The sequence below is a fragment of the Pristis pectinata genome, chromosome 25 (genome assembly GCF_009764475.1).
Source record: "Pristis pectinata isolate sPriPec2 chromosome 25, sPriPec2.1.pri, whole genome shotgun sequence".
Classification (NCBI taxonomy): Eukaryota; Metazoa; Chordata; class Chondrichthyes; order Rhinopristiformes; family Pristidae; genus Pristis; species Pristis pectinata.
This window is the reverse complement of record NC_067429.1, coordinates 16,537,235-16,825,592: the sequence shown is the minus strand read 5'-3', so window position 1 is coordinate 16,825,592 and position 288,358 is coordinate 16,537,235. Positions and strand designations below refer to the sequence as shown.

The window sequence follows — 288,358 nt, the reverse complement described above, 5'->3', positions numbered from 1 at the left end:
GGTGTTAGATAGACCCTGGTTATTCTCATTGTGCATGCATAAAGGTTCCTTTAAGAACTTTTTCTGGCTGAAGATCTTTACTGCTAGCCTAAAGTTACACAGATCAGCAGCACTGCAAGTGAATGACAGCCCTGTGTTAATGTCCGAGGTCAAATCAAGATGGAGGATCCCAGCTGAGCACAGTTGGCAGGAATCCTTACCACTAACAGCATTCTGCAATCAATAGACCAGTTTGAAAAAAGTACATTCAGTGCAGCTGGAGTCAATTATAATAAGCATGGATGCCTCACAAAATTGATGCTTTCTGTTACTGGAAGTACAGAAAGTTTTGGAGAAATGTGACTGGGATGCTTCAGACAAACAGATTTCCCATCGACCAATGGATGCTCCAGCAGCCTTGGGTAGACAAATGATGGTTAATTTTATTTAGATTTTCTTTAGAAGAGAAAAACAATTACACTCTGGGAAAGGATGTAACTGGCAGCAATGTGTGAAATAACTGTAATAGGATTTGCAAGGATATACTTGGCTTGGAGTCCACTATATTGATTCCTGGGATGAGGGTTTATCCTTTGAGGACAGATTGACCTACACTCAGTGAAGTTTGGAAACGTGGGTGGTAATCTCATTGATTCACAAGAAGATTCTAATAGGGGTTGAAGTCGATGCTGTTTCCTCAGGCTAGAGAGTTCCCTTCACAACTTCCTCCTGATGCAGGGTTTCGATGCGAAATGTCGACAATTCCTTCCCCCCACCCACAGATGCTGCTCGACCCACTGAGTTCCTCCAGCAGATTGTTTGTTGCTCCAGATTCCAGTGTCTCTTGTGACTCCAGTAGAATGAGTTGATAGTGAACCAACTAAGCCAAATTGATTATGAAGATTCTAGGTTGTGTAAAATTGGCTTGACTAACAGACTGCAGCAGAAAATAATATAAGTGACAGTGTTGTTGACAAATGATCTTCAAACTGAAATATTAACTCTGTTCCTTTTTCCATGGATGCAGCGTTTACAGTTTTTTAAAATTTTCATTATGACAGTCTCCTATTTAATGGGCAAAAAATACAGTGTTCCAGCACCTGATGGCTGTCCAGAAGCCTATGTATGTGGATGTGACCAAGAATGTGATTGGGTTCAATTGTGTTGAGCTGTGTTAATAAAAATAGCCTGCTGCCATTCACTTTAAGGATTTGTAAGTGAGTGATGGGCATTTAGATCATATTTGCTCATTGAAAGAACGTCGTTAAGTAACCAACACCTTTGCAGGATAAGGAGAGTTTCTGGTTCTCAGCTGTGGTGTTGATGGGTTGCCCACAATAGACGAAAGGGCCCCTGGATTAGCAAATGAAAACTCAACTGGGATACCCGTCTAAATTATTATCTAACAAACCTTAATAAACTGTGTTTGTGGATGTGGACCAGAATTTTATTTGTTACGTGGAAATCACAAAAGTTTGTTTTTTAAAAAAAGGGTATTAGGTATTTACATAGACACTTTGTTAAAAAAACATGTAATCATCTCATCACCCACCATAATGTGAATGAGTACTCCTGAGCTACGTGCCAATTAAATTATTCCATTGTTTTCATTTGAAATGTGTACTGCTAATGGGTTCATTGAATCAGAAATTGGAACCAACTGTTCTACACAGACATCAATAGTGCAGTTCAAATTACTCCAGATTTGATAGCTTCCCCATCAAATCTGGAGTAAGGCAGGGTTGCTCACTCTCCCTGTTGCATTTGAACCCTTTGCCAAATTCATCAGTGGGTTAGTGTTGCCAGTAAGTGGGGTATCCCAGATCAAAGTCTCCCTGTAAATGGACTGTTGCAGTTTCTGCTCGGACCCACGGTCGGTCCGCAGATTGATCACCATCTGTGACTGGTTTGATCTGGCCTTGACGACCAAAGTCAACTGCAAGAAGAATGAGGCCATGCTCTTTGGCATCTGGCCTGACCGTTCCTCCATCCCCTTCACCATCTGGCTACCAGGGATCTGGTTCAGAAGGGTCATGACAGGAAACCAAAATTGTCTGGAGCAGACAGTCAAGATTAAACAAAAACTGGGAGAGGCGCTCCCTCTCAGTAACTGGTAAGACCCTGCTTATCAGATGCAAGATGTTCTTGGTGCTGCTCTACTTGGTGCAGGTGTGGCCCTTTCCCTGCTTATCCCCCTCCAAACAGTCCAAATCAGCTGGCAGAATGCCTCATTGCCAGAACTCACCAACAAGCACCATGGCCTTGCTTGGCTGGCAGTGAGAGGACCCCTCCCTGTCAGATCCCTCCTGTATAACTGGAATCTAACTGCCAACGCACGCTGCCTCGGGATGACAGTGATAAGGAGGAGAAGGTCACCTGCCTCTTTGTGGACTGTGTATTTGCAAAGGTCTGGAGAAGGATACAAGGTGCCTTGTCACAGTTCATGCCGAGCAGCTGTGTAATAGAGGACTCTGATCTACGGGGCTCGGGGACACACAGAGACGGATGTCAAGTGTTGCTGGAAGATCATCAGTTCAGTGAAAGACAATCTTTGGTCTGCCAGAAACTTGTTAGTCTTCCAGTGCAGTGAGATGACTGTAAGGTGATGCTGCTGACTGGCACATTCCAGGCTGCAGGATTATGCGCTGAGGGACTGACTGGAGCTTGGTGCAACCAAAGTAAATGTATTATGGGGAAGGACTGTAGTTTTAGTGTCCTTCTGCCGCCGGACAGGGAGGGGCAAAGTCCAGGGTGGAAGCTCCTCAAACACAGTTTGTATCAGCCCAGGGAGTCACACAAGTGGCAATGGTGCTGTGTACAAAAAAAAGTGTGACCACTACTAACATAAAGACCCAGTGACATTGTGAATGTACAGGCAGGATAACACAACAAATGTACCATGCACTTGTATTTATTTTTATTGTGAATAAAGTTTATTTTTGAAATTAAAAAATACTTGCATTCAAACTCATAACATAACAATTCTGAAAATTCTGAAGGTTCTTCCGATAAAATTTATAGGAAGTTGAGTTATGCTGAATAAGTATTTCTTCTGAATATGTTTCTTTTGTACAGTCACTGTGAAACAGCAGGTACTTTTAATTTCCCAGTTAAATCATAGGATCGTAGGAATTTACAGCAGACAAGGAGAGCATTTGGTTTATTTGCATGCCAGCCAAAAAAAACACTTGCCACTTACCAGTTCCCAGTCCACATCTCTTTAAAGAAGCACAGAAAAATTTATTACATGGAAGGCGCCAATTTGAACTGTTGTGTCTGTGCCAGATGAAGCTATCCAGCCTAATCCCACCTTCCAGCATCAGGTCTGTGCCCTGCACATCCCAGAATTTCAAGTACACATCAAGCGCTGTGGAAATGTGATGATAGTTTCTGCCTCACGCACCCTTTCAGCCAGTTAGGTCCAGGTCCCTGCCACCTCTGGGTGAAAGAATGATTCTTTAACTCCCCTCTAATCCTTCTGCCAATTATTTTAAATTTATGATTAAGCTCCATGCTTTTTGACCTTTCTGCTCAGGGAACAAGGTCTTCATATTTACTCTATTTCGGCCCCTCATAAATGTATACACCTCAACTATATCTCCCCAGAGCCTCCACTGTTCCAAAGGAAACAGCCCTAGCTCATCCAATTCTTCCTCATAGATGCAGCTTTCCTGTCCTTGTATCGCTGTAAATCCCCTCTGCATCCTCTCCAGTGCAATTACATTTTCCCTCCACCACTCATTGCCTCAATCTGACTTCTACTAATTATTTTATTTTACATCCTTCAATTATTGCCCTTTCTGCAAAGTGAAATAAGTTGTTTCCATTCACCCAGTCTGGCCCTTTCATAATGTTATAGCTTTGTTTAAATCTCCCTAGCCTTCATTATTTCAAAGAAACAATCCCAGCCTCACCAATCGCTCCTATTAAAAAATTCTCTGGCTCCGGAAAAAATCCTGTTAAATTTCCTATGCACACTCTCGATTGTTGTCACATCTGTCCTACAAGGTGACCATCAGAACTGTACACGATGCTCAAGCCCTGGCATCATATGCTGAAAGCAAGTGGGTAAAAAACACTGGCTGTCTCAATCAATAAAGCAAGTACCTGGATGCCTTCTTAACCATCTTGTCTATCTGTACTGCCACCTTCAGGGGTCTTGAATTATGTAATCCAAGATCCTTCTTGTCCTCTATCGTGTATTGCATGATCCCATGTTCTATTTTGCCTTCCTCAAGTACACTGGCTCACACTACTCCACACGGAATTCCATTTGCCACTGTTTTGCCAATCTGACCAGTTCATCAATGTTTCCTCCAGCTGAGAACTTTCTTTCACACTCGCAACCACACTGGCATTCATGGTCTACACTTAAGCCCAAATCACAGATATGTATCACAAACAGGTATAGACCCAACACTAATCCAACTGCACGCAGTCACCAAACCCTTTTTTGTTCTCTGCCAATGAGTTGATTTCGTAGCTAATGTGCCTCGATGTCTTGGATCCCATGGGCTCTTATTTTTCTCCACATCATTACATGTGAATCAATGTCATGATGCTAACATTTTTCATCTTGTTTGCAAATCCCTCTGAGACCTTGCCCTCCGTCTCCCTGCAATCTCCGCTGGCCCTAAAACCTTCCAAAATGTTCCTCCACTTTGGGTCTCTTGAACGTACTCAGATTTTATCAGTCCACCAATAGCAACTGTGCCGCCAGCTGCCAAGACCCTAACCATTACAACTCCTTCCCTAATTCTCTCCACAACTGTTTCCTCCTTTAAAAAGGTCCTTAAAGTCTATCACAGTGACTAAAACTTTGGTCATCTTCCTTAATATCTCATGTAATCTGGCATCGATTTTTTTTGATTGATAATGTTCCTGGGAAGTGTCTTGGGATGTTTCTCCTAATGAGAGATGCCATATAGAAGGAAGTTCATGCCGTTAGTGTCTAATAATGAGCCCAATTCATCAATCCGTTTCAAAGTATTGCATTATTAATTTAAACTTCTTACAGGCGCAATTAACACTCCCAGGATATCTTAATGGAATAAGTCACAAAACTAAATTGTTGTGAAGTAGTTACTTTTGGGATGCTATTTTTACATTATTAACAGGTTGTCAATATTAGAAAAGTGTTAGTAAAATTTAGGATCAGTAGACATTTATAATTTCTGAATTTATAGAAATTTAACTATTTATTGAATTGACTTTTCAAGAGAAAGAACTTTAACCAACACTGACTCCAAACATTTGACGGGGCTAACATATTTGGCTCTCTAAATATTGCTTTTAGTCACGACACAACATGAAGAAACTGGAACACAAATTCAAATAATGGAGGCAGGTATGTTGTCTTTCACCATGGGCTTTGCAGATTGAATAAGAGGACGGTGCTTCAGGCAGCTTTAAGGTGCCATTAGTGATGAAGACACACTGATTCTGAAGATGGCAATATGAAGCAAGACTATTGCAGAACATTTAATAAGGATGGAAAAGTAAGAGCTTTAGGGGAGTTTCATTTTACAATCTGGAAATTGAAACTCTGTAAGGCAAGATTACAGCAATTTTCTGTTGAAATTGTTTTTCTGGAATCCTATTTTGAGAATTGACCTTACTAAGTTTGTGGTTGGGTTCAAAAGACTGCTTATTGGTAGAACTGATTTTGTGTCTAGCTGTGAAATTCTGATGCCAGGAGATTTTTTTTATTTCAAAAACAGGTTTTTACATTTTCTCTTTTCCAACAGAATACGAGATCCTCATGGTGTAAGGAACTTTAGGAAAAATTTTTACTCTTGTAAAGATTACACCACTTAATTAAAAAAGGTGATGACTATCTATAAGAGGTCAACACCTGAACTTGAAGCCATCAGGGCTAAAATGAGGAAATGACCCCTGTTCTGCACAGACATCTGTAGTGATGTCCTGAACCATGGGTGGACTGATCAACTCTGGAGTAAGGCAAGGCTGCCCTCTCTCCTGTCTTGTTTGTGTGCTGCATAGAACCTTTCATCGAGTCCCTCAGGAATCGGCTGACAATTAGCAAGGTGACAATCTCAGACAGTGGAGGAACTCAGGTCAAGGCCTCCCTGTACATGGGTGACATCACCGTCTTCTGCCTTGACCCTTGTCAGTCTGCAGATTGATGAGTATCTTTGACCCTTTGTGAGCTTGAGTGAATCACAATAAAAGGTCCTGGCCTCTGACAACTGGCCTAACCCACTGTTTGGCCCCTTTGAGTATCAGGTCTGATTACCTGAAGGTGCTGAGAATAAGTTTTGGAGGAGTTGGATCTGACACCAAGAATTGGATGAAGCATATAGGTAAGGTAAAGGAAAAACTGGCAATAGTGTTCCTCTCCATCATGAGTGTGGCTGCATTAAAATGTGCGCAGACAGCACGCTGCAGTTCCATTCATCCCATTTGTCAATGATGGGTCTGGTTCTGTTACCTGATGTTGCTCTACCAGTCCCTTGTTAAACACTTTAGCCCAAGAAGCACATTTGACAACAAGTTAGCTGGGCATTGGACTGCACGAGATGTCATCAGAACCCTGCAGTTCACTGAGCAGACTACCAAAGTGTCTCAGCAACAAAACCTTTGAGCAAGCACCAAGACCCCTGGTTTGCTGGTGCTGAGAAAGGCCCCGGAAGATCTTTCATGTACGTTTGGAGCACTGGCCACACCCAAACTGCCCTCGTGATGGTGATATCAGAAAAAAGACCATAGCCCAATTCCTTCTGGAACTGTGCTTTTGCCAGGAAGATCAGGGATGAGATGCCGGGGTATTTGTGGAGATTTGTCTAAACAGATGCATAACAAAGGACTCTGTGCTGAGAGGACCATTCCCAGAGACAGATATCAACTGCTGCGGAGAACTATCAACCTGGTGAAAGATGCTCTCTGGTCTGCCTGAAAATAACGGGTGTTCCAGAGCACGGTGTTGTCCATGACCGGATGTTGCAAACTGCTGCCCTCTAAGGTCCAGAGCTACATGCAGAAGGACACACTAATGCTGAGTGCAGCCACTGCAGAAGCTCAATCGGGAACGGCCACAGTGCAAGGGCTTCCTGCCATTGCACATTAAGTGCCTCATAGCTGTGTTGAAACCCCATGAAATATTTGCTCCAGGATTCGTATATAAATGATAACTGATGTTGTGCTAATGCTAAGTAATTGAAATAACATGACGTGATGAAAATAGCAACTTGGATGTTTTCTATTACCTACATTTGAAATTTTAATGAATAAAACATAATTTTGAAAAAAGAAGAATTATGCTAGAAACTTTCAAAAAACAGGCAGACACAAAATCTGTTTCTGTTTAGTTCTCATTTCAATCATTCAGCCACTGAGACTAACTTGATACATCGATATAAAAAGATCCTGTTGGTATTAATTCAAATTATTTTTAAAAATAAAATTCTGTGATCTTTTATTTCACTGTATAAATATCAAGTCATCCCAAATGACTTGATCTTAATACATTTCTGGCTTGCTGTAGATGAATTTCAATCAATTTGAGTATCAGACATAGTTCAGCATCTTGATTGCAGATAAATATCTGAGGTACTTTTCAGTAATCATTGAAATAAAAATAATTGCCAAACCAAACCAGAAAAACATAAAAGGAGTATCACAGGCTGGTCAAAGACGTTGGTTTTTAAGGATTGATCCTAAAGGGAATGTAACAAATGTAGCTTTGGGTCTCTGACCTGAAACATTAACTCTGTTTCTCTTCCCACAGATGCTGCCTGACCTGCTGAGTATTTCCAGCATTTTCCATTTGTGTTGCAGCTGATGTAATATTGGGTGTGCACTCCCTTAAGAATTTAAGCATGTGACCAGCTGCTCTCCCTTGCTAAAGATGTTTCAGTGTAGGACAAGATAGAATTGGTCTCTGTGTGTGGGAGAGAGTAAAGAGAGGAAACACCTCTTGACTCTGTAATTTTTTTGTTTAGTAAGGCACTTTGTTCGTGTAATTACCAGCTATCGTCCAATACCCTTAGTGGGTGAGTGTGAGAGTGGAGACTGGGACAGAGGAGAGGGAGAAGTGGAGCTTTGCTCTGGTATTCTGATTCTCCAATGATTCCATGTACCAATATTCCCCAATGATTCAGTCCAGATGAAGGATCTCGACCGGAAATGTCAATTGTCCATCTCCCTCCATGGATGCTGCCTGACCCACTGAGTTCCTCCAGCATCTTGTGTGTTGCTCCAGATTCCAGCAGCTGCAGTCTCTTGTGTCTTGATTCTATGTGTCTGCCCTGTCCTGGGATTTTCTTATACCTCTCTGGGTGTCTTCCTGTAAGCATGCTGGCATGTATACAGGCTTCACTTTCCAATCTTATCCCTATCTCAGGCACCTCTTGTTTTTTCTACTGTCTGCTGATTCATCATGGTATGGTTGTTACATCATTGTCTGAGCTGCAGACTGATGGCTTGCCCCAGTTTAGCACAAGTTGCAACTGGCTTAATTTCATAATTTGAGGCTACCCTTGCCTTAGGTAAGCTAGCCCATGTTCATACCAAGTCCTGTAGTTTGTATAAATGTGTTGAGTAATTATTTTAATTTAGCAATAGAAAATACAGACATGGTTTATTCAAATTATCATTTAGCCCATTTCTTACAGAAAGAATTACCAAGCTAGGGACTTGGGAAATGATGAAGTAAAAGGGAGGGGATATATCCATTAGATGAGAGTCAGAGAGTTTGAGAAGGTTATGGAGGGACTATTGTAAGAATGAAGAAAGTTGGAACAAAAAGTTGGGTGAAGCCATAAGTAGATAAATGCTGGAAGTTGGGGGTCAGGAATCCAATGTATAGCAGGGTTGATGAGTGAGTAGAATTGTTTGTGGACCAGAGATAAGAAGTAAGGGTTTGGGTAAGTTAAAGTTTGTGGTGAGTGAAGGTTGACAAGCTGGACAGGAGGGGTGGGAATAATCAAGTCTTGAGAAGAGGGAGCCATGCATGAGAGTTTGGGCAGCAGATGGCCACAGGTAGACCGTGTCAGAGGAGGACAGGTGGGTGAAGGGAGTAAATGGGCTCATGCACACAGCCAGGGGCATTTGTGACATGGGTTTGGGTCAATTAACATAGCTGCAAAACTGATTGAAAAGTTTCAAAAAGTAAGTTGTGACAGCAAAATAACAGAACTTACTATTTTATAATACAGCATGACATGATAGTTTCCATTTTTAAAAAAAGTTAGTTTCCTGCAGTTCTATTATTTCAGTTACAGTTATTGTAGATTTTGATTATCTTTCAAAGGTGTTCAAGAAATCTCCCAAAAACATATTTCTGATTCAACTTTGTGCTAAACTTCATCCTCTATCCCTTACTTATTGCCATAAATAATGAATCATGGTGTTGCAGTTGCTGGGAAAACATGCTGCCTGACTCAAAACATCATTAATTCTGATAGTAATTGCTACATTATGTTGAAAACATTGGGTTCTGTTTTATCAATTTTTTTTGGGCAGGTGATTATCTTGCCTACAACAGAAATATATTAATACTATAAAACTGAAGAAAATTAGAAGCTATAGATAGTTAATTGTACTTTACAAATGAACAGAGATTGTTTTCACTAATAAATCTTAATTTGCAATACAAAAGTACATAAAGTTACAGTAAAGGTAAGAAAGAGGTGTTCAAAGCAAACGTTATGGTTGCTCAGAGTTCGTAACTTGAAGCAGTGAAATAATTGTTTCCTTACAATTAACTCCAGTCATTCTGGTTTAAAATTGGAATTTCTCAGTGGATGTAAGACAAGAGAATGATTGCAATGATCTTAAGCTTTGTCGTTTCAGACAAAGTCATGCTTTGAAGAATGAAAGATTCAGTATATATCATGACTTCGGGGCATTTGAATTTACTTTAATATCAGTAAGGTATTTTTAAGGTGCAATCATTGTTGTAATTTAGGAAAAACTAGCAACTAACTTGTACATGCAAATAAGGGGTATTAAAAGAAAAGGGGAAGGTGATGTGATATCATTTGTTTTTGGTGATATTGGTTTAGAGACATGTCAACCCTGGGAACAGGAATTTGCAGAAGGCCAATAAAGCTTAACTAATTATGTCCTGCACCATATCCCAGTTCCCCGTCCACATCAATCTCAATCAAGCAGAACCAGATCAAATATTGCAACCACTCATACGAGGGAGGGGAGATGAAGAGTGTGGTTATTGCACTGTAAGCATGACCCAGCTACACTTTGGAATTTTACAGTCCCGTCGCAATTGGATCTATACCGCAATGTTTTCAAAATTGGATTCCACCCTTTTGTCTCAGAAGTATTGGGGATCATATTTCATTTTGTTTTTCCATATTTTCATACAATATAGATGGAAACCATTCGGCCCATTGAGTCCATTCCAGCTCTCAAACCAATCCCATCACTGACATTCCCCCATTCAGTTAAACCTATTCTCCCATCAACTACTTCCTGAGGCATGAAATACAGGCAGGTTTCTGTTCCTGAGAACTATCTGTAAACAAATTTTCTATAATTCAGAAACAAACAAGGGTCAGTTAACATGAACATTTATTTATTGTCTTCCCCTGTGTAGTTACAATGGTAAAGAATCAGATCGAGTGCTATGGCACAGAAACAGCTCCTTCAGCCCTTTGGCTCAGTCCCAACCATCGGGCACCCACTTACACCTATCCTATTTCCCATCAATTTCCCCAGGTCCTACCACACACCTACACGCTAGGGGCAGTTTCCAGTTTCCAGTTAACCGATCTGCACACCTTTATGGTGTGAGAGGAAACCAAAGCACTGGAAGAACCCACTCAGTTACCGGAAGAATGTACAAAGACAGCACCTGAGGTCAGGACTTCCCTTGTGACTGGAGCCATCAGCAATAACTCTGCTAACTGTGCTGTCCTAACACTGTTTCATAATACTGATAACTTCCCTACAATTTGGTAAATTTGTAAATTGGTTTCTTATTGTCACATGTACTGGATCAGAATCTGAATCAGATTTATTATCACTGACATGTGACGTGAAATTTGTTGTTTTGCAGCAGCAGTACAGTGCAAAGACATGAAATCTATAAATCACAAAAATAAATAGATAGATAGATAGATAGATAGATAGATAGATAGATAGATAGATAGATAGATAGATAGATAGATAGATAGATAGATAGATAGATAGATAGATAGATAGATAGATAGATAGATAGATAGATAGATAAATAGTGCGAATGAAAAAGAGGAATAATGAGGTAGTGTTCATGGGTTCATGGATCGTTCAGAAATCTGATGGCAGAGGGGAAGAAGCTGTTCCCAAATCATTGAGTGTGGGTCTTCAGGCTCCTGTACCTCCTCCCTAATGGTAGTAACGAGAAAAGGGTGTGTACCAGATGGTGAGGATCCTTAATGGTGGATGCTGCCTTCTTGAGGCACCGCCTCTTGAAGATGTCCTCGATGGTGGGGAGGGTTGTGTCTGTGATGGAGCTGGCTGAGTCTACAACCCTCTGCAACCTCTTGTGATCCTGTGCTGTGCCAGGCTGTGATGCAACCAGTCAGAATGCTCTCCACCATATATCTATAAAAATTTGTAAGACCCTTTGGTGACATACCGAATCTCCCAAATTTCTAACAAAGCAGAGACACTGGCATGCATGCTTTGTGATTGCATCAATGTGTTGGGCCCATGATAGAATCTCTGAGATGTTGACGCCCAGGAACTTGAAGCTGCTCACCCTTTCCACTGCTAACCCCTCAATGAGGACCGGTGTGTGTTCTCCCAAGTTCCCCTTCCTGAAATCTACTATCAATTCCTTGACCATACCTTCATGGTCCTCACCACTAGTGCTGAGGTCCTCAGTCTCTGTCTATATGTCAGGAGTAGAAGTACAGCCAGGTGATCAGATTTGCCAAAGTGAGGGCGTGGGATGTCACGGAACGCATTCTTGATGCTGGTGTAACTGTGATCGAGTGTGTTGGCTCCTCTGGTTCTGCAGGTGATATGTTGGTGGTAGTTGGTCAGAGACCTTTTCAAGCTGGCCTGGTTGACGTCCCCCCACGATGATTGGGAAGGCATCAGGGTGTGCTGTCTCATGACTGCTGATCGCAGTGCTGGTTTATGTGGTGTTTAAATCAATCATCTATGTCAGCATTGCAGTGGCTAGGATTGTCTTCTCCCACAAATATCAGCCTCAGCATCTCAAATAGTAGGGATTACCAAACTAGGTGTCACCAAATGAACATTGAGAATCAAGCAGCACCTGAAGATGAATGTATTTACCACAAGTGCAAAATATTGTTAATGGATGAATATGCAAATTCTGCACTGCCATATTATTAATTTACTTATAGTTTGATAGATGGTGTCACAATTCTTGTTGGTTGGTTAATGTGTTTAAGGAATTGGCTTGTGGAAACAAGAGCTATAGTTTAAAAATGTAGTTGCATGGGTCAAATATAACTAAGTCCCTTCAACTGCCAGATGTGTAATTGAGAAAGCCTTTGGCCCTGAAAACAACTGAAGTATTGCCAGAAAAAAACTCCACATTTTTCTAGCCTGTTATGTTCTGCACAACTTTTCTTTCACTTGTTGAATATAACCAGAATTTTAGTTCAAAGATCATTTGTGTTGTACTGATGTGGAAGCAACAGATTTCCAATAATCTAGAACAGGAATGCCAAACAGTTTAAAAGCATTGACTGCTGATAAATGCTAAGGAAGACCCTGAAGACAGTTTTAGTGTGAACCGTGATAAAATGCTGTTGTGATCGAAAAACAAGTCAAAATGCAGACATAGATGCTCAAAGAATAATTGTCAATTATATATATTTACAAAAACCAATATTTCTCCCAAACTGGGTCCAATTAAAAATTGAGACACAAGAGTCTGCAGATGTTGGGATCTGGAGCAAAATAACAAACTGCTGGAAGAACTTGGTAAGTCAGGCAGCATCTGTGAAGGCAGAGATGATGCAGGGTCACAGCCTGAAATGCTGACTATCCCCCTGCTACCACAGATAGTGCCTGATCCGCTGAGTTCCTCCAGCAGTTTGTTTTTTGTTCCAATTAAAGATTGTAGCTTTATACAATTTTGCTTTTTACATAACACAAAGAAAATCAAAATAGCTACCCACAAATATTCTAACAATTTTTTTCCACAGAATTCATTTTTTGTTGACATTCCATGTATTTATAAAATGCTGCGAGGCATTATTATATCAGCCTTGGTCATCATAGAGTAAGGACATTAAATTACAAGAGAAAACTGCAATCCCAGTTTGGACTGAACACTGGCCCCTTACTAGAAGGACATGGAGAGTCACATTCAGTCCACTCACACTTCCCTGGGTGACCTTCAATGGTACTGGTGCTCAGTCATGTTCCGTCTATGCTATTGTTACAGGTGACCCACCTACATTCTCTCCTGTGGAAAATGTCACCACCCTCCCACCCTAAACAAAATCTCTGTTTGGATTACCTGACAGCATATTGTTGTACTGGATAAATTGTATTGGTTTATTATTGTCACATGCACCAAGATACAGTGAAAAACTTTTGTTCATCAATTAACTGTCCCACCACCTCCTCATTGCTTGCTACACATCAGGCTGAATGTAATCACTGATACTATAGTTTGCTTTCAAAGTGCAACGTTAGGTTCCACATATGGCAGGCAAGAATTCCATGTCCTCGAGACAAAAAATTAACTAAGTAATACACTTTTGTAACCTTAGACATCAACAAAGTTGTAACATGCAGGCTATTGTAGATTAATAGGTTTTGAACACAGTGAGTGCAGCTTTGAAAATATAAGGAAAACATGAAATACTGTAAAGAGATGGCAAAGCAAGGGAGTTGTGCTGTCAATAGACAGATGAAACATTATATCAAAGGTTTACTTCATTCCAAGGTTATCATTGGAGTTACTTCTAGGCTTTAGTATTATCCTGAACCACAAATTATGTCTGAGTTATATTAAATATCATTGTGACCAGCTATATTAGTGATTATTCCTTCTCATGAATTTCAGAAGATATACTCAATGGGTATGAAGGGTTTGTTTTTATGTAAAAGAAAAGTTCTTTCTTATTGCCTAAAATAGTTTTAAGTTTTAATCTGTACTCTCACAATTCTACTTCTCAAATTGTGATGCTACGGGTTGAGATACTGAAAATCCAAAAAAAATAGCAGATGCTGGAAATCTCAAATAAAAACAGAAAATGCTGTAAATACTCAGCAGGTCGGGCAACATCTGTGGAAGAGAAATAGGGCTAACTATTCAGGTCCGAGACCTTTTCATTAAACTAATGAAGGGTCCTCAAATGTAAATATTTACTCTGTTTCTCTTTCTACTGATGCTGCCTGACCTGCTGAGTATTTACAGGCATTTTTCTGGTTCTTACTGTGTTTGCAATACTCGTTTCCCTTGCTTATTCGGGGAGAGTGCATCCATCTCGAACAAAAAATCCTGCTAAGTTGTACCTTGACCATCAGAATAATTTGGTTTCATCTTAAAAACACCTTCTCCAAAGGACAAAACCATCACCTACTTACTATGCTAAGAAGAACATTTTATTTGCTATGTTGCTTTAAAAGCACAGTCCCAGTGGTGGTTTTAGATGCTGGAATGTATTAATGTAAAGATTTCAATTGTTTACTTCAGGAGGTCTTGGCAATCCTTCTCCCATGATGCAAGCACATTGTAAATGTTCACCCCACCCCCCATGCCCAGATTTCTTTCCTTTGGTCTTCACTCAAGTTATTGCAATGTGGTTTCATGTTTTTTCTGTAGATCTGCATTAAGCTCACATAATTAGCCATTTTTCACATAATTACTTAGGCAATGGGTGTCTGGAGATTACTCATCTTCAATGGCACCAGATCTGAATCCAATTCCGCACACAAAACTTTACTTTCCAGCAGAAGTCTTTGGCAAGCTGTAAGGAGAGGAAACCTAGATGTTTTTATTTTATCTCTGTGTGCCCCATCTTAGTTTGGAAGCAATTTGTGCCACGCTTCGTAGTGTCCTGGCGGAGATCAGTTAACCCAGCACAGACTGAGAACTAAACCTGAAACTAAAGCCAAAGAACAAACTGCTGGAGGAACTCAGAGGGTCAGGCAGTGTCTGTGGAGGGAAATAGACAGTTGATGTTTTTGACCTGAAACGTCAACTGTTCATTTCCTTCCACAGATGCTCCCTGACTTGCTGAGTTTGTTTTTTGCTCCAGATTCCAACAACTGCAGTCTCTTGTATCTTCATAAACCTGAAACTAACCTGGTCTGTGCAACTTCTTAACATACTTGAGCTTTATTTACCCACTGAGCGATGATGTTGACTTTGAAATTTTGGGAAATAATTATGATCTTTCAACCTCTAATTCTAGTATCTTTTGCACCTCGGTTAAGTAATACTAAAGTGCTAGGTAACCTCTTGCTTCAGAGCAGCTAGCTGACTAGAAACATTAGACTCAGCCAGCTCCTCACGGGCACAACCCTCCCCACCATCAAGGGCATCTTCAAGAGGCGGTGCCTCAAGAAGGAGGCATCCTTCACTAAGGACCCTCGCCATCCGGGACATGCCCCTCTTCTCGTTACTACCATCAGGGAGGAGGTACAGGAGCCTGAAGACCCACGCTCAATGATTGGGAACAGCTTCTTCCCCTCTGCTATCAGATTTCTGAACGGTCCATGATTCATGAACACTCCTTGTTATTCCTTTTTTTTGCACTATTTATTATTTTGTAATTTATAGTAATTTTATGTCTTTACACTGTACTGCTGCCACAAACCAACAAATTTTACATCATATAAGTCAGTGATAATAAACTTGATTCTGATCTGCAGCCATGCTAGCCGCCCACATAGTGATTTGAGTAGTGCGTTACTGTGGTATGGGAAGAAAGCAGGAATTTTGAGTGCAGTTTAAAATGTTGATCTACAAGTGAGATTTTACAATTTAGAAATGACCTTTACGTGATATTTTGCATTTCACAGAATGGAAATGTTTGTGTAATGCAGAGTTTGATTTGAGTGAATGAGCTTCATTGCAGCCTCTTTTAAAGTTTTGTGATCCATGATTTCATCAAATACATATTTGAAATGTGGCCAGATCCTCAAGAGCCAAACTATTTTACCAGTGGAGGGAAGAAAGAAATAGATCTCATAGGGTTACAATCTTATCAGAATGAATCAAGATTACAAGTATTGTTAAATACTGAAGGAACGTGGCCGACCCAAACTAGAGACTGGAAAGTTCAAAGCATGGTATGTACCAGTGACTAGAAGATGCAACAAAACACTTCTTTCAAAGTTGATAGTTTACAATTTTCCTAATCGTACTCTGCACAAAGGGTGATCTTAACAGGGTCGGATTCGCAGTGAAATAATAGATTTGGTCATAAAAACACCCCATAAACAATCCATGCTGTTCTGTACTTGGTTGAAAGAGAGGTTTCTGATGGCTTTGATCTCGGCTAAGTAGCTTAAGGACAAAGAGCACATATGTAGCCAATCAACCAGCCTGCAAGCATGTGGCAGGAAAGCAGAAGCACTGCTGTGTTAGGCTTGGGTAGGTTTTTGTGAATTGTCAACCCGTAGTTTTCTGTTTTGACAAGCTCAATGTTTTGTTAAAAAAAAGATTTAATTCAAATTAATCCGTGTAAAGGACATGTTAATAGAGCAAATAAGCCCCCGGAGAGTCAATAATTTCACAAACAAGTTCTAACAGGTAACTTTATCACTAAATCTCCGCAAAATACCAAATATTGCACATCTCTGAGCTAATGTTAGCTCTCGTATTTTACTGCATTTGTGCTGAGAATTCTGATCTTGACTTTCCTCCGCGTCCGGTGACTGAGCCGGGGATGAAACCAAAGGAAGGTCTCCGTGTATTGTTAATTATTGTGGAAACATCTATTTGTTAAGATGAGTGCACGGTTGAACTGGAATTGTTGAAAGTACCGCTTTTCAGCGGACCTGAACTCTATTCGTTTTACTTTTGGTAGAATCCAAAATGCAATTTCGTGTTGGCATTTGCCAGATCAAATTATTTTAAGTGCTTGTTTTCAACTGTAAATTCTCCAAATGTGAGTTCCACTTCTGTTTACAACTGAGATGACGAATTTCCGACAAGCAGCGTGTTTTAGCCGCTTAATGGACACTTTGAAACTGCAGTTAATCTATGAAATGGTTCATACTTTGGAGGGAGAATAGCAGATGATGGTAAAGGACTGGCTCTCTCTTGGCAACGTGAGTGTTTTAAAGTGGCTGACCTAACGAGTGAAAATCTGATAACTTCTGTGACCCGCTTCAGCTCGCCAGCCTAATAAAAATAATTCCGAGCTACTTTTCCGGACCAAATTATCACTTCCGTGCAGGATGAGTCGAGGAATTGGCCCGTGATAATTTAGCCCGTTAAAATGATAATTGCTCAAATGTTGATGTGAACAGCATTTTAAAAGTTAAAAGTGGGATAAATGAAACGCCTCGTAATCCTTTTCGCTTCCAGTCTTCGTGGGTGTTGTTGAACTTGGGTTGTAAATCAATTTAAACCATTCCTAAGAATAATTGATTTCCAGCGCACCCGCTTGTGTTCATTAATAGAAGGGCTTGGGTGCAATGATCAATTACGCCACTAGGTGCAGCTCATACACATTTTACACGCTATTTCACCGCGGGCACCAGCTCACTGACTGTTAACTGGAAGTGTGGGTTTTTTTTAGATAAATCACTCCATCATTTATACAAAATTGTCACTTTTTTCTTAAAGACTGGTATAGGTAAAGTGTTGTTTGATATAACGGTTTTATGGGGAATCAAACTGACAAAAAGAGAGGAAGAAGTTTATCTTAACTCAAAATCAATAAACATTTATTCCGGATATAATCTGTCGTATAAAATAAATCAAATTACACACTGTATGAAGTGCCTTTTGCGCACAAAATGTTGATATTACGAATAACCTAAGCTGGGCAGAACTGATTTAGCTAAACTTCCATCCATCCAGGATGGTCCAGTGGACAAGTCATTAATTGGGAATGTCAGCAGTTGGGTCCCATCGAACTGCTCCCCGGGGAACAGTGTGAATGAAATTAATGTCGTGTTACAGACAACAGTAAACACGGGAACGGGCCCTTCGGCCCACAATGTTGCGACGAACTCATTAAGCTAATGACACCTAATCCCTTCTGTCTGCACGTGGTCCATATCCCTCCATTCTCTGCACATTCAAATATCTTCATAGTATCACATCCCAAAATCTGGGCCACCCTTCCCGCTTCACCCCACCAGCAACCTCCACCTCCTGTTTGTTTTGATCCTGTATTTAAAGGTTACTCTCTATCTCGCCCAGTCCTCCTCCCCTCGTTAACCACGAGGCTAATAACCCCATACCACGGCCACGATCTCTCCGCCCAGAGGCGACCTCTACTAAACCATCCTCCGATTCACCCTGACCTTTCTCTGATCGGAGTCGCCTCCGGGGGTCATCGACCTCGTCCCTCTTCTCCGCAGACGGTTCAACCCCCTTTGCTGCCAGAAGCGGGGTACAGAGGAACTCCCAATGAGAAAGGATATTAAAGGTGCAGTGCATTTGGTGCGTCTACATTTCTGGAGTGGGACATTGCAAAATGAAAATACTGGGATTTCAGAAGTCATCCTGGGGTCCACTTCAGAGATACGCTCTGTCTTGTCTCGTCACCTTCAGAAGCTTCACTTTCTGCATCCTTCCAAGAAAAAAGTTGTCAATCTAATCTGTCTCCCCATCTTGTTTACCTACTCTCGATATTGTTTTTAATCATTGCATGGCCCGGCGCTGAATGTTAAGATGAGTTACTTTGTTACATTTTAAAGGACAGAGTTGGGTTCCACGCGAACAGCCGCTTGGTGAAAAATCGCAACGGGGGTGGGGGGGGGGGGGGGGAATTAAAAAAAGTCTTTACACTTGCCAGAAGGCAGACACATGTTGAGAGGAAAGTTACAGAGAGAATTCAGAAGCCCCGTGTCCCCTCATTATCCCAGCCGTTAAGAATAAACAACCCAATGTCCTTATAATGGAGGTTTGGTGACTTGTCCGAGTGATGTTGATATTGATCAGAAAAAAATATCAAATGCAAATATCAAGAACAAAGTAAACGCCTCGTTTTAGGTTGTGATTTTAATGTTTGATTTTTTTAAACCTGCATTCGATGTGGATGTTATGATGTATTCCGAGATCTGCATGTGTGTGTGGGGGAAAGGAGAGAGTTAGTTGAACTCTGCTCGTGTAATAGTGTATTTTGAAACCCCAGTGTGAGAGAGACATTGTGTGTTTGCAGTGTGCTTTAAACTGTTACAGAGCAGCCTTTCTCCCAGGGAAACTAGAATTACACAAAGAGGGTCAGAGAGAGGAAACGAACCCGCTCCAGGTGACGGCTGGGGATTTTAAGCCTTCCCCATCTTACAAGAACCAGCTGAAAACAGAACATTTGCTGTTATCAAAAGTAGAACAATTTATTAACAATACTGAACAGCTCCAATGTTAGAGCTGCAGAGGATGTACAAATGGTTACTCTGATTTCCAGAATCAACTTTCTAATAGAATTCTGTAACATTATATTACTACAAGATACAAAGCTGAGCGGGGCAGCTGATTAACATTGGTTTGTATTAGAGGTGTACTCCAGTATTAAATGTAGCAATTAAAGCTTTTATTAATTCACCGGGTAACGAGCAGGAACCATTGACTGCATATTAAATAAACCAAAGCACTGCTTCAATATTTTCAAAGCACTATTCCATTTTATTGTACGCTTAATTATTTCAAGTTATAAAAATTAAAAGCAAATCTGAATTTTCTGTTTCAAAAAAGGTAAATGCGTCACAATTTTAAATCAGTCGTGGCTAAATTTTGGAACATAATGCAAAAGTCTGATAGAAATCGTAATTTTTTGAACCAAGTATTCCTGCATATTTTAACATTGCATTGAATTTTGTCTTTGATTTAGTGGTCAATAAATCCAGTTTTGTTTGTTACGAGCAGTTGAAAGCAGCATCGTTCTATAAACCAAATTACCCCCTTTCACTCTCCTTCCACTTTTTTTAGAGGTGGTGAAGCAAATCTTTGGGGCTTTAACGTTTGTTTTGGTTGAATCCCGCGCCCTCGTTCTCCCTTTCCATTTGATCACTTTCTTCAGTGAAAATCAGCGCAAGCCCGGTCTACACCTGTACTAGGAAGTAGCCAGCGGTGCTTCCGAATCACAAATGGATACAATCTAGCCATCGAGTGTTGGGAAAATATCATTTAGAAAAGAAATAGATTTTGATAATACACCCAAGCATGTTTTGTTTTTAAACACACTTCAGTTCCGTCAAGGGAATTCCCGACGAAGCCTAACTTGTATTTGATGCGAACTTTAAAGCTGCAAATTCTGGTTATGCACCAAGTCTGGGGAGGAAATAGGCAGCGATCAGCACATAATAATTCGACATCCGACCTGACTCGTTTTACCAGATTATTTTCTGCTCCTGAATAACTAACCCCAATTATTTTTTGGGAAAATATAATTGTTCTAAATGACTAGAAGTCTTCTTTACGCTCCCCCGGCGTGAAACGTTCGATTAGGAGTGGAAATTTTAACATTTAAAACCTCGGAAACTGCTCTTCATGGATATATTGTTTTAACGTGTCTAATAACCATGTAGTATATTTGTTTCTAAGAGATCACCACGTTAAACATATAGAAAACTTATTTCTCTTGAAGCTTATGAGCCATCTGTATGAGAAAATTATTTTTTGTTTAACTACTAAAGGTCTCGCTGATCCCCGGGGAGTAACAGAGTCACCAAAACTCGACTGCAAAATATAAAACGGGAAAAAAAACTGAACGCAATGTGCATTTATTACAAAACACAACGCCATAGACCTTTTTCTTAAAATAACAAGACGGTTCACAACATTCAGAGCTCATTCTCCAGAAATAAAAGTTCGGTTTCCAATTAAAATATAAAAAAATAATATTTCACAACAAAGTTCTGAGTTTGTGTCTCTCAGTCCGCAGTTTTCTTCCTTGTTAAACAAAACGATTTCTCAGTCTCGCCACACGATATACGGTGGGATTGAAGCCTTGCAGAAGACATGCAAATAAATAGATAACATTGAATCCACGGACCAACGTTGCCTGATCTCCCGGTATAATTCTAGGAATACCCACAAACGCAGCCCAGTATTTAAGTGCTCTTGACTTTTGATTACACTTAGTTCATCTTTAAAATGTTCTTGATGCGCTGGCGTAGAGTTCCCACGTAGCAAATCAATGTGCCTGCAAGTCAAAGAGAAAGTGTTTTGAATTAATCGGAACTGAACCAATAATGAAATATCTGAATAGCAATTCCCAGCCCGTGACTGGGCGCTTCTGAGGTGTTCCAGACCTTTTGTAGTCGTAAAACCGAATGCGGATGTTTTGTTTTCACAGGCAGTTTGAAACGCCACGGCCGACCATTATTTGGATATTAATAAAACACATGTTTTAAAAATTACCGAAGTTGAATTTGCAGATTGTGAGAGTAGTCAAGTTAATAGGAATTTGGAAATGTTGTTAATTGGGAGAGAGAGTATAGATTTGAGGCGTTTTGAGTATTGGAGTGTGTGCAGATTAGAATACACGGTGACTGCAAGATTAACATTTGCTAGGATTTAGATTGGAGATACCAGGGTGAACGGGGGTTGCTTTCCTGCTGCCTGTTGACTTAAACTTTCTTTCACGCTGTACATCCAGAACCAATAAATAGCCGGGACAAGCGAACTGCGGCCATTGTTGGGTTTCACAACTTGAAACTGCTATTTGATCTAATCAGTCCCTTCAAAGTCCCTTTTTATACTGACGGGGTAGGGTGCAAAGGAAATAAACACATAACGGGAGGGGGGGAAGAGGGAAAAGCACAGGTTTGAAGGGGACATACGTGAAAGAGTAACTAAACAGCATGCGGCTGGTATCATCTGGGAACGCTTGAAGTTCAGATGAAAAGAGCTCATTATTGTTAGGTGTTTATTTAACCCCTTCTACATGGCACGGGTTATACATGTCACTATCTTTCCAAGCAGCTGCCTGTTTCAGTTACATAGTGGAAACAAGGGACCTATTTTAAAAACACCTCGACAATAAGTCCTTCACATTTACCTGATTGGTAGCAGTCATTAAGGCCCAGCAGACAGGGGCCAAGATTCTTCCATCCTCCAGACGGAAAAAGCATAACTGAGTCTTTCGTGTGACAGATAACTACAGCTCGTCACCTTGCTGTCCATCTCGTCGTTCTGCAGCACTTGGTAAAGGAAGTCGATGTACCTAGTGGCCAGTTTAAGGATCTGGATTTTACTGAGTTTATCGGAAGGCAGGGTGGGAATGATTTTCCGAAGAGTTGCAAATGCATCATTCAGGGATTGTGTCCTCTGGCGTTCCCTCACGTTGGCCACAACTCTCTGGGTCTGAATATCTTCCAAGCTTTGGGCAAGCGGAGAGATTTTCATGCCTTTCTTCCCGGTGCTGGGTCTATGAGACCTTTGGCCTGAACGCCTCTTTCTGCCATTTCTCTTCTGCTGCGTGTCCTGTTCCCCCTCGCTGTTGCTCGAACTGTCCACAGGAGAAAACGGCGAATTGGAATCCTCCTGCATATTGTGTTCAACCAAGCTTCGAAGGTTGGCGTCAGCAAGCAGGAAAAACAGGCTCTGTAAACAGAAATGGTGAATTTGTAAAAATAAACAAACTTACAGATGTGCTTAGCAACTTTACTCCCAGCGGCCCTTAATTCTTCTTTCTATCTTTCACTGGTTTCGTGGGGGTTTTAGCTTTCAAGATCCAAGCGAGGGCCCACATCCTGGGGAAGCTCAGAACTGATTGGGCCACATTCCCTCTAATGAGTGGGAGTATTCTGTTGGCAAACAGTGCAGAAAACACCCACTAACATCTGTATAAAATCAGCCTGCGGACCAACTCCCATTTTTTTCCAAAGAATAAAGTTGATCTTAAAGGATATCTTAGTGGAATGCACTCAGCTACAAAACGTTTCATGTTAACAAGGCTTGCAAATTAACTAGTCCGGCGGTGGTTAATTCGGGAGGAATTCGCGATTCGGGAACAAAAGATGGAAAGGTTACACTTTGAGAAATCATAAATTCAGACTGTAAAGTATAATTTCTGCTTAAACCTTAACCGCTTCAGATGGCTGGACTAAGAATTTTAGGTTTTAAATGATCTTAAGGTTGTAACCTGAAGATGCCGCGTTGAAAGATTTCCACCAGTAATGAAATGCTCTATTTATAATGTTCTGCTGATTCTAAACATGTGTTTGAATTATGTTCATAAGAATTAATGTGCATTTTTCATGAGCCGACCAAAGGACGTTCCTACGAAAGTTCTGCATTACCGACCGCTGGCTCCCGTTTGCAAATTATGCTTTGTTTATATATATTTCGTTTTATTTATTCATTTGCTAAATTATGCGGACTGGCAACGCAGTCTGAACGGAACATGCAAATTAACACACACCAGGATTTTTCAGTCACCTAATTCCTCGCACTCTTATTAAAGTGGGTTTAAATGTAGAAATGTAACTAATCCTGCTTGCAGTGCTGACGATTTAGATTTATCTGTCCTTCTTCACGTCAAACATTTCTGGGGCATCCGCTCACCTCTGAAGATAACGGAGAAGCGGCGGACTGGGAGAAAATTGCCTGTAAAAGAGGAAGTATGAACTTCTTTAGCCTCTCTGGCCCATTCGTTCCATTTTATTTTACTGGAGAAAAACTTTGACTAATGCAAAGTACACGCCAAAGTAAGTTAAGGAAATTCTAGGAAAAGTATGATTTTTAAAAAAAGTCACTGGACACAATTTGCACTCTGCAAAGCAAAGTTTGCCCAATGCATGTTGTAATGTTTTAACAATCCGTTTTGTCTATGTAGATCAGCGCGCCCCCAAGCGTCCTCCCGGGGGAGTTGCTGCCTCTGAGAACCGGGCCAGTGATGAAAGGCGAAGGTTTGCATTTATGTAGAACTGATTATCACGATTCACAGTCATTTTACAAAATGGAGTGCAGTGACTGCTTTTGCAATGGACAAAGTTATCAATCATGTCTCGGTGGCCAAAGGGGGCCACTTTGGGGCTTTCATTTTGATGACGTTGGTTTCGCTGAGGAATATTAATCAGAACGTCGGAAAAACCTGTCCTTCAAAAAGTACCTTTGGAAGACTTGAATGTTTGCTCGAACCGCTGGTGTTGTCCTAAAAACGTGCCCAACGTTGAATGAACACATTTTTAAAAGGGCTGGTTTCATATTGCCTGCATGCAAACTTTTAACTGTTTTGAATGAAAACTATTACTGGTTGTTCTGTCAAAATGGATGGTCAGATCTATTGAGCTTTTTTTAAAAGATATATCTTCCTGAAGTTGTGCTTTAAAGTGTCGCTGCCACATAAAAGTGTTTTTTTTAACTCCTTTGAGGTTAAAGAAAAAGACACGTGGAGGAGCTACACGCTAATATTTTGGTCTGAATTTATTTCTTTTAGAATATCTTCAACTAATATCACTGAATGAGGTAATCTAGTCATCATCACATTGCTGTTGTGGATCTTGCTGTGTATAGATCTCAGATCTTTTTCTTAAGCAGTTTCCCATGGATGATGTTGATGTCACATTTATTTTATTGGCTATAAAGCACTTTAGGACATTTTGAAGTTGTGAAAGGTGTTTTAAAAATGTGTCCTTTTTATTTAAGTTCAAATATCTAGTTCAAATTTATTGTTGTCATGGGCATAAATAGACAGGGTATAAATGCCATGAAAATTAGCTTTTTTGCAGCAGCACAGTACAGTACAAGATGAGGACAAACATAAGTTAGCATAATCACTTCTAGAATGTATGGGTTTATCTCTATAGGTGATATAAACTCTCTGATGGTTTACTTCTCATTTCTGCATATTTGTACCTTGAAGTTTTGAAGTAAGAGTTGAATTTGCAACTTTTTGACTCACAGATGAGTCATGAAATCTCAGTGTGCTTTTAAACTGACCAATGAATATTGTAAAAAATTTTAAAAGATGATTTGCCCATTCTTTTTCCATTTTATTCCTTCTACAAGTTGTCACAAGTGCAAAGAATATAACTGATTATTGGAATATCTAACACCCCTTTTGAGGGCTGCAGTTATGTTTCTGAATGGAAATGTCATGCAAAGTCTGCCTCTACAAGGATGTGGTAGTGCAGGAAATTGCTGCTCCCATCGGTGCCTAGTAACTGAAAATGTAACATTTAAAACCAAGGAAATATGAAAAATGGTCAGCAAGGATTTCAAAAAGGAAGGATATGCTGGAGCAAACTTAATTCTTTGAAGAAGTTAGAGCAAGAAGAGCAGGCAAAGGTGACGTAATAAGGGCTTTTTGTGTCTATTGAAATTGTTATGAGCCCAGGTTGCTACTTGATGAATGTCCCTTTAAGATGCCTGAATGGTAGTGTGTGTGGCTTTATCTGACTACCGTGAGTGGGGAAAAAAAGAGACTATAACTGGAATGTGCTGGCAATTGCACAGACAGACTGTGTGTGTGAGAGAGAGAGAGAGTTGGTAGCACTGACTGCCAGTCTCTATATCTATGGGTGAAGCACAATCAAAGTGACTGTCACTTTACAAATCCATACATGGATCCTGTTGGAGCAATCTGTGGAGTCCACTTTGTCGTTAACCTGTACTGGAAAGCAGGTATATCTGTGGGCGGCCACGTATCAAGTGCCCTCGGTGTGGCAGATACTTCGGAACAAAGCAATGGAGATCTTCAGTGATTGAGGTGTCGTATTGGTTCCATCGTGGAACTTGTGGATTTCGTAAACGCCTTCTCTCTACATTCTACTCTACATTCTAACGTGGTTTTAAGAAGGCTTTGCTCATCGTTCTACTTCATGACTTGCTGAAATGAACTGGTTTGTCATCATAAAATTTTGAGAACTATTCCTAGACTGGGTGGTTTGGGAACTAGCCACACACACACTTTGATTTAGTGTGATCAATATCTAATATCTAACATTTTCTTTTCTCTTATTATTACAAGTAGTTATTGATAAATAGATTTTAATGTGGAAACCTGGCTCATTGTGTTTCTATTGTTGCTGGTACGTAACAAAATTAATTTGGAAATGCTACCTGGATTCTATTTGATCTTTGAAGTTAGGCAGACTCAGGTCTTGTTCATATATGAATGGATTGGAGTTTGCACATTCTCCTTGTTGACCACATTAATTTTCCCTGGGTTGTCCCATTTCCTCCACATTCCAAAGGCATGTTAGTTTGAAAGTTGGTTGGCTACTCCGCTGGTAGGAGAAATCAGGGTGGAGTTAATGAGCATGTGGGACAGAGTAGGTTACAGGGGTATAAGTAGGGGAATGGGATTGATAGAATTGCTTGAGAGATAGCTATGACCTGATGGGTTGAATGACCTGATTCTGGGTCACAAGTAAAATAAGAATATGATCCCAAATATAGGAGACTTGCCTGAAGAGAAGGGAGGTACTACAAGATCACTACCCAAGAATTACCCATCATGTGAAGATTATTGCAGAATCCAGGGTACCTCAACCTTTGCAATGCCCTTCCAACGCAATGACTTTGACACGGGTACCCACAAAGACCCATGACCAAGGAAAAGTGTCATGACGAGCAGTGGAACAGATAAGTGTTCTTGGGACCCAGTGTTCAAAATCTGCATAAACATTAGAACTCATGGATGCAAAGAACAGTTCTGATAACTGCTAAAGTTACCAGTTGTGAATCTTCAGTGAATACTGACTAAGAATGTGATAAAATATAAAATATCAACAATTTTGCAAAATGGGCATATAATTGGCAAAATACTTTTAATAGAATTAAAGGAAATATACAACATAGTTGCTGTAGGCTTGCTTGGTGCAGTTTGGAGGACATCGAAGGAGGTGGTCTATTGGGCAACACAATGGTGCAACTAGTAGTGCTGCTACCTCATAGCTCTAGCAGCCTCGGTTCAATCCTGATCTCGGTGTTGTCTGTGTACAGCTGGTATTTTCTCCCTGTGACCATCTGAGTTTCCTACAGGTGCTCTGGTTTGCTCCCACATCCTAGGTCGATAGGCTAATTGAACACTGTGAATCACTGCTAGTGTGTAGATAAGTAGTTGAATCCAGGGCAGTTGTTGGGAATGTGGGGAGAATAAAATGGGGTTTGTGTAGAACTAGTGTAAATGGGTGTTTGATGGTCGGCGCAGACATAGTGGGCTGACGGACTTGTTTCCATGCTGTGTGGCTCTATGGTTCTTTACTGGGATAATAAGGCTTTAGATGGAACTGAGCAGCAAAGGAATGGAAAGATGCAGACATTAAATGTAAGTTAATAAAATGATTCATTGAAATAAGCAATCCAAGTACTGGTGTTTATTTCTTGAGGCAGAGAATTCAAAGCAGAAGTTAAGCTATGAAATGAAGTGATATAAGATAAGCTTTCTTTATTAGTCACATGTACATCGAAACAGTGTAATACATCTTTTGTGTAGTGTTCTGGGGGGCAGCCTGCAAGTGTCACCATGCTTCCAGTGCCAACATAGCATGCCAACAACTTCCTAACCCGTATGTCTTTGGAATGTGGGAGGAAACCGGAGCACCCGGAGGAAACCCACGCAGACACGGGAAGAACGTACAAACTCCTTACAGACAGTGGCCAGAATTGAACCCGGGTCGCGGGTGCTGTAATAGCGTTACGCCAACCACTACACTACCGTGCCTGTCACATTGTGACTGTTCATGTCACTATGTGACATGAAGTGGGATTTGTAGAGGGTATAGTTGCCATCAAAGAATTGCTGGGCTGAAAAGCCACTTTTCCATGTGGTAGACTCTATTCCCAATACACATAATCGCCAAATGTTTTTCTGCATCATGCAGCTGAAAATCGTTCTGTCCCCAGAATGGAACGTGATAATTACATTTCCAACTCCACAATAACTCCAGTGCCAACTGAAAGTGATGTTTCCCAACTCCCCCAATTTGACTGCCCAAATGTCGACGCCAGCCATCCCCACACTGATCTGAATACCCAAATCTGCTCCCTGACGATCCTTCCACTTCCTGATCCAAAATTCCAGTTCCAACTGTCCACCCTCATCCCAGTCTGAATGGCTGTTGCATGAATCACGATCCCCATCTGCATCCGCAACATCTAAACTGCCAACCCTGATTTCTGCTTTCCAACCCCTATTCCCACAATATGCAAAGTGCCAGGCTGTGTCGTCTATTCCCACTCCTTCCAGAGCAGCCCAAAGGTTTTGTCACTGTGCGCCCCATCTTGGCCTCCATTGGAAGTACCAGGAATACCTTAGTGCAATGCCTAGTCAATTGTACCTGAGCCATAACGAGGGTTTCTAGGCCAAGTATCTGTGATAGCTGCAATTTTCAGGTGTGAAGTTGAACTAAACCAATCTTATAGCAATAAAACTATTACATGTCAAGAAAATTTTGCTGATCAATAAATTCTGTTGATTTTCCAAAGATGAGGCAAATACAGATCCTCAGTGTGGGCAGTTTTACTGGTACTCATTGTTAAGTCATTGTTTACCCATTACTGAAGCTGGATGCCTACCACTAATTTTCACCCCTCTGGACTCCTCTCTGGCCAGACTGTGGAATTTTATTTTTGAATAGGTAGGGTTGGTCATCGATGTAATTTGGTTGATGTGCCTCGAAATTGGATTGCATAGCATTGGAAATCAATCTAACCCCATTAAGTCATGTTTTTGATCAGTTCCAGGTCAAGTTCCAGGTCAAATTCCAGGCAATTACATAAGAACATAAGGAACAGGATTAGGCATCTGGCCCGTTGAACCTGCTCCGCCATTCAATAAGATCATGGCTGAACTGGCCGTGGACTCAGATCCACCTACCTGCCTTTTCCCCATAATCCTTAATTCCCCCACTATGCAAAAATCTAACTGTGTCTTAAATATATTTAATGAGGTAACCTCTACAGTTTCCCTGGACAGAGAATTCTACAGATTCACTACTCTCTGAGAAAAGCAGTTTCTCCTCATCGCCGTCCTAAGTCTATTTCCTCGAATCTTGAGGCTATGTGAGTTCTAGTCTCGCCTACCAGTGGAAATTATCAAACTCATCCTGTTGCCAGTCGCTCTTGCAATTCTGTCTTGATTTGCATCTCAGAGTCTGCATGGCATGAATCCATCATCAGTGTAATGCTCCTTTTGAAGTATTGCAGGTGAACATAGATGATGGTGCCCTGGGATTGCCAGTCATAAGGCACCTCCAGGAGAACAGTGTCTTAGTGTGTTCCTGGGAGTTATCTGAATTCTTGGGCCATTCCCCACAGGGAATCACAATCCCTAACACCCTGATCTCATTTCCATCCACAGACTAGGGGACTTGCAGGGTGGCACAGATAGTAGAGCAGCTCCCTCACAGATCCAGCAACCTGGGTTCAACCCTGACCTCCAGTGCTGTCTGTGTAGAGTTTGTGTGTTCTCCCTGTGTCAGCATGAGTTGTCTCCGGTTTCCTCCCACATCCCAAGAATGTATGGGTCAGTAGGTCAATTGGTCACTGTAAATTGCACCTACTCTATAGCTCAGTGGCAGAGTCTGGGTGGTAGTTGATGGGAACGTGGGAAGAATGGGTCAGGGTAGGGTAAATGTAAAAGTGGGTACTTTATGGCTGGCGTGGACTCAGTGGGCCATAGGACCTGCTTCTGTGCTGTAGCTCTCTATGACTCTCTGTCCACGTGATCCCCTTTTCACTGTCACTGCCAACCTGCACCTGTCCCCACTTCTGTATGCTGGCCTCTACCTCCGACCTGCTCCTCTCTTCAGGCATGATATCTGCATCCTTGCTTTCCCAGCCCCAGTGGTGTCATCCGTCTCCCCAATTGCCATCTACCTATTGATGCTGTGCATCAATGCCCTCCCACCTTCCTTCTTCCCCTTCACCAATTCCCACCCTTAGCCTCAATCCCAACTTGACCTTCTGAGCCCAACCTTGAGAGAAGAGCATACAGCAGCACATTTTCATTACTAGGGTTGTTCTGTCACCACATCCGCAACATTCCAACATACCTCCTGGGTTTGCTGACAATTCCAGGTTGCAGTCCACTCAAGCAGGGCAGTGATCTTGAAAACCTGGTCCTGCCACTCATGTGATTCAGTTATAGTTGGTCTCCTGTGCCTCCAACTTCTTTGAGAGGCTGAAGAGGATCAAGGTTTATTTTTTCATTGAATTCTATTAATGTCATAATGATCACATCAGTAGAGTAGACATTTTGCTCATCAGGAAGTAGAGACCTTTGACTGTACAGGATGCATCTTCCCTCACTTGTGTTTGATAACGGATTTCATTTTGTATTGGTGCATTTCATTGTTTCTCAACATTAATTGCCACCCCTTTATGATTACATTTTACAACATGATTTTAAAGAGGAAGCCTTTGAAGATTATGATGTTGATAAATAAAATACATGCCTTCCTCATGACATTTTCTCACCATTTTATATTGTGCAATTATCGAACATGTCAAGATATTGCGATATGAACTCACGTGATTTGATCACAGGAACCAATGTCATTATTTTTTTGAGAAGACCTGCTGCCAGCAACCAAATATTTCAAAATGGTGTGCAATTGTACCAAAAACTCTGCCCGTTAACACTTTACAGCCAAGAGCACACTAAAGTGTGCTTCACGAATAGAATATAACTAAAGATTAGATGATATATACTTTAAATGATTGAAGTTGCTGTAAGAATTTAGGATGTGCTGATCCTATGAATCTAATCCACCATCTGGGGTCACTCAGCATGTCCCCATCTGCACTACCTGGGCCAGATGTGGAGACGTGATCCCTCTGCACCCGGCAGCCGGGCAGTAAGGCCTCAACAGTGAGTAGGTGAAGCCTGACCCTGAAATATCTGATGGCCTTTGATAGGGTACAAGGCTGTGGGTGGAGCTTCATCTCATCAAAGCTGGAGCTTTTTAAAAGCCTTTTTTAAATATTTCTGAAATTATGGGACATGTAAAAACTATTACAAGTAATGTAGATAAATACTTTGCAGATAACAGCAAAATATTTATATTGTTTTAATTAAAATGAATGAGCGGAATGGCTAACACGAGGGGACATTTTAAGGTGATTGGAGGAAGGTATAAGGGGAATGTCAGGGGTAGGTTTTTTACACAGAGAGTGGTGGGTGTGTGGAACGCACTGCCGGCAGAGGTTGTGGGGGCAGATACATCAGGGACTTTTAAGAGACTCTTAGATAGATACATGAGTGATAGAGAAATGGGGGGCTATGTGGAAGGGAAGGGTTACGTAGAGCTTAGAGGATAAAATGTCGGCACAACATTGTGGGCCAAAGAGCCTGTACTGTGCTGTAATGTTCTATGTTCAAATCAATAAGATATTAAAGTAAAATGATTGAAAGAATCCACCAACCCTATTCCCTGGGCCTGGAATTGTCACTGAGTCTGCAGGGTCTTTGATCCTGTGCCTGGTCTGACTGACGCTACATCTCCACATGCAGTCCAGCAATGGAGCAGAGTAACAAATGCAATGGCATCTGTCAATATGCCCAAGACTTGCTGGAGGACCATGGAAGCCCAGGACTTGCTTGAATGGGGAAGGGTGAGTGCCAGTCAGTTCAGCCCACTCCGTTACTGTCTTGTAACTCATTTTAACTTCATTACTAAGTAACACTAGCTCTCATTTTCTGGTGGCCAACGCAGAGTACAAAATAACTATTAACACTGTGATATGCATGTTTCTGCGTAGGAATATGCATATGTTTCAAGCATCTGCACCACCAATGCTAACACTAATCACCAAGACCTCTGTTGTTCAACTTTCACCATTTTCTTTTCACCCTCCATGGAATCGCATCTCAGCAAGGGATCACAGCTTTGAGAACAGGGAATATAATTGGTTAAAAAAGATTTCTTTTTGAAGTACCTACAGAACCCCCTACATCAGTAAAATATGGCCAAAATGGAGTGGCAATTTTAAATAATATTTCCAGGTATTTTGTTTGCATAGGAGTGACATTATAATAAAGCAATTTGTAATTCACGTCAGCACAAACTTTCAATGATACAGAATCATATGACCAGCCCTGTAATGATACACGGTTATCTCTTGTAGTTTGCGGTAAAACTCCCTTATTTAGTCAATACTAAATACCATTGAACTGTCCTGACCAGCAGACTAAAATGATAATCATTAGCACTGTTAGCCAAATCCGCCAATGTCGGGTATAAGGGGTACTATGACCTGACAGATGTTTATAAAGTTATGAGAGGTCTAGATAGGACAGACAGTCCGAATCTTTTTTCCTGGGTAGAAATGTCAAGTACTGGAGCACTTGCATTTAAGGTGAGAGGGGGAAAGTTTAAGGAAGATGTACAGGGAGAGTTTTTTTTACACAGAGAGTGGTAGGTGCTTGGAATGGGCTGCCAGGGCTAGTGGTGGAAGCAGATATAATTGTGACATTTAAGAGGCTTTTAAATAGACACATAAATATGCAGGGAATGAGGGATATGGATCATGTGCAGGCAGAAGAGATTTAATTTAATTTGGCATTGTGTTTGGCACAGACATCGTGGGCTAAAGGGCCTGTTCCTGTGCTGTACTATTCTATGTTCCATGAAATCTTTTTGTTTCCATTAAGTACTGCCATTTGTTCAACATATGCTATGACCTTGGGCAATTTTACTGCGTATTTTTGATACATATCTGGCCTGTAGTCAATGTACCCTGACATTTTATTTGTTGTAATAGCATATTTAATTTTCCATTGCAAATCTCTTCAGGCTTACTAACTCTATGTGTTTGGAGGAACTTTGATGCATACCTTGTTTTAAAAAGTCACGGAAAGATATATCTTTTGTTTGCATGCACCTGTTTAGAAATTGGATTCCATCTATTTTTGGCGTGCTAAAACATTGCTTGTGCCAAATCACTGCAACAGTCATAAAATTGGTGAAAATACACTTTGAAGCAAAATTAGGGGTTTACAAGTGGAAGCAAGCACCAAATTGACATTTGCATGATTCCAACATGACCCTTCAGTTTATCCCAGTTCCTGACTCTATGCTGTGCAGAAATTAAAAAGGGCATTAACTCTCAAATTTACACTCCCCACAAGTCACACAGCATACCATGGCTGCCATGGAAGACACAATGACTCAGGTGGGAGGGAGGTGGCTCCCACATTCACTTTAAGGGACAATGTCATGGTCAATGAGATTGTCATGGTTAATGTCAGGAGAGTAATCCTGTGTGGCAAGGAGAGCAGGATGTCTACTGTAAGAAGAGCCTAGAATGAGTCAGCTGCTGTAGTCTCATCCAGGAGTGATGCAGGAAAGAAATTTCATATCCTCACAAGGTATGTCGGGGTGTCATTGCTCAGATCTGCAGAGGGGGAATCCTCACAGTCTTTTATTGGAGAGGTCTGAGTTGTTAAGCCAAGTGCCACTGAGCAGGCACAAACAAGGAATTTAAGTAACCAGTGCAATGAATCAGTTATTTGTGAAAATTAGTTCCAACAAAAAGTCTGAACATGAAACACTAAACATTTCTCTTTCCACAGATGCTGCCTGACCTGCTGAGTGTTTCCAGCATTTTATGGTTTTGAGTTATTTACTTGTGTTCTGCTCACTGCTGGTGCACCTACAAAGCTGGATGTGAGGGATTTTTTTTTGTGTGATCTGGGTGTACTATGTCAATGGTAACATTTGGGGTATGAAGATAGTCACTTGGTTGCATTGGGGGGTTTCTCTTTTACAAAATCTTAAGGAGCATTGCCGTCAGGAAGTCCCTTATAACCTGTACTCAAAGTGCTTCCCTTCTCTGCTGAGCTGGGAGACAAGGCTGCAAATACTGGGCAGGGGTATACCCCAACACCTTTCTTTTCTTCCCTGCTACCCTCCAGGTTCCAGCTCGTGGCCCTCAGGGTTTGGCTCTCCTTGTTGCTATTCTTCATGCACGGTCAACTGTCTTGGGTTCTGCAATATTGTATGGCGTGTGGCGAACAACAAAGTGTCTACATCTGTTTGCCACCTATTACAGTGCAAACCTGGACTGATGCAGGCAATGAAATCACATCCTGAGAAGACCAATGGTGTTTTCCAGTATTGCCCTGGTTTCTGCTTGGCTCTTGTATCTGTGCTTAGCTGCTGTGGTAACGGAGTGTACTGCTGTGAGCCGCCGTGGAACTGGCCCTTGTTTGCCAGGATTCGTCCCTCCAGGCATTGCCGGTATTGAAAACGTCCAGCAGTTTAGACTTCCACAGGTTGTGGAAGTCATGTGTGTTTCACAGAAACATAGCATTCACCATGAAGAAATTCTTTTCATGATTCACAATAACTACAATGAGGTGTGGCAGTCTTTTCTGATGATGAAAAGGTTTGGGTTCTTAACGGGTGCACTCATGAACAGATGAGTGCAGTTAGTGGCTGCCTGCACTTGTTGGAAGCCAGCAATGATGGAAAATCCTAGTGCTTGAGATATCTTATTGGAAATAAAGTTGACAAAATTATTTCTTTAGGAATACAGTGCCCGAGCAAGCTCACTGATGTAGCAGTGTGCAGGAAATTGGGAAACAGGGCAAAGATTTGCTGTGGCTGCTTGGTAAGATCTCGTGGTGAGGAAGTTAAGATTCAATGTAACCTTGACCTCCACAGAGGAAGTAGTCCAGGCATGAGAGTGTGGCAGAATGTCTTTCCAAAGTAAGTCATGTATCTCCGTGATGGCAGTCTTGGAATATTGGAGCCTACAAATATTCATCAGAGAGGTCCAGGTAGGCTGTGCCAGTTCTTAAAACTCTATGGGTGTTGCCTCTTCCCAGATGAGCACATCGGTGCCTCTTGCCCTGAAGTCCCAGACCCACCAAGTGGCCATAACAACATCTCCAATGATGGAATGCTGCCATGAACGGGCATCTTCACAGTAAATTCTGCAGAAAACACTCACTGTTAGCATAGATTTTGTAATGCCTCTGAGCTGCAGGAAGCTGTCCAGGTGGGTTAATAGAGAGAAGAGCAACTAGCACTAGTTCTACTGAGACTGCTCCATGACAGTCTTAGTGTGGCGCTTTAAGCTCCAATTTATGTTTGCACAGGTTGAATCATAGACTACACAAAGAGTGATGTCATTAGGCTCATTGCCTGCCTCTGGGGGAAAAGGTTTAGTGTCTTACTGTGGATAGCACATGGAAGTGTCCGGTTCAATTTCACCCAGAAATGATTACAAGCATGGTCCAGTGTCAGTAAAATCATGTTTTATGTGGTTAGCTGTTTAAAAAGAGGCAAGATGCTCTCTAATTTCTTGGGTGGTGCATGCATCACATCAAAATGAATGTAATCCTTTTCCTTTCAAGTTGTTTTTAATTTCCTGCAACAATTTGTTTTGCAAGTAGAATTAAAGTAAATTACAAGCAGACAAAAATATTAATCTATATAGTCCATTAATATCACCTAAAATAAATAAAATAGAACATATCAGTAATTGGGAAAAACCCTTATAAAACATAAGAGTAGATTTTGATACAGTACTAGCACAAAAATACTGTGATCACCAATATTTAACCTTCCAAGCAAATTCAACCATTCAATTCAACATGACTGAACTACAGATTGGAAACTAGCACATGTAACTTAAATCTAATTCAGAAAGGGAGATAGAAAACAGGACGTTATAGGCCAGTCAGTTTAATATCTGTCATTGGGAAAATGTTAGAAACTCTTACAAAAGACTTTATAGCCGGGTACTTAGAAAATTTCAAGGTCATCAGGTAAAATCTACATGCTTCTGTGAATGGGGAATCATTTTTGACCAATTTATTAGGGTTCTTTGAAGAGTAACACGTTCTGTCGATACTGGTGGATGTATTCCAAGAGCTAGCAAGTGGTGTGCCACTGGGATTCGTCCTGGAGTTTAAGGTATGATATAAAGGTAGGTAGGAAAATAAGTTGTGAAGGGGACACAAGGATATAGACAAGTTAAGTGTGCAAAAATCTGGCAAATGGATTATAATGTGGGCAAATGTGAAATTTTGACAGGGAAAATAAAAAGAGACATTTATCTAAACAATGAGAGATTGTAGATGCAGAGGGACGTGAGTATCATAGGGCATGATCCACAAAAGAATGATAGGCAGATACAGCAAAAATAATTTGGAAATAACATTACTGATTATTGCTAAGGGAAATGCATACAAACATAGGGAGGACTGGCATGATCGCATCAATAATACATTGAACAAACTTATTTAAGGATGGATGTTAATGCTTTGGAAGCAGTTCAGACAAGGTTTACTAGAATAATAACTGGAATGGGCAGGTTGTCTTATGAGGTAAGATTGGACAAGCTAGGTTTGTATTAACTGGAATTCGGAAGAGTGAGAGGGGACCTGATTGAAACAAATAAGGTGCTGAGGGAACTTGACAGGGTGGAAATGGAGACAATGTTTCCTCAAGGGAGAATCTAGAACTAGGATCACTCCTTAAAAATAAAGTGTTATCCATTTTAAGACACGAGTGATTTTTCTTCTCTGAGGTTTGTGGATCTTTGGAACTCTCATCCTTGAACGGCACTGGAAGCAAGGCCTTTAAATAATCAGTGCAGTGTTCGTTGGATACTTGATAAGCAAGGGAGTAAAAGGTTACCATTGGTAGATTGGAATGCAGTGCTAAGTTTACAATCAGATCAGCATGATGTTATTGAATGGTGGAGTATGCTTGAGGAGCTAAGTAGCTCATTGCTGCTCCTCATCTATTTCTGTTCCGACTCCACAATCATCTTATGCCTAACAAAAATGAAAATATGAACAGAACCTGGAAGACTAGGAATAAATTGACAATGGTATGACAAACGGCTAGTGTGGGTTTAATTAGCATTAACATTTTTATTTTAAATGTAAACTAATGATTGCCTCGGCTATTAAGATAATGGAAAACTTTATACAGTAGCCTCAATGTAAAGGATGCAGAAAAGATTCATGGGGATGTTGCCAGGACTGGAGGGCTTGAGTTATAAGGAGAGGCTGGATAGAACTTTAGTCCCTGGAGTGTAGGAGGCTGGGGGGATGACCTTATGGAGGTGTATAAAATCTGAGGGGCGTAGATAAGGTGGATGGTCACAATCTTTTTCTCAGGGTAGTTGAGTCCAAAACTAGAGGACATAGATTTAACGTGAGAGGGAGAAGATTTAAAAGGAACCCAAGGGGCAACTTTTTAAACACAGAGGATGGTGAGTATATGGAATGGGCTGCTAGAGGAAGCTGTAGATGTAGGCACAATTCCCATGTTTAAAAGGCATTTGGACAGGTACACTGATAGAAAAGATTTAGAGGGATATGGGCCAAGCACATGCAAATAGGACAAATCTCAGATGGACACTGTGGTCAGTGTGGATGAGTTGGGTTGAAGGGCCTGTTTCCAATGATATACAACTCTGACTTTTTAAAGAGAGATCAAGTTATAGTGGGACCAGGAGAAACAGCCAGGAATGTGGGCAGAAGAGCAGGGAGGGAGGAAATGATTAGCAGGAGGGGAAGGTCAACAATGCATTTGAACAATGTAAAGACTTCAAGAATGACCTATATTTCAGCTAACTAAGTTGACACATCATACATGATGGGAAGTAATTGGTAGTTGCCTCTCTGGTCATTTACTCTGAATGATTAAATGGAAACTTAGAGCTATTGGAAGGACAGCTGTAAGTTAGAAACATCTGCATTGCACGGCCCTAAACAGTGTAGGTCAATGTAAGGACCAACAGTTTCACTGCCTTTGATTCCGATTAGCACTCAATACTAAGGAGGTCTTGGGAGGTGTACATTAGAATTAATAGTGCATCAGAAGGTAAAACCATTTTAAAATGCTTTTCTTTGGTGTTACTGTTGTTTCTGAGCCGGTTTAATTAGAAAAATGGAATGGACCAGCCAGGGGATAATGGCAGTCACCAAAATGGGAACAAATGCATTCTTCAGGTAAAACAGAACATAAAACAGGATAGTGGAGTATTTTGGCAGTGGAACTTGATCCATTATCTCAATGATGAACTCAGAAAGAACAATGGAGACTGCTTTCATCTTCCATGTCATCTTCCATCCCAGTGTTCTGGCATATAATGGTGAGGAGAGTCCAATGCCAAGTCCGAGGATTGCTCCTGCATCCCTGCTTAGTGAGGAAAATGGTATGGTGTCCAGTCGGATCCATTCAGGCTTGGCACACCACTTGGTAGCAAGCAAGATTGTCCTAGAACATCCAAGAGTGAATTGGTTTCAAAAGAGCCTGTGCCTTTCAACATAGTAAATTCATATGTGCTTTAATTTGTAACCAAAGCCAAGGAAAATTTTTTATTGGAGTTTTCATCATTCAACTGCTTCAGCCAATCAATAGCCACTCCTCCCACCTCTAATAAACAAACATGTTCAAAAGAAAGGGAAAAAAACACTTTTTAAAATCCAGTTACTGCTTTTCTACCAGGTTGCTTAGAGCAATGTTCAGGAAATTAATTCCTGCAGACTGTGGGAAAAGCCTGAAGGGTTGACATGCTGACTTTAAATATTGGCTCTGCAACAATGCAATTTTGTGTATTTGTGAAAAAGAACATCAGACTAACCGTTACTTCTCCCTGCCTCAAAGCTCTGATCAGATTGGCATTAAACCATACGATAACAATTTCTAATTGCTTTGCAAAACCGTGCTCTGTAAACATTTCTGTGTGAGGGCACTGTGCACACTCCAGAGAACTTTCTTAGCTTCAAAACATTGACCATATCAACTGTTAAAAGAGAAGATTTTCATCACAGGAAGAAAATAGACTTTTTCTTCCTGCTTGGCAAAGATAATAGATGCTGATTCTTTAACGACAAAATAATGTAGGCAACAAAATCACGGGGCATATGCTTGCTGGGTGTAGTAGATTCAGTGTCTGCAACAAAAGAAAGGAATCGAAAATACTTCAAACTCAAAGGCAAACTCTCCCTTGAAAATCTAAGGAGTGGAGTAATTTTTCTTTTGAAGTCTTCCTTACTGTGGAGAAAAGTAGCTGGTATTAATCCCAACCTAAATAAAGAACTCATTGTGTGAGGTTGTAGGCACATGGATGTCACAGTGGCACTCAGTCCTGCTGCTTCACACTCCAGGGAGCCAGGTTGAATCCTGAATTCAGGTACTGACAGTGTGAAATTCACATGCTCTCAGAATGCCCGTGTGGGTTTGCTCTGGGTGCTCTAGTTTCCTCCCACAATGAAAAGATTAAAGGCCACTGTAAATTACCCTGGACTGTAGGTTGATGGCAAAAATAATAAAATGTACATTGATGGGCTTGTGTGAAAGAGAGCAAGTTGTAGGGTTACAGGAAAACAAGGAGAGTGGGAACAGACTAACAGGGTTGCCAGCCAGCATGGACCTGATGGACTGAAATAGCCTGCTGTGTTGTTTTAAGATAAGCCTAATAGGTAAATAATGATGTTTTCATTGTAAATTGAGGGATATTCCACAACTAATAATTAGTAATGTCAGTAATCAATGGTAACCAAACTAGATTATTCAATGGCATTCATTTTATTTAACAATTACTGAAACCTATGGACCTAGAAAAGTACTTGGTGCTTGTAGAAAATCAACAGATTTTCTGAATATTTTTATGAGCAAAATGGAAAGAATTTTGAGTTAACATGTGTGGGATGCTACTTCCCTGTTCCTGTCTCATTCTTGCCACTTTTTGGATAAAGTGTAATTCCTTGAATCAAAATAGCAGTGAAGAATTTCTTGGAAGAGAAATTTCTGCAAGGACTGCTGACTTGTAGCCTGTTATTATTTAATCAATTAAATAGTCTGGCTTCAATTCATCCCCTGGCAACATGAAAATAAAGTTTATTGAGCAATTACTCGACCTGCTGCACAAAAAATTAAACAAGAAGTGTTGTTGGGTGTCTGCAGTAGTTCATCAAATCCTAAATTCCTTTACTGGTTGAATACATTTCAACAGTTTATATGCAATAAATTTTTTTTAAAAAATTCTGAAAGCCTGCCCAACTGAAAATTAAATAAACACTTCTATTGTAGTTACAAAACCATTCATTAAATCTTCCAGGTTCATTTCACCTGTTGATTACAAGGTCTGTTTCAGATCCATTCTGAAATTATATTGTCCATCTGAAACTAACGAGCTCCTACCTATGCCAGTCTGGCATGAAAATAATTAACTGAAATTGCTCTGACTGTACTGATTAAAAGATTGATGCCATTACATTATGAAACAGCATCAAGGTGAGATATTTTAAATTAGTCATGCTCTCAACTCACAGTGCAATGCATTTTGTACGCACTTTCAACCCACAAAACTGTTTTTTTCCTCTTCTGTGTTTTGTGACAGAGTTTTCAGTTACAAATTTCTGGTGTGCTCTTTGGTTCAGCAGTATGCATCTTAAAACCACTAACTTCCAGAGTGAAATGTGATTGCAACCACATTGAATCACGTCACTTCAGAAATTTGATCAGGTAGTTCCATGCATCTTGATGTATTGTTTGCGTTAGTTGCATGTATGAAGATGTTATTTCCCATGCAATGCTCCTTTGTCAGAGGTATTAGGGCATGTTGTTCTGATGTGTGCCTGTCAATTTAAAGGCGGCCTCCCACAGCATTCACAGCTGAGCTCCAAGAACTCAACTCAGGTAGGACACCTTTAATGTTTTTCTTAAACACACCTGATCTATTTGTTATCCAGAGAGCATCCACCAGGCTCCAATGTTGGCCAACCACCAGGCACGGAAGTCCAGCAGCTCCTTCTCAGATCTCCAGATTCCTTCCCCTCTCAAGCTCTGAACTCCATCCACATTTCAAAGGTCCCAAATAGGTCCCCAACTGCCAGCCTTCTCTCCTCAAACACCTGACTAGATATCAACCTCCATAAGGTCACTCTTCAGCCTCCTACATTTCAGTGAGAATAAACCAACCTTATCTTTCCTTACAGCCCTCCATTCCAGGCAATATCCTAGTGAATCTCTTCTGCACTCTCTTCTACTGAATCCACATCCTTCCTGTAGTGTGGTGACAAGAACTGTACACAATACTCCTGGTGTGGTCTAACTAATGTTCTATACAGCTGCAATATGACATCCCAACTCTTATACTCAATGCCTCAGCCTATGAAGGCAATCATACCAAATGACTTTTTCAGTACCCTATTCACCAGTGTCATCAGTTTTAGGGAGCTATGGACCTGCACTCCAAGGTCTCTCTGTACATCAATGTTCCTATGTTCCCTGCCATTTACTCTATACATCCCACCAGAATTTGACTTTGCAGTGTGCATTACCTTATACTTGTCTGGATTAAACTCTATCTGCCACTGCTCCACCTGACTTTCCAGATGACCTATGTCCTGCAGTATCCTTAGGCAACCTTCTTCACAACCTATGGCTCCGACAATTTTCATGTCATCTGCAAATTTACTAATCATACCACCTATATTCTCATCCATATCATTACCCTCTACCCCCTATCACCAAGCCAATTATGGATCCAGTTTTCCAGCACACCTCCAATCACTTACGACTTAACCTTCTGTATAAGCCTACTGTGCGGAAGCTCATCAAAAGCCTTGCCGTGGTGAAGATAGGCTTGGGGAGAAGTGGGGAAAGGATTGGGATCAGAAAGCTGGGAGGTTGTGAGTGGTAAAGGAACTGGGCCAGTGGAATTAAGTTCAGAGTCAGCTGCTGGAGATTGTGGTGAGGTGGGGATAAGAGGAAATCAGTTTTTGGAGTGGATGATGAGCAGTGGGGAGTGGTGTTGGTTTTTGGGGGCTTATGGAGGTCAGGATTTTCAGTGGAGAGAGGGTTGGGATGGGTGGTAGATCAGTGAATAGTGGGCATCTGACAAGGATTGTGAGTTTTGGTATTTGGGGTGCACAGTCATTACTGGGCTGAGGTGGATGGAGATGGATTAATATATTACTGAAAGAGGACCTCACTGAAGCAGGGGGTGGGGGTGGAGGAGGAGGTGGGGAAACCAGGCAGCCATGGACAAAAACCCTGGAAATCATATCCAGACATACAGAGAACGCCACTGCCTATGTCTGGAGTATCTGTGCAATAGCAGCTCTGGTGGATTGAAGCCTTTCACATTTTTGCTTCATTTTTGTTTCAATCTTGATTTGTAACTTTGTCTTTCCTCCCCTTTTTTGTGAGTGTCTTCTATTTCTTTTGTCCTTCTCACTTTCTCTGATGCTAAATAATGGATGCAATTTCTGACCAGCCATGTTGTCAATACATTTAGCCAATATTCAGACTACTGCATTATGTATAAGCCAAGGGAAAAAAAAATCAGAAATTGCAATTCTTGTCTAGGGAAAAAAATAGTAAATTCTAGAGGTCTCAATTCAAATGCAGAAAATGCTGGAGAAGTGAAAAGTCCATTTTTATGTTGAAGTTACCAAAAAGAAATTTATACACAACAAGCAAGAACTATCTGTGGAAAACATTAAAGACCACCATGCTTCAGTGGTTTCACTTGGTTGCTGATGCCAAAGGTCTTCACAAGATCACAAGACATGGGAGCAGAAGCAGGCCATTTGGCCCATCGAGTCTGCTCCAAAGAAAGGGAAATAGAATTGAGAAATGGGGAATGGGGGAAAAAAAACTATTCTAATCCCAATTTCCGGCCTTATCCCCATATCCCTTGATATCCTGACTATTTAGGTATCTATCTATCTCCTCCTTGAACGCCCCCACTGATCTGGCCTCCACTGCTGTACGTGGCAAGGAGTTCCACAAATTCACCACACTCTGGCTAAAGAAATTTTCCCTCATCTCTGTTTTGAAACTTTACCCTCTAATTCTAAGATTGTGCCCTCTGGTCCTGGACTCACCCACCAAGGGAAACAGCCTAGCCACATTTACTCTGTCCTTTCCTATCAATATTTTAAATGTTGCTATGAGGTCCCCTCTCATTCTTCTGTACTCCAGTGAGTACAGTCCAAGAGCCGACAAACGCTCCTCATACGTAAGCCCTTTCATTCCTGGAATCATCCTCGTAAATCTCCTCTGAACCCTCTCCAACGTCAACACATCCTTCCTAAGATGTGGGGCCCAAAACTGCGCACAATATTCCAAATGAGGCCTCACTAGTGCCCCGTAGAGCCTCATCAACACTTCCTTACTTTTATACACTATACCTCTTGAAATGAATGCCAACATAGCATTCGCTTTCTTTACCACCGATCCGACCTGGTGGTTAACCTTTAAGGTATCCTGCACGAGTACCCCCAAGTCCCTTTGTACTTCTGTGCTTTGCATTTTCTCTCCTCCTAGATAATAATCTGCCCGCTTATTTCTGCTTCCAAAGTGTACAACTGCACATTTCTCTACATTGAATCTCATCTGCCATTTCCTTGCCCATTCTCCTAAACTGTCTAGGTCCCTCTGCAACCTTCCTGTCTCTTCAATACTCCCTACTCCTCCCCCTATCTTGGTGTCATCCTCAAACTTAGCCACAAAACCATTTATTCCATCATCCAAATCGTTAATGTACAAGGTAAAAAGGAGCGGTCCCAACACCGACCCCTGCGGCACACCACTAGTAACTGGTAACCAACCAGAATGAGATCCTTTTATTTCCACTCTTTGCTTCCTGTCAACCAGCCAATGCTCCACCCATTCTGTTATCCTACCCGTAATTCCATGACCTCTCATCTTATTAATCAGTCTCTTGTGAGGCACCTTATCAAAGGCCTTTTGAAAGTCTAAATACACAACATCTACCTCCTCTCCCTTATCCACCTTACCTATGATTTCTTCAAAAAACTCCAATAGGTTGGTCAGGCAGGATCTTCCCTTCACAAAACCACGTTGGCTAGGACCTATCTTGCCTTGCGCCTCTAGGTATTCCGTAACCCCATCTTTGAGGATAGATTCCAATAACTTTCCCACCACTGACGTCAGACTAATAGGTCTGTAATTTCCTTTATGCTGCCTCCCACCTTTCTTATACAACGGAACTACATTTGCGACCCTCCAGAACCACGCTGGAATCTATCGATTTCTGGGAAATTGTCGCCAATGCCTCCGCTATCTCTAAAGCCACCTCCTTCAGAACCCAGGGATGCACCTCATCCAGTCCGGGAGACTTATCAGTCTTTAGCCCATTTAGTTTTCCTAGCACCTTCTCCCTATTAATCTTAACTGAACTCAATTCCATTTCGTGAGACCCCTGACTAACTGACACATTGCTGATGTCCTCCACGGTGAAGACCGATGCAAAATATTCATTCAATTCCTCTGCCATCTCTCTATCGTCCATTATAATAGCTCCTGCACCGTTATCAATTGGTCCTATATCAACCTGTGTCTCTCTTTTACACCTTATGCATTTAAAAAAACTCTTAGTATCCTTTCGAATGTTATCCGCCAACTTCCTTTCATAATTCATCTTTTCTTTCCTACTGACCTTCTTAGTTTCTCTCTGCAGGTTTTTAAAAGCTTCCCAGTCTTCTGTTTTCCCACTAATTTTTGCTTCTTTGTACGCCGCCCCTTTTGCTTTTATTTTAGCCTTCACCTCTCTCATTATCCACATTTGTGCCTTTTTTCCATTCAAAACCTTTTTCCTTGGAATATATCTATCCTGCAATTTCCTTATTTCCTGTAGAAATTCCTTCCATTTCTCCTCTGCCGTCCCTCCAGCCAGCTTACTCTTCTAATCAATTTGGGCCAACTCCTCTCTCATACCATTGTAATTTCCTTTGTTCCATTGAAATATCGATACACCAGTTATCAGTTTCTCCTTCTCAAACTTGAAACTGAACTCAATCATATTGTGATCACTGCTTCCCAGTGGTTCCTTTACCTTTAGTTCCCTAATCACCTCCAGTTTATTACACAGCACCCAATCCAAAACAGCCGATCCCCTGGTGGGCCCTTCAACAAGTTGCTCTAGAAAAACGTCCCTTAGACATTCCACAAACTCCCTCTCCTGAGTACTACCGCCATTCTGGATTTCCCAGTCCACCTTCATGTTAAAATCCCCCATAATTATCTTCACATAATCACTCTGGCATGCTTTTTCTATCTCAAACTGCAACTTATCGTCCACTTGCTGACTGCTATTAGGGGGCCTATATATGACTGCTACCATTGTCCTTTTACCCTTGTTATTTCTTAGCTCCACCCACAAGGATTCCACCTCCTCTGACCCAATATCCTTCCTTTCTATTGATTTTATATCACTACTAACCATCATGGCCACACCTCCCCCTCTGCCTACCCACCTATCCTTCCTATACACTGTGTACCCCTGGACATTCAGTTCCCAATCACATCCATCATAAAGCCATGACTCGGTGATTGCCACAATGTCGTATTTATTAACCTGTAGTTGTGCCACTAGGTCATCTACTTTATTCCTAATGCTATGTGCATTTAAATATAGTACGTTTAGTCTGGTATCTGCTATTAATTTTGTTGTACTTCTATTGTTCAGTAGATTATCCTGGCTTTCCACCTGTCTATCCTTCTTACCATCTTCACTACATACTACCTTAGACATGTTCCTATATACCTCATCCCCTATCCTAACATTCTGTATCCTAACATACTGACTTGTTGTACTTCTATTATTCAGCAAATTATCCTGACTTCTCACCTGCCTGTCCTTCTTGCCATCCTCATTGGACTTGTTTCTATAAACTTCCTCCTTTACCTTAGCATTTTGTAGCCTAACATCCTGGTTTCCATCCCCCTGCCAGATCAGTTTAAACCCTCCCCTACAACTAAATTAAACATTCCCACCAAGATATTGGAACCTTTGGAGTTTAGGTGCAACCCATCCTTAGCGAATAGGTCATGCCTCCCCCAAAAAAGGTCCCAATTATCCAAAAATCTGAAGCCCTGCCCCCTGCACCAGTCACTCAGCCACGCATTCATCTGCCAGAGCTTTCTATTCTTCCTATCATTGACACGTGGCACAGGTAGTAATCCTGAGATTACTACCCTTGAGGTCCTACTTCTCAACCTTCTCCCCAATGCCTTGTATTCCTCCTTCAGGACCTCTTCTCTTTTTCTACCTATGTCATTGGTACCTACATGTACCAAGACTTCTGGCTGCTCACCCTCTCTCCTCAGAATATTCTGGACCCGGTCCGTGATATCCCGTACCCTGGCACCAGGGAGGGAACACACCATCCGAGACTCATTGTCGCTATCGCAGAATCTGCTATCCGTACCCCTTACTATAGAATCCCCAATAACCACTGCATTTCGCTTCCTCCGCTGGACCACAGTACCAGTGCCAAGGTCCCGGTTGCTGACGTCTTCCTCTATCAGGTCATCCTCTCCAACTGAATCTAAAATGAGATATCGGTTTTTGAGGGGGACTGCCACAGAGGTGCTGTCTACAAACTCTTTATAACTCCTGTCTATTTCCTGCTCGCTCTCCCTGACCAACCGAAGGTCATCGAGCTGCAGCTCCAGACCCTCAATCCGTTCCTTGAGGAGCCGCATCTCGGTGCACTTTGTGCAGATGTAGTTATCGGGGAGTCTGGTAGTCTCCCAGGGTCCCCACATCTGACACTCCAAACATAAGACCAACCCTAGATGCATCTTGCTGAATACCACTGAGTTCAACAAATAAACTAATAACTTACCCCCTCTCTATTAGTCTCGCCTCTTTCCCACTCTCGCCGAAGCCCGTTGAGCCAAAGCCTAACCCACTCTGGTCCCTCTCACTCAGCTGCCCGCTCCGACGCTGCCCGCTAGATATGTTGGTCTGCTATTTAAATCGCCCACGCGCTTCCAAGTGACATCACGCGCCTGCGCAGTCACTCGCCGCTATCCCGAATGCTAGAAAGAAAAAAGAAATCGCTCCTCTTTCATTTCCGGCACTCTCCACTCTCTGGTCGCTGGAAAGAAAAACTGAAGGTAACCCTCCGACTTTTAAATCGCCCGCGCGCTTCCAAGTGACGTCACGCGCCTGCGCAGTCACTCACCGCTATCCCGAACACTAGAAAGAAAAAAAAAAATCGCTCCTCGTTAATTTCCGGCACTCTCCGCTCTCTGGTCGCACTTCTCTTAAAAGAAGCATTGAAAAGAAATGGAAATCATTCATTTCCTGCTGCTGGCAATCTACGATGAAATAATCATCCTTTAATTAACTTCAGAACAAGATTAATTATAGCAATTGGTCCTGCAGCCAAGTTAATAAACCTGCAAGTCACCAGGAGAGCAAAAAAATCCCACGTTTGTAGTATTGCTTTCCTTATATATAACATAGTCCGGAAATTCATCTCCACATTAGGAAAGCTGAACTCACTATGTATTAGCAGCTGTGCATTCTCCTCCACTTCCAAAATTCATATCCATTGGCTTCCACAGAACCAAGTTTGCAAGCCAAGTGAAATGCAGGGCTGCTGCTATATTGCATGTTTATCTACTAATTGGGGATGATTCTCTAGATGGGTTTCCTTTAGGTTTCCCTGAGCACCATATTGTATGGTATTTGGGGACAAAGGTACCTACAGCTAAACTATATCCCAATCTTCTTTTAACCAACTCGTAATTTAGGAGCTGGTTTCTATTTCTTAACAAGAGTGTGCACTTTACTTCCTTCACAAGAGCAGAGCAGTGGTGCAGTTAGTAGAAGTGCTGCTTCACAGATCCAGCGACCCGAGTTCAATCCTGATCTCCTTTGCTGTCTGTGTGGAGTTTGTGTGCATCAACATGCATGTTTTTCTCTGGGTGCTCTGGCTTTCTCCCACATCCCAAGAGTGCATGGGTTGGTAGGTTAATTGACCACTGTAAATTGCCCCTGGTGTGCAGATGGTAGAATCTTGGGGTGGTGGGTGAAAACTTAATAGGAATGTGGGGAGAATAAGTTGCGTTAGGGGATCAGTGTAAAAATGGGTGTTTGATGGTCATCATGGATCAGTGAGCTGAAGGGCCTGTTTTTATGCTGTAACTCTCCAATGATTCTATGTGTATCCCTCCACCTACTGACTGGAATCATTGGGTAGAAGTTGAGTACAGAGTTTTCTTCTCCCTAAAATCTAAGTTTTTCCTTTCCAAATTGTTTACAGTACTTACTTTCTCTAAAAGATGTTTGCCACTTAAAACACACAGGAATTTTACAAAAATGAAACTTCACACAACAAGCAATTACTGCCAGGAAGGTAATGTGTGACAAATGCTGTACTTACCAGGAAACATTGACACCAATGTATTGCAATCCCCAGTACATGCACACAGCACTGAGCAGCAGTAGGATTGAGGTCACAACATATTGAATGAATTTCATATTCTCAGGTATATGTTGACTTAGCAGAAAACCAAGTACAGCACCTAAAATCCAAATTGAATTATTAATGATTATTTACATCAATGCTCACAGAATATTTACCTTCTCCTAAGCTTTTACATTCAGATAATCTTTAAATAGTAAGTCACACAGTGAAATCACAAGGGCATGTTAAAAATCTGTTACTACAACTCTATCAGTTCAGACATGTGACATAGTCAGATATGTGTTCTGACTATTTCAACTGGGGAAGTTAGTAGCATGACTAAAGTGTTGTACCACACCTCAGAAAAACATGACAATGAAGGTAACCATGGATTGGCCTCAGATACATCCAGTTTCACATGGATATTGAAGCACGTGGTCACTTTATCTAAGCTGCACATGCTCATTGGCTGAGAAAAATCAGGAAGGGTTGTGAAGGGAAATGGGACCCAATCTCTCCTTCCCCGATGACTCAATGGGTTAGCAGTACATTATTTAAGAATGAAGTAAACACATCAGCAGAGTCTTGCCTTTATTTCCTGCTACCTGCTGAGTTGGCTAAAGAAGAAGGGGCAGTAATAAAACCAAACTCTAAATACAGAGACTCAGCACATAAAAACAAAGTTGTGTAGATTTACCAAAACAAATTCAAAAGATAAAAAGTACATTAATATTTGTGCTACGATTGCAAATTAGTTCACTTTTTTCTAAAAAAAAAATTTTTTTGGAAGGAACTGAATTCCCCTTTTGTGCATTGCTCTAAGGCATCAAATAGGTGATAACATGCATCCCCTCAGTCTAGAGTAGACTTAAACCCACATTCCTGGTGTAAAGGAACAGAACCAATATAGTTCCTTACTTCCGCACCATTCTTGATTAAGAACAATCCCTTTTACAACCTGCCCCATGGCAAGCTCCAACTGAAGATCTATATTCCATCCTTCCTTACAAATTGCTTCACTGTGCCAACTTTGCATTTAAAAATGTGACAGTACATATTTTACTAATTCGATATTAAAATTTCAATGTCTAAATGTTTCTGGGGCTTTCACAACCATTATCCCTTGCTGGGGCTTTTAAATTCAAGGCTTAGAGAGAATTACATTCTAACTAATAAATATAACACCTGGTTGGAAATTTAAGACCTCATGGAGAGATAACAGCCAGAGTGGAGATAACAGTAAGAAAGCCTAGAGACTCCACTGCACTGCTTATGTATCTTCGGACATTAAGCATGCACATTTTACTATGGCCCAGATTTTGGAAAACCATCAGCAATGACTTCATTACACCGTGAGACCAACAGCAACTTTAGGATTTCAATCAGTGAAATCCTGAAATAGCTGTCAGTGATTCAGTTCTCCTGTGCAGGCTGTTGTCTTCTACCCCGGAATAAGGAGAAATTTGTTGGGATGATGAATGTTTCATATATTTACAAACAATATTCATTGCAAAAAAAACTTGTACAGCTAAGACTGAACAAACCATGAGGTTTGTTGAGTTTTCAAATGCTGCATTATGCCATGATTATTGCTCAGCAAATGATTCGATCCTAAAATAACATGTCGATTGTAATTAGCTCAAAATATAACAGATTTTTCAATAATAAATATATTTTTAAAAGTTGATTATATTTTCATTTCCACCTTAAACTTATCTGATGCCCTAATCTTTATTTTGCACTCTACGAAATGCTTCAAGATGATATGGCTTAAAGTTTTCCTTCCTCGTAATAATTTTTTGATATGACTGGCTGCCCTGGTTGCCATGGATCCATCAAACTGATCCATGACAACAACTAATGTTGGAAAAGGGGAAGAATGGAAAAGAGGTCGCTAGCTCTCCATTTGCAGTCTTCCTTCAGATCAGTTACAAGCTCTGCCACTGACTGCAAAATCCAGGCCATTTGTGCTCTCCAAATTCTGAATGTTGTAGTTTTTACTTTACAATGGAAAATGTACTGACACTTCATTCCCTTTCATAGGAGATGCAAGACATACTTACAAACTGTGTACAGTCCTACAAAGGATCTACATCTTCTAAAAGTAGTCCAGCATTCCTTGGATCAGGTATTAAGTTCTGTACGTAATCACAATATCGATACTAAACATCTTTTGCAATCTTTGAAATATTTGATGCAGCTACATTGTTAGCTTGTGTCTATTTGAATTAAGAATTAAAATTCTAAAATGTTCTGTTGCATATGCGGTTACAGAGTTTCTGCTAGTAACCTGGCAGTGCCTGGTGATGACATGACAATGTCTTTGCATTTAGGATTGGCACTGGTAGAGGTGTTGATTTTAATTACTCTTCTGCAGCTGATTCCGGTCAGCACTGGCAGCGCTCTGAGGCTTGCTGGTTTGCCACCACAAGGACAGTACAATGCATACCTTGAGAGTGATGGGGAGGGGCTTTCACATCAAAAAAATTAAAGACAAATATCAATACAGTTTTTTTCCAGATACAGACTCTTGTATTCACCCATTGTAATTAAAGCTCTAACCTGTAATTATTCCAGAAAGGACTTGATGAGGAAAATGAGCCAAAATAAATATTCTGGAGATGCCAATTGCTAGCAGCAGAACTACGTACAGTACCACGGGAATGTTCTTTGCCAGTGAGCTTAAAGTAGATAAAAAAACATTATCATTAGCACATTTTAACTTGTTGAAACTTACAGAAATTTTAGTTTTGATGAATTAAGTGGTGTCAAGAAAGGATACTCCCACTTTAGGCACCCAATATCAAAATCAAGTCTAAAAAGAGTGGCCTGAGGACATCAGTAGGGAGCGGGTCAATTTCAGGATTTCACTAACAATGAAAAGTTAAAAGTGGTTCCTATAAAAGAGACAATGGATGGCTTGGAGTTCTGATCAGAAATCGATGTAGTGTCACCAGCAGCCTCAGTGTGTTAGTGCATCATATATACAAGGGACTTTAGCTCAGGGTTGATGAGCTAGAGTCTGAGATTTAAACACTGCCACAGGGAGTGGGAAGCTTCCAGGAAGCAGTCACCCTGCTTAGATGTAGTCCGATGGAAGTGGTCAGTCAAATGACTCAGGAGAGTTGGACTTTGAGTGAGGTAGATAAGGGGATCTAGAAGATAACGTTGCAAGAGCCTTAACCCTTGCACTTGTCGAACAGGTATGGGGTTCTCGCAGCCTGGGCGCGTGAGAGTAGACACGGCAAGGTGGATAAGTAAATTGACCACAGCACAATTATGCATGGGACATTCAGGTTGGGAGAGTGAAGAGTGTTATAGTGGTAATAAGGACGGCATAGTTAGGGGAGTAGATAATATTCCCTACAGGTGTGAGTGTAAGTCCCAAAGGCTGTGTTGTCAGCCTAGTGCCAAGGTTAAGGACCTCTCCTCAGGGTTGGAGAAGAATTTTATAGGCAGGGAAAGATTTAATTGTTGTGGTCTAAATGGGAACCAATGACAATGATAGGGCAAAGCAGGTTCTGCTAGGATATGAGCAGTTAGGATCCAATTTAACAAGCTGAACTATAAAGGTAATAATTACTACCTGAGCCACATGAAGCTAGCAAAGGGCAAGTAAGATAAGGAAATTGAACGTGTGGTTCAAACTTAAGGTTGGAAAAATGGGTTTCAATTCATGGGGCACTGGCATCAGTACTGGGAAAGAGGGAGCTTTTCCATTGGGATGGATTTATCTTCAATAGGGCAAGGACCAGTGTCCCAGTGAATCCACAAGTAGGGTTGTAAATATGCCTTTAAGCTATATAGTTGGTGAGAGAGTTTTGATGACGGGAATGTTAGAAAGTTAATGGGAAGGACAAAGCAGCAGCATTGGTAGCAAAATGGCTAATGAAAACCACTATTATTGGGAAGGAATATGCATATCAACATAAGAGTATTCCTCCAACCCGAGTCAGAGCAGGGGAGAGTGGTAAAAGTCAAAACCGAAGGCACTTCACCTGACTGCATATACCATTTCTAACAAGGTAGTTGAACGAATGGCACAAACAGAAATAAGTGTGTATGATCCAACAGTCCTTACACAGATATGATTGCAAGATGGCAAAGGTTGGGAATTAAATATTCCAGGATACTTAACTTTCAGAAGAGAAAGTCAAAATAGAAAAGGAAATCAAGTAACCCTATTATTAAAGAATGGGATAAAGGCAACAGAAAGGAAGCATATTAGCTTTGAAAATTAGTTTGGGTGGAGTTAGGAGACAGCAAGGGCAGAAAACGGGCTATTGTGACCTAGTACTGTATACTGAGAAATGATTCATCCGGTAGTGAACAGTAATTATAATATAATTGAATTTTACATCAAGTTTAAAAATGATTTAGTTCAACTGAAAATCAGAGCCTTAAATCTGAATAAGGCAAAGATCAAAGGTACGAGGCACAAATTGGCTACAGTATATTTGGGAAACAACATCAAAAGTTACGATAGCAAACAAGCAATGGTTGACTTTTAAAGAATTGATACATAATTTATAACTAAGGCAAAAAAAAATGGGAAAAGCAGTTATCAAGGTAAGCTAAAAATAACATTAGATCACAGCAAAAGGCTGATAATGTTGCCAATAAAGATTGGCCTGAGGGTTGGGAGAGGTGTGTCAAAGCATTGATGAGGAAAGGAAAAGTGGAAAATGAGAGCTATGTAAAAGATAAGATTGGCAAAGTTAATGTAGTCCCTACTGACTGAGATAGAAGGTATTAAGTTGGAGAATAAGGAAGTAATAAAGAAATTAAACAAGAATCTTCATGGAAAGGGACATTAAAAAAAACCTTACAGAGACAGTACCAAAAACTGGGACTTCTGAGGAGTTTTGAGGAAGGGTCATTGACTAGTTTCTCTTTCCACAGATGCTGCTTGACTGACTGAGTCCTTCCAGCATTTCTGTTTTTGTTTCAGATACCAGCATCTGCAGTTTTATTTGTCTTCCTTCCAGAAATGGAGGAGGACTTCAGGTCCAGTGTAAATGAGGAGCTCAAAGAAATTAATATTACTGAAAATTGGTACAGCAGTCCCTAGGTTCCGTTCTTGAGAACCGTCTGTAAGCTGATTTCTTCCTAAGTCAGAATTGTCCATTTTCTATAGTAACCCATCTGGTATTGCTCTACATACACTTGGTATAATTCTTTCATTTGGTTGAATAATCACCCTAGTACTATCTATTATTAAAGTAATGGAATATATACAGCATCCAGTTACTAGTGAATACAATGAAAAATTTTACTATTATTATTACTAGCTTGAAAATGTTTTAAAAATATACAGGAGAATTTGAGGAAAGTTGGATTTCCACAGGTCAGGCCATTAGTAACTTGGGGAGCCCCTGTATTGGAGAAATTAATTTGACTGAAAAACAATAAATCACCAGGGCCCAATGAAACAATAAGCAAACAGCACTCAGGTCCTTCAGAAAAGGAGATAACTGTCAGCAATGGGGGTGAGTTATGCAATCTGTGTTTTAGTGTTGTAAAATTATTACTTCTATATTTAAACAGTGAAAGCAGCACAAACCTTCTAGTGCGATTGTAAATGGATGTAGAAAGACTGGTCATCATAACCCACCAAGCTGCACCTGTGATCATCGCATGGCCCGAAGGACTGCCTGAAGCATAACAAACATTGCAGGAGAACCAGTACTTTATTTCCCAAGTTGCAAGTCACAGATTTGATGCAACAATGATTCCAAGAACTGAATCTGAGCTGTGCCTGTAGTGCAGTGCTAGGTATGTAACCAAGACATTCATACTAAGAAACTTCACAGGATCTCAGTCTTAAATCATGAAAATATTTGAATATGTGAGAATATAGTGTTAATCATAACAGTACTACAGCTTTGAACACATGTCTCGAAAATAATTCACTGCTACATTTAATTAAAAATAAAAAGAAATCTAATGAATGCATTCTGGGAGGAATTATAATAAAATCTGTATGTCACTTGTTAGTTCTAGCCTTCTGTGGTATGTCATTAGTAGAGGTTGAAAATTCTGAGTTGTCTTATCCATTAATAACCAGTTATACCTATATTACTCCACAATAAACAACTGCATTTACAATACCGGGATTGTGGATTGAGTCCTTGAGCTGAATGGAAGATCTTGGTCAAAGTCAGAACCAATGGATGGGGTAAACAATTTGTGGAACTACAATATCAGTGAGACATTGTTCAATGATCGATAACAACTTGTATTTACATAGGGACTTCAACACAGTGAAAACTTCCAAAAAAATTTTCCAGGAATGTTCACTGGTGTCACACAAGAAGATATTGAGGCAGATAACTAAAAACTGTAGGGAAGATGGTGATACATTTGAGAAGAGAACAATTTCAAGATTTTTTCCCCCACAGTGGAAATCACAAATACTAGAGGTACAGCTTTAAAGTGAGAGGAGAAAAGTTTAAAGAAGTGCAAGCCAAGTTTTGTTTTACACAGAGAGTAATAGATGCTGAGAATGCACTGCCACATACGATAATGACATTTAAAAGGCACTTAGACAGGCACGTGATCAGGCAGGGAATAGAGGGATGTGGACCACGTGAAGGCAGATGGGATTAGTTTAATTTGGCATCATGGTCAGCACAGTCATCATGGGCTGAAGGGCCTGTTCCTGTGCTGAACTGTTCTACATTCCAATTTTGGAGATAAAAGGTTGCTAGGAGACGGCATAATAGTTTGTAAGGATGTGCTTTTGAGGGTGAAGATGGCAGATTTGTAAGGTGGGGGACAGAACCCAGAAAAGGGAACAATGTAAGTTTGGTTCCAAGCCAAGAAGGAAAGTTACATCCTCGTTTGGTGGGAATAAGGTTGAGGGAGCAAGAGGTGGACCTAATGAACGAGATAAATTTGGAAAGGCCATGTTGAGAAATAGGAAGGAAAGATGTCAGTTCACAGCCCTGTGGCAGGACACAATCTTAGGAAGTTTGGAGATGAGAATGAAAGTGATGGGGAGAGGGGTTTAACATATGGCTTGTAATGGAGAAGACAGCAACGGGTTATCTTTATATCTGAAGGATGACCTAGGAATAGCAAGCAGTATTTATTGAGCAGATTAGGGTTCAAACGTGGATTAATTGGTCCATTCAGATTTAGGTATTGAATGAATAGACCGTCTGTGTGCCAATGATGTTCAGGTCTTCAGTCTCTGAATTGGGAACAGAGATGCAGCAATTAGGGTGAAAGGCCATTAGTTTTAATGGGGATAAGGGGAACAATAGTGGAAATGAACAGATCTGTCCTGCAGAAATGTTATGAAAAGTAGAGACTGTTGGGAATTCGAAACATTGTAGTAAGTGACCTACAGGAGTTTATTTTCTGGGGTGGACCCAGAAACAAGTGAGTTTAGGAAGGAGAAAGGGGATGCGATGGAGGTTGGTGCACAGAAGAAATTTGAAATGATTATTTCTGTGATTGGCACAGCAGTGAGGCTATGTGAGATGGTAAATACAGAGGAAGGAGTTTATGTGGGGAAGGGAAGGAGCTGTATGAACTAAAGGAAGGCAGCAAACTCAGAGGAGAGAGTGCCTGGAGATATTGAGAATAAAATGAAGTGGAACAGAAACGGAGCGAGAAAAGCAGTGACGAAACCTTGTGGAAAAACACAGTGTGGTACTGGAGCATGTGGTAGAGTATAAGGATATTAAAAAACAGTTGAGAGGAATGAAACAAGATTGGATAGTCAGAGAAGAAAACATGCCAAAAGAACAGGGAAAAATATTATTTGATGAAAAGCCACATTGTCACTGAAGCAGTGTGGGTGAGAGGAGCCATGAAAAGCATAGTTAGGGAAGGAAGTTGCATTAGTGAAAAACATGTCATTAGCCCTTTGCCATCTCTTCAATCATCTACAATTAGGTCAGGGAAGACAAGAGTCTTATTTCACAAGGAAGGAAATATTCAAAAGGAAGAAAGGAAGGTAGCGATAACTGACTGTTGGCAGAGTCCATGTCAGCACTGGGAAGGATCCGGCAATAGTAGCTTCCAGGGGGTTTGCTAGATGGGATATTTGGGGAGAGAGCAGTATGCGCAGCTCCAGTTGCTCCTTGCATAGATGCAAAGACTAATACCTCAAAAGGAACCTTGAAAGATGTTAGCAGGCATGCAGGGAAAAGATGCAAGCTTCTCTGAGGGAGATAAGCCTAGGTTAGTGAAAGGAAAGCAAGGTCAAGGAGTGCAGAAAGGTTGAAACATGGCAGAGTATCCAAAGAGAAGAAGGGAAAGGAGATATAATTTCAGGAGACTGGACCTCAGGATAAGGAAAGAGAGAAAGAAAATAGAAAGTGCTATGGATTTCTGAGTCCAGACCAACAGACAAGATCAAATTGAATAGATCTGGGAAAATTTAAGTTTTTCATGCATAGCAAATAAAAATGCATTTACTCTACTGACAATGAGGTTTGGGATTGAAGGACAGGCAAGTCTGAAGATAGTGGAGGACAAGGCACTCAAGGAGCTGCTTCCATTAAGTACCAGGTTGTGTCTAGAAATGATCACTGCATAAAATACAAATCAGCTACAGTTCTTGCAACCAAACTGAGTAATTCTGAGTCTGAAGGCATGATATCAGGCCTCATCCCCATTATGTTGAAATGCCATTTTAAAAGGAGAATGAATAGGTGACTGCTATGAAAATAACCTTACAATGGGTTCTGACATGAACCTCTATAACCTTGCTTTCCTGAGCATTCCATTATTCATCATTCTTCTAGACATCACAGCTTATTTCTATTGGATGGAAAAATACCTCTGAAATGCAAACCAATAATAACGTTCTACTAATTGAGGGACAGAATTACCAGGAATAGCAGCGAACTGAACAGTGAACAACTGGACTCATTAAAAATGACCACTGTGTAATAAAGATTGGCTGATTTTCAATTCTAAATTGCTAATTAATAAAAATATATTGAAACTGGCAGATTCAAGTCAGTTCAGAATTCAATAATTCAACAAAATGTGTTCTTAAATCAATGAATTTACTGCAACCATTTTCTCATGGGAATAAGATTCGGGTCAATGTGTGACATTTAAAACAATCCCTAACAGTAGAGAAATCTGTATTGAAACATTTAAAAAAATCATTTTAATAAAGAACTTAAACTTAATTCCTCTATATAAACTTAAGCTATTAATTTGTGATTGAACTGACAGAAAATAAACAGCAAACCAATGTACACTTAGAAGTCATATTGCACTCCATTGGAACAAACCTGGACCAGTTTCACAGGAGCAGAAAAATTGCTTTAACTTTGGCATCTGGTGCTCACTATAGACCCCCGATTCATGAATCCACCAAAATGGACGCTCACCAAACAGCAACCTATTAAGAAAGTAAGAAACACTCAGATGTGATCTGCAAAATTGATTTTTGTTTTAATTTCACATTGAAGGATGGTTCATTTCAGCCAGTTTTCAAGACCGAGAGAAGAAACTTCTTTCATCAGATTGCAAGTCTTTGCAAATTTCTACCTCAAAGAGTTGTGAATTCTCAACCTTTGAGTAGATTTAAAGCTGAGATCAATAAACTTTAAGGCACCAAGGAACCAAAGAAAATAATTAAATTATATGAAGGACTCAGTTGGTGAAAAGAAGTCCCCTAATGGAGGAACAAAGAATGAACAAGTGATGTGATTTCAAAAAGAATGTTAAATGAGTTGGATATAGCATAGGTCATGGGGTTCTACAAAATCCTGATTCTGGTTAGGTCACATGGGATCCATGGAGACTCGATAGATTGGATTCAAAATCGGCTTGGCCATCAAAGATAGTGCATAGTGGTGGATGGGGTGTTATTCTGACTGGAGGTCTGTGACCAGTGGTGTTCCACAAGGATCAGAGCTGGGACCTCTGTTGTTTGTGATATGTATAAATTACTTGGATGAAAATATAGATAAGCTGATATTAGTAAGTTTGTAGATGACACAAAAATTGGTGGCGTAATGGATAGTGAGGAACTTTGTCAAAGGATACAGCAAGATATAGATCAGTTGGAAATATGGGTGGAGAAATGGCAAGTGGATTTAATCTGGACAAGTCGGAAGTGTTGCACTTTGGGAGGTCAAATGTAAGAGGAAAGTATACAGTAAACGGCTAGACCCTTGGGCACATTGATGTATAGAAGGATCTTGGGGTGCAAGTCCATAGCTCCCTGAAAGTGGGAACACAAGTAGATAGGGTGATAAAGGTGGATGGCATACTTGCCTTCATCGATTGGGGCATGAGTATAAAAGTTGGGAAGATTGAGTCTTTTTCTCCAGGATGGAAATAAAAATACTAGAGGACATAGATTTAAGATGAGAGGGGGAAGTTTAAAGGGAGATTTGGGAGGCAAGTTTTTTTTACACACAGAGAATGGTAGGTGCCTGAAACGCACTGCCAGGGAAAGTGGTGGAAACAGATAAGATAGTAACATTTAAGAGGCATTTAGACAGGCACAAAAACAGACAGGGAATGGAGGGATATATACCATGTGCAGGCAGATGGGATTAGTTTACATTGGCATCATGGTTGGCACAGATATCGTAGGCCAAAAGGCCTGTTCTTGTGCTGTACTGTTCTATGTTCTATGATTCTGGTGGCATGCAGTCCAGAGCATCCATCTTATCAGCAAAGCTGCTCCGATACAGTTACAACATGGGTAATTTTCCACTAGTTAGTACATACCACTGTATGTTTCAAACTCAAAGCCAGGACAAGTCCAATTGGCCAATCACTGTCCCATCAGACTACTCTTGATCAATAGTGAAGTGCTGGAAGGTTGTCTTGTGAGGAATGGTTGGACAGGGAATCCTTGTATCTGCTGGGATTTAGGAGAGTGAGAGGGGAATCGATTGAAACATATAAAATCCTGAGAGATCTTGACAGGGTGAATGTGGAGAGGATGCTCCTCTTGTAAGAGAATCCAGAACTAGTGGGCATTGTTTAAAAATAAGCAGTTACACATTTAAGACACAGATGAGGCCATTTTGTTTTTCTTTCAGAGGGGTGTTAGAGTGCACTTGAAGCAGAGCCTTTCAATATTTTTTAAGGCAGAACATGGTAGATTCTTGATAAGCAAGGAGTTGAAAGCACTGCAGGTTCACTGGAAAGCAGAGATGAGGTTACAACCATGGTTTTATTAAATGGCAGAGCAGGCCAAAGGGATTGAGTGGCCATTTCCTGCTCCTAAGTTGTATGTTGGTAGATTTGTATGTTGGTGAGCATTGGAGAAGCAAAAGAATCCTGTGCTGCGGTGGTCAGGGGTGTGGAATGTGGTGAAGGAAGGATCAGGAGTCTGTGCCTTGGGATTGAGGCCAAAAATGAGGTAAGTGATACGGGTGGGGAATTGTTGCCGATCGACGCCTTCATCGGAGGCCTTATCAGACCACAAGGCCAGTTGATAGTGGGACTGGCAGATTGTAAGGTCAGGGCCTAGGCCTCAGTATGTGCCTGGGCCTCGGGGATTGCTGGGTTAGAATGGAAATTGGGGTTGATGGGGGTGGAGGTGGTGTCGTATCAGGATTGAGGGAGACACAGGGGTTAATCTCAAGATGAAAGATAAGCAAGGGACAGGGTTAACAATCTAACCTCGCACAGGGAAGACCCAGTTTTCCAAGAAATAATCAACAATGGTCATTTCAGGGACAACTTGGTCCAAATATTCCCACAATAGTCCAAAAGGAAAAAGAAGAATGGCATTCCCTGTATCCCCTTCCTCGGTGCAAGGGTCATATTCAGCTGAATTTTCAAATGGATCCAAAAATGTTGCTATTGCATTTCACCGCAGAAAAAAAATCTCATTTCCAATTGCACAATGCTGAAAAAAAATTTGTCTTATGTTATTGAATTTCTAGGCAAATATAGCTCAAGTGCAATGAACTCTCCCATTAAAATATCCTCTGAATGGTCATCATTAAGTTTCACATGGACGGATATCAACTGAGAAAAGATTAAAGAGCTAATCTACAGCAAGGAGATAACACGGTCAAAGATAAAATGAGGAAATAATCATCAAAAGGGAGAACAAAAGTTAAGTCCACTTGATAGATATTTATATTTACATTTCAGGATATGATCTTTTTACCAAAGATCATTTATTTGGTGACAACATTTTCAGTTATCTTTAAATTTATTGTTCAAAACATTCCAGTTTAACTCTCTGCTCTTCTGCAAGTGATTTATGGTGGGCTAAGCTTATAAACACTATGCCAGGAGCAATCATAATCAGAAAGCCTTGACAATATTTTGTTTCTCCCTAGTGAAGCACTGTTGAATCCAACTACATTCAATGTCCAACACCCCACATCCCCCGAGCTACACTTCTGAGACAGTGCCGTCCAGTAATCAAATTTGGGAGCTTTTGGAACTATGTAGTTTAGTTTTCAAACAGCAGGCTCTACTTTCATCTTTACAGGAATGCTTTCAACATTAAATAAGCTTAAAAAATATTTTAAAAATGATGGTCCATGGGGAGGAGGGATAGGGGAAGTTATCGTATTTTAATTTAATTCATTTTCTAAATTAATGTTGAAATGGATACTCAGTGTCTAATTTTGCCTGAATATTCCACATCCCTACAGTGTTCTACAATGAGAAAGATTACTGATTATGACACAGGAGACCATTCAGCCCATAAGGTCCTGGCTAGCTGCCATCAAAGCTATCCCATCAGTTCCATTTCTGCTCCTTATTTGTCTGTTACCTTGCCACTTTTTCATCCCACCAATTCCCTTTTGGTTCTTTTGCCACTTATTTCCACAGTAGCTAGTTAACTCATCAGCACATATTTGGGATACAGGAGAAAACCAGAACACCCAGTGTAAACCCACACAGTCACAGGGATAATGTGCAAACTCCATACAGACTGCATCTGAGATCTGGATTGAATCTGGAGCTGTGAGGAAGCAACGATCGCTGCTATGCCACCATACCATTCTACTAATAATAAAGTAACTTCTGTTCACAACCGGCAATGAGAAGGGGAGGCTTTGTGATGATACTCCTTAAGCTGTCCTCAGGTAGAAAAGTAAACCTCGGGCAAAACCTAATGTTTTTTTTATACCCATCCCAACCATCATGGTAAACACAAGAATCTCAAACATACAATGGAAATATTTGAAGATGAAACATAATTACATCTGAAACTTTCAACTCTAGGAATGTTACTCTTACTGGGCAAATTATTCTACCTGGATAGAGAACAGAATATACACCCGACTTAACTTGTATGGCCATGCTCTAATATATAGTTTGTGTGGCTAGTAGGACAAGAGCTTTGAAGAGAGGAGGTAATGCTTCTGAATTTCCAAGGATACATCCTCCTAAAGTTGACAGCTCTCCTTTGAGCTAACGCCTTACACAAGAGGAACTATAGTTACAAACATTGGTTGTTCTTCACTTTAACTTCTAGGCTAATAATTTTAAGACATTAAAACTTGACTTACCCAATCTCTTCCTTTCAACTTTGACCCTTCAGCTTGTCAGCTCAACTAAAAAATGTTATATTTTATTATACGTGATTATTTTTTTAAAGTATGTGGTGCTTTACATAATATTAAAAATATTTATGAAGGCCAATGTGGCAGCCATTTTGCAAAAGCAATAAAGCTGTTGAGGAAGAAAAGTTCCCTCTTCTCAACATTCCAATAGTGAGTTGGCATTTTTAACATTCACCCAAACCAGCCAGCGTTAGACAAGGCACCGACTTATCTCGCCTGATGAACAGCACTTACAGAAATGCAGCAAATTGTCTCAGCACTAAAAACTATCATTTACTGCGTACTTAAAAGCCATATTCTCATCTAAGTAAGAACATATGGGTTACAGCATCAATAGGAGGGTCAATGATTCAATTGCCTTCCTTATCGTGCCTTGAGAGTGAGAAACGGCAGAGGTCATGGATGCATTGGGAGAAAGAAAAGGACCCAATAAAGAGGAACTTACCATTTAAATACTAAGTTTAACCATTCAGTAAGTACAGTGATCCACAAGACTGAAATCCCGATCTTTCTGTTGAGAAAGTACGTTACAGGGAAGTAGATGAAAAAAGAGGCCCTGGGGTCACCGATCCAACTCATAAAGAGCAAACTCTTCTCAAAGCCACCGAGAGTTTGCTGCAGAAGCTCAGCCACTCGGATACCGTGCGTGTAGAGCTGCTCCATCGCGTTCTAACGGTGACAGAGGGCAGTCAGTGGTGGCCAGCGCCGATGTGATGTACCCGCGCAGCGAAAGTCCGCACGTCCCACAGAGCCACCGGATGGCTCAATGACTCAAACACTTGCATTCGCTTCCCCAGGTTCGTCTGACAGCAAACCAATGGTGACAAACCTCGCCTTCCATACGGCGATTACAATCAAGGCAAAATCATAAACCCCTTGAAGTTTCAACTTCTCGACGCTGAAGTCGCTGTTGACGTCGCTTCTCAGACGAATGAAACTCCTTTCGTGAAATATCCGTGAAACACACGAACTAAGTAGCAATGACCTCACTGGCTAAAGATCCTGCCACTAAACACAAAGGTAAATGTTAATAAATGACATTTTGAGAGGGAATAGAAACAGAAAATATTGCAGGTAACCCGGTAAGGAAGACGACATCCTTGACCATTCAGATTCAGATCCCGTTTCAGATCCTTGACCACTCATGGAAGGTAAACCCACTTTCTCTCCACAGATACTGCCTGACTTGCTGAATCTTACCATTTTTTTAATTTCAGGTTTCCAGCATTTCTAATATTTTGTTTTTGATATTGATAAAATTCTAACTGGTGCCTTTGGGTACGTATCCTGCAATGCACCAAAGCCTTAGAGTCTTAGACTCACAGAGTCATACAGCACAGAAAAAGGCCCTTCACCCACTGTGTCCAATCCAAACATCAAGTATCAATCTATACCAATCCCTTTTACCAGCACTTGGTCCATAGCCTACCATGCCGGTGATTCATGTGCTTAACACAAATTCAAGGAGAAAAGTAGGAACAGAAGTAAATATCTAATTGTGTATCCAGTATTATATATTCTGATCCTACACCACTAAATGGTGGTACAGTGGTACATCTAGTAGATCAGTTGCCTTACAGCTCCAGCCAACTGTGTTCTGTCCTGAACTCTGGTTCTCTCTGCATCGAGTTTGCATGTTCTCCATGTGATAGCGAGAGTTTCTTCCAGATGCTCTTGTTTCTCCCTACAACCCAAAAACATAGGGGTTGGTAGGTTAATTGACCACTGTAAACTGCCCCTGGTGTGTAAATGAATGGTAGTCTGTAGGGGAGAAGGAGATTGATGGGAATGTGAGGATAAACTGGGTTAGAGGAGGATTCATGTAAAAACAAGTGCTTCATGGTTGGTGCAGACTCAATGGGCTTATTTCTGTGCTGTATCTTCTCTTTGACTCCATGTGCACCTTCTGACTGGAATCACTGGGCAGAAGATGAGTATGAGAATTCTGAATCTTCCTCTCCCTAAACTCTGTTTTTCCTTTCTAAATTGTTTACAATGGTTACTTTCTCAAGAAGAAATTTGCCACTTAAAACACACAGGAATCCTACAACAGAAAGGACAACAGTTTCAAGGCGCCATGGTTATGAAATTAGAAACCAATTATAAGTGAACATAGAACATAGAACAGTACAGCACAGAACAGGCCCTTCGGCCCACAATGTTGTGCCGTTGTAGCTATTCCCTTCTACCTACAGAATGCCCATATCCCTCCATTTTCCTCTCATTCATGTGCCTATCCAAGCCCCTCTTAAAAGCCCCCAGTGAATTTGCCTCCACCAGCTTGAAGAAATGCTATAGAGCTATAAAGATTTGCAAAGACAAGTGGAGTTATGTGGAAAGAAAATAATTTAAATCCAACAAAAGTTACAGTAATTTTAGAAGTATATCAATAAAGAGATTTGCTAAAATTGACCAAAAATGGAAGACATACTTTATAAGTACTTTACCTTTGTCTTCATGATAAAATAACTCAGTCTTAAAGTAATACAGCATGAAACAAGACCCATCAGCCCAATTTGTCTATGCTGACCAAGGTGCCCATCTAAGCTAGTCCCACTTGCTCGAGTTTGGCCCCTGTCCCTCTAAACATTTTCTATCCATTACTTTTCCAAATGTCTTTTAACTGTCTATGTTGTACTCACCTGAACTACTTTCTCTGGCAGCTTGGTCCATATATGCACCACTCTCCTGGAAAGTGGACACAAGATGAATTCTTAAGTAGTGAAGGGCAAGGTGTTGAATAAAATGAAAATTTAGATAAATTAGTCAGATTAAAAGAAGACAAGATGCCAGAACTCAAGAGGATCTATTCCAAGAGCCTGAGGGAAATGGTGCAGCAGATTACTAAATCGTTATTGAATGTGGATGTGTGCTAGAACACTGGAGAGTGAGATAAAAAGTGGCAGATGGAATTCATTATTAGAAGGTGTGAAGTGATATATTTTGGTAAGAAAAGAAACAGCAATTGTAGTTTTAGGAGAGATAAGCTCAGTGCTATGGAAGAGTAGTGAAGGCATGAGCGTCTCTTCAGCTTCTCCATATACTAGCCCTTGTGCTATCAGGAGTGCAGGAGTGGACACAAGTGACAGAGATATTGTTGATCTTAATTAGAAACTACAGAGAGGTATAGACCAGTAGTTCCTTAAATTGTCCCATAAGCTGAAATAACTAAAGATAATTCTTTCTTCACGTATGCCTTTGCAGGATAAAAATACTCATATGCTGGAAAAGGACAACAGGAGGATCATCAGCCTTCATTCTGTGACCTCTTGGGAGCAAAAGATCATGGAGATGTTGGGCTACTGTGTTAATGTACTGGAGGTGGGATGAGTCCACACCCAGATGTGTGGGGTAGGTGGAGTCCAGACCCAGATGATTAAGGGGTGGGAGAAGTCATGCCCAGATGAGTACCTTACCACTCTTGGTATCTCTCAATATTTGAGTTTAGGGCAGAGCCCCAGTTTTCCTGCCTCTGTGACTTACATGGGGCCCCAGGACTAGTAACCATTTAACTCACTTTTCCAAAAGAAGTTGATGTTGTCAACTGTTCCTCAGTTGGTTGCATACTCAACTCTGAATAAGAAGTTTATAGGTTTAAGTCTCACTGCTGATACTTGAGCACAGAAATTTAAACTGATGCTGTCGGAGATGTTGTATTTTGGATGATACATTACACCAAGATTCCACTTGTTCTCTCAAATGGATCCCAATACACTATTTTGAAGAAGAACAAAGGATTTATCCCCAGAGCTCTGGCCAATATTTATTCCTCACTCAATACTACTAAAACAGATCCTCTTGTCACCTGCAGCCATTTGGGGAAGCTTGTTGTGTGTAAATCAGCTGCCATCAACACAGTGACCAATTTCAAAAGTACTTCATTGGTTGCAAAGTCTTGAAAGCATTGAGAAAGGCTGTGTAAATACAAATCTTTACTGTTATATCATTGTGGAGATATAGAAGAAGAAATAGTGGAAGACTGAGGAAACAGCTTACAGAGATGCAAGAGGAAATGGACAGCGGTCTCCCTATGCTTATTGGCAATGAGAAATGGATGGAAAGTTGGAGCAACACACCTTGGGTCTTTGAAGGAAGTGCAACCTTCCCACTGTGTTCAGGCTATCTCAAAGTCAATCAAAGTAACCATCACCTGGTTTCCTAGAACTGGATGCCAACAGGGATGCAAGCAAATGTCCCAATACCAATGGTATCAGAACACAGGTTCAGAGAATTGGGAACTCTAAGCATGCACCATCTTTCCAGGGGAACCAGTAGAAGATGAGTTACTGGGGTATGACTTGTTGGCTCCAAATTGAAGAGGCACATGCTTGCAGAGTATTTGAGGAGCAGAGTAACTGCATCAACTTACACATGAAAGCTCTCGCAAATTTGGTTTTGACATCTTCTGTGATGCTTAGCACCAACATCATACAGGTGTAACTAGAGCTGCAAGAACAATACAGTGGTCATTGCGTTGGGATATGGAACTGGTCCTATGGTACGTAATGATGAGGAAGCAGTTGGGATCCTCCGTTTGTCAGAAACTCTGATCTCTCCTATGTTTTCAGAGCACATTGGAGATTGTAATGGATCATTGATTCCAGTCCAGGTGGTTTGGTGGGATCTGGCATCTGCTGTTGTTTCACCCAGTTAGGTGCTGGTTTTAACTTCAGATCAAGACCAAAGCAACTGAGGGGCAAATATTGCAGAGCTGCTGCTGCTCTCTCTTCAGATGCAGTATCAGCATGGGCTGTACCCTTCCAACAGCAGACTGCATAGGGCAGTTCTGTATTTCCATCTTGGTATTTGAGCAACCACTAGCTGAGAAATGCATGACATCTGTATGAAGACCACAACTCGTCAACCTGACATCCTTTCTCTTCTCCCCATCTTTATGGTTCAAGTTTATGTGAGACAGAACAAGGAAGCAGCTGGATAAGGGGCTCTTTTTGTCATTGGGGCAAGTGAAGATCCAAGGGAGAAGGTCCTTCCCTCCATCTCTGCTTTCTCCTCCTTCTTTAGGAAATGGGGAAGTTGCCTGGATTTGGTGGGTTATCCTTGCAAACTGAAAAAAAATCTTGTCTCAGATAGATCCATTGTTATTGTTTTAAAATTTACAGAAGTTGCAAACTACCTCCAAAGATTATGTTGCTTCACATCAAATATAATACTTCGTAACACATGAATAAAACCATATTCTTATCAATAGTTATTCAGATTTCTTAACAGTGAATAATATTGTGACTGGATACATAAGTTGTTTTTCAGTCCATTTATACAAACTTTGTTGAAATTTCCAAGTGTATTTAATTCTTTTGGTTGATTGTATTTATTTGTATCTATTTGCATTTAAAATTATGAAACATTTTTTGCAGTGAAATACCCCTTGAATTCGGGGTTGTGTTTGGATCTTCTAGGATTCCTGGGGAAAGCTCACTGGTAAAAGCCTGTGCCATCATTCTGTTTCCTCAAAGCAACTCATGTTCTGTGAACATAAGACCCTTGGTTCTGGCTCCTGCAATACAGGGCTACTTCAACTGGCTCCTTTCCCAGAGCTTCAATAACAAGACATGGATGAGTTGTATAGGGCACAGCTTGGTTAACCCCCCCCCACCCCCCTTAGTCCCACCCCCCACCCCCTTCCACCCCGCTATCCCCACCCCTCCCTAGGGTGTGCTGGAGGATTCCTCTTGTCTGAACATGTGATGATGTTCCTCAACATCCTGATAATCTCAATGATCTGTTTGGGGGGGGGGGGGGCAGGTGGGGCAGTGGTGTTGTGGGGTTGTTGCTGGTACTTGATAGTGAGATGTAGCAAAGGATAGACTCATTACTGATTATGCATCCTTCTACTGGGATACCAACCTTGAGTCTGCATGGTATGACTGAGTTTTACAGTAGATGCTTTGAAATTGTTGTAACACTAAATTGAACCACACAGAAACTGTAACTGGGAGGTATAAAAGCCTTTATTCAATACAGAATCTTGGAAAGAATCTCGAATCTCCTCTCCTCACACAATATTTTATACTTTTTAAAAACAAAGACCATAATAAGCAATTAACTACAGTTTCAATGGCTATGATCACCAACTTAACTTTAACATTTTGAATGTAGACAGGTAACTTTGCAGAATTACATATTTACAATGGTAGCCCATCCCAACTAGCAGAATTGCTTTGAATATTCAATACTGGTGGCTCATCCAAAAGCTTCTCAGCACAAATTTCAGGCACCCAGAATACACCTCTTTTGTTAGTGTTGAGGGATGGCTCCCTGAATATACAACTAGCCAGAATATTAAGTGACCAAACAGACCTGTCCCGAACTGTGCATTAAGTCGCAGGAATATGGCTTTAACAATGCGTTAATGATGGCCACTTAAAGCCTTCCCTGATCTCATCCTGAAGTTTTCAATGAGCACCAATTAACATGAACATTTATCTATTGTCTTCCCCTGCATAGATTCAATGGGTCAGAATCAGAATGTCCTACACCCAAAGAGTGGTTTCAATAGCTTTAAAGTATAAATTGAAGTTAAATTGTGAACAGGTTTTATTTCCTGAAGACTGATTCTGCACTCTCTTGTGTCCTCATTTTAATTAATATCTGCTATCCATAATTTCATAACTCCAGAATAATCCCAAACAGGAACAATCACCTATATGGTGCTCAATCACATGCAAGATGTACAACTTCCCCTTGATATTCATCGGATTGTTGAGGGAGTGGATCTTTGTGGGTTCTGAAGGAGAGCTGTCAGAATCAGGTGTATGCATCTAACATCTGGTACGGTTATCTATCCTCCTTTGGTCATGGAAATTCTGAATGGAATGAACTCCCAACTTAAAGGAAATACAACGCAGGTCCTCTCTTCCCCGTGATTCATCAGGGAACACTGGATTTGACCAGTAGCTTGAGTAATTTATATGAAGGCAAGCTCCAATTTGTTGCAGTGACAAAGGTTCTTGCTAAACACACACCTCTTAGGACTTTCAACCTCTGGTTCATTATCTTCCATTATGGAAACTTAAATGGAGCATTGACCTGTTGGGCTGAATAGTTTCTGTGTATTGTCATTCATTTTTAGCAAAAGTGACATTGTCGTCAGCAAAATCGAATGCAGAATGGTTTTCTGCAGCAGGAAAATGTGAGAATAGCTTCAATTCTTTCTGGATCAGCTGATTTGGACCTACTCCCACTACCATCTTTCTGAAAACCAGTTGAAAGTTGAACAAATCCTGAAAGCAGGTACAATTACAAGAGGTTCACATTTGAAACATCTGATGTGGTTCAATTGATGGGTAGACGGAGGAATTGATAAATAATTACAAAAGATGGAGATGCTTTGTGTGTAATGTTCTAATGCCCTTAATTCACTATAGGCAAAATCTTTTATTGATGGTAAATTTATCTGTTGAGGTACTGAGTAATACATTTAATCTTTTTAAATTGCATTCCATAATTGCTTTCACAATGTGAATAATCAAATTTGTTTAGCCTAGGAAGAGAATTGTTTACTTAAAATGCAACATGCAAATGTACCTGACTCAACTGCTACGAAAGAGTTTAGCTTACCACATGATATAAATAAGATTAACGGGCATTATCCTGGCTTAATTTCTTCTGCTGTTCCTCAGGAAGAAAAAGTTACTTTGTGTTCCTGACAGCAATTAAAATATAGAGTCATATGGCATAAAAACAGACCCTCTGGCCCAGAGCCCACACCAACCATCAAGCACCTATTTACACTAACACCAATCCCATTTTATTTTCCCCACATTCCAGATTCTACCACTCACCTACAAACTAGTTGCAATTTACAGCAGTTAATTAACCCACCAGCACATCTTTGGGATGGGGGAGGAAACTAGAGCACCTGGAGAAAACCCATGTGGTCATGGGGAGAAACATGTAAACTCCACACAGACAGCACTGGAGGTCAGGATCAAACCTGGGTAGGTGGAACTATAAGGCAGCAGCTCTACCAGCTGCGCCATTGTGTCATCCTATATACCGATGTGCTGATATATTGGGTCTCCATCTGAACAAGCCGTTTCTTTTAATAGTATAATAGAGGATGCATGGCAACATCACAAATGGATGCTGCATTGCCTTTTATTTCTTGAATTCACAAGTTAAATGAGAGGAAAATATTAAATCTTAAACTTTCATCGCCCTCCAACGTTCACTGTATTCATATTTAATCTAAATTATTGTTTATGTTACCTAAACTATACATAGTAAAACTATTTCTTCATCAGAAATGTGTTTACTCTTTCATCTCTTTGGTTGAACTGTCTGCTGTCGATCTAAAGCTCATCTAGTGCTTGCTTGATAAAAATCCTGTCACATAGAATGTCTCTCAAGAAAAAGTTCTATAATGTATTATAAATAGCATAATTGTAAAGATTTTCAAAGAGTGAAAATTCAACCAAAAACAGACATGCTAAATAAATCTAGGGGATACAACAGCAGGGAAAAGGCTAGGTGTTCTGTGGGGACACAAAAAATTCTGTGGATGCTGGAATCTGGAGCAATACACAAAAAGTGCTGGAGGAACTGCCTGACCTGAGGTGTTCTGTTGGAGTGACATTTCTGGACCTCCTAAAGCTTTTCCACCCTCAATATGACACAACTGAGGAAAAAGATGAAATTCCCTCCATATTCATAAGTGATCCAGCAATACTCAAGAAGTTTAACAGCATTCAGGATAAAGCACTCCATTCCTATCATCATCACTGTGGCACAAATGTATATCATCTTCAAGATGTACTACAATTACACATCATGACTTCTTTGACAGCACCTCCTAGAATACATGACCAAAGTCAAAGTCACAGTTATTGTCATTTGCACAAGTACATGTATGCACAGCTGCACTGAAGAACTTACTTGCAGTACCATCACAGGCACATAGCATCATATAAGCATTCACAAGAAAAACATAAACATAAATTATACACAATTTTTACAAGGAAGAACACAATTAGAACAGAAAAAACAAAGTCCATTTGGTGCAAGGTGATCAAAGTGATCAGGGTGTTGCTAAGCTGTAGTGATTAGGGTTTTTCTGGTTGGTTCAAGAACCAAATGGTTGAAAGGAAGTAGCTGTTCTTGAACTTGGTAGTGTGGGACTTCAGGCTTCCACAGAAGGATGGCAACAAGCAATGGGACAAAATTCTAAGTTTCTGTTTTGTATATATTACTGTTCCTTCACCATCACAGGTGAACATCTTGTTGCTTTGTACCCAAAATTACTGTGGGAGTACATTCAGTACCTGGATTACAGAAGTTTGAAAAGGTAGTTCACCACCTACTTAAACTCCATTTTGTCCTCACGTGTTACGCCTTAGTGTTACTTGGAGCTGCATTCTTGTAGAGGCGCAAAATATTCCATTGTATTCTTGACTTGGGATTTGAAGGTTGCTGAGTTACTTTCTCTTTCTGGACAATACATGCTATTCTTGTCACAATATTCAGAAGCTGTGACTGAGTAACTAAAGAGTTCAATTTTAGTTGTACAGCATTGATAACATTAACATTGAAGTAGTCTTGACCCAAAATGTCAACTATCCCTTTACCTCCACAGATGCTACTCAACCTGCTGAGCTCATCCAAAATTCAGCATCTGCATTATCTTATGCCCCCATGTATCCTGTTCAATATTTATCCCTCAGTTTATATTATCCAGTACCTAATACTCTGCTGGTGTTGGAACTTGCTGGCTGTAAATTCGTTGTTGTGTCTCCCAAATTACAAAAATGATTCCACTTCAAAACTATTTTAATGGTTGTGAAGCACCTCAGGATATCCTCAGATCATGAAAGACTCCACATCTCCAGAGCAGTCCACTTTCAAATCATGGTGATTCAATAGTAACTTCATATATCAACACTAAATAAGCTATATAATTTAAAAAAATAATTATATGTAATTTTATTTAGACTACATGTGTCAAAATGAAGATTGAGTTTTTCCCATGTGCTTGGTGCCCTTGTCCTTCTGGGTGGTGAAGGTCACGGGTGTGAGGTGCCTTTTTTTATATTTCAAAAATAAATTTTAAATACAAAATAAAATGTATATACAAAAAGAAAAAAAAGTGCAATAACTTTTTTACATTCTTAGTGTCATCTGATCAATACATTCAGTAGTGTTAACACTTTTTTAAACCATAGCACCAATGCCACACAGAAGCCACAGTGAGATGCTGTAGTGCACCTTGTGGATGGTATAGACTGAGGTCTCAATCTGTTGAGGTGCTTTGTCGTCTGGTGTTACGCCTTAGTGTTGTTTGGAGCTACATTCACGTAGACGCACAAAATATTCCACCGTAGTCCTGATTCGAGGGCTGCCGAGTTACTTTCTCTCTGGACACAAACTGACAGCCCTGCCATGACTCTGTCACTGCAGAACTTGAACAGCCTCTCCGCCGTCCGCCTTCTCCCTTGATTGACAGCTCACCCCCACCTTTCCCCCGCGCATGCTCAGCCTGCCACAAAGGCTCCTGGGTAAGCGCTGCTGGCCCGGCAGTAACAAGATGGCTGCTCCGGGCGAGTACTTCAGCGTCGGGAGCCAGGTTTCCTGTCTGACGTGCCTGGGCCAGCAGCTGCACGGGGAGGTGGTCGCCTTCGATTACCAATCCAAGATGTTAACTTTAAGTATCCTTTGTCGGGGGAGCGCGGCGATCCGGGCGAAGCGCGGTAGGGGATGTGGAAATAAGCGGGCGCAGGCCTAGCGAGTGTGGGGAGCGGGCGGCCTCGGCCGGTGTCCTGCCGGAGAGTGGCTCCGCGCATGCGCACACCTCCCCGCCGGCCCCGCTGCCACAAAGTGCTCCCCTGGAGAAACCAGAATCAGCCCCAATAACCCTTCTATCGTGCGTAACCCGACCAATGCATACTTGCAGTTACCTCCTCTGATCTCCCAGCACTCTAGCCCGAGTCTAGTCTTTCGCCTTGCGGTTGTCAGCGTGCTATTTGGCACAAGGTGAGGTTGAATGAACACTATTTGGCAGTCCGCTGGTTGCATCATGGCCCTGCTCATTGTATGAAAAATCCTTTATGTGGCACTGAATTCTAGCAACTGTAGAGCTGCATCGATAGAAAAATCATATAAAGAAAAATCTCTGGCCAGGGGTTGCCTTGGCATCACGAGGCTGCGTCCGAGTGAGGGTAACAAACTGCTAATATGGTTACCATGGGTAGGGCAAAGCTTGAGTACGCCGTCTTGGGTTTCCGTTTGCTGTTAGATTCCGCCAGATAAGTAACTCGCAACGCAAATGTGACAGAATGAACGAATGATCATTCTACTCGTGAAAGGCATTAAAAGTAGTTAGAGATGGATCAGCGTGCAGTTAGTGTATTTTGGGGAGAATACTTTTCATATTTTACATCGACTAAGTTCCTGCTCATGTTAATAAAGTGTAGTTCAGACCTGTAAAGCCACGTTTTACTTAAAATGCGGTTGTGTCAGTTAATATTTTCCAACAATGCATTAGTCTATACTATTGTTGTTAACGTGCTATGACTATTGGTATTAAAGTATAGGTGTGTTAAATTTACGTCTAAACCTCTGAGACTGAATTAAGTGTATGCAACTATGCAGAATTTCAAAAATAATAACATGCATTTTATAATATGTGTAGTAAAATATTATGAGTTTATGCAGGAAAAAATAGGCAGGGCTGAAGGAAAAGGAATTACAACAGTTGACCAAAACTTTGTAAAACAGATTTTGATGAAGGAGAAAAGAAAGGTGACATTTAGATCAGGAACTACAGAGCTTATCTAGTTCATAACTTGTTCAGGCAAGGAAGTGAGGAATGCACAAATAACCAGGGTTGGAAGAATGTGGGATTCCTGCAGGTTTGTGGGGCTAAGAGTTACCAGTGGTGGAGGTGTGTGAGCCCATACAGGGAATTGAACTTGGAATGAAGGATTTTAAAATTGAGTTGTTGCTGGCCCAGGTCAATGACCAAGGGCTGGAAGAAGATCAGATTTGAACTTGGGGACAACATGAATGATGGCTGTTGAGGCATAGTTGGGCACGGGTGATGTCATAGAGAAAGTAACCAGTCGTTGGAGAGGAAATGGGGCAGATGTGCAGGTGGCGATGATACTGAGATTGTAAACAGTTTGGTTCAGTTTAAGATGATGTCTGGGTAGAAGTTTGGATGTGATGGCTTTGGAATGGAATTTGTGGTGGATGTTTGAGAGTATTTTTCGATGTATGTTAAGAACTGATTTCTTTTAATTGTCAGGAAGGTAAGGCCATTGGAGCGTATCCTAAGATTTGTGTTAATCTTGCACTTGGGTTTTCAATTATCATTGATTTGTAGTCTTTTAGAAAGGGCAAGGACAGTCTATTTGAAACATTGCACTCAGTTTCACACTGTATAATGGATATGTTGAACTAAGCAGGTACTGCACACACTCACTAATATTATGCTGGGGCTTGAAGAATTGGCCACAATTCAAAAATTCATTAGCTAGTGAAGTGTATAGGGAAATGTTCTTGAGGCTCTGAATAATGCCATACAAATCCATGTTTTTAATTTGAATTTTATAAGATTGGGGTAAGCTCATGGGGATATTTAGAGAGAGCAGTATTCAGCATGGAATATTTGGAGAAATTAATTGCTCAGGTGGAAAAATCTAAAGCAATCAGATGCAGCCTCAAAATGTAGTTAGAGGACCTGGGAATCTTGTCTTCGCAAAGACCAGTGAAAATCTGAATCTTTCCACTTCCTTCCCCAAAATATTCTAGAAGCTACTCAAGTTGTATCTTTGACTGGTATTCGTTGCCAGCACTGTAAAAGGAAGTAACTCTATAAATGCACAGATCAGCCATATTTTAATAGAATGACGAAACAGATCTGGGTAGATTGGTCTATTCATTGTCATTATTGGCTTCGATAATTATTTAACTTGCCTTGACTGAATGTGCAACATTGATATTTTGAGTTCAATTGGGCTTTTAGCTTGCAGTATAATATCTTGACTTTTTTATTTTGAGCATTGAAATTTTTACATATGTTGGATTAGTGATCGATTTAAAACAATGTGTCATACGCAAGCAGGACAGATAACATTTCAGTCCTGCCTAAAGTAATTGGATATAAATCAAAAGTTTACATACACATTTTCTGCAGGATAAGTTTGGAATCAACTCCACTTACTTCCTTTAGTCATCTGTCACTCGGAATTCACTTTATTGTTGCTGGGCAATATGTCAAACTTTTTATCCAATTTTATTTGAAACAACTGGGTAGGATTTCTTCCACACTGACTTTTAAACCTTCAGCCTCTAGTATATTAATGAGAAGGGCAAGGGCACTAGGAGAATCAGAGAATCGCTGTCTCCAAATGTTGTCCCACAGTATCCTGACTTGGAAATAATGCCAAGTCAATGTTGGGGTCAAAATCTAGGAGTTCCCTATTCAATTGCACTGTGGGGTTATTCTCCCCACTCTAACTGTAGTGGTTCAAGATGGTAACTTATCACCACCATCTTGAGGATAATGAGGAATGGTCAACAGATTCTGGCTGTCAGCAACGCCTACTGGGAATGGTGTTTTTTTTTAAATGTTGTCCTGAATGTTCAAGGGCCAGGAATTTCCTTGGAATTGCTCCAATAGTGTCATTGAGATTTCCCTGGGATTGTGTACTGGATCTTGGCAAAATATCCTGGTTTTTAAGCAATTAATCACAATCTGAATGTTGAGTATATAAAGTGGCAGAATGTGCCACATCATTTGGCTTATTCATGGCAAGATATTGGGAAGACTTTTATTTTCATCACAATTAGTACAAATGGATTACAAATTGGCCTGAGATGTCCATGAGCAATGCCACCTACACTCTCATGTCTTTGTGGGTGACCCACTTAAAAAAAAATGAAATCCCAGTGTGATTTGTATAAATTATTGACTTTCGGAAATCATTTTACCTCGATACTAAATCATTGGAATTTCATGTAGCTTTTCTTTCAGAATCGACAGAATTTTAAATACCAACAATGTAATCAGAAAACTAACATTTAAATTTATATATTTCTGTGCAGTACAAGTTTGATATCTTTAATCTTTGGATGCTAATCAAATTTTCACTGTACTTAATCGAACGTGCATCAGTGCTACGAAATCAAATACAACAAATCTTTTAATCTTAAAGCAATCTCAAATGTTGTTGAATGTGTAACTTGTCTAACTAGCAAATCATAAAACTTTTGTGTATATTTTGTATCTAATTGCCAAGTTTAATTAGCACTGACACTTGTGAATTTCAGTTGGAATAGTAGTGACTGGGTTTGAAGAAATGTCTTTTACTGAATAATAATGGAATACTTCAATGGCTTCCCTTTTACAGATTTAGTGAAATCTGACAATGGAAATGTGCATTGGGTGGCAGAGTGGTTCAGTGGTTGGTATTGTTGCTTCAGCTCCAGAGATTGAGGTTTGATCCTGATCTTGGGTGCAGCTTCATTCTACAAGTCTCCCTGTGACCACCTTTCTGCCAGGTTCTCCAGTTTCCCCCCCTTATCCCAAAACTGTCCATATCCATTAATTACCTACTGTAAATTACCCCATTGTGTAAGTAAGTGGCAAAAGGACCAAAGGGAAGTTGATGAGTATGGCAGAAAGAATAAGTTGCGAGGCTGTGGGGAAATGGGAATGGGGCTGTTGGGATATTCTGCTAGGAACCAGCGTGGATCTATTGAACTCAATGACCTCCTCAGAGATGCAACACATATAATACGAATTACCACTGTTTAATTGTATTCCTTAACCATTTTCTTCTCAGAATGTCCCTCTTCCAGTGGGAAGCCCAACCATAACGATGTTCTACTGATTAATTTAGCTTATGTTTCGGATGTTAAAACAATTAATGATCACACAGAAACTCCACCACCCTTAGCTTCACTGAATGTTAGCAAGGTAAGAATCTTAACTAAGGAAAAATAACATTTTGAAATTTTTGATTATCTTTAGTTTTCTTCAGTGTTGTGAAAAAGAAGAATGAGGAATTTTACCTATGTGCATTTCAAATAATCCTGGCAACCATTTGAAACTAAAGTAATTGTTAAATTGATTCCAAATTTTTCAATTGGACATGCTACAAATTTGTGCATAAAGTTAACTCAGTTATTTTTACCAAGAAAGCATGACCTTAAATTTACACATCTCAAAAGGACCAATTTCCAGTGGATATGTGAACTGCAGAGACTTGAATGGCCTAATTCATAGAACATTACAGCAGAGGAACAGGTCCTTTGGCCCATGATGTTGTGCCAAACTAATTAAGATAATGACACCAAATTAAACTAATCTCTTCTGCCTGCCCATGGTCTATATGCCTCTGTTCTCTGCATATTCATGTACCAATATAATAGCCTCTTAACGATCTCTATTTTATCTGCCTCCATTGTCACTCCTGGCAGTGCATTCAATGTATCCACCACTCTGTGTATATATTTTTTAAAAAAACTTGTCCTGCGCATCTGCTTTGAACTTTTTCTTTCTCGCTTAAATGCATGCCCTCTAGTATTAGACATTTCAACCCTGGGAGAAAGATACCAGCTGTCTACTCTATCTATGCCTCTCATAATTTCTATCAGGATTCCCCTCAGCCTCTTCGGAGAAAACAACAGTTTGTCGAACCTCTCCTTGTAGCACGTGCTCTCTTATCCAGGCAGCACCCTGGTAAACCTCTTCCGCACCCTCTCCAAAGCCTCCACGTCCTCCCTATAATGGGGCTACCAGAATTGCTGTAGTTTAACCAGAGTTTTGCAGAGCTGCAACATAACTTCCAGACTCTTGAACTCAGTGCCTTGATTAATTAAGGCAAGCACTCTGTACGCTTTCTTTACCACCCTGTCAACTTGTGTGGCCATTTTCAGGGAGCTATGGACTTGGATCAAAAGATCCCTCTGTATATCAAAGCTGTAAGAGTCCTGCTATTAATTGTGTACTTTCCTTTATATTTGACCTCCCAAAGTGCAACACCTCACACTTGCCCGGATTAAACTCCATCTGCCACTTCTCTGCCCATATCTGCAACTGATCTATATCCCGCTGTATCCTTTGACAATCTTCTACAATATCCACAGTGTCACCAATCTTTGTGTCATCTGCGTGTTTTCATCCAAGTCATATATGTCGGATCCCTGCAGAACACCACTAGTCGTGGGCCTCCAGCCCGAACAATACCCATTGACCACCACCCTCTGTCTTCTATGAGCAAGCCAATTATGAATGCAAGCAGCCAAGTCACTGTGGATCCCATGCATCTTAATCTTCTGGATGAGTCTACCATGAAGGACCTTGTCAAATGCCTGAGTAAAATTCACGTAGAGAACAACCACTGCTCTACCTTCAATCACCTTCATCACCTCAAAACTCAATCAAGTTAGTAACACATGACCTGTCCTGCACAAAGCCATGCTGTCTGTCCCTTAATTAGGCCACGCTTTTCCAAATGCTCGCATCCTATCCCTAAGAATCCTCTTCAGTAGCTTCCCTACCACTGACCTGAGACTTGCTGGTCTTTAATTTCCAGGATTATCTCTATTTTCCCTTCTGGAAAAAAGAACATCATTAGCTACTCTCCAGGCATCTGGAACCTCACCTGTGGTTAGAGGACACAAAGTTCTTGGTCAAGGTCCCAGCAATCTTATCGCTTGTCTCCCTCAATATCGCATCAGGCCCTGGGGACTTATCCACCTTAACATTCTTCAAAAGACCCAACACCACCTTTCTTTATCTCAGAATACCCTAGCATATTATCATGCTCCATACTGATCTCAGTATCTTCCATGTCCTTTTCCTCAGTGAATACTGATGTAGAGTACTAACTTGTGACCTTACCCACATCCTCTGCCTCCACCCACGAGTCTATAGTGTAAATATACCCCCAGATTATTTCTGGATCTGTACTAAATCGGTATTCCTTTACAAAGCAGGCAGTAAGGGCGCCTACTCTAGACTGCAATTTAGTAAATATCACTGCTGCAAATAAAACTTTCATTTATAAATTATACAGGCAGTTCCCAGGTTACGACTGGGTTCATTTCCTGAGAACTGTTCATAACCTGAACTTTTCATGAGTTGGAAATGAACAAAAACAAGTGTGTGGGAGAGGATCACGAAACAGCTATGACAGGAGAGTGGCCTCCAGCTGCTGTCACTGACTGAGCAAGTGAGTTTGCTCAGTGCTCCCAGCTCTGCTTGGCTTCACCCAGCTAAGCAGAGCTGATCATGTTGGATTGTAGGATGGGGAGAGAAGACATGTGGAAGTGCCCCATTCCCACCAGGCAGAAGATGCCTCCAGTCCTGACGTGACTGGAAAGTCCATCCTCATCTATCCTGCTGGTCTCCCAAACACTTGACCATAGGCATTCATAACTTGGTGAGGACCTTCATTCATACATGCTCAACTGTATAGATTTTCCCCATATTATACATGAAGGAATGAACTTCTCCATGGATTACTTCAAGTTGAATGCAAGTCCTCTTCAATCTTGGTAATGTGTACTGTGAGACCTTTACAGTCCTAGTATCTATAAGCTGACACTACTTGATCACTTGCATTAATTTTCACCCTAGTCTGCTGTATTGGTCATGTGATTTTACAACTAAGTTAAAATACAAAATTGCCAGATTTCTGTGATGGTTACCATGAATGCTTATAATTTAGGTATCAGTATAATTTGGTAATGTACATTTATTTGCAGCAGTGGTAGCTACTAAATTACAATCTAGAGTTGGGGCCCCTATGGTCAGTTTGGTTGAGAAGTTCTAATTTAGCATCGATCTAAAATTGACTTAGGGGTTCCTGGTCTTTGTGGGTCACCCATCTGCTGGATAAATGGAACTATTGGAAATTGGCTAATATTTTAAGTTTTCTGAATTTATGCAGATTATCATTGTAAATATTTTTTATATGCACAAATTTGTAGAATATTTGGTTGGAAAATGTATCAATTTAACAATTATTTTAGTTCCAAATGATTGATTATTTATGACATTGATTACTTCATGGATTAAATGCTTGGTAATTAACATATGTGCTATGATCTATGTTCATAATTTTCTATTGGGAGAAGGAAGTGGTATGGGTCCCAGCCTTTTTTTTTACTATTATTTCCAATGTCTTCATCAGTTTCAGAGTATTGCATTCTTTCAGTACACTTCCTGTATTCAAGCAAATTATTCTACTCTTTCTCCACCCCAAGGTGAATTTGGTAATTTTTGTCCTGCAGATGGCTTGAGACAGCTGTTATTTATGATGCTGAACTGTGAAGTTCACAAAAGTAATACAGAAACTTAAAATTCATTTATCCCATTTTCTCAGCACCAACTCGTGTTGAACTCTCTGCTGGAATCCAATTTCCCTTTCTTAATATTTTGTGGTTGTCTCCTTTGTAAAGTGACAAAGAATCTTAATTCCAATAAATGCATAGAAATGTTTAAACAAAACCATTTCTAGTAGTTAATTTCCAAGCCCCTCCATAATTTTAGATGTTAGTTCTTTTGGAAACATTTAAATATAGTAGAAATACAACTTGCATATTCTAATGTGCATTTTCAAAGCTAGTGTTTTAATTTTATTGAGAATATTTCCATGGTGTAGCTTCATTCTTATTTCCTTGCCAATGTTTCCCTATTCATGTTAGATCAGATTTGATGCATAATTTGCACATTCCTCCTGTTTTCCCACATTCATGTTGTCTTTTCTCAGCTCTTCATCTACTTGTTCATTTCAGCAAAGGTTACTAAAGCAGGTTAAAGACTTAAGCTATGCTCATCTCTCCTGTGGCTTGGGATCAGCTCAGCATGAATTAGGATCTAATTTTCAAAAAATTATGTAAATAGTTTTCTCTAGAGATGGAAACAATCCTTATGGTGGCTGTAGAAGAAAAGTAAAGCCTTATTGTAGAGTGTTCTATTTAGTGTGAGGCTTTGTCAAACAAAATAAAAATTTCACGATGTTGAGTAAATTCATGTTCCATGGTTGACTGGGTGGAGGTTTGGGGAAAGAACAAAAAGCAGGATTTTGTGTGTCAGGTCACTTGATGTTTTTCATCTATATATGCTAATGTTACATTTACATGAAATATTTTCATGAACAAAAATTGAGTTCAGTGTATTGTTAAACTTCAGACACTGAGAATTTGCCGGTGAAATTTATTATGCCTTCAGGTAGACTCAATCTATTCCAATGTTAGCTGATGTAAGGTTTGGAATTCTCACCAGCTCTTTATGATATGACAGATAAGTGACGTTTGATTGTGCTAACTTTTCAGTTACTGAACATGATGTTAAATATTTTCCATACAGCTTGTATCCTCCTATTTCTTTTGAGTACTAACATCGATACATGGCTCATTATTTAAACCGCCAAGATGTTAATTTCCTTAAAAGAAATATTTGAGAATGAAATTTTCAGTGTAGGAATTCCTGAGATGTTTTACTTGCAGAATGGTGTAACTATTGGTTGATCTTGTAGAGGTCCTCAAAACATTTCTATTGTATAACAAAGTGAGTTGTAGATTTGACTTTAAGTGCTCTTTACATGATGAGATGGCCTTTGTTGTGGTTTGAATTTACTTAACTGAAGGTATCAGAGTGTTGTCGTGGGCATTCATTTTGTTCCATCTCCTTTGAATGGGCAATATAAAAAGTTTTTGAATTTCCCCCAAATTAACTTTTTCTTTGTGTAAATCTTTTGTTCAATTTTTATAATTCTAAATAATTCCTTGAATGAGTTTGGACAATTACTTTCTCAGCATTATGCATTGTCCATGCACTTTTTTTGTGGACCCAGGTGGTGACTTAACTAATTTGATTTTGTTTAGAACTGTATTTGTAATTCATTTGCATTTCAGGAATGAGTGAATAGGTAGCAGAAGTTGAAATAATGTTGACCCTCTCCAGTGGCATTCAGTTTTTTTCCACGTGCTGGGCTGTTTTATATGTTGCTCCTATGGACGAAGTGGAAACATTTTTGAAAATTCATCTACCTATATTTTTTGCTCTGCATATGCTAGGACTAATTTTTTAAAAAAAAAGTATTGTTCTGCTTGAAGGGGGTGGAGGGGCAAGGGAGAGATGGGTGATCACACATTCATAATTATTTGATGCTCATGCATTACATAATTTGGAATAAACAGAAGCCGAGTTGATTTTTTTCTGTCTCCCAGGAGCCATCATATTTTTAATGTACCAACACAACATGCTGGACTCATACAGCAGGCCTGTGGGGATACAGCTTTTAGCACTGTTTGCAGCATTTTCAGAGTTTTGAGAACATAACACTTTTCCCTTTCATTAAAACAGAAAATGGATTGTGGCTTAGTTATAATAAACCTCATCACAGACTTTTGACCTATACATATTTGCTTATGAAAGGTCAAAAATTATGGCATACAAACTGGAGATGGTAATGACAATTCCAATTGCATAACATTAAAAAGATAAATAGGAACAGGATTAAGCCAAATAGCCCTTTGAACTTGCCATTGCTGTTGACAAAGATTATGGTTTATCATGAATCAGGTCCTCATTCTTACCCAGTCCACTAAATCCCTTGATTCTCTTTAATATCAAAAAATGCTTTTCATTTCACTTTGAATATACTGAATGACCAAGCATCCACAAACTTTTGGGGTGGAGATTTCAAAAGATTTGTAGTCCTCTGAGTAACCTTTTTTTTCCTCCTTGTTTCTTTGCCCAGTTAAAGCTGTGGACAGGATGATAATGTTGAAAGGATCATCAAATGAGGTTAAATGGATTGAACTAAAGAACAAATTGGGGGCATTTGTACAGTTTGATGTTCTGGATTTAATCAAAATTAGCTAAAGTGAGATGCTGTGATCCCAATACAGCAGAGAGTCTGAAGGGGTATTGAAAATGTAGAAATGAAATTATTGGTATTGGCATTGGTTTATTATTGTCACTTGTACTGAGGTACAGTGAAAAGCTTGTCTTACAAACTGATCGTACAGGTCAGTTCATTACACAGCGCAGTTACATTGAGTCAGTACAGAGTGCATTGATGTAGTACAGGTAAAAACAATAACAGTACAGAGTAAAGTGTCACAGCTACAGGGAAAGTGCAGTGCAATAAGGTGCAAGGTCACAACAAGGTAGATCGTGAGCTCATAGTCCATTTCATCATATAAGGGAACTGTTCAATAGTCTTATCACAGTGGCGTAGAAGCTGTCCTTGAGTCTGGTGGTACGTGCCTTCAGGCTCCTGTATCTTCTACCCGATGGAAGAGGAGAGAAGGGAGAATGTCCTGGGTGGGTGGGGTCTTTGATTATGCTAGCTGCTTCACCAAGAATTAAAAGGGTCAACCCTGTGAGCCGTTATTTTATGAAATGATGTGATACCTCATTAAACTTTCTTAACTCTCTAATGTTGTATAACAACTGTTTCCTTCTCCTGGTGGTTAGATTCTCAAATTTTTTTGATTTGTCACTTTCTTGTATAAAATCATATTGCTTCTGAATCTAAATAAAAGTAGCTATGAAGGTATGTGGTGTGAATTGGCTATGATAAATTGGGGAATTTAGAGTTGGAAGTGGATAGGCAATGGAAAACATTAAAGAGGGCATGAATGAATTGCAGCCATTGTTTATTCCTGTCTATCACAGAAATAAAATGCAAAATGTGGCTCAACCATGGATTTCAAAAGAAATTGGGAATAGTATTAGATCCAAGGATGAGAAATGTAAAATGCTGGATAAAGTAGTAAACCTGAAGAATGGCAGCAGTTTAGAATTTAGCAAAGGAAGATAAAGGGATTACTTGGGAGGAGTAAAATAGAGTATGAGAGCAAGCTTGCAGAGAACATAAAAGTTGACTAACAGCTTTTATAGACGTAAAGAGAAAAAGTAGCAAAAACAAGTCTCGGTCCCTTGCAGTCAGAAACAATTAATAATGGGAAACAAAAATGGCAGATCAATTAAGTTCATACTTTGGTATCCTTCTTTGTGAAGAGAGGACCAGTAACCTTCTAGAAACATTGGGGAATATGGTGTCCAGTGAAATTAGTATTAGTAGAGAAATGGTGCAAGGGAAAATGAAGGGATTAAACACAGATAAATCTCCAGAGCCTGATGGTCTGCACGCACAGCATTTATAGAAGTGGCATTAGGAACAGGGAACTCACTGGTCATTTTCCATCATTCTTTAGACTCTGAAACATTTCTAATGGATTGGAGGATAGTTTGTGTAACCCCCAATAATTTTAAAAATGAGATGGAAAGAAAGCAGGAAATCTTTGACTAGTTAGCCTGACATTGGTGGTGGGGAAAATACTGGAGTCCTTTGCAAGATGTATAATAATTGAGCACTTGGAGAAGAATCCATGAATGACTGGATTGGACAAAGTTAATATGGATTGAATCTGCTGGGATTTTTGTTTTGAGGATGTATCTAGCAAAATAGATGAAGGCGAACCAGTGGATCTGGTGGGGTTTTTGGACTTCCAGAAAGTTTTTGATATGGTCTTACATAAGATATTGGCATGCAAAACTAAAGTACATTTGGCTGTGGGCAAGGTGCTATGTGGATAGAGAACTGTGCTTGACAGGAAACAATAGGAATAACCCCCCCCCCCCCAAGTGGTGAGCAGTGACTAGTGAAGTATTACAGGGATTTCAGTGACTAAAAGTAAGCATGCAAGTGTAGTATACAATTAAAAGGCAAATGATAGGCTGGCCTTCATAGAGGATTTGAGTACAGGAGCAGGGATACAATTATACACGGCCTTGTGAGACACCCTTGAATATTGTGTGCAGTTTTGGTCTTATTTGAGGAATGATGTTTGAGATATGGTGGGGAATACAGTGAAGGTTCCCCAGACTTGTTTTTGGGATGGTAGGATTGAAGTATGAAGAGTTTAGAACAATGAGAGGGAATCTTGCAGAAACCTACAGAATTCTTAAGGGGTGGACAAGTTAGATGCAGGAAGGATGTTCCAGATGATGGGGGAATCCAGGACCAGGAGTCACATTCTAAGGATAAGGGGTAAACCATTTAAGATTAAGATAATTGAAATTTCTTTTCTCGGGCAGCAATGAACCTGGGGATTTCACAGAAAGCAGTTAAGGTCAAATGATTAAATGTATTCAAAAAAGAATTAGAGATAGGGATCGAAGGATATGGGGAGAAAGCTAAAACAGGGTACTGAGTTTGGATGTCATGATCATATTGGATGGTGGAACAAGCTTGAAGGATGGAATAGCCTACTCCTGTTCTTGTTTTCTATTTCTTCGTCTTAATATTATGGATTTAAATGTGATTAGTATGTCTTTAATAGTGGAACCCAGTATTTTCTCAGCAACTAATGGAAGGCTGGTTTACTTTCTCCCTTCTGTATATTTGTACATTTGAATTGTGCAGAACTGTTGTAGAGTCCTGGACATTTTGGTAGCTGTTCTTTTAATGCATTTATGATCTTTGCAGATAGCTCTTTTTAAAATTCATGGAAGTAAGCTATCTGATCAGGGCACTTTATTTACCTGTAGTCTGTTCTTAAAAATGTATTTATTTTTCTATCTTCCTTTTTTATGATGTAGAAGATCTCTCAATTTTATTTAATTGGTTGATCATTGCTAGTTCTCAAGACTCCCAATCCACATACTTGCTGTTCTTGACAATATCACGTCTGTTTTTTTTATCCATAGCTGACAACCTCTTTAGGTCAGCTATGGATAGATCACTACTCTTACAGCAAATTTTATTTCTCAGTAGAATGTATGCAAGTTGAAAATAATCAATACTTTTAATGTTTACCATTGTTTTATTTACTGAGAAAACATAATCTAATTTCAAAATCTATCTTCACTGCTCATATCTATCTAACTGGCATTATTTAAGTTATAGACTCAGCTTCAGATTGGGCTGCATCCCTCTGTCTCAGAATATAAAATTCTATCATTTTGCCCAGAAGATCTCTGACTGTGACATTTTTATGAACTTGAGCTTATGACACACAAGGCCTAAAGCAGTCTATTCCTAGTTAGATCCATAAGTTATAACTTCAAGAAATTGTCCCGAAGAGTTTCTATGAACTCATCCTCCAAGCTACTTTTACCCAGTTGACTTGCCCACTCTATTGTGGATTAAAAATCATGCTATTTTATTTTCTTTGTCAGCTTCTTGAAAGTATTCTGAACAATTAGGTTGCTGCTGTTATGTGACTTATAAACTACTGCCACCATTTTAATTTTATCCCCTTGTTATAGAACATAGAAAGCCTACAGCACTATACAGGCCCTTCAGCCCACAAAGTTGTGCCGAACATGCCTTAGAAATTACTAGGCTTACCCAAAGCCCTCTATTTTTCTAAGCTCCATGTACCTATCCAAAAGTCTCCTAAAGGACCCTATCGTATCCACCTCCACCACCGTTGCCGGCAGCCCATTCCACGCACTCACCGCTCTCTGAGCAAAAAACTTACCCCTGACATCTCTGTACCTACTCCCTGGCACCTTAAACCTGTGTCCTCTTGTGGCAACCATTTCAGCCCTGGGAAAAAGCCTCTTATCCTGCACTTATTCTATTTCTGGTTCTCTTGGCATATCTTTCCCCACCGTGACACAAGTATTGATTTGTTATTGGGGCTATCCTTGTTTTCTATTTTAGTCCTTTCTAAATGTCAAGAACATCGGAAAATTTAATTTTTAACCTTGGTCACCACACAGTCAAACCTTTTTTATATTGGCTATGAGTGTAAATCAAAAACATAAATCTCTTCTCTGAGGAGGAGTCATTGATGCAAAACTTTAATTGGTCTCTTCCCTCTGCTACTTGATTGTTCTTCCAGCATTTCTGCTTTTGGTTCAGATTCGAGCATCTGCAGTTTTCTTTTCCATAAGTCTTTTATTTGATTAATCTACCTATTTTAAGGGTGTCTTGTGCTTCTTGGATTCAGAGATAACTTCTTAACTGCTTCCTTCATTTGCACTATTCACTGTTGCATTCTGCTTTTCATTACCCAAAATGCTACTTGGCTGTATATTCTTGAACTTTAATTTCCCTCCCCTGAAGCTGAATTTCACCCCTTGCTGTCTTTTTATTTAAAACTTTTCCTATAGACCTAGTTAACAATTACAACAAAATTGAATATAGCCTTGTTAGAAATGGTTTTTATCCCAAACTCTTCTCTCCTCTCCCACTACCCCCACCCCAACCCAACCAGGCTGATTGCCACACTATCAGTCACTCCCTTGCTGGCTTGTGGGTTTTATTTTGGAGAATCTTGCATTTTATTTTTCACCCTTTTATGTCTTCCCTCTTGTGTGCTTTTCAATAATCTTTGTCAATATTTGCATCAAATCTAATTTACTTTTTCTGAAATGTACATGTGAAATCAATGGTACTTGGGTAGTTGGATGCATCCTCTGAAAGTTCCAGTACATTCTGGTAATGGAAAGGTCAGCTGCTGGACAATGTTTTTGGGATAGACTGGAGGCTACTGGCTATTTTCCCCCTCAATTTAAAAGGATTTTTGCATGGCAATTCAGAAAGCCAATTAAGCCCCACAACTGACCAAATTAGGCACAATGGAAATAGCTTGCTTCTGTTATTTTGTTGAAGCATTCTGTCAAAAGTGATAGGTGCCAAATATGGGCTACTTTATGCTGTTTGGTGCAGGAAAAAAGTGTTTCTCCTCTCTTCCTGAAGGTGATAGTGCTTTGAGACATCATTCCCTGGATGGCTTTCTAATAGTCAATATTTTCCTTCTGGTTGTGTGTCAACAGGATATTTGAATGTAGTTGGCGCTGGAATTGAATTTAATCATGTATCTGTGTGCCTGTGGATTTTATATTGGGCATAGTGGGATGGGAAGTAAAATCAAGGTTAACTGTTTCCTATTAAAGAATCATTGCCATCTATAGTTACCCTCAACAGCAATCTAGTTAACACTTGGAATTGAACTTGGAACTTTGCCGCTGTGTATTTCCTCTTGGGAGGAAATAATAGCATCCTATTCATTTCATCAAGTGCATTGTACAGGCTCATCCTTTCATAGTTATGTCTGCTCCCACTGTTATCTCCTTGCTTTTGCTCTCCATCTGAGTCCCTAACTATCTATTTTTTCAGCTCTGACACATTCTACTCCTTTTCCAGGCTATTTAATTTTTAGCCATAGGGTTGTTCATTATTCTTTTAGCTAATGTTTTACCTAATGCCCATCATTTTTGAAAAGTGTATCGTAAAAATATGCATCCTGTTTCTGTCCTTTGGGGGGGGGGGGGGGGGGGGGGGGGGGGAATGTTGAAAGGGCATTGACTTTTTGCGGTTTTTGCATTCCAAGATGTACCTTCTCCAGAATAAGCATGTAAACAACTTATTGAAAATGCATCAAGTGAATGTGCTCCTTGCTGGATGTACCCTTTTCTATTGTATAAACTAATTACATTAAATTCCTGTATATTTGTGCCCAATTTTTTTCAATCTCCCTTGCTGCTGCATGTACAGTGAATATAATCTTTACACATTTTAGGGCTTTTCCCCCAAAACACAGCTGTTACTGATACTTGCTACCCATTTCATATACTTGAATTCTGATCTATCTGTATTTTTTGGGCTCATCAGTCTTCAGGATATAGCTCTTATTGTGATACCCATGTAGAAATTGGATTGTATGGTTTCTTATTTGGGTGCACTGAACAGTTTAAGTTGTATTTTTTTAAAAAAGTTGTTTAAAAATCAAGAATTTGCCTGTTAGATTGAGGCTGGTGTTTTTCTGATCCCAGCTCAAGAGTCTGGGGTCTACAATGTGTATGGATCGCCACAAATGTGCATAGAAATAACTAATAAAATAAAGTTCACCACTGGATGCCCTTTTGGGATTTTCAGTTGCTTAATTTCATAATGTTCTCTGTCCATTGTTTTCAACATGCCATGAATTCTGGCAAAAGGGGGTGCTGCTGAGCAAGTCCCCAGTTGGTGCTGGGAACCACTTATGGTAGTTCCCCCTTAAATAATTTATTTCCCTGAATTTCAGGCTCATTAATTTCATCTTGTTGGCCCTTGGATCATTTCCACATTCCTGACTGATTGTAGTGTCTGACTCCACTGCCCCAAAAAAATTGCAGCCCTAACATCTCTAACTTGCAAAACCAATCCACAACCAGGCTCTGGCTTCAGACTTGCCTGATTTCTTTTTGCATGTTTTGCCCCACGGAACAAGTGAGTGAATGATGTGCAAAATTGAATTTCCTAACTGCAAGTCCATTGACAAAACTTTTGCAAGCATAAATTAAATCTTAAACTCTTGTTTTCTTCGTAGATCAAATACTACTCAGATTAATTCCTGCTTTAATTTTGAGCTGCCTTTTCCATTGCATTGTCCTGATGCAGTACCTTGCTTATTATCCACAACCCTCCCTTTTTTTTGTCTGCAAATTAATTGGCCCACTTTTTTGTCCATATAGCACAAACAATAGGTACCAGCACTGATCCCTGCAGAACGCCACCAGTCACAGATATCTAGTTAGAATAACATTCCTCCACCACTACCCTGTCTTCTATGGCCAAGGCCATTTAGAATCCAGTCTACCAAGTCACTGTGGTTCCCATGTGCTTTAATATTTTGGATCAGCCTACCATGAAGGACCTTGTCAAATGCTTGACCAAAGTCCATGCATAGAATATCCATTGCCCTTCCCTTATCTATCATCTTTGTCACCACCTCAAAAAAAAACCCAAATTTGTACAACATGTCCTCCCCACACTTGCCTCTAAGTCCATGCTCTCCCTAATAAGTTTGCTTTTCCAGGTGTAAGTAAGTTCTATCCCTAAGAATCCTTTTCTAAACATATTAAATAGTATTTCATTTTCAATCTAATGTGTATGGTGCTGCTTTTTTTAAAAAAAAAACAAAAGTTATTGATCAGTACTAAGAATATGTTGATGTGAATCTTATTGCCAGTTTTGTTTTCCAGACTTGGTAAAATTGCAAAAGCCGCCAAGATCATCTTTTAAATGAATTGAACACCTTGATATTAATTGGAGGAACGATTAAATGTTATTTTTGAAAAGACAGCTGCAGAAGATCCTTTTGCTAGCTTTAAATTGTCATAAAAGCTTGGTGATAACACTTTCAATAATTATTTGGACTGTTCCAGCTGCTTGTGTCATGATGGTAACTTGGTTGTGATGGCAGAAGTGTCTGATAATTAAACTGTTATTTTATTACTAGCTTGCCAACCGAGCACGGACAGAGAAGGAAGAGAAATTAAGCCAAGCATATGCAATTAGTGCTGGAGTCTCTCCAGAAGGCCAGCAGCTTTTTCAAACTATCCATAAGACGTAAGTTTGTTTTTTCTTAATGGTTTCTTTCATCTAAAATAGAAGTTTTCTAATTCAAGGAATAAGAGGTCATGGTATGAATAGCAGTTGAGGTAATTTCAAAACATGATTTTCAGAATCTGTTCAAATAAAAACATGAAACAATATGTACAGTACCTAAAAATTCATCCATGTTCAGTAGTGCTAAGTACTATATTGCCATGTCAGAACTTGTTACTCTGCCTCCCAAGTTCATTATATTGAACCTAATGTAATGCATTTCTGGAAGCAGTGTACAGTGCATTGACATTATTCTAGAGTAGATCTAGCAGTTCCAACCAGGGATGAATTTCTAGGTACTGATCTTGTTTTAAAAAAAAGTATGGATTTAAAATTTCCATGCACTGATGTAAGATCATGACACCCATTGATTATCTCAATTAGTTGATGATCTTTACTTGAAGATAAGGCAAAATGTGACAGTCAGTATGCATTCTGTTCAGTTGCTTTCACTGTCAGAATATTATATAAATGAGTATAATTTTAATAATAGTTCCTTTATATAGTTCTACCTTGGATAATACAAAGCATTTTTTATATCAGTAGAACTGAATTAAGCTATTATTGCATAATATTAGTTCTTTTTAAATTCTGATCCCAAGGGTTAAATTATATAAGGATGCTTAATTAGTGCCACTATTGCAAGGATGCAGTAATATCAGCCACTTTCTCTCCAACAGGATGCAAATATTTTCCAGAATATTCATTTTTAATAAAGAACACCTAATCATCTTATCCATGCCATTTTCGTCTTCCTCTCCCTCCAGCTCCCCACCCCCTGTTCCTCCTAGCCACTCCCCATACTACTTCCCATCTTCCCTCAGTCCCATTGCTTTTCTGAAATTGTACACTTTTGAACAACTCTTGCTGTCTAGGCACTGCCCAAGTGGCTATTTCTGCTGAATTTGAAGCTAATTCTGATGATGTACATTGGTGACATCCATGTGCATGTCAGGCAGGTCCTGCTGGATAGCAGTTGAAACCAGAATTCTGCCCATTCTTTTTCGCCCTCTCCATCAAAACCTTGTAATGTAGCTCTTAGGCATTATTCACAGCTTGCTGGATAAACTGTTTAGTGGAATGCCTTGGTATTCAGGTTTGGTTTTAAACTCATTTTTGCCTTTAATTTTTTTTTCCTGTGGATCACTGCACATTTTCTTTCTTTTAAGCTAGAACATGCCACTCCAGTGCTAATTATGCCTCATCTAGCTGGTTATGGTTAATAGTGCAGCTGGGATGATATGAATTTGCTAAGCTTTATCACCCTACTGCAAAATCAGTGTAAAACCAATGACTACTGAAGTAAAATATCAGTTATAACCTTGATCATTTGGAGTCAACCCACTTAAAGGAATTGTGTGAATTTTTTTGAAATGGCCCCTTTGAGAGAGATTGGAGAGGGAAGAAAAATTTGGAATTATTTTTCCATATCTCAAGGTGAGAAATGGTCATGGTACTACAATTTCATCCAACAGTGCTTTGGGTGAATTGGCTTCCTCCAAGTTTGGATTGATTTGTGTTTTCTACACTGTCTATCCCAATACATTGACTTTTTCTTGACTTAAAAGTTTTCCACATTTGGCAAGGGAATAGTATTGTGGTCCTAACTTTTTGCAGTGGTGCTAATTTTTAAGTGTTTTTTGGAAATATAGTGAAGATCATGTAGCATGGTGTTCAACATTTTTACCAGGAATTTCACTGTGCTAGGTTAACCATTTCAATAGATCTGCATTAGAGGAACAGGCCTTCCCTGGCAGAGAATTAGCCAGATATTCCAATCATTATCACTGTCACATAATCATTGCTTTGTACCTGATGATTGAACTTGGCCCTGATTTTCCTTTTTGCCCACACTTTGCTTCCACCCCTTGGTAAAATAGGGACAAGGAGGAATGAGGCAAAAATGGAAAAGATCAGTGTAAAAGTTTTCAAGATTGTTGTTGCATACTCCAGGAACCTGAACATATAATCTTAAGTTGGCACCTCAGTGCAGCACCAAGTGAGTGTTTCATTGTTCGTGTCTTTCAAGTAAGTGGATTAAAAAAGGCATGTTGCTTTCTGAAGAAAAGTAGGCTGTGCTGCTAGTATTGTAGCCAATTTTTATTCCTTAATTGACACCTCATGTTTTTATTTGTGGATTTACAGTGTGCAAATTGTCTGTTGTATTTGCTTGCACAATAGTAAGTCTTAAATTTGAATTCCCTCCTTCCTCCAAAGACATTAGCCAGTTCCTTTTTGAAGTAATAAATAATGACTTTGCTGTCTTACGTAGACAATGACCACTTGGGCAAGATTGCACAGGGCTTCTATATGTTCAGTCACAGGAGAACGTTATTCTGTTATAACTGCTGGCAATCTTTCAAACATTCATCCTTTTTTGTTTCCTCAAATTTATTTAAAAAATTATTTTGCTGTCTTGAACCAGTGTTTCTGCAGTAGTGATGGTGACTAACACTAAGGTAGTTTGTACTCCTAGTTGGTGCTCTTCAAACTTCTTAATTTGATTTGTGGACAAATGCGAGTGCAAAAGGCTATTGTGCTTTGCTTTGACATTGCAGCAGTTTTCAGTTGATACAAAAAGTTTCAAGTAATTTTGGTAACAGTAAATCAGAAATTATCACATCTGGTCAACAGGCACACTTATATAATGCATACTTTTTTAGCATCAAGGACTGTAAATGGCAAGAGAAGAGCATAATCGTCATGGAAGAAGTTGTAATTGTACCACCTTACCAGGTTGAGAACTGTAGAGGCAAAGAGGGAGGAAGCGCATTAAGTCACGTACGCAAAATAGTAAGTACATGTACATTTTCTCCCTTCCCGTTTAGGGTCACACTCATGTCTATTTTTGCGATCAAAGAATATTTTTTTCTAGCCTGGCAAATAGTGTGCTGTTTTTGTGAGCAAATAGCTCTCTATGGCTAATTAAGCTCAGTGATCTGTTGTGTGGCAAATTTCTTTGCCAATAGAGTGAGAGTTTGATGAATTTTTATTTAAGCTTTGGCATCCTCACTCCTCCAGAAAGATGGTAGAAGAAATCTTCTGTTTGAGCAAATGCCCATTCCTTGTATTTCAATGCTTCACTAAACTTGAGCAGATGTATAAATTTTTTTGCAAGTGGGTTCTTACCATGCTGTATGAGTAGTGTTAGGATGATCATTTGCATTATTTCTTTGCCTTCACTATCATCTTCAGTATTCTGCAAACAGCTGGAGAAAAGTTGAGAACAAGGTACATGAACATATACATTCTGGCAGATAAGGCAGGCACATGAACATGCAGGGAATGGAGGAATATGGATCATGTGCAGGCAGATGGGATTAGTTTGATTTGGCATCATGGGCTGAAGGGCCCCTCTTATGCTGTACCATTCTATGTTCTAAGGTAGCGTTGTGTATTTGCCCAAAAATTTATGGGCATGGGAGTGACTGGAGAAGGGAGTGAGGGTGAGCATCTGTTACCAATAGTTTTTCAACAATTTCTTTGAATTCACCAAAACTGATCTTGTATTGCAAATTATCAACTTTCTCTGAATATTGTTACCTACTTTCATTTTAAACTTGAGTTATTCTGACATAACAAGGTTCTCATTACATGTGCCAAGTTTCCTGTGGATGTGCATTATACTTGCATCTGAAATATAGTTGTATTGAAGGACAGCATGTATTAGTGCCAATGAGTGACAACAAACTTCTAATCTGAATTGTCCTTGCATCTGCAGCTTTTGTTGCTACATTTATATTTAGACCAAGGAAGCTATGTGCTTGGGAAGTTTATGCAATTGTACCACTGAGTGCTAGAATGAACATTTCTCATAGTTCTCCTACCCATCTTCCAAGCTGCTTGTGATTGCTCAGAACGTTGTCTTTTGGAGTGGGTTTTATTTGGTTGTTTTAGAAGCACCCAGTTTGTGTATCATTTGTGAAGCTGAGAGAGTTGGGTGCTGCCATTCCTTGTCCTAAAGTAGCATGTGTGTTCAGGAATTGCCTTGGGAGGGAAGATTGAGAGATCTCAAATAAGGGAATGGGCATCATCTAAAAGGTTTTTGCTACCTTTGTTAGTAAATGTTGGTCTTCATAACTATTACAAGTATGGGCTCAAAATCTTTAATAGATATCTTACTCAAATTTTAATGCTTGATGTTGTCAGTGGTTGATTATAACATGTTCAAATTTCTGAACTGAGTGGCAGCTTTGTTAGGTAATTACATCTGGTAGATACTTTTTTAATTGGCTGTCATTTGTTATGAGCTACTTGGTGAAACAAAATACAATTTGATTTTGAAGAAGCTGTCAATCTCCACCTATCTCATGATTTGTTTGTTCAGTTATTAGCTGGTTCAGGCAATGGAAGATTAAGAATTCCTTTTCAGACAAAGAACAGTTAAGACCATCACATCACTTGTGAATAAATGCAACTTGTTGTACACGTGGTACAATGCTCTCTGTTTAATCTGTAATGTTGGGTGACCACCTATTATCAGTGTAAAACTTGGAATATGATTTATTTGTTTCTTAGTTTCTTGTGCCTTTTGGAAATGAAATCTAAATTTTAAACCACTAAATGCATAAGGTGCTGCTGTTAGTGTCCTTGTATAAGAGGTTTTTGGGTTCAACTTCCACTCCATTGAGATGGGTACAAAAATATGACACTCTGGCATAGTACTTGGAGTGCTATGTTATCAGAGACACTGTCGTCCAACAGAGATCCATGTGAAAGGTAGACATAGATCAATGGTGCTATTTCTATTAAGAATAGGAGAGTTATTGTAAGTTTCCTCTTGATCAACATCATAGAAATAAATACTGGCCATTATAATTTCCTGATTGTGGAAAGTTGTCAAGTGCAATTTTTTTTAACCACTTTTACCATATTTCCCACATTGTATGAGTAACTAATGTTATGGACTGGACAAGATCAGTGACAGCTTTCCTGTAGATCCAAACAATGTCCAATGTTGTAAGCATGACCCTCCCCCCGGGACATTCACCAATAGTAACCTGGTCCGTAACGCTAAAATTCAAAGGTAATTTGTTAGCTGTAAAGGGCTTTGTGATCTTCTGAGATCAGGAAAGGTGCATGTAAATGCAAGTCTGTCTTACTGTAACCGACTGTCTTCACAATTGAAGTAGAGGATAATTTTAAATAACTTGTGACAGTTGTTCAAACTTGAGTATATTTCTGGCAAAGTATATTCAATTCATATTATACTCTTATTAGCATGTAAACATTTTAGTGCACAAAATACACATCTTTTTGACTATACTATAAAACTAAAAGTGGAGATTTCCCCTTAATAATTGTCTCCAAAGCAGTTAACAACTGGGTAATATTAATATACTACTCGCTGTCAACTGAAGTACATTAGGGAGAAATGGGACTGCTTTTTTTATTGAAATTTATAATGAAAAATTGAGAAATATGTACATTTAATCCATAAAACCAAGAACACAATATTGTAATCTGTGCACTATAGATTTTAGCCTTGTGGGATTACCCACTGCTGGTATAGTTGCTTTTCTCGCCAAGTAAGTAATGATTACCAGCAGAACTATCTGTTTCCTTCCCATATAGGTAAAATAGCTAGTACAGGATATTGCTATTAATTATATTACCCTACAGTCTTCCTTCAGTATAGCTGATTGCATTTGTTTAAGCAAGCTATATGCATCTTGTCCAAATTGTAGAAGTTGTAAAACCATTTGACGGTGACCAATGGATTCCATTCCTCCATTCAGTGCAGTTAGCACTTTTGCTTCACCTTCCCTGTTGATGAGGGTCAGTATTTTCCAGGAGAAAATATGTTAATTTTCAGGGGCAAGGGGAAGCCATGTATCAATTCAGTAAGTAACTTCCAGGAGTTGATAATTCTGACAGTTTTAGCAGCTGGTCAACTAGGTCTGCTATACATTTCTTGAGCTGCTGTTTTAAGGGATGTTACAGGTTTATAGATGAGAGCAGAAAGGTGTAAAGAGACATGAATTAACTAAAGGAGTCAAATGGCAGATGAAATTCAATTAGTGTCAGTGGTGTGGAGGGAATGTGAGTTCCACCTTGGATCCAGGAATGATAATTGCAATATTTTCTTAATGGTAAATGAAGTGAACCTGTGGTGAAGCAAGAGGTCAAGTACACACATCACTTAAATGCTAACAAACAGATACAAAAAGTTTAATGGCATTGTTTCATTTCCAGGGAGCTGGAATTCAAAGGAGTGGGAAATGTGTTTCATTTGTAGTCTTCTCGTGTATTAAGAGTATTGCAATTATTTTGTCCACTGTACTTTAGGAAGGGTATATTTTCCTTGGCAAAGTTTACAACATAGATTCCCTAAAATTGTATCCTTGTTTAAAATGCTGAATTGAGTTTTTTTCCATAAATTGAATGTATTTCCTTGAATGAGTTATAGCTGATTTATTATAGATGTTTAAATAGATAACGGTTTATAAAATAGCTATAGGGAAACTAATTTCTTCTAGTGGGTGGATCCAGAACAAGTGCCACAAGCTTAAAGTAAGATGTAGTCTACTTAGTAACTGTTTTCAGGTTCCAAAAGGAAGTGGTTGTCTGAAGTTTGTCATCTAGATATTTTAATTCCTTTAGGAGGTGCAGAAAACCTTGCAGCCAGGTTTGCTAGGGTGGTTTGGGAGGGTTTAAACTAGTTTGCGAGGGGGATGGGAACCGGAGGAGTAGGTCAGAGGAAGAAGGGGATGGGGAAAGTCAGATCTAACAGGTAGAGAGGCTTTGAAGAAGGAGAAGCAGAGTACCGGCTATAGAAATAGTAAGGTAGATGGGCTAAAGTGCATTTACTTAAATGCAAGAAGCATCAGGAATAAGGGAGATGAACTGAGAGCTTGGATTAGTAGATGGTACTACGATATTGTGGCTATCACAGAGACATGGCTGACATCAGGGCAGGAATGGATATTGAATATTCCTGGTTTTCTGTGTTTTAAAAGGGATAGGGAGGAGGGGGAAGAGGAGGAGGGCTGGCGATACTGGTCAGGGACACCATTACAGTGGCAGAAAGGGTGGATAACGTAGAAGAATCCTCTCTAGAGTCAGTATGGGTGGAAGTTGAGAACAAGAAAGGAGCAGTTATTCTACTAGGAGTATTCTATAGGCCCCCTAGTAGCAGTAGGGATACTGAGGAGCAGATTGGGAGGCAGATTTTGCAAAGATGTGAAAATAACAGGGTTATTATAGTGGGAGACTTCAACTTGCAAATATTGATTGGCACCTGCTTAGTGCCAAAGGTTTTGATGGGGCAGAGTTTAAGTGTGCACAGGATGGATTCCTGTCACAGTATGTTGACAGGCCGACTAGAGGTAATGCCATATTAGATCTAGTTTTAGGTAATGAACCGTGTCAGGTCACGCATCTGTCAGTGGGTGAAACATTTGGGGACAGCGACCACTGCTCCATAACCTTTAGAATTGTCATGGACAGGGGATAGGAGCAAAGAGGATGGGAAGATATTTAATTGGGGAAAGGTGAATTATGGGGCTATGAGGCGAGAACTTGAGTGTAAATTGGGGTGATATTTTTGAGGGGAAATGTACTATGGAGATGTGGTCGATGTTCAGGGATCTCTTGAAGGATGTTAGGGATAAATTTGTCCCGGTGAGGCAGAGAAGGAATGGCAGGGTGAAGGAACCATGGGTGACAAGGGAGGTGGAACAAATAGGAAGAAGGAGGCAGCATATGTAAGGTGTAAGCAGCAAGGATCAGACAGTGCTCATGAGGAATATAGAGTAGCAAGGAGGGAACTTAAGAAGGGGCTGAGAAGAGTGAGAAGGGGACATGAAAAGGCTGTGGTGAGTAGGGTTAAGGAGAATCCCAAGGCTTTTTACTCGTACGTGACGAGCAGAAGGATGGCTAGAGTAAAGGTGGGTCCGATTAAAGACAAAGATGGGAAGATGTGCCTGGAAGCTGTGGAAGTGGGTGAGGTTCTCAATGAATACTTCTCTTCAGTATTCACCAAGGAGAGGGGTCTTGATGAAGCTGAGGACAGTGTTGGTAAGGGTAATGTTCTAGAGTATGTAGATATCAAGAAAGAGGATGTGTTGGAGCTGTCAGAAAATATTAGGACAGATAAGTCCCTGGGGCCTGACGAATATTCCCAAGCTGCTTTGTGAGGCGAGGGAGGAGATTGCTGATCCGTTGGCGAGGATCTTTGAGTCCTCGTTGTCAATGGGGATGGTACCGGAGGATTGGAGGGTGGCGAATGTTGTCCCCTTATTCAAAAAAAAAGGTAGTAGGATAGTCCAGGGATTTAGACCAGTGAGCCTTGCATCTGTGGTGGGCAAGCTGTTGGAAAGAATTCTTAGAGATAGGATCTATGAGCATTTAGAGAATAGTGGACTGATTAGGGACAGCCAGCATGGATTGTGAAGGGAAGATCTTGCCTCACTAGCCTGATAGGGTTCTTTGAGGAGGTGACCAGGAAGATTGATGAGGGTAGTGTAGTAGATGTGGTCTACATGGATTTAGTAAGGCGTTTGACAAGGTTCCGCATGGTAGGCTTCTTCAGAAGGTCAGGGGCCAAGGGATTCAAGGAGGCTTGGCCGTGTGGATTCAGAATTGGCTCCTCTGTAGAAAGCAGAGGATTGTGGTGGAGGGAGTGCATTTGGATTGGAGGGCTGTGACTAGTGGTGTCCCACAGGGATCAGTTCTGGGACCTCTACTTTTTGTGATATTTATTAATGATGAGGGGGTGGAAGGGTGGGTTAGCAAGTTTGCGGATGACAAAGATCAGTGGTGCTGTGGATAGTGTGGAGGGCTGTCAAAGCTTACAGAGGGATATTGATAGGATGCAGAGCTGGGCTGACAAATGGCAGATGGAGTTCAATCCAGAGAAGTGTGAGGTGGTACACGTTGGAAGGACAAACTCCAAGGCGGAGTACAAGGTAAATGGCAGGATTCTGGGCAGTGTAGAGGAGCAGAAGGATCTGGGGGTTCATATCCACAGATCACTGAAAGTTGCCACACAGGTGGATAGGGTAGTTATGAAAGCTAACATCCATAAACTTTCCTAAGTTGTGGGATCGAGTTTAGGAGCTGCGAAGTAATGATGCAGCTTTACAAAACTCTGGTTAGGTCACACTTAGAGTACTGTGTCCAGTTCTGGTCACTTCATAGGAAGGATGTGGAGGTGTTGGAAAGGGTGCAGAGGAGATTTACCAGGATGCTGCCTGGATTAGAGAGTGTGGATTATGAGGAGAGACTAAAGGAGTTAGGGCTTTACTCATTGGAGAGAAGGAGGATGAGAGGAGACATGATAGAGGTATACAAAATATTAAGAGGAATAGATAGTGGCCAGCCAGCGCCTCTTTCCCAGGGCACCAATGCTCAATACAAGAGGGCATGGCTTTAAGGTAATGGGTGGGAAGTTCAAGGGAGACATCAGAGGGAGGTTTTTCACCCAGAGAGTGGTTGGTGCATGGAATGCGCTGCCTGGGGTGGTGGTGGAGGCTGATACGTTGGGCAAGTTCAAGAGATTGTTCGATAAGCATATGGAGGAATTTAAGATAGAGGGATATATGGGAGGAAGGGGTTAGATAGTCTTAGGAGTGGTTTGAAGGTCAGCACAACGTGGTGGGCTGAACGGCCTGTATTGTGCTGTATTATTCTATGGTTAAAACGAAATTGTACTAGTTGAATGTACTTTGAGATCAATGGAAGAAGGAAGTTGTCAGGGGCCAGTGTATGGATTTAAGGTGTATGTCGTGAACAGGAGAATGTCCTCCTTTACTATATATAGAACCATGGTTTTATGCCCACAGTTCTGTGTGGAGAAAATAGTACATTTAACTAAAGTTACACATTTAATAGACTCCCAATGTATTTTAAAAGGCCTGCTTGGCTCAGTGTCATGCAAGTGTTGAATTAGAAACCTGACAGTTCAAATCGTGCAGGTGCCTTGTCTATAGTGGACGTGACACCCATTTATTTAAGTGTTTGTGTCTGACTTTGTTGGATCGTAATATTTCTCAAATTCTCATCTGAATTTCAGTTTTGTCATTTAATGAACTGACTTCAAATTCCAGTTAAGATCATTACATGATCTTCATATTTTCACTGAATTAAATAAGATTTGGGTAAATATATTTATAGAACGGTACAGCACAGGAATAGGCCCTTCAGCCGCTTTGCCACCCTATCTATTTTGAGTCTACTACTACTTTGATCTATAATTTGATTGAGTGATTTTAATTGTGGTCTAATCTCTACATCTACCACCACCACCACCCCACCCCACCCAGTTCAATTTCCCTCAATACCTTGCCTAAATAAAAACAGTGCCACTCAGGTGTTGAAAATCTTAGTTATCCACAGCTTGTCTAAGGAAGCATGATGGATTCCCTGGTTCCTTTTTAAACTTTGTGGATAATGTGCTTCCACTGCTTTTGCCGATTTCACTCCTGAATGGCCCCCTCTCCAATTTTGAACTAGTGCCACCTTGTATCCTTCTAACAGAAGAAACTAATCTCTAAATTGTTCTAAAGAATCCTTTGTATAATTTTAAAGAAATTATCCTTGTCATCAACTCTAGGGAATTTAGACTTGACCTGAGCAGGTTGACCTTCCAATTTAACTCTTTAAACTCTGGCATACATCTAGTGAACGATCACACTATTAGTAAATCATTAAGTATATTTGAGAAGGAATAAATTTATAGTACTATTGGCTGCAGAGGTTAAGAGAAATAGGGGATAAAGCAGAAACGCTATCATTTTGAATGATGGAGCAGGATTGAAGAACAAAATTGCCTTCCTGCTCCTTCAATGTTTCTATTTCTTAATGGAACATAGTGCCTAAAACTGAACACAAAGTTCAAATTGGTGTTTAGTGAAGCATCCTTGAGCTAAAGCTTAATGCCTCTTTATATTTCCAGCCCTTTCATATAAAGGCCAACATTCCATTAGCAGTTCTGGTTACTTTTTGTACCTAAACACTAGTTCTAATTGGTTCCCCTAGATAACCTAATCCATATTTTACTCCATAGTTGCTGAGCTTTAATGTCATGTGTAACTTTGCTGTGTACAGGGTGAATCGCACTTGATTCATTCCATCAGCTGTTTTTTTTTGAAAAAATCTTGCTCTAAAAAGGCTTTTATTGGTTTGTTGAAACTACCAGACTGTTAATTAAAAAAAATATGATGGTATTTTGCTCAGTTTTGTTAATCTCTCTTCCTTTATTTTAGGTCGAGAAACATTTTAGAGATTTGGAAAATCAGAAGTTAATGCAACAACGTTCACAAGCACAGCAAACACAGAAGGAAACTGCTTTGTCGTCCTGAGTGGCTTGGATAGTCCTTTGCAGATCCTGAAGGGGGAGGGTTGGGGAATTTTTTTTTCCTGGGATGGGGAGGGAGTAGTCCACATGTTTTCCAGGGAAAATCTACAGTGAGCTGACATTTCCACTTCGAGAAGAGAATAGACTTTACAAAAAAAAAGCATACAAGACAACACTTATTGTAACTTGACTAACTATAAATTACCTTTTTCCTTTGTTTGCTTTTTTTAAAAAAATAAAGTCATATTTTGTTAATTTTATTTTTTACATGTTCATTTGCTTTTCATATTGTCATTACACTCATTTTAGGTAGATCCTAAATTGCTGTCTATGACCTGCACAACACACAACTTTACAAACATATTTGTTAAGGCAACAAACCAGCTGATCGTAGTAATGGTGTTCTAAAGAGGAAAAAAAAGCAAAGCAAGAAGGTAATTTAACATGTTAAGTGGTTCTCCCATGTAGGAGAGGTTTCCTTTTAAGTCCTTTTTTTCCAGAAGCTTATTCCCAGAAGGAATAAGTCCAGTTTTTTAAACGTCACTGAAAAGTCTTCCAGTGAAGAATTGAGTATCTGATGATGGAAGATTTGGCTCATAAGCTTATATCCTCTGACTGTGTACAGAATCGGTTTGTCTTGCTAAGACAGTGCTTATGGAGAGAGTGGCCATTTTAAAGGATATAACTGTTCATGCAGTTTTGCATGTGTCATGTACTGTACACTTCATTAAATTGGAAGAAAAAGGTGTCGCCTGGTCTTTGCATAATAAAATTAGACAGTAACAGTCATTTAAAGTCCTTTTTATAGGCTGGTGAAGAATCTATGATAATGTATATTTTTATTCGCAGTCCCTGTCAGCACAACACTATAATATAAATTGGAGGAATTTAAAACATTTTAAAGCTGAATCTGTTATTGTCTTATTTTGATTGAAAATATGAAATTAAAGAGAGTAAGAAGAAATGTGTAACCAGTGTTCTTTATTCTATACTTTGACTTTCCCTGCAGACATTTTGCTGCTTTTTGTCAAAATACCCATGGCACCTTTCTGGGTTATTTGGGGGAAAAAAATTTGTTTGTATTTTGTTCAAATTTCTTTTACTCTAAGCTATCATTTCTGGTGGATTCCACTTGGATGTATTGAGAAGTCTAGTACTGAATTGAGGAATAAATTTGTCCTGTAGAATTGTTAATAGTAATTTTCCTAAACTTATTTCTCCTGCTCCCAGATTACTGTTTGACTAAAATGGTGGGCATTGACATGTGGTATTGCAATTCTCGATTTATTGATTAAATATGAATTTTAAGTGTAAATTGACATGGTTGCAATCCAGTACCTTGTCCTTAAAGTTTACTTGATAACTATTTGGGATGTTATGAGCCAAGTGACTGCCTGTTATGTGCTGAGGTGTTATCTACTTTTGTTTCCCTGGCATGGAGAGGATTTTTTTAGCAATATTTGTGTGCCCACTTGGTGGACCTATTGACAAAGGAGAGTAGGTTTTCCCAGTTGCAATAATCAGCTTCTGACACCCAGCTGTATTTTCTTTATTGTCAAACTGTTTCTTCAATTAAATGAAGTATGTTATTTTATAAATATTTTATTCTTTGAGAATGTGAAGATAAATGAATACCATTGGGTGACTATTTGAGCAATTGTTTTATGCAATTCATGAATTTTGTATTTAAAAAAAACTTGGTTAAAACATTTTGCACCATTTTCATGAACAGTGCAGTTATACTTAATGTGGTAAGTATATGTACATATGCTTGAGCCTTATTTCCTATCTGGATTAGTGATTTGATGAAAACTCTCATGGAAATGGGGAAGATCTTGCTAAAGTTGCTGCCACCAGGTCCCCTGCTCTCTGCTCTTCTTCTCCTGCCACCCCCCCCACCTCCCCCACATCTGCCTATCACCACCTTGTGTCCACCCCATGTCTTTTGTCCACCTATCACTGCTCTTTCTTTCTCCCCCCCCCCCCCCCATCATATATTGGGCTTCCCCCTTTTCTTATCTTCAGTCTTGAAGAAGGGGCCTGACCCAAAACATGACCATCTGTTTGTCTCCATGGATGCTGCCTGGCCAGCTGAGTTCTTCAGCATCTTGTTGTTTTTTCACCTACATTCCAGCATCTGCTGTCCTTTGTTTCTCTGCTTGCTTCAGGTATTCAGAATATTAAACAAGACTGACTTTAGATGACATGGGGCACTTGCTCAAAGAAAACATCTTCCTCACAAACTCAGGCACAAAAAGGTGAGCACAAGTATTTCAGCTGGTGACCAGTTGTTTTTTTTTTCCGGAGTAGTCCAAATCTTAAAGCATTTCATTAGGTTTGCAATAGCAGCTCATTAACATGTTATGTTAAATGAACAAGGAATTCATATTTGTAGGGTCAAAGCTAAGGTGATTAATTGTGATAGGCAAGAAAGTGAATTTAGGCAGCGGATCATTCATGACTTTATTGGATGGTGGAGCAGGACTCATCCCCTTCCTGCTGCCTCTACTTATGTTCTTAATTGAAACAAATGGTAAAATGGGCAGCAAAATGAGACGTGTTAAATACAGTAATGACTGAGCTTGTGGGAGTTTCTTTAAAATAAAGGATATGAAAATAAGCCTCTTGCATTATGGTATATTGGTAGTTGATTCTTTTCTGGCACTGCAGTTTCTGTAAGGCAAACAATTTTAATTGAGACATGGTTTTATGGAGGTTAATATTTAATATTTTTGGGTCACATATCAATTGAATACTGCATCAAAAAAAATTAAGTTAAAGCTAACAGGTCTTCAAGGAATTTTCAATTCTGTTCTGTTTCCTCTTTTGTGTCCCTTGATATACAAAAGTCATGTTTTTAAGAATAACCGTAAAAAGTCTCATTCCCTCTTAAACCTTTCAGCTGCCGATCAAAATATTGCACACGTGCCAGACGTGATGAGAACTTGCTATTGAAGATCATTCGGCCAAGTTTGTTTTGTATTTCCTAAACCTTAATAGTCATTTATATTTAATATTAGAATCCCAGTTCAATAGTAGCAGTCCCATCTAAATTGGAGGATCAAGGCTCCCTTTCTTTAATACAATCCAGGGTAACATTTCAATGCAATGATGAACAACTGTCACATTGTCAGAGGTGGAACCTTTTGGTTAAAGCATCCTCTCCTTGGGTTCATTAAAAGATATCTAATTTGTCTTATTCTTCAAAAAAGATTTGATACTTTTAATTATGTAAAAAGAGCAAGGCCAAATGAGAACATTTGCAGATTACAGGATTAAATGCTATTTTGGGATGGGGTAGATTACAAATTTACAGCTAGTGAGTTAATCTTGAAGCAATGCACTCTGCAGTAATTCCAAGGATGTGTATATTTACTCTTGAGAAAGTATTTGTGTGCCAGAATGGCCATGGGGAGTGTGTCAAAGATTCTTTTAAATTCTTGATTTCAGCTTCCTTGGATGAATGTAGAAGGAAAGGTGTGAAGCAGTATGATTTCACATATTCCTGATAACAGATTGAATAGTGTGAAATTCAGTCACAGGACCTGTTCAGAGACTGAAATAAAATTTTCCCAATATACACTGAACTGAACATAGAGTATCCAATATTTCCAAAGACTTAAAGCTCCAGCAATTTGAAAGACCATTTGATAAAGCTGGTGGCAACTGCATTTTAGAATGCAGACAATTTAATCTCTTGGTTCAGTGTAGCTTCCAGTACCCCACCAATGCAATTGACTTGCAAGTCCTTTTTAATGGTCAACTATCACCAGTGCCTAAGGTATTTGGGGATGGGAAGCAAATGTCAGTCTTGTCAATAATGCAGTGTTGAGAATGCATTTTAAAAATGCTCAAGGTATGCCTCTGGGATCTAGGAGAAAGGGGCAACAATTAGCAGTAGCGTCCATACGTGGTTTGGGTATGGCATTGATTCTTGGTAATAGAAAGGGGCTTCTCAATATAAGGTGTGGTAACACTGGTTATGGATTATGTTAGTGTGAAGTCTCTGTCTTGACTCTCAATATTTGTTTCTGTATTAGTGAGTTATTATTTAGTGCCAATTAATGGATCTGAGAGGTTAAGCTTTAGTTATGAAGGAATGAGCCTTTTTCATTCTGTTCTTGCAGCTTTCTGAATTATTTTCAACCTGAAATCACAAATTAACTATGCCACAAGGTGCCCTTGTAATCTTTTTCATGTATTTCATCATCAATATCCATTACTTTATATTTCCTCCAGTAATGAACATCTGCTCAGTCGCTAATTCTTTATATATCATCTTATGAATTTTGTTCTCTGAATATCCTGCTTTTGCATCCAGCTTGATATCAGCTTTGATTTTTGACATGTCACTAATTATTACTCCAAGATTATGTGCAGATGTAACAAATCCCATCACCTATTCATGTCCCTCATTCTTCACAGCCAAATTTAAATCTTTATTTATGCTTTTTATGTCATTCATTTGTTTGGTGCTCCTTTTCTGAGTGCTGGCCATTCTGAAACATCTTGGGACAGAACACTGAAACTGCTATATAAATGCAAGATGTTGCTCTTTATTTTTTTCCTGGAATAGGTGTTATTGATGTATGAAATTCTGCAATGTCAATAACATTAAGGATATGTCTAATCTTTTTTTGCTCTAAGGAATATTGTGCCACCCTTAGGAATACACTGTGCCAACTTGCCCATTTTGTTCAGTCTTTGCAATTTGAGATTTTGTTCAATGATACGTTGATGATGAAATTTTCAATTTCCACACCACTTTAAATGCACAGTACAGCCTTTGGTTGTTTGAGGAATATTGTGTTGAAAGAAAGTCTCATGGGCTACTGTTTTCTCTCTACCCTCCTATATGCAGCTGAGACTTGGATTACTTGCAGCTGGCATCCCAAAGCAGTGGAAAATTAACATCAATGTTGTCTTGCAAACTCCTCCACCTTCTCCTAAAGGTTAAGTGAACCGACATTAATACACACTCACAGGCCAACATTGAGGCCCTAGTTATTCTCAGTCAGCTACATTAGGTACCCCTCGTGCTACATGTACCAGACGCTAGGTTCCTAAAATAGACCAGCTCTGTTCTAGGACGGGGTTATGAAGAGGATGAGAAAAAGATTCAAGGATGTACTCAAACCTCATTGAACAGTACGATATCCCTGCTCATTCTAGGAACCTTTGGCCTGGGACTGCTCAAAGTGGAGAAGAAATATTCAAGACCATGCGTAGGGAGTACATAAAAGCATGGAATAAGTGGTGTACCACCTCCAAAAGCTACCCACCCATCAAGCCTGTCAGCTGCTGCTGCCCCATCTGTGGAATAATCTGTAGTTCTGACATTGAACTCGTAGTCACCTCAGAACCCACAAACCAGAATGGAAGCAAGTTATCCTCCATCAGAGGACTGCTCAGGAAGACTTTTGTCTACCAGTAGGAGTCCCATTGCTGGAGGAGATTATAATCATAATGTGATAGGTTCCCATTAGAAATGGGAATATAGAAATTTCCAATCTGGATATTGCATTCAGTTCTGGTCGCCCCATTTTAGGAAGGATGTCGAGGCTTTGGAAAGGGTGCAGAAGAGGTTTACCAAGATGCTGCCTGGATTAGAGGGCATGTGCTATGAGGAGAAGTTGAACAAACTTGGGTTGTTCCCTCTGGAGTGGCAGAGGTTGTGGGGAGATCAGATAGAGGTTTGTAAGATTATGAGAGGCATAGATAGAGTAGACAGCCAGTGCCTTTTCCTCAGGGTTGAAATGTCTAATGCCAGGGGGCATGCATTTAAGGTGATTGGGGGTGGGAGGGTTAAGTTCAAAGGAGATGTGGGGCAGGTTTTTTTTTAAAAGAGTGGTGGGTGCCTGGAATGCATTGCCTGGGGTGGTGGTGGAGGCAAAGACAATTGGGGTGTTCAAGAAGCTCTTGGATAGGTATGTAAATGTGAGGGAAATGGCAGGATATGGACACTGTGTGGGCAGAATAGATCAGTTTAGTTGAGTATTGTATTAGTAATGTAATTGGTTTGGCACAACATTGTGGGCAGAAGGGCCTGTTCTTGTGCTGTACTGTTCTATTGTTTTAATAGGAAACACATGTGGAAATAGGAAGGTTGCAGAGGGACCTAGACAGTTTAGGAGAATGGGCAAGGAAATGGCAGATGAGATTCAATGTAGGGAAATGTGCAGTTGTACACTTTGGAAGCAGAAATAAATGGGCAGATTATTATCTAGGAGGAGATAATCTTATTATCTAGGTGGTTAACCTTTAAGGTATCCTGCACGAGTACCCTCAAGTACAAAGGGACTTGAGGGTACTCGTGCAGGATACCTTAAAGGTTAACCACCAGGTTGGATCGGTGGTAAAGAAAGCGAATGCTATGTTGGCATTCATTTCGAGAGGTATAGTGTATAAAAGTAAGGGAGTGTTGATGAGGCTCTACGGGGCACTAGTGAGGCCTCATTTGGAATATTGTGCGCAGTTTTGGGCCCCACATCTTAGGAAGGATGTGTTGACGTTGGAGAGGGTTCAGAGGAGATTTACGAGGATGATTCCAGGAATGAAAGGGCTTACGTATGAGGAGCGTTTGTCGGGTCTTGGACTGTACTCACTGGAGTACAGAAGAATGAGAGGGGACCTCATAGCGACATTTAAAACATTGATAGGGAAGGACAGAGTAAATGTGGCTAGTCTGTTTCCCTTGGTGGGTGAGTCCAGGATCAGAGGGCACAATCTTAGAATTAGAGGGTACAGTTTCAAAACAGAGATGAGGAAAAATTTCTTTAGCCAGAGTGTGGTGAATTTGTGGAACTCCTTGCCACGTACAGCAGTGGAGGCCAGATCAGTGGGGGCGTTCAAGGAGGAGATAGATAGATATCTAAATAGTCAGGATATCAAGGGATATGGGGATAAGGCCGGTAATTGGGATTAGAATAGTTTTTTTTTCTTCTTCCCCCATTCCTCATTTCTATTTCCCTTTCCTTGGAGCAGACTCGATGGGCCAAATGGCCTGCTTCTGCTCCCTTGTCTTGTGATCTTGTGAAATATTTAAAATCTTAACATCCAGTTAGGACTAAATTCTTCCCTAATAATCCTGAAGCTTCAGTTTAATCAACAGAGGAATTAAAACTGGGATGTATGAGGTCAGTCCCAAAATAAAGAATGGGTAGACAATTTAGGACTGAAAGAAGTTTCACTCAGAAGGTGGTGAATCTTTGCAAGTTTCTACCCAGGAGGGTTGTGAAGGCTTGGTCATTGTATTCAAAGCAGATAAATAGGTGCCTAGATATTAAAGGAAGCTAGGGATAGGATAAGAGGACAGTATTGAGGTAGATCAGCCATGATTTTGTTAAATGGTAGAACAGGCTTGAGGGGCTAAATGGATGACTGGATATCAAGCTTCATATTAAAAATAATGAAATTAATTTCTGCCTTGTAATTGCTTTAAGTTCTGTCTTGTGCAGCAATGGGTTATTAACAAACCAATGTGGTCCAAGGTGCAGTAAACTCTCGTCAATAAATCATCACACATCAGAGCATTTCTGTGAAGCGATAGGGAGTTTCTTCTTTCAAGTACCTTCGTTCTGCTTCTTTCCAGCTTCTCGGGTTACAGTTTCCACAGTACCATATAACCATATTACTTTCAATGTTTTGCTTTGAAATAACCATCACTTTGAGAGTCTTTGCTACAAGTCTAGAGAAGTTCTGTGACAAAATTATTTTCTTAAGTCTACTTGAAATATCTGTTCATTTATCCCCCATAACCTGTATGTTATTTGAAGATATTTTTTCCAAGTGCAAGGTTTTTATTAAGAAATTAATAACATAATAACATTTTAAAATAAAATCTTTGACATTTTACATAACATCAAAACTTTAATATCAATGCTCAGTTTCTGGAAAGGGAAGTGACTGAGCTAATACAGCATCTTTAAAATGATTTACGGTAACCTAATTATGCAAAATATGGCTTCCTAAATCTGTTCATTCTTTCTGGATCCTTTACTACCAGATAAATGCATTTTCGATACCGGTGACTGGTTTAACTTTCACCTCCCTTGATCTAAGAGGATTTGTATAATTAAGTGACAAAGACAAAGAGTAATAATCATGCAGCTCAGAAACAGATCCTTCAGCCCACCACATCCATGCCAACCAAGTACCTATCGATACCAAAAGATCTTCAGTCTTGCAATCTTTTCTAACCCTTTCATTAGAAATGTATTTTGCAATTTTAATAGAGATCCTAATTTTACTGATCATGTTTCTTGTACCTTCTGCTGCAAAACTTACTACTTTATATGAATTTGAAAGACTTGTGCTAAATTCAAAACTGAAGAATTTGGGGTCAAAAATACCATTTTATAGATCCTAAATTTTCAAAGAAACCAAGTTATTTGACGGATCTGAATAACTAAGTTCAGCCTCATGTATAAATTCATACATCTTATGTCTGTTTGTTAGAGTTTGTCAGGTCTTTGGTAACAATGTTTCTACGTTGGGCTGGAAAAGAATGCATTCAAGTCCGCATGAAGGGTCTCAACCCGAAACATCGACTGTCCATTTCCCTCTACAGGTGCTGCCTGACCTGAGTTCATCCAGCAGCTTGTTTTATACACTTATAAGCCATTGTTAGCCACATACTCTGGTCAGTTGGTCTTGATGTAATATTTTATTTATGTAAGTTTATCAACAGGTGGAATATACTGATGGCATTTGCAGAATAATTTGTATTTAAAAATTGTTAACTTGGTATGAGCCCTTTCCCAACATTACTTCTGATAATGAATTGTACTTTAAGGTCTCATTTGAGGAAGTTTTTAGTCTGAGATCATATTCAAAGGACCATTTGCATTGGGTAACATGTAAAATGCAGACCTTTATTTTTCATATTCATTTTTCAAGATCTGGGCACCAATGGCAAGGCCAGCTGTTATTGGCCATCACTAATTGCCCTTGAGCAAGTGATGATGAGCCAACTTCTTTAACTGCTGTAGTCCTTCTGGTGAAAGTATTCCCACAATGCTGTAGAGTAAGGAATTCCAGGACTTAAACCCAGCAACAATAAACAAATGGCAATATATTCCCGAGTCAGGATATGATATGATTCGGAATAGAACATATGGTATTCAGATGTGGCTGCTGCCCTAGTCTGTCTTAGTGTGGAGCTTCAGGTTGGGTACATGCTGATAGAGTAGCCCATGCAAGTGCATCTTGTAGATGGTGCAGGGTGGCTGCAACTTTACCATGTGTGGAGGAAAAAAAATGTCAAGGATTGTGGATGAAGTATCAGTCAAATTGGATACTTTGTCCTAGATCATGTCGAACTTCTTGAGTGTTGTTGGAGCTGTACTCATCCAGGCAAATGAAGAGTGCTCCATCTTAATCTGGACTTGACACCTTCCCAGCATTTGAAAGGCACAAGGTATCAGGAAGTGAGTCACAGTGCAGGATACCAGCCTTTGACCTTCCCTTTATAGTGACAATATTTATGTGGCTGTTCACTTGAGTTCCTGTTCAGTAGTGACCTCCCAGGATGTTGATGGTGGAATTCTTGGCAATCGTGTCTCCATTGAATATTAAAGATAGATGGTCAACTGCCTGGAACTTTATAGGGAATGTTACTTGCCACTTAACATACATGTATGAGTATTGTCTAGGTCTTGCGCAAAATGCAGGTGTGGACTGCTTCATTTGCTGAAGAGTTGCAAATGAAATTGAGCTTCGTACAATCATGAGTGAACATCTCCACTTCCATCTGGTATGATAGAAGTAAGTTCATTGATGAAACAACTGGTGATGGTTGGGCTTAGAACATTGCCCAGAGGAAGCTCTGCAGTGATATACCTGTAGGTGAGAGGACTGATATTTTTTTTCCAACAATCACTACCGTTTTCCTTTTGTGCAAGTTATAATTTGACAACTTTAATAACCTGTTGGAGTCATTCCTCTACTAGTGACACTTTTGTAGAATGTGTTGTGTGGTTCCTTTTTGTGAATCTGTGCAATGGGTACTGGCAAAATGTATCATAATTGGAATATTGCTAATGAGTTAATTCTGTTCTTGTACTTTAGCTACACATTTTAACCTTTCCTGCAGCAAACAATTTGCTTGGAATCTGAAGTAGGAGCTCCTACAATGGTTCTTTCATTCCCCACTCTTCCAAGCCTTGGGAGGTTGAGGCCAAACACCACACTAATAGTCTGTCACAAAAACAACATTAATATTTAGACTATTCTGTTACTCATTGCACTTAACTATGGCCTGCTTCAACCAACACAGGCTGGATGAGCCAAATGGACTCCTTTTAAGTTGTATATTTTTTGATGGTCAATGGGAGGTTACATTCCACAAATGAGGTCCTCAACAAAACAATTTAGCCATTATACTACTTGTGAAAATGTTTCAGTGGGATGGAAATGGCAATTTCATTTGAGCTCTCCTAGGGAAGATTTTTATTTTCCTGTTGCTTTGCTGTCAGTGGTGATTTGTGCCTTCTACTGTTAGTGATTGCTGAGCCTACTCTTCATACGTAGCAATGGATATCAAAGTTATTTGGCTGCTGGAGCTCTGTTTTCAGCACCAATCTGGGACTCTTTGCTGATGAAAATGAACAAGCTTTGCATGTTTAATAAAATCAGTGGGGTTACTATGAATTGTTTACACTATTCCAGCATTTCTCCCTTACTGAAAGGTTTTGTCCTTTTTCAGTGTTATGGTTTTACAGCAAGGCATTTTCCCCTAAATCACTATACATTTAAGAGCCCAGACAACAAGCAATGGGAGGAAATCTGATTGTCTTCATGTAGTATTAACTTGTTCATCATTTCCAGTAGGCCATAAAGAATGAGATTCTGAATTTTATTCTTCCTCATAACCTAAGGGTCTTGAGGGCAATTCTTTTTGGCTCCTAGTTCATTCAATGCAGATTAGAGTTCCAACACGAGATCTGTCCCTGTTGCTCTTTTCTTCAATTAGTTGAGAAATTAAAAGGTCCCAGTCAATGAAACTCTAAAATAAAAGGCCCAAGGTATATTTTCTTGTATATGCTAAATTAACTAATTTTAGTTTGGTCTTTTTATGAGCATTGAAACTCTAGCTGGAAGTATGGGTGTGTTGCCATTAGTGAGGAGAGGCAGGCCTTGGTACAATACCTCTCCTCATTAATCCTAACAAGTGTGAGGTCTTGCACTTTGGGAGGTTAAGTGTAAGAGGTGAGACCCTTAGGAGCATTGATGTACGGAGGGATCTTGGGGTGCAAGTCTATAGCACTCTGAAAGTGGCAACACAAGTAGATAGGGTGGTAAAGCTGACATATGGCATACTTGTCTTCATTGGTCAGAGCATGGAGTATAAAAGTCGAAGTCATTTTGCAGCTGTATAAAACTTTAGTTGGCAATGAATGGAGTATTATGTGCAGTTCTGTTCCATGCATTACAGGCAGTGCATGGAGGGTCAGGAGAAGGTGCAGAAGAGGTTCACCAGGATGTTGCTTGGATTAGAGGGTATTAGTTATGAGAAGTTGGACAAACTTGGATTGTTTTCTCTGGAGTGTCAGAGGCTGAGGGGGTTACCTGATAGAAATGTATAAAATTATGAGGCATAGATAGAGTAGGTATCCTTTTTCAAAGGGTAGAAATGTCAAATACTGGAGGGCATAGACTTGGGCAAGTTTAAAGGAGGATTATGAGGCAAGCTTTTTTTTTGCATCAAATGTTTGGTGCCTGGAGCATGCTGCCAGGGGAGGTGGTGGGAGCAGACACAATAGCAATGTTTAAGAAGCACTTAAACTGGCATGGAATTGAAGGAGATAGACCATGTGTAGGCGAATGTGCTGTTTAAATTGGCATCATGGGCCAAAGGGTCTGTTCCTGTGCTGTACTGTTCTGTGTTCTGATGGCAACATTACCCATATGTTGGGTAGAATAGTGATGACACTTACAGACTGATTCAAACATAAAAATCAGCAGCTTTGAAAGATAGTACTTACCATGGGGCTAAACCCCATCCTGATATTTGTATTTTTCAGAAAAAGTCCAGTGTAATGAAACTAGATAAACATTTCAACTATCCTTTTCTGGCAAGTTCAAGTCGTATTAGAATATGAATTCTGATGTAATACAGTAACAATGGACAGTTGATTTACCCCTAATCCACTCTTGGGGAGAACTCCTAATACCATGACGACAGTTTCATAATGTTCATAAATAACCCTTTACTCATTTACATGTGTCAACTGACTTCTACCATGAAACTAAAATATGTGCACATAGTAAGAAAACAAAATAAATGGAACCTAAATAAATCATTCATTGTGTTACACAGGGAAGCAAATAGCAAGCAATGCATTTGGGGCTGAGGTCCAGCTCATACTTTTCTGACACTTATAAATTGCTTAAACTTCATCTCAATTTATGAGGTAGTGATTTGAATCTGTGCCAACAATCTTAGCTATTCATTATCCTGTGATGGATGTTACTTTGATCCTTTATAGATGATGTATTGTAGCATATTGAGGGTATTGCAAATCCCAGAAGATTATCTACTTACAGATTGAGAAGTATATGGCATCCTGGGCACTAGATAGTAACTTGATTATACAAAATGTGATTTTGCTCTGAATTGGTGATTGAACAATTCATGTTTTGTTTTTGGTGATCTGTCAGATACCTTTTACATATATGGATTTTACAATACAGAACTTTTGAAAGTTTTGAGTAAGTTAACAAGACATGAACAATGGATAAAATTATCATTATTGTTTGATTAGTCACACCTACAGTTGTGCTGTAATTCTAAACAATGCCATTGCATTTCTTGTTTAATAAAACTTAAGTTGGCAAAGTAGCTTATCAACAGTAGGTATGGATAATGCTCTCCACTTAATGCAGAGGACTAGCAATTCTCAACTGGAGAGGAAGGGAGCGATGCTGTAAGAAATGGCATGTTTTACATCCTGACTGATGGTCAGAAACATTTGTCTTTTATATTGTCCTTCATTAATAAATATTATGATATGGGTGATTTCTCAGAAGTGCTTTTTATTAACAGTACCACCTTGCTCATCTGTAACTCTGCTGCAAATAAGGTAGGTAATATTGAATTGCTATTGCAGATTGGTATGTACATGCAATTACATAGTGCATTCCTAGACCTGTAAGCTTCTGCATGGAAGTTCCATCACTGTGTACAAATATTCTTTCTTGCAAATCCCAGTGGATTATCTTCTTACATATTGAGAAGTATCTGGTATCCTGGCACTAGATAATGACCAGATTGCACAAAATGTGATTCTTGCTTTGTGAAAGCACTTTGAATTTGTGATGAACAATTTGGTGACATGTCTGATAACTCTAGCAAAATACACAAGTTGTCTTTCAGATTGTAGCATAACATTGACAACTTTTAGAAGCAGAACAAGACCAATATAATGTTCATGCATCATCTCTGGTGACTCACTTTTTCTGGAACTTTGGGGGTTGTCTAATTACCAATAAGTGCAATAACAATATAGAATTATAGAGTAACACAGCACAGAAACAGACCCTTCGGCCCAAATGACCCATGCTGACCAAGATGCCCATCCAAATTAGTCCCATTTTCCCACATTTGGTGTGTTTACCACTAAACCTTTCCTATCCATGTACCTGTCCAGGTGTTTTTTTTAAAGTTGTTTTTGTACCTGCCTCAACCACTTCCTTTGGCAACTTGTTCCATATGTCTTGCCCTCTCTGGGGAGAGAGAAAGTTGCCCCTCAAGTTCCTATTAAATTTTTCCCCTCTCACCTTTAACCTATGCCCTCTGGTTGTTGGGGGAGGAGGGGTAGGAGAGAGACTGTGTGCATTCACCCTATCTATGCCCTTCATGATTTTATACACCACTATAAGATCAGCTGCCTCCTACGCTCCAAGGAAAAAGAGTTCCAGTCTGTTCAACCTCTCCCTATATCTCAGTTCCTTGAATCCTGGCAACATCCTTGTATGTCTTTTCTGCATTCTTTCCAGTTTAATAACATCTTTCCTATAGCAGGGTGACCCATACAGAACACAGTACTCTGTGTGTTATAGAGTACTCTATAAGTGCTGCCTCACGAGCATCTTGTAGAACTGCACCATAATTTCCCAGCTTCTATAGTTAATGCCCTGACTGATGGCCAGTGTGCCAAAAGCCACCTTTATCACCCTGTCTACCTGTGACTCCACCGCAATATCTGCTTCAATGAACATTTTTGCTAAGTTTTGAGGCAGAATAATTTTGTATTCACAATGTGCCCCGTATAAAACGCATAAGCATATAGTTTCTATCTGAAAATGCCATTATAGTAACTGTTCCATATTTGTTTATACAAATAATTTTAGTGTTGCAAATGTGCCCAGTTTGTCTTAACTCTCACAGTTAAAATACAAAACATTTAATTCTTGAATTTATGCCTTGGATTTTCATGAAATTCTGACTGCTCTCCATTTCAAAACCAAGACTGTTGTTCATATATTGTTCTTCATACAATTTGTTCAACTCATTTCATCATTCAGCTGTAGTGGGCCATAAAATGTCAGGTGTAGATTTAAAATTTGCAAACTAGATTTTATTAAGGGTCTCCTTTGCTGTCAGAATCTTGAAGTATGCTATTAACTCAGTGATTTACTTCAGCATTACAAGACTAAATATTCCAACTTCACATTAACATCTGTTGGACTAATTTGTTCCTTATGTTTCTTTGACTAATAAGACCATTCTGGAATAAATATTCATCTATGTTCCTAATAAACACAGGTGTCATTATTCAGTTGTATCTCTAGGCCATGAATAATGGATCTTTAAATGAATGTTGCACAGATTGATTGATCATGTATGATGAGTGAATGCAATAGATACTTAAACAACATGAAGTAACATTAATAATGGACAATTCTCTTGTTCCAATTTATTCATGACTGAAAATTCCTCTATCTATTATTAGTCTCGAGAGGATTGAAAGGTATTCATTCCTGTTTGCAGAGGTATGCAGTGTAGTGTCAGTCGGTCTTCAGGAATGCAGTGAAGATGTCTACAATTTCTGAGAGATTAGGAATGTTCTTAAATTCTTGGGTGATCTGAACTGCTATCTCCTATTGACGATTTACTTGGTAGGTGAATGTCAATCTGGAGAGTTCTATAACTTTTTCCACAAATTTCCCCCATCTCCATCCAAGCACAGATTCAATCCATTTACTTTGGATATGGCTATGCTGTCCTACAAATTTGATTTTTTTTTTTGAATGTGCACTGGGAGTTTTTTAGTAATTTGATCAGGCACTCCTTAGCTCCCTGAAAGTGGCAACACAAGTGGATTGGGTAAAGATGATGTATAGCATACTTGCCTTCATTGGTCAGGGCACTGAGTATAAAAGTCAGGAGGTCATGTTGCAGCTGTATAAAACTTTGCTTGAGCCACAGTTGGAGTATTGCGCGCAGTTCTGGTCGCCACATTACAGGAAGGATGTGGAGGCTTAGGAGAGGGTGCATTATAGATTCACCAGGATGTTGCCTGGAGTGGAGAGTACTAGCTAAAAGGAAAGATTGGACAAACTTGCATTGTTTTCTCTGGAGCATCAGAGGCTGAGGAGCAACCTGATATGTATATAAAATCATGAGAGGCTTAATGTGTGTAATATATAAAAAGTCTGACTCTCTAGCCTATCTATGCATCTTATATTTTTCTATACCTCTATTGCCCCCTCGGTCTCCTTTGCCTCAGGGAAAACAGATGCAACCTTTCCAATTTTCCATTCCCACCACCCCCACATCCCCCCCCCCCCCCCAATAACTAAAGTCCTCCACTCCAGGCAACATCCTGGTGAATCTCCTCTTCACTCTCTCTATAACAACTGTATCCTTCCAATAGTGTGGTGACCAGAACTGCACGCAGTCCTCCAAGTACAGTCTAACCAGTGTATATAAAATTATGAGAATTGGAACAAGAGAATTGTCCATTATTAATGTTACTTCATAGGGTAAATAGTCTTTTTCCAGGGTGGAAATGTCAAATACTAGAGGACATTGCTTTGTGGGGGGGAGGAGTTTAAAGGAATTTACAAGACAAGTAGTTTTTTTTTACACAGTGGTATATGTCTGGAGTGCTCTGCCAGGGGAAGTGGTGGAAGCAGATATGATAGCAATGTTTAAGAGGCTTTTAGACAGGCAGATGACAGGCAGAGAATGGGAGGATATTGACCATGTTCTGGCAGATGTGCAGTTTAAATTGGTATCATGGTTGGCACAGACATCATGGGTTGAGGGGTCTGTTCCTGTGCTGTTCTGTTTTATAAACTTCAAAACAGACTTCACAAGAAAACCTCAAGTATGATTTTAAAACAATGTCATGCCAAAATAAGTTGCTAAAATTACTTAAGATTAAGCTTTGCCAAATTCCCACTTTGACTTTGGAAAGGATATATTCTGGGTTCCCTGCTGTTCTTAATATTGTTAAGTATCTTTGCTGAATCTAAGTTTAAAATCAGACATGTATTTAACTTTGCAGTAATGAAATCCCTCAAAATGATGGCACAAAATAGTTAATTTTTAATTGAACTATTTATTTAAACAGTCTAGAGTTGCAGAGTTGTACAGCACAAAAGTGGGCCTATCGACCCACCACGTCCACGTCAACCTTTTTGCCCACCTACACGAATCCTATTTGCCCACGTTAAGTCTGTATCCTATTCCTTGTACATTTAAGTGTCTGCCTCAATGTCTCTCACATGTAGAGATTGCTTCTGACTCCACCATCTCCTCTGGCAGCATGTTCCCGATATCAACCACTCTGTGCAATTTAAAATAAAAACTCTTTTAAAATTAAAGAAAAATCAATTTAAAAAAAATCAAATCTCTTTTAAAATTCTGTCCTCACCTGAAATGGAAGTACTCTTGCACAGTAGTGTAGCGGTTAGCGTACGCTATTACAGCACCAGTGACCCAGGTTCACTTCTGGCCGCTGTCTATAAGGAGTTTGTACGTTCTCCCTGTGTCTGCATGGGTTTCCTCCCACGTTTCCAAAGACATACGGGTTAGGAAGTTGTGGGCATGCTATGTTGGCGCAGGAAGCGTGGTGACACTTGCAGGCTGCCCCCAGAACACTACGCAAAAAAAAATGTATTTCACTAATAAAGAAATTAATGTGTGTAATATAAAAAAAATCTGACTCTCTAGCCTATCTATGCATCTTTATATTTTTCTATACCTCTATTGCCCCCTCGGTCTCCTTTGCCTCAGGGAAAACAGATGCAACCTTTCCAATTTTCCACCCCCCCCCCCCCCCCCCCCCCCAAATAACTAAAGTCCTCCACTCCGGGCAACATCCTGGTGAATCTCCTCTGCACTCTCTCTATAACAACTGTATCCTTCCAATAGTGTGGTGACCAGAACTGCATGCAGTCCTCCAAGTACAGTCTAACCAGTGTTTTGTAAATTTGCAACATAACATCTCAACTCCAATATTCTATGACACAACCTATGAAAGCAAGCATGCTATATGCCCCATTCACCACCCTATTTACCTGTATTGCCACTATTAGGAAACTATGGATTTAAACCCTAAGGTCCCTCTTTATGAACGTTCCTTAGTGCCTTATCATTTATCGTACATATCCTACCCCTATTTGACTTCCAAATGCATTGCCTGGACTGGAGGGCTTGAGTTATAAGGAGAGTTTGGATAGGCTGGCATTGTTTTCCCTGGAGTAAAGGAGGCTAAGGGGTGATATTATAGATGTCTATAAAATCATGGGGGGCATTAATGGGGTAGATGGTCACAGTCTTTTTCCCAGGGTAGGGGAGTCTAAAACTCTGGCATAGGTTTAAGGAGAGAGGAGAAAGATTTAAAGGGGACCTGAGGGCCAAGTTTTTCACCCAGATGGTGGTGGGTATATGGAATGAGCTGTCAGGGGAAGTTGTAGAGGCGGATACAATTAACATGTTTAAAAGACAGGTACATGGATAGGAGAAGTTTAGAGGGATATCAGCCAAATGCAGGCAAATGGGACTAGCTTAGATGGGGCATCTTGACATGTATGGGTTGGGCCAAAGGGACTATTTCTGTGCTGCAGTACTTGAAGACTCTTTGACACACTCTATTCCTGAAGAGATTTCCTCAGAGACTCCCTCATTCCCAGTTGCTTATACCTGCCATATGTTCCTCTTTTGGTGCTGATCAAATCTTCAATATCCTTTGTCATCCAAGGTTCCCTAATCTTGCCATCTTTGCCTTTCACACTTATTGGAACATGCTGGCTCTGAACTCTTACCAAGTCTCTCTTAAAAGACTCCCACTTGTCAGCTGTTGTTTTACCCATGAGCATCTGCTCCCAATCTACTTTTGCCTGGCCCCCTCTTACACTATTGAAATCAGACTTTGCCTAATTTAAAATCTTATCCCTTTCCATAACTACTTTGAAACTTGCAGAATTATGGTCACTGTTCCCAAAGTGTTCCCCCCACCAACAATTTCACCACCTGTGCAATTTTATTTCAAAAGATGAGGTCGAGTGTTGCCCCATCCCCAGTAGGACACTTTATATATAGTCTCAAAAAACTTTCTTGTATGCACTTAACAAATTCCAGCTCGTCAGTCCCTTGCACCAAGGTAATCCCAGTCAATATTAGATGGGTTCCATCATCTTGGGTCCTGATTATAAATGGACAAGGTAATTGTATATTGGTAGAGCTTGTTAGAACTGCAAAGTAATCTGCTTTATGGGTCATTGACAAAGATCAAGGTAGTCCACAAGCTAAAACATTCAGTTGCATGATGACATATTTTACTTCACATAACATGATGAATTGGGAAATGCTGAAAAAATGATTGCATCTTCAATTATTAATATGCAAAAGTTCAGTAATTTGTGGAGAAAGAGAGAATACAAGTTCCATTTCTCCACATTTTGCTGGACAGTTTGCTTCATGTTGTCATTAGTCTTGATAAAAGGTAGGAAGATTGTAACTATGCTATTAGGTCCTAACTGGAATTAATTGCATATCATGAAATAATTTATAGCTTGCACCGTATTTGAAACTTAAATCTCATCTCCACCATTTAGGGTTGGTAAATCACATTCCAAAGATTCTGCTAATGAAATGATTTATGGTCCTAACATTAAAGAAAACAAATGAAACTGGGAATCTCATTCCAGCAGAGTGATTTTTTTTTGGATAATACTTTTATATTCATCTTCATAATATTTTTGTGCCAGTCTTGCCAAAAATTTCTACTGTTCTGACACTTAGAAATGCAAAATAGATGGATTTCTGCAAGAAAAGAATTCATCGATATTGGGTATAAGTGAGAATATTTAAATATACATCTTGCTGCTCATAATTAACTTCCCAGGGACCAACTCAACAATTCCACACTGCACCTGGATTACCATATACTCTGCTTATTCATCACATTTCGTTAGATTCTTTTTGTGCCTTTTTCTCTTCATCTTATTGCACTTTGTTTCTTTCCCTTCTACATTTATTTAATTTGACTCTAATCCACATGTTACCTTCTCCAACATTTGCTCTGTTCTGTTAATTTAGTTGGTAGAGGCGAAAGGCCATTGGGTACAAAATTGATGAAGTCCCAGATGTCATGCTGACATTCTGCTACACTAGTAACTTGCATTTCTAGCAATTTGCAGCACAAAAAGTAGGGTCTTTTAATAATGGGGAGGCGGGGAAAAAATCATGTTATTTGTGTTGCAATATCTGGACCTGTAAAACATAGATGGATGTAAATAACAGAAAGCTAAATGTAAATTCCATCTGAACAGCCAGTCTCAGCACAGAAGGAAATAGCTGCTAAAATGTGTGACAGCTGAAATATTAATTTGTAGTTCATTAGGCCATAATCAACCACAAAGTCTGTAAACATAGAATTTTAAGTAATATCAAAGTAATTTCTGGACACAACACTGGGTAAGAATTACTGTTTAGGTTGTTCAAATGAGTATTTTATGTTATCTTAAAGGGAGCACTGACTTTTTAAATTTTAAATACATTAACACCACTGTTAAAATCGCCAAAAGGAACTTGATAAAGTGTGAAATGTTCTCAACATAATATTGGCAACAGTAATTTTGGAATACTTTGACCAGAGAAATTCAACATACAACTTTATTACTTGTTATGTGTTTTTAATTGATACGATTTAAATTCAGAATCTAATTTCAGATGTCATTTGAGAAAATGGTCTCAGCTCACAATGCAATACAGCAGTCCTTAATTGTTTCATATTGAGAGCCAGAGGATGAACACATCGGTTGGTATTAGCAGGGATATATCCAGATTATGTTTCAATTTGATGGAAGTAGGAAAGCAATCTGTTTATAGCTGTCTGGGGAAACCTTGGGGTCATGCAGAAAAGTTGATTCAAATTTCCTGCTGTGGCCAGGTTCATTTGGTGTTTAGTTTCTTGCTCTGTAGAACATAAAAATAGATCAGTAGGATTGGAAATTTTCATTTAATTTTTGTTATTGACTGAGAATCAAGGTTAAGGATCTTACTGAATGCATATAATTAAAGATGTTAATGCTTTATAGAGGATCCAACTTATTGGCATTTATTTATTGCCCTTTCCAAGTATAACTGTTTCTTCTCTCTCTTGTCCCAACATTTTAAATTAGCCTCTTGACTCTGTGGTCTTAGTTATACTCAAGATTTTTTAAAAAACTAATCATTTTGGGGGATCTAGGCATTGCTGGTAAGGCCAGAAGATATTTCCCATCCCTAACTGCTCTTGAGAAGGTGCGGGTGAGCCAGCTTTTTGAACCATTGCAGTCCTTCTGGTGAAGGTCCTGCCACAGTAATATTGAGAAGGAAGTTCCTGGATTTAGACCCACTGACAGTGAAGGAATGGTGATCTGTTTCCAAATGGGGATGGAATGTGACTTGGAGAGAACCTGTAGGTGGTAGTGTTTCGATTCACCTGAAATACTTATCCTTCTTACTGGTAGAGATCATGGGTTGGAGGAGTTCTGTTAGAGTAGCCCAAGGGAATAATTGCAGTTTCTTTTATAGATGGTTTAACTGCAGCCACAGTGTTATTACTGGTAATGGAGGAAATGAATACATAGGATGGGGGATTGTGTACCAGTCAAGTGGGCTCCTTTGTCCTGGATGTTGTCGAGCTTCTTTGATTTTTGTTAGAGCTTCAATCATCCAGGCAAGTGAAGAATGCTCTTACAGCCATAACAGGTTGCTGGACCAACTGAGTTTCAATGGTAACCCCCAGGATATTAATGATGAAGGACTCTATGATGACCACCGAATGTCATGGATGGGTGGTTAGACCCCTCTCTTGCTGTGATGCTCATTGTCTGACACTTTATGCTGTGACTATTATGCCACTTCTTCACCCATGTCTAAGTGTTGTCTAGGTCTTACTGCATGCAGGCACGGAATGTTTCATTTCCTAAGAGTTGTAAATTGAATTGAACACTCTGCTATCATGAGGAAAATATCTGACTTCATGATGAAAGGAAGGCCATTGAAGTAGGTAAAGATGTTTGGGCCTGGAGCACTCTTCTATCCTGGGACTGGGATGCTTTATGCATCTTCCTATGTTCAAGATATGACGTTTGGAGTATTTTCCCTTTTTGATGCCCATCAGGACTCTGAATCCTGATGCAGGGATTCAACACCACACTTCCCCCCAACCCCACAGATGCTGCTCGACCTACTGAGTTCCTCCAGCAGGTTGTTTGTTGCTCAGGTAGGTTTATCCTTGCATTGGACCCAATCAGGCAACTATGTTTGGCAGTACTTGGCCAGCTCATTCTGTGTTGATGCTAACAAGCCAGTCTTGGTAATGGATATTGAAGTCGCCCCACCCAGACCATATTCTGTGCCCTTCCTGCTTTCAGGGCTTCTTTCAAGTGTTGTTTGACATTCATCAGCTGAGGAAGGAAGATGGGTGGTAATCAGGAGGAGGTAAATGGATGTCATGTTTTCATTTGTTGCGATTAAACCTGTTTCTTTAAGATAACTGACGTAATATTTGAATGCTTGAAAATGACAATAAAGGAATCTATTGTTTCTTTTGTTTCTTCAATATTTGTTCCTGTAATTGTTACTCTAATTGTAATTTGTGAATTTCATTTTTTTCAGCTTTTTAGGTTTCAGATGACATAGAGGAGATCTGGACAAACTATCTCATGCATGTAAAGTTGCAATTAATCTCGTATCTAATCCAACACACAGCTCGGCCCCTCCATTTTCATAAAGATGCATCTGATCTCTTCTCATATTCTTCATGATGTGCTCAATATAGTCTTCAAACATCACAATCTGGGAAATCTCACTACATTTCAGATCATTGTATATTCTATTAAATGAAATGCAACATTTTACCAATCATGAATAGTCTGTAGATTCTGATGTTCTTTTACCTGAGCAATTACCTAATTATTGACTGTTGTCACACAAACTCACTTACAGACTAACTCATGTCCCAATGATTTGACAATATATGAGGGGGCACCAAAGAAAACAAAGCTCTGTTTTTAACAAAGAAGCAGAGGTGTGTAGAAAGGGCTAATTTACTCTTTTGTACCTGATTCTACCTTTTCAAGAAGATTGACTGAAGAGCTTAACCCTGCTTCTCTGTGCCTTGTTCATTGTAACAAAAATGACACAAACTGCCCACACTGCTGGGCCAGAGAGAAATTTTAAGAACAAACTTGTCTATATTGTTGCCCCCTTTGTACTTTGAACTCTAATAGGAGTGGGAGGAAGGGGGATGGGATGTGGAGAAAGGGAAGATGATATTTCAGATCATGATCAACCTCTGAGGGAAACTCACTGAAGTAAATTAGGATCAGCTGGGTTACCTTTAAGTTTCTCCAGTGTCCATTTGCATACAGAGGACGGAGTGCTTAAGGAACTGAGCCAGAAACTCAATATTTTATTTTTATTTTTCTCTCTGCAACTGTGCACGAGTAAATGACATTCCTTCTTAGAAGATATTTATTTTACTGTGATGGCAACTTTTAATCTTCATTAATGGTAGCTGTAAAGCAACTGGCTTTTAAATAATTAATTTTGGTTGATGAGTGTAATCTTAATAAAAATCTGAGCTGTCAATCTGTGAAGATAGAAGTTTCCAGTTATAACATCTGTGGTTGCTGCAGAAGGACACGTCAGAAGAAAGTAAAAATTGATTGGAAGGAGGTTCACGTGACAGTTGCAGCTCTATAAAACAATCTGTACAGAACCAGACCTTCAGACTGCAAGTACCTTCCATCCTGCAGAGGGGTAAGTGATATCATGTATATTGAGAGATTCAGATCTTGTTACCTGCATGTTATTAATCTAATCAATTGCTGCACTGATAACCAAAAAAAGGAGAAAATACTTAATGTTTTGTAAGTTTTAAATGCAGTAAATGCTGGAAAAACACAATGGGTAGCCTGTCACTTGTGGAAATAACAAGCAACTTTTTTAAATTCAAGTGCAGGATCTGAAAAGTAAGTTCTGCAGGCATGGTCTGAGGAATGGAAGAGGTGGTTATATAATGATTAACCTGGTGTGTGCTTCCAGTATTTGTGTTTTTGTTGGATTGACTGACTGCTTAGAAAAATATTGAAACATATACAGTAACTTCTCATTCATTGAAGTGAACTGGAATGGGGTGTTACATCATGTATAATATGTTTAAATGGGAGGCAGCTGACGCATTGGACATCTTCCTAAGGATTATAGAAAAATCTCAATGGTATTCATAACAGTCAGGAATGTTTTCAATTCCACGACTCCCCGTGCTGAATTTGCCTACAGGTGCTTTGAACCCCTCAAATATTTGTAAAAGTAAAATTACGCTAATGTCGTTTATAGAGTGCATGCTGTGTTTGGAGAGCTCAAGTTAACCTGCTCTTCTATATATTAAAAAAAAATTACTACCACTGGCTGGTGGAAATGCCATGGAGGAAAGTGAGAATTTTCTTGCTAATTATTATTTTATGATGTTTGTTTTTGTAACTGACTGTATTCCAATTAATTTGATGGTTTAAGCATATGCCATTCAAAGCAGTGCAGTGTAGAATTATTTTTCTTGTTAAATTCATAAATCCACAATCAAACACACTGATAATTGAAAAAGAATGCTCAGACTTGATGCAAAGCATTGGGCATCAGTGGGTCCATTATCACCAGCCTGATCTTTTATAGGGTTATTCACCTGGATCTATTCACCCACACTGTTCTTGACCCATTTTAAATTGTTCTTTCTCAAATATGTATAAAATTCTCATTTTAAAGCAAGTATGTATTCTGCTTAACCCTCTGCAAAATATTTGAAGTTGCTACATGAAATAAATCTACAAAGCACCTCCTTCCCTCTTTGTCAACAGTCATCCATTCCTGCCCTCTGGCTATAGTGGACACAGGCTCCTTCCAATTTATTTTATCAATTTGGAACATCTTATTCAGATCTCATTAATGGCCTCTGATCCAAAAGAACCTGGTTTCTTTAATTGTCTCTCATTCCAGATTTCAGTTTATGAATAAGAACATAATAAATAGAAGTAGGGGTAGGCCATTCAGCCCCTCAAGTCAACACTGCTATTCAGAAGGTTATGGATGATCTTTTATCCTGGCTTGACTTTCCTGTACTAACACCATGATCCCCTGATATACAAAAATCCTTTGATCTTGGGCATGAATGGACTCCAGTGACCTGAGATTCCACAGTCCTCCTGGGTACAGAATTCCAAATGTTCATCACTGTTTGGGTGAAGAAATCTCATCTCACTACAGAATGGCTAATCCCTAATCTTGAGACTGTGACCCCTGTCCTCCTGGCCCTAATAGTAGAGGCACCCAAGAATGGACACAATATTCACAGAACTTTAACGATTGGAATAGCTTATAATACTATCATAGTTGTCATACTGACATGCATGCAATTTTATTATATAATTGCTGGGAAAACTAATTTAACCCAGAAAAATATAAAGCCAGATGGTAATGAGGGATTAGAATGTCTTTGATGTGGATCATGGGAGAAAAGTTGGACATTATGTTAAGTAACTTATGCTTTTTTTTAACTGTTACAGTGAGAAGGTATTGTAGATTTGGACGCTCTTGACAACGAAGCAGTCAAAAGAATCAAACGGCAAGCGATGAGACTATGGTGACAAAGTGAATGCATCTAAAATTAAAGAAAAAGTAGTTTTAGTAAGGTAATCTGGACAACAATCGTAAAGATAAGGAAATGACACATGCTACGCTTTTATTCTTTTCACTAGTTCAACTATTTGGAAGACGTGGTTAAGGTGACTCAACTTAATGAAAAGTAAACTGTCATAAATTTATGTCTGAGAGAGAGTTTGTAAATCTTGTGGAATTTGTTGTTCTGTATCTCGAAAGCCTCAGTTTCTAACACACTTTGAACATTGTAAACGGCATGAACCCAATTATTACCACTTGCCTCGGTGCCTTGGTGGGCATCCTGAAGATCGATGGATTCAAACTGTGCCCCTCCCGCTGCTCCTGCTATGATTTCTCCCATTTCGTGGACTGTAGAAGGCGTTCCCTGACCTCCATCCCGAGGGATATCCCGCACGGCACATGGATGCTGGATATTAGATACAACAACCTGACCGAGATCCCCGGTGGTTCCTTCAGCGGGCTGTGGTCCACGCGGATAGTCCTGCTGGCGGGCAATCGAATCCATCGCATCCATACAGGAGCCTTTGAGTCATTGAATTTTCTGGATAACCTGGATCTGGATCAAAATCGTATAAAGTTCCTGCCCGGGGATCTTTCTGATAGCCTGGAGCACTTGATAGAGCTGAGACTGTCGAATAACCACATTGAATACGTACACGGCAACAGCATGCGGAATCTGCAAAGCCTGCAGAAGTTGGACTTGAGCGGCAACTGGATCACGTCCATGGAAAGCGGGGTTTTCAGAGGTCTGTCCAAACTCCGCACTCTGTTGCTGAAAAACAACAGGCTGACTGTCATTGAAAATGGATACTTCCTCATGCTACAAAGTCTGGAAGCTCTCCACTTGGAGAATAACAACATTTCAGCCATCCAGGGAGAAGCCTTTGGCTCTCTGCGGAGCTTGAATCTCCTGTGTTTGAATGGAAATCATCTGAGTCACATCAAGTTCAAAACGTTTCTGAACATTCAGACCCAAGGGACCCACCTGCTGCTCGCTCGCAATCACTGGACATGTGACTGCGATCTCCAGAGAGTGTTTGGGAAGATCTTAAGTGTTCGACACCTGCATGTGGACGATTACAGCAACATCACTTGTTCCGATCCTGGACAGCTCCTGGGATACCCACTGGTGGCAGTGGATTCGCAGCTGTGCGTGGCCGAGACAGCCACGGTCTTGGTGATAACTGGCACGGTGCTGGTCACTGTCATCGCTGCCGTCGTCATGGCCGAAAGGAACCGAAAGAAAACCAGGAACAAGAGCTGGAACGACAGCGATGGGCCCTTTGACTCCCAGGAGAAATGATGCTTTGCTGAAAAACTCTAATTATCCAGATCAATGGTGTCACTTTCGGTTGAGATCCCCGGCCAACACCACTGGTTCCGAGAATCCTATCATAAAACATAATCTTCTAATACAATGTTCCTGCTAAATGGTAATCACCACTTCCCGAGAAATTAACATAACCATTTGTTTGAACAGGAAACTGTATCTCCTGATCTGTCAGGATTAGGTCAAACGATGAATCATTTATTGAGAGCTGGTCCGGTCTTGTTTTTTTTCCCTTGAGAATACACACTTTCCCGGACATTTGAGAAAAGTGAATCCCCACCTCCCCGCCTGCAATTGAATATTTCCAATGCCCTTAGAGTTTAACCTATTTTCTGTAACTAACACGGACCATGAACATTGGAGGGACTTGGAAATATCCCAACTGCAGTCCGATCCAAGCAAGTCCGATCGAAGAGTGGTTGGAGTCCATTAGCTTCGGCGGCGAAGGGGACTAGAAGAATTTGAGACGGCAAAACCAGTGAAGTGGTCTATATATACGTAATACAACAGTATCAGGCAACGGTTATATTGATTAGTGCCTACTTAGTCAATGCTCTTGAATTACTGTTAGCTTTGAATTGCTCGCTAAGCAGGGAAAATTGAACTCTCTACATCTGCGGGTACAGCGACAGAGGATTCTTTGTTCTGCGCGATCCACTTGCTGTTGAATTCCTGGAGAACTTAACAGCATGTGAGCTGACTTGTTCACTTACTCGTTAAGTTAGTTAACAAGTCGGCTCACTGTTTTCTTTAAAATGTTATAAACGAAATTCAGTTTTAAAACTCTGGATATCTTGAGTGGTTATAGTTACGTTACAGTTGCTTTTAGGCCGTTCAATTACAATCACTGATATTGGACTCGCCGTCACCTGGTGAAATGGTGCTACATGGCGCATGCGAAACTAAATTGCTTTGTGTTACTGCTCTTGTTGGTGAGAAGTTAAACTAAAATGTTTAATTTTTAATTAATATTTTATTAGCTTTTTCTTCAACTTTAACCATCAACAGGAGTTTCTTTTAAATAAAGTTTGACAAATTGTTCCTTGTTTATTGAAAATGATAACTAAGCGCGCTGCTTGGGGTGGTGGTGGAGGCAGGTACATTGGTCAAATTCAAGAGATTGCTAGATAAACTGATAGAGGGATATGTGGGAGGAAGGGGCTAGTCTTAGGCGAGGTTTAAAGGTCGGCACAACATTGTGGGCCGAAGGGCCTGTATTGTGCTAATCTACCTTCTATTTCGTTTGCGTTTTATGCAAAAGCAATTGGTAGATTTGATCAAAGGATAGCGATCTTATGATTGATGTAAATATTCAAGCCTGCAGACTGTTTCATAATTTTTGCATCAATGAACAGTTATCAGTTAACAATCTTGATTTTGTATTTCGTACTTAATGTAAATATTACCGAAACATTTACCGCAAAGGTGTACACAAATAATTTCTGATGAACAGACCCCAGCCCAACTGCATACATTTATCGGACTGCTAAAGAGAAAAGAACGGTTAACGAAGCTGCAAGGCTGTCTTCATGTTTACAGTGCACGAAAATGTCATCGAAATTATTAGTTGATTGGTATACACGGACAAAAACACAAAAGTTCTTTAATACAACCTCAAACAATCAGATCATATCTTGTATTTAAATATTAATCTTCTGTTACAAGGACCCTCTCATTTTTGATTTCCCCAAAATAAAATGTTCGTTGCACAACATGAAGCATTGGATTAACATATTCACGGTAGCAAGCCTTTAACTGCATTTGCTTATCACATTTACACTGTTAACATGGCATTAATTTTCTATTCCCAAATATTTCAGCAGCCATAGTCTTGGAAGGTTATTACATTAGGACCAGTCCCTCAAGTGGCCATTGGTAGGAGGATCCTTTACTGTGGCCTTTCCCCAGAGACTGAAGTAGCTGCACCAAGCTTCAGTGAATGTCTCAGCACATAGACCTGCAATTTTGAATGTTACAGACAGGTACATTCTGTTGTGAGTGATTCCTTCAGTTGGAAGGTCAGCAAAATTTGGGCAGACCAAGTGTGTATTCACCAAGTTGCTGATATTCCAGCAGCAGCTGACATTTGTTTCAGTATGCAGCCCTGGAAATACCCTTTAGAGCTCAGAGTCCCATGTTACACAAGATAAACTTAAGATAAACTTCAACAAAAAAAATACTGCTTCTCTTTCCAGACCCTTGTTACAAATACACACTGCAGAAGGAGATGGATTACAGTCACTTCCACGTTGGAGCTGGGATTGAGACTCTGGATGTGTGTGAATGATCTGATGGGAATGACCCTTCTCCTCACCAGCCAAGCAAAGTTGGTGTTTGGGAATTCTGGTGATGAAGCATTCTATCAAATAATTTTGACAATTTTTCTTTATTATGATTTGTTTCCAATTTTGTTTGCAAATCTTTGGTGCATTTTTTTAGTGTAATTGACTACTTTGCAACTTTCTAGTTCGTGGCAAAAGAATAGAGTTGGAATTTATCATTCATAGACAGCAACCCTGCCAAACTGAATGTAATGATTCATCAAATGCCATCTGTTAGTAATGCATGAGAAACCTGGAGATTAAGAAGAGGAAGGAATATTTCCTATCCACTATAACTCTATGGAGCCTGAAGGTTAGTTGGTAATTGAATTGGAGTTCAGTTAATTTAGGAGAACTGCAGTTGTACTCTGGAATGCAGAGGAAATATTATGTCACTCATCCAGTGAGTACTGTGGCTGGGATTGAGCTCAAAAACCCAAGTTATGTCCTTATCTGATAACTAATGTCGATAGACATGGATAGGTTGGTAACTATGGATTGGGCCTCGTGGTGGAGAGTGGAGGAAGTGAGGGCCTCTGGAGCAGGGCTGCCTGTCAGAAGTAGGAAGCAGTGGTTCTGGTCAGGAGGGCATATCCAACAAGTGGTCAGACAGCTGTTGCTGTGTGTGTTAGAAGAACATTGGCTTCAAACCATCAGTGCAGCTGCAGAACAATGCATGGACCACTCTAGCTATAGCTTTGGGGATAATAGTGGCCCTAGTCATTTTCACCTCTTACTGATTCTAGTCACATCAGCATCATGTTATCTGCTGCTGATTCAGAAAGGTGGCAATGCTCCCTGTTCAAGAATAAAGTTCATCTCCTTCTCCTTGGATAGAGAGCAGAACAGAAGATAGCATGAGCACAGGTCTGGGAAGGGGTGGAGACCCTGGTATTAGGGGTGGGGATGGTAGGAGTTACCAACATTGTGGCCTTCCTGAGATACAGTGGGTCATCACTGCACCCACATTACTTTTGAGGGTTCCACCTCCAGGATGTTAACTAAACTGAAACTACCAAAGATTTTAATCCTTGTGTTCAGCTGCCATGTAACCATTTCCAGAAAACTTGATAGTCAATGCTAGACATCCAGGGAACTCAAACAGTTCATTTATATTATACCAATCAGCTCTGTCAACCACCACACCAGACTGATTTATCTGTCTGAGGATAAGGACTACCACCTGTATGCCTGGATCCATATGTGAGAATCATGCAGCCACTCACAATACCTTCAAGCATTCAATCATGTGTGCAGGACAATGATTTCACTGCCTGGACCAGACATATAGTTACTGCATCTACTGGAGATTATTGAATCAACCATGGTGTGGAACTCACTTTTTGGTTCCTCAAAGCCTTTCTACCATTCACATGTCACATTAATATTACACTGGAATGAATTCCATTGGCCTAGATTTTCTCTGCTGTCACAAGAATCTTAACATTTTCCATGTGACTGAAGCTTAATTGGTAATCCTTCAAGCACCCTGAACACGCTCTCCTTCCAGTATCAAACCAACATGGGTCTAGTGTGCGCTATTACCAATTAAATACATAGCTTCATCTTGCCAAGGTTCCATTCAGAATACCTATTAAACTTGCAATCTCTACCACCTAGAAGGGCAAGGGGAAAAGTAACATGAAAACACCACCACCTGGTGCATATAGGAAGGTGTTACAGGAATTAATAGATTGATTCTAACATATGAATCTTACTGCTATGTAATCTAATTGCAAGCTGTATGGAAGTAATACTCCATCGGCATATACAACAGCCCTGAAATTCTTCAGGATTTCTCCTGAACTCCTGGCCTCACTCAAGTGAAAAATTGTCAGAAACCCTGGGAGGAACTGACTCCAGGTTGACTCCTTTCTTAAATCTATTCCACTAACCAATTAAAAAATGTTAACATTTCTTATTTAAAGTAGTAGATAAAAGAACAAGTGTAAAGATCCATAATTTCTATCAAAATGATGGATGGAGCTAAGGAAAGATTTCTGGAATGGTTCCAGGATGAGGGATTTCAATTGTAGGGTTAGAATAGAAAAACTGGGATTGTTCTTCTTGAAACAAAGGAGACCGAGAGGAGATACAAAAGGCTGTAGATGTTGAAATCTGGAGCAAAAAATGAGCTGCTGAAGGAACTCAGTGGCAGCATCTGTTGAGGGAAATGGACAGTTGACGTTTCGGGTCGAGACCCTTCATCTGGACTGAAAGAGGGGGAGGTAGCCAGTATAAAGAGGTGAGGGGGAGGCTGGGGCAAGAGCTGGCAAGTGATAAGTAGATCCAGGTGAGAGGGGTTTGATTGGCAGATGGAGTCAGGTGGGGAGAGAGGGGTGGAGATAGTGACAGAGGCTGGGAGTTGAGAGGAGGGGATAACAAAGGGCTGCAGGTTATGGAATCTGATAAGAAAGGAAGAGGAACCAAAGAAGGGAGGGATGGTGGGTATATGGGAACAGTGGAGGAGGGGGAAAGCCTTGGAATGAATGGTGTGTGTGTGTGAGAAGGCCTGGGTAGATCAGTAGGAGAGAGAGAAAGGGACAGAGGGGGAGTGGGTTACCTGAATTCTGTATTCATGCTGTTGGCTTGTAGACTACCCAGGTGGAATATGAGGTGCTGTTCTTCTAGTTTGTGTTTGGCCCCATTACTGGCACTTGGAGGCTGAGGACAGACAGGTCGGTGTGGAAATGGGAAGGGGAATTAAAATGGCTTGCAACTGGGAGGTCCAGATGAACATGGCAAACAGAGTGCAGGTGCTCGGCAAAACAGTTGCACGGTCTGCACTTGGTCTCATTGACGCAGAGGAGACCACATTTGAGAGGAAAAGAGAAGGTTAGAGGAGCCCTCACTCAGAAGGGCTGTTTAGATCCCTGGATGGAGGTGAGGGAGGAAGTGTAGGGACAGGTGTTGCACCCTCTGTGGTTGCGGGGGAAATTGCCTGGGGAGGGGGAGGGAATGGGTGGGGAAGAATGAGTGAACCAGGGAATTACGGAGAGAGTGGTCCCTATGGAAAGCAGAAAGGAGAGGGCAGGGGATGATGTGACAGGTGGTGGGATCATGTTGTGGCTGGTGGAAATGACGAGAAATGATGTGCTGGATGTGGAGACCAGTGGGCTGAAAGGGAAGGACCAAGGGAACTCCGTTCCTGTTCTGACTGGGGGGAGGCAGGGTGAGAACAGAAGTGCAGGAAATGGAGGAGCTGTGGGTGAGGGTCTGTCATCCACTGCGGGGGGCAGGGTGGGGGTGGTGGGGAGCCACATTTCCTGAAAAAGGATGTCTCAGATTTCTGGAGTGTAAGGCCTCACCTCGAGAACAGATACAACAGAGATGGAGAGACTAAGAGAAAGAGATTGGGTGGGAGGAGGTGTAGTTGAGGTAGCTGTGGGTGTTGGTGGGTGTGTAGTTAATGGACAGTTTGTCCACTGAGATGGAGACAGAGAGATATAAAAGGGGAGAAAGGTGTCAGAAATAGTCCAAGTGAATTTGAGGGCAGGATGGAGGTTAACAGTGAAGTTGATGAAACTGATGAGGTCTGCGTGGTGCAGACGGCTGCACCAATGCTGTTGTCGATGTTGTGGAGAAAGAGGTGGGTCTGCTGCCAGAGTAGGTTTGGAACAAAGACTAAAGTCTTTAGTCTCTTGACGAATCAAAGCCTGAGATTGATTCCCTTGAATTGCAAAAATCAATGAATGATTATGGGAATCGGACAGGCTGGTGGTTCTGAAGAAGAATATCACCCATGATCGTATTGAATTGTGGAACTGACTCAAATGGCCCAATGGCCTGTTTCCTTTGTTCTGACATTTTTAGACTATTGACTTCCTCTCAAGGTCTGAGTGATTCAGATTAATTGCTTCCATGTATTAAACTTGGCAACTGAATGTATCATAATAACCTGTAAAAACCATTTCAAAAAGTGTAGATGCTATCCTATATTTGTTTATAATCTTGCCACAACATACTAAATCATTCTGTTTGGACTATGATGTCAAACCTGCAAATTTCAATCACTAATGTAAAAGTTAAAAATACTTGTTGAATGGTGGAATGATTTATATACCACAATTTTTAAAATGTTTGTGGAATTTTTGAACAAATTAATAATTATTTTGGGTGATGTAACATGTTCTACCATGACATACTATAAGTCATATGTATCTCATTTTAATGCATGTGATTTCAGAACAAGGAAGTAGATTACTGATTGAAAGAGTATGAAATGAGGATATTTTTGAGAGTATCATTGTGTTAAAAGGTTAATATTTTTATTGAGTAATGTATATTGCCATTTTGTTAACAAGGATGACCTAGGATCTTGTATTTAAGCACGGAGCTCTTTGATTCACTCAACAGCCTTGGCTCAGTAGCTCTGGGTTCAAGTCACAATTTCATATTAATATGGATGCTTGAGTGGAGCACTAAGGCAGTGCTGTACTGGTCCTCAAGGGAAGAGGAATATGTCTATAGTTCTGAAGGCAGAGGTCCAGCAGAAAACCTATAACCCCAAAGAACGAGTTGTGGGTGGAAAGAGCACAGGAGGATCAGCAAATTGTGGTTTCTTCAGCATTTTCAAGGTCATCTAAGGCCAAAATATTCAAGGCTCCACTTCACTGAGAGCCAGGAATGGAAGTGAATATTTGAAGGATAGAGATGTGGTCAAACTGTCTTCTTCATCAATGTGTCTACAACAGAACCAGTCTTGGGGAAGACCAGCATCAAACAAAGCTGCTCCTTTTCCTTGACACTTTTTCAAATCTTCCTCACCACTGTATTGCCTGTGACCTCCAATAAACTTCCTGCAGGAGTGGCACTAATCTTCCAGAATACGATGAGATGGACTCTGGCCTCATGATCTACCTTGTTGTGACCTTGCACCTTATTGCACTGCACTTTCTCTGTAGCTGTGACACTTTACTCTGTACCGTTGCTGTTTTTACCTGTACTACATCGATGCACTCTGTACTAACCCAATGTAACTGCACTGTGTAATGAATTGACCTGTACAATTGGTATGCAAAACAAGTTTTTCACTGTACCTCGGTAAAAGTGAGAATAATAAATCAATACCAATACCAAATTGATGGGAAACTGTTCAACCTGCAGCAACTACACTTCGGAACCAAGGTCACCCAACCTCAGTGATTGAGCTGCAATTCACAGATGATCCTTGTGCTTGTGCACTAGGAGGCCAAGCCACAAATCATCATCACCTCGAACAGTCAAGTATATGAGAACATGGGCCTTGCACTCAATGTCCACAAGTCAAATGTCCTCTATCAACTTTCCCCTGCTGTACAGCACTGTCCTCTGACAGTATAAGTTCACAATGAGACAATTAAATCTCTGGTATCACTTCTCAACAAAGGTAGACATTGATGTTGAAAGACCTCAGACCTTGTACATAACCTTCCTATATGCTTTTCAGACCTGGAGTAACTATAGCAGGCACCTCAAGGCACTGGAAAGATGCCAATAACATTGCTTCTACAAAATGCTCTAAGTAAACTGGAAGGATAAATAAATGAATATCAACATTCTCTGCCTGGTCACTATTGAGACACCAGTTACACTCAGTCAGCCCTGCTGGGCAGGCTACATCGTTCACATGTCTGTGAAGAGATTTCAGATTCATAAGGCTGATACTTTGTTCAGAGCTCTGTCCCAGGAAGAGATTGCCAGGCAGATCTAGGAAAGGATTCAAGAATGTGCTCAAAGGCTCCTTGGAAAAAATGCAACATCCACCTGCCCAATGGAGACACAAGAAATTGCAGATGCAGGAATTGGGAGCAAAAAGCAAACTGCTGGAGGAACTCAGCGGTTGGAGCTGCATCTGTTGGGGGGTGGGGAAGGAAATATTGACATTTTGGGTTGAGACTCTGCATGAGGACTGAGAGCGGTGAGGGAAAGTAGTCGGTATAAAGATGGGGGGGGGGGTAGACAAAGGAGGGGGAGGGATGATGGGCAGATCAAGCCAGGTGGTTGGAGGAGGGGAGGAGAGGGTAAGGGTGGATATAGGGGCTGGAGGGTGATGTGGGGACACAAAGCCTACAAGTGCTGGAATCTGATAAGGAAGGAAGGTGATAATGGGAACCATTCAAGGGATAGATGGCAAATGGTACAGATGGGGGAGGGGATCCAGTGTGTGAAGTGTGTGGGGAGTAGTTGGATGGAATCAGAATGGGGAGGGGGAGAAAAATGGGCGATGGGGGCCAGAAGGAGGGAATGGGAAAGGGAACAAAAGTGGGAGCACTAGGGGTGAATTGGAAGGTGAGAGAGGGGGTTCACAGGGGTTAAGGGTTACCTGAAACTGGAAAATTCAATGTTCATACCATTGGGTTGTAGACTTACTGCCAAGACTGATCAAAGTGGAAAAGGTGCATTCGGGGTGGTATTGAGAAACTCAAGGACATGCTCTGGGAGCACTGTATAAGTAACTTCACATACTATCTACTTAGCCACCCGTTCAGGCATCTGCCTCATCTATGGAGGAGTCAATGATCCAAAACCGGAGTGGATGCAAGTTATCTTCAATCCTGGGAAAATGCCTAAAAGGGCGTTGTGTATTGGATGCTACATTGACCTGAAGTTCTCAGATGGTAAAAAAGATTAGCGAACCAGTCCTTTCAATCACCAGCTGGTCATTCATATGATTGTCATTTGTTGACCTGGATTTATTGCCTCTTGTTTTGCCCTTCATAATCCTAGGATCTTTACCTCAAAGTACTTATTGACTGTGAAACACCTTTGTTGAAAGGAGGCACATAAATGCAAATTTGATGGTCAGCATTCAGAAGAATTCTACTGTCTCTTTCTGTCCCCTTTAAACTGCTCCTGTCCTGTAATACGTGATCATTCAAATTATAATTTCGGTATAAGGGAAGTCAGTAAACAGCACAACTCAAAAACTGAAACTTTTGCCAAACAATGTCTCTGTGGTTACTTTAGTAAAACGTGAAAGACAACAGATTGGATTCGTTTAAAAAAAATAGGTTAAGAATTATTTCCTGAGCTAAAAAGACGTCCCAGCTCAGAGCTCTGGCCCAGGTTGATGTTGCTGCCGCTGGCGGAGGGGGAACCAGCGCTGGGAGCCCGGGTTTCCGGCCGGACTTGAGTTGTGGACGGGCGGCCCGGTAAGTAATGGCGCTGGATGCACGCAGGCGGTTCTTTAAACTCCTCATGCGCCTCGGCGCCATCATCCTCACACGGTTCCCCTTCTGGAATTGCTTCAGCATGTTGATGCTATTCGCGGAACGAGCCGATCAGCGCAGGTGAGTGTGACCCTCGGGGGCTGTGGAGCAGGGGTTGGGGAAGGGTGAGGCCCTTGGGTGGGTGGAAGGAGGGGGTAGGGAGGGAGGAGGTAAGTGGCTGTGACGGGGAAGGTGGAGGGTGGAGCTGAAGGGGTGGAGGACGGTGGTGGGAGGTTGGAGAGGGGAGGGTAGTGGGGGGGGTTGGAGAGGGGAGGGTAGTGGGGGAGGTTGGAGCGAGGAAGGCGGTGGGGGAGGTTGGAGAGAGGAGGGTGGTGGGGGGAGGTTGGAGAGAGGAGGGTGGTGGGAGGGTGGTGGGGTGGAGGGATGAGGTTGCAGGGAAGTTGGAGGGAGGAAGATGTGTTGGGGAGGGTGGAGGTCAGTGGGGGTGGCAGTGGCGGGAGGAGTGTGACAGGAGATGGGGGAGGAGGAGAGTGTGGTGATGGGTGGGGAGAGGGTGGGAGGACCTTGTGGCAATGGGGGGAGGAATGAGAGTGCAGAGCCTTGCACCGTGTCATCCAAGTATTTCGGTGACAGTTTATGGAACTTCTCCCTTTCTTTCCTTAGTCACTACATCCTACTTTCCTCTCTCTGTTGCCCTTCTAAAGTGTGTTTAATTATGAAATCGCATCAGACTATCTATCCCCTACTACCAATGGCAGTGCAGAGTTTCATGTTGCATGAGGTATTGTCTCCTTGGAGTTATTTCATATTGAATGCCATTTAATCTTGCATTTTGCTATGATTTCCTTTATCCTGACACCTACTTCAATTGTGTAGCATTGTTCATAGACGGGAAGATGATTTGAAAATTAGGAAGGTAAAACATGCTGTTTGCATTGTGGAGAAGCATGATCAAGATCAAAATGCCCCTTGCTGCTGACATTTGAGTTCATTCTATGGGTGCACACCTTTTGGAAATGTAACATTTTCTAGCCTTACTGCCTCTGATATGTTCCTTCAGTTCTGGTTTTTTTGCATGCCCTGATTTTATTTGCCACAGCATTTCCAGCTGTGCCTTCAGCTGCCAATGCTCTAAGCTCTAGGAAAACCTTTGTTTCCTTACCTCTCCTTGTTTTCCTTAAGGCGCCTCTGAACCCATGACCCAAATTTTGGTTACCTGCTCTGATATCTCCTTGTGGATTTTTAGCATCCCATTTGTGGATACTGTCTTGGGACATTATACACTGTTAAACTCTCTGTATAAATACAGTTTATTATTCTTGAAAGGAACTGAAATTCATTCAGATTAAGCCTGCACATGGGCCAAACTGGCCAGCATGATCCCAAGGACTATTAACTATCAGAGATGAGAAACTGATTAAAAAAAAAAGCCATGGTACAGAATCAGTTTTGGTAACTCCTTGGTTAACCTGGGGAAAACTTTATTTCTGCTCCTGATTGCAATTTACTATCTTTTTCTTAAACTTTGTTTATTGATAGCTGATATGGAACCCTGGCTGACAGTATGTTATATTTAGAAGATTTATGTGTGAAGAATTAATATTTTTGTGATTAGGCAAGAATGCCTCTAGAGTTGTGGTTTGCTTAAGTAAGTACAATCAGGAATTGGAAATAAAGATAGTTCTGAAATATTTATAGGATGATGTCCTTAATTTGTACTTCAGAGTTGTATGTTGCCCTGATGAGATTTCTGACAATATTGTTATCAAAGTCAACAACAAACTACCTGGAAGTAGAATGTTATAGATATAATGGAGACACCTTAATGAGAAGTGGAGTGGTCAGAATACTTAAACAACAAAAAAGGAATATTATCATTCACTGTGCTCAGGATCATTTTTGTATTATAAATTTTCAAAGACTGCTAAGATTAAAACTTGAACAGAAAATGCTGCTGCTTTAGTATTTATTTTCAGCTCTTTTTTTTCCTGTACATGGATGTCTGTATTGCTGCTTCCTGCACTCACAGAACTTGAAAATTTCAGTAATTTTGCACCCAGTTTCCTCTCCACTCCTATTTTAACATGATTCATTTCTGACTCTTGGTTTCTCCTGTTGGATTTCTCTGTCTGAATCTTGGGGGGTAGGTTTGTGGGCTCATAATATTGATTATGAGCCCACAGACCTATCTTGACTATGTTTCCTTCATACTGCTTCCCAGAAGGACTCATTCTATTCTTTCAGTTCCTCCATCTGTGTCATGTCTGCTCTGATGATGAGACTTTCCATGCAGGTGATTCCAAGATGTCATCTTCTTTCTTTAGCTTCTCCTCAACCAGAGATGACCAAGCCCTTGACTGCTTCTCATCTATTTCCTGAACTTCTGCTCTTGGCTGGCCAAAGCAATGATATGGTTCCCCTGATCCTCGCCATCCACCATCTTCCAGTCTAACAGCATTCCACAAATAATTCTACATAATTCCTGTGGCTTTAAATGAGATTCCACCACAAGACTCAATTCTGTCCTGTCACCCCCCCCCCCTCCTCCCCCTCCTCCCCACCTTGAAGGGTCCATCATTCTTCTATCTCCACCAACCACTCCCCTTCTCAAGACACTTTCCCTGCTTCTGATTTTATTCTTTAACTTAATCTCAGGAGGATAACTGGTATCGGATTCCAGTAGACTTGCATCATGGGAGATCAGTGTGGGGAAATATCCATGGCATGAACAGGTCTAGCGATTGAATCTGAATTTTGCACATTTCTAGGTCTTGCTATTCAAAACAAGTTGTGCAATGCATTTGACCATTCACCTGTTGTTACTATGTCGGGTGTTTATTAGTTATTTCAAATATATTTAGTTATAAAGCAGATGTTATGGGCATAGAAGTGCAGTAGTGTGGCACTGTTTTCTTCAATGCTGTGTGTATGAAATTTAATTTTTTCTCTGGAAGAGAATGCAATGGGTTTGGATTAATTTGTGCCATTCTGGAAATTTAACCAGGCATTTCTGTTGTGCTTGAGCAGAACGACCGTTTAATTTATCAGATGTGAACAATGTCCAGAGTGTTACAAGAAAAGTAATTCATGTAGTTCAAAAGTAGGGCAGTCTTGGCTCAGATGGGTTTTACTAGCATTGCTTGGTCTGCATTAGTGTGATTTGTAAGAGGGGCCTACCTGAGCGGGCCCCAGCTCTAGGAATCATTGAGTCATATTGCATGGAAACAGGCCCTTTGGCCCAACTTGTCCATGCTGACCAGCTTGTTCACCTGCGCTAGTCCCATTTACCTGCATTTGGCCCACATCCCTCATTGTTGGGAAAGCAACTTGGCTAGATATTCACTAATTAGTTCCTTAGCTTTGTTCTGATTGCCATATGCCCACAATCATATAAAAGGGGATTGCATACCACCCCCCACTGCCCCCTCCCAACCGACTCATCTGCCCCCATCAGGAACCTAAGACATGTCCCTAAGATCCTGGCCATACCTATTTCCCTCTGCTTTGAACTCTGCATTGGCACAGTGGTGCCTTGGTTTGTTACTGCATTTCCTCGGTTGGCCCAGTGGTTATTGTCTCACTGCATGACAACAAACCAATGCACTTGGGCAGGCACTGGTGAATTTCTAGGCTAAATGCAGTATGATGTTAAAGTAATCATTCAGCACCTCATTCCAAAAGACTTTAGCTCGATGTTAATACGAAATCAACTGACTTGTGTACTCCAGGAAGTGAGTTGGCATTGATGCCAATCTAAAAAATTACATTTAATGATTAAGACTCAATAAACTTCATTACACTGATTGTATTTTTCCTCCACTGTCAATTTTACTGACCTCTTGCAATGGCTGGTACCCCTAGCAGCCCCTTTGTCTTCCCAAAGAATTTATTCTTCATATCTGTGTTAACAGTAAATGGCATAGTCTTTGTTTATGAAAGATTTGGAGCAGAGGCAAATATTGTCCTCGACTGACAGGCACGTCCTTGTATGTTTTAACCAAGGTTCTTTGGACTGGACTGATGAGGAACTTCATTTTCAACATTGCGCTCACCCAAGGGTGCTTTATTAGCTTTATCGGAGAACATTTAATTCACAGGAATCTATTCTATATAGGTCAATGCCAAATCAGCAATTAAGCCTGTACTTGCTTTGATCTGCTAAGTGCAATGATCTGGTAGGCACCAGCTTGAAGAAAATTCCAGGAGGCAGGCTGAGATACAGTCTCTATTTGAAGTGAATGAGTTAGAAATAAATTTAATATTTTTCTGACCCCAGACCGTCAGGACTGATGGTGTGAATTCCTGGAACAGAATGACAATTTTGTTTAATGTGAGCAATCAGACAGCTTTGACTGAAACAAGCACAATCATCTGCAATTGGACTTGCATGCTTGGACTCCCATGCTGCCTGTGGCACCAGAGAGATGCAGTTTTAAGATAATGTTCAGTATTCCAGTTAGTGTCTAGGGCCACACAGTGGTCCATCTTGTAAACTGCTGCCTCACAGCTCCAGAGATTCAGATTCAATCCTGACCTCTGTTGCTGTCTATGTGAAGTTTGCATGTTCTTCCTGTGTGGATTTCTCCTGGGTTCCCTGGTTTCCTCCCACATCCCAAAGATGTATGGATTGGTAATTTGGTGAGCCACTGTAATTTTCCCCTTGGTATGTTGTGGAAAAGGCGCATTTGGGGAGAGTTGGTGGGAATGTGGGGAGAAGAGGTTACAGGGGAATTTAGTGGGGAAAGGGATTAACCAATGAACAAGCTCAGATGTAATGGTCTGAAATGGTTTCCTTCCGTGTTGTATGGAAATGAAGGATTGCAAATTTTCTGAAATCTAGTCTGTAAATATCTTATTATCATGTTCAAGTAATTGATTTCTTATGAAGGATGTCATAAATGTTTCATAATTGCATTTTAACTGCCTGTTCAAATGCACAGCTAGATTTTTGTTTGACTTTCCAGTGAGTGATTGCTTTATGCCTTCTCTTAGGAAACCAGATATTCCAGTGCCATACCTCTATTTTGATATGGGTGCTGCAGTTATCTGTGCCAGTTTCATGTCCTTTGGTGTGAAGAGGAGATGGTTTGCATTGGGAGCTGCCCTTCAATTGGCTATCAGCACATATGCATCATATGTTGGAGGACAGGTGCACTATGGGGACTGGCTTAAGGTAAGGAAACCAGATTGCCGGTGTTCTATGTAAACTGAAAATCCACTGCAAGAACAGCTTCTTCAAATGGAGGTGGCATGAAGTAATTGCATCTTGATATAATTTCCATGCATTTGTTCTCTCTGTTGTAAATGTGAAATTTCCTGCTGTCTGTTCAGGGTAACTCTTTACTCAAAGGAGGAAAACTTGGAAGGGTGCTACTTCTGACTATTCAGATTCAGTAAAACCAACAATCCTAGGATTGACTTTATCCTCAGTCTACATCCTTGGATGGCAATGGTTCTTGGTGTTGGAATTGCTGATGTATAATAATAACAGGGGAATTATTGATGCAGTGTGTATCATCCAGTGAGTTTGAGGTGGGGTGGTGTTTGTATCTTAACAGCAAACTGTCGTTGTACAGAAAATAAAATATTTTGCTCAGTGTTTGCTTAAAGAGTCGTGGATCATAAATTGCAGCAATTTTTCCCAATAAAACCTGAAAAATGCAGTGGAAGATATTAAATGTAAATTTTGTGCATAAAAATCAACCTTTAAATCAAATCCCAAAATATGGTAATGATTTGATTCCCGGATCTTTAATTTATACCACACAACAAGTTTGAGTCTGGGTGTGACTTATTAGTACCATTGTGGTACATCACTTTTGCAAAACAAATCAATTTTAGTCAAGTTGGCCTACATTCAAGTTATTCTAATTTACAGGTACAGGCAGACAAGGAGCAGCATGAATTTGGGGAATGGCTCGCATTTGTGACCGTATTATAAGAGATTTAGTTGAATTTTTGTGTTCTTAACAAAATTACTTTGAATGCCAATATATTTTTATTTCCTTCTCTTCACATGTGAACCTTGCATCACACATGAATCTCAGATTATAAACTATTATTAGAGAGGGCTTGTAGGTAAGGATTTCAGGGGCAGCCTGCCTGACAAGTCTTATCAAATAACATTTTTTAGATTGGTTTTTAACATCATTAATCTGTTTGACTTTGCTGCAGGAAATAGCACTGTCTTTGTTCGGCACCATTAATCCACCAAAAAATAAAACTTCTGATGGAAGAGTAGTTTTCAGCTGGACTCTTTGTATCTGTGGCATGTTTTAATGTTTAAGCCTCACTGGATGTTAAAGGGATATCAAAACCTTATTTGCATCTTCTGGGCAGCGATTGAAATCTGTTTCTTTTTAAATATGGTGACATTTCATTATTTGATGATCAGTTTTCAAACATAAAATACTATAAACAACATAAACGTGACTTGACTGATGCAGTAAAAAAACTCTATAGATGAAGTATGTAAATAAGTATTTTGAATTCTACAGGTAAGAATGTATTCCAGAACTATAGCCGTAATTGGAGGATTTCTGATTTTAGCGAGTGGAGCTGGTGAGGTATATCGGCAGAAGCCTCGTACAAGGTCATTACAATCCACTGGGCAAGTGTTTCTTGGCATTCACCTTATTTGTGTGGTGAGTAATTGACCTTTTTGTCACTTATATTTTCGGTAGTAACTTTATATGCATACTAATGTTGTGAATACTGATTTTTTTTTTGTGTTTTGGAGTAAAGTAAAAGTTTGTACCAGTCCTAATTTAATTCACTTCTGTCTCTAATTGCCCTCTCCTCAAAAGTCTTTCAGCCATGCAGAATTGCATTTGAGTTGGGTTTTGGTTTGAGTTGGCAGAGATTGAGGAAATTATGTGTTCATTGAAACATGCAACAGTTGTAATAGATGGCAGTTTAAGTCCTAGTATTCTAATTCTATTGTATTTAATCTTTAGGCTTACTCCCTGCAGCATAGTAAGGAGGATCGCCTGGCCTATCTGAATCACATCATAGGAGGTGAAATTACGCTGCAGTTGTTGTTTGTACTTTACGCTGTGCTGGCTTTGTCTTTCCTCTCGGGATACTGTGTACGGACTGCAGCCCAGATGCTTTCTATTCTTATGCCCGTTGTAGTTCTATTTATTGATGGAAATGTGGGCTATTGGCATCATTCCCGTAGGGTTGAGTTCTGGAATCAAATGAAACTGCTTGGGCAGAATGTGGGCATTTTTGGTGCTGTCATAATTTTGGCGACAGATTGCTAATGATTTTTAAAGGTGGAGTTCCTCATTGCATGGCACTAATGAAACCACTGCCTTGTACTGCTATTTATTTGACATTTTAAAAGATGTATAGGTTCTTAAATATATTTTCAGTATAGATCCTATTCTCACAGAATTCTAGAGATAAAGTGAACTGTGTGAGCAATTGCTTATATTCCAGTGAACATGTATACTAACTGAGGGACAACATTGTGAAATTCTGCTCTTGGCACAGTGTCTCACTTTCCAGGACTGCATTGAGATACTGGGTGCTTGCCTTTGGCAGGTGAGCCAAGAATATGTATCTGGAAAATTGGCTCACTTTGTGTTCATTGACATATCTTTTCACTAAATTCCATGCACTGCATCATGATAAGTAAGGCCTGTAATTTGTTATAACATGTCCTGTGATTTAATAACTTATGATTCCATTGTTCCTAGTAATATAATATGAAACATTTCTATTATCGTGTATGAATTGATTTCCTCCCTTAAAGCTACATATTTTTCCAACTTCTATTTCCTTATCTGATGATTACTTGTGCAAGCAAGATGAACAACACCTATGCAGCTAGTTCATTGGTTGATCTAACTGGCAGCCTGAAGAACCTCCTTAATTGTCGAGGCAGTGTATCTGTTACAATCCACAGGTGGGATATATCATGATGTTCCTTTTGAATAATGTTTTAATGCCACCAGCAAATCTTTCCTCGAGTTGCATTTGTTAGCATAATAGACAGTACATCCATCAGCAGTCTGTACAGTCCTGTAGTTTTAATTATCAGATTCTGAAAGATTACTCTTCTGGAGTTTCTCATCCACTTCTGTAGCAGGGTGGGTAGGTAAATCAGAAGGCGACTAAGCAAGAAGATATGATGAATTAGCACTGCAGTCCAAGTGAACACTGTTGATCCCAGCATTGGTATTAAGCCGTAGCATCAATCCATTTGAGTGAAATGATAACTGTTTTAAACACATTGATTATTTTTTTTCACAAAGCGAATGATTCATCTAAGTTTTTGACCAAGTTTGTGGATTTTGTTTTTGTCTCAATCCCACATTTCTGCTTAAAATTTAATTTTTTTTTGGAGGGCTGTGGTTATTGGTGGTGAATCTTAACAAATCATGAGCTACAGTGAGTGGTTGCATTTGGATGTATGTCAAGTTATAGTTTAAAAAATATAATCTTTTTATAATCTAAAAGTTGCCTTTCAGGATGCATTAATGTGGCCCTCTATTTTCAAAGAGTGAAACAGAGATAAGAGCTTTTGGGAATTCCTTGGAGTACATCAACTTAATAGTTTCAGATTTACTGTGAGCTTTCCTTTTCTTTCCAGCCCCAAACCACTGAACAAAATCTTTAGTCCTTCAAACAGTTGTGCTCGTTCTGAAAACTGAATTTACAAAGTGAAATTAGGATTTTTAAAATGTATTGTCTTTGTGAAGAAATGGAGGATCTCTTGTTTCCCATCATTTTATAAATAGTTCAGCAAATGCGCCCTATCTGAATGACAAGGGCATCATTTGTGATGAAAATATGGATTATATGTCAAGGTCTGTCTAAAACAGTTAAGTTAAATTATCCTTTTTTTCATTATGATCTCGCTTAAGTGCAAAGGATTTCAGTTTCTGTAAGCAAATATCCAGAAATGCAGCTCAATTTTAAACAAATTGACATTTAATTTAAAAAAACAGGCGACAGCTTGCCATGTTTGGCGTCTTTGAATTTTTGTTATATATTGTATTTGTGAATACTTGTGTAGGAATAAAAGGAACTTGAATGAGCATTTGAAGAAGGGCAATAAAAAATGCCAGTGAATTCACAGTAGAACATGCTATATGTTGAATTGATTTAACTTGTAAATTGAAGTTCTTATGAACTGTGGCATCTGGATAATCTGCCTGAAAAGATAGGATCAACATGGTAAAACTGTAGCAGCCTTGTAACTCGCCTTTTTGAAATGTATGTAAATCTGATCATATTTCAGTGGGATTTGAAACCTCTTGAGTTTCTATGATCTGTGCTTTAATTGCTGAAGAATGTAAAACAAAATTCAATCTATCCTTGACAATATTATCATTGTTACTTTTCTTCCATGAATAGTTAGCTTAGACTTAGTGGGTGGTGGGAATTTGGATCAGCTGGATCCAGTCGACTCACTGTTGTTTGTTTCTTGTAGGTTGACCTAGATTGTATAAGTCTTCAGTTGTGTTTCTCTAGTAGGGATTAGCACTGTTTCAAATTGTGATAGCATATACATTGGGAGTAAAATTTTCATTGAAAATTAAATCATATAAATGACTAAATGGCCATCATTGACCCTCAGTAACTATTCAAATGGAGTTACCTGTAGAAAGGTTTGAATGCTCCTTTGTTTAAGTTACTAAGTGATTGGGTATTTTCCATGGATAGCTTTTACACAAATATTCTATTTCCAATCTGATATACATATAGAAAACTGAATAGATTACCAGTCAACCAAATGTGGGATGACTGTTGCATACCAGTTACCTTAGGGTCTTGGCAGGGTGATGTCTTGGTCCAGGATGATTGGAGAGCAGGCTCCACTAAACAGACTTAACATATGAACACGTGAACACGCACAAGTGCCTATATCCATTGTATTCACACGCAGATGCATTTTGCAAACACTTAAGCAGATACACATGTTCTTATCCACATTATTCCTCACCCCACATTACTTTGAAAGCCTCTCCCTCCCTCCACTCCCAGACCCTCTTGTTACATATAGTTAGTGGAATTTAATTTAAATATCAAGTTTACAGTGTAATGGCAATATGCTTTCATAAGTGAGAGCACTAACAGAGCTGTAATTCAAACATTTAGTTTTACCATTTAATTCTAGGCTGATTGACATTCTACATGAAATACTTGGATTTAACTTCCTAAACTTGTTGAAAATGGATGTCACTAATTTCATCACTTAAAGGAAAACCTATTGAAATCCAATTTGGTACAAAACTTTATGCTTACTTACACCATTCCAATGTGTAAATTTTATCTTACCTCATGGAAAACAACAGTTTTGTAGCTTCTTGAGCCAAATTTCTTCATTACATCATTCCTCATGGTTTATGAAGCTTTGTGATGTGAAAAAGGACTTGGCATTGAATGTAATTTCAACCAAAATATAATTCTCCTTTGGAGAACATTTCAAGCTGAAGCCATTCCCTGAGGACTTTTTTTATATGAAATGTGCAGTAATTCTGGTGCAATGGTGTGAAATCCAATGTTTCAATTTCATTCACTTTTGTCAGTCATTTGAATATTGTAAGAGAAATAGTTTAAAACTTTTCATTACATTACAAGTTTTCTGTAAGTGTACAAGTCTTACCATTTTGGTCAAATTCCAAATAACTCGATCAAAATTCATCATTACCAGATGTGAAAATTCTTTGTATTTTATGCCAAATATATTATGATAAGGAAAACTCAGGCCCACCTCATTAGAGATCATTGATTAAATGGTTGCACTCATAGAATAATACAACACAGAAGCAGGCTATTTGGCCTAACTCATCATTTCCATCCTTGATGCTGATCTACACTAATCCTATTTGCCTGTATCCCTCTATACCTTTCTTATCCATGTACCTGTCCAAATGCCTTTTAAACATTGTAATTGTTCCTGCCTCTACCACCACCTCCAGCAGCTTGTTCCAAATACCTACTGCCCTTTGTGAGGAAAAACTTGCCCCTCAGATCCCCCTTTAAATACTTCCCTTCTCATCTTAAACCTATGCCCTCAAGTTTTAGACTCCCCTATCCTAGGAAAAAGACTGGCTATCTACCCTATCCATGCCCCTCATAATGCTACACACCTCTACAAGGTCACTCCTCACCCTCCTTTGCTCTGGGGAAAACAGTCCCAGCCTATCCAATCTCTCCTTACAACTCGAGCCCTCCAGTCTAGGCAACATCCCTGTGAATCTTTTCTGCACCCTCTAGCTTAATCACGTACTTCCTATAGGATTCTCTTTGGATAAACAATCCTTTATTAATCTACTTGCCAATTGGAACTTGAACTAGTAACCGTGAATTCTTTTCTGTGCACACTTGCATAAATTGTTTACATAACCTTGGTGTGCAGCGATGCTAACGTCAAACTGTTTTGTAATTAGATGGCAGGAATACTTTTTCCATCTACTGTCTTTCTATAACCCCAATTACTTATCAAGGTCTTTCTCCAAATACATTGACTTTTTTTGTGACTCTGTAAATACAAGGGAGATTTTTAGCAATGGAAAATTTTTGGTTCATGAAGATGCTTGCAAAATGTGTTGCAATATGTAGAAAAGAGTTTATGTACACACTGCAAATTCTGAACCTTAATTATGTAAAACCAATCTGCATTTAACTCGGTAACTTATCCTTCAAAGGCAAAGCACTAAAGCATTGAAGTTCTAAATATAATTTAGTTGTGCTGTGGTATACAAAATGCTATGAACAGTGATTTTAGCCATTTATAGGAGGGCACAATCAAAAGTGTTAGAGTCATGAAAGCAATATGTGTAAACTCAAAAGTAAGACACAAGAGATTCTGCAGATGCTGGAATCTGGAGCAACTCACATAAAATGCTGGAGGAACTCAGCAGGTCAGGCAGCATCTATGGAGGGAAATAAACAGTCGATGTTTCAGGTTGAGACCCTGATGAGTCCTGATGAAGGGTCTTGACCCGAAACTCAAAAGTAAAGCAGCTGAATCTGAAGGACCTTACACTGAGAGTAAGAGGTTTGTCATCTAATGAAGTTAATAAAAGTTAAAAATTAGGCTCAATTTATTTTAACTAAGTTAATCACGTTGAGCAGATAAGATTATAAGGATGCCATAGTGGTTCAGCAGGTACTCCTGTTCCCTCATGGCCCCCAAAGCCATGTGCGATCTTGACCTTTGTGTGGAATTTGCACGCTCTCTCTGTGATCGTGTGGGTTTCCTTCAAGTGTTTCACTTTCCTCCCACGTGTCAGATATATGCTGAAAAGCAGGCTGCTGGTGCAGGCATGTGTCAGAAGAATTGGAGGGTGGGGGTGGGTGGGAAATGGGGTGGCTAGAGTTGATGGTGATTCAAGAGGAAAAATAGTCTAGATGGGTGCTTGATGATTGGCACAGACACAGTAGGCTGAAAGGCTTTTTCCATGCTGTATGAACAATCTAAGAAAATCCACTGAAATATTGTTATGTTTGCTAGAATTTAAAATATGTTCCAAGCAATTTTAAAAATATGGTCAGAATGAGAAACGGGAAATGTTTTCAGAAATCATTCAGATTTAAAAATTAACAGAATGGACTGCTAAGATACAGTGCATTTGACTGTTTCTTCTCAGCCAATTGGCAATGAATGGCTGAGAAACGAAACTGAAAAAGCACAATGTGTAAATTTTATAGAAGGTTCAAAACACCTTTTTCATTGGGTAACGATGCATACACTCCAACTTTTTTTTCTTTGGTTCATATTTAAACCCTTAATTATTTTAAGTTTGGAATTATAACAAATGTTTCTCATGTTCTAGATGAAAATGCAAATTGAATGTAAAAGAAAACTTCAAGAATAAATCAAATAAAATTTTAAAGCACATTTTGTGTCATTCTTTAATCCTTGGAAAAAGTTTATCACAAACTTCTCATTATCAATTTGTCTTGAAGTTTGCATGAATAAATATTAATTTTGGTTATTTGCTGCAAAAGTATCAATATTGGGTTGTGATGAGTAAACCTTTCTTTAACCCCTAATGCAGCTGTTACAGGTTGCAGTAAAATAGGCTGAATTACTGTTAATCATTGTGCAGATATGCAAAAATGCCTTTTAACAACCCTTTACATCTCCTCTGCAATTGTGATCAGTGGTATCTCTTGAAATTTTTTTTTCCTCTTTTACTATGATAGGAGTTTGTTCCCACCATAAATTACAATAAGCATATAATGTAAAAAAAATAACCTTTTAACATTTATAAAGCTTTTAACATGTTAAACTATTTCCAACTGAGTAATTCCCTTGCCTCATTCTCCAACTTAAACCTCTGTATCCCCATTTTTGTTTTTGCCCTGTGGCTTGAATTGCAAATATTTTAAAGTCATGGCATACCTTCACCTAATCAAACAAAAAATTCTTAAACATTTTGTTTTGGTTTAAAAATCATTAAATGTCAAATGTTGAAGTAGCCAAAAGAAAAATTCTGCAAATGCAGAATATCTGAAATAAAACAGAAAATGTTGAAATCCTCAGCATATCAGACAGCATATGTAGAAACAGAAATGTAGGTAATGTTTCAAATACATGACTTTCATTACCATTGATGAATGTACAACCTCAAGATTCTGGAGCCTGATATTGTCCAGAAACTTGACTGAATTGATCACATGATGATTGAGGATACAAGGGCACCTCTAAGGCTGGGTAGCCAGTGGTCCTCTAGCCTATAGTCACCCCAAAACCTTTCTACCATCCACAACCAAGTCAGGAGCATGATGAAATACTTCCCTATTTTCCAGATGAGTACAGCTCCAGTAATGTTAAAGAAGCTCAATGACATCCATGTGTTTATTTCTTTACTTCATTTCACATAAATTTCATGACAACAAATTTTGTTCAGTATCTCAAATTTTTGAGTCATGATTTGTGAATTCTGTAAGTGTGAATTTCAGTTCCCTGAATGGCCGTAATGGAGGGGTCGCCTTTGTGCAGAAGGTAACACAAAGTGTGAAGGAGAACTGATGAAAAGACCAAGCAGAGGAGGAATGAATACTTTGTGGAACTAGATCCTTAGAACTGCCACTTGTAGCAGGATGTGAAGAACCAAGGCAGGATAAACATTTAAGTCCTCCACATTCAGGTAAGTGTGAGGTGTTGCATTTTGGAAAGACAAAGTGAATTTCACAGTGAACAGTAGGGTCCTGGGGAGTGTTTTGGAACAGAGGGACCAAGGAGTACAAGTATATAATTCTCTGAAACTGGCATCACAGGTAGACAGGGAGATGAAGAAGGCCTTTGACTTGTTGGCCTTCATCAGTCAGGATATTGAATATAGAAGTTGGAATGTTATGTTGCAGTTGTACAAGATGTTGGTGAGGCTGAATTTCGAATACTGTGTTCAGTTTTGATCACCCTGCTGTAGGAAAGACGTCATTAAGCTGGAAAGAGTGCAGAGGAGATTTACAAGGATGTTGCTGGGACTTGAGGGACAGAGTTAGGGAGAGAGGTTGTGCAGATTGGGACTTTTTTCCTTGGAGCTTAGGAGAATGAGGGGTGACCTTATAGAGGTATAAAAACATTGAGGGGCATAGATATGGTGAATGCACACAGTCTTTTTCCCGGGGTGGGGAATCAAGAACTAGAGGGCATAGGTTTAAGGTGAGAGATTTAATAGGAACCTAAGGGGGAACTTTTTCACCAAGAGGGTGGTCAGTATATGGAATGAGCTGCCAGAGGAAGTGGTTGAAGCAGGTGCATTAACATTTAAATGGCACTTGGACAGGTACATGGACAGGAAAGGTTTAGCGGGATATGGGCCAAATGCGGGCAAGTGGGACAAGTTTAGATGGGAATCTTGGTTGGTATGGACCAGTTGGGCCAAAGGGCCTATTTCTGTGCTGTACAATTTAAAAAAAAGTTGACAGACTGCCTGGCATGAACTTTCATATAGAATTTGACAAAAACATTCCACCCAACAAAGATGAATGTTAGTGAGGGTACAACTTGTGTGAAAATTGGAGAAGCTGGCTCACATGTTAGACTCCAACGCCATCAACTCTCAGCAAGTCTTGTTCTGCTATCAGGACAACCTCTTCAGAATTGGAGCAAAGTGCTATACATACGTAAGTAAATGGTATGGAAAGTTTTCAATCTTTAACTTAAGACTCCAGGAAGTTTCAAATATGGGAAGGAGACATGCTGATTACTATCCAGACCTTTCCCTCAACTGATGTCAGTGCTCCTCTGTGTTGAGCATTTGAAGAAAAAAATCAACTAAGCAGGAATAAGCCTGGTATGTACTCAGGGTGGGGAGCTTAATATATTTTTTGGAGAGTGGCTCAGTGGTAAAATTATTGACTAAGGATAGCTAAGACTAGAAGGGCACAGTTATCTATTGAGCTGGCAGTAGGATGGAAGACAATCAAAGTGAGTGAAAAGCCTGAAAAACTTAAGATGCTGGAAATCTGAAAAAAAAAGAATTTGTTGGAAACATTCAGCAGGTCCAGCAGGGGAAAGAAAAACAAAGTTAATATTTCAGGTTGAGGACACTGATCGGAACTGAGGGAAAAGCCTATTGTTATCTTCGTCATAAGTTGACTTGTCACACATGAATCTGTCCGTGACAGAATTGATAGATGAAGTCTTGCCTTCATTCCATTATGTTGTGTGACCCTCCACCATGGTCAGATGGATAGATTATGAATAGATCTAATAGCTCAATATGAGACATCCAGGAGGTGCAGTGGACCATCAGAAGCAGAATAGTATTCCACCAGAATTTGTAACATCAACGACCATGTACCTCATTCAGCCATTACATTGAAGCCAGATAATCTAGTTCAATAAGGAAGAGAGAAAAGCCTGTCAGAGTAGCCTAAACAAAAGGAGTGTTAGATTGGTGAAGCTGCCTAGTACATTTGGCTAAGAAGTGGGGCAGAACAATCAGATCAAAGCTCCATAGTCCTGCCACGTACAGCTATGAATTAAGGAAGCAGCAGGAGGAGGCAGCACGAACAGGCTCCATGTATCCTGAATGAAAATAAAATCTTTTCAGCCAAGTTTGGCTGGTATTGCCAAGTGGAGGAGGACTTCTGCTATCTATACTAAAGGAGCGGTCAGCCCTCGGCTGATTTGATTTACTTCATGGGATATCAAGAAAAAAGTGAATCCACTAGATATGCAAAGGCTGTAGATCTTAACAATCTCCTGGAGGTGGTGCCAGGTCTAGCTGCAACTCTGATCAGGTTGTTCCAGTTCAGCTACGTCACTGGGATCTCCCTGGCAACATCAAACATTGCCCAGGTATGTGCTGTCCACAAAGAACAAGACAAATCCAAGCTTGCTAATCAGTTCCTCATTAGTCCACTCTCAATCAGCAAAATGATGGAACGGTTTGTAAACAAGTAGTCTCAACAATAACCTGTTCACTGAGGCTCAATTTGAATTTCACCTGAATAAAGGCTTCAGACCACATTGGACTAAACAAAGGAACTGAATTTTTGAGGTGAGGTCAGAGTCAGTGCCCTGGACATCAAGGCAGCACTTTACTGAGTCTTAGCTCTCGAATATTGCTGCAGGAGTTCCTCATGGCTGTGTCTTAGGCCTGAACAAACTCAGCTGCTTTGTCATTGATTTTCCCTCCACCAGAAGATAGAAATGATAAAGACGAGTTTCCTTCGACAATTCCTCTCATATACACAGTCCCTAACTTCTAGAAGCACAGGGCCAGCAAGTATTTGAAAATATTATCACCATCAAGTTTCAAGGTGCACGTCATCCCAAGTACTGATGGGAGTATCTTCTCCACATGGACATGAGCAGATCATATATATGAATATATTTATATTTAGCAATTATGAATAATGACTTCAATTATGAAGTCAGAGTGGGAGTGGTCAGAGAATTAAAATTACAAGTAGCTTGAAGAGGACTGAACTGAGGTCTTCTGCAAAGGGAGTTGCAGGTTGGACACTGGCTTTGCAGCACACTGCCGTTCAGTCTGCAAAGGGAACCTTGAGCTCCCAGTGACCTGTCACTTTAATTCTCCATCCCTCTCCCACTCTGACTGCTGTCTCTGAACTCCTATAATGAATGATGCCCAATGTAGAGGAGCAGCACCACATCTTCCTTCGGGGCACCTTGCAGCCCTTGGGACCCAATATTAAATCCAGCAATTTCAGGTATCTTACCTTTTCTGATTGTGTCAGAATTGGCTGGTTCTAATATGTCATCTATCTTAATACTGGTATTTATTTCAGATTCCCAGCAACTGTTCTGCCTCTTACAGTTCCATTAGGTTCTTTTGTTTTTTTTTTATTCTCAAACTATCTCTGGTCATCTGTTAACTAGATGGCTCTGCAAGCATTGTGTCACCTAGACAGCCTCGGTCTCCACACTATCAATGACATTCCCTTGGTTCTCTCCACCCTTCCCTCTCTCTACAATTTACTTTCTCATTTCTCCAGCTTGGAAGAAACATTGACTCCATTTGTTTCTCTCCACCTGAGTACTTCCAGATTTCCAACATCTCTAGTTTCTTGATTTTCAAATAAATCATTTGTATTTTGTGGCTGTCGAGGGAGGAATGAATTATTTTACATTTCAAAGTTAAGAATCAACCACACTGAAGTCTCTGGAGTCGGATGTAGGCTAGTATAGCTGATTACCTTCCCTGAACCAGATGTGTTCTTGCAACAGTCGTGAGTTACTGAGACCAGCTTTTTTTAATTCCAGATTTCATTTAGCTTCTTGAATCTTCATGTCCCATTTGCCAGGGTGGATTTCAAACATACCTCTGGATCAATGGTCCAGAAACTTTGGATGCTATTCCAGTAACTTAACCACTACACTTCAGGACCTTCCTATGCTTTTTGAATAATAGTCAATTAAGCAAAACTATTAAAAATATAGGTTGGAGTACATCTTATTACAGCAAGATGCAAAAGGTAGAGATGAGCAGTCTTGGAAGTACATAAACCAAGACTTACATCATGTTATATTAAAAAAAAAGCTGGAAAAATTCAGCAGCTCAGGGAGTATTTGTGGAAAGATAAAACAATTAATGAGAAAGAGTTAATGTTTCAGGGAATCCCACTTCTGGGATTAGTGTAAATGGTAATCTCAAATTTCAGAGAAGCTGGTGATCCTCTACCTAATTGATAATCCAAGCTGCTGGCATCTTGATCTAAAAGGCCATCTGTCACTCCTCAGACCATTATTCTTCATATATTAATATATCTTTATTGGTCACATGTACATCAAAACACACAGTGAAATGCATCTTTGGCATAGAGTGTTCTGGGGACAGCCCACAAGTGTCTCCAAGCTTCCAGAACCAATGTAGCATGCCCACAACTTCCTAACCTGTATGTCTTTGGAATGTGGGAGGAAACTGTAGCACCCGGAGGGAAATCACACAGGCACAGGGAGAACGTACAAACTCCTTACAGACAGTAGTCGGAATTGAACCTGGAACTGTAATAGTGTTACGCTAACCGCTACACCACTGTGCCTGCCCACCAGCATCACCTCCCTCCTCTTGATGGTCTGTGCGGACTTGGTGGGCCAAATGGCCTGTTTCCGTTCTGTTTGACCATATGATTCTGTGACCCTTCAGAACTTGGAAAGTGAGAAAACAAGTTAGTTTTATGTTGCAGAGAGGGTGAGGGTGCAATGGATGGGGCAGAGGGACTATCTCTGATAGGGGTGAGCCAGATTGTTGAGGTGATTCCACTATTTATAGAACTGTTTGGTTCATAGGTTAATGAGGGCTATTGAGAGAGAAAACTGACCAAAGAACATATTAAGGCTGTTTAATGAAGATCACAGCTGTTGCTCAGAGCTGAAAACAAAAGAAGAATGTCAGAAATGCCCAGTAGCTTAGGCAGTGAACTGATATTAAGATGCATCTCTAATATTGTACCATATTTTGTGGGAAGTTCCTGTGCACAAATTAGATGTCATGATTCTGACATTAAACAATGACTACAAAAGTATTTTGCTGGCCACAGCTGCTTTGTGAAATCGAGAGGTGCAATATAAATCCCAGTTTCTTTTGGTGTTGAACATATGCACTGCTAACAATTTGGTGAATTTTCTTCAAGGGGGCCTTCCTCTGTTAAACATTTTTATGTGGTGATTGATGCTTGATGTTTCCAGAGAGGATAGTAGAGGAATTACAGATTAAATGGATGGTTATCTGAAAGCAAAGCAAGGAGTAAAGAATGGCTTTATTTTGGCTTGCTGATTTAGAGAAAACTATTGATCCTCCACCTAATTGATAATCCAAACTGCTGGCAGCCGAATCTGAAGGGCCATCTAACACTCCTCAGATCATTCTTCATGTATTAAACTCCAACACCATCTCCCTCTTCACCTCCCTTGCTTTGAAGACAATTCCAACTCCAATGATTGAATTATGGAAGGTGCAGCAAAGCATCAGATTTCTGGAACTGCTTGTGAAGTAACCTATCTAGGTATTGAAATGGACTCAAGGAATTCTGTTTGTCTTTTGTTCCACGATCTTGGTATAATCATCCAAGGTCATGTTGAACCTCATTTTAACCTTGAATCTCAATTACTTGTTACTTTGTTATTGCTAAGCAGTGCTGGTATCCTGAATCTAGAGGCATGCAAACTGAGGTAGGTAATACCACTCATTATCTGGATAATCAGTGAGTAAAACATTTTCTTGTTAATAAATTTGATGAGATTTTCCATTAAGGCCAGTGCAAACATGTGACTTGTTTAAGTCATGTTCATTATCTGTGGGGATCTGTTTATTTCGAGGAACCTGACAGTTTTTTTCCCTTCTGCTTTGCTGGAACCACATAATGCAGTGAACTTCTGCTGACTGATTAATGGGACCTAAACAGGACCCACAAAGTGGTAACAACTGCAGAGAAGTTCATTGATGTTGTCAGCTACACAGCTGCCAAATCCCTGTAACACTGTCAAGGGATAAACACAATCTTCTTAGGTACTCTCTGTATGAAATGATAGCATGTTCATTTTCTTCGTCAAGGCAATCTTCCTTTGGAATTCTCAGAAGGAGATCTATTTATATTCTTAGTTTCACCATGTACCACAAATAACTTAAAATTATATAATATCTGCACTCCTGTATTATCTTTCACATCCCTTCAAGATGTCTTGAGGCACTTTAGAACTATAGAACAATACAGCACAATACAGGCCCTTTGGCCCACCATGTTGTGCCAACCTTCAAACCATGCCTAAGACTATCTAACCTCTTCCTCCCACATATCCCTCTATTTTAAATTCCTCCATATGCTTACCTAACAACCTCTTGAAGTTGACCAACGGATCAGCCTCCACCACCACCCCAGGCAGCACATTCCATGCACCAACCACCCTCTGGGTGAAAAACCTTCCTCTGACATCTCCCCTGAACTTCCCACCCATTACCTTAAAGCTATGCCCTCTTGTAGTGAGCATTGGTGCCCTGGGAAAGAGGCACTGGCTGTCCACTCTATCTATTCCTCTTAATATTTTGTATGCCTCTATCATGTCTCCTCTCATCCTCCTCCTCTCCAATGAGTAAAGCCCTACCTCCCTTAGTCTCTCCCCATAATGCATACTCTCCAATCCAGGCAGCATCCTGGTAAATCTCCTCTGCACCCTTTCCAACGCATTCACATCCTTCCTATAATGAGGCGACCAGAATTGGACACAGTACTCTAAGTGTAGTCTAACCAGAGTTTTGTAAAGCTGCATCATTACCTCGCGGCTCTTAACCTTGATCCCACGACTTATGAAAGCTAACATCCCATAAGCTTTCTTAACTATCCTATCTACCTGTGAGGCAACTTTCAGTGATCTGTGGATATGAACCCCCAGATCCCTCTGCTCCTCCACACTCCCCAGAATCCTGCCATTAGCCTTGTACTCCACCTTGGAGTTAGTCCTTCCAATGTGTACCACCTCACACTTCTCTGGATTGAACTCCATCTGCCATTTGTCAGCCCAGCTCTGCATCCTATCAATATCCCTCTGTAAGCTTTGACAGCCCTCCACACTATCCACAGCACCACCGACCTTTGTGTCGTCTGCAAACTTTGCAGTGAATTAAGTACTTTTTTGAAGTGTAGTCATTGCCGTAATGTGGGAGCCATTTACATAACTAACAGGGAGAGAGAAATTTACATCTGTCCAGTCTCCTCCCCGACAGAAAGTCCATTTCTTAATCTAACACAATGGAGTAACCTGAATTATTCAAATTATATGTTTGTATGCAGGCTAGTCATCACTCTTTAGGTTCTTTATTAATAATTATTAAATTTATTCTGTTAACATATGCAAGACTAATGCAGTTTTGTAATATTCTCTGTGGATGATATCCCATTTACCAGAATTAGAGTTGCAAAAAGATTTAGATTTATAAGGCTAAAAAAAAATCCAAAAAAAAAATCACAATCTTGAAAATCAAATCTAATCCTTGAACATTATGTACTGTAAATGTATTTGTGAGGTCTGGCGAAATTGAACACTGATTAGAAGTTTAAGAGCAATCATGAACTTGGATAAGTTTTGAAACTGTAATCCAATATATTCACAATAGGCCTAATTTTGTATGGGGTCAAAGAATACTGAGGTTAAACAAAGGGATTTTGTGTTATGCTGTAGTCTGTTGACACCTTATTGTGATAAGTAAACTGGAAAATGGGCATTTCAAGACTGAATAACAGGGGCTCCTTGGGTTGTGGATGACCTGACTTTATGCAAACTGTCCCATACATTTTTGAAGCATTTTTTCAGATAGTAATAATAAAAATAAAATGTTTTGTGGTATTAATGATTGGATACTGTATAAATTCCAGTAGTTCAATTATGGGTGGTGTTAGGGTGAATATTCAATGAAATGAGAAAATTATAGCAAGTGTATGTAGAACAATAGATGGGTTACTATAGAAAACATGTTTCTGATTTATGGAGAAATTGGCTTATGGATAGTTCTCAGGAGCGGAACCCTTACGTAACCCAGGGATTGCCTGTATCTCTAATTCTGCAGTTAAAGACTGGAAGAGGAAGGAAGGACATTAATTGGCAGTTAGGCCTAATCATATGGCAACCATAACATCATAGTAACGCAAGTGCTGGGCAATACTGAAGAGAGAGTTCTTAAAATCAAAAAATGATTTCCACATTTCATAGTGTCCATCACATTATGTCAGTCATGTGCTCTGGCCTATACTTATCTGTACACAATTTCCTGTAAAAATGGATTTCTATTCAAATCGGCACTATGCCACATATCTGTTTATCCTCAGTATATATTGCCTGACAGTGGGACCAATTAAAATCTATTCAAACTATCCATTGCTATTATGCTGCATTGAATGTCTTCATACACTAGATTAAAAATATGGAACTGTAAACCAGTACTCTGAAGATAAGAATTTTAAATTTTGGTTATGTGTTTCAGCTTTGAAGTGAGATGTAAAACATTGAAATTGACCAGTTTTTTTACATTATGTTTTTAATTATTTATTTCTGCCTTATTCTTGTTGCAATAATTTCATCTGATTTGTACACTGACCTTTGTATGAATGTAGAGAACCTATACAGGGTTTTTGGTCTTGAATGCTTCTTGGTGTTCCTTGCAAACTTATGCACATGGCTGCAGGAGGAGACAGGGATCTGGCTTGGCTGTCATTCTTCCCATATTCAAATTAGCAGCCATAACGAATCAAAGAATGTTTATGGGAATGAATGGTAGGATGGTTGTAGGCATCTGTGATTCTGTTTACAGGCAAACCAGTACCTTCAGAACAAAAAATGTTTTAATGGCCTGTATATGGTAAAAGCAACATTTAAGTGAGGGGGTCCATAATTTGAGGCAATGGAAATGAATGAATAAGAACTGTTGTAATAGGGTTTGATACTCAACTGAGGTGACAACTAAGAAAGATGGAAGAAGGTGCCAAATGGCAATTTTTGGCCACGTAAATTGAAATTCCAACAGAGCAATAACCAATGAAGCCTGTGTATTAGTTGGTGGAAAGTCATTTTCACTCTGGTCATCAGAATATCAAAAACACCTCCTTTCAACTTCACCCCTTCATGATGATTAAAATGTTTAAATCCACAAAAATTACTCTGTAATAACAGGTACAGAATCACACACATTAAGGACTTGTACCGTGATGACTTTTATTTTATTACCACGGTGTTTGTCATACATTCAAATGGCAAGGTGAGCTGTTTATGTAGAAGCATAATTAATGTTTAGAGTAGATTCTATGAGGCTGAAATCTGAAAGCAATTGGCAGAGATGAAGCCCGAGGCAGTGGTGCTTGTTCTTCTGAATGTTTTTTAAATAATGCAAGATATTAAAAAATGTATTCGTTTTTTTATTTTAATAAGAAAACTGGCAGACTTAGTTATAGTGAAGAACAATGCAAAAATCAAACCCATAACATACATCCGTAAATAAAAAATATACATGGTGAGAAACACAGGAAAACAACCAGGTGTATCAATGTTGTCTTTATTCACGTATGAGTCCCTGTCAGCAAACGATGGCTGTTCAGTCACAGGGATTATCGGAATCAAAGACTATTATTCATGTACACTTTACAAGCAGGACAGTGATCACAACAGGACTTCAGGTCTACTTCTCCCTTCTTTGCCTCAATAGACTGGGGGTAATTGTAGCTTTGCTTCCATCTGATTAAGATGAACTAACTCAGCATGATCTAACTCAGCACAGTACTAATTAACTGAGCTGTGAGACTAAAGTAGATTACACTTAGTGTCCAAGCAGCGATTCACAGACAAGCACCATCTTACCCTGGCCAATTTCATAAATATTGATAATTTAAATGTTATTGTGGGGTACTAAATACATTGAGGAAATTTTAAATTTAGACTGAAAATCAACCATTTGATCAGGGCTTATTATATCATGTACGTTGCTCAACAAAATAAATCTGCTTAGACAAGGGATAGGGGAGCATACAAATAAACAACTGTCCAGTTAACATAAATCCAGGAGTTGATTAAAATATCTCTCAAAACCATGCACATATGCATTTTATAGATATTTGCAATAATTTAAATATTGGCTAATTTAATTTTCTTAAGATGATCTGACATTTGGCACGTGCCTCTAATGTCTGTCAATATTTAAGTGATGTTATCTTTTACCTCCACAAATGTTTTTACAAAGTCAGTCCATTCCATGACTTATGGCCTTTTTATGTTTATTTTAGTGTCTCATGATACAGGACAAAATAGATTGCACCACAGATTATCAGAGATGTAGTGCTCAGTAATTTTACTGCTTACAAATCTCAAATGGTTAGAGCAATTACAAGTGGTATTGAATGACCCAAACCGTTATGCTAACAATGTTACTTGGGGCTTCAAGTTCTTCTTTGCTAAGCAAATGAAGTGTTGATGGCTGGTTGTATTCTCCTGTATTCAATTCCATTAAATTCAACAGAACTGAATATACAGAGCTAAGTACAACCCACCCAAGACTTATGTACATGTTAAGTGTGACCATCCATAGACAATTTCTCCTTTGTGTCTCTTTCCAAAAGAAACTTAGGTTAGATACATCCAATTTACAAAGAACTGAAGTTTGGAGAAACTGGCCATCGATTTTGTTGCATTTTTTACAATATAGTGACAGGTTATCTATTAAAATGACCCACAGGAATCCACAAGTTATAAAACAACAGGATAATTGCAAATTCAACTCTCAGTATTTTACAATTCCTAAATTCCTTTGTAAATAGATATTAGATTCACAGAGTGAAACAGCACAAACAGGCCTTTTGGCCCAAATTGTCCATGCTGACCAAGGTGTCTTCCTGAGCCCATTTGCCTGCATTTAGCCCATATCCCCCTAAACCTTTCCTATCCCTAAACCTGTCCAAATGTCTTTTAAATGTTGTAATTGTACCCTCCTCTACCACTGCCTCTGACAGTTTGTTTCATATTCCCACCCCATGTTGGTGAGATATAGCCCAAAGTATACAGTCAACATTGTGGCAGTAAATACTTTTCACTTTTTAAAAATAATAAGAGTTCAACATTTCATGTTATTGAAGTAGCATAATGTTGGATTTTTTAAAAAAGAATAGTTGTATAGGAAGGAAATGACATAGTTTATGCGGAATCATATTTTTGCTGTATTAATGGACTGAATCAACAAATTGTGCTGTTACTAGGGTGAACAGCTACAGCAGAACTCGACGCCACACTGGAAGCAAATTCTCATAAATTTACCCATCTATGATCAGTGCACTGATAAATAAATCAAGTCACTACTATTACCACTCTAAGGACTATGTCATTATTTTAATATCTTCATTAATAAATAGATTACTAAACTATAGATCCCCCTCTCCCACATTAAAGATTTCCACTGAAGTGGTCTTTGTGATGAAAAAGACTCTCCCAAAAATTGAAGAGAATTGAAGCAAAACTAGAATTTGCTTTTCTTCTGCATAGTATTCTTGTCTATAACCATGAAAGTTGCAAAAGGTGGAGGATTTGACAGCCCTCAAGAGTTCAGAATTCAAAATATTATCACAAGGTATCAAGAGTGAAGCTTTTGGCATTTTCATTCCTGCAATTAAAACTCTGTTTAACTCTTTCACAATCAAAACTTAAGACTTTGGAAAGGATTGCAGAAAGCTAAAACACTAATAATGAAAACAATGAATGATGGATCTAAGGATTTAAATTTGCCTTGAGTCTAGCCGCCTTGTCTTCTTCCTAACATCTTACAGGCACTGTTTCGACTCTGGTAATGGATTGTCTGTACAAAGGCAGGTGTACAAATCAACAGTTTGAAAATAATTTGCTTTTTGGTTTAGACTATACAGAATGTACAAACTGGTATGACCATGTTTTTAGGAAGGGCTGGTGAAAGTTTTCCATCACTATGAAAATGGAATAAAAATGTTGCCACAATGAAATAAAAATCTGGCACAAACTGTTTAAGTGAATAATGCATCTAGAATTATTCTAGGGCATTTCTTTCGGTTAACTGATGTTTTAAATGCTCAGTGCTAGATCACTTCCATTTAGAATATATAAACACAATGATTTTTAGCTTTTGTTTATAAAACAAGAATTTAGATGAGAAGCTGTTCCTTTGGAGGAAGGACATTTCTTTTGATCATTGTGTGATTCCTCCCAGGTGGCATCCTTTTGGTGAATGGCACCTGTTCCCCCTTCCCTCAAGCAGGCAGGACCTGCCAGTCTACCACTATCCTCTTTGACATTAGAAGTAGCAGCAAAACCAGATGCTGTTTTTTTTGGAACAAAGCCAACTGTGCCTTTGAGAAGTACAAATGAAATTTCATCATCTGGGATCTTCCATTCTACAATCCTGATATAACCTTCCGTCCACTCATACAAGGACAGAAAATAGGGTGTGAAAATGTCCAAACTGACTTCTAATAGATCACACTTTGTATTCACTCAATCTGACTCCTCTTCATAAAGAGATGCTTGGTTGTTTTCCTGGACAATCTGATTGAAAGTCATTGTCAGGTTTTTTGATGAACTTGGTCACAAGCTTCCCTGTGCTCTCCTTTCCCGTTATAACAGATCTCAGTTTCAATTAAAGAAAGCTTACTAATTACTTTGTACTACCTACCACAAAAGATCAAAGTCCTGTAACAGATGAGTGTAATTAGCTTTAAAACCATCACATTACTGGAGGTTTCATTTGCTTTGGTTTTATTCACTCATGCTTTGTTAATTTAAGTAGAAATTTTCCCTCTTTTACCATTAGCAGCACTTGAAGGTAAGCTTTTACAAAAGGAGGAGAGATTCAAACCAATAATCTTTGCCAAAACCGAAGCATGTCTAACCTTAGAGTACAATTGATACTTTGGACATGGATCAAAAAAGATCCATTAAGTGAAGGGATTTAGTTTTCTGTCATAGAAGAGGTTTGCTCATTTACAGGCTCCTTTGGTTTGATAAAAGAATCAGGTAAATTTTCTGCATAGTCCACCAGGTCATAAGAGTCACGCATATTTGATAGGCCATACCAAAATACTATCCATTGTCCAGTTGTAAAGCTTCCATCACATTGCTTGAAATACCTGCACAAGTGAAAGGCATCTGAAATTGGTTGTGCACTGAGTGACAATGGCAGCAATAAATTACAGCAACTCTTTAGGAAAAAAAATGCATTAAGAGAAAAAATTAGCAAAAAGCAGTAAAAGAATAAAAAGCAAGCTTATACACAGCACTACTGTGTAAGCCCAATGAGGGTGTTGTTCTATAAAGAAAGGCATTTAATTGGAAAGAGGACATATTTTAATTGAACCAACTGATGACATTTCTAATCAAGACAGAAGGAACTATACGAATATATAGCTTCAAAATTTTGCACTGAGGGATGCAGACAATCAAAGACTAAGTGGGATATCTCCTGAGCCTGTTCAACTGTGGTGCCATGTGGGGTCTATGCTGCCAGCCACATATTGGACTCTATACTATGTTGAGTGAGTGTGTGTGTGCATAGGTGGAGAAGCACATTGAATCCTACTCTTAGTAGTTACGCCAAAGTTCTGTCTTAAAGTGACTGTATGATGTCAGGCAAGGTTAGTCGCAATCAAAAAAATTTGACACTCATTGCCATGGGTCATGTATACTGAAAGAGCAGTTGAACAAGAGACTAGATGGCTGCTAGCAGTAAGAGAGTCTACCTTAGCATAAATGTGTGAAAATTGGGAGAACACAAAACCTCCTTGTTCAGGCTGACTTAACAAAAGCTGGTTCCAGATCAAGAACCCATAGCGAATATAGATCCTGAAGCTGTCAAGCCCTTTCTATTAAACTGGAAACATGAACATTTTGTTTTGCGTATTGTCGTGTAATTATTTGGCTAATACTCACGCCAAAATCTCAATGCAGGTGGTCTTTGCCTAAAAGCATGCATACATTTATAAATTAGTTTCTATGGCATCTGGGTTATTGGGTTCTCTTTGTATCCTCAATCTCTGCTTACTAATGCTGATGTATCTGTACTTTATGCAAGTAAACATAACAGATGGAGAGATTAGACAATGACAATGGCAGAGTAAAATAAGGATATTAACGGAAGTAGGGACTAAAGGGGATGGTGATAACAAACAGCTAGGAAGAGTGAAAGGTGGAAAAGATACAAGGAGATGGTAAAGTAACAGGTGAAATGGAGAACTGCCAACAGATGTGTCAACGTGTGTAAATCTGTGGCTACAAAAGTGGGCTCTGCAGTTCTCATTATTTGCTGCTCCAAATTTGCACGGCATTTTATATGTAGTATACAGATGCATACATTTTTACAAGTCAAGCTACTGCTTTAATGGTTAATCTAAACTTGAAACCCAATTTCTAAGAGAAATGTACATCTGCTTTTAGCAAGGAGTTGTTGTATTTCTCATGACAGTCAGAATATGATTAACCATTCTCATTTGAGCTAAAGAACAGATGCCAGGGAGCTCAGAACCGTAGGGGGTGAGAAAGCAGTGCCTCGCTGTGGTCTGGTGGGGTGGCTGGGTGGAGGGGTGTTAGGGTAAATCCCAAAGTACACTGAGAGGGGTGCAGCAACTGTTCTGAGAATCTTTGTTGCTGGATCTAGTTTCCACTCAGAAAGCTCTACCTAGGATGTGCTTTTAATGTTAAAGTTAAGCACATAGCGTGAGCTGGATCATGGAAATCCAGTTTAGCTGCACTAGCTTTCGAGGACTGATGTCAAGCTCTGTCTACTCTCACACTTCCAGCATTCTTGAAGGTTGCACTCGCCACTGCCTTTATGAATACAGTGGATGATATGATTTGCTGCAAAGCAATGTGTGCATGTGGGTCACACATAAAATTCCATTCAAACTAACACGCAGACTGCCAAATAAAGAGTGCTACTGAATCCAATTTTGTGTCCTAATGTATGGTGGAAGAAGTTGCAAGTTGATGTCAATTACCATAAATCTCTGCTTGCTTACTTTGTATTGAACAGTGTATTGATGTTTGAGCAATGATTATCCTTCTATATGCAGTTGTGTTTGTTGTGTTCCTTAAACTGATGAATCTCTAAGCAAAATGATAAGACAGCTATCTGTAGGTCCTTTGAATAAAATTAGGATTACCTGAAGCCTCATTCTGGTATGTAAACTTTGTATGTAACAACATTTTATATAAAATATAGTCAACAGATAAATTATGAATTTACCAAGGATTGATTCTGTTTGTTGTCCTCGACCTCCAAAAAAGTGCTTCGAAGTCCTGCTGAATACATTCCCATAACATCAGACTGGTCCCTTGGCCGCGTTTACTTGTACTGACAACAAACTTATCAAGATATGGCATCCCATTCAGGACAGATTCTGTGGTGATAATTGCAGCAGCACTGTACCTATGGAACACAGGCAGAGGATAGTTGTGTCAGCAATTCAAACCCATTCTCATGTTATAATTTATTGCAGCAAATTGTGCCATATGCCACAGGAATGCAGTTAAGATTTAGCTACAAATCAATATACTCATTGCATAACAGAGTGCCTAATTACATTTAAACATATTGAACAATAACTTGCCATAATTCTGCCTAACTGAAGAGTTTTGGGGCTGTTTTAAAGTAAATGAAGTCTAAGCAATAGCTGTATCACTTTGCATTCCATGGAACAATTAATTATATTTTCTTTCCCTTTAGATTTTTCTGTACCACATAGCCATGATGACCTATGAAGGTATCTGTAGACCTGTATTAGAGCAGAGTCAACTTATTATTATATATTATATTATATAATAAATTAATATAATATATTATATAATAAATCAACAGATTATTCCCTTCTGTTGTGGGAATAATCAAATATATTGAATCCTTCCAAGTCAGTCTCTGCCCTGTGTTGAGTCAATCAGTCTCACTTGAGAAGACAAAAGGATCAACACAGATTGGTCTCAATATGCCCGAGTTAGGAGAGGGAGCAGGTGGTGGGGGGGGGGGGGGGGGGGGCGGTTGGTGGTGGTGGTGGGTGGATGGGATGTGGGAGGGGAAGCAATTATGGTTTCCATTCTCGGTGGTCTTCTGGAAATTATGCAAGTGTAAAAATCAGGTGAGCAGGGGACTGCATTCAGTGGCAATGTTGCGTAGAATGGGAAAACCTATTTGAGCTTATGATATGGCACCGGGAAATCTGCCAACAGCATGAATAAAATGACCTTGGCTCAACAAGTCTGGTGCTCCAGGTAAGGTGTGCTAAACTGGCAATGTGTGGTAGGTCACCAAGAGTATGGGTCCAGCACTGGAAAATTCCATTGTGTATGAGGTCCAAGATATCAGATGGATTGGAGGGAGGAAAGGGGGCTAGAGAGGCCCAGTTTGTGGGGGAAATGGGGAATGATTGTAGTGCCAGTCAACTGGGAGAAGGGGATGGGGTGGGACCTCTAGGTTTGAACTGGGCATTGGGGGAATTTGGGTGGGGTTATCATGATCTGCTGTGGTGGGATAGGAGTGATACAAGTTATGATTGAGTGGTTGTAAAGGAGGTTAGGGTGAAAGTCTGGGGCTGAGGATCACAAATGGGCTGGGGTATGGTGGTGGGAGAGACCCAAGAAAACCTCATTGTGAGGGTAAAGTGGATAGCTTAAAGAGGACCTACCAAGGGTAGTTCCAAGCACCCTAGCCTCTGATTTGGTCAGATGGATCTCCTTTAGATCTTGCTGACACAGATCTCACATTCATTGTGAAAGTCACCTTTTGCAGAGGTGGTCTGCGCTATCTGTGGGACAGCTGAATTTAGCAGAGATGCTGTCCAAACATATGTTGCACACTGATACGTGCCACTGGGCACTTGTTGAACTGTGTAATGAGGTGCCGTTCGCATGGAGGACCCAGAGTAACTCTCTGACCTTTGTGAAACACGTGAGTAAGTACCTGATTCTTTGGTTCATCCAATTAGAATTCAATCACACAGTGTGCATGTTGTGCTACAGAGCGGATTTTCTGGGCTTGGGTTTCTTCTGTCTGTGATAGATTACAACCTGGATTTCTCCAGTGCTTCTGATTTGCTTTCATCCTTTCTACATTGAGTTTTTTCACTTTCCAATTATTTCAAAGTCAGCAAAGCCAGCTGCAACCACTTGCAGTTATTTCACGAATGAAATTAGAGAGGGGCGTACAAGTAGAAAAGGGATCAGTCACAAAACCCGTTGGCGGCAAAACTCTTACCCTTCAGACAAATAAACAGAATGTAGCTTGGGTTTTATTACTGAGATGTAGTCCTCATATAGATCTTTCCCAAATGATTTATTTATCAGCGATATTAGACGGCTTGTGTCTATTTCATCAAGGTCGGTGTATCTACGAATGGGTTCTGCATTTTTGAATAAAGTTCCAGCTCCTGAAACAAATTCAAAAAGAATGTTCAGAGTCATCATCTCTGATGTGGTGGAAAGTGGTTAACTCTTATCTTTTTCTATCTTCTCAAAGCTTTGCATTCTATGATGGGGAACTCTTCCCCAGACAACAGGCACTCTCTCTGGTCACTCAATGTCCACTGTCCCTAAAACAAGCCCAATCTTGTCTCTTTACATTAACCATGCATTGTTTCCAGAGATCTGTCAACAGCAAACACAAACCCTGGACAACTCTTCCTCCCCAACTTTGAACTACCTGCCAGCCCAGCTAAAATTATTTTGGCATAGAACACAGATTGAACCTGGGGTTTTCTTAAATCTATTTACAGTATATACTTGTTGAGCCAATAGAAAAATTGATAAATGTTTAACATTCTTTTCTGAGATGAGTTTCAGCACATTTCAGTGAATGCCTTGCAATACGGGTGGTGCTGGCAGTGCCAGGGTTTAATACCTGACCTTGATTACTCTTGAGAAAGTGGCAGCGAGCCACTTTCTTGAACTGTTGCAGTCTTTGTGGCGAATGTACTCCCACTATACAGTTAGATAAGGCATTCCAGGATTTTGAGTCAGCTACTTGAAGGAAGAGCAATGTAATTCCAAGTTGTGAGAGTGTGAGTGTAGGAAGTCAACCTGCAGCTATGATGCTCCCATGTGCCTGCTGTCTTGTCTTTTCAGATGATACAGATGGCAGGTATTTAAGGAGGGATAATGTTGAAAATGCCTTGGTAAGTGGAGCAGTGCTATTGCAGATTGTACACATTGGCCACAGGGTACTAGTGGTGGAGGGAGTGAACAATGAAGATGATGGAAGGAGTGCCAATCAAACATGTGCTTCAGCAACAAACAAGGAACTCAGTGGGTCGAGCAGCATCTGTGGGAGGAAAGGAATTGTCGATGTTTTGGGTTGAAACCCTGCGTCAGGACTCCAAACATGCATCATTGTGTCTCCAAACATGTGCTTTGTCTTAGACTGTTGAGCATCTTGATTTGCAGTTATCCAAACAAGTGGAAAGTAGTGTATCATGAAGACAGTGGAAAAGTTTTAGGGAGTGAGGAGGTGAGTCATTCATCACAGAAATTCCCAGTCACTGATGTGTTTTTGAACCACGTTGTATTTATGTAACTGGCCCTGTTAAATTTCCGTGTTGTTGGGAATGTTTGCACAAAGGTGATGCTGTTAAATGGCATGAGGAGGCATTTGGAGATAATCACTGCCTGGTGCTTGTGTATCATGTGTTTCTTGTTACTTTTCAACCCTTGCTTGAACGTTATCCAGCTGTTACTGCATGTGGATGTAAACAACTGCATTATCTGAGGAGTCGCCAATGAAACTGAGATCTGAATAACACTGAATAGCAACTAAATTAAAATTAATATACAATATCACAAACACGGCTAACTGATGGCATAGGCATATATGGAATGCTGCGGAATCAACGCGGCTGGGGGAAAACAGGAAAGGAATGGAGAATCCAGGAATACACAACTAACATTTGTGCAGCAGGGTTGAAGGAGATTTTCTAGAATCTTGATGTGTCTTCCGTGGATTTTTAGTTGCATTTACTCACAGGTAACATTGGTTATCGGTAAAGATACCCCAATATTTTGGGAAGATTGATATGATTCAGTTGAAGAACATTGTATACAGGAAGTCCCCAACTTACGAACGCCCATACTTACGAACCGACCTTTGTGGTCGGTTTGTAAGCGGGCCCAGCCCCCGATCCTACCACGGCGGCGGTACACCTTCTTTGGCCCAACCCCGGGCCAAGTGCGCACATGCGGCCGGGGAACCCCGGGCTAAGTGCGTATGTGTGGCTGGGGCCATGCGCGGGCGCGATCCCTGGCCCAAGTGCGCATGCCATGGACACTGTTCCGAGTTACAGACAAAATCAGGTTACGAACAGTCTCAAAAATGGAACTCATTCGTAACCTGGGGACTTCCTGTATATTCATTCCGATCAAAGTGCAAGCATATGGCCACGTTCATTATTACAATCAAAAGCAGTTTTGTGGCCCAGCACAGACTGCACAGAAAGGTTTACCAGCTGGTGACCCTTTCCATATACTCTGTTACTGTACTGAGCACAGTAAGATTTTTAATTGGTCCTCTCTTACCTTGATGCACATAATGACTAATGCAAACTCTTTCCTGGTAAAAAGAATTAATAAATCCTCAAATAAACACAGCTGGGATTCTGCTGGCCCAACAGGACCTCCAGATATTTAGTGGTTTCAGTTATGCACCAGGTCCATTTTAAGAAAAATATGCTTTTAATAGAACACTGTTCAAGGGCAATGGTTTCTGTTTGGGTTTAATTAATTTCTACCCTTGCATGTTATCATATCGTGATAACATAGGAAGGGAAATCAAAAGAATGAAAATGCATTTTAGTTATTGAAGTAGATTAGAAAATCAGGGAACCTATGCCAGGGAAATGTATGCTTAGAGGTGAGCTAATTAAGGTTTAAGATGTTGAAAGTATTTGGTTGTGTTTGAGTTATGCTATATTCCAATTAAATGTGTTAGAATGAATCAGGAGCCACAATTTGAACTTGTAGAGGGTCAGACAAGGATAGCAAGAGGCAATTCTTTGATAACAGTGAATGAGTGTAAAGACTGGCAGCTTGTACGATAATACCACTTCACTGTATTCTTTCAAGCAATACTGGGCCTGTTTCTTACCAGGAGGGAGATCACTATTCACAATTATACCTTATTCTTACATTTCATTATGGCAGCTGGAAAATGTCCAACGATTGAGTGGGTTCATGGTTCTTGCACTATCTAATCTGGCACAGGATTCACAAATGGATTCGCCAATTTACATGCTGGGGAATTTCAGAATTTTTTACTCTGCCACTGCACTACTCCATACAGAGTCAGCAGTGGATCACAATGACATTCACTGGCAGGGATCTGTCAACAAAGTTGGGACATCCACATTCAGATACTCATGTCACTTTGGGTAAATGCAGGGAGATCACCACAGACCTAAATGTGGGCCATTGTGATGCACGAGTCAGAGTAATAGAGCACAGAAACATACCCTTAAGCCCAATTTGTCCATGCTGATCAAGGCACCCACCTAAGCTAGTCCCATTTGATCCATATCCCTCTAAACCTTTCCAATCCATATACCTGTCGAAATGTCCTTTGAATGTTATTATTGTACCTGCCTCAGTTACTTTCTCTGGCAGCTCATTCCATATGCATACCACCCTCAGGTCCCTTTTAAACCTTTCCATGAAATTTAACAGTTGTGTGGGACAGGTATATTAAATACAAGTACAATGAAATTTTATGCTCTAGATTTTCAGACCAGAGGTCTTTGATACTTTCTCCCTCCGCCACCCCCCCCCCCCCCGCCCCCAGGGATAGCAAAGCCATGACTGCATTGCAATACAGTATAGTGATATTGAAACCTTTAACCCATTCCTCTCAGTACGTCATCCTTCCCATGGGATGGTTTGGTCTGACTTGCCTCAGTGAACAGTAGGATGGCTGTGCTTAATGCTCCCCTATCAGGCCACTCATACCCAAGTCCTGACCAGAGGCTCTCAAATCTTGCGTAACTCAACTGTATTTGTGCTTTTCATAATTCAATGATTTATCCTGTTTGGGTCTGAGGGCTTGCTAGTTAGGGAAGGACTATTCTTACTGGCTGAGGGGTGGATAAACCTGAATGCAGAAGTCTGTTACCATTAAAAATAGATATAGATAGAAGTTAAACTTATTTCCATTAAATCATACATAAAATTGTACAACTCAGATGTATGTTGCTCCAGCTCAAAAGCTTGGCTAAATCTGTTCTAGATAAGCTCAGAATGCACTAAGTTTGTTGTTGCCCATGAACTGGTTAGAGTTATTGGCAAAAGACCCATTTATGTAGACTGAATAGTATTCTTTTTGACCGTCTGATCTAATTTCAGTTTAAATTTCTTTCTTGCCACCATAATTCTATCCGTATTTGAATTATATTAAATAATGTATATGGTTAAGGAAATACACTGCACTTTCTGATAAAGTTGAAATAGCTGGGTAATCAAATTGATAAGGAAACAGTCAGAATTTAAATTTAAATAGCTAATGTCAACTGTAAACCAGTTTAGGTTTAAAAAAGGCACTTTATCTGGGAAGATAATTTTCCTTTTTAATGAGAAGTTTCCTAGTCTACACAGGAGAATTAATTTAAAAGCTTACCACCTGAGTACTAACTCACACCATGTTCTGTTTATTCATCACCCCTGTGCTCACTAGTCTATACTGCCTCCCAGACTACCAATGCCTCTTTTTTTGAATTCACATTCTTATTTTATAGTCCTTCTTTGTTGTCCCACATCTACTTCATTCCCGTACCTTTCCAGGAGCTCCACATTCCCACAGTTCTGGCCTCTTCTGCAACTGCAGTTATAATTGCTGCACTATTTACAACTAAGTCTTCAGCTGCCTGGGCCATAAGCTCCGGATTTCCTATCTCAAACCCTCCTGCCTCTCATTTACCTTCATCTCAATATCCACTTCCATGGCTCAGCATCGTATTTTGTTTGATAATGCTCCTGAAAATTTACCCTGGGAAGTTTTGCTATGTTAAAGGAGCTCTTATAAACATACAGTTGTTCAAAAATCGTAAGTCTTTCTGAGCAATGATACAGCAAACATCCACACCTGTCTACAGTTGGAAGGTGAACTACAGTTATATATAAAACTCGTAATTGACTAAATGGAACATTTTTATTTGTGCATTATTGGTATCTCTCATTTTCAGTTATCAGCACCAAGAAATAATACCCTCATCTTGCCATCAACGCCAGCATCAAATTCACTTTAGTATTCTCACAGTGAAGAAACAATGAATTCACAATGCTGCAGTGTGATTCTGTTTAATACATGACTTAAGAAATAACTTAAAAAAAAAAGTTGATCTTGTGGGTAAATCCAGTACTATGAACAAGGATCACTGGAGTGTGACTAACTCACATCAGTCAAGACAGACTTGCAGATTATACACTGGCCTGTGTGTGCAAAATATTTGTAATTTATGCAAGTCTTAATTATAGCTATCACTTGAAATAACACTTCACCAACTACACATGTTGAGATTAGTTTAGAACAGTGGAATTTTTGCTTGGTGGAATAACTGTGGCCCAATACTTTTATCTCTTGGTCTCCTCCCCTGAAAATGAAAGTTCATTAGGAAACCCTGGCCAATGTGAATCACTTCCCATATCTTGGGACCTACCTCTCAGTGAAGATAAACACTGATGATGAACTTCACCACCTATTTCTGTATTAGCAAACCCTTTGGCCATCAGAAGAGTGTTAGAAGATAGAGACATCTAACCCATCACAATGCTCATGGCCTACCAGGCAGCAGTGATCCCTGCGATTTGGTATGTATCTGAGACACGGACTGTCTACCACCGACAACTAAAAGCACTGGAGGATGCCACCATTCAATGTCTCTGCAAAATTCTCCACTGGCAGGAAAAGCCAACCAATGTCAACATTGCCTTCCAAGCAAAATCCCCAGCACTGATGCCCTAATTACATTGGGTCTGATAGGCAGGCCACATCATTAGCATGACCAAGATAGAGGTTTTGAAACCAACAATCTGAGCTCCCTAACAACAAGAAATTACCAGAGGAAAAGATTCAGGAATATTCTCAAAAAGTGCAACATCCCACCGAATTGTAGGAATCCCTGGCCTGTGATCACTTAAAATGGAGAGAAGCATTTGGCATCATCGACTTGTCCATGCATCCAAAGCACAGAAGCTCACCGTAAATGATGGAAAGACCGAACCACCTCCCAAACCACCTGGTTCCCTGCCCAATCATGTATCTCATGCCCCACCTACAGCAGTCTCTCGGTTCCACATTGGCCTCATTAGAACTTGTAGAAATGGAATGCAAGCAGGTCATCCTCGATCTTGAGGGACTGTCTAAGGTGTTGTAACCTTGATAATGTTTAAGTACAAAAGACTTGAAAACTGCTTCCCAATATGGAGGACCTTAATGCAGTTCTGTAGTACACCGTAAAAGGATACAGAAAATAACTGTGGTATCAGGTCATATGAAGTTTGCCGTCCAACTACACTCCTTCCATTTCAAGCCAACAACCTGGTCCTTGCTCCTCCGACCTTTTCTCTCATGTTTCTCCTGAGCTTCAACTACTCCTTCCAGCTTTTCACAGGATTGAAACCACGTGAAGACTGAACCTGCTTTCTTCCCACTTCCTTCTACAACATGCAACTTTTTGTGCCAAGCTTGGCATCACTTAATTATCACTTAGCAATTTTACATTGTGTTCTCTCCTATTCTTTTCAAAGCTGAGTCTTAGTATTTTATTACTGATATTGGACCTGCCATTCAAATGGTTCCCTGCCCTACTATAGTTGTCAGCTATTGTCATTATTATGTACACTATCCAAAAAGCAACTTATAGATGCAAACATCATTTGAGCATTGGTAATTAGACCAAGATTTCCTCTCACATCCTAAAGACATTCAAATTGGCAGGTTAAAAGGCTAATATAAATTACTGCTCCTGTAGGTAGATGGCACTAAAATTAGGGGGAGTTGATAGGCTTATGAAAGAGAATAGGTTACAAGGAAATAAGCCTGGGGTACAGGACTGATGGGACTGCTCTAAGAGCTGGCAAACATTTGATGTGCTGAATGGCTTTCTATGTCGTAAGAAAATGTGGAATAAATGTAGACTCTATTAACTGCAAGCAATTCATAAACAAAAACCTCTTGCATTTGTCATTCTACTGACTATCCTTCAATATTTTCTATTTCTATTATATGAATGTATAAATGAAGTAAGGGTCTTAATGATGGTGGTACCTCTGTGACTGAAGAGTTCTGTGAGTATGGTGTTGGCTGATGTGATGACAGCAGAAGATTCCGATGGCATGTGGTTGAGCAAATCCATTATCACCTTGGCTTTCTGTTCCTCCTTATCACTAATCCAGTTTGCATTTGATACAAGATCTAGGTCGGATGGAAGATTGACCTGTCCCACAACCTGTACCATGTGAAAGAGCATACCACAAACAGGTTACAGCAGGAGGGAACAAATTACATGATTACTACGTAATATTTAGAACTGTTTGGGATCTATAAATTTTTTGGATAAATCAGAAATGCTCTACAATTGTTGCTTTGAGTCTTATGAGCCTAGTTTTAGTGCCTATTTTTAAAATAAAAGTAGTGAATCATTTTTGTAGATGTTAACACACTGGAAGGATTGTAACTTGAATTCAACCCACTTAACCCTTTCTACAGGCATATACTGCTATTAAGTATTGTCATACTACTAGTGTTAACATATTTACATGAAGAATTTCAGAAAAAGCTAATAACTATTTTCTTTTACACTCAGCACCTTATCTAGTTAGATTGAAAGTTTACTGTGACATGTCCTCATAGATGAAATAGTTATTCCTCAATTTCACTGCAGATAGTCTTCATACTAAGGGTTCAAAATCACAAAGCGGCACTGGCCACATTTAAATATAAAAAAAACATTGTTTCATGGAATATTCAAGGACACTTTCAAAACTTTATAGATAGGATAAACATATCTAACAATTACCAGGAACATCTGAGGCGGATGATTTTAGTTGTCTGAAACTATTTTGAAATATTTGATGTAGACAAATACTAAAAAGTCAAACCAATACTGAAATGAAAGGCACTTTATAAATGACCTGACAAGCTGAACATCACTGTAGGGGTGACCTTCGTGTATTTCCAAGATTTTCTGCTTTTATTTTAATACAAAGCATCAGTGTGTCAATTTTTATTGACTAAATCATACTTAAAATGACATCATAAACTTCGAAGCTAAGTGGAGATATCTAGAATTTTGCAAGTTCATCATACCTTTTCTACTTCCGTAAACTACATAGAATTTAAGCTCTTTACATGTTGTCCATTAAACTTTTGTAAAGTATTAAATGCAAGGTTTAACTATTTGTGTTCAATTGTTACCATTGATTATGTTTAAAATGTGGAAAGAGTATCAGTTTTAACTTTTCTTAATTAAATGCTCATTTTAATTTGTTGGACTACATTGGAAAACTGGCATTATAAATATATAATCAGTGATTTGCTTTTCCATTTATGATATTATATAATGTATAGTTTAAGAAAGCTTTGTTAATGTTGCACAATAACAGGCTGCGTGATGTGCAAAGAGCTGGATGTCTGTGAAACAGCAATAAAGCTGGCTGACATTTGAACATAAAAACAAAGATATCATAGTATTGGTATCTTGCGTAAGATATAGGGCAGCAGATTACTGAGAAATGAACTACATTAAATGAGGCAGAGAAATGAGAAATACCTGTACATTAGGTAACAAAATATTGAGAAAACTATACACTAGCTAACAAGTGATTGAGAAATAAATTATATTAGATATGACAGCAAATTATTGGGAAATTATCCACATATTAGATAAAATTATTGAAAATGATCTTAATATTAGGTACAAAGCAAGTTATTGAGAAGTATATAAAGCATTAGATAACAAGGCAGCAAATTATTGAAAAAGATCATACATTAGATAATATCCACTATACCCCAGCTGTTCAAAAATCCAAAATGTCCACTCTATCTCAAGCATACACGCTACATGCACAAGGCTCCCTCACCCAAATGCATTGCCATTACATCCACTTGCAATCACAGCTTAATGCCACAAAACTTGTCACATTCTGCATATCCTACCATACTACTGCCATCAGCAGTAAGCAACTTGCACCAACAAAGCAGATTGGGTGTCCAGCAATGTAAATTACATGAAACGAAGTCACACAAACACACAAAAAAAACTAAAGGGCCATTTAAAAAAGATACACGCTAAGGGCTCCTCCTTGGAAAAGGGTGGTGAGTTGTGTTTCAATCCTGTCATGATGTTTGGCAGGCCTCAAACCTCACCAGTAACAAACATCAGATTCTTATGGATACCAATATATATCCTCTATTAAATAATCATTTACATTAAAAACCAAATCATTATACTCAACCAACCAATTAAATGTTAAACATCAATGATTTCACTGATACTTCCAGCTTCATCAAAATAATTTTTGTCAGAAAAATGTCACTGGTTCCCTTTTGTTTCCTGAGCTCACATACAGAGTATTACGTGCTCTACCTTATCACTGTGCTGAAATCAAGACTCATTTTTCTACATCTCACTGGGACAGTAAGAGAAATGTTAGAGATTCTCACACTCTTGCGTTCCAGATCTTTAATTGTTACAGTTGGTGAACACAGCTCAGGCCTATCTCTAAAGGGAGAACGGGATTGTTAGAAGCTCCTTCCCAAGGCAGCTTCCCTACATGTTTTGAAAGGCATTTAATTCTGAGAGAGGCTTCTTCCCAGAAGGAAAGAGTGTAGGACGCAGGAAGATTAGTAGATGTAACTGGAAAAATGGTACATTAAAATCTGAAAACAAATAATTGTTCACCACTTGCTCTCAATCATCACCCGTTCTAAATAGTTATTTTATTGTTGCAATCTGCACTTGTCAGCCTGACCCTTCTACCAACACCTATGCTATTTGACATTTGCATTGTCTTAGTGACTGCTATGCTAACTTGCACAGACACCTGGAAAGTATTTTAGAAGTTCTTCACTGAATTGTTTTGGATGTGTGGATTTAATTTGTTCAGTACGAGGGTAAATTTTCTTTCTGCTCAGGCCATGCAAAGGCGGCTGACACAAGAGGCAACCTAGTCAGGCATTGATTGTTTTCCTGTGAGTTTTCCTTCCAGATTGGCAGAAAAGGACATTCTGACTTTAACACTGTGCCTCACCTTCATGATACAACTGAGATTTGGTCCTCCAAGGAACTGCCTCTGTGGATCTCAATGATTTGGAACAAAAACATAAAAATAAGTACTAATGTAAAAGATTGGAGGGATCATGGTTATCAAAACATTGGCTGGCATAATACTAAAATGGTCAAAAAAATGTGGAAGATTAACTGCTGAGCGGGACATGGAATCAGTGCACTTATATGAATAATTGTACTCCGTCTTCCATTAGGGGCAAGTCCATCTGCCAGTGTCAGTACTGTTGACAGGAGAGGCAAAATCACCAGGGAAGAAGTGGAGTATATCCATCCAATCATCTTCTTAATGGTCTCGTGCCAGAACTGACTCCACAAAACGTACCTGTAGGCTCTCCACACAGCTGGTACCAAGAGAGATTGTTCGACGCTGAAAACGCCCATTGGCACTTGAAGCAGCGCTTTGACAACGACGAAACTGAAAAACAATTACAATGAGGTCTTCTTGTCTCATGCAAGCCAGCCTCAGAGGAGTATCTGAAACTGGCAACGTCAGGGAGGCACCTTTTATACATGATGCTGGAAGTGGGTGGTTGATGCCAATCTCCCAGCTAATGACCTGAACTTAGTCTGAATGGGATAATTTGCCAAATGTGTAATGAAACACGCCACCCTCTCGCAGAGGTACAGAAACCAGGCCACAATGAATTATTACGTAACATTTTTATAACTGTCAAAACGGGTCACTCTTGCACTGATAAAACTGAATACTTGCATCTTTGTTGTACCCAATGCCAGCATTAAGCACTTCTGCATTAGATATAGTATAGCTTGTTACAGAGTAAAGCTCCCTCTACTCTTCCTGAGCAAAGTGCTTTAATTCCAGCTTCATTTCCCACACAACATAATTTTGGTCTTGAAAAAGCTTGGAAATTTAGTGGCAAATTATGCCAAAGGGTGTGTACAGTGGTGTGGGAACACCTCAACTAGAAATTAGAAAGAGGATGACCATTCCCTTTAGAGACATCTGAGAGAGAAGACTTTCATCTGAGTGGTTTGAAATGCAGGCCCTGAAGTTGGCCACCTAAATCCCTGAACAAAAGAAATCCATGTATCACTGTTAAAGTAGAAGGAAAGTGTTACGGAGTACTTTCAAAGCAAACCAGAATGCTATTTATACGTCTAAACAAGAACAACAGCACTCATACATCAAGTGCTGACTTATGTATTCTTGCTGGCGTGTGCTTGCTTGTCTCTCTCTGCCCTATGGCACTGCCAGGGCTCTCCACATCCCTACTAGGGTCTGTCGCCAAGCCGCTGGAATGTTGCTCCTCTGTAATGGAGGAGTGTGTCAGCACTATAGAGTTGTTGTAGACTGTGCAAGATTTCACCACGTGTTGCAATAATCTGGGCTACCTGGTTGATGGGTAAGACCACAGGCACTGATGTTGGGGATCAAGAATTCTGTCAACCTGAGAAAACAGCTAATCTGTGCTCTGTGAAGCCCCTGCCACTCCCTGTTGGGTGGCACCTCAGCAATTCCAATTTCCTGCTGCAAAATCGTACCACACTTAAATCCCCTTTCAGTACTGGTATCCACCAACATAACAGCAACGCATGGGGGTTGGATACCAGATGTACAAGTTTGTACTGTGGCTCTCGGACTTTACTAGCAAGGTCAACATTTAATTCCCATCCCTAACTGATGAGTATGCCCTACCCTCCATAAATCAATGCACTTCATGTGGTGAAGGTAAAGATCTGGTACAGTTTGTGGTCTGCTGGAACACTTCACAGGACAGTTAAAAGTCAACCATGTTGCTATAGGCCTGCAGTTCTACGTGGGCTAAGTTGGGCAAAGTTGAATGGATTTCTTTTCCTTAAGACTAAGTAAATGCAATAGGATTTTCCAACCTTCTGGTATTTTCATGGGCACCATTATTGATAACAGCTTTAAAATTTCAGAATAATTTATTCCCTAGTTGCTGAGGTGATATTTGAACTCAGGTCTCTCATTATTCCAAATCTCTGAATTATTAGTCAAGTAAACTAAAGCACCAAACAACACAGTTGGTGCTGTCTCAGAGCAGTCGTTTTGATGATGTGTGCATATGTGAATGCTATAACCTGCACTTAATCAAACTTAGTATACAGTATGTTATGCAAACATTTTGTTTCCAGTGCGCATTTTCTATTGCATTCCAATTTTTTGACCATAATTCTTTTCAAGGAGTAAAAGGAAGCTATAATTGGACATGATTAGGTGGTGAAATAATGTACAATATAATAATCTAAATTCACTGTATGTCATTGATGATACTCTTAATACCAGATGAAAGCTGAGTGCAGAGCAGGAAGATTGAGAAACCACTGCATTCAGATACCTGAGGCTATTTAAAAATAAAATCCAATTTTAGGGTATGGAACAACCAAGAGGTACATGATGTACATTAAAAAAAAGTCAATCCCTTTGTTAGTGCACTCTATAGTACTGTACTGGACTCTAAAGGAAGGATATTGAAACTGTAGAGGGCACAAGAGATGTATCAGGAGGGCACAACAGATGTATCAGAATGGCACATTTTTTGTACTGGTCATTAGAATGACACAAGACTATGAGACAGTAAATTAAAAGTGTTGAAAGGATCTAAAATGATGGGCAGATTATTTCCAGTAACTTGAGGATTAAGAATGAAGGGTCACAGATACAAAAATGAAATACAAGAGGTTGAGGAATATAAGAACTACAAGTACGAGTAGGTTCTTCAGTTCCAGGAGCCAGCTCTGCCATTCAATAAAATTATGCTTTGTCCACTTTCCCAACCAATCTCCATGTTCTGATATTCCTTTGATGCCCAAAAATCTATCCAATGACCAAGTATCCATAGCCCTTGGAGAGTTCTCCCCATCTCATTCCTAACTGGTTGAGCACTTATTTCAGAGGCTGCACCAGTTCTAGATCCACTTTGAGCAAACAGGGTCCTGACAACTATCCTACCAATGACTCTCAGAATCTTGTTTTGGAACAGAGGATAGCAGAAGTGTCATTAAACAGAAAGTTGTGCAGATGTGGAATTCATTTTCAGGGTTAGGGGTTGAGCCAGAGACATTGTCAACATACAAGATTAGATTGGATATATGAACATGGTGAAGGTCCAAAGGAGTTAGGGAATAAGTTGGGTAGTTAGGATTAGAACTAATTGCTCACTTGGAAGGTAAACACAGACGTGGTTTGTCTCTGTGTTGCAACTTCTATGTATTATCTGCCTGTTTACTGACCTTAAATTTTTGTATGGAGTAACTGATCTAAGCTAATGGAGAGGGCTTCTTTACTTTATAAGTGGTTATGTGGGTGACTGGGTTCTACAACCACTGTAAAGCCAATGCAGAAAGTCACCCAAATAGATGGTTGCAAAATACACTAGAGAAAAAGTGGCATTCCCCAAGAAGTAACAGTTTGAATGACATGACTCACTGGCTGCTAGACTGTGAGAGTTTAATGTGTTTATCAGATTCCTATTCTAGTTTAAAATAAATGTGGTCATTCTTCTACCAAAATTATGGAAAAAGTAAATTCAAAGCATTGAACACTCATATTTTAACATCTCAAATTTCTTCATTTCATGCCTACGATGTTAATTTGAAGGCGTACTCCACCCACGCTTTCCTTCTGCATTAACAAAATCAGAGCCATATCAGGGGTAGAAATCCAGAGATGTTTCTTTCACAATTCAGTAAAGAAGAATCATTTGGAATTTCTGTTCTTCATGTCAGAATTAATGTTAAAATGATTCCGATTACAAGCAAATACCAAATTAGCATAGTCCTGGATTATTATCTGAAACTTCTTGCAAGGTTTAACAACAGAATTCCAATTGAAAACCAGATCCTAGAATTGAAAGGACCTCCTTCTGATCGGCTCTGTAATTGGTATTCCTGATGAAAAACAGTGAAACAGCATTTCCTCTATTTCAGTCATTTATGATCTTCTAATACAAACATGGAAGCTAGAAAGGGTTTAAGGAACAAGAAAAAGGCCATGCATCCATGATCCAAAAAGGTGAACTGTTTCTGTTGATTTCTGGTACATACCTGAACCAGAAGCTTACCAAACGCTTTGAAGAGCAGCTTCTGGTATTTAAATTCTGAGTCAATAAATCCTCTTTAGTTTCATTCTCCAAATCATGTGACTTGTAGTCTATCTATCAGAAAACTTACTCTAACCACCCATTATTTTCACGTTTTCTGTGTGTTCTTTCCTTCTTACCTGCAATGTTGTCTTCTCCTTAGTAAGATCTCCCAATATTGGGTTTGAGGTGGGGGATGGAGGAGGAAACTTTGTTAGCGTGTCATTCAAGGTCGGAAAATATCGTCTTTGCAGAACTTTTCTAACTGACTTTGGGAAAAACATTATTACAGCCAAGAAGACCGAAAGGGCTGAAGAGGATTTCTGCTCATTAGTGGGTGACATATGACTGATAGCAACAGAGTGTAAAGGGTTCAAGCTGATGTCAGATGAACTGACCAGATTGGGAAATGAGAGGAGGTCAAAGGTGGAAGAGATACCATGTCTAATCAAGTCCATATCTTCTTCTCAATTGTTTAAAAAAAAAGTTATTGACAGCTCTCCTGAGGACCAAAAGATATTTACAGACTCCACTAGGTGATACATCAACTTAGTCAACTGTCTATAAAGAAATATTCTGAATGTTACACGTTTATGGATTGTGCTAAGAAAAACTTTACTCACCTTTTGATTACTATCCTGAATACCTCCTGAGTTGTTCAGAAACATCACTTTCAAAGGCTGCATTATCTTCGCTATATGTGCTGTGACACCCAAGGAATTTAAAAGCACCAGTTGTCCATCAGAGGTCTCTCCCATGGAGCAGATGATAGGAATGTGCCCTGATTCCAAACTCCAGTTTAATAACTCTTCTTCAAATGACACTACGCTCCCAAAACTGGGGAAAAGAAATCACAGTCAATCTGTGGTGTCATTGGTGTATAATATGGCAATTAAACCAAAGAAACTTCTCTGATTTCTTATTTAATAAGACCACGATGGCATATTTAGACTGTGAGGGGGAAAAATAATCACATATAAGATGAATTGCATGACATTTTTGAACATACAATTCTCTGCTTGAATTATTTCCTTGCAGAGACAAAAGGAATCCTAATGAAAATGCAGGTTTGACACTTTGGAGCTCAGTTGTAACAGCTCAGTGCTTACCGCTGCTAACAGGCCACCAACAATCATTGAGAGGCACTGTGGAAATATATCGCGCATTGTTGTGTAGAAGGGCAACAATTCTTTCCCTACTGTGGTTGGTGGCAGGGCTGGGTATGATGGGGAAAAGGACCACTCTTTGGTCCCTCTCCTTTTCTAATACGACTAATGTAGATCAGTAGAAATTGCATATATCTTGTGGCTTATCACTTGTCGATCTTGCTAAGGTCTTCACAGTGAGTCAAGACCATGACCAATTTAGTGACATTCTATATTTGGTTTGACATCAAAATTGTTTCTTCTTTGTTGCATAACACTGGTTTTCCTACACAAATCACTGATATTTTAGAATTTTGCTCTTTCATAAAGCAGCTGTACCTATTGGGAGATGAAGGCTTCTCTGCTTGTAGCAAGGCCCCACCATTAAAAAAGGGCATGGTGACAGCTGAATTCCTGTGTAGTGCATCAGTAAGGGTCCTGCAATTCCGGAGTAATAAGGATTTAATTTCCGCAAATGAATTCAAAGTTTCTTCACCATACTGACAAGATAATCCGATTACAACAACAGGTTTCATGTTCATACGCTGAAGGAATGCCAGGCCAAATGCCAGACTGGACACCATCCCTTTCGAGCAAAAGATCTCTTCATCCACCTAATGGATATAAAGATAGGGTTAGTTAATATGACAGATCAGTTCTTGGGTAGTGACTGGAGCTGTTCTATTTTCAGAATGTTAGCTCATTGCATATTTAGCTTCCTCTTTACACAGGCTGTTGGCGAGTTTTTTTTTAAAACCATAAGTAATATGAATCCGGGGTCAGATCCAGAGTCGTTACGTAAACTAATCATGGCTTCAAAATTCCATTTGGCTTTATAACTGTTTGCCGTACCTGCATGCTAACTTTTATCTTTTGTGTGCAAGGGCATTTCATTCCCTTTCAATGCAAACATCTAATGATTTATCATCTTCTAAACAAAATCTATTCTCCCTTCTTTCTACCAAATGAATAATCTAATTTCCTGACATTACCTTCCATCTGCCACCCAGCTGCCACTTAACTGAGTCTCTTCCCTTGCAGACTCTGTCTATCTCAGAGCTTACTTTTTCACCCAGCTTGGTACTATCAGCAAACTTGAATACATTATGTTCTGTCCCTTTTGTTAACTTGATAATACAGACTGTAAGTATAAAGCATCTCCACAGATCTTTATGCCATCCCTCCAATAATAGCCTCCCACTGTTTTTGGCATTTTAACTAATTCTCTGTCCATGCTAATATTATCGGCAATTTAGTGCATCGTTATCTGTGTAACAATCATTAATGTGTCTTATCAAATTTCTTTAGAGAATCCAGATATCCACTGTCTCCTTGTCTGCTCTGCAAGTTTCACCCTTGAAAGGTCTGGATTGGACAAACCATGTTATCATTGTCTTTGACTATTTTCCAGGTGTACTGTTATCATGTCCTTAGTAATGGGTTCCAGCATTTCCCACAACTGGTCAGTCGTTTCCTATTTTCTCTCCTCCTCCGAGGCACCATTGTAATCTTGGAAAAGCAGTAACTAATTTCCCAAAAACAGCAATGAGATAACGACCATATAATTTTGTTTTTTTTACTGAAATGTCAGTTAAGGAACAAATATTAACCAGTACATCAGGAATACTCCCTTGCTCTTCTTCAAAATAGCCATGGGATCTTTTATGGCCAACTGAAAAAGACAAGGCCTTGATTTAATATCTCAACCAAAGGATGGTGCTTCTGACAATGCAGCATGACCTCACTATTGCATTAGACCTTTTGCTCAATTCCCTGGTGTGGCAATTGAATCCATAATCTCTGACTCAGAGGCACAAGTGCCATGGTTTGAGGCACAGCTGACACTCTGGTGCATTACTGAGCAACAATGTGGTGTTAACCTTTTTTCTGCTTGCTCATTCTTCTTTTAATTAATAGAAGCAGAATTGGAGATTGTATCACAAATACATTCCATTATAATTTATACCAAGTCCACGGCGCTTAATGCAGATCAAACTAAAACTTGAGGTTAACCTTCAAGCAAGTAGGTAAAACAATATAAGAAAAATTCAGATTGGGAAAAGGCCAAAGTAGTAACTCATCAGATGTACTACTATCCCTTACGTCAGCATTTCTGTTAAAGCATAAATTTATCAATGCAACAAACTGAGACTCATTTCTGGAATTGAAATTTCAAGCAAAATACTACTTTTGATTGGATATATCTGTGTTTTATTAATCTACAAATAAATATTTAAGATAGGCAACTGTTTTGCTTCATCTCCTCTAGGACATAAACTGCAAGCATACTGAAAAGTCTGTCACTTTTGACTGTGAATATGTAGTGTATCCATAAAATGACTCTTCTGGCCCGCAAATGTACTTCTGAAATGTACGATTGGCTCATTGTTTTCTGTTCATGCGTAGGATATGTGGCCAGAAATTCTTTTCCAGGAATGAATTTCAAGGCAGTGGTCTGTCTATTGTCATGATTGTCACTGCCCTGGTTTTCTGTAGATTAAGTTTATGATGGTATTATTACAACACAAGAGCACATTCAGCTCATCACATCCATTCTGGCTCTCAGCAGAGCAAGTTCCTCAGTCCCAATCCTCTTTTCTCTGTATGTTGGCTCTTTATTCCCCCTCACATGCCTGTCAACATTCCTTAAAATCTCTTTCCAGATATTTGGTAGCTTACTCTGTAGTCAGCATCAGAAAATAGGTAATTATGGCTAACATGGACAACAGTGCTGGTCATCGACATGTTGGTTGCCTTTGCTTAACATCTGCATGGAGTTCACATTTTAAATTGGTTTTCAGTGTTGTGCAGTTCGGTTTTCTATACCTCCACTGTGATCAACCATTTAAATCCTTTGAACATGGTTTATACAAAATAATAATTTGCAATTTGATCTTGCTGAACTGTTATGCAAAATGTATTCACAAATGCAATACTCATTCCACTTTTCCTTCTAAAAGAAGTGTCAGATTGGATTCAACATTTTCTTGTAGTGAAGAGTTTGGAGTTTTCTGTCTCATTTCATTATCAGATTTGTGGGCAGCACAGTGCAGTTAGTGCAGCTGTCTCACAGCTCCCGGGTCCCAGGTTCAATCCTGACCTTGGATGCTGTCTGTGTGGAGTTTGTATGTTCTCCCTGTGACCACATGGGCTTCCTCTGAGTGCTCTAGTTTCCTCTCATCCCAAAATCGTACTGGTAGGTTAACTGGCCACTGTAAATTATACATTAGTGCAGGTAAACAGCAAAATCAAAGGGGAGTTGACGGGCATGTGAAAGAGAATAAGGTGCAGACATACAGAGAACTTGTTCTGCTAGGACCCAGAATATTCTGGGAGCCAGAACTTGTTCTGCTGGGAGCTGAATGTCCTTCTCTGTTGTAATAAGTGCTACAAATCCATGAGCTATTTCAGCATACGACAATAAACTGGTTTAAAATTACCAGGCCCTTCTGCAGGATAAGATTCAACATGAATTCTAAAGACTTCTTGCTGAACATTCAGGCATGCAATATTCTGCAAAACTGCAAGTTAGTACTCAAAGTTTGCTTAGTATCTACTTTCTGAATCCTTGCTCGAAATTCTAACTGTAGATGTCAACATATTCCTTTATTGCCATATTGCTGGTTCAGTGTCTTCACATGATTGTATCATGGGGATGTCCTCATCTAACAATGAATCAACAAAACAAAATGAGCAGATGTTACTGGGAAGTGCTTGCAGTTACACATGGAAATATCAATATTTATCAGCCTATGTTTAGCAGTCTTGCCAAGATGCAGAAGTTCCCAATTTACTGGCCAAGCTCTGTCAACCATTTCCTGACAGCACTCCATTGCTGAACTCTCCAATGATTTATGCTGGGAGATCTGCTCTCTGATCCCACATGCTGAACCCTGTAGAGTACCCGAGAGTCCATTCATCTGAATGGTAATTACAGAGTTACAGGATGTTTCATTTTATTTAGTGTTTTAAGAGACATTGAACAGTTCTTTGACAGCAGGCAAAGCTGAGGCAGGACTTTGCTAGCTGTCAAAGGAATCCGGTGGACAGGACTTACTCTAGTCGGCACATATCCCTCTATTATGTTAAACGCGCTCCTGTTGGTTCTCTCGATCTCATTCTCTGACTCTGTGGAATGTCTATATAAGCATGTTGAGTGAAGTACAATGGTGTGACTATTGGCAGTGGGTTTGTGTCACTAAGGACCAAGCTATTAACTTGGACTGTGATTATGGGGAAGGATAAAAAGACTCAAAAATTCAGAGTTATGGAAAAAACAAATTCTAGAGAAGCTCTAAAAGAGCAAACACCTTTGATTTTGGGATGATGTTAAGTCATATTTATATCTCATTGTTAAGACATTAAGTTAACCTTCCTCACACTTCAATTGTCTGAACTATTCTACAGAATGTGTATTATCTTATGCATATCAAACTTACTGCAAATTGTCCTACTGCATATCAGTTGATTTTGAAGGCTTCCTTTCCTCAGTTGCTATTTGATACGTAAATTGCATGATACATTATGTGACAGGTAGTATTTAGAACAACAGGAATAAATCTATTAGTTACTGCTCCCATTGCAGAACCTCAACTGAAATGAATTAAGCAAATTAATGACTGCGAAGAAACTCCAAAATTATGCATCAAAGCACATTCTAGAGTGGGCTGCAAAATTGATCTTGAGATGATAATAAGTAGTTGGTCAGACTTCCCTATGTGCTGGAAAGGGCTAGGACACACATCATAAGACGACCCTGGCGGGAGGAGGTGACACTAGTCCCCTCCATGCATTTGAATCCACACAATGTTGGAAGAAATGTGATGTCCTTATGGGTTATGTGTGAATGATCTGCACAGCATTGCAGAGTGAAAATAACTTTTATGTGGAGGTCTGAGTTCTTTAAGTGAGGAGTCAGATATCAGCAAATACAAAGACCTTGTAACAAGCTACTTGATTAAGTGGAGCGGGAATTAATTAATTCATGTGTTATAATTGGTGCAGTTGGATGAAAGGGGTTTTAATGCATCACCTGGGCCCCTTGCCAACTCTTGGAGATAATAATTGAAGGGGGGAAGAGGGTCACTTCCACTGGGGATTATGATTTGCGGCATCCTCAGGGGAATTATTTCTCTATCAAGTAGTCCCTTGTAGCCCGTGCTGACACTTCCCTCCCCCACTTAGCTGAGAAATGAGGCTCTGTATACTCTTGTCCCTGCTGCTCTTCAGGCTCTGCCTCATAGCCCTTAAACCCCTGGTCTTCTTGTTGCTCTTCCTCTATCAGTGGCTGCTGTCTTCAGTTTGGAAGATTGTCACATGTTAAATGCTGCACCATGAAGCCACTGCAAAGACATGATGTGGACTGCAAGGTGCTCTGAACTGATGCAAGCAATGCAGTCTCCTTTTCAGGAGATCAGTGGTGGTGACCACCACTATCCTTTCCCCTAGGATCCATCTGGGTAAGCAGTGATGGCTGCTGAAAATGCCCAGCAGTGCAGTTTCCGTCAAGTTGAAGGAGTCATGTGTTCTTCCTACAAACATGGCATCCACTATGAGGAAATTTTCCTCATGATTCACAACAAGCACAACAGGGGTGTGGAAACCTTTCTCTGTTGATGAAAAGGTCTGTGCAGTTAATGTTGTGAGAAGCCAGCCATCATGGCAAATCCCAGTGCACGAGGTGCCACCTAGTCTTCACTGGAATTAAAGTACATGAAATAATTTCTTCATGATTACAATACCCGGATGACCTCTCTGATGAGGTGAGCAGCAAATTGGGGAAAAAAAAGTCAAATGGTGAGGAAACTGAGATTCAATGTGACCTTGACCACCATGGTGAGGGCATCAGACCCTGCTGGTCCTCCTGTAGAATGTGACATATCTCAGGGATGACAGCCTTGGCAAACCTGAACCAGTAAGTATATTGTTCATCAGAGAGTCGAGGTCGGATAAGGTGTCTCTGAAGACTTTGGCTAAGTTTATCCATTGATAGGTATGTCATTGCCTCCTGCTGAAGTCCCTGACTCACTCTGAGTGGATAGCCATGGCCACAACCATCCTTCAGCAGAATAGAACCACTAACAACAGTAGAGTCACTACTGAGACAGCCATGGAATTAGAAGGTTGGCTGCCATATGCTGGAGAACAACTTTGCTGTTGGCTGTAGCACACTTTGTAGACTGAAGAAGTTGTATGAGCAGTCTGTAGTTAGTTCCAGCATTGACCAGTCAGGAGTCTAAGTGTCCCCAGTGTTCTTTTAAAGCATGAGGAACTATCATGATGTGTTCCTACATATAATACTGTTTCACAATGGTCATAGTTTGGAGCTTTCAGTTCCAATGTACATCAGTACAGACAGAAATGGGCATTACACAAATAAGAGATACAAGAAAGTCAGGCATGCTAACGTGGAACACACACAGAAGTGCCCAGTCCAGTTTTGCAATTTTCACATTTGCAAGTGAAGACGTTTTCTGCCATAATCTACTCCACTTAAAATATACACTATTCATGTCTGTATTACTATCAGGTTAGATTGTAAAAGCCAGCAGTACGGGGCATCTTTACACCAAAGGTTGTGATTGACCACAGCAGGTTGATTCTGTCCCAGAAATATCACTGTCAACCCATTTAACTAATTCCTCTAACAACCAAGGTGGAATTCGACTCGCAAACGTGAAATTCGTATCTCGGCGTGGCAAGATTTGGGCGGTTTCAGAAGTCTCCTCGTCTGACTCTTTTCACTGAATGCCATGGATCCCAGCCTGTCTGTACAGCAGCGCGCCGAACTGTGATTCTACCAATAATCCGCCAAATCTCACTTCTTACCTTCTTCCTCCGCCTATCCCCAGCCACAGGCTCCCCTCTCTATCAACCCCTCACCAGCATCGCCCACCCCGCGTCTATCACTTGTAGGTCCCCATTGCACGGCGGAAGAGACGGGAGAATACCCAAGTCTGGCCGCTTTCTAAAATATGATGCAAAACATGGAATCGCTGTGGACATCTGCCCCCTCGACTCATCCCTTTACCTAGTCCTACTCAAAGCTGACTCTGTTGCGCGTTAATTCAGGACACTAAAAATAAATTGGAACAAGTGCAACTAAATAATACTTGCCTAATATTAAAAAAATATTTGAAGGCGAAATGGAAGCAATGCAGTAATTATTTCGGCCGCATGGTCATGTTTACAAGTAATTTTGGGCTAGCTGTTTGCAAACCAGATGTCCTTATCTGCAAATGGTGAAGAAAGAATTTCACAACGTTCTCGGGACACAAGAGACTGCAGATGCTGGAATCACAATTTTCTACTTGCATTTTGTAATTGAAGGCAAAACTTGAAAGTAACAAGTATCTGTGATCATTGCACCGTGTCCAGGGGAATCCGGGGACACAGGCGATTCTGCAGCTGCTGGGAATCTGGAGAAACACACACAAACTACTAGAGGAACTCAGCAAGTCAGGCAGCATCTATGTTCATTTCCCCTCCATGGATGCTGCCGGACCTAATGAGTTGCTCCAGCATTTTGCGTGCGTTGTTCCAGGGAAACCCGGGACTCTGCTGTTCCATCAGAGTTACTGCACTTACTTCAACCACCGCGAAGAGTTTGTTGCTGGTGCCTGCGTTCTGAAACTGAGTGAGCCAGTACCGGGCTTCCCTGGGATCGGCGCCGATCTCATTGAGGAACATTCTCACGTCCTTGTAGACCAGGGAGCGGGCGGTCTGGTGGTGACTGACCAGCGGCACGGTGCGATCCACCTCTTGCATGGGAGCCCCTCGCAACTTGCTGTGCCGGCCGACTTTCACTGCGCTCAGCTGGCGGAGCCCTGGCCCGCAGGAGGAGACTCGTTTGGAAGAGAGGAAGCGGCCGGCTCTAGCCACCGCACGGGTGCCGACTGACGCCGAAGTGGCTGTAGCCATGAGTTGAGTTGACCTGACCTGATCAATGCCGAGCCCGGGTTCCACAGCTCCGACTCTCAAACCGAATGGGTCCCAATAAGAGCGCCCTTGGAAACTGCTGAGCTGTCAATCACCGCATGTTCAGCAGCAGCAATCACCTGGCGTCAGGGGGTTGGACACCCGACGCCACCTACCCAAACCCCAGGCTGTTTCCTTACTCGCTAGAGTCACACGCTATCAGTGCACCACATTACTGCTGCAGGGAAAAGCCTGGCCAGTTGCATAAGCTTTGAAACAAAAGACCCGCCTTCCATTGGAAAGAGCAACAAAACGATCTGCTGCCGGAACTCAGCGGGTCAAATTGTTTACTGCTCCAGATTCCGGCATTTGCAGTCTTTTTTTTAAAATGAAGACTTTATTCGTAATAGAAAAGGTACAAAGGAAGAAAGAGTGCAAAAACACTTTTACATCCATGGGCGTTACATTCAGTAGTGTAAACTTAAAAAACACAACAGCACCATTGCCATTCACGTGGCTCCCTGAGGTGATAGCAGTCTATTGTGTTGCCATTGGAAAGACAAATTAGTATTGTGCCTTTCAAAATGTAAAGTACTTCAGAAACGTAGAGGGATTGGTATGGGTTTATTATTGTCACATGTACTGAGATACAGTGAAAAGCTTTTGTCTGCATGCCAGAAACTTGTTGATGCTAATCCACGCTGAATCAAAAAATACGATGAAAGTCAATTGTTTTGGGTATAACATCAAAAGAAATGACTCGAGAGAAAAGTAAGGCATCGACAGAAATCAGTTCCTGGGACAAGGTGAACTGGGATTGTTGACCGTTCGAGTCTCTCCCAGTGCCGGCCAGGAACTAAAGTTTAATCCAACAAACAATCTGCTTGAGGAACACAGCAGGCGGAGCAGCACCACCACAGATGCTGCTCGACCCACTGGGTTCCTCCAATAGATTGTTTGTTGCTCCACATTCCGGCGTCTACAGTCTTTTGTGTCTCCGATAAAGTCTAATCGGCAGAGGTCCACTGCTACCAACCTGCAAGTAAACCATAGGAGTGTGGGGGTAGGTCAGATGGAAGTAAGGGGTCACATGGTGACAAATCCAGGAAAATCAGTCATCGTCTTAATAAGCAGAATTTATCTCGATTTTTCTAAGGTTGCTGTAATTTTTCTGAGATTATTAAAAATTGCTCCACATGCAGAGATTGCTTATTTGGCCCTTTTTTTTGAAGTTAGTGTCAGTTTGCAGTTTGCAGTTTGCCCAGCGCTGCCAAGTCTAACCAACCCTTGCGGGATCATGTTACTTAAGTTCCACCCACTGGTCCGATGCTGTGTCATCATGGCACACGTTGCATAAATTGGGAAGGGGGGGTCGTGTTCAGAGCCCTTGCAACATTGGGAAACTATCTGAGGGTGCAGATACCTTGGCTTGCTTTCAATGGCAGTGCAGCTTATTATTCTTACGGATTTTGGCAACAATGCCCAAAATCTGTCTAAGCAGAGTTGGCAATTTCAATGAACAAAAGGATGCTGGGAAAAAAAATGCTGGAAATACTCAAGGGGCAACTACATAGGGAGTAAAAAGATAACTTTTCATTAATATCCACAGGTCTAAGGGATACTTGGAGTAGGTAATAATCGGACAAACGAGGCACAGTAGTGTAGCGGTTAGTGTAATGCTTTACAGCGCCAGCGACCCGGGTTCAAATCCAGCCACTGTCTGTAAGGAGGTTGTACGTTCTCCCCGTGTCTGTGTGGGTTACCTCCAGGTGCTCTGGTTTCCTCCCACATTCCAAAGACGTACAGGTTAGGAAGTTGTGGGCATGCTATGTGGGGCCGGAAACGTGGTGACACTTGCGGGCTGCCCCCAGAACACTCTACGCAAGAAGATGTATTTCACTGTGTGTTTTGATGTACATGTGACTAATAAAGATATCTTATCTTATTTAACAGTCATTCACATTTAGTAAATGCTTTCTTCACATTTATAGTTTTAATGAAAAGCATGCTTGGAATAGTGTATTTTGTTTTATTCCCAGGTTCATACATTGTTTGCACCCAAAAGGATGCTATCCTTTCTCTATTACAAGCTATGGGTCAGTGGTTTCACTCTTGTCTCCTGATGCAAAAGTTGGGGATTCTGAAGAGCTGCACTGATGCTTCAGTCCACACTGCTTTAGGTAGAGGTGCTGTCTTTTGGATAAGACATTAAACATGGGTCCCATTTGCCCATTCAATCAGATGTAAGAGATTGTTTTTCCTGGTGTTGCCAATATTTTTCTAAACCACCTTAAATATCATCATTATCTCCATGCTGTTTGTGAGATCTTCCTGTTTGCTGTCCCTAGGCAACAACTATGAGTAGACTTCAAAATATTTACTTAGTTATGAAGTCCTCTGGGGTGCCTTAATTGATGAAAGATGCTGTATCAAAGGTGAAAATCTTCTAGTGAGGATTCTCAGTCCAGTTTTTACCCATTTAGAGAGAAGTCTCAAATCCACAGTGATATTCCTCCATGCTATATACAAAAGGAATTCAAAATGCAAGACAAATCTAATCTGACTAATTACTGTCTAATCGGTCTATCCTCAATTATAAGCAAAGTGATGGAAGTTGTCATCAACAGCGTTGTCCACTGGCACTTACTCTGCAAAGTCCTATTTGGGTTTTGCCAGAACTACTCAGCTCCAGATCGCATTGCAGCCTTGATCCAAACATGGTCCAAAGAGCTGAATCCCAAAGGTAACATGAGAATGACTGCCCTTTAAGGGAACCTTTGACTGAATGTGGCATCAAGGAGTCCTGGTAAAACTGAACTAAATAGGGTAAAATACTCTAACAGTTGGAGTCATACCCCACAAAAAGAAGTTGGATGTAGTTATTGGAAGTCAATCCAATCCAATCCCTGGATTGTCCCCAGACAACACTGCAGAAGTCCCTCAGGGCAGTATCTTGGATCCATCCATCCTCAGTTGCTTCATCAATGAACTTCCTTTGACCATTAGGTCAGAAGTGGGAGTATTGACCGATGATTGCACAATGTTGAATTTTATTTGCTCCTCTGCAAATGAAGCAGTTTATGCTTACACGTAGCAACATTCAGGCAAGGGCTGATAAGTGACAAGTAATATTTGTGCCGGAAATATGACAATGACCTTTTCTAATAAGAGTCTAACCATCTGCCCTTGTCAATAAAACCCTTGGTCATCACCAAATCACCCATCACCCACATTTTGGGGATTACTATTGACCAGAAATTCAGCTAGATCACCACAAAGAATATTGTAGCTCCAAGAGGAGGTCAGAGCTTGAGTATCCCGTGGTGAGTGACTTATTCCTGACGCACCAAATCCTTTCCACCATCTAGAAGGCATAAGTTTGGAGTATGATGGAATAGTCCCCACTTGCCAGGATGAGTACGGCTCTAATGACACTTAAGAAACCCGATACCATCCAAGTGAAAGCAGACTATTTGATCAGTTCCCCATCTACCCCCCTAAATATTTGTTCCCTTCACCATCAGTGCATTGTGACTGTGTACCATTGTGAGTGTGCACCATCTACAATGTGCAATATTGTCACTCACCAAGACTATCCAACAATATCTCCAAAACCCCATGACTTCTACCACCAAGAAGGACAAGTGATTAATTGTTCCCCTCCAACTTGTACACCATCCTGACTTAGAAATATATATCTGTTCCTTCATTGTCATTGAGTGTAAATCCAGGAACACCCTCCCTAACACCTGTGGAGTTAACTTCATTAGAAGAAACGCAATTGTTCTAAGTGGCTGCCCACCATCACCTTCCCGAGGGCAATTAGGGATGGGCAATCTAAATGTTCATTCTCTCCACCACTGATGCTCAGTGTCTGCAGTGTGTATGACCTAGAAAATGCACTGCAATGACTTACTTCAGCTGGTTGACACATCTCCCAAATCCCAATCTCTACAACCAAGAAGGACAAGAGCAGCAGGAACTTGAGAGGAACACCATGACCTCCATGTTCCCCTCCAAGTTGGATACATCCCTGAAGTTGTAAATTTATCCTTCCTCCTTACTAAAACCTGGAAATTCCTACCCAACAACATCGTGGAAGTACTTTCACCAGAAGGACAGCAGTGTTCAAGAAGTCGGCTCAACCCTACCTTCTTAAGTCCAGCTAGGTATAGACAATAAATACTGCCTTGCCAGCAATGCACAAATCCTGGAAAATGAATAAATAACAATGAAAAACAAATGTTGCCTTGACTTCTGCAATGCAGCAGTTGTGTTACATGTGCCATATGTCAGCAGACATTATCCAGATGGTCATGAGGCCAGGTTTCTGAGAGTGAAAATTACCTTAAATTTCTCTTTGAATTCAGTGCTGGAAGTTGTGTAATCTTTTGTTTGAGGGTTTCTGAGATTGCGGATGTGAATGGGGACAACCTTTTGGAAAGGTTGTCCACAGAGACATTGCTCCTGCAGGACGCATTAGTAAGAGGGTCGCTTTCTGTAAAATCAGGGTGGATAAGGTGTTGGACGCCACTCCTTTTGTAGATATCATAGAGTTATAGAGTCATACAGTGCGGAAACAGGCCCTTCGGCCCAAATAGTCCATGCCCATCTAAGCTAGTCCCATTTGCCTGCATTTGACCCATATTCCTCTAAACCTTTCCTATCCACAAACCTGTCCAAATGTCTTTTAAATGGTGGTATTGTACCTGCCTCAACCACTTCCTCTGGCAGCTCATTCCATATATGTACCACCCTCTGGGTGAAAAAGTTGCTCCTCAGAGTCCTATCAAATCTATCTCCTCTCACTTTAAACCTATGCCTTCTAGTTTCTGATTCCCCAACCCTGGGTAAAAGACTGAATGCATTCACCCTATCTATGCCCCTCATGATTTTATACACTAAGATCACCCCTCAATCTCCCACGATCCAAGGAATAAAGTCCTATCCTGTTCAACCTCTCCCTGTACCCCAGTTCCTTGAGTCCTGGCGACACCCTTGTAAGTCTTTTCTGCACCTTTCCAGCTTAATGGCATCTTCTCTATAGCAGCATGTCTTTCTCCTGTTTTTCACTAATTTCTCTTCTGATGAACATGGCATCACGTCTCTAATTTTCAGTATTTCTTCTGGCATTTCTGACCACTAAGTTTTGAGGGGGAACCATTGGTGGTGTGGTGACTGGGATTCCAGTTTGGGTCAGTGTATTTGAAAATTGTCTTGCAGACACTGATGTCGCACTCTGCCTGAGAATACAGGGGAAATGTGTCTGACCTTTGAATAACAATGCTATGGTTCTCAGAACATTAGTAAACTTCAGTTCTTCTGTGAGTGAACCGCATCAGTTATTGTTTGGACCAACATGGCTGAAAATCTCGCTAGAGACCAAATATTGGTCATAACACTACTGTTGATGTCAATTTGTTAAACTGGAAACCAGAGAAACTGCACTTGGCTACAAGAAAATCTCTCAACAAGAAGCCTATAAGATATTCACGACTGCCACTAACTCCCAGAAATGTGCACAGAATGCTTACTGCAATGTTAATGCAATTTTTGTCTTTTTTTTCCACCAATACTTGCCTTGGCTTCATGTGATGGGGAATAAGAAATGGAAAAAGAAAAATAATAAATTATAACGGGGTCAATGTTCCACTGAGAGTTGTCAAATGAGGATGGAAGTTTTTGGACATCAAGTTTATTGAAAGCCACTGATTAAGGGGATTTGGATCACAATGGGGTTATTGCTATGGCTGCTTTGTGTCTAAAGCTCAGACCTAGATTCTGCTTCATAGTAAATGCTCTTAGTCAGTGTTTTTAATGTTCTACCTTCTATGTTTTTTTGGCTCTCATACCACCCTCTCTTTCCTCTCAAACTGCTGGCAGTACATCTGAAATTGTCACTTGCAAAAGTATGAGCATAGCTTATTGCAATTTCTCCACCTAACTTTCCTCATGTTCTTTACCTCTGATCAAGATTTCAGCTTGAATCTTTGTGCAGCTTTGCAAAGCATGAATGCCATAGTCAAGCCTTGTTCACACATGCAATATTAATGTAAATTGATAGTTTGTCATTACAGAATTTGAAGCAGAAGTTTTTCCTATGAAATTGTAAACATCAACTGAAATATTCAAAGCTAGACTATTACTAAGTTTATACTTGCTGAGTAAATCCCGTTCAAAAACAGATATTGCTCTGTTAAACTCCTGGAATAAAGATTTAGAAATCAAATTATGATTCACAAAAGCTGAAAGAAGATAGTAACACACATAAAAATGCTGGGATTCATACATGATATAAACAAAGATCTTTTCAAATCATGATGTTGCAAGTGAGAAGGAATTCAAGTAATACTGTTTCTTGCCTCGCTTTGGATAAAATATCATCTCCTTCGCTTTGAAGTGGTAAGTGTGGCATTTTGTTCATTACACTACACACATTAAAGTCACTGTAAAAATTCAATCTTAAAGATGGTAATGAAGTGAGGAAGCAATTCTAAATTGATGATTGACCATCAGGAATGGGTAGAAGTTGCAAGCCCTTTCTAATTAAATCCAAGCCTTACTCTAATTTTACAAGAACATCCATCTTTAAATAATTGCACATGTTTGAAACATTAACTTAAGACAATGATTGATATAATGAGAATTCTAATCCAGGTAAGACAAAAAAAGGAGGAGGAATGTTCAGTGAACATTTTTAATCAATGGAATTATGGATAATGTTAATGGAAAAGTTATTGAAGTGGGCAGGGAAAATGGCTTCAAGAGACTATGCGTAAGATATATTTCTGGGTGGGGAAAATTTGTCGCTTTGAATAGCTAAAAAGGATGGACTTGTGTTTGAAGACTTTTTTTTCTACTTCCAAGAAGTCACCACAGTTTTAAAGTAAAAAATATCTTCATAATTTATATGACAGGTGGTTGGAAACTATCATCTTACATTAAACATAAGTGTTGCTTCTTCACGCAATCTATTTTTATGACACTTGATTAATTTCCAGTTTACCATATTTCATAACCACATGCACTATCTTACCCTGCAATGATTAATCAGAACACCATTTGTGCAAAATCATCCTGATTATAAATAAGAAATATAAGAAATGCTTGTACTGCTACTCCTGAGACATAATCAGTACACTGAATTCTTTGCCAAGACAGATGGAAACTTCTGACGTAACGTGCCAGGTTTGAGAGACTGAGACCAACCAGTCTCTGTTGGCTCACTACATTTCACAGTGAGCCAGAAAATGTAATTTTAGATTTCCTTAGTATGTCAACTATTTTGAAACTGCATTAAATCTTCTTTAAAAATGGGCTTCAGAAGAAAAGCATAACAAAATAATCCTAATCAAGAAATTCTAAATCTTTAAAACATAAGATCCTATCTATGAACTGGTAGTTTTTATTGTAGAGCGTTTGTTATAGAGAATCAGAAGTTATTTCAATTAAATTTATATCATTACTAATTTCCTCTCTGTTTAAACTTATGTGAGCTTTGCCTTTGGTTTTTATTTAAAAAAGGTAGAGGATCTTGTCAGTTGACCTTATATTCTTCACGTTATTTTAATAATATGGTATAACTAACTAAATAAGCAGTCCAAAAACATGTTATGAAAAATAAAACTCTTCTGTGCTAATTGCATATATTCTGGCGAATGTAGAAATCTCATTTTTTTCTCTGAGGTCAATTTCATTTGTTAAAATGGCACATCATTCCTTCATTATTCAGCTTTTTCTTTTGATAGGTAATTTACAAGCCTTCCTAAGAGAATCATCAAACTAGTTTAAAAGAAAACTCCTTCATATGTATGCTTTTTCTTTGTGAAGTAAAATAAATTCAGTATAGCTCATTTAAACAAAACATGTCCGGAGATACAAAGATGTAAGGAAATTGGTACAGGGACTGATTTCCACACCTGGCTCGATGGGTCTGAGGCTCAGTAACAAAGAGCCGATGAGCTTCAGATTCCCAGTGGGCATCTGGGTAGTTTTGCAGGAAAGGAGGACTCAAAAATCAGGCCACTAAGATCCCAATGCCATTGGTCAACTAAGTCTGTAAAGGAGGGTGCAGGATGATTGAGAAGGATGGTTTGCATGGGAGATGGCAATCTGCAGGTGAGGAAAGTGAACGAGAGGTGCGTGGGTGGGGAGGGAATCAAAATACTTGGGTAGGAGTGTCTAGATTGAGTGGGATGGGTGGTGATCACTAGCAATCAGTGACTGCAGTGGCTAGAATAGCAAAGTTAAGCAGCGATTGAGGAGGTTGGGATGATAAGCACTTAAGCTTCCCCATACAAGAAAATATATTTTAAGCATTCACTTAGTGCTTACTTCCTATGAAGTGTTTTAGTTCACTCAGTTCGTCTAAGTTCACTCAGAGGTTGGCTGGGTTCAGAGAAACAAATTGGAGTCATAGATATATATAGCATGGAAACAGGCCCTTCGGCCCAACTTGTCCATGCTGACCAAGTTGCCTACCTGTTGCCTATCATTGCAGTGGGGGGGGGGGGGGTCTCAGAAAGGCAATTCACATTCAAAGGACATTCAAATAAAGGATCAGGAGTCTCTTTCATGCCTTAGATGTCTAATATTATGTCTACATAAAATTCATTATGAGCATGCATTTCCTTTCTGCAAAATTGGAGGCTTAGATGTCCATTGAGTACCTGAAAAGAAGGCTGCTATTCAACTTCTAGACTCACATCCTTAATCTTTACAATTAGGGTTGCTAGCTCTGGATGAATTCCAGGAAGTTTGATAGAATGACATATAATAGCACAACAGCTGAATATGTGACATCTGATCAAGCAGCCATTTCTAGGCCACTCTGTTGTTGGTCAAGGTTTAACTAAATTACTGCGAACTCAAAAACTACACGCTTGACATTGATATGCAAATAAACAGAGCTGGCCATACCAGAAAGGTCTGAAGTTTGATCCCTCTGGCATACTGTAAAAACTCATTTTAGCTAATCTGCCAGCACTCTCTCTTCTGATCACCAGGTATTTGCCTCCCATAGACTGAGATAGAAGTTGTTTGCTCATGGTAAGTGTGTAACAAAGTTTGACTAGCTTTGGCAAGGGTAACAGTATCTCTCTCTCTCTCTCTCTCCCTCTCCTCTCTCTCTCTCTCTCTCTCTCTCTGCAAGTTATGAGCAGAAGTTCACGGTTCCCAATAAGTCAGATTCTTTTTGGACATTAGTAGCCACAATACTTGATTAGCAAATCAAAATTACTATAATTTTTGCATTATTTAAAATGTTGAATTGAAATTAAATTAGGTCATGACAAAAACAAAATTATTTGATGGGCAGTCTATTTCACTGTGGAGTTGTACGAACCTCTGAAATTCGGGAAATTGTGTTGCAATCTTTTCATTTTGCTTGAGGAGGTAGGTGAAGCAAAAGGACTGCAAGCAGCTCTACAGCATAAATTACTCTAATACCGTGCAGAACTTATAAACAATACACAACATCAAAAAATGGAGAGTAGTTCATTTTCAGCAATGGTTGTTTATTCAAAATCATAGATGGTTCCATAATTAGTTCAAAGTGTGAGAGGGGAAGAGTAGAATAATTAAGCATTGGAAACCTACAGTGCTCCAGAAATCTGGATTAATTAATTTTCTATTTAAGTATCCAAAGTATCTCAGGAGTTTATAATCCAGCAGCTGAGGCTTGTTCTTGGAAAAATCCCTTGGTGACCCTTAGTTGTTCACTTCACGCAACAGGGGTTTAGAGACTTCAGATCCTCAGTCTGACTCTCAGAGGTAAACTTGCTGACTGAAGTATAGATTGCAGAGTAGGTTTGAATTTGTTCCTCCCCCTCCTTTAGCAACATGAAAGACGTCAATCATTGTTCAGTATTAGCTGAAAAGTTTGCATTGAACTGTTTGGTAAAGTAAAAAATTGCAATTTTTGAAGTTTGCAAAAGACCTTGCTCAGCCACCGCAGAGAAATTGAGGATCAACAGATATCACAGGAAATAAAAACTGAGTCCAGTTGCCCTGTAATCACCATTTCTTGCTGATATTGTAAATGTTAGAGAAAGAAACTGTGGTGTGAGCCGCCCAGGCCATTTTTGTTACTTCAGAAACATCGGTTAACTCTGCCTTATGGTGCTGTGACCTGGCTATTACTTCAGAGGGAGAAAATGGGAAATGGGAGATAGACAGAAATAGAAGCATAAAAATAAATGGAATACATGTACAGGTTCTTATGGTATTGACTTAATTGTAATTGAGTGATTACTTTTGAATTACTTTCACATTGTAATTGTAAGGGACACTTGATTCATTTTAATTCATCCACGGGATCTCCATGTCTCAGGAAAGCCGATGCTTTATTCATCCCTAGTTTCTCTTGAGCAGGTGATGCAGTATGTGGTGCTGTTCCAATAGTTTATTCCAGAGCACACAAGTCAGGGATAACATAACCACAGAGATCATTGGTGGCTGTAATTACCTGATGTAGGGATAAATAATGTTTAATTTGGGGGAAAGAAAAACAAAAGCATGTAATTAACTCGTACCAAGGAACAGCAATGAATGTCCAATTCTGGAAGGTATCCAAGTGGAAGTATTTGTGTATGTTTGCTGCTCCTTGTTCTTAGTGGTGGAAGTTGAAGGTTTGGGAGGTACTAATAAGAAAATTATTTTTTCTGTTGTAACTTTAGCAAATGTCTACATGCTTGCAGTTTCTCAAAATGTCTCTGAGTTAAAGAGTAGTGCTCAAACTTGAGCAGGTTTTTATAGTGCAGTTAAGTTATAGGGCTTAGTTTCCTACAACAGCACAAAGAACTGCTGGAGGTATGAAAGGTATATGTTTCTGTTACCATATTTCCATGTTACCATATTACCATGTGGCATAGGAGGAGGTTATTCAGCCCTGAGTCTATGCTGGTTCACAGAGCAATCCTGTTCCCTGTACCTATTCTTCCCAGATTTCCCACATATATGTTTATATATACAAATTTTTCTGATAAGATTGTGATAAAGAAAATTAAAGTGGCAGTAAACAATGCACAGGTAATCGGTAATTGGTTTATTATTGCCACATGTACTGAAGTACAGTGAAAAGATTTTGTTTGCGTGCCATCCAGACAGATCATTCCATACAAAAATTATTCGATGTAGTACAAAGGAAAATAACAAAATAATGCAGAATATAGTGTTACAGTTACAGAGAAAGTGCAGTGTAGGTAGACAAATAAAGTGCAAGGCCATGGCGAGGTAGATCAAGATTTCATCTTTACTGTATCAGAGGTCCGTTCAAGAGTCTTATAACAGCGGGATAGAAGCTGTCCTTGAATTTGGTGGTATGTATTCTCAAGCTTTAGTATCTTCTGCCTGATGGAAGGCGGGAGAATAATTTTCTCTTATCTCTTTTATTCTGAACAAAAATAGAACGAAGCTTCTGGGATCAGGCCTCACCTAATCAAGGGAAGCTGCAGGGCTTGCTGGCTTATCTATCTATCTTGCCTTTCTTCCTCCTCTATTCCATGCTCTGCCTATGATGGGGTATCCTTCAGCCTGTCACTATGTGTATTTCACAACCTATTACTTTGCCACTTCAGGGACCCAGTCTCAGGCCTGATGCAAAGCTGAGGCTGGGCAATTGGCAGCAATGTCACCTTCTGTCATACTTAGGAACTCTCTGGATTTGTCCTGGAGTCTCCAATAAATTACAAAGGTTTCTATGGGAATCTGAAAATTTCTTAATCCCACCCCTACAACTCCACCCCATCAAGAAGAAAGCTATTTTGTGAAGTACTGTGTGCTGAGGCACTAAGGAAGGAGCTGCTTTCAATACAATCTTTCTGCTGTGGTGGGTTATTCATCCATCAAGTTTTCAGGTCCAACTGGTGCAACACAGGTTGTGTAAGAATAAGAAGACCCAGTGGTGAGGCACATGAAAGAATTGCCTAACACTAAAGATCCAGAAGACAAAGGTCCTTGACCAGCTTGCCCCCACCACTCAACACCGTCCTTGACAACTGAGGTCCATGAAAGAAAAACTGTACTTCCACAATTGCACAAATCTGAGGATCCTGAACCACTTCCCATATTTCAGGAGGGTGGAGATTGAAGAATAAATTCACCACTGCCTCTGGTGCTCCAGCAGAATCTTCAGTGAAAGAGTGTTAGAAGGCCTAGACCACATTCCGAGCACTAAGCTCATGGTCTGCCAAGCTGCATTGATTTCACCTTCCTGTATGCTTTAGCAAACTACAACAGGCACCTTGGGAGAAGTATCACAGACTCCCAAAATAGTGTCTTTGCTCTAAGGATTTCTAGGAGGTCATGGAAATGCTTCAAGCAGATTCTGAAAGTCTTCTTGAGAAGCTATAACAATCTCATTGATTCATCAGAATCTCTGTCATGTGGCATCTCAATAAGGAGCATCTGGCAAGGCACCAAGTTCCTCAATTATGCAGGATGAAAGCACTTAGGGAGGACATGTGCAAACAATAGTTGGAGTGCATGGTTGAACTACCCATCCACTGTGAGGTCAACCATCACCTGGCCCACCTGCAGCAGAATCTGCAGTTCCCACATTGGGCTTATCAGCCCCCGCAGAGCCCTGACAACAGCAAGTCATCCTTGATCCCAAGGGACTGCTTAGGAAGCAGCAGACTGCATGGCACCAGGGGAAGAGGGAAGGAAGGAAACATGTTGTCTCAATCTATAGAAATACTTCCACAATTGCACAGATCTGAGGATCCTGAACAGCATCCTGTCACACCAGAGTTGATGTTTGGTTGCACATGCGCTGACCTAGAGTTTGGAGACAAAAGAGACTGCACAGGGTTTTGACACAAAATGCTGACAATTCCTTCTCCCCCCCAGATGCTGCTTGACCCGCTGAGTTCCTCCAGCAGATTGTTGTTCCTTATCTGGAGCTTATTGCCTGATCATAGTCAAGATCAGCCACGTACTAAAGTTCCCACGTACACAAAGCTATATCCCATCCTATTACAAAAACAAGACTGATATGTAATTTTATCTGGCTGCTAAAATGAAATGTAGAATGTAAGATTCTCTCAAATTTAGTCATGCCATCAATCTCAGTCCTTGTGAGGGAAGGGAAGACACTGTCTTCTTACAAAGGAATCAATTTTACAAGGAAAGGGACAGTTTTCCATTAAGTGATTTTTCTTTTTAATATACAATTAAAATGAACTTCTTAATATTATAAGACATTACTTAGCATTAAAGAATGTGTAGATTCAGTCTATCCACAACAAAAACAAAAGTGCTGGAAGAACTCAAGCCAGTCAAGCAGCACCTGTGGAAAGAGAAAGCAATCAAGGTTTTGGGTCAGTGACCCTTCCTCAGAAACTTCCTCTTCCAGCATTTCTGGTTTTATTTCCGATTCTAACACTGGTAATTTTATTAGTTTTCCTTCAGTCTGTCTGATCTGGGCTTTGGTAAAGTGTAGCTTTTTATTAAATACTGCGCTGTTTAATGGGCGCCACATTCCAAGCAGTTCCTTTTACGAAGTATTGCTCTGAAGTGACTGCTTCCTGATCTTGCTTTGATCAGCCTGACTTGCCTTTCAGGATAATGGGACTTCATTTGGCGTTGTAATGAAATATCGCAGACCATTTCAATTCTCACTCCTTTATGTGGTGTCTCCTGTTAGTAGGTGTAAAGCTAATTATCCAGTGAGGCAAGCAAACTCATGATTTCCATGATTGAAATATTAATCATTATGGAAACTTGGTAAAGACAAAGTATCATCCTTTTATTCCTTACCATTTATGCCTTTGTAGTTTAGTCAAATGGGAATGTTCCTCAAACCAAATATGGCCACAAGGTGGCACTCAAACGAAGAAGTTAAAATGCACACATGCACAAGATTTCCTTGTCTGCTTTCTGTTTTCTTCTTATTACCTCGATGTACTTATGTATGGCACAAGCTGCCTGGATGGCAAGCAAACAAAATTTTTCACTGTATCTCAGTACACATGACAATAATAAACCAACCTCAGTCTCTTGTCATGTCCGTAGAAGAAGTTTTATTGATTTTTGAAGTGAAAATGAATGTTTCAAAGAAGTTAGTAATATTAGAATACCTTAAGTAGCTAAGATGGAGGCCAGTTATGCTGTGAAAATTTTAAATTAGTTCACATGGGGCTAGTCTAACATTTTTATTGGCCAGTGGCAGCATAGACTTTCAGAACCATTAAAGAAGGGCTTTATGACCAGGTCACATTCAGTACCATTCCTGCAAATGTAAGCATATATAATAAAACCATTTGTATCACAATGCCTGTAAATGCCTACCCCCTGCTTTTGTTCTTGTGCCTTTAATTATTCTTTATAAGAACAGTCTATCCTGTGTCTATATATATTGTATATGATATAGTAATATGTTGTATATTAAATATTATATATAGTATATGTCTGAGGTTGGGATAAAAATGGCTCAATGCCAAATATCAATTGGCAAGATACATATTAATTTGATTTCATGCCCTCCAAAATTGTAATCTTCTCAAAATGCAAAATGAGTTTAAATTAACTTGGATCTCTTGTCTTTACATTTCAATCTTTGATCTTTTGTTTTCGGAAGAACATTAGCAGGGTGCTGATTTACTGTTCTTCTGATCAAAGTGTGAAGCATTAAGGATTAGCTGATTTAGACAAAAGAAGAAAGCAAAAGAAAGTGGCCCAGACATTCAAATCTCAATAAAAAGGAGAATGTAAAGAAATTCAGCAGTTAACTTGTCCTTTATCAATCTTGTCAAGCACACTTGTAACCCATTAAAGCCGACAGAAAAGAAACTCCATGAAGGTGTACGATGGGCAGTGATTAAATCTTCAACACAGATCCACATCCCCTTAATGTAAAACTGAGTTATTGAGTGCAGATTTAGAGCATGGAGTTGGGTAATACTTGATTATCAAAGGCATTACAAGACTTAGTTTTCCAAGGATTGACGCAAAAAACTTTCTCGAATACCATGTTTCCATTCCAACATTGGAACCTTGGGAAACTGATAATCATCTGGGTACAATTGGCGATTGTGGAACTAATTGCATCTATTTTGAAAAGTGATTATGTTCCTTGAGTTTCTCCTAATTTTTAATTGTATATCTCTGAAAACAGAATCTGCTGTGGACTGATTGACCTTAAGGCATTTGTATTTGAAAATTCAGTAGCACAGCATTTTATTCTGCAGAATGTAAATGAAAATCATATCTCTCCTGGAGTGCAAGGCCATTAACAATCGTTTCCAAAGTTGCTTCCAATCACCCGGAAATCTGGCCAGTTGTCAGCCTTGGACTCTGACGATATTTCTGTGTCAGCAGTGCCTAGCCTGTATTCTACTCTGGCCCCCTCATCCTTCCCCACCCCGCCTCTCCCCTCCACCAATATTGAAGGGAGCACATGAAAAACTTCAACATATTAAATGCAGCTCGGCAGCCAGCCCATCTGAGGTCCAATTTTGTGGGTGGCCCAAAGGATTGTGAAATCTAGAACTGAAATGAGCACCTTTGTGTGTATAATTCTACAATTGTTTGTCCCAGTTACATCGAGACAGGGAGAATTGGGCCACAAAACTCAAGGATAATAAATGGAAATTCCAGGCCCTTCACTGAGCAGTGCAGCACATCAGCCCTGAGCTGCATTTAATATGTTGAAGTTTTTCATGTGCTCCCTTCAATAGTTGGGGAAAATCTTACAAACTCTGTCAACTTGGAGCTCTCACCTCCCTTCTTGTTTCTCTGAAATGTTCAAATGAATGATGGCGTGTCCATGAAAATGCAGTTTGAACAAAATTAGAGAGACCATTGGATAAAAGATTTTTCTCTTTTCAGATTTTCACATGACTTTGAATATTATCAGTTGCAGCATTTGCAGTGCTAGCTACGTGCAGTTTCTGTTTATTCAGTTGGATAATGCTTAACTGTACGAAGAGTTGAAGATTGAAAAAGATGTTTATCATTCAACCCTATATTCTCACCAATTGCCAGCAGTCAATTGGAACCCAGGAAAATAACTTTCCTTATCAGGGGCCAGCTCTATTGCAGTTTATACAACTTTGGATTATAATAGAACTAGCACCATTTAAAAAAAACCTAGGGTAATATTAGAAACAATGAGGTACCATAGCAAATAATTTTAAGAGACTTGGAATAAGTGATGTCCCTGGTCAGGGACAGACTTTAAAAGGAAGGGACTTATTGTTGCCAATAATTAGAAGTGAGGCCAAGAAGTTTGGAGACACAAGAGACTGCAGATGCTGGAATCTGGAGCAAAAGAAGGCCAAGTAGTTTGTCTGTGCAACCCAAGAAGAGGTGTAGGATGGAAAGAAAATGCAGCAACACAGCATTAACCAATTTTGCATGTGTTTCTGAGTGAATTAATGGTAGTCATTAGTAATCTGTCAACTTCTCGGGACAAGAATTTTGTCCACACTGATGCTATTTACCGGCATCAAGCTCATCCAACTGACATCAACAGTGCAATGTCCAAAATTCATTTCTGGCAAGATTTTCATCCACATTGGTCTGAGTCATAATTGATACTGTTCACTCACAGAAGAGCCAACTTTGAACAAAGCTGAAGGTTGAACCTGAGTATTCTTTTAAAGGGTCCGCTACATCTCCGCTGCAGACATAGGACAACTCTTTGCCAAACAAACATTGGGTAAATTCAGTCACCACACCCCAATGTGGTTTCAGTAGGTCTCCCCTCAGAAGTATGTGGTTGGAAGCGCCAGAAGAAATTCTGAAAAACTGGTGAAGTGGCTTCACATTGATCAGATCAGAAATGAGTAATACAGCTGGAGAAAGACTTCTGACTAAAGAGGTGGCATTCATGGAAAGAAGGAGGTGACTGTAAGGGCCATCAGTACCCACCTTTTGGAGCTCAGTACTCAGTGTGAATACAAAAAACACATTTACCAAAATTATAAGGTTCCTCATTTTTCCTGCAGAACTTTCCTTCTCTTCTTGACTTCCACAATGCAGCAAATTGGCACATACATCTACACAAACAGTCTGCAAGCAATCCTCAAAACCTGCTACTTGGGGTTGGTCTAGCAAGTAAACAAACACAAAAATCAAAGTCAGGATCACCCTCACTTTCAGAATCCTTGCCTCAGGATCCTGCAAAGAGGGCTCTTGTGCCCAGATAGACACCTCCTGGGCAGCAACATTCCACATCCCTTTTTGTGCAAGGGAGCTGCCTTTTGCCTGTTCTGTTTGTTCAGAAGCCTGTTGAACCTCAGTGAGGTCACTGCCAACCATTTCCCATCCTTGAAATTCCACTCATTCCATGAAATCACACTTCGATTTTCCTTGACGTGATGAAGGATGCTGGTAGATGCAATGCGGCAGAGGTGACTGACCTCGAGAAAAAGTCTTCCTTTATCCTGTCTGCAAATCCGGCTGGAGGAGATTTTCCCCTGATTCCCATTGACTTCTTTTTTTACCGGTATTCTTGATGCTGTACGTTATTAAATGCTGCCTTGATATCAAGGGCAGGTAATCTCAGTTGACCTCTGGAATTCAGATTTTTTTTTGTCCTGTGATCTTTGCCACCTAGTAAATCAATAAGGGGAGGTGCATGGAAATGTCATGACCTGGAAGTTCTTTCCAAGCAGCATTCCATCCTGACTTCTTCATCTTTTGATTAAAATTCCTTGATCAAGCACGTTGTGTTCAGTGGTTCAAGAAGGCAATTCCTCATTACCACTTCAAGGAAAACAGAAATGGACAATGGCTGGTGGTCTTGTCAATGACCCCAACATCTTGTAAATGAATGAAGAACCAACACAGAAATTTTAACCTTGCAATTTCAAGTCTTGAAGGAATCTTTGCATATTCATCGGATTTTCAATTAACGTTGTTTTCTCTCTTATGGTGTAATACCTCCACATTACTCAAATGCATCCCTGTTGATTGCATGATAAGCAATATGAGCATTCATTTGAGGTAAAGCTATTTACCTGATTAAAATCAGCATAAGGCGCCAATGAAGGAGCATTAGCAGAACCTAGGATTCAATTGAAACCTTGCTCTGTATTTGTGTGATAGAGCATGTTATTGTTGAAATACTTGAAATATGGGTTTTGATTACTGAGATGGATATGTTAAGTGTATTTGCAAGTTTGAGATTCTGAGATGCTGTGCAACCAAGAGAATAGCAAATGATTAGATGTTATATATCATATAATAGGTCCTAAACTGTGTGCATTAGTTTCTGAGTTGAATAGCAGGTTTAATACATTTCATTTGCCAATAACTCTTTGCAATGGCTTGAAGCCTGTTATTTGGGTCCAAGCAGATGTGAACTGAACTTACAATTTTAGAATCAGAAGCTACTTACATATATACCTTTGTTTGTTTGTATTATTTCTCTCTAACTGCTCTCATTAACCAATCAACTAAATTACTCCCTCAATAGCTTATCCTCATGGAAATCCTGACCTCACCCTATCAGAGATACTCTTTTGTCCTATCCATCCCTTTCCTATCCTCTCTGCAATTTAACACTAACTTATTTTCTCCCCTTCCTAGTTCTGATGAAGGATTGATGACCTGAAATATTAACTCTGTTCTCTTTCCACAAATTCTGCCTCACCTGTTGAGTATTCCCTGCTTTTTTATAAAACAAAATTTGGTTTCAAACTACTATTTTCCTCAAAGTGAAAATTATCTGACATAAGTTTAGCCCAGTTAAGGATCATGATAAACTGAAGGAGTTCAGTGGGTCACATCTTGCGGGCACAGTTCCGCTGTCTGGAATTGTGCTCTGGGGCTTCCCCCAGTCTCTATTTAACTAGTTTGGATGCAGCGGGGCTGCCTTTCTTGCCCAAGGTGTCTTACACCTCATCGTTGTGGTTGATGCAGTGCCAGGTTCTCCACTGGAACTATGGGGAAGCCCTGATGCTGAACCACTCTGAAAGCTTTGGCAGCTGGTAAAGTCCTGCTTCCAGCTTTGCTGACTGTCAAGGTTGTGGGGATAACTTTTATTACTTAAATTTCTCTGATATTCAGCAACAGGTAAAAACCAATAAAATTCAAGTTTTTAAAATGAACAATGAACTAACAATTATAAAAAATTAGACTATAGCAAAATAATTAAAAAAAGGAATTTGCTTTCCCCTTTGCTTCCCAATATATAACCACACATCTCCTTTAAAATCAGTGGGGGTCTCAACTTATCATAATTTTTATGTCTTGCGCTGTACTACTGCTGCTGCCGCAAAACAACAAATTTCACGACATACGTCAGTGATAATAAACCTGATTCTGATCCTGAAATCCTCTGCCAAGTTAGACTTAGCACAGGATCAGAGAGGCGATTCCCTAGTGTAATGTATTTGCTAGTGCATTCATGAAAATTTTGGATTTAACGCAGCATAAACAGCTCAATAGTTCTGTTCACAACCAGCAGCATTAACCAGGAAATTATGGTTCTAAATCCAACTGCTGATTTATCGAGTGTTTGCACCATTATCCTCAGGGTGAGGTTGCAATATATAAAGTTTGTCAGTTTAATCTTGAAGGACATATGAATATTGAATGGAATATTTAGACAGTGGCATGATTGACACTGTAATCGCATTTTTTTTTGTGTGCGTCTGGGTCTATTAGGTTTGTAGTTTCATTTATTACCCCCTTCCCCATGGAATGCATTGCAACAAAGCAAGCTCAAGAATTAAATGGGATTCAATGTCTATTTATATCATTTAACCTTTTTAAGCAGGATTGAGTGAATCAGCACTTTTTATATTCAATTGAATTTGTTGAAGTCAGATAAATGTAAATTGTGTTAAATTGCCGATAAAGTCAAATGAACTGACTGTTCCTTTTAAAGGAAAAAGTAACTAAACTATGGCAAGGGCAATCATGGATAAGAACTTAGGCTTATATTGCCTCCTGAATGTCTATATTTTTTCATATCTTTGCTTTTTTGACGGAGTTTTATATATTCTTAAAAAAAGAGACAGAGAAGAGAATACTAAACTTTTTTTTACTAGTCTTGATAGAAAGTAATTACAGTAAAATTCTGATAATTGGTTATCTGTTTATTTGGAAATCCAAAAGGTTCACTGGGTCCTCACTGGGTCCCATTTCCTGTGCTCCAGTGAACACACCAGGGCTCTGTTTCCCTGCACTCTCTTTAAACTCACCTGGACCCTGTTTCCTGTGCTACCTTTAAATTCATGGGGATCCCATTTTCCACACTGCTTTGAAACTCACCTCATTTTTGTCCTGTGCTCCCCTGAATCTCACTGGGGCCTTGTTTCCTGTACTCCTCTGAAACTCACTAGGGCCTTGTTTCCTGTGCTCCCCGAAAACTCTCTGGGGTCTTGTTTCCTGTACTCCCCTGAAACTCACTGGCTTCTCTTTCCCATGCTCCATTTAAGTTCACCAGGGCCCCGTTTGCCACACCTCCTTTAACCCTACTGGGTTCATTAAAAAATTATTATGCCACTGTGTAACATCTGAAAAAAAGTGAATTAAGAGTGTCTTGGGGTACTAATAGGAACAACATCCAATAGTCCGGCAGATTTGCCAGTACGGCACCACCAAAGTCCTGACTGTGCCAGATTGATGGAGTTTTACTGTAGTTTATGATAAATGTTGTCTGACTTCGGGCAGGCACATTGCTTATTTCTTATGGCCAAGTAACTCAGTGAGCTCGTATTTTGCAATTGTAATGACAGAGAAACTGTACATCTGCTATCATTGTAATGAGAAACTGACAGCAGTTCTGGAGTTGCTGTGAGGAAGAGTTTAAATCCCTAAGCTGCTGTCAGTAATTCAGCCCTTATTCACATGGTGTACTATTGGTAGCCTTATCCAGCATAATCAAGGGGAATAAATGATTAGACAAAAGTTTCAGAACTAACCTCACTTTAACATGCTCTGAAATTGTTATGCTTGTTATGAGGTGCTAGTTGGTATTCAATGACATGCAAAGCCAATAATACTCACAGTAAATTGTCTGAATCTAAACACAGATTTAATATATATATGGAATCCAGTTCCTTCAGAAAAATATTCTACATCATATGGATTTAAAAATGAGTACTTTTTTGTCTTTTTAAATAAAAGTTATTCATATTTCAAATCCAAACTTAATAAGTCCCAATGTTTGTGTTTCATAAAATAATTGAAACATTAGATAAAAGTTGTCTATTTTTCCTTTCTTGTTTGCTGTCCAGGAGAATTCTTCAAATTGATTAGCTGCTCAGACAATTTGGTGCTTTTACTGTTGCTTGTGAACAGAGGTCCCATTAAACTGATGCCTGACAGCAAATAGGGGCAGTCCACACCATGGTTATTGCTAGTGGTTTGTAGGCAGCTTTATTCAAGGTCAATTCTGAGCACCATCATTTCACAGCTAACCATAAAATCCCGGCTGCTGATTCTTCTGCTCTTGGGTCCAGTTTATTCACAATGCCTCTGATGTGTGGAGACGCAGGACAGTGTTCACATGACAGGATGCCCTGGTTTCAAAGAGAAAACATAAATGATTTAAAGTTTTGAAAATAGTAAACAAATGAGATTTAAGGACAAATTTTAAATGTTAGGTGATGGTAAAACTGACCAAGAAAAATGGTATGCAAGACAAGTTTTTCACCGTACCTCAGTACAAGTGACAATATTAAACCAATACCAATACCAATACCAATTAGTAAGAACAAAGTTCTGTTTGTTTTTATCTTCCCATAAGCCTTTAGCTCTAGGAAGTAGACAGCAAAATAATGCTAACCAGTCAACTTTAAAGGGAAGTTAGAATACGTAGTTCCCTCCTGCCCCCACCTCCCGTCTGGTTACAACTGCCATTCACCTCTCCCCTAATGGTTCCCATTCTCATCTCCTTTATTTGTCCAAATCCTGCTCTGGTAGTACTTTGTGTTCCTGCTTATCTCCGTCCAGCAGCTGTCTCCTATCTTCGCACTCCCCTCCCCCCACCTTGCTCCATCTGTTTTTTCTTTTCCTTTCTCTCTCTCTCTGTCTGCTTCCATTTATCAGTCACCTGCCGCAGACTTCCAACTCCATCTCCACTCACCTCCCCTGTCACCTTACACCCCTCCTCAGTCCACCAATTGTCTCGGAATCCTTTCTCGCCACACCCCTTCTCCTCTTTGTACTGGCCATCTCACCTCTCCACTCTCAGTCCTGATGCAGGGTTTTGACCTGAAACATCAACAATTCCTTTCCCCCCACAGATGCTGCTCGACCTGCTGAGCTCCTCCAGCACATTGTTTGTTGCTCCAGATTCCAGCATCTGCAGTCTCTTGTGTCTGCAGAATACATAGTGCTTGAAGATGGATGAAGTGATCACTCTGTTAAAATAGAGTGATCAAAATATATTCAAAATATATTTTCAAAATATATTTTTCAAAATATATTTTGCCAAAAAGAATTATTTAGACATTACGTTAAAAGTTTGAATTGTTTCTTTTATCGGTGGCTTAAATGGCATTTGCTCATGGGACTTAGCACATTTCTGATGGTTTCTGTAATATTGCTGTGTAAAGTTGTAACTGGAGGATACACTTAATCTGTAATGACATTGATAGACTAGCAAATCCTTGATTTCATACAGGATCATTTTTTTTCTCTTGATTGTCAGCAATCATGCATAGTACTTTAAGAAAACTCCACTGCCTCTCAAAATTTGTGGTTAATGAACTGAATACTTGTTCTGCAGACTCAAGTAAAGGCTACCTTTCACTTCCTTTCAACCTGTTAGCATTGCCTTATTGGACTGGTTGGCTATTGTTGAAACCTGCTGTTCTAAAATTTGACTGCTTAAAACTGAATTCATTTTAGGCTGGCTTAGCGCCTGCTGCACAGCTTATATCACATCAGTAACTTAGCAACCATATGCAATTTATTACATCACAACCACAGCAATACATTTCCCTGCGGAGTGAGGTTACAGAATATTGTTAGCAGCTTTCCCAAGATCTTGCTTTTCTGTGACCTTCGGCACATTTAAATAAAATTATCTTATTTTGGTCTGTGAGAAAGCAATTTTTTTAAATTGAATTTTGTGTTTGTCAAGTTAAGATTCTCTGTGCTGTGGAATAATGTTTCTGCTTTTTACATTATTAATTCTTCCAGTGACAAGCACAGCACGAGCTAGATGCAAGGTGAAATCTCATCTTCATTACTGCATCAAAGCTTCTTTAGTCTCACAAAAGTGGAGTCAAAATATTAGGCATATTGCCTTTTTTCCTTAAAAGAACTTCAGGAACGGATGGAGACTATTTGGTCCCTTGTCTCCTCTCCCCCATTCAATGAGATTATGGCTAAACTCAATTTATGTCAGAATTTTCCAGTCACAAAAGAATGAAGAGTCTTACATCACCATTTTGGGCTAAATTTGTAATTAATTCTTGAAGGAGAAAAGTAATTTTCATGTTTTGGAATCAAGGTTTATAAAATTTTAGAGATTAAAAAAGTTGTACAAATCATAACAGTAGAATAAAACAATGTTATGGTGCACACGTTGTGGACTTACTTCAATAGATTATCACCTATGTTGCCAAATAAATTGTAATTTTATTTGGTAACATGGGTGATAATCTACTGTTTTGGCCAATTGTGTTCTCTCATTTAACATCTGTCTTATTGGGACAAATAACTTAATAGTGCAAAAAGAATAAAAATTAAGTTTTACATGGAATGAATTATACATTTGATTAATTTCATGTCTTTTATGTATTGACTTTAACTCTATCAATGCTGAGCAACCATGAAGTTATAGATGCCAAAGTAAAATTAATGAATTTTGTTATTGAAAGACTTAATTTGCACTGTATTGTATAAATATGCAGTTATACCAGTGCAAAGGGGCATGGTGATGAAGGATGCTTTGAGGTACAGTAAATCTCCAGTAATCTGCTATCCAACTATTGGAAAGCCTGGTGTTTCAGCATCTGGCTTACCAGGTGATGCGCTCTCTTTCAACTCTGTGGGGCCCCCAGTTTCCACATTGCTTTTCAACTCAGCAGGGCCCCAGTTCCTGCACACTCTCTCAACTCACTGGAGCTCTGGTTCCCATACTTTCTTTCAACTTATTGCAGCCTTGGTTCCCACATTCCATTTAAACTCACTGGGCCTGGTACCTGTGCTTCTTTTAAGCTTACTGGGCCCCAGTTTCTATGCTCCCTTTCTACATTCCTTTTAAACCTACCAAGTTCACCGGAAAAGGTACTATATTACTGTGTAATATCTGAAAAAAATGAATTAAAAGTGTATTAGGGAATTATATTAATAGGAATAGTTTCAAATGGTCTGGAAAATCTGCCAGTCCAACACCACCAAAGTCCTGAGCATGCTGGATTATCAGAGTAGTTGACTCTGCCCAATACATCACAGGCACATCCCTCCCCACCATCAGTGGTATCTACAGGAGGCACTGCCTCAAGAAGGCAATATCCAGCATCAAAGAGCCCCACCATCCAGGCCATGCCATCGTTTTGCAGCTAGCATCAGGCAGGAGGTACAAGAACAGCTACTTCCCTTCTACTATTCAGTTCTTGAATCAACCGGCAAAACCCTAATCACCATTACAGTTTAGCAACACTATGACCACTCTGATCACTTTGCACTAAATTAGACCTTGTTTTTTTTTGTTCTAATTGTGTTTTTTTTCTTGTAAAAATTATGTATGATTTATATTTCATTTATGTTTTTCTTGTGAATGCTACTTATATGATGCTATGTGCCTGTGATGCTGCTGTAAGTTTTTCATTACACCTGTGCATACATGGACTTGTACAAACGACAATAAACTGGACTTTGACTTTGATAAACTTGACTTTGAGTTTTACTGCAGTGGGATTAATCAGAATTATTATGTTTTCCACAAAATTGAAAGACAGGCTAGGGTAACCAATCAGTAGACTGTGTTGAGAACTCTGAAGGATGTGCACAGATTTTCATTTATTAACTCCAGCAGACAGCACCAAGGACAAACTAAAAATGTCTTTAGTGCTGCACCAAATTTGAAAGAGCAAAGACTCAACCATTTGTGTTGATCGATTTTGAAATAACACAAGCATTGTGGTCAATGATAGTAACACCTTAAATAATGTTCACTAAAAGGACCCAATAATCTTAGAGGCATGGATTTCTCCTTTCACAACATCAATTTCAATCAGATGTCATTTATGGTGATTTCTGCTTTCAAGTAACAGGGATATTATCTTTCAGGCTGAGCAGCCAATCATATTGAAGAATCCTTACAGATGACAAACCAGGAAGTAAAAAGCTCTATGTTTTAACAAGCTTTTAAAACATCTTACAGTGAGCAAACTAGAAATTGGAACATATATGTGAGATTAAGTGAGAAACTGAAATATAAATTTCTTTAAAAATGAAAATTATTTTTATGTTGTGAAGGTATTCATAAATAATTTCAAAGAAATTTTATATACCATATGTAAAATTAGCTTTGCTGAGATGTCTTCAACAGTAATTATAACTTGGTATGCCATCAAAAGCAAAATTATACCTCAAACAGCCATGTTTAACATTCTCAAGAGCTTTTACAGCAAGAATAAGTAATTGACTTTCTCAGAAATTCAGTGATTTTAAAAAGCTTTCAGACTGCAGGGACTTTGCTCTTCCTGTGGAGGGAAGGAGTACCACTGGTTTCTGGATTTCCACATTTGTCACAAACATGCAGACTTCAGGAGAACTGTCATTTTCACAATGTTATGACAGTGAATGTTGGCACTTTCGTCATTATTACAACCACAAATTCCAGCCAGTTCAATCAGATGGCACAACAATACGTACATGGGAACATAAGAAATAGCAGGAATAGGCCATTTGACCCCCTAGAGCTGGCTCCAAGATTGACCCTGCAGCTCAAGAGCATTTTCCCAACTGCACTGCCCTCATCAATATAGTTTAAAAAGTATGTAAGAAATGAAGGAATAAAGTCTCCTGTAGTGTCCTAATAGCAACCATGGAGAATGGCAGAAGTTAAAACTGATGTGAACAAGTCTTGCTGATATGAAATCCAGCAAAAGATTATTAGAAAAGCCTTTCTGGGTTTTGACAAGTAAGCCGATGGATGATTTTCCAGCAAATGAGAATGCTTTGTTATAAAACTAGAAAGTGCTGGAATTATTTGGAAAGTCAAGTAGCATTACTGAAGTGAGAAACAGATGTCGTGCTTCAGGTCACTGGCCCTTCCTCAGAATTTTGTTTTTAGTCCTAATATGGAACATTAACTCTGTTTTTCTGTTCACAGATGCTGCCTGATTCGATGAATACTTCCAGCATTTTCTGTTTTTATTTTAGATTTCCGTCATCTGTATTATGTTGATCTTGCACTTTTTTGTTATTTTTGTCCATTTTTTTTAAAAGAGAAAGAGGAAGTGAAAGTAAGTGCTTAAAAAATTTATAGGGGGGCATTAGAGATGGTAAAAGGTTGGAAAGATGAAAAAAGATGGAAAACTGTAAAATTCAATTAAAAATGCAATGGGAAAGGAAATGTAAGAAACATCAGAAAAATTTATAAAAAGGACAACATACTTGCTGTTGAGAATGGTTACAATTCAACCTTCCAATATTTGTAGACAATGTTTCAGAAATGGTAAATATTAATTCATGATCACCAAACCCAGCAGGGGGCACTGTACCCAAAGAGAGAAAATCTCAGCACCATTGCTTTGGGCAAGGCAATTAGGCTGAGAAGAAATGAAAGGTAGCCTTTACCTGAGTTTGCAGAACAAGTACCCAGTTCATTAACCACAAACTTTGAGATGCAGTGGAGTTTTCTTGAAATACTATGCATGATTGCTGATAGTCAAGATAAAGACCTATCCTGTATGAAATCAAGGATTTGCTAGTCTATCAATGTCATTACAGCTTAAGTGTATCCTCCAGTTAAAGTTTACACAACTGTATTACAGAAACTATCAGAAATGTGCTAGCTTCCATGAGCTAATGCTATTCAGGCCACCAATAAAAGAAATAATTCATATTTCTAACATTATGTCTTAATAAATGTTTTTTGGCAAAATATATTTTGAATAGTCTTTAGCTATTCCACAGAGTAATCCCTTCATTTATCACAAAGGAGTATTTTGCTTTTGAATTGCCCAAGCAAATCATGGTATACAGTTGCATTGTACGCACCTTACTGGAATGGTAATCCAGAAGTGTAGATGATGATCTGGAGAATGTGAGATCACCATGGGAACAGAATAATGTAATTCAGAATAAAGTGATAACTATGGTGATCGTGGTCACTTTATCAGATTGCCATAAAAATGCAGTTGATTCACAAATATCCTTTAAAAACTTCATAAGAAATTTGATGTTCCAGGAACTCAAAAAGTTGCAGATGCTGGAAATTTGAAATAAAAACAGAAAATATTGGAAACACTCAGCAGATCAGGCAGCTTCTGTGGAAGGAGAAACAAAGTTAATGTGTCAGGTCAAAGACACAATTCCACTATGTGGATGTTCTGAAGAAGGGTCTTTAGCGCGCAACATTAACTCTGCTTCTCTATCTGCAGATGCTGCCTGACCTACTGAGTGTTCCCTGCATTTTCTGCTTTTATTCCTGACATTACAGGGTCCGACCTTTATTTGACTCGAGACCCAAAAAGTTATGGTTAACTCTAAACCCTCCTCTGAAGCAGCCCAGCAAACAATTAGTTGTTCTAAAATATCATTAAAATTCTTCAGCTTACAAAGTGGATTCAAGCCATAGCTTGTCCAGTTGAATTTGTTCACTTCTTCCCCATTAATTTCTGGGAATGTGCTCCAATTTGGAAAGTTGTTCCAAAACCCTGATTAGTAAACATCCTGGACTCTTCAATCATCATGTGTTTGTATGAACTAGTAGGACAGACACATCGGAGTAGTGCCATTGTCAGGAGAGAATGGTCCTAGAAATCATTAACGTTGTCTTTCAATCTCGTGAACTCTTATGGCATTAGGTCAAAACTGAACAAGGAAACTTCTGCTGATTACTACCTACCAACTTCCCTCACCTGCTCATGTTGAATAGACTCGACAAAAGCAAGGACACAGCACATATTCTTTGTGGTGAATTTCCATATCCAAAGAGGTGCTCAGTAGCACCATTGTTGACTAAGTTTGTCTGATCCTGGTAGTTAGAGCAGACAGACTGAATTAGATGTCCCTTAATGAACATGTTCTCTTCTCTCAACAATTAGGTAAGAATCCCTCAGTCAAAAATACCCGGGAACACTCTGGATATAACCAGAGTCCCCAATTGCTCACAAAAATTATTGGAACTTTGGAACAAGTCCTGAAGATTTGATCTTTCAGACCCATGCATACACCTAATTGTAGCCAGCAGATGGTGATCTGAATGGTCTCACTGAAGTTTCCAGACATCACCAGGTCTTCTGCTCATAGTACTCCAATCTTATTCATAGCATGTTGGATAATTATTCTGAAACTCAGGGTAACTTTAACCTAAGTCTCTGAACTTATTGCGTAGTTGTTAACTCTACATTATTGGATTGGTATCATCAGATAAATCTCGAGATGTTTACTTAAACTGGTTGTCTTTCAAACTAATTAATATGAGCAACCTTGGCTCAAAAATATTATGAAATTTAACTAAGTAAGGAAAGAAAATGATAAACATACCTAACCTGCATTTGTATAGCATCTTTAACAGGAAAGCTTTGCAAGATTCTTTCACAAAAGTATTATTGACATTCATTACACTTAAGAGTAGAACTCCAATGCACAGGATTGCAAGAGGCTGCAGGTAGTTGTAGACTCAGCCAACTCCATCACAAGCACAACCCTCCCCATGATCGAGGACATCTTCAAGATGTGGTGTGTAAAGAAGGTGGCATCCATCACTGAGGATCCTCACCATCTGCAACATGTCCTCTTCTCATTACTACCATCGGGGAGGAGGTACAGAAGCCTGAAGACCTACACTCAACGATTCAGAAACAAATTCTTTCCCTCTGTCACTGCATTTGTGAACAGTCCAGGAACCCATGAACACTACCTTGTTATTCCTTTTTTTGTAATTTATAGTAATTTTATGTCTTTGCACTGTATTGTTGCTGCAAAACAACAAATTTCTTGTCATTTAAGTCAGTGATAATAAATCTGATTCTGATTTGGAGCGGGAAGTTAAAATTTTAGTAAATTGGGAGTCATCGTGTGCTACCTTGGTCATTTTCTTTTCTCATCTTCTGAATTCACCAGGTTTATATACTTGTCATCTTAAAATTTGGAAATACTCCCTTGGGGGATTCCATTTGTCTTTGCCTCTTAATCTGAATAATTTCCAGCACTCCGCTTGGTCAATGCAGTGTCCATGTTACAGGATATTCTCAATTCCTTGCACCTGGTTTACTTGATTTCATTGTGGAACATTATCAAATGGGCATAAGGTACATTGTTGGGGGTAAACGAGAGATCTACTATTTCTTCAACTAATATTTCTTACCTTGATGCACATATAATTCATAAAAGCAGCAGAAATCAGATATCTGGCTATTTTTATTCATAAGCTGCAGCTATCATATTTGTCAATTTCCGTTCAGAGAAAAATAGAGTTCAATAAACAGCAAGCAACAGCATCTTTCTTAATCAATATCATCTTCAATTGATGAATTATATTTCGTTTAGATACGATGTTCTCTATGCTTGCCTATTGCCAGGAAAATTTGCCTGTATCTATTTATATCCTTCATGGATAAATAGATGGCTTGTGGAGGTTCACAGTGTCATTTGATCAGAAATGTGACAGCAATATCATATTGCTCCAAAGTTAATTCTTCATTTTTTTCCTCGTTCAAAAAAACATCCATTATCCTTGAGGAGTATATGTTCTACCTACAGGAAAGGAATTACAATATACAATACCTTCCACATTATATAGGTGTCGTTGAATGAGCCACACTGAGAACAAAGCTGTAGATTGAACTGGTTTTTATTCAACACAAACAGACACATAGACGATTCCTGGTGGTAGAATCTCCTGGTAGAATCTCCCTGAACTCAAAATACATTAAAGTTTTATATCTTTAAGCACAAGATAACAGTACATGATTAAGTACAATTTCAGTAGTTACAATTGCATACTTCTATATTTTGGGTACAGACAAAGAGTTCCACAGAATTACATATTTGCAATAGGAGTACATCTTAACTGACCAGGCCAAAGAATATTCAAGTACCTTTGTTGGGATAATGTAGTTCACATTGATATTCTCAGTCACTCAAAATATCACTTTTTTATTGTAGTATAGAGAGGGCTGATTCTCTGTGTACAAAGACTCCAATTACTGGTTGACAGAACAAGTATGCCTATGACCATGTGCTAAGTGACCAAATAGCCATTCTGGAGCCTTCCTTGATCTCTCTCACAATGGTGCAAAGTATCTTAGCTCAAGAACTGTGATGCCTGGTTCAATCTAACCCACTAAGGTAGCCCTATAGTCTTTACATTTGGCCAATGGCATATGAGAATGTCTTATGATCATGTCAGTTTCCAAAAACATATCTCTTAAATGACTTCCTGCTGTGAGCCAATTGCCCGCTCTTTTCCCAGATAGTATTGTTTATGCAGCTGTCCTTATAATTTCAAAACTGATTACTGCTTGTAGATTACATTTGAAGAAGGTCTGAATGATAGTTTTTATTTGTATTAAATGGCTACTACAACATAACCTCTAATTATAACTGTTTCTCCCTAAAAGGTATCAGAGACAAGCCAACATTTATTGCTCATCCCTATTTGCACTTGAACTGAGTAGAATGGTGGCCATTTTAGAGGGCAGTTCTGAACCAGCTACATTGCAATTGATTCACATTTGATATGGAGTCACATACAGGCCAGTCCAAGTTATGATGGCAGTTTTCCTTCCCAAAGGATATTAGTGAACCAAATGAGATTTTGGTAATAGTAACTTTATGCCTACCATAACAAAAAACTAGCTTTTTACTTCAGGTTATTTAATTAACTGAATTTCGTTTCCTCATCTACTATTGCGTGATTTGAACATGTCTCCAGATCATTCATCCAGGCCTCTGACTTACTCGTTCAATCACAACAATACTTCTTGTGACTTTGTATGAGCCACACAGAGACAGGAGCTGTAGATGTAAAATGTCTTTACTCAGCACAGCAAGCAGAAATTTTTGAAGAATCTCTCTTGGACAAATCTCCCTTGGAAAAATCTCAAAGGAATCTCAGTGAATTCAAAGTATATTGAGGTTTTATACTCTTTAAGCACAAAAATAATGGCGGGTTTCCAAGCCACACACCATCCTGTCTTAGAACTATAACACCATTCCTTTACCATCGTTGGATCGGAATCCCAGAAATCTGTCCCTAACAGCATTGTTGGCATACCCACACCTCAAGGACTGCAGCAGTTCAAGAAGGGAGCTCACCATCTCCTCTCAATGATAACTTGGGATGGGAAATTAAATGCTGGCTCAGCCTGCAAAGCCTACGTCCCTTGAATGAATATAATAAAAAAAGGTTTTAACTTCAACTTTTTGGGTGTGGGCGAATGGCTCCATAGAATTACATATTTACAATGGGAGGACAGCTTAACTAACAAGAACACCTCTGCGTACTCAAGCACCTTTATTGGGAATCCAGACACCCAAATCAGCCACCTTTTACCACTGTTTTGAGAGATGGCTTTCTCTGTAGACAATGGTGTGTATTCACACAGCCATCCTTGTCTTAAATTGAAGACTGGTTCTCATTTGTATTAACTGGCTGCTACCCCCATAACTCCTGAAGGATGTCACCCACTTAACGAACCCTAACACTAATGTATCCCAAAACTTGCTGATAATTTAGTGAGTGCAATTCATTAATGGATAATAGTTGAATAAATTCCAGTGGTGGCTCATGTAAATCGTATGCTCACAGTTGACATGTTTTTCAAATACTTCTCCATTACAATTTGTTGGTGACACGCCTATTGGCTCTGACTTCCTGTGAGCAATGTTACAGGAGAGCTGAAAATGTGTATGGTTCTCTGTGAAATGTAATCTTTAATTTTAAGCCAATTTATGATTAAATTGGACAACATAGACTCATTATTGATTTATGTTCTTCACTGTGTACTTGATATGGCTTTCATGTGATTTCAAGCCACTTTAATATTACAACTTTATAACATTTAGCTGCACATTCCTTACAATGTATTTGATTCCTAAGCACTATCTCTTTCAGCTTTTAACTCCAGCTAACTTTCTACAACAGCGATTCAGGTCCATTCCGATGAACTGGCCACAAAAGTTCGAGACGATACTTTAGTGTAGTACGAAATGGATGTATTTCAAGTCAGAGGTTGATTGGTTCTTGATTGGTAAGTGGGTTAAAGGTTACAGAGAGAAGGCAGGAGAAAGGAGTTGAAAAAAAATCAGCCATGATTGAATGGTGGAGCAGACTTGAAGGGCTGAATAGCCTAGTTCCTCTCCTATGGTCTTATGGTCTTATGGAAGTAGTCTTCTTTTTCTTGGGCAGTGCTTTGGGATTAAGGATTTCTTGCTTCCACTCCTGTCAGATTGTTTCACTGGGGATTCTGCATTTTTAACTAAACATTGATGCTTTGTAAGAATTGATAAGGTGTTGAGGGGTTGGTGAAGTAGTGGTTCTGTCTGTGTATAATTGTTAGGTTCTTCTATGCCAGATGCTGATGATAGTTTAATAGAGACCTCCAGCCTTGCCTTATCCGTGCTCTGATGGAGTAAGGATTTCATTCATTCATTCACTGTATGTGGATATCACTGACAAGTCCAGCCTTTATTGTCCACTGCTAATGGTGTCCAGGTTTTCAGAGGGTAATTAGATTGCACTCTACTGGTGGCCCAAGAATTACACAGAGGATTTATTTGCAGCCAGATATTAATTATAAGGTGGAATATTCATTTTTCACACTATTAAGGATGTGTTCTTCAAGACTCCCATCCATCTACTCACCTTTCAATCAAAAGTTTAACCATTCAAGAAATTATATGTTTGAATATTGAAATCTGATTATTGAAAATTACAGAATCATCAAATTGTGTATTTTTTAACAGGGGAATGAGCAAAGGTTCAGTTACACGAAAGCTCTTTAAGTGTTGTGAGCAACTTGGCACAACATTAGAATATGGGTGACTGCTTACCCTCTAATTCAAAACTCATTCCTGACTGAACATTTAGAAGCTATCTCCTCCACAACATCCATGAAGTACAGGAAAACCTGACAGGAACGTTGTTGGATCTGTTTTTGCAACACACCAGTGTAAAGGCAAAAACTAATTATCATATTTTTTGTAAGTGCAATAATGCCTAAAGCCAGTACATCAAAGCAGTGGTAATTTTAACCTTACAAAAAGTCTTTAGACACATTATCCTGTTAAGCAGTAAGCTATTTTTACAGTGACCCATCAATGGGAGGCTGATGCCTCTATCAGTCTGAAGGTGGAGGGCTCACTTAATAATCAAATCAGAGTCTGATGACAAGCATTGGACTCCAGCTGCCATTTAGGATTGGACGTGCTCAGGTTCCCAATGATGCCCTCATTGACCAGTTTTGCAGGCAATAGTGATCAAGGTGGTTCTAGTGGTTGCCAGGATTTTCATTACTTTTGCAGTCTTCAGGAAGAACCAGAGCCTTTTCCTGAGCATCATATGAAAAGGAATCTGGGCTCCTGCCATGCTGGATATTTCCTTTTACAATTGCAACTTTGTACCAGCGCCATTCTTCACCACCACATCCCCAGGCATGTACTGGACTACATCAAATGAGCTTTACCTTGATGTCCAATTTGGTGCAGCATTTGATGAGCCTGGAATTAGTGGCCAGCTTGCCAGAAGTTAAAACTCACCAGAGCATACAATTATAAGGTACTTACGGTGCAAGGATGGAGTCAGGCTCCAAATGTCCTTTTCTAAATTGATTAGTTATATAGCTTTTCATTCAATCTTACGTCATGATGTTAAGACTGGGGTGTATATTTCCCATCTTAACAAACAATTGCTGAGTGTTGGACCTGCAGTTTTAGTCCACGAAAATGACTTTGAGTTGTAGATCTTAAACAAGCTGAGAACATAGATTAACTCGCAGCTTTGGGATAAGAGTTGAATTTTGCGATACTAGTGCTGGTTGCTATTCTTTCAAATTTAAAAAATGGTTCTGCAACATGAGTGATTAAATGTGTTTATTACCCAGTCTGCTTCCTCTATATATTAACATTTAACATATTAACAGCTACTAAAGCCATTAAGCAGTTTTTGGTTTTTGAGCAGAACAATTGACATATGTGAGGAACTACTGGAAAGATTACCTCTCATTTCAACTGTCTGATTAAGCAGCCTTCTACACATATTGATCACTTATCATAAAATCAATGACCTTCACTTAGAGATACCACTGGCTAAAACCAGTTTTAAGTTGCAGTTACTATCTTCAGATGAAGTCACATAAAACTATAAATTACCCATTTGGTCCCAGGTTAATGAACAAACGGGATTGGCTGTGTTTAAGGAAAGAAGTTCAGGCAAGGGTAGAAGTTATGTGAATGTAACCAACTGAAGAAAAGAAAATAATCGTGTTAGTTATGCCTCTGATCCAGGTCCCTATGCGCAAACTTCAATGCTGAGAGCAAGGAATCACTAAATTTATCTGTACGCTATAAAATGGGTGATGGCATTATGTCAGTGTTTCTTATGAACTGCAGTGAGCTCTAACAAAATTACATTTTTTGACAGATTCGTCAATATTACCACATTCCTTCTGTACTTTGCTACTCATTTCATGATAGGGCAATTTCTACAAATCATCTTGCTTGATGCCACTGACATTTGAAAACCTGTCACAAGATATGGGAGTCTTGATTCTGAGGGAGAGAAGTTCAATTGTTTGCCAGAAGAAAAACTGGTGTTGGTTTTCCTGATTTTGCTTGCTGAATTGGCATCCCCTATCTGCAACAGATGCTATATTGATTTAGAAAACTTTTGGTTTGATGGGTGCCTACCTGAAATAAGTCTTTGGATTCCTATGAATGCAAATTGGGGTCTCATAACTGTTGTTGGATCCCAGTTGAAACACTGAGGTCCAAGTTATTAAAGCAACATCTTGAGCATTCTACCTGTATGGACTCGGCATTGATTGACCTAAACAGTTTGTATATTTGTCCTACTGTTCAGAAGAAAAAAACAGCCAGCTGTGGGTCCCTACAAGGCAATACCTGGTAGCCAGCTTTGCATATGAGGTGGTTGATGTCCTACTTTTACTGGCTGGTAAATTGCATTGGACTGCTGTTTGGCACCAGAGGCATGCAGTTGAGAACCACTCCCCTCTCCCAGCTCACTCACTGACTTGGATCTCAGGCTGGCACATAGATTCAAACACTATAGTGGGTAGAAGCAGCAAAAGTTTACGAATAATTTTTGTAAGGTCCAGCACTGTGATATGTTATGGGGCCAGGATTGAAGAAGGTAGCTTAAACAGACTTGAGTTCTTAAAGGAAATCACTAAAGGACTTTGCATATATCTTAGAACCATAGAACCATAGAACACTACAGCACAGAAAACAGGCCATTTGGCCCTTCTAGTCTGTGCTGAAACATTATTCCACTAGTCCCATTGACATGCACTCGGTCCATAACCCTCCAGACCTCTCCCATCCATGTATCTATCCAATTTATTCTTAGAACTTAAAAGTGAGCCGGCATTTACCACGTTAGATGGCAGCTCGTTCCACACTCCCACTACTCTCTGAGTGAAGAAGCTCCCCCTAATGTTCCCCCTAAACCTTTCCCCTTTCACCCTAAAGCCATCTCCTCTCGTACTTATCTCTCCTAATCTGGGTGGAAAGAGCCTACTCGCATTTACTCTGTCTATACCCCTCATAATTTTGTAAACCTCTATCAAATCTCCCCTCATTCTTCTACGCTCCAAGGAATAAAGTCCTAACCTGTTCAATCTTTGCCTGTAACTCAACTCCTGAAGACCCGGCAACATTCTAGTAAATCTTCTCTGCACTCTTTCAATCTTACTGATATCCTTCCTATAGTTAGGTGACAATACCCCAAACTTGGCCTCACCTATGTCTCATACAACCTCACCATAACATCCTAGCTCCTACACTCAATACTTTGATTTATGAATGCCTTGAATGTCTTGAAGATCATTTCCAGCTCAGAAGGCTTCATTAATGGCTGACAGTTGTTATTTAGCAGGCCCAATCTAGGGCAAGAGATTTCTATCACATTTCCAACTTTCAGGTGACAATTACACTGAGTAGCTGAATGGGATCCTACTTGCCAGGACCTGGGACTTAATCATTTTTTATGTAGAGAGTGCCCCATTTCACTATGAAACAGCTCTAGAATTTTACCATGTTCCAGGATTCATAAATTCATTACTAGGATGCTGCCTGAATTAGAGGGCATGTGCTGTCAGGAGAGGCTGGACAAACTTGGGCTCTTTTCTCTGGAGCGGCGGAGGCTGAGGGGTGATCTGTTGGAAGTGTATAAAATTATGAGGGGCATAGATAGGGTGGACAAGCAATATCTTTTTCCAATTATTGAGTGATCCAATACCAGAGGGTATGCATTTAAGGTGAGAGGGAGTAGGTTCAGAATAGACGTGAGGGGTACATTTTTTACTGAGAGAGTGGTGGATGCCTGGAATGCGTTGCCTGATAGGGTGGTGGAGGCAAATTCATGGGGGCTTTTAAGAGGGGCTTGGATGGCACATGAATGAGAGGAAAACAGAGGGATATGGGCATTCTGTAGGTAGGAGAGAATAGCTATGTCGGCACAACATTGTGGCTGACGGGCCCTATTCTGTGCTGTAATGTTCTATGTTCTATGTATAAATGCATAATTAGCTTTGCTGATGATGTAATTTTCTCTTCCTGAAATGCTGTGCCTGTGAGGAATAGAAAAGGTGAACATTGCACCAATTTATAGGTTGTATGTGCCCACAAGAAGGGGAATGGGAACAGAAATGCATAGTCCATTGGCAATACTTGTGTTTGCACAATTTTGCAGCAGTAAACTTTGTCACTTGATATGCAAACCAAGAAAGCTCCATGAATGTCTTAACAAAAACCAGGAAGGAGCTTTAACATGTAATTCCTAACATTAAAGCATTACTCACAAGATCACAAGATCACAAGACAAGGGAGCAGAAGCAGGCCATTCGGCCCATCGAGTCTGCTCCAAGGAAAGGGAAATAGAAATGAGAAATGGGGAATGGGGGAAGAAGAAGAAGAAAAAAAAAACTATTCTAATCCCAATTACCGGCCTTATCCCCATATCCCTTGATATCCTGACTATTTAGATATCTATCTATCTCCTCCTTGAACGCCCCCACTGATCTGGCCTCACTGCTGTACGTGGCAAGGAGTTCCACAAATTCACCACCCTCTGGCTAAAGAAATTTTTCGTCATCTCTGTTTTGAAACTGTACCCTCTAATTCTAAGATTGTGCCTCTGGTCCTGGACTCACCCACCAAGGGAAACAGACTAGCCACATTTACTCTGTCCTTTCCTATCAATATTTTAAATGTCACTATGAGGTCCCCTCTCATTCTTCTGTACTCCAGTGAGTACAGTCCAAGAGCCGACAAACGCTCCTCATACGTAAGCCCTTTCATTCCTGGAATCATCCTCGTAAATCTCCTCTGAACCCTCTCCAACGTCAGCACATCCTTCCTAAGATGTGGGGCCCAAAACGGCGCACAATATTCCAAATGAGGCCTCACTAGTGCCCCGTAGAGCCTCATCAACATTTCCTTACTTTTATACACTATACCTCTCGAAATGAATGCCAACATAGCATTCGCTTTCTTTACCACTGATCCGACCTGGTGGTTAACCTTTAAGGCTTTCTGCACGAGTACCCCCAAGTCCCTTTGTACTTCCGTGCTTTGGATTTTCTCTCCTCCTAGATAATAATCTGCCCGCTTATTTTTAACAATTCTTTATAAATTACAAGCCATGGAAAATAATTAAATGTTTCAAAATTAACAAGCTATAATCCTTGAAAATTCTTTTTACTTTGATGAGCAATCAAAATCAAAATAATGCAGACGCTGGAAATCTGAAGGAAAAACAGAAGATGCTGGAAACACTCAGCAGGTCAGGCAGTATCTGTGGAAAGAGAAACACAGGTAATTTCTCAGGTCAAAGTCTCTTTGGAACTTCTGACAAAGGCTCATTGATGTAACTCTACTTCTCTTTTTACCCAACCTGCTCAGTGTTTCCAGCATTTTTGATTTTGACTTTAAATTTGCTCACTTGTTCTCACACAGTCATTCCCTCCTCTGTACCCTTCCAAACTAGTTGTCTACGTCAGAAGCAAATGAATAGAAATTTTGCCTTCATAACTACTGCAAAATTTGGGCTAAGTTTCAGATCACTGATCTTTCTTCCAAACTGTCTGCAAAGAGTGACCCATTGGTCTTCCCTGCGCTGTACTGTAGACTGTTCTGAATTATCCAACATGCAATCACTGCATGATGAGTCAAAAGCAAGTCCACCAAGAGCTTGGATACTTGGGCCACTTTATAACTCTCCAGGATCCTCTGTTATTTGGCATTGTTGCTCCAAGAAATTAACAGTAGTTTTGGATTTTCTGCACATGTGTGGATTAATACGGAAATCGTGAAGATGCTGTCAACGATTCAGCACAATATGTCTAGCTGCACTGATGATGTCTTCGACTTTTATATTATTATGGAAATCAATGATGCAGCGTGAATTAACTGCTACCACTTACAAAGATAACTTGTTCAAAGATTTTGCACCAGCTCTTAGAGGCGCAGAGAGTGTTTTTGCATAGCAGAAGATGATTTTAATGGAAGAGAACGGCTGCAAGAGACCCAGGTAGCACAATTTAAAATGCTAGTTAATTTAAAAATGATTTTAAAAACATTTCCAATAGCTTAATGATTTAGAACCATTATTTTCTTCAAATAGCTTGCTAATTTAGAAAGATTTTCTTATAAAGTCTTCCAATGGTTTGTTAATTTAAAAAGACATTTTAAAATCTTTCCAGGACTTTCTTTTAAATTTAACCAATAGCTTGTTAATTTGGCTTTTTATAAAAGTTTCTAAAAGTTTTTAAAAGTTCAAACACTGCTTGTTTCCTTTAACAGTTCAGACTGAATCTGAGGGGCAGCTTTTTATTCTGATTTTTGTGTGCCGAGCTGGTCTTGACTGCCCCATAAGATTCCACACCTAACAACTGCACTAAGCCATGATGCATAATGTCAAGTCGTGGAAAATCCTTGAGTGCTTTGTCACACTGGGAGAACTGCAGAAAGTAAATATGCAGTTTTCATTGAAGTCAGCAATGACCATCGTAATTTCGCAGCTGACTGCAAATGCTCTGCTTGTCTCATACCATCTGGCTTGCAAATTATTTCCATAAAAATTCTGGGCCATAGAATTTAGATAGCTACTAACATATCCTGTAAAGACTTTTGGAAAAACTTTATTCAGAGAGTGGTGAGATGTGGAACTCCCCTACAATTTGGTGTAGTTGAAACAAATGTCATATAGATGCAGTTAGAGGGAAGTTTGACTAAAATGTGAGGTTGAAGGATATTGAAAATATGTTAATGGGGGCAGCTGAAATTGAAATGAGGCAGAAGGCTCCCTCTGCTTTGATGAGTGGGGCTGAATGCCATGTTTCTGTGCTGTAAGTTCTCCTCTTGGGATACGTGTTGGGAGAAAGGAAAGGCAGACTCACAATGTCATAGCACCTTTCATGGTATCTCAAAATGCTTTACAAGCAATGACATTTTGAAAGGTAGTCACTGCTGTAATATAGGAAATGTGTACAGAGAGATCCTACAAAAAAAAGCCCAGATAATTTGCTTTAGTATTGCTAGTTGAGGAATAAAGGTTGGTCAGGTCACCCTTCAAGTTTAAGCTCGAGCCATGAGATCTTTTATAGCCGTTTGAGAGACCAAGTAGGGTTCAGTTTAATTTCTCATCCAAAAGGCATACAACTGACTGTGTAGCATGGCACCAGAATGTCAGCATAGATGTTGTGCTTTAGTGGGACTTGAACCCACATGCATCTGACTGAGCCACAGTTGATGCAGTGGGATCAGATAATGCAAATGCAGCCTCTTAATAAAAGTCATAAATGCTCTAATTATCAAAATATTTTGTACCCAATTCTCAAGCATTAATGGATGTTTATATATCCAGTTTTTTGGCTTCTGGGTGTATATTTTAAAGACTGAAAGAATAATTTTGTGAAAGTGTACTTTAAAATCTCTGATCAGATTTCCAAGTAAGCTTGATTCATTATCCATCTCTGAACAATATTTTCAAAGGAACCTTCTTCCCACAAATCACAGACGAGGAACAAAATAAATTGCAGCAGGCTTCTGTGCCTTAATGGGATCAGAAATGTAAATGAAAAAATGAATGCTGCAGATTTATAATACTCTCAGGCTGCAATGTCCTCCATCTGTACTGAGAATCTCCCCCACAATGTCTTTGTGCTATCATTCACACCGATCCTGTCACTCTGAGCCAACCCAGCATTTTCGTCACTGTCTCATCCACTGCCTTCTGTTGATATGTGATGGTGGCAAACTTGGCACTATGCCTTGTTAGAAATCGTATTCCCAGGATGATAGTGTGGCTCAGAGGCACAGCTAGCTAGGGGATTGTAGCAATCTGATTAGAATGCCCAGATGTGTTAGAAATGGAATAAATGTACTTTAGTTAGCATTGTTTTCACACCATTACACAAGGTTGTCTGAGCTGTGGAATCCACAAACTTGAGAAGTCCATTTTCGAAAAACTAGATGGTTTAGGAATAAATATCTCTGATTATCTGGATTTTGGACAGCAAAGTTCTTCAAGTCTGCAACAGGAGAGTAAGACTGTAGCTCCAAGAAGAACATCCTATGGGATGGTACGCATCAGAGCCAATGGTATCGGAAGGGGGAAGCTTGAGTTCCTCCAGTCAGAATTTAAAGAACTGAGGAGGAAGTTAAACATAGGGACCTCAAAGCTGGATAGAGCTTCCACTATTTTTTCTGGATCTTAACGTCTTAGTCTTTATTGCATCAGTTTATCAAAGATCCTGATCTAGAAATTCCAATATCACTGTTACATTGTCAAAAATGTGGTGAAGTGAAACTCCATCTGTCATTTACAGCTGACTATAAACCTATCCCAAATCACGGTGGTGAGCTATTTAGATGATACCACCCTGCTCTGGAACACCAGCAGCCACTTCCTGGCAGAGACGTTTGCCCTCTGGGGCAGAGCCAGCACATTCTGTGGACTAATCTTCTTCAGTGATTTTGAGGATGGCCTGGTTGTTCCCAAAACTGATTTTAGCTGAATAATTTAGTGTTGGAGCTTTCATTTGTTTCAACAGAGCCCAAACTTGGTGCCCAAGGGCAGAAAATATTGGAAAATTATTTATTTGTCGCATGACTGTTATAAGAGTGTAGTGGTACTTTCCTCCCACATATTGAGGACAATCAGGGAAATTCCTTTACAGAACTGCTGTGATGCATCTGATTATCCAATAGTTACCACACCTACCTGATCCACTGTGCCTAGGAGGAATTGCAATTAAATACCCCTATCATTATCTGACTTCCAAACAATACAAAACTTAATCGCCTATCTCTTCACTAAAAATCAAATTGTTATATCTTCTAATGAAGCTGTTCCCATGGAACTCCATTTATTCATTAGTTATAAATAATTCTACATGGATCAATAACATAGTCTCTACAAAGTCAATTGGTTTTAGAACTGGGGTAGCTCTTCTAGCAGATGCCTCAGATTTCTGGATAGAACACAGTCAGGGTTAGTGTACTAATGAGATAAATTGGGAAGCAACGATGAGTTTTTGTTGAACTGGAACTAAGAAGCTGAATGGACAAAAAAGGAAAACTAGAGGGAGGTAAGGAAGGTGTTTGTTTTGAGAATGTGGGAAAGGATGAGCTGGAGTTGGAAATGATGCAGTCTGGATAAGAACCTCCTTACTGGTGGATGATCCTCATCTCAAGTTTATTTTCTGAACTCAGTTGCAAACTTCCTTGTCTCTCTTTCTGTTTTAGTGATTTTACTATTGTTAGAGATCCTTTGCAGTTCCCTTCTGTTCTCTGTAAGCTCCACATGTATCATCCTAAAGACTCTCCGTATTGAATTTAAGACTGCACAGTCTTCCACTTCATCTCATCCTTTCCCACATTCTCAAAACAAACTAGCTCCTTACCTCCCTCTAATTTCCCTCTTAGGTACATTCAGCTTCTTCGATCCAGTCAGACAATAACTCATCACTGCTTCCCAACTTATCTCATTGGTACACTAACCCCGACTGAGGGCTACAGAAGTTAGCCTTTGCTTTGTCCTTCAATTAAAAACTAAAGTAATAAGATAATCATACCAGTTCTGAATGATGCAAGGTAATAAACATGGATAGTAACTCTCATTTGTTGCTGGTTATACTGTTACATCTTACTTTCTTATGTTATTAATGTCTCCTCAATGTTCTTTGAAATCTGATAACCACTTCCTATGGTAATCAGTTTCAGACATTAGAAATCTGCCTGGAGTATTTTGCTATGTAAATCTGAAAAAGAATTATATATTGCAGTTCTGGAATACACTGAAATACGTTGTCTTGAAATGGTTTGAAATACATTGTCTTCAATGTTAACCCTCCAGGAGAGGTTCAATGGAAGTAATGGGAAGGAATGGAAGGGGTGGAATGAAAGTGGTGGTGTTCAAGTCTTAAATAGGGGGTAAACCATCCAACATTTTGTGTATGCAGCCATCTCATTATTGTTGCTGTAGTATCTACTTCTTAAGCAGTCCCTCAGGGTTGAGGATGACTTTCTTCCACTCCAGTTTTGTGAGTTCTGAGGGGACTAATGAATCCAATATGGGAACTGGAAGATCTCCCACAAATGGGGCAGGAGGTGTCAGATGGGGTGGGTGGATGGGTAGTTTATGAGGTGGCCCACTCCTTCTGTCATTTATGCAAAGATTCGCTATACTCATGATGTACTGGCTGGAAGTTGCTTATACCATCTCAAATAAAATGGCCGTGGGTCAGGATTACCAAGAATCAGTGGGACGTTACATTTTTTTCAACCAGACATTCAGCACATCCTGAATCTTTTCTGAAATAAAAGCAGAAAATGCAGGATATACTTAGCAGATCAAACAGAACTAGTGGAACAGACACAAAAATGTTTTGAGTTAAAAACCCTTCATTAAATCTGGAAAAGCAAGAAAGCAAGTGTGTTAAATTGCAGAGAGGGGGAGAAGTGGAGGGAACAGAGGGCACTGTTATTGTTTTTACCTGTACTACCTCAATGCACTCTGTACTAACCCAATGTAACTGCACTGTGTAATGAATTGATCCGTACGATCGGTATACAAGACAAGTTTTTCACTGTACCTCGGCATAAGTGACAATAATAAACCAATACCAATACCAATATCTGTAATAGGTGTGGACGAGATGTTATCAAGATAACAATTACTTTGAACATGAGCAGTTAGAGCCAGAAAAGAAAAAGGGAAACAAATTGAAAAGACAGCTCCACCCACATCTGTGGAAAGAGGGAAAAGGAGCAGGGACTTGAAATTGTTAAATTCAATATTAAGTGATGAAGGCTTTGACATATCCAGTTGGAGGATGCTTCAGTATATGAGTTGAAGACGATTTGGAGCTCTATTTCTGAGTGCAATCAAAGGCAAGCAACATCAGCATACTGCAGCCAGATCACTGAGGTACAGGTGACCCTGGTTCTGGAGTGTGGTTGCTGTAGGTTGAATAGTTTCCTATCAGTTCTGAAGATAAGCTTCACTCCTTTGGTATATTCTCTGGAGATGAGGTTGAGCATGGTGGCAAGAAGAAATAAAAAAAGCATCAGGACAATGATGCAGCCTTATTTGATGCTGGTCTGCACTGAGATTAACTCTTTTTATGGTGCTCTTGGTTAAGATCATGGCTGCATGCTGTCATGAAGCAAACACAAGGCAGGGTTGAATTTCAGTGGGAACTGGATTTGAGGAGAGTGCTCTACAGTCAATTATGTTTACTGGAGTCAAGAGCTTTAGTGAGACTGAAAATGGTCATGTATATTGGTTGGTACTGCTCCTGCATTTCTTTTGCAGTTGACATGCAATGAAGGTCACGTCCACTGTTCCTCTAGATGGATGGAATCCATACTGTGGTTCAGGGAGCAGCTCTCTGGGCAGTGGAAGGACGTTGGTGAGGAGGACTGTGGCAATGTCTTTCCCTGTAGCAGAGAGCTGTCTTCAGACTTGTTGGACTTGAAGGTGGCTGTAATTTCATCATCCCTGAGGTCTCCTGGTATCTCCTCCTCTTACCAGATGTGGAAGATGAGGTTAAGGATTTGTGCCTAAAGCTCTACACTGCTGAACTTTAGATCTTCTGTGGGGACACTGCTCCTGAGGCTTTGATCTTTTTTAGTTGGGATATGGGCTTTTCAGTTTCTTGTCGGTCAAGAGTGGGATTTGAACCCAAATCCTTTGGATAACTAATCCAATAACATAATGTATTACTGTCAATGGGACATATAGGCAAAGGCTGGCCTGAGCAATCTGCTGTATGATGGAGTCAGGGGCATTCATGTCAGGGACGGTCTTGGTTGAAGAGATCCTCCAAGTGTTTCTTCAGTGGTCATTGGCTGCCTCTGGGTTCTTGATAAATTCACCTCCACTCTTGGGTCTTACCTATATATCTCATTGACAGTAATACATTATGTAATTGGACCAGTTATCCAAAGAACTTGGGCTCAAATCCCAGTCTCATAGTATGAGAATTTGAATTTGATTCATAACTGTGAAAACAAAAAGGGTGCGTTGGTGATGAGAACTGTAACACACATGCATTTCAATGAAATTAGTTCACTATACCATCTATCTTTATAATTCCATTTATAATTCTTTACAATTACATACTAAAGTTATTGATATTTTTATGCTATCCTCTTGACAGTGCCTAGCAAGCCAATCAATGGTGCAAAACAACATCCTGTGTACTGCAAGGTTTAAGAAGGCCTGTCACACCCTTCTCAAGGCAACCAGAGATGGGTATTAAAAACATAAAATACTGGAAACACTCAGCAGGCCAGGCAGCATCTGTGGAGAGAGAAACAGTGTGAATGTTTCAGATCTGGGGCCCATCATCAGAACCAAACCTTTATTCTGTTTCTGAGAAACATCAACTGTTTCTCTTTCCGCAAATGCTGACTGACCTGCTGAGTTTTTTCAGTATAATTTGTTTTTAATTCAGCTTTCCACATCTTGCTTTTTATTTTGGGATGGATAATTAATGCAGTCCTTGCCCTGTTAGTCACATGCTTAGGATGTATTAGAAAAGATATTTGTAACAGAAGTTTGTCCTAACCATGCAATTAAAATTAAGAGGCATTTTGTGTGGCTGGGACTTCAATATTTATCAATTCTTCTCTCAATACTTACTTAAGATGTCCTATAGATCAGCAGAAGTTGAAAAAATACATTGTTAATGTTATTTCTCATTCAATCTGATGGCCAAGCTCATAGACTACCATCAGAGCCTTGTTTCCAATATAAAGTACAGCAAACACTTCTGGTTTCTGCCCTGATGTATTGTATCTTGGTTTATTTTAATTTGAAGATGAAGCTGCCACAACAATCCTTCCTGTCAGATAAGCAGATCCATGCTCTCAGTGCAATTATATTTAATTTTAAGATGATGATGCAAAGGAATTGGCAGGGTGTAAACTTCTCTGAAAACTTTACTTAAGGTGACACACTGAATTCCAACAAACAATTGTCAAGAGCATACGGATGTGCAGTGATATTTATTGAAGCCACAGTTCAAAGAGACACAGTTCTTACTTTCCACCTCTTAGGTCAGACTATAGAAGGGAAAAATACTGGAAATACTCAGCAGGTCAGGCAATATTTGTGGAGAGAGAATAATTAATATTTCAGGTTAAGAAGTTTGAAATCATATGTGTTTTATGTTGCAGAGAAGGGGAAGGGGTGGAGAAAACAAAGGGAATGCCTGTGATGGGATGAAGATTAGGAATGACACAAGTAGTGTTGGTCCTGGCTGAGAGAAGATGATGAAAGAACATTTGTTAAATGCAGGTGATCTGCCTGGGGGAACTGTAAGTATAAGGAGATAAGTGAAAGTACCTTCTACACCAGTACTTTAATTATATCTTCCTTTTGCCTCAATTGTGGTTTCTCCTCTACCATTTTTGACAGGGCTCGCAATTGCCTTAGAGTCATAGGGTAATACAGCATGGAAACAGGCCCTTCGGCCCAACTCGTCAATGCTGACCATGGTGCCCACCAAACTAGCCCCATTTGCCCACATTTGGCCCATATCTGTTTAAACCCCTTCTATCCATGTACAGTATTTATCCAAATGTCCTTTAAATGTTGTTATTGTACCTGCCTCAACAACTTCCTCTGGCAGCTCATTCCATATATGCACCACCCTCTGTGTGAAAAAGTTGCCCCTCAGGTCCCTTTTAAATCGTTCACCTCTCACCTTAAACCTATGCCCTTTAGTTTTTAGTTTTCCTTCCCTGGGAAAAAGACTACATGCGTTCACCCTGTCTATACCCCTCATGATTTTATACACCACTATAAGATAACGCCTCAATCTCTTATGTTCCAAGGAATAAAGTCCTAGCCTGCCCAACCTCTCCTTATAGCTCAGGCCCTTGAGTCCTGGCAGTGTCCAATTTGATTCCAATTCCAAAATTCTGCTCTCAATTCTTCCACTCAGAACAGGGATAAGGATTCCTTGTCCCCACCTTCCTAGCCTTCCACATGACCATGCTTCATATTCAACAGGACATCCTCAGTAATTTCTGCCACCTTCAATGTAATGCCACCATCAGACAAATCCTCTCCCCTTATCTATCAGCCTTTTGAAGGGACCATTCCCTCCACGATGTTCTGGGTCACTCTTCCATCTCTACCAGGATCTACTCTGCTTTTCACTGCAGCGCCCCATTCAAGTGCAGGAGATGCAAAACCTGCCCTTTTACCTCTTCCCTCCTCACTGTCAGTGGACCTAAACATGCCTTCTAGGTGAAGCAGTGATCTACTTCTTCTTCCAATTCAGCGTACTATATTAAGAACTCACACTGTGGTCTATCCTAGATTGGAGAAATTAAGCACAGTTTAGGTGAGTACTTTGAAGAACAAAAACACCACCATTCAGTCCGTAAAGGCTATGCTGAGCTTCAGGTTGCCTGTCACTCTAATTCTCCATCCAATTCGCACTCTGACATTACTGCTTTTGGCCTTGTATGCTGTTCCAACAAAGCCCAACATAAACGTGTAATAGCATCTCATCTCCCAGCTTGATATGTTCTAATGAAAGATCATTGATCTGAAACATTAATTCTTTTTCACTCTCCACAGATGATACCTGACCATTTGAGTATTTCCAGCATCTTCTGTTTTAATTTCAGATTTCCTGGATCTGGAGTGCTTTCCTTCTTCAGTCTGTGTTTTATATTCCACTTTGATCCTTTTTTTGATTCTTTATTTCTTCTCCTCTGTTTTTATTATCTCCCATTTTTACATTTCCTCCTGGCAGGTCCTCAATGATTAAAGTGCCTTCATCACCTCTTATCCAGCATGATCACCACTGACATTATCGTTTTGCTCTTCACCCAAAGAGACATTCCCAATATTCTCTCCAATCCTCCCTCACCTTCGCTGCAATGTTAAACATCTTTGATTTCAAACTGTTCTCAGTTCTGATGAAAAGTCATTGACCTGAAATACTAACCTCACTTATCTCCCCAGAGGTCTGCTTGTCCTGCTGACTATTTCCAGCATTTTCATTTTTTATTTCAGATTTCCAGCATCTGCAAATTTTTGCTTTTCACTTACTTTCTGACTGATCTGTCGTATAGAGATCAGAATTCAACTCATTTATCACTGGGTCCTATATTTGCCATGACTGCACAATTTTAGTGAAAATTTGGCAAGTATAAAGGTATGAATTTGTTAGTGTCATTTTGACACCAGTTATTTTTGTAGCCTTTCTGTGTGAGACATGCAAATTCATGTCAAACTATAGAGTGTTTTGTAATGCAAGATTACAAATATCTGTACTCTAAGTCTTCTGCTTTCAGCAGCATGGGCCCTAAACTCTGGTACTCCTTCACTAAACCTACCTGCCTCTCTAGCTCTCTCTTATCATTTAAGGTGCTCCCTATGGCTTCTTCTTTGTCCAAGCTTTAGGCAAAGAAGAAGCCATAGAGAGCATCTTAAATGATAAGAGATAATTTGTTCTTAAATGGCTAAGTATAATTTGATTTGTGTATGAGTCTCCTGTGAAGCACCTTTGGATATTTTACTATGCTAAAATGGGAATGGGACTGAATTTATTGAGGCATGTGGAGCAGCATGGACAATGAACTGAATGGCCTCCTTCTGCACCGATGTTGTTCTTTTATATGTTCAATAGGAAGTGAATTTGGTTCTAATACTTCTAACTGTGCAGAGTTTGATCTGAAACCAGGTACTGGAGGTGAAAAAGACAACAAGGGAGAAAATAATCTCTGGACAATAGTGCTGGATTTACATTAAAAGTTCAGTGCTACAGAGTACACCAATTCAGTTCCCCTGGCTTACATTAAACCAAGTTTTGCAAGGGCACATAGGCAGTTCAGTGTTCCAGCTTAATTGATTTTCACAACCAAGCATGAATTTGTCGGTGTTTGCTTTTACCCATTGTACCATCCAAATTAATTTAATGTCAAAACTTTGATCAAGCAAAGAATTTGTTCTTTTTTAATATTTGTTGAAACAGCAAGGATTACAACATTGCCAAGAGAATTTATTTGGAGCCACAGCCTTTGAGGAGTATAAAGGAAGCAGGAAAGAACTCAAACAGGAATCTGGAAGGCTAAAAGGGGCCATGAACTGTCCTTGGCAAGTCTGATTGAAGAGAATACCAAGATATTTTACACATACATTAAAAACAAAATGATAACCAGGGAGAGTGTTGGACCACTCAAGGACAAAGGAGGGAATTTATGCCTGGAGCCAAAGGAAATGGGCAAGGTACTGAATGAGTGCCTCACTTACATATTCACCAAGGAGAAGGACATGAGGGATACGCCGATATTCTAGTGCAAGAAGGAAAAAGTATTGCGTTCCTTGAAAAGCATTAAGTTCGATAAGTCCACAGAGTCTGACGGGATCTCTCCTGGATTATTCAGGGAGGCAAGAAAGGAGATTCCTGGGGCCTTGATAGAGATCTTTGTATCTCTGTTAGCTACAGTCAAGGTCCCAGAAGACTGGAGAATAGCCAGAGTTTTTCCTCTGTTTAAGAAGGGCAGTAGAGATAAACTACGAAATTATAGGCCAGTGAGCCTTATATCAGTGATAGAGAAATTAATGGAGAAGATCTTAAAGATAATATCTACTCACATTTGGAAAAGCATATACTTATTAGGGATAGTCAGCATGACTTTGTGCGAGGGAGATCATGTCTTACCAACATGATTGAATTTTATGAGCAGGTGACGAAGATGAATGATGAGGATAGGACAGTCGATGCTGTATACATTGATTCTGGTAAAGCTTTTGACAAGGCCCCGCATGATAGGCTGATCCAGAAGATTAAGGCACACGAGATCCATGGGGATTTGGTAGAACTGGTGCTGGGACCTCTTTGTGAGATATATATAAAAAATACATTTATAAAATATAATGAAGTTAATAATAAAATAAAATATAATAAAATATGTATATCTATATAAATGATTTGGATGAAAAGGTAGATGGGCTGATTAGTAAGTTTGCCAATGACGTGAAAATTGGCAGAATCGTGGATAATAAAAAAGATTGTCAAAGGATTCAGCAGGAGATAGACCATTTGCAAATGTGGGCAGAGAAATGGCAGATGGAGTTTAATTCAGACAAGTAAGATAAGATAAGATATCTTTATTAGTCACATGTACATAGAAACACACAGTGAAATGTATCTTTTGCATAGAGTGTTCTGGGGGCAGCCCGCAAGTGTCGCCACGCTTCTGGCGCCAACATAGCCTCTTGGGAAGTCAAATGTAAGAGGAAAGTAAACAATAAATGACAGGACCCTTCGGAGCATTGATGTACAGCGGGATCTTGGGGTGCAAGTCCTCAGCTCTCTGAAGGTGGCAACACAAGTAGGTAGAAGGTAAAGAAGGCGTATGGCATACTTGCCTTCATAGGCCCAGGTGTTGATTATAAACAATGGGAAGTCATGTTGCAGCTGTATAAAACTTTGGTTAAACTTTTTTTGGAGTCTTGTGTGCATTTTGCTATATTACGGGAAGGATGTGGATGCTTGGAGAGGGTGCAGAAGAGGTCCATCAGGATGTTGCCTGGATTAGAGAGGACTACCAATAAAGAGAAGTTGGACAAACTTGGGTTCTTTTCTCTGGAGTGCCGGAGGATGATAGAAGTATATAAAATTATGAGAGGCATAAATAGGGTAGAGAGTCAGAGTCTTTTTCCCAGGGTGGAAATGTCAAATACTAGGGGGCACAGCTTGAAGGTGAGAGGGCGAAAATTTAAAGGAAATTTACGTGGCAAGATTTTTACACAGAGAGTGGTTGATGGCTGGAATTCCCTGGTGGTGGTGGAAGCAGACACAATAGCAATTGGACAGGCAGGTGAACGGACAGGGAATGGAGGGACATAGACTATGTGCAGACAGATGTGCAGTTTAAATTGACATCATCATCGACACACACATTGTGGGCTGAAGTCCTACTCCTGTGCTGTACTGTTCTGTATATTAATGGCAGAGCTCATTTGAGAGAACTGAATTCGTATCAAGAATATCGTCATGCTTCATTGATTTGATTTTTCTAACAGTATCAATGAAATCACTCACACACATTAATATAAATATTAGAATAATTCCATTATTTAAATACCAAAGGAAAGTATAACTGGTGACATGAATCCAATTGCATCATAGTTTTAGGCTCTGTAGGTTCTCCAAGAATAGGTAAGAAGGTGAAATATATCAGGAATCAGTGACTAAGGGATTCGAATTCTGGTTTCTAAAGGAAGTCAAGACTAAGGAAGGAACGTTCTGGCAAAGAATGAGCCCGAGTCAGAGAAGGTGCCACGAGTCATTAATTGTTAAAAAATCATTGACCTTAACTTACCAAAATGCAGAACCAAATTATAATTACCATTACTTTAATAACATGGAATTTAATAAATTCCATTATGACCTTCACTTCTATCACCTTATTGGAAGACTTCAAAGAAATCTAATCCATAATAATGTCTCCTCACTCAGATTTTGCTACATTCATTTTATAATATTTCGTAATGATTCCAGAAGATTCCTGCAGCTAGGATGAACAGCAACTTTGTCAGCCTCTGCACCATGAATGTGAATGAATCAATGACGTGCCCAGTTTCCATGCTCAATTAGCTGTAACTAACCAAGTTCATCACCAGATTAGTTGATTGACGGGAAGTGTCAATTTGATTTGTGTAGATTGTCAATAAGTCATTAGCATGATAGGAACTTGCTGCTTGCTGTTTCTCTCATCTGTGTATGATAGTAAGCAATTTCATCCCTTACTCAGTTTCATGCACAATTAAGTATATTTTTCCAAATTACATTTCACAGCAATTAAACTTACTGTTCAGGTCTGAACCAGCAGATCGCTAGCATTCAGACATCATAACATAATAAACACGTTATAATGCTTCAAACTGTAGTGTGTTGTTAAATTTATACTCCCAAGATATTTTCTTTTATTTAACTCTCCAAATTTGGAACAGTTATCCTACATAATGGAAATGCTTACACATAACTACCTTAGATGAAGCCAAAATGCTTTATTCACCTATGTAAAGAGCCAAGTTAAATCAGTTTCAGTTTCTCAATTTCTTCATCTACTTCAAAAATAATAAGCAGGCATGGAGTAAAGTAGGAACAGGAATAGGCTGTAAGTAGCTCTCTTTTCTCAGTACAAAACTGTGAGCCAGTTCAAGTGCTTTTAAATAATTTTGCTTTCATTGGTCCTTCTTAAAAGAACAGTGTGCCTTAGAAGTTCTATTTCAAGATGCAGTTTTTCTGTGCAATGTGAGAAATTTTTATCAAAAGGCCTGTTGCAGAATGTGATCAGGTACTGACTACATAAATGGGAGAGGTTGCCAGATTTCTGCATCTTCATTGTGCATGGAGTGTCAGATGGCAAAATGGATTGAACATTATGGACTGTGTGCGACATAGGTCAATCTTGAAAGCAAATTTGAGATATACATCTGCACAACTTAAAGGGGATTTGCCTCACAAGGCCTAGTACTTGAATCTCCTTATAGGTAGGACCTCTTTCAGTAACCTACATACTTATTGGTCTTAATTACCTTCCCTCCGATCCCAGTACCTCATTCCTATCTCCTCAGGATCCTCAACCCCTACCCTCATCACTTGACCCAGGCATAATTGTAACCTGACTGAACCCCATCCAACAGCCACCTCTGACCCAGATCCCCCACAGCTTACTTCAACCATCCTGGGCCACCTGTGTAATAGAGTACTGTGGCAAGGGCCCAAGCAAAAAGCATGTGTTTGCTTCTGGTGGGTTGTTGAATTAACAAAGCAACAAGCACGTTAAAATTCCTAGGCCACTGTTTAGAATGAGCTATTGCATTCCATTTATTCTGTAAGTGAAAATGTCAAAGATTTGTTTGAAATTAGCCTGGATGTGTCCCATTTATCCCTTGTGGCTTGAACTGAGAGATGCCTTGCTCTGAGGTCATGTCCCATCAATAACTTCTCTTTAAATATCACTCATTGTTCCACATAAAGCATTATAAAAGTCCTTTAATTTTAAGAGCTTTTGGAGAGATGTATAGATGAGATAGTTGTACAGATTCTCATCTTTATCCCTGATCTGTGGCACAAGTATCTTTAACTCAACATAGAGATTTCACTTATGTTATAGATATGCAGAGGAACACTGTCAGTAAAGATTGCTCACCAATAATAAAAAATAAGCTAATTGGGAAGCTTCGTATGACTGTGAGTAAATGTTATACTGATGTGTTTCAAGAAGTTCCTGGTTTGATTCCTGAATTTTTCATCTGAACTGGAATATCTGGATGGGGAATCACAATTGGCTTGGATCTCTCACGATAAAACAAAGGATAAAATCCATGAATTCTGGAAACCGATGATTCTTAAACAGAAAATGTCAGAAATACATGACCCAAGTAAGCCATTGATGGTCAGTGATGGTCAGGATGTCCTGACATCTGTCCACTGAGTCTTGCTAATGATTATAGGTTGGTTTGCCTCCTTGCAATGCTTGCAATCCCTCTCACCAAAACAATTTTTCAGGCCTTCCTAAGAAGTATAAGGTATAACATTTGGTGCTGGGTGGGAAATCAGAAATTAGACATCAGAGAGCATTCTGCAAGTAAATACTTGGTTGTAATTGCAGTTCCTCATGCACCTTCACTTGGTACAGTTGAGCAAAACCATCATGGATCTAAAGAAGGTGTTCTGATTGAGGTAGGAGGATACCAGACAAAGGCAGATGGTCAACCATATCGGAGGTGGGACTGTGACTGGCCATTCAGTTAGATATAATGCTTCAAGTTTCATTGGAAAGAGATGTGAAAATCCTACATGGATGCTTAATATTTTGTGCACAGTATATAATATCCTTCACAATTCTTTAATGCTTGCTGAATTTTGAGCTTTTCTTCCCACAGTGGACCAAAGCAATCTGTAAGGTAAATTTGTTTGCATCAATAGGAAATTTCTCTCCCACAACAACAACTTGCATCTGCAACAACTTGCATTATAAAGGACATTTAACATAGTTAAATTGCTCAAGATGCTACACAGGAATGTTATCAAGAAAATTCTGATGTGGGGCCACCTAAGCAATTATTGGGAGAAGTGACCAAACACTTGGATGAACATTTGAGCATCTGAAAGCAAGAGAACATGGATTAGATTAGATTAGATTAGATATCCTTATTAGTCACATGTACATCGAAAAACAGAGTGAAATGCATCTTTTGCGTAGAGTGTTCTGGGGGCAGTCCATAAGTGTTGCCATGCTTCTGGCGCCAACATAGCATTCCTGACCTGTACATCTTTGGAATGTGGGAGGGGAATTGCAGAGCTGTGCATCTGGAACATAGAACATAGAACATTACAGCACAGTACAGGCCCTTCGGCCCACAATAAGCAGGACCATCAAGGTCAGAGTGAAAGAAGTCTTAGATCTGTAAGGAAAGAGAATCAGAGGAGAGCAGAATTCTCAGCAAGTTGTAGAGCAGGAGGAATTTACAGAAGTAGGGAGAGGCGAGGACTGGAGAAGATTCAACATTTAAAAACATGGTTCTGGTGAACAGCTGTAGGTCAGTGAGCATTGAGCTGATACTGCAAAAACATTTCTTAGTCCTGAAAAAGATTTTCTCATCCAAGATTAGCTTCAGTTTATTACTTGATTTGTCCTTGAATTCCCCACCTCCTTCTGGATGGCCGTTATCACCTCTTCTAATGAACCCATTTGCCAACACTTGCAGTGCTTCCACTCTCTCCACCTGTAGTCTTTTCCCCATCCTCACCAGTCTTTCTAATGTTATCCAGTACAAGGTAACTTTGCAATTTTACTCATTCCTCAACCATTTGAATGTACAACCAAATAAATGTTTCCAATATACATCTACTAATTAATACTCTGATCTTGACTAGGACAAATATGGTTGAATTATTGGACAGGAGCTCAAATGAACCAAAGTCAAATTTGAGTAACTCTGCATGGGAAGCCGGAAGGCTTTATGTGGGTGAATTACATTTTGATGGAATGGTGTACCTTAATCTCCTTTGTCAGTTTCTTGGGAGAGTTGAATAAGCTAAATAAATAATGACACCGAAGAAATGGATAGGAAGACTGTCAGTGCATTTGTCATTTGGATAACGTGATAGAATTGATAATGCCTGCAGATAGAATGTTAGTCCCAAGAATGCCAGAGAAATTAAACAAATATCCTGTTTACTCTCTTCATGGAAGACATAGAAAAACCTTTGGAAACAGTGGAGAACAGCAGATCTAGAGTGAATGAGGAGCTGAAAGACATTAGTTTGTAAACAAATACTAATGGAGAAATTCATGGACTAAAGCCAGTTAATCCCTAGGATCTGATGACTTGTACACCAAAATTTTGAAAGAGGCAGCCATGGAGGCGATAGATTCACTGATTGTCCCCTTCCAAAATTCCACAGATTCTAGATTGGTTTCTGCAGACTGGAAGGTAGCAATTATAATCCCCTAAGAAAGGAAGGAGAGAGAAAATGGGGAACTACAGACAAGTTTGCCTCGCAATAGTAGCAGAGGAAATGCTATCATCTATAACAGAGGAAATGGTAGCAGAAAATAAAAATAGGATTGAACAGAATCAAATTGATTAATGAAAGGGAAATTGTTTGTCAAATCTGTTAGAGATTTTTGAGATTGGACCTTTCAGAATAGATAAAAAGGAACCTGTGGCTTTGTATTTAGATTGTCAGAAGGCTTTTAAAAAGGTGCTGAAAAGATTATTAAACAAAATGAGAGCACATGGGATTGTAGGTAATAAACTGGCATAAATTGGGAACTGGTTAATGGAGGGTGGGAATAAACAGGTCATAATTGGGTTGGGAGGCTGCGATAATTGGGCTGCTATATCGGATCATTGATATAGATAGTGAACAGCTAAAGAACAGATTTCATTTTTCTTTTTAACTAATTTTACTGAAGAAATCTCCAGTGGGATAATATGGGATACGTTTAAAGCATATATCCGTGGTCAAATTATTTCATATTCCGCTGGATTGAAAAAACAAACTAATAACGAAATACGTATATTGGCTGACAAGATTAAAGAAATCGATAAAACATATTCTGTTACTCCTAATCTGGAGCTTTTTAAAAAGAGAACACAACTCCAACTGCAGCATAGTTTATTATTAACATCTTCAATTGAAAATCTACTACTTAAAAACAAAAGTCAATTTTATATACATGGTGACAAATCTGGTAAATTATTGGCCAACCAATTGAAAGCTACTATATCTAAACGTGAGATTAATAAAATTCGTAAACCAGATGGTACCTACACGATAGATCAAGTTCAAATTAACAAATCCTTTCAAGAATTTTATTCTTCTTTATACCAATCAGAATCCCCTGAAGATTCTACTTTAATACACGAATTTTTAAGAGATTTGAAGACTCCCCAATTATCTTTAAATGAACGCTCTACATTAGATGTTTCAATTTCGGAGGAAGAAATAAAGAAAGTAATATTTTCAATGAATTCGGTTAAAGCACCTGGCCCTGACGGATATACAGCTGAATTTTTAAAATCCTTTTCTGATATTCTTGTTCCCTGGTTAGCCAAAATTTTTAAAGATGCCCTATCAGTGGGTAAACTACCACAATCTTTTTATGAGCAACTATTTCTTCAATTCTTAAAAAGGATAAAGATCCCACTGATTGTGCATCTTATAGACCTATTTCATTATTAAATGTAGATTCCAAAATATTTTCCAATATATTGGCCTTTAGATTGGAAAAGGTTCTTCCACAAATTATCTCTGAAGACCAGACAGGATTTATTTAGAATCGTTATGACACATATGTTTTGGTCCTGTCCTCTTTTGGAAAAATATTGGAAAGAGATTTTTAACATTATTTCAAATGTATTGAAGATTGATTTACAACCTCATCCTATCACTGCAATTTTTGGATTACCAAGGATAGAGTCTGGCCATTTATCTGCCTCCGCTAACCGTATGATTGCCTTTGTTACCTTAATGGCTAAATGATCCATTTTGCTTAAATGGAAGGATCCAATACCCCCCACTACTTTTCAATGGTTCTCTCAAACTATATCACGTTTAAACTTGGAAAAAATTAGGAGTGGTACTGTTGATCCTTCGCTTAAATTTGAGGAAGTTTGGAATCCATTTATTCAATATTTTCACATGATATAGATCCCCTTGTAATAACCTTTCAACTTAGAGTTGACGACATAATATTGCTCTGTTTCTACTGAGAAATTTTAGTCCAGTTTTTTTCTCTGTTTGTTTTGTTTTTGATTTTTTTTTCTTTAGCTTAGTTTGGTTTGATATACTGTTTATAAATTTTCTTATTGTTTTGGTTTTTTTTCTTTCTTTTATATTTTATAATAAATCTTTTTTCTTTCCTTTCTTTTATATTATATTCATTCACTAAGAGATCATTGGATCTACAGATTTTTTTATATACTTTATTGTTTTTTATGATTATCCATGCCATGATTGTTCTTCCGACCTCTTTGTATTACATGTACAAACATCGATGTTATATATTAATCTGTATTAATTTGAAAACTAATAAAAAGATTGAAAAAGAAAGATAGTGAACAGCTCAGCTCAGCTGTTCGCTATCTATATCAATGATCTGAATACCAAATGAAGCTTGTTCAGGTTTGCTGGGTGGATGTGAGGAGGATGCAGGGAGCCTTCAGAGGAATATTGACAGGCTAAGTAAGGCCATTGCATTTGGAATATAATGTGTGTTCATCCAATTCAGTAAAAGAAGCAGAAAGGGGGAATAGTTTTTGAAGGGAGGGAGCTTGAAAGTTGTTGGTATTTAGAGCGGGAGAGTCATACAGGATTAAAAACAAGTGCTTTGGCCACCGAGTATACACCAACCATCGAGCAAGTCAAGTTGAATTTCTTGCCATGTGCACGAGTACGGTGAGGTACAGGTACAATGGAAAAACTTGCTTGCAGCAGCATCTCAGGCACGCAGGTATAGACAACACACAGAATATAAATTATACAAGGGTGGAGAGAGAGGAAAAAAGTATGCAAAAACAAGACCTTAGTGGTGAAAAAGGACACAATGAGAGACAAGTCCATGGTAGTTCAACCATTTATGTTAATTCAATCCTAGTCGCATTTTATTCTCCACATATTCCCATCAATTGACCCCAGATTCTACCACTCATTTTCACATTCGGGGTAATTTACAGTGGCCAATTAACCTACCAACCTGCATCTCTTTGGGGTGTGGGAGGAAATCCATGCAGTCACAGGGAGAATGTGCAAACTCCACACAGAGAGCACAGGATGTATTGGCATTGGTTTATTATTGTCACTTGTACCGAGGTACAGTGAAAAGCTTGTCTTACAAACCAATCGTACAGGTCAATTCATTACACAGTGCAGTTACATTGAGTGAGTACAAAGTGCATTGATGTAGTACAGGTAAAAACAGTAACAGTACAAAGTAAAGTGTCACAGCTACAAAGAAAGTGCAGTGCAATAAGGTGCATTGAACCCGAGTTGCTGAAGGTGTAAAGGGACCTGGCTCACTGTAAAGGTTCCTGCACACAAACTACTGAAAGTTAAAATGCAGGTACAGGAAGCAATTAGGAAGGCAAGTGGTAATGTTAGTCTCTATTGCAGAGGATTTGAAACAAGAGTAAAGATGTTTTAATACAAGTGCATTGGGCCTTGGTGATACTGTTTCTGGAATATTATGTGTTGGTCTGTTTTGCCTACCAAAGGACGGATATACAGTACTTCCACTGCAGTGAGTGCACTAGATTAATTCCTGGGATGGTGTATTTATCCTATGTGAAGAGATTAAGTGGATTGGACCTAAACTCTGTTGCATAAATCTGTGAAATCCTCCAACCAAGAGGGCAGTCAGTCTCAGTTGCTGAACATATTCAACACAGAAATCAATAGATTTTTGGAGATTAAGTGAGATGGAACTAATGCAGGAAAGTGGCGCTGAGATAAAGTCAACCATGAACTTATTGGATAGCCTATTCCTGCTTTTATTTCTAATGTGCTTATCTTATGTTCACTTTGTATATTTTAATGCACTGTGTAAGGAACAGACAGGACTAAACAAATATTTATTGTATGGATATCATCCATTAGGTATGAGCACATCAGTATTTTACAATCCACCAGTTTGCTTTGGACAAGGGGATGCATTCGTTATATTTCAGAAGTTTTCTTGAATAAAGAAAAGGTACATATCTTTCACTTTTGAAGCTTCTGACATCACCTATCAACCCGAGGCAAGTTGGGGTTCAGGGCAGAAATGCAGATGTCTCCTCTGTTGCTTAACAACGTACCCCAGTGTAACTTGAGGAAAACAACCTTTATTAAGTTCATAATGTCAATCCCTCCCAATCTGTTCTACCCCAGAGAGGTTGATTCCCTAAAGTTAATTGAGCAAAATACCAGAATATCCATCCGTTCATCCTGCTGTGCTCCAATGGTTGAGTTAGAAGAGCTGTTCAATAAATTAGTAATTGCATGTTTATTGTTTCATACTTAAGGAGTATAAGAAAATGTACCTATGAATAGTTCACTGATGCATTCTTTAATAAGCTACGTGTTTGCCTGAATGTGTAGTTTTGCTGTATGTTTTTTAATCTGCCTATGCTAAAGAGAGGAAAACACACACATGTATTTTACTGGGAAATATAAGAAGCAAGGGTTGCCTGTTGTGGTCCCTTATAAATTCTATTGATTAGTTGGATAAATGGCAGTAAAGTATCTACTATGAAGGAGATGCAAGATTCACATAAGAAAATGATGCTGAAGTGAAGAAAATATCCATTGGCTAAATATTTAAATTGTGGCATCAATATCTCTCTATAACCTTCAAATTCATTCTGCATTAGATATTTACTAAGACCATCTGAGAGATTACTTTTGCTGAGAGTGTTCCACTAACCTCTGTTTAGATGAATAAAATTGTCACAGTGGCATCAAATTTTGGAACAGTTTTGTTTAGGTTATAAGATAAGCCTAAAAAAAAAATCATTGCTGATGAAGAAGATTTTCAGAGGGTTCTGTACTGTTGTGTTTGTATTGAAGTGATAAGCTGGCTTGAAATAAAATAGAAAATGCTGGAAAATGCTCAACTGGTCAGACACCATCTGTGGAGTGAGAAACAGCAGTCATGTTTCAGCTTGGTTACTTTTCTTCAGGCCTGGCAAATATTACAGATTTAACAGATTTTAAACAAGTTAAGAGTGAAGCAAATGGGGTGGGAAGGGACAGTGAGGAAAAAATGACAAAAGGTGGGTCTTGGGGTGGAAGGGAGGATGAAGGAATAAATGGGTTATGGTACAAGGAAAAGGTGATGGTATTGCAAGAAAATACAAAACAAATATTGGGTATAAAAGGGGAATGACTACTGCAATGTATTTGGGGGTGATAATGGTGGTGGGGGGATGATGGGGACAGGGGAGGGGGAGGGGGGGAGGGGGAGGGGGGGAGGGGGGGGAGGCGGGGGAGGGGGTGGGGGTGTTGGTAGTGGTAGTGGTAGGGAGCAGGACAATGTAGTAAACCTAGCAAAGAAGAGGTTCCCAAAGCCTTTAAGTATGTGACCAGTAGAATAGATAAGGGGGAACCAGTGGTTGTGTTCTACTTAGATTTTCAGAAAGCTTTTGATAAGGTCCTGCATAGGAGGTTGGTCAACGAAGTTAGAGGACATAGAAGTTGGGTGGATGTAATTGTAAGGATTGGGAATTGATTAACAAACAGAAAACAAAGCATGGGAATAAATGGGTCTCAGGTTGTGAGGCTGTGACTAGTAGGGCATCATAGGGTCCAGCTGTTCACATTCTACATGAACCATTTGGCTAATCACCTAGTTCTGCATTACCAAGTTTGCTGGTAATGCAGAACTAGGTGGGATTGTGAGTAGTGAGGAAGATGTAAAGAGACCTCAAGAGGATAAAGGCATTCTAATTGAATGGCAAGAGGAATATACTGCAGAAAAATGTGAGGCCAATCATTTCAATGCACAAAACAGACAAGCAGAAACTGTTTTAAAAGGTAACAGATTAGGAATATATAGGTGTCCTTGAACACAAGTCACTGAAATCTAACATGCAGGCACAGAAAGCAGTTTGGAAGGCAAAGTGGCATGTTGGCTTTTATTGCAAGTTAGTTTGAGTGTAGAAGTATTAAGGTTATACTGAAATTATATAGGGCTTTGATAAGACTGGATCTAAAGTATTCTGTGCAGGAAATACCTGTCCTAGAGGGAGAGCAGCAAGGATTTGCTACATTGTTTCCTGGGATAGTGGGTTTGCTATATGAAGAGAGATTGAGTAAACTAATCATATACTGTCTTATGTTTAGAAGATGACTTCATGGAAGCTCACAAAATTCTTACAAGGATTGACAGAGTGGATACAGGGAGAGTTTCCCCTGGCTGAGAAGCCTAGAACTAGAGGTCACAATCTTGGGACAAAGGGTAGATCAATTGAGACTGAGATGAGGAGAAAGTTTTTTTCACTCAGGGGGTGGTGAAACTTTTCAATTCTCTAGCTTGAAGAGTTATGGAGAGCTCAGCCATCGAGTTAATTCAACACAGATTATAGATGTCTGGATATTAACGGAATCAAGGGATATGGGAACAGTGCATGAAAATAGTGCTGAGGTATATCAGCCGTGGTTAAGACGAATGATTGGAGGAGGTTTAATGGGCCACATGGCCTACTACTCCCCCTAATTCCTATTCTGTTAAGGCAAGTAAAGAGGCTGAGAAAATCAGGGACCATGGGATCAGGGATCAGGGAAAATGGGATCATGGTAGATCCCATTTGACCAGCTGTGAACCACTGGAGAACTATATACAAGTCCTGCTCTCATTTCCTTCATGACCAGTAGTTCTGGTCATTAGAGCCCACTGTCTGAAAAATGGGACAAGTAATTAATATCTTAGAAAGACTTGAAGACTTGCTTCAGTTACACAAAAGCTATTTTAGTTTGATTTTTTAACTGACAGTGTATGTCACTCAAAGATTCTACAAGGATGGCTGAAGTGGGAAATGAAAATATTCAACTGGTACAACCATGGTTTAGACTTTATTGAAGCACTGAAATAGTAAATGTATCCTACATCAAATCCGTACTGCAACTGACGTGCAAACATTGAAAATTTTTATTTTCATATCCACACTCGAATGATGATATCCTTCATCTTCATGAAAATAACATTACCAAATATCGTGGTTCTGGATTTCACAGGTTGCAGTCCCAGCACACATGGTATTTCACGCATATCCCTGGTACCCATCTGCTGCTTATACAAAACCAGCTTTGCAAGTAAACACGGATGTGTAGACACGTTTAACCAACATGCATTGAAGGTAAGATAACCACATGATATAAATAAGCTGTGAAATATTTTTTGAACACAAATAAGTCTCAGTTTTCCTACATTATTATTTTCATTTTTGGAATTCTGACTGAACATCTGAAAATGATATGGGTTTTTTTATTCATGGGCTAACTTTATCCCTGTGTTAGAGTTCTGAACATTGAAAAAACAAATCTAAATCTGACTTTGCAGCTTTACTCGCTCCTAAAATCTGTTACAGGAAAACAGAATGTGATAGTTTTGAGAAACTGGAAGAAGTTTGAGTCTCTGGTTGATATGCATTACCAGTGTCCCTAATGAATTTATTTTGTTGGCATCCATGGCCCCTCTCCATTATAATCACTTGCCCTTAATTCTCTTCAGTCACATAGATAGTAATGAACAAAATAAACCATTCCAATTCACCTTACCAAACAGATTGCTCTTTTGATAAATCAATGAAGAGAGCAACTGCATTTCTTCTGCTCTCACTTGGTGTAATCATGCCCATATTGGATCTGCTCGTCACTACAAATTACATGAACACTGAATGGGAGTAGGGCTTTTCACCTGGCAATTCTGCTCTGCCATATTGTTAGCCACAGAAGATATTTATCCTTTTCATCCCAATTCCTTGACCTTTGTTATTTAGCAACTTTGAGTTTTTGTCTCCCTTTTCAATACCTCAATGAAAGAAGTGAGCTAGTGTAGCAATTATGTGACTTAAGTAGTAATCCAGAGGTTTCAGACAATGATCTAGAGAATGTGAGTTTAAATCCCACCATTGCAATATGAAAATTTAAACTGAATTTTGAAATTTCTGGAAATTATTAACTGGTCATGTTGACCCTTAACTTGACAGATTGTTATAAAAATCTTGATGTTCTTTTGGGAAAGAAACCTCAACCTTGGCTGGTGTATATGAAACTGCACTCATGCACAATGGTGGTCTATGGTGAGACTATACACGTTTTGTGTGTGGGCCTATCGCTATGAAATATTCTTGGGCATGAATCCAATTACAGAGTGAATGGACAAATGTTGCTAAGAACACACGGTGATAGGCGGTGCCATGGAGGGCATGTGGATGGAGAGACCCTGGAAAGAATGGGGTGATGTGTTTGCAGAGGATGATAGAGATCTTGAGGCTCATGTCAGAGCATCAGTAGAGCAGGGAGAGGTCATAATGTCTGAGGGGGTTCTGTTGGGATACCAATTTGGTATTGGGTGTGGGTCAGACTCTATGATTCTTACATTGATGTGGGGCAGTCTGTACTTGGGATCTGATGGTTGGGCGATGGGTCAAGATCATGAGCAAGCCAGGATCCAGTGGTGGAGAGCCCAGGGAAGACCCACGGTTGAGTGTATAAGATGGACCTAACTGTTGGAGGGTTCTAAGTGCCAGAGTTCATAGCCTCAGACTTGGCCAAGCAGATCCCAGTCAAGTCTTCCTGAAGCAGGCCTCACATTCATTTTGTAGGCCTGCTTCTCCACTGTCCATGAGTAATGCAGGTGTGACTGGGAACAGTGGAAGTGGAGCCCAAATATGCATTGTTTCCTTTTGGACATCACCATATATTGAACACACCCTGGTGCAACTGCATTGTACACAAGGAGAACATTAAATATCTGTTTTATTCCAGTGATAGGTTTTCAATTTAAATTCCATTGCTTGGCATACATACGTATTGTGCTGTGCAATAGAATTTCTAGGTCTCGTTTTGCACAGTCATTTTTCTTCACTATCTTGTATAATTTATAGATAATTTATGTTCTGTGTGTTGTTGTCTGAATCTACGTGCCTGTGATGCTGCTGCAAGCAAGTTTTTCATTGTACCTGTACCTCACCGTACTTGTGCATACCATAAGACATAGGAGCAGAATCAGGCTATTCGGCCCATAAAGTCTGCTCTGCAATTCAGTCATGCCTGATTTATTTTTCCCTCTCAACCCCACCCTCCTACCTTCTCCCCGTAACCTTTGATGCCCTTACTGATTAAGAACCCATCAACCTCTGCTTTAAATATACCCAGTGACTTGGCCTCCACAGCTGTCTGTGACATATGACAATAAACTCGAACTTGACTTGAACCCATTTATTTGAATGGGGATTTTAGCCCTTTGGGGAAGGGAGAACTAAAGTGAATGACATTTTTAGTTATTTGTGTTAAACTTAAACTTTTTGGTCAAGTATTTTTAGTTGATTACAATTTTAAATTGTTAATAAGTTAATTTAACTTGTTCACATTCTTTGTTTAATTTTTATTCATTTATAAATGTTTAAATGTCAGATGCTTCAGGAAACAGTGAGGACATTGACAGTTTAGCCTGCTGACAGAGGTGGGGCAGGACTCTACCAGCTGCTGAAGGTTTCTAGTGCAGTTTTGTGGGTGGGTTTTGTTCTGACCCACATCACTCTGTTCTGCCATTTGAAGTCCTGCCTCTGATTAGGACCCTGCTACACAGGTAGCTCATTCAGCGGACAGGAAGCATTCCCGTGATTGAGAATGGAATCAACACTAAGAGGGGTTATTATAACACTGTGTATTGAGGAATGCGTTACTGAGGGTGCTGCTGTGCTGGGAACCTGGCACGCATCCAGTAAAGTATTGCACTCCGGCTTGGTGAGGAGAGACAGCGTGTGAGGACTGTGTTGGCTGCACCAGAATGAGTGATGAGGTCGCTCAGTGCTGAGGCATGTGGCTCGGGGCTGTCACGGTGAGTTCAGGCGATTGCTGCTCCCTGTGCTGACTTACTGCCCAGATCCTACGGTCTCTCTCCTCACCTCCTGCTGGATGTGATGGAAGCTGCTGTTATCCCATCCATTTGGTTAGCTACCCAATTCTCCCCAGGATGGAAAATCCTGTCTGGTACCAAACTCGATGGTGGTTGCTGGCCCATTTCAAAGAGAAATCACAAGGCTGGGAGAAACTGTAGGATCTGAGCACATGGAGCAGGTGCTGCCAGACCCAGAGTTTTGACCGGAAAGGTCGACAATTCCTTCCACCCCCGCCCCCGCACCCCCCCCCCCCCCCACCAGATGCTGCTCGACCCACTGAGTTCCTCCAGCAGACTGCTGCTCCAGATTCCAGCAACTGCCGTCTCTTGTGTCCCCAGCAATGGATGTGCTGGCTTGGGCAACCCTGAGCCCCTCATCCCTGGTACCGCCTGTACCCTTACCTCAACCTGCTCAAAACCAGTCCTCACAGGAAACCTCTCCACACTGAGCAGAGGGGCCTGTGAAGGGAAAGCTGCTGGAAGGTAGGCACTCACACCATACTCTTGGCACAGCAGCTGGCAGCAATGGGAAGGGAAGGGGTTAGTGCAAGTTTCCCAGCAGTAGGGAGAGCAGGAATACAAGCCTGGTTCACTGCACTGCAGCACGCAGCCTGAAAGGTGACTTTGTGCCAAGTACATGGGTCTATGTATCCAGAAGTGTTCTGGCAGGAGGACCAAGAGCATTGTAATGAATCAGAGCCCTGTGGGGTACTGGTGTTCTTGACTGTTTGGGCAAGCAAGGCCAGCTTCAAGACTTCGAGTTAATTGTCACATGTGCAGGTGTAATGAAAAACTTCCTAGCAACAGCATCACAGGCAAGTAGCATCAGATACACAACATTCATAAGAAAAAAAATAAATTAAACATAAATTATACACAACTTTTACAAGAAATAACACAATTAGAACAAAACAAAACAAAACAAAGTCCATTGTAATGCAAGGTGATCAAAGTGGTTCTCGTGTTTCTATACTGAGGTGGTAATTAGGGTTGTGCAGGTTGGTTCAAGAAGCGAATGGTTGAAGGGAAGTAGCTGTTCTTGAACCTGGTGGTGTGGGGTTTCAGGCTTCTGTACATCTTGCCCAATGGTAACTGTGAGAAGCTGGAATGGCCCAGATGGTGGGGATGTTTGATGATAGATGTTGCCTTCTTGAGGCTGTGTCTCATGTAGATACTGCCGACGGTGGGGATGGTTAATAGCTAAATCCCCACAATAACAGAGATAATAGTTATGTTCAGGGGAAAGGGGAACAGGAGCAGCAAGTACATGTGTGTAGTATCTGGACTATAATCTCTATAGTACTTGTAAAAAAGTATCAAGTATGAGGCATTGTGTTTCCAGGCAGGTGGTAATAGTTCCTGGTGTGGAAAACAAAGCTGTATATATTTTGAATTAATATTTTTGTAAACAATATATTATTGGGCTTAAATAGATATTAACTTCATCCAAGAATACAAGTTGGAGAAGTATCTTAACAGTAGGACTGAAAAAGTACTAGAGGAAGATTTGCCATCCACTTTTTTATATAACCATAACTTCACAGCAGGAATACAAAGATGTTTCTTGACCTGTTGAGCTTTTTCTGTTTTTATTTCAGAAATTTCAGCACCTGTGTTATTTTGCTATTGGATTATTCAGTGTTTCTCTGTCATGGTTATATGTGCACGACATGCACTATGGAGTTATTGCAGGTGCTCTTCAATGAAACATCTCCATATGCTACACAGTTGTGAATGCAATGGAACTGAGTGTTGGGAGATCAGTACAATTGGTGGGTGACAGTTTTGCGTACATTTGTCACTTATACTCAAAAACAAATTTATCACCTTGAATTTGATAAGAAAATTCCCGCAAATTAAAATTTTGATTGCAAAGATACACTTTTTGTTGATGCCAAACAAGACCAGCTTTTCCCAGATGTCATGGGCAAGGCCAATGGACCTGCAGCTCTGTTGTTGCCTTTCAGTTACTTGTAATAACTTGGCTGCATCTGTATTTTGGTGAGGAGGAAATTTTGTAAATACTTCAGTTTTATAAAATAGATGGCTGGGACTCTGTTCTAGAACTCCTGCAGTGCTGAATGATGAACATTCACAGGGAACATCAGCATATTAATCTCAAATGTCAACTGAAAATTAATTTGGTTCTAACATTGCTATTTTTCAAAAAGTACCAAATAATATCTCAGAATTATCTTAAAGATTTCACATGAAAATGATACTTAACTACATGTTGTAGCCATTTTGTACCCAGAATCCCAGTACATCCAGCAAGTTACTGACATGTTGATGGTTGAAAATTTACTGTTGGCTCTTAAACCACGACTTAATGAAACTTCCATTGGATCAGCACCTATGATTTTGGTTTGGGTATTGAGCTGCTTTAATGTTTGAGACCTACAAATCTGGACAAATGTGAACTGATCTTCAAAAGATGGACTCAGTTACTCAACACACAATGTTTATTACCATTTCACAAATCCTCTTCTTAGATAGTCCCTCAGGATTGAAAATGAATTGCTTCGATTTCAGCTTTGTGAATTCTAAGGAGCCCAATAAAGCCGATGGGGGAACTGCAGACTTTTCCACAGAATGGACAGGAGGTACCTGATGGGGCAGACAAGTAGGTTGGTGTGCTACTTCTGCCACTTACGCAGGGCTTCTGTGTGCTCCTGATGCATGGTCCTGAATTCTCAATACCACCCCAAATGGTCCTTCTCAACTTTGAGTGGCCATGGGCCAGAGATTTCCAAGAGTCAATGGAGGTGTTGCACTTCTTCAAGGAAGCTTTGAGTGCATCCTTGAATCTCTTTTTCTGTTTGCTTGGGTAATCTCTTCCCAGGACAGAGCTCAGAATAGAGTGTCTATTTCAGTAGTTTGGTGCATGTGAACGATGTGGTCTGACCAACTTGGCTGACTGAGAGTAACTAGGATCTTGGTGATGAGGATGTTTGCCACCATTTCACCAGTTGTAATTGGTAAATGACAAAAGAAATATGAAGTCAAGAGATTAACAAAAATGGTGACTTCATAAACCTCTAAATGCCAGGACCTAGTTTGAAAACCTCTGATCAAAATAAATAATTGGTATTTTTTTGTGAAATCTTACATCAGGTGACTATAAAACTGTCAACAAATTGGCAATGCCGGATTAATTATTTTCTTGTTTGTACTCAATATCGAATATCTGTATTTATTTAATGGTTCCATTTAATTGAAGACCTGAAGTTCCTCTTTAATTGGCCTAAATCTTTGACAGAAATATTGCAATAAGACCTGGATAATAACCAGAACTCATATTTCCTGTAATGTTTAATGCCTGTTAGGATTGAGATACTAGCTAACAGCTGGAAGAGGCAAAAGGTAAAACAAAGTTAAGGTGCAAAACAAATGAAACTTCATTTGTGACATTTACACTGACTATCAAAGGTAAATGTTTTATCAATGCATTCAAATGAGTGGATTAAATGATAACATATTTTGCTCTAACATTTATTTGCTCCCATGATACTCCATTGATCTACTAGTTCATATCTCATTTTGTTTAACTTATAAACTCACATTATAAAGCTGAAATAAAACCTGATGTTCTATCTCCCATGTATTGATGCAGGAGCTGACTCACTCTTTTCAGAGCTGCACAAGTTTAATGACGTTCCTTATTTCGTACAACATTGACATCATTCAGTAAAGTACTTGAATGCTCATTTCCACACTAGGGTTTTACAGCATTTTTTTTCTTTCCAATGATTTGGACTATGTTGTGCCAGGAGTGACATCCATTGGTCACTCCCCAGATAACCATGTTTCAGTAACACATTGCTAAATTGGGATCCCTTACTTTCCTTCGATACTTTGGCTCCTATGCCCACCAAGAATTGCACCCCCCTCCATCCCCACCAAAAAAAACTGCATCAACACTACTTTTGATCTACCAGTCTCGCTTCTCTCATTCCTGGTGCCTGATTGGTTCCCTTGGCCTACCCATCTTTTCCCAACCATGTATTTGATCACCTCCTCAAAACCCTGACCTTCACCCTTGATTCTTACAGAAAGTATCCCCAATCTCTCCCTTGGCCACTAACCTTCCTTGGTGTCCCCCCTCCCCCCCCAGCCTTTTATTCTGGCTTCTGCCCTCTTTCTTTCCAGTCCTGATGAAAGGTCTTGACCCAAAACACTGCACGTTCTTTTCCTTCCATAGATGCTGCCAGATTTGCTGAGTTCCTCCAGCATTTTGTGTGTGTTGCTTGCTGTCCCAACCCATGCCCGCCAGACCTGGACCCTCTATCTCCCCCAAACCCCAGACCCCAGATCCCAGAAGCAGCCTTGATCCATTACAGGAAATGGGACAGTCCAATTTGCAGAGCTGCTCCACAATTAAGAAGTTCATAATGACTACAATTACACTCAGTAGTCATGGACATCTCTATGCAGTTGAATTTCTAAGCTGTTTTGTTTTGTGCTGGGCTTAAGAGTCCAGTGTTGGAGCACTGTCAGGGAATTGCCAGCAAGCCTGGCATTTTGGCATTTGTGTGGCAATCTGAACTTGGTGGCACATGGAGAAATGCCAACAGTTTGGTGAGGAACTGGCAGCATTCTCCAGCAAGTTATGTACAATGTATGGGAAAGAGAGACACAACAGATTGCAGATGCTGGAATCTGGAGCAACAAATTATTTGCTGGAGGAACTCAGCAGGTAAACAGCAGCTGTGGGGGGATGGTGGAGTGGGGGAAGGAATTGTTGATGTTTTGGGTGAAAACCCTGCATCAGGGCTGAGAATGGAGAGGGGAGATGGCCAGTATGAAGATGAGAGGAGGAGTGGTGAGACAGGAGCCCAGGGTGATTGATGGATTGAGGAAGGATGAAGATGACGGGGAGGTTGCACCAGGTAGGGGAGAGGAGAGGGATTGGAGTTGGGAGACAGAGGCAGGTGGATGATAGATGGAGGCAGACAGAGAGGAAAAAATGAGAGGCAGATGGAGGGAGGTGGGGGAGGAGAGTGAAGCTTGGAGACAGCTTCTGGTAAAAGAATTGAAAATATGGTGAAGAATTCAAAATTGTTACTTTTATATAATAATACGTGAAATTAATATGATATGAATAAACTATTATTTTGTTTATATCCTCCCCAAATGATATTCCCCAAATGTCCTCATCAAATTGTCTGGACAAAGAATAATCTCACATTTTAGCCATCTTATGCATAACATATTAAGTCAAATATTGGGTGGCCAGCCCAAAGTCAACTTCCCTCTAACTAACTTCAAAAATATGGTCTGACTTTAGTTTAAGGGTATCACCTTTTGCAGTTTCCTAAAGAAAAATACTGTGGTGGTTGTTGCAAATCTGAAACAGACCAACATGCTGAGAGAAAAAGCAGCACCTGTGGAGAGAAAAACAGTAAATGTTTCCAGGTGTTGACTTTTCATCAGAACCCGGAGTTATAGTGAAAACCTGCAGCTTGTCAGGCAGCTGCTGTGGAAAGAGAAACAGAGTTAACTTAACTACTCCCATTAACCCATCGACCAGATTACCTCCACAGTTTATCACCATGGCAACTTTGACATCACCCTTTCAGAGATATTTCCTTCGTCCTTTCCACCTCTTCCTCACTTTCTCTACAGCTTAAAACTAATTTCTTCTCCCTTTTTCACAATTATGACAAAAACGTCTTTGACCTGAAATGTTAACAGTTTCCCTTTTCACAGATGTTGTCTGACCCGCTAAGTGCTTCCAGCATTTCCTGTTTTTATTTCAGATTTTCAGCATCTGCAATTCTTTGATTTTTATTTAGAGTTATATTGTTAGTTTTAGATACTTTAGAAAGTAGTTAACAGTAATTACATCACTGACAATATAAAGAACTCTTGTAGTTGGAGGCTTTTATTTCGGTTATTTGCTTTTCTCACCTGTTTGCCAGAGAGAGATTGGTCATCAACTTAAAACATTAACTCTTTTTCACTACCCACAGATGCCATAGGATGTGATAGATATTTTCAGCACTTTTTTTAATCCTTTTCACACCCTCTGCCCTCTCCCAGTGAGAATGGTCGTGTATGCTGTGGTCCTATGCTGAATCTGGAGAAGTGGACAGTTGCCATTGAGGATGGATTTTTCCCAAGGCAAAGGATTTGTCCCAAGGCAAAGCCAACGAAAACCCATTCCCAAAACAGAGGTCTGAATATGACTTAATTTGAATGTGAATTTGATTTTATCATTGTTGATATTAACCAGACATCACTGTGGCACTTGATAATGACACCACTGGTCTCTATCCACTTGCTTTATTGAAGAGCTGCAGCTTAAATGATACAGAGATTTTCTGGATTGCTGGCTGTACAGTGGAGCCCCATCCACAGATTAATGGAATCAGCTTTCACCAACTGTTCAGAGTGCTCCAAATCCCAATAAAATTCCTCATCTCCCCTCATTTTACCCATGATTTACACCTGTGACCTTTGATTATAGACCCATTGCCAGTGGAAATGGTTTTTCTTCTGCAATCCAAATGTCTCCTCATATTGAGTATTAGGTCAGCTCATAACATTCTCTGTTCCAAGAAGAATTGTCCTATCTTTCCTCGTTACAGAAGTAATGCCCTGGTAAATGCACTCTGTACCTTTTCAGAGGTTGTTACATCTTTCTTGATGTTTGGTGGCCAGAATATTCCAGTTGACACCTCACGGTCTATAAAGTTCCAGTGTGTTAATATTCTACACTTGTATTTGTAAATGCAAGAAACTTTTTTTCAGCTGTCTTATCAAATTTCTCTGCCATCTTTACGGATTCGTATATATGGACACCAAGATCTCTCTGCTCAACTACGCTTTGCAAAACCAAGCTATTTATAGTTTATATTTATATTTAATTAAAATCGATGAGCTCATGTTGACATTCCTACACAATGCAGTTTTCGCTTACTGACTGTCTCTATCCCTCTATAACTGGCATATTGCAATGTAATAATATAAATAAATATAACAATTTCAAATACACTTGGATAAGAAATTGTGTGAACTATACGATGAGAGCTAATATATTGGAAATCTATGCAGTATGGGAGAAGCTTATCAATTAAGAACTGAATGGCTAGAGAGCGCTGAATTCGAGATGGTCAAATCAAGCGGCTACTGTTTCATTTATTCTTACCTGCTGATCTTATAATTTAAAAATTATATCCTCAAATGTCTTGACAACAAAAGATCATAAGAAATATAAATTGATCTTGCATTCATATTTTGGTGTAGTATACAATTATATCTTAAGATATGTCAGTTTGGGGGGGAACCATCTGTACTTGATCTCTTCTGTTAAATTGAATTACTGAAAACAGTGAACTGATGCTGAAGTGATAACTGGAGCAACTTAAGCAGCACAAATCTGTGCAAATAATTCAGGCTCCATCAAGTCTAGTCCTTTTAAAGTTCTTCCATTACCTTTAGTCAGTTGTTCAAATGACTTTGTGATTTTATTTGCCTTAGCAGCCAGATTTGCCAACTGCTTGTTTGTGACATTTGTATATTGTTATTGGCCATTAGGATAGCTCTGTGTCAATAAAGCAACTGACATTTATCTGCACTAATATTTACACTTTTGATGAAAAGATTGAGCCTCTAATGGTCAGAGGATTTTGAAACCAGAAATAAGACGGATAATAAAATCTATGATTAAGGAAAGGTTTGATAGTGTCCTGGTTATATGAGCTATCAATAACTGTTTATTTTCAGGAGGATTATGGGCTTTAAGAAAGTTGCTGCATGAAAACACAGGCTGTGGGATTTTAACCCATGAATTGACCAGAAGGTGGAAGTCTCAATCATATTACAGCTGCCTAGGGAGAGAGAAAATAGATGCATTATGCCTGGATGTCTAGACTAGATGGAATCAGAATGTGAGAGGAAAGGCAGGCAATCAGAGGCTAGCGAAACCTGAGCTCTCCTTGCACAAATCTAAGTTGTTAGTAGCAGTGTGGTTATGGCAAAGGCAGGGGGAACACAGGGTATCAGGTTGTTTTTTCCAATAGGGAACATCATTGGAGGTATAATGGGGAGGGGTGATCCAAAGATGGAAATAAGTAACAAATTCTAAACTTAAAAATATTAACAATGAAAGAGCAGATATTCCTAGAACAAAAAACAGAATGCTGGAAGAATTCAGCGGGTCAAGCAGCATCTGTGGAGGCAAAGGGATGATCAATGTTTCGAGTCGGGACCCTGCATCAGGACTGAGAGATGAAGAGGAAAGATTGCTAGTATCGAGCAGTATGAGGTTGGGGTAGGTCAAAGGCTGGAAGGTGATGGGTGAACCAGATTGGGGGAGGGGGATGATAGGCAGATGGAATCAGGTTGGGGAGGCGGGGAAGGGAGGGGATGGGAAAGGGAGAAGAAGCCTAGGTGTGTGGGAGGAGAGCACCGCGGGTGTGGGTCAAAGTCGAGTTTATTGTCACATGCACAAGTACATGTATGCACAGGTGCAATGAAAAACTTACTTGCAGCAGCATCACAGGCACATAATATCAGATATACAACATTCCCAAGAAAAACATAAGTTAAGCATAAGTTGTACACAATTTTTTTACAAGAAAGAACGCAATTAGACCAAAAAAATACCAAAGTCCATTTTAGTGCATCATGATCAAAGTGGTCATAGTTTTACTAAACTGTAGTGATTAGGGTTTTCCCAGTTGGTTCAAGAAGTGAATGGTCAAAGGAAAGTAGCTGTTCTTGAACCTGGTGGTGTGGATGGTGGAGATCTTTGATGATGCATGTTGCCTTCTTGAGGCAGTGCCTCCTGTAGATACCACTGATGGTGGGGAGGGATGTGCCTGTGATGTACTGGGCAGAGTCAACTGCTCTCTGCAGCTTCTTATATTCCTGCGCATTTGAATTGCCATACTAGACCATGATGCAACCAGTCAGGATACTTTCGACCCTACTTCTGTAGAAGTTTGTAAGTTAGTAAATCAGTAGGGTTACCTGAAATTAGAAAATTCAGTGTTCATACCATTGGGTTATAAGCTGCCCATGCGGAATATGAGGGGTTGTTTGTGTTTAGCCTCACCGTAGCAAAGGAGAAGGCGGAGAACAGGTCTGAGTGTGAGTGGGAAGGAGAGTTAAGATGGCATGCAATCAGAAGCTCAAGAAGGCTGTTGTGGACAGCATGCAGGTGCTCTGCAAAACACTTGACTCATTTCTGGAATTTATCTATTATAATATAAGCAAATTCTTCTACAATTTTAAAAAATCTGGCTTTCCCTTTTATCACAGGTTAATGTCCTGTGTGAGAGATTTGCCAAGTCTACTGTTCCTGGTCACTAGTTGTCTGTCTGCCATGTGGTATCACAAGTTATTATATTTATCTCATAACCAGTCACAGGGCCGTGCTGTAATAGATGAATCCAAAATCTGTCTCTTTTAAGCTACACCAAACACCCTCCCCCTGTGATGATTCTTGTAGCATTTCTCTGCAGCACGGTGGCTCAGCAGCTTGTGCTGTTGTTGCAAAGCTCCAATGGCTCATGTTCAATCCAGCCCTTGGGTGCTACCTGAATGGAGTTTGCACATTCTCCTTCTGACTGCCTGAGTTTCCCCTGGGTACTCCGATTTCCTTCCACATCCCAAAGATGTGCTGATTGGAAGATTAATTGGCTCCGACAAAAAATTCCCCTGGTGCAATCTAACAACTGTCTACTAGAATGAATTAATGTCATAGCCCAAGAAAGAATAAATTAGGATGATGCTCTGTACCATTTGCAGCTTTTCCTAAGGTATTTCTACATGTTACTATTTCAAAGCACCTCTCATTGGTCTCCCAGAAGAAAATGCCAAAGTTGGACCACACTCAATTTGACATAGCTGTGGTCAAATTAAGTCACAGCGGAGTGTCATGCCTTAATAGTAAACTCTCCATTGCATCTACACACATTGTCACCACCAGGAAGGAGTCAAACATTGCAGGAGCAGGAACTGTTACTGCCAAAAGGGGACTTGCCACCCTGCTAGATACAGCTTTCTGCTGAGGACTCTTCTCCTCCAAGAGATTTGGAAACACTAAACAATGCCTGAATCTAGCCACCACCCACTACATCCATCCAGCAACAAACATACAAGTGATTAGTGATTCCTTCAAATAATGCAGGAAGGATACCTTCCTAATACTAATAGTTGACTTCCGATTGTTGTGATTCAATGTGGCTATCAATTCATTTAATGATCTTCATACTTAAAGACTCCTATATCTGCAATCATCTTGATGCATCTCTTCATGGCCCCAACCTGATGTAGTACAATGTGAATTACTGGGAACATTATTCTAACTGTGTTCTAACCAATGATTTATGTAAGCTTATTGTATTTCATGCACCTGTGCTTATAAATACTTTTAATGACTTCATCAACTTGTTCACCCACTTTTGAAGATTTCATAGCGTGAATCCCTAACTGTCTGCTGCTGCATAGTGCCCATTGTTTGTGTGAAACTGATTCTGATTTGGCTCCAATGTGGTATCTGATGCATGAATCTATGTCACAAGAATCATATTGGTTGCCATACTGGGAATGCAACCAATACGATTCCACCCACACAGAATAGGTAATTGTTATGTCCATCAGTGTGTAGTGCTGATTCAATGCCAGCACAGCCATATAGAATCACAACAATTAGCGATTAGTGGTAGGAAGGACTCCTTTACTATTTAAAGGAATCAATGGTGTTTAAGTGCAAGGTGTAGGACTTTCACAGTGAATGACAGGGCCCTGGAGAGTGTTGTAGAGCAGAGGGACCCAGGAGTACAAGTACATGGTTCTCTGAAAGTGGCATCACAGGTAGACAGGGCGGTGAAGAAGGCTTTTGGCATGCTGGCCTTCAGCAGTCAGGGCACTGAGTGTAGAATTGGGATGTCATGTTGCAGTTGTACAAGACATTGGTGAGGCCACATTTGGAATATTTTATTCTGTTTTTGTTGCCCAGCTATAGGAAAGATGCCATTTAGCTGGAAAGAGTGCAGAAAGGATTTACAAGGATGTTGCCAGGACTCAAGGAACTGGATTTATAGAAAGACGTTGAGCAGGCTAGGACTTTATTCATTGGAGTGCAGGAAAATGAGGGGTGATCTTATAGAGCTGTATAAAATCATGAGGGGCATAGATAGGGTGAATGCACACAGTGTTTTTCCCAGGGTTGAGGAATCAAGAACTGGAGGGCATAGGTTTAAGATGAAAAAGGAGAGATTTGACAGGGGCAACTTTTTCACCCAGAGGGTTGTCAGTTTATGGAATGAGGTGCCAAAGGTACAATTTGAGGCAGGTGCATTAACAACATTTAGAAGACACTTGGACAGGTACATGGATAGGAAAGGATTAGAGGAATATGGGCCAAATGCAGGCAAATGGGACAAGTTTAGATGAGCATCTTGGTTGGCATGGACCAGTTGGGCTGAAGGGCTTATTTTAGTGCTGTATGACTCTCTGTGAAAAAAAATCGTCACATGTATGTTTGTTGCTGGATAGATGCAGTTAGTGGTGGCTGGATTTAGGTATCATTTGATGTTTGGCAGTTTATTTACAGGGAGTGAAGTGACAGATAGTTGGATTGTGTGCCCCAATTTGAGACTTCTGCAAAGCATGTGGCTCCCAGACATGGAAGTTTTGATTACCATTTTCCTTAGGGCACAAGGAGAATGAACACACAGAGCAGGGTAAGCTTTGTAGAGAGGGAAGGGGAGGAGAGAAAGGGACACTCCATAGAAAGCCCTATCTAGCAGAGGACCAACTCTCCTTTTGGCAGCTCATTGATTTGCAGTCTATGTGGTGATTCCACTGCATCGTGGTCATCCTAACAGAAATATATCATTTGCTGCAGAGCGAGGCTAGAGATGTATTACCTGTGACCATTGAGACCAAGACGCTATTAACCTTCATGTTTCTGATTCTTTTCGGGCTAGAGGACATGCAGAAGTCTTGTATGAGTTTGCAAGAAAGGTGCAGTTTCTGTGCCTAATTGTGCAGAAGGCCTGATATTCACAATTCTTATACACATGGCACATTTCAATTGATGTCTGCTAGAAAATTGCACCCCCACAGCCTTGCACAAAACTTGCATGTGTCCCTCCTAACCCCTCCATTTCCACATTGCATTTGGGATTATCTTGTGCTTTTGAAAGCATGACAGAATTTGTAAAGTTATGCAAGTTTGATTCTGTTTTTGACAGCCTGTTCAGTTTTCTATAGAATAGTGTTCCATCTTCCAATAAACTGCTCTGAGGGGTACCTTCTTTCCTTTGTGAAAGATGCTGCAATTTTTATTTTGTTCATATTTTTGTTGGTATATTGCTATTTCTGTAGATGTCTGTGGGAATCACTAAAATGGTTCACATGTCTGTGAAGGCCTTTAGTGCTGCTATATTTACCTTGTATCACAGATGCATAAGGGAGAGCTTTTGCCAGAGTTAGTCTAAATCAATTTTACCAGTTACTTCAGATAATTAGAGTCATTCTCCATGATTCTAATTGTCCAAGATCTGTGGATGTACTGAAATGCTTGCTGCCATTGCTCAGAGATATTTCTGGCATCTGCACATGAGCACAGAAACGAGGAAATCCCAGTGTCGTTGTTGGTGGAACTCTGTTCCTTCACAGGATTTGCTGATCTAGTCTTGAGTGCAGAATATGTGATTTGAAATTAACTTCATTACTGTCAGTGTAAAAACCATTAAAAATGTTATAAGGTGAAGTTGCTTTCTTAATAGGAAGCCCAAGGTATAACTATTGCTGAAGAACCTCTTTTGGCCTGTAAAACTAACTTAGTATGTGCGGATTGTCATTTCCTGATTCCTATCTCTATCTACGTCATCATGGCCTTGCACGTTATTGTCTGCCTGCATTGCACTCTCTCTGTAACTGTAACACTATATTCTGCATTCTGTTTTTGCTTTTCCATTGTAGTACTTCTCTGCACTGATGTGATGAAATAATCTGTATGGATAACATGCAAAACATGTACGTCAGTACGTGTCACAATAATAAATCAATTTACCAAATTCTGATGACAGATCAGCAATCTGAAAAGTTAACTCAATTTCTCAGTCCTCCTGCCTAACCTGCTATGTATTTGCAGGAATTTTTGTTTTATTGCAAATCCCAGCATCTACATTATTTTGTTTCTGGGTTCTTTCCCTCTGTCGAACATTTGGAAATTCTTCAGAAGTAGTATCAATTATTTTTCGTTCATTGTTTTAAAGCTTGCTTATGATATAGAAATTCCCCAGGTTACGACAGGATTCCATTCCTGAGAACTGTTCATCACCCAAACTGTCTGTAAGTTGGAAGTGAACAAAAACAGTGTGTGGGAGAGGATCGCAGAAACAGTTGTGACAGGAGAGCAAACAGGCACAGGAAGAGCAGCCGCCAGTTGGCCTCACTGACCCAGTGAGTGAGTGAGCGAGTCTGCTCAGCACTCCCAGCTCTGCTTGGTTCCACCAAGTTGCAGCTTGGGGGCTGGGGCGCTGTTGGGGAGAGAAAGCATGCAGAAATGCCCTGTTCCTATCTGGCAGAAGATGCCTGCTGCTCTGCAGAAGATACCAAATCTATCCCCATCCACCCCGCCGCTCCCCCAAACGCTCGTCCCTATGTACGAAGCATTCATAACCCAGGGTGGACCTATATTTCAGTTTCTAACTTGATCCTGTTTTTGTGCCTTAAGCTTCTTGATTTGCTGCAGGTGAGAACTCTTCCACCTGATTGGCTGCTGAGATCTCATGATGATTGTTGTTGGATCCCTCACAGAAGGTGCCTGTTGGAATTCCCAAGGGAAAATCCACAGGACACTGTCAAACCTAATTTATCATTGAGTTTGCTAAATCTCAGTCGAATTTCCTAAGCAGCTTTTGGTATGCTTGGCACTTTGAGTGCTGCAGTAGGTTTAATCTTATAGAGTTAGTCCGCAGAAAGGAAACAGAGTGACAGCATGAATTAAATGGGAGAGGATAAGATCAGGAAAGACCTTTTTGCAGAAGGTTACACAAATTGAACGCTTTACTCCTGATGCTCTTACCACCTGCCTACTTCCAGAATATGTTAAAATGCAGTTAAAGTTTTGCAACCGTTATAATTTTATCGGGCATTTAAATTAGAGGGGCGGGTGTGGGGGATGGATGGTGGTATTGTGTTAGGTATTGGCATTGATGCAAAACTACTAAGAGTTGGAAGGGAAAAATAAACAAAGATAAGGAAAGAGTGGGATAAAAATCAGAAAATGATGGAAACCATTAGCAGATCAGGCAGTGTCTGTGAAGAAATGGAGTTAATGTCTCAGGCTGATGACTCTTCCTCAGAATTAAAACAAAGGTAAAATTGTGCCATCTTGCAATTAGTCAAATTGAATTCCAGTTGCTATAATTGGGAAGAGTTACCCTGCTGCTTCAGATCATTATTTCTTTGGAACACTGAGTCACATGATGGCCTATGCAGCAGAATTAAAATAGTTGGGAAAACAATGACTTGTATTAGTAGCAATATTGTCAAAATAGCTCCACTTAGTACTTTACAAGTCATTTACGTTTTCTGTTACTGAAATTAAAAAATTATGTAAAGAAAGTGTATCTATTTCTCGAACAAAATCTTTCACTGTCATTGACACATTGCCAAAAACATTACTGGCAAATGTTACTTTGGAATGCTTCCTGTATTCCATTCTCCCGGTTTCTCCACGTCTGTCACAATGAGATTCTTCCGCACTGGTGCTTCCAAAATATCTTCTTTTCTCCTTGAATATGTCCTCTCCTTTATCATAGTCGACAGGGCTCTCATCATATGTTGTTCGGTTTTCTATGGTTCTCTTCTCCAACTCAGGGCAAGACAGGGTTCCCCCTATTCTCACCTTCTATCCCATCAGCTGCCATATTCAATGAATACCTTCAATGAGATGCCACCACCAGACACATGGTCCCCTGTTCTTTTTGCATTGGAATGGACTATTCATTCTGCATCTCCCTGCCTCACTCTTCCATCTCCAACAGCATTCTCTCCCTTTCTCACTGCACTTTCCCATGCAACTGCAGATCAATGTATTGTAAAATGGCATTTGAATCAGGATTGTGTACAAATGAAGGCGGACAATGCTAACCTTTTGCTCTACAATCATTCAGTATATTGAGGTCTCATCCGTGTGCCTATGATATCTGTCTGTTTAAATTGTCCTTCCAAAAGTGATTAAATTTAAGTTCCTGTACATGCCCTCAATGCTAAAAATCATTCTTTTGCCTTTGAAAAGGGACAGTGAGTAAAAGGAAGCAGAATCCATCTAGTGATCAATATACTTTCAGGAGTAGACAGACGGTTAGTTTTGCGCAAAGCTGTTAATTGGTTATAGTTACAGGTTAATTGTGTCAATAATTCTCTCATGACTTTGAGATGCTGATGCATATGGGCTTGCAATCTGATATTGGCGCCAAGCTACTAGGTTGAAGACAGCCAATCTATTTCAAAGTGAGTTAAGTGTTACATGTCAGTTGTTGCAAAAGGGCAGCTGTTCACCCAGTAGAAATAGCTCATAGTCTAATAATCTGACTGTTGTGGAAGCATCTGGATTGACCTGAAGGAAGAACATTTCATGTGATGATTTACTTTGGATCTGAATTATTATAGAAAGGCATAGAATCACATGTTTTGTGGTGTTTCCCTACTTTTACAGATCATATCCACTTTGTTGTACTGAGATAAGCCTCCACAGAGAGAGTTACCACCTTCTTCTTCTTCTTTTCCTCCTTCTTCTCAGGTAGACTCTGGGGATTGAGGACTACTTGTTTCTGCTCTGGTTCTGTGGATTCTTAAGTGGCCAATGAAACCAATGTGATTCCTACAGACCCTGCCACAGATGAGGCAGGAGGTGTCTGATGGGACAGGTGGATTGGTGATTTGGTGAGATGGTGCACTCCTTCCACCGTTTGTGCCGGTGCTCATAATGTTTGAACTGGGGGTTCTAATTCCAGTCCTAATGCTCCTTCTCCTCATTGAGGGGTCATAGTCCAGGATTCCAAAGGGACAATAAAAATGCTGCATATTTTCAGCGAGAATTTGAGCACATCCTTGTATCTTTTCCATTGTCCACCTGCTGATAATGCCTTATGGTGACAGAGCTCAGAATAAAGTGCCTGTTTAGGGACCTGGTGTCAGGCGTGTGAATGATGTGGGCTGTCCAATGGAGCGTATTGAGTGCATTGAGTGCCCCAATGCATAGGATGTTGGGCTGGGAGCAGACAGTGAAGTTGGTTTGCTTGTCTTTCTTGTTGATTTAGAGGATTTGGCAGGGAATTTTGGCAGTACCTTTCTAAGCCAGTTATATGTAGTTTGACATGGAGATCTGGAAACATCCTTTTCCTCAGTTGGTCACAGGCTGTGCTGGAACACTGAAGTCAATGGAGAGTTTCATTATTAATATCTGTTTTGTCTGAAAGTTGGCTCCCAAGATCTAAGATGTGGTCCACATTTTCCAGGGTCTTACCATGAATCCTTACTATTGGAGTTGGTTGGTAGCAGATAAATGTTTAATTGGCAAGAGTGGCAGGAAGATTGGACCCAATAGGTTTCTATGGGGTGGAGTAAAGGGCATTCATGCCAATGATAGATTTGTTGTTAAGGAAGTCTTTGAAGTGTTCCTTCTTTGGTTGCTGACTGCCTCTCAGTACTTGATGAAGTCATCTCTTTTCTTGGCTTTGACAAGGGTGAAGCCTTTGGTACTTGTGCCATGGATGGTCTTGACAGTGCTGAAGAATCTGTGTTAATGTGAAGGTTATCAGTGAGTTGCTGGGCCTCCTGTGCTCATTCCACCCATTATCTTCTCTTTAGTATTTCTGTTGGACACCAGCCTTTAGTTGCCTGTAGAGCTGTTCCTTTTTCCTTCAGGCATGGTGGGACTTCTAATCCAGGAACACTTTAAGTTTGCCATTAATTAGTTCCTTGGTCATTCTCATCAAACATGTCCTGATTCTTCTGGGCAGAGAAGCGAAGAATACTTTCACAGTTGCTAATTACCCCACCTCTGCTGGATGCGTTTGGTCTCACAGTTCTGATGATACCCCCTCTGCCTCTTGACTTTTGCCTGCTTAGACAGTGGAAGCAAATTAATACTTTCATTTCAACCATTAAAGGTTTAATTAACTAATTCTGAAAAGGATTTCAGACATGAGATGAATTCTGAGAGTTTAAACCGTTGTACAAATCAATAACTGTACACTTTCCTGGTGCATTCTTCAGTGTAATTTTGTATTAAGCGAATAGACATGACCAGTTTTAGAAATATAGTCTGACAGCAGGGTCTTTACAGTTTAATAAATCCTAACCTTCAACACATGCCGAATGATACTGGAGCAAGAAAACTGTGACATTCGTTCTCAAATGCCTGAGGATAAATAGAGGATTGAGGGAGATGGGGATTAGCCTAACGAAACTATTTTCTGTGAAAATAAGTAAAAAGTAATAGGATTGGCCTAAAATTGTAACATAAACTAAAGGAGAAACATAGTGATTACAGGGTGGGGGGTGGCAGGGGGGTAGATACAAAATGAGGAATGTTGGAAAAACTCAAAACTGGTTTTGAGGAAGGATGGCAGACCCAAAACGTTGACTGTTTCTCTTTCCATAGATGCTACCTGACTTTATGACCTGATTTCCAGCATCTACAATTGTTTTTGATTTGCACACAAGGAGGAGTGAAGTATTAATGAGCTTAGTAGTGGTGGGACAGTCTTAAGAATGGGTGATGCAGGACAGCAATTCACTAACCTGAACTGATCTGAATAGGGATGTTAGTAGGTGAATCTTTCTAAGGAGGTTATTCTAACAACAGCATCATGTTGTGGAGTCATTTTCTTTCATGCTCTTTAGAAAATATTGGAAGACTAACAAGTGTTATATAAAACAAAAACAAAAGTGCTGGAAGAACTCTGCCAGTCAAGCAGCATCTGTGCAAAGAGAAAGCAGTTAACATTTCAAAAACTGTTCATCAAAGTTATATAAAATATATAATGGAACAAAGTTATGTAACATATCAAGTGTTATATAAAATGGAAATAAAGTGAACATCCAATGAAGCAAATTTAAGTTATGCTGTGATGGCAAGAGAGGCTAGAATCTCACCATTCTCAGTACAGGATGCCAACAAGTAAACGTTCAGAAAGTTAAATAGTGATAGAGACAAGCTTAGTTTAGTCATTTGAGAATTGATCTCAATAGTTTGGTGACTGATAATCTCAGATAAATGGAAAAATATCACAAACTACACTTGCAAATTTGAAAAGCATCAGAAGTTAAAATATTGGAATTGGTTTATTATTGTCACTTGTACCACAGTACAGCGAAAAACTTGTCTTGCATACAGTTCATACAGATCAATTCATTGCACAGTGCATTGAGATAGTACAAGGTAAAACAATACAGAATGCAAAGTAAAGTGTCACAGTTACAAAGAAAGTACAGCGCAGGTAGACAATAAGGTGCGAGGTTATAACAAGGTAGACTGTGAGGCCAAGAGTCCATCTTATTGTACTAGGGAACCATTCAATAGTCTTATAACAGCAGGGTAGAAGCTGTCCTTGAACCTGGTGGTACGTGCTTTCAGGCTTTTGTATCTTCTGTCTGGGGTGGGTGGGGTCTTTGATTATGCTGGCTGCTTTACCGAGGCAGTGAGAAGTATAGACAGAGTCCGTGGAGGGGAGGCTGGTTTCTATGATGTGCTGAGCTATGTCTTTTGGTAGATATATCTTCAAAACACAGAGGGTTAATTTTCATTTTAGCTACTACTATTTGCTGCTATCCAATCTGAATGCACCAATTATACAATAAAATAGAGATTGCTGTGTTGATAAACCTAGTGTGACACACAACTATCTATTAGAATGGGTTTTTGCTCAGTTAGTTAATTTCAGCATGGTTGTTGCAATTTTCTAAACTTCCACGTGGATGGAAAACTCAGTTATCTTTACTGCTTGTGATTGGTAGAATCTGCACTCGAAACAGCTGACTTGGATTTAGGAGTCAGACTTTCCTGTGGCCAAAATAACTACCAGAATTGACTGCTGAATGGCTAATTAAATGAAGGATTGGAGGAAACATAGTACCTGTGAATCAGAATCTCTGTATGAGCTGATGCCTTTTGGAAGGGAGATGGTAAAAATATCTGCATAAAAGTCATACAAATATGAGTGTCAAACTACATAATTGGGGGAGGGGTAGCAATTGAAATTACCTTCATAGAAAATATAGCTTGGTGCTTCTTTTTAAGCATTGAAAGAACTTGTTTTCAAAACAAAGTATTAGCTAATGCATGCCTTTCCAGTTATTAATGTTATTTTATTGCAGTATTGTATTAATAGCTCTCTAAGGTAATCACATACACACTTTATATCAAGTAAGCAACCATTTCAGTTTTTTGTTGAAAGGAGTTATTGATTTCATAATACATTTTAGAGTTATAACATTAAATAGTGCAAGATACTGACCACTTTTAAAGTGATAGCTATTCTTTTACTTTTAATCTGTCATGGACATTGATTGCTGGCAGCAACTGAAGTTGCATCTGTCCACACTGCGATAAATTGTGGAATTTTCCAGATCGTATGGTGGCTCTGTCAAAACTATCTGAGATGCTTCTTATTAATGTGTGTTTCCACATGCTTAATAGATAACTGTAGCATTTTTTTTAGATTTAATCCAGAGTTTGAAACACATTTGTCCAACATTTCTATCCTGTGTTGTGGTTAGAAGGAAGGGTCCTGATGCAAGTTAACAGAACAAAAGAACTTGCATTTTCTCAGCACCTTATCATGTCTCCAGGATGTCTTAAAACATTTTCAAGTAAACAAACCCAGTGAAATATTGTTGAAAGGTAGTCACGGCTGTAACTTACAAAATGTGTTGAGAAATTTGCACATAACACGCCTCCACTAACACTGTAATCTGTTTTATTGATTGTTGGTTCAGGGTTAAATATTGGCCAGAAGGCTTCCCTTGCATTTATTTGGAATAGTTTGGTGAGGGGCTGGACTCCCATGATTCATACGTGGTATGTAGTTGTGACTTGCCTGCCAAACTCCTGATAGAGATCAGTAGGTTGGGCCTCTAGTCGGCTCTGCAAGGGAAGTTATGTGACCAGTCCCTGCATGCACTGATGACTTACAATGCTTGGTTCTCCAAGTGGATGATAGGGAAACTGACTACATCCTTTTGTCAGGGGAGGAGAGTGTCCTCATACTAATCCTCCATCTCAAATAAAGACACCGAGGTTTTACATTTCAGTCATCTGGGATTCAATAGCCTACAAAAATTGCTCAGCCAGCTTTTGCCCCCTTTTAAAATACATGAATATCCTCTATGCTGAGACTAAAACTCAATAAACTCCATAAAGCTCCCAGTGATGTGGCAAGGGATCTGATTCATCAGTGGGTAGAAGATCAGTGGTTTGTTGATCGCCGAAGGTCTTTGTTACTTTCTGAGCTGGAGTAAAGTATTGGTGGCTACTCCTGTGACTACAAGTCTGCAGTGTGAATGATCCAGCTCAAGATCTTTTCCATCCTCACCATGAAAAAACAAAAGGCAATACCTCCAACTGTGTAGCACTCCCTCAGTCCAGCACTGGAGCCTCAGCCTAGACTTTTGTATTCATGTTTTCAGAATGGGTTGAACCAGAATGTTTTGACTTGCGTGTGTAATCACCTGAGCTGCAGTTGACACTGAAGTCCAGTCACTGTTGCTACATAAGTAAACAAGGAAGCCAATTTCACACACAAAATGATGCCACAGAAGACTAATTGGAAGAATTTGTTTTACCAGTTTTGCTGGTTGAGGGAGATATTTGGTCCAGAATCCTCGCGATTGGTATTCAAGTAGTACAATAAGATTTTTTTCCTTCTGCCTAATCAGGTGGACCTGAGTTCAGTTTAGCATTTCATATGTGTGGGATTCCGAATGGGATCCTGAGAAGGTCTCTGGGGATCTCTGAGGGGTCTCTGGTTCTGTCCAGGAGTCTGAAAGTTGGATGTGGCTATGGGATTGGAGGGGGGAGTGGAATCTGGAATTTGAGAGGAATTTGTGGTTGGGAATGGTGTTTGGGGAAGCAATACACCAGTGAGGCCCTTCTGACTCAAGGAACTACTGTTTGAGCCCAGCTTTTGGCTTTCTCTCCCAAGTACCACCTCTAGAACCGATGATGCTCAGATAATATGACATCTTAAACCACCCAGTGTTGCTGCAAATTAGTGACATGATTTTGGTGAAGAAAAACAATTCACTGGACAGGTCAATAATATAACGTTCTCTTTGTAACACTGTCCTCTAAGATATATCTTGAGCTTTTTTTATTGAACCAGTAAGTTGGGTCCCTGGGGTTGAAAATGTTTGGTGTATGGGAGTGTCTCATCTGTGGTGGATGCACTGTTGCACATCATGCTTGACCTTGTAGATCCTTGCAGGAAATTTATCTCCTGTGGCAATCCGAATCTGCTTTCTCATCCATTTTGGACTCTCTTCGTGCCTTTGGTCTCTTGCTGACTTTCATACCCCCAAATTGCCCATTCAATTTGATGGAAGTTGAGAAGAGGTCATACGGCCCTTTGGGTGTATTTTAGCTCTTTAAGGGGCCTATGTAATTAATACCATTATAGGGCCAAGGCAGTTTCTGGGAGACTTTTAGACTGATGAACCTGTTGTTGCCATTCACTGAATATACCAATACCATTGTAACTACCCGTGGAAGGATCCATGACTGTGATGACAGGACAGAAGAAACAATCTGATTGCCTTGTTTTCTCCCGGTGATGAGCCTTAGGATTTAACGGTTCATTAGAATGGATTGGTTTTCACTATACTAAAACGGGAATGTTGGCAAATCCTGGATCATAAACATATGGCTTTGTTTTCACTTTTAAAAATATTGAGCCAATTTCCTTTTGGTGGTTATTATCGCACTTGCTTCCACCACTTTTTCAAGTAGTGCATTGCAGAAAAGAAACAGCTCACTGCACTAAAAAGTCTCAACTCCCTCTGCGTTTGATTCTGTGTCCTCTGGCCACTGACACTCCAGTCAGTGGAAAGAGTTGCTCCTTATCTAGGCAATTAACACCCTCTTGGTTTTCCATTCCCTACTTGTCCACATAGCAGATAGCATGCATTAAATCAAATTTTCTGCTCTGTGGGGAGCTGTGATGACCACAGAAACATTGGTTATGGGGATTTTTTTCCTTCAAATCATTTGACTGAATAGTTGGAGGCTGTCTCTTATGTAGTGTATAATCACAAAGCAAGATGTTATTTTTTTAAAATGTATCAAACAAACTTTGATAGTTAGCAGAAATCTGGAAAGGAAAATGCCAGAAAGAAAATAAAAATTACACCTGTCTGCATCAAAGCCATTTTTATGTGGCCTTTCCTCCCAATCATATTATATAAAATATGAGCAAAAATGGACTACTATTTCCATCTTTGTGCAGTGTTCTACGTGGACTTTCAATGAGATATCTCAGCTGACCTAAAACTATAAATAGTCTTATTGCCTTTGGGCACAATTCTGGTATGATTACTCCTGACTCATTTTTGACCTAAGATTGTTGTAATACCTGAAGTGGGAAAATTGAATCTCTATATACTGTTATACAAATACATATAAATGCAATCTGAATCTTGGTACAAAATGTAGTGCAGTGTTAGATTTTTGTAGTTCAATAAAACTCGATAATTTAAAAACATCTCCCTGCAATGATCCATAGGGTTTAAGGATTGATTAGATGGATTGGCTTTCATAGTATTAGACAAATCCTGAATCATAAAGGCAGACTAAAGATGTATAGATTTGTTTTCATTTATAAAAACTTAATAGACTGAATAAAAACAGTCACAAAACATGTTTATAAACAAGTAAATAATTTGGGAGTAGCAGGACATATTCCTGTCCCCACATTTTTAGTGCCCCTAGAAGAGAAAATTAACAGGCATTCAGAAATTGAGTAATAAGGCAATTCTTATTATTGTGTTAAGGTTATTCATCAATAAATTTATCCAACATTTTATAGCTGCATTAAATCAAAGGAGAAAGATGCTGGATTTTCACTACACTGAACAGTCTGGGCAAACTGTAATGATGAGGTTATTGTGCTAACTCAGGGAAGCTCTTTATATCATTCTTATTTTAGTGGGAGGGACTGCTGATTGGAATGAAAAACCTAAACTGATAGAAGTCCATTACAGTTCACAAGTGAAGGCCTATTAGCAGGGATACTTGCTCTGGGGAGACCTGGCTTTGCCCCTGCCCATACCCTTACCCCATCAGAATAATGGCCTTACAGAGTCAAGTAAACGCTCCACCCTGTCAAGACCACAATGGAATTGTCGGAATATAAGTGGCACTTAGCTCAGTTTATGACTATTCCAGTGGACTCCCATTTGACTTACTACAAAAATCACTGAACGTACCACACAATTTCACAACACATGTTAGAAACTGGCAAATAACTTGTACAAGTTCTTCCTTGAAGTGAAAAGCAAAGCAGTGTGTAGATAAACACTTCAGTTTGTAATTGCTCATTAATTTAAACATAATATTTTACCTCAGTTCTTTCATATCATCAAATATAAATGCAAGAATTTTGGTTCCAGCCTGCACAATGAGGATACAAAAACGTATATTCTCACATCATAGGTAAATACCGAAGTCATGATGACTTCAGGTTTTTGGGTTTATTCTGCAGTTCTTCCTTAGGTACATAATCCTGCATTTGACATTCCCTTCAAAATTGAATCTTTAGACCCTTATGGTGTGAAGACTAGTTTTGCTGCACCTGATATCTGGCTAAGCTCTCGAGAGATAGCAAGACTCTCCAGGGAATTGCTTTAGATACAGAATTTATCTTGCGCCTCACAGGAGCTCACTCATGACTTTGAAAAGCAGAATATTGGTTATTCCAGACTGTGAAGTAGGTGGGGGAGGGATGGCAGTGTGTAACTCTGATCAACTGTCAGAGTTATAAGTACCATACATTATACTATTGGAGAGGGCCAATAGAATTTCAGTGTTTCTATAATTTGTTACCAGTAACATTGAACTAATCAAAATGTATGTTGCGTTCTGAATAAAGTATTAGCTTAGCCATCATCAAGATGATATTATTAGATAATCACTGATTGCTCCCCAGATCTAAATATTAGCATTGATCCCAGACTAATTTGTATTGGTATGTATGTTGCCTTGTGCTGTATAACCTTGTGATCAGTGACCTTTCCAGTTGTAGGTGGCCAGTTCCATGCCTGAATGGCCTTGAAAGCCACTGAGGGCCAGCCCCCAGGCTCACCAGCTGTCACAGGTATCAGGTGGCCAGCAACATTGTAGAAAGCCCTGAAAACTCCATTATCACATTTAAAAAAAATTAAGATACTAAATCTCCTGTGCTTTGACTGGAGATTCCCTCTCTCAACAATATTTTTAATACTGTTAGAGTTTTCTTTTGTTTTCTGGTTGTATTTTTTAATGGCAATTTCAGCACACATTAGTTTTAGACTGTCAAACCTCTGGTGAGAGAAATAAAAGAAAACTCGGGCCTTGGACAGGATCTCCCACTGTTTACAAAGTCGCCAAGCTGAAGTGCTGCAGTTTCCTATGTACGTGATGTGTAAAAGTTTTGTGTTCCTGCTATGCTGGATGATTGATTCAACTGGGCTCTTGTTTTTGGCCATCTTTCACTCTCTGGCTTTGTAACACCAGCTCAGATACTGACAGACAAACTAACAGTAGGTAAACTTAACTGTCTTCCTCCAAAAGCAAAATGCTGCAGATGCTGGAAATCCAAAATAAAAACAGAAGGTGCCGGAAATCCTCAGTTGGTTAGGCAGCGTCTGTGGAGAGAGAAAACAGAATTATCATTTCCGGTTAATGGCCTTTGTTGGAAATCAAGAAAAAAATTACAGATGCTAAAAACTATCCTTTTTGTCCCTCTTTCTCAGTTCTGATGGAAGGGTCATCAACCTGAAATGTTAAATCTGTTTCTTTTTCCACAGATGTTGTCTGGTTTGCTGAGTGTTTCCAGCATTTACTGTTCTTATTTCAGACCTTTGCTGGAAGGTAGTTAACCTGAAACTTTTACTCTGTTTCTTTCTCCACAATGCTGCCTGTCCTGCTGAGCATTTCCAGCAATTTTTGTTTTTATTTTGAGTGCAGAGTGCCAGAAGGTGATCACTTCAGATTAGGCATGCATCAAACCTCTGGATACAAAAGTGAGTAAATGCCCAGAGTCACATCTGGACTTTCCAAAGTCACACTTCTTGATTTCTTCTGTTGCAGAATTTCTTATGTGCAGCACATTTATGTGAAATTTTATGCAATTTGGGGAAGATTTAATTTTCACTTGTTCTGATTATATTGACGTCTGTAATGAAGGCTAAATTAGCCCTCTGCCCATAGGTTTTTATTTAATAAAATAAAAAAAATTTGTGAGCTACACAAGAGAATTTTCCTGAAACACAAGCAGTTTAGGCTCCCACCAACTGCGCAATGACTCCCAATGACTGTGCAGGATAATAAACAAGTTCACTTAATGGCTTGACATAATGGTGATCACACAAAGACATTGGGTGGGGAGGAGGAGGTGAGAAAATGATGTCAATGTTTTTGGACAGGACCAAGGGCTGCAGAAAGGGTTTCAACATCTCAGAAAACCACAAACCAAGCAAAGGAAACTCTAGTCATTGTCAATGGTGGTCAATGTTGCAAGCAGCAGGCAGTCTGTATCACAAGTGTGAATCAGTTGGCTCAACAGATACCTATCACGAGTGCAGGAGCTTCAGAAGTAACAGATAAAAAACTAATCCTGCAAGTCTTGACCTGAATGGTGTTGTAGCTTTGTAGCAATGGTTTCCTATTCTTCTGTTGCTCATTAAAGATCCTTGGTTTGGCTTCTGTCCGTATTAATATTGTGGCCCAGAAGGACCTGGACAATATTTACATGCAGACAGAATTAAAGCAGATTAATTTATTCTACAGTGGAGGAAAAAAAATGAAGATTTTCTTAATTGTTTTGAACTGGCTAACCGAAGGGGCTTCAGAAATTACTATATACTTTAAATTAACCATGCAAACTGAAAGTCAAAATAACCAAGGTGCTGGAATTCCCCAGCTACCAGAGTGTGTGGCCACTTTGCTGAAGCTGCAGTGTTCTGGTGCAGGCACATCTGGAATACCATCTTCAGTTCTTGCCTCTGAAGCACAAGTAAAGGTTTCATACCTTTGAAGTGATCAGAGAATGGCTACAAGATTGATCCCCAGTGTTAAGAATGCTGAGCACCAAACATGAAAAAAAATGCAGTATTTAAGATGAGAATTGGATAAATATGAGAAAGAGAGAGAGAGAGAGAGATTGCTTGCTATACTAAGAAAATTCAGTGGGCTGAGTGTCTGCCTTCTATGTCACTTTGATTCTCATTCATGGAGTTAGATCAGAATCTAAGTGGGGAATATAACCACAAAAATAGTCTGCTTTTCTTCAGACATTAGGAAAAGAGAACAAGGATACATTCTGATGCAAAAACAAATTCAAGACGTCTGTCAAGAAACTTCACTCTGTCTGATACTTTGGTTACCTTCTTCTTTAGCTTGTTACATTTGGTGTTCGGCATATAGATAATTTTGTGCTGTTACTTCACCAGTTCATGGGGAACAAGGGATCAGCCTTCTTGTCATACTCCATGTGAGATCTAGCTGAGTCAGGTGTGACCAGTACCTGTATGGGAGACTACCCAGGAATACCAGGAAACACTAGGCTCACTATCTGGCGAAACAAATGATCCTATCAGCAGAGTTCAACAAGAATCTCAGTCATTTGAGATTGAGTAAGAAAAATTGGGTTCGTGGGTTCATTCTGGTATGCCTGGTGCTGCTTATAATATCTCCTCCTATGCTCAGCTCTTAATCCTGTGGCTTTCTTCCCCATATCCTGCTGTTGTAAGCAGTAGTCATGCTGTTGGCTTTAGACACTGATACATCAATAAAGTTTAACAGTGTTCTGGCAATACTTTAAAATATTCCCTTTCCTTATAACTCAGGTCATGTTAAAGTAGCAATCTAGGATTCAAATTCTAACTTTTTTCTTTCCTTTGACAGGCAATTCTCCTTGTGGTTTTTCAGTGTCCATTAAAGTGGGTATTCAGCATGCAATAAGTCAAATATATTCTTCATAGGTATTTCAGGACTTTTAAATGCCAGAAGCAGAAAGCTAGAACTCCAGCTGAAGCATGTACTGTATCTCTGACCCCACTGAGGGGTTTCAGGGTCAAGGTCACTGAAATAATCTTGATGGGCCTGCAATAGATTGAAAATTTATCCAGGGAGCTTAGGTGTGGCATGACTGCCATCCCTGGGTTTCTTTTTTTCTCTTCATTGTCTTGAATAGTTTATGTACAATTTATATTCTGTGTGTTGTCTGAACTTATGTGTCTGTGATGCTGCTGCAAGCAAGTTTTTCATTGTACCTCTACCTCATCGTACTTGTGCACATGACAATAAACTCAACTTGACTTGGGGCAGAGAGGGGGGGCCCTCTTGACTATTGTTCACAATTGCTGAGTTAAATCAAGCCCACTGCAGTGCATCGCTTAACTCTAACCATTATACACCTGCTGATATTTGGACCCCATTTCTGCTGACTCATTGTTCACTACACCAGGACAGCTTCAGAAGATTGCCTCTTGACACGTCACTTGAGTCTTGCCTTGTCTTCAATCAGCATGGGAACCCAAGCCAAAGTGGTTTGTTGGAATTTTTCACTGATCTTGCTCACTCGGTAGCTCAGATTTGATGTTTTCTTTTATTTTACTCCAAGATGAAAACATTCACCAAAGGATCATCTAAAAGAGGTGAGTTATCAAGATGTAATTTGGAAACACTACTTGCATAAGCAGCAAAAGATAATTCACAGTAATAAAGCCATCAGAGTTGGACTGTGTGCCTTGTGTAAGGCCATGTGGTTTAATGTTTGCATTGATCTGAATCACTGGCCTGCTTCTTCATATGTTAGTGGCATTAGTTTTTTTTTAGTTATTTTGTATAAACAACTCCAGAATGGAGCAACTGTAGATTATTCTGAATCACTCCTTTTATTAAGCTCTAGACAGACAAAATCTGATTTCTATTGTTCACTAACTTGCATATAGCTTAATTAATCCTGTGATCAGAGTAATGTGTAATTATTGTTGACAGGCCTTTGGATTCTGCCACAAATATTACATATAAGATTAAACATTTTAGCTTTACGCAGTCAATTTTATTCCACAGAACCCAGGCAACATTACTTGTCGTATGCAATGTTTTGTGTACAAAACAACTTATTTTGAAGTTTTCACTTTGGGTATGAAGACAAAATAAAAACACTGGGGGATCTGAAAATGATGTTATGCAGTTAATAAGCCATTATTTAAGTGTTACTTTTTTTCTGGATTGGCATTAGGGTTACTTATGTGAGCAAATGTGAGTCTAACTAAATAATTCAGTTCCCAGTCATGACTTTGTTTAAACAGATGAAAGCCACTGATTTAAATCAGGAGTTTTTGCCCAAAAGGACACTGGCAGAATTTGTGGGCAGAAACACACAAGGCCTTTGTTTTCCTTTGAGTTTCAATGGGGCTTTTGGATCTGGTTGCTCATCATCCACAAAGCAACTGAGTTTGTAATTGGTAGCCTGGAATGCTTGAGCTGCTTTCTGACTGTAGATTTCAACATAAACACTTTTAAATCCAAAGGATTAGATCCAATCTGTCCAGTCAATTTATCATTCTGAGGAGTGGTAAATTGAATTTCATCTGCTCACTGGGAAACAGGCATGATTATATTGGCTGCCTGTCTTATATCCTGCTTGGAGTTAATGGAAGGTAAAATTGGATAGGGTATAAATCCAGAGCCTGATCTGATCCCGTCAGTGTCCTACCAAGTGGGAGAAGTTAAAATGAACTCTGTGATTTTGTGTTTGTGAACTTGACTTCTCCCAAGTTGCTTGAATGTGGCTTATAGCAAGTTAGTTCAGTAGCAGAAAGTTTGTTTTTTTGGGAGGTGGTTTACAGTGCCATCCCCAAGGGCCAGTTTTATGCTCATTATTCACTTTACTTGTTGCAAATGACTGAAATCTGGGAGCAGTATTATAAAGTCTGTATATGCTGGGAAACTTGGCGTGGTAGATAGTGATGAGCACAGTTACAGCTGACTCAGGTTGATGGAACAGTGTGACTCCATGGATAATGCAAAAACAAGAATAATGCAAATCACATTTAAACATAGTTAGAAAGCATCAAAGGTGTTGCACAATATTTACTATATTATAACTATGGTAAGCCATGTGGCTCCAAATGATGCATATCCCTTTGTCCTTGTTTCAGTCCTAATCTGGCTCTCTTCCTCACCTCTTCTTCCAGTACAATGATGGAACATCGGTGCTGTTTCCTGCTCTCATACAGAAATGAAATATTTCCTTACCTTGGCTGCATTATCCCTTTCATGGACTTCATCTCTCCCCTTCATTTTCTTGTCATCTCTATCTCATCCCGGGGGACAGGTTAATGACCAATACCCATTTCAAACCCACAGACTCCCACAGCTACACCTCCCACCCTGTTTCCTCTCAGGATTCCAACTGATTCTCTCACTTTTTCTGGCTTCATCAAACTTGTTCCCAGACCAGTTCTTCCGAGATATCTTCCTTTTTACTTAACCGTGGATTCCCTTCCACCGTAGTTGACAGCACTCTCAACCAGGTCTGTTTCATTTCCTGCACTTCTACTCTCACCACTTCCCATCCCATTGAGAGCAAATATAGGGTTCCCTGTGTCTTCCTCACCACCCTCTGTATTCAGCAAATTGTTTGCCACCTTCAACGTTATGTGATGACCAATCATACCTGGGCTCCCCTCTCCATTCCCTCTGTGCTCCCTGCTTCACTCCTGATTTGCCTGCCACATTGTTCCCCTTCCCATTGCACCTGTTCTTTGCAACTACAGGAGATGGAACACCAGCTCATTTACTCCCAAATTACCCACTGCCCCAAGCATTTCTTCTGGGTGATACAGCAATTTGGAGTCCAGAGGGAGGGTCTCGACCCAAAATGTCAGCTGTCCATTTCCCTGCACAGATGCTGTCTGACCTGCTGAGCTCCTCCAGCAGTTTGTTTTTTATGCTCCAGACTCCAGCATTTGCATTCTCTGCGTCTTCAGCAATTTGCTTGACTCCAACAACAGTGACTTTCCTTCTCAGAGCACCTTCCCTTGCAATTGCTGGAGATGCAAAACTTGTCCTCACAGCTCTTCTCTTCCTAGCACCCAGGGACCCAAACATTTCTTCCAGGTGAAGCAATATTTCACTGTTATTTCTTTCAATCCAGTGTGTGGCATTTGGTGCTTACAGTATGGTTTCCTCTACACTGAAGAAACCAAACACAGATAGGCTGGCTGCTTTGCAGAACACCTCCTTTCTGTCCATAACAATGATGCTGAGTTTCCAATTTAATTCACCATTCCCCCTCTGACCTCTCTATCCTTGGCCTCTTACACTATTTCCGCAAAGCCTGATGTAAGCTCAAGGAAAGACATCTCATTTTTTGATTATGTACAGTATATTACAGCTCTTAATACTCAACACTGAATTCAACAATTTCAGATAACCAGCCTTTGCAGTTAAATTAGGCCCAGTCAGTTCTGATGAAAGCTCATCAAGCTATAACATTAACTCCACTTTTCTTTCTCACAGATGCTGCCTGACCTGCTGAGTATTTCCAGCATTCCCTGTTTTATTTCAGGCTTCTAGTATTTGCATCGTTCTGGATTCGTGGTATGTTTCATTTATATCTCCTTCAGATAGATCACTTGCAATTAATCGTCCTACATTATTCTTGCAAGCAACAGTCATTCAGTTGTTCAATCTCTCTAGGTCTCCATCCCATCACAAACTTTCCTTCATTCTCAGCATGTCTCGCCCTTCTCTGCAGTTTAAAGATAAGGTCATCTATCTGTAACATTAGCTCAATTTTTCATTTCCCATAGATGCCACCTGACATGCTGAGTCTTCCTAGAATTATGTTTTAAATTCACATTTCCAGCATCTGTGGTTTTTGTCCTGAGTTTGTTTTATTGTTTAATGTTTATTCCATACAACCCGAGGAGATTTCTCAGCTGAGAGTGATTCAGCAGCTAAGAAGGTGCTGTAGTTAAATGTGAAAGTCAAAAACTGCAGATGCTGGAAATCTAAATTAAAACATAAAATGCTGGAAACATTCATCAGGTCAGGCAGTATCACTGGAAAAAGAAACAGAGTTTATGTTTCTTTTCATGAAACTCTGTCTCACTTTCCACAGATGCTGCCTGACCTGAATGTTTCCTGCATTTTCTTTGATTTAATGTGCTCCAGGCAAGAGAGTGGGCAAGTCTTTATTCCCCTGCTAACCCCATAGTCTCCAGCAGTATCCTTGAGGCCACAACTGGATGAGTGACTTCCCCACCAGGTTTCCAGCCAAGAGAGTGGCTTGCAGGGTAATGGAGGATTGGATTGGGGGCAATAGTTAAGAGGTAGTGAAGAGAGGAATATGGTTGACCTGCAAACA

The 288,358-nt window shown here is 39.8% G+C and overlaps 6 protein-coding genes across 7 annotated transcripts; 3 read left to right on the top strand and 3 right to left on the bottom strand.

The window, feature by feature from the left end:
* Positions 1 to 20,825: 20,825 nt before the first annotated feature.
* On the bottom strand, positions 20,826 to 22,770 carry LOC127582993 (twist-related protein 2-like). Its single transcript, XM_052038668.1, has 2 exons — positions 22,122 to 22,770; positions 20,826 to 21,263 (listed from the first exon to the last, which is right to left on the bottom strand). Exon 1 carries the CDS (start codon positions 22,610 to 22,612, stop codon positions 22,139 to 22,141), a length of 474 nt encoding a protein of 157 aa, XP_051894628.1. The 5' UTR covers positions 22,613 to 22,770; the 3' UTR covers positions 20,826 to 21,263; positions 22,122 to 22,138.
* Positions 22,771 to 35,346: 12,576 nt separating this feature from the next.
* On the bottom strand, positions 35,347 to 62,550 carry g6pc3 (glucose-6-phosphatase catalytic subunit 3). Its single transcript, XM_052038602.1, has 6 exons — positions 62,190 to 62,550; positions 57,479 to 57,588; positions 53,782 to 53,872; positions 50,781 to 50,899; positions 48,195 to 48,336; positions 35,347 to 38,256 (listed from the first exon to the last, which is right to left on the bottom strand). Exons 1-6 carry the CDS (start codon positions 62,405 to 62,407, stop codon positions 37,893 to 37,895), a joined length of 1,044 nt encoding a protein of 347 aa, XP_051894562.1. The 5' UTR covers positions 62,408 to 62,550; the 3' UTR covers positions 35,347 to 37,892.
* A 9,696-nt stretch (positions 62,551 to 72,246) lies between these two features.
* On the top strand, positions 72,247 to 102,945 carry lsm12b (LSM12 homolog b). Its single transcript, XM_052038660.1, has 5 exons — positions 72,247 to 72,405; positions 76,546 to 76,679; positions 89,963 to 90,072; positions 92,775 to 92,904; positions 101,319 to 102,945. The coding sequence occupies exons 1-5, from the start codon at positions 72,285 to 72,287 to the stop codon at positions 101,412 to 101,414; spliced, it is 591 nt and encodes a 196-aa protein (XP_051894620.1). The 5' UTR covers positions 72,247 to 72,284; the 3' UTR covers positions 101,415 to 102,945.
* Positions 102,946 to 126,825: 23,880 nt separating this feature from the next.
* LOC127582829 (leucine-rich repeat-containing G-protein coupled receptor 5-like) lies at positions 126,826 to 127,893 on the top strand. Its single transcript, XM_052038395.1, has one exon. It carries the CDS (start codon positions 126,826 to 126,828, stop codon positions 127,891 to 127,893), a length of 1,068 nt encoding a protein of 355 aa, XP_051894355.1.
* Positions 127,894 to 137,161: 9,268 nt separating this feature from the next.
* tmem101 (transmembrane protein 101) lies at positions 137,162 to 149,690 on the top strand. Its single transcript, XM_052038585.1, has 4 exons — positions 137,162 to 137,512; positions 142,385 to 142,565; positions 143,890 to 144,036; positions 144,349 to 149,690. The coding sequence occupies exons 1-4, from the start codon at positions 137,382 to 137,384 to the stop codon at positions 144,655 to 144,657; spliced, it is 768 nt and encodes a 255-aa protein (XP_051894545.1). The 5' UTR covers positions 137,162 to 137,381; the 3' UTR covers positions 144,658 to 149,690.
* Positions 149,691 to 160,670: 10,980 nt separating this feature from the next.
* Positions 160,671 to 192,294, bottom strand: nags (N-acetylglutamate synthase). 2 transcript variants are annotated; one of them, XM_052038883.1, is made up of 8 exons: positions 191,433 to 192,294; positions 184,185 to 184,459; positions 183,324 to 183,537; positions 178,959 to 179,051; positions 175,615 to 175,795; positions 168,571 to 168,742; positions 166,570 to 166,752; positions 160,671 to 164,458 (listed from the first exon to the last, which is right to left on the bottom strand). In XM_052038883.1, the coding sequence occupies exons 1-8, from the start codon at positions 191,763 to 191,765 to the stop codon at positions 164,281 to 164,283; spliced, it is 1,629 nt and encodes a 542-aa protein (XP_051894843.1). In that variant the 5' UTR covers positions 191,766 to 192,294; the 3' UTR covers positions 160,671 to 164,280. The 2 variants fall into 2 exon arrangements, with proteins under 2 accessions (XP_051894843.1, XP_051894844.1); XM_052038884.1 differs by lacking the exon at positions 178,959 to 179,051 and having other exon boundaries at positions 191,433 to 192,293.
* Between the last annotated feature and the right edge of the window lie 96,064 nt (positions 192,295 to 288,358).

Excerpts from the sequence above, each read along its gene's own strand:
- LOC127582993 (XM_052038668.1), bottom strand. The coding sequence starts at position 22,612 with ATGCAGGAGGATTCCAATTCGCCGTTTTCTCCTGTGGACAGTTCGAGC.
- g6pc3 (XM_052038602.1), bottom strand. The coding sequence starts at position 62,407 with ATGGAGCAGCTCTACACGCACGGTATCCGAGTGGCTGAGCTTCTGCAG. Across the intron at positions 53,873-57,478 it reads CTCCTGTGAAACTGGTCCAG|GCAGTCCTTCGGGCCATGCG; the intron begins GTTTGTTCCAAT and ends GTTATGCTTCAG. Across the intron at positions 48,337-50,780 it reads CCTTTCTGGAATAATTACAG|GTGCTGTACTTGGTTTTCTG; the intron begins GTTAGAGCTTTA and ends TTTGGATTTTAG.
- lsm12b (XM_052038660.1), top strand. The coding sequence starts at position 72,285 with ATGGCTGCTCCGGGCGAGTACTTCAGCGTCGGGAGCCAGGTTTCCTGT. Across the intron at positions 72,406-76,545 it reads ATCCAAGATGTTAACTTTAA|AATGTCCCTCTTCCAGTGGG; the intron begins GTATCCTTTGTC and ends TTTTCTTCTCAG. Across the intron at positions 90,073-92,774 it reads TTTCAAACTATCCATAAGAC|CATCAAGGACTGTAAATGGC; the intron begins GTAAGTTTGTTT and ends ATACTTTTTTAG.
- LOC127582829 (XM_052038395.1), top strand. The coding sequence starts at position 126,826 with ATGAACCCAATTATTACCACTTGCCTCGGTGCCTTGGTGGGCATCCTG.
- tmem101 (XM_052038585.1), top strand. The coding sequence starts at position 137,382 with ATGGCGCTGGATGCACGCAGGCGGTTCTTTAAACTCCTCATGCGCCTC. Across the intron at positions 137,513-142,384 it reads GAACGAGCCGATCAGCGCAG|GAAACCAGATATTCCAGTGC; the intron begins GTGAGTGTGACC and ends GCCTTCTCTTAG. Across the intron at positions 144,037-144,348 it reads GCATTCACCTTATTTGTGTG|GCTTACTCCCTGCAGCATAG; the intron begins GTGAGTAATTGA and ends TTTAATCTTTAG.
- nags (XM_052038883.1), bottom strand. The coding sequence starts at position 191,765 with ATGGCTACAGCCACTTCGGCGTCAGTCGGCACCCGTGCGGTGGCTAGA. Across the intron at positions 184,460-191,432 it reads AACTCTTCGCGGTGGTTGAA|GTGGATGAAGAGATCTTTTG; the intron begins GTAAGTGCAGTA and ends TATATCCATTAG. Across the intron at positions 168,743-175,614 it reads AGAACTCTTCAGTCACAGAG|GAGCTGGAACTTTATTCAAA; the intron begins GTACCACCATCA and ends AATTTGTTTCAG.